The sequence below is a fragment of the Pleurodeles waltl genome, chromosome 6 (assembly GCF_031143425.1).
Source record: "Pleurodeles waltl isolate 20211129_DDA chromosome 6, aPleWal1.hap1.20221129, whole genome shotgun sequence".
NCBI lineage: Eukaryota > Metazoa > Chordata > Amphibia > Caudata > Salamandridae > Pleurodeles > Pleurodeles waltl.
Window position 1 is genome coordinate 1,417,818,778 of NC_090445.1, and position 288,358 is coordinate 1,418,107,135.

Here is a 288,358-nt window from a genome sequence, read left to right on the forward strand (position 1 = left end):
GACCAGCATATCCAACAAACAGTTGCTCATCCAAACGAAAGTCTTTAGTTCTTTTGAGATAAAAACTCAGGGCCCTCCTAGGGTCCAACCTATGGAGTCTCTCTTCTTCTTTAGACGGGTGGGGAGGAGGGTAAAAAGCAGGAAGAGTGATATTCTGCCCCAATTGAAAAGGGGTGACAACTTTCGGCAGAAAAGCAGCCCTGGTTTTTAGAACCACTTTATCAGGGAAAAACATAGTGAAAGGGGGCTTAACAGAGAGTGCCTGAAGCTCTCCAATCCTCCTAGCAGAAGTAATTGCGATCAAGAAAACAGCCTTGAAGGCTAAATATCTTAATGGACATGAATGCATGGGCTCGAAAGGCGAACCCATTAAGAATGTTAAAACAATATTTAAGTCCCACTGAGGCATGTGAAAAGGAGTAGGAGGAAAGCTATTCACCAAACCCTTAAGGAGCCTATGTACAATGGGAGACTTGAATAAAGACGGCTGATCCGGAAGGCAAAGAAACGCCGACAGAGCTGCCAAATAACCCTTAACTGTAGCTATAGCACAGCCTTTCTTCGCCAAACTAAGAGCAAACAAAAGTACATCTGAAAGGAAGGCTTTTAAGGGATCTTTTTGGTTCTCTCCACACCACAACACAAATTGTACCCACCTTCTGGCATAAATAGACTTAGTGGAGTGTCGCCTGGACGATAGAATAACATCCACTACATCCGGTGGGAGAGAAAAAGAACTCAGGTTGCCCCGTTCAATCTCCAGGCATGAAGGTGCAGGCTCTGGAGGTGGGGGTGTAGAACCTGCCCCTGCGATTGAGAGAGGAGATCTGCCCTGAGCGGGAGACGGAGCGGAGGGCACTGAGAGAGTTGAAGTAGGTCTGTATACCATACCCTTCTCGGCCAGTCCGGTGCTACCAATATGACTTGGGCCCGGTCTTGACGAACCTTCCTCAAAACCCGAGGAATCAAAGGTATGGGGGGAAACTCGTAAAGCAACTGGCCGTTCCAGGACATCTGTAACGCGTCCCCCAACGCCCCTTGCATCGGATACTGGAGGCTGCAGAACAACGGGCAATGCGCGTTCTCCCGAGTGGCAAATAAATCCACCTGAGGAGTACCCCACATCTCGAAGATGTGGAGGACTAGATCCGGATGGAGACGCCACTCGTGATCAATGAGAAGTGACGACTGAGAACGTCCGCACGTACATTCAACACTCCGGCCAAATGGTTTGCCATCAAGCAAATCTGATGGTCCTGAGCCCAGGACCAGAGTCGTAGGGCTTCTCGGCAAAGAAGATACGACCCCACTCCTCCCTGCTTGTTTATATACCACATCGCGGTAGTGTTGTCCGTCAGAATCTGAACTGACTGACCGCGAAGGGAAGGGAGGAAGGCCTTGAGCACCAAACGTACAGCCCGCAATTCCAACAGATTGATATGCAACATCTGTTCCGCTGGAGACCAACGACCCTTGATCTCCAGGACCCCCAGATGAGCTCCCCACCCTAGAGTGGAAGCATCCGATATCACTGTGGCCACCAGAGGTGGTAGTGAAAACGGTTTTCCTTGGGAAAGGTTGCCATCCACTGTCCACCAATGAAGATCCTCTACAGCGTCCCTGGAGATCTTTATTGAATCCCTGAGATCCCCCTTGTGCTGGAACCACTGTCTGCGGAGACACCTCTGAAGAGCCCTCATATGCCAGCGAGCATGAGTGACCAACAGAATGCAAGAAGCAAACAGACCTAGCAGGCGTAAGACTTTGAGGACTGGAACTGCCGCTCCTCTTTGAAACAAAGGAATCAGCGCCTGAATGTCCCGTACCCGCTGAGGCGGGGGTAGGCCCGAAACCTTGTCGTGTCCAATACTGCCCCTATGAACAGAAGGCGTGGAGAGGGCTCCAGGTGAGATTTGGGTACGTTCCCCAAAAAACCCAGATCGAACAACAACTGCGTTGTCATTCGCAGATGAGACAACACAATCTCTGGAGACTTGGCTTTGACCAACCAATCGTCCAGGTAGGGAAAAACCGCTACCTCCCTCTTTCTGAGATGTGCTGCAACAACTGCCATCACCTTTGTGAAGACCCGGGGTGCTGAAGTAAGACCAAACGGGAGAACCGCAAACTGGTAATGTTGCGATCCGACCACAAAACGGAGATACTTCCTGTGCGACTTGATTATAGGAACATGAAAGTACGCGTCCTGCAAGTCGACAGACACCATCCAGTCTCCTTCGTTCAACGCCAATAGCACCTGCGCTAAGGTCAGCATTTTGAATTTTTCCTGCTTGAGGAACAAATTCAAAATCCTCAAGTCTAGGATCGGCCTTAGACGACTGTCCACTTTGGGAATCAGGAAATATCTTGAATAACACCCCTGACCCCTTTCCTGCAATGGTACCAACTCTATAGCACCCTTTGCCAACATGACTACAACCTCCTGTTGCAACAACAGAAGATGTTCTTCTGAACAAAAGGAGGGACGGGGAGGGAAGGGAGGAGGAAACTCCTGAAAGGGGAGAGCATAGCCCTTTTCCACAATTCCTAGCATCCACGAGTCTGTTGTAATTGACCTCCATTGCTGCAGGAAAAGACTCAATCTTCCCCCTACAGGAGAAGTGTGACTGATAAAGTGGGGAAAACTAGGGCTGCTTCTGCTGTTGTCCACCAGAGGAGGATGAAGAAGAAGAGAGCTGCTGGGCTGGACCTCTATCCCTACCCCTACCTCGCCCTCTGAAGGCACGATAGGGCGGGTTGGCAGGTTGTTGGGCATAAGATTGAGACCTACGAAAGGCAGAACCTCTAGCAAACCCTTGAAACCTACGAAAAGGCCTGTACAATGTAGCAGAAGGGGTCTGCAAACCCAGGGACTTAGTTGTAGCCCGACAGTCCTTGAACCGTTCAAGGGCAGAGTCTGCCTTGTCCCCAAACAGCTTTTCCCCATCAAATGGAAGGTCCATTAAAGTAGATTGTACATCTGACGAGAAGTCCGAAGACCTTAGCCAGGCATACCTTTTCGTAGCCACCGATGTTCCCATGGCCCTGGCAATAGAATCCGTAGTATCCAAGCCAGATTGAATAATCTGCTGTCCAGCAGCTTGCGCATCCAAGAAAATGGCCCCAAAAGATTTTTGCACTTCCTGTGGCAGATCTTTTGCCATCTCCTTAGCAGAGTCCATTAGGGCATGAATGTATCTGCCTAGCACACAGGTGGAATTGGTAGCTTTCAGGACCATGCTGCAGGAGGAGAACATTTTCTTCGAGGATTGCTCCATCCTCTTGGATTCTCTGTCTGTCGGAACACCAGGGAATGTACAGGGGGCAGACTTTGCAGAACATGATGCCTGAACCACCAAACTCTCCGGAGTCGGGTGACGAGATAGAAAAACTGGATCCTCGGGGGCACTTCTATGCCTTCTCGCCACTGACCTGTTCACCGCAGGAGATGTCACCGGCTTTTTCCATAGGTCCATAATAGGCTCAGTCAAAGCCTCATTAAAAGGCAACAAAGGTTCAGCACTGGAGGAAGAAGGATGAAGAACCTCTGTGAGTAGGTTAGTCTTAACTTCTGCCGTAGACAAAGACAAATCCAGATAATCAGCTGCCTTCCTCACCACAGCATGGAAAGAGGCGGCCTCCTCAGTAAACTCCCCCGGAGAAGCAATGTCCCACTCCGGGGAAGTATCCAAACCACTTGCAGTGGCAAGTCCCTGGAAATCATCAGAAGGCTCTATCTCACCTTCCTCAAGCCTTCTGTATTCCTCTTCCTCCAGAAGCCTCAACGCCTTCCTTCGAGATCTTAAATGTGTCTCCAGAGCCGGCGTCGACAAGGACTCCATCAACGCCGATGATCTCAGGCCTTGAACCGGTTCCAGAAGGCTCCTGGATTCAACCGGCGCCAGAGCCGGCCCGAAGTCGGCAGATGACCTCCTCGACGCCGAATGTACAGAAGGAGATGGAGCCGGTCTGGATGAGGCCACCAATGACGCCGGATGGCGCGGAGTCGGATGAGAAGCCGACGGATCCACGGTCCCAGGCGAAGGACTCCTGCCAGGGGAAACCCCCGGCGCCGGACCACCAGGCTCTGTAGGGCAGAAGGGCATGAATGGAGCAGCCCTGTACGATGCCGGCGAGCCCAAATTGAATGCCAATGGCCCCGTGGGACCCACCGGTGCACCAGCAGGGGCCATGGATTGAAAAACAGCATACATCGCATTCAAGAATGCGGCCGGATCCGTCCCTGGAGTCGGGAAAGCCGGGTACTGCTGTGTAGACGTCTGGGGAACATCAGTATCCCTCGGCGCCAGTGAGAAGCGAGGACTACCTTGAGTGACCTCATAGACTGAAGGTGCCGGTGACAACCCCAGACTCTCCGGCTGAGGCGTGATCGTAGGACTCATCTCCCACGTCTTCTGGCACCGTGACAAACGAGATTTCGACCTCGAACGACTCCTCGATCGGCTCCGCTCCGAACGGCGCCGAGAGTCATGATGACGCCGCTTCTTATGTTTTTGGGAAGAAACCTTCTTGTGTTCCTTCTTCTTTGCCTTGGCCAAGAAGAGCTTCGCTTCGCATTCCTTCAGAGCTTTCGGATTCATGCTCTGGCACGAAGAACAACCTTTCACATCATGCTCGGAGCTTAAACACCAAATACAATCCGAATGGGGTCGGTCACTGACATCCGACCCCCGCATTCCCTAAACGGCTTAAACCCGGACTTCTTCGGAGGTGACATTGTAACTTCAAGAGATCGCTACAGTTACCAACGGGCCAGGAAGAAAAAACCGTTGGAGTCGAATGCACGGAAAAAGGAAAAACTGACGTTAGTACGCCGACGGGGACCTCTTATTGGCACGTTGACGTCAGACGGAGTCACGGTGAGCCGTGCCATTATGACGTCCTCGTCGACGTAGACAGCTAGGAAGAAGACTTTCCGTCGGATGCTGGCGCAAGGATCGAATTCATAAGGTGAGGAATCCACAGGTAGTTGTATCCATCAGAAATGGACATGTGTAGACCTGCACTGGGGAAGAGATCTATGCATACAGACAGCATGCCCAACAGCTTTGCCAGCATTCAGTCAGATTATGAGATCTAGAAAAGTGGAATGGTCTGGTTGACATGAACCTTCAACAAACCGTTAATGAAATAAAAAATAATAGTTTGTGATATAGTTTCCACTAGAACAGGAGCGATTTTAGATGCAAGTGCAGAAATCTTTTAGGGAATTTGTCTTCGAAAAGTCGATGGAGAGTGTCATACTGTAAATTGTGATCTAATTTTCCTATTCATGACTTATTAATGTTTTTGTGGTTCCAGATAACTTATATACTTCCGAAAATGAGGGCACACTTTCAGACTTGAACATCAAAATATTATCAATGTTGGGGTGGGGAAAAACTCTGCCTCGAGTTACCCACTTGGGAATATACAGTCTTTTTGCCGACCACACAATCATAATGCTGAGGTATTGTGTAAAGGTACCAACGGTCAGAGCAGGGTTCTAAAGTAGAGGAGTGTAGCATACATATCTTCCTTTTTATATGGGACCACTGTCCACATATCAGTTCACAGACATTTTAAAAAAAATCTTTTTTATTGAATTCTGACAGAAAAAGATAACAAAACAATCCCCCCAAACATAGCAGGCATGTGAACAAGCATACACTCGCAAAAATTCAATACTATCCATTAGTCTCAGACTGGACCGCATTCTGCTGTAGTGTATTGTTGAACCGCCCGTAGGTCCTTAGGCTCCATCTGGGGTCTGATTCCGTCCCACACCTTATACTCTTCTTTATCCCCTGGAAAACTATTCAGTCACCCCGTGTCTCCACCCATGGACCCCATATTCTTTTAATTTTGCATGGGCACCCCCTTGCACACTACACAATCTTCCTGCCCCCATAAACCACTCCATGCCTTAGTCCCACTCATATAGTATCTTGTATCTGTATAGTTGGCAGTGACCTCACCCTCCTGTATTTAAGAAGATCCCCATGTGCCCCCGTCAAGTCCACGTTGCTAAGGAGCAGGGGCATAATGATACAGGAACTGCCCCCCCCCCCCTTATTGCTAGGGAGACCAGTTGGGGTGTAAGCTGCACCACAGAATCCAAGACACCAGACAACCTCTTGCCTGTCCATTCACAGTAAGTCCCACCTGACGTCTAGAGATTCCCATATTGTGTAGATCAGGGTGTCCCTCATCCAGCATTCCTGCAGGCAGCAACTGTTGGCCGTCCTCCCCATTCTGAACAGCGGGGTTTGTGTGCAGTATGTCCTCTGAAAGAGTTAAGCTGGATCAATTGGAACCCTGCCCTGATTGCCACCTCACCCAGGTATCTGCACGCCTTTCCCCAGTCATCGTCTTCAAGCCTACCCAGGTCTTTTTTTACTTTTCTCCCTTAGTGAATCAATCAGTTCAAGGTTATTATTCAACAGTATGGACAGTCCACAGACATTTGGTGTTAGTAACAGCAGCAGCATACAGTTGTTTTAATCTTGTACCAGACAAGCTGCTTTCTGTCCCAGGTGGCGAGTGAGAAGCCTACCTGGTTCCGTCTTCAAAGATCTAAGAAAGTGCTGTTATTGGTCCTCACATCCCGAGTGTACTACGTATACAAAGAGTATCATTTATCTGGTGTTATGAATTTAAATACCATGCAAGTGTGTGTTTCTGAGGTCAGCAGGATCCATTTTGGATTCCCCCTGGTGGAGCATGGCACAAAAGAGAGTCTGGGTAACCATTTTTCGGACTACCAAAGTGTTTTGCTGGCATTTCTGAAACTTTTGAGAAGCACAAAACATTAAGAAGTAAGACAAAGTAGACATGGTCTGTGGAGCAATAGCTTGCCTGATTCATTGTTTCTTTCTGATAAATCCCATTAGGATAATGATTGGTGCGGGGAGGTAAAGACCATAAGCTCCTCTCTAACTGGAGGATGAACCATTCTATCAGGGCATTTGTATCTCCCTGAGAGGCTAATGGTTGTCAGGTGCAAGTGCTTCAGTCCTGTTTGGTTTCATGCTCAGAGTGCTATCCTTGAAGGCATTCACCATTACTCCTTGTTGTGGAACCATCACCTGAAGACTGGCAATGGTTCTGCTAAAGAGGAGGAACAAACAAACCGAGCACACAAACCAGATCCAAAAGTCAGACTGCAGCTTCAATATTTCCTGTCTGGAAAAAAACTAAAAGGGAGCGCTTAAAACGTTGTCATATTTTTCTCTTATCAAAGAGGTGTCATACTGTATTGAGTCACGGAAATTGAGAATGAGGGCTGGTGTCGCTATCGCGGCCCAGTCCCACAGATTTTAGGGAATATCACCTACACTTCTACAACTACTTGCTGGAGAGCTGTGAATCTGGCCTGGCAAGGAATTTTACAGTGCTGCTGAAGGAGGGGAGTAGAGTGCACCTTGGCAGGAGGAACCCTTCTCAGAGAGGCTCAGCTGATGCGAGTGAAAAGGGTATGGTCAAAAAGTATAGACTGGCGTAAGGGATATTGTAGGAGCCGACTGAAAAGCTGGACATGGTATCCTGAGTGCAGGAATGGCTTGGCAGTTCAGACTGAACTGTTACTCCTAGAGCAGCGACAAGATTGATTTACATAGAATAGGTCTCTAGCTACAGTGGAATAAGGGAAAAGAAAAAAAATAAAACAGTGGTTTGGAATGCAGCCTTAGCGCTCACCAGCGGCTATTAATTCCCTGTATCCTCCCCCCTTGGAGCCTGGGATGCTGCACCAAAGATTTAAAGTGGGACTACTGCACATGGTCACATCAGACAGGGACTTCGCAAAAGCTAACCCAAGTTACAGGTCTTGCTTTTCCGGAATCCCTTCTTTTAAATCTGGCACACTTTGCTGAAAATGCCATGCATGATTGCTGCTTTGGAGACCCCTAACCAGGGAGGGTGTTGCAGGAGCCAACCCAAGCAGTCAACTGAGTCTCTCTGCCAACCCCTTGTGAACTAGGCACACAGCGCAAACTAAAACATGAGTGACCCACCTCTCACGCTCTTTCTTGTGCTGCATCCCAGAGAACTATGACGCACAATGCCACTAAGCATGATCTTTGACTCACCAGTGACCTGTGACTGGGAGATCATCACCATTTGGGTGGAGGTTTGTGATTGAGCCGGTATTGCACCAGCAATGATGGCAACAACCCAGATGAATAAATGTACCATAAGCACCTCCACTGGATGTGCACACACCACATCCAGTGAGGATTTTGCACAGGAGGTTGACACTGCTAAACACTGCCACAGACGCACATGGAGCTTAGAAGTGTGACTATGGACCTAGTTCTTAATCACCAATAAACAAGGTACCATTAAGAGACTGACCAGCTCATAGACACTGTATCCTGCTCACACTTTCCACTGTGAGCCGGGACCTGTCATTTGCCTTTATAGATCGTTATTGCCTTACCTGCAGCACCTTGGTAGAACCATGTTCCCTGGCTCTATACATATGTGTACATTATGCAGGTGATGTAGTAGAGTACTCTTCCTTTCTCATAAAGCTAAAGCACTGGGCTGGACAATCATTATTAAGTTCTATTGTGTGAAAGTTGAATTTTGAATCTCTGCTCTCCCACTACCTCTCTGAAAAGCCTTACTTTGCTAGCCTGAGAGTCAAGTGCTGAGCAGGAGTAATAGGTGCTCAGTTTACAGTAGCCAGAGTAGGCCAGGCCCGAGAAGATCAGTGGTAAACTACCTCAACCACCTTGGCTGTGGCTCAGTGGCACATGCATGCCCTCCCAAAAAATTGCGATACCATATTTTGAGGTCTGGAATTTTGTAGAATATCTACTTGTCCAAGTACCAGGATACTTCAGAAACCTCTCAGTTAAGTTACAGCAGTATTATCATAATATCATATTGGAGTTCTGATAATTGCCTTATGGCATGGATTGTATTATTTCAGGAATTGGATTCAAGAAAGCTGTGATTTTGCCCTCTTTCAGCAACCAAACATGCCGGTGGTGGAAGTTGGCAGGAGGCTGTCGTTTTATGGTGGAAATGCCCTGAAAATGTATGTACACCCACCCGTTTAAGGGTATTCATCAACTTCTGTCCAATCGATACCCACTTTGGAAAAGGTTAGAAATTTACTTCTGAGTTTGGCAGGAGGAAACATTTTCAACAATGGGAAAAAGGGGGTTGCAATGAAAGCGAAATTATAATTACTCCGTTTTTTCATGATCAGATGGAGGTGTTTTTGTTCATATGAAAATGGAAATCATAAACGTTCACTACAAGTTTCCAGGCCTGCTCTGTATACCCTTGTGAAGTACTGAAAAATCGGATATCTACACCAATGCAAAAAACATATACTTGTGGTGCTCTCTTATGACTCGCTTTAAGAGCTGACCCCTTTTGTTTTTAAAACAGTCACCAATCTTCGTTTCATAAATCTAAACATATATAATCGAGATGCACTGAAAGAATCCCCAACTATATAAATGATTTATTTTCCGTCATAGTCGTTCTGGTGGATACTCCATTGAACCACAGATTCCTCTCCTTTTAAAAATTCGCAAACTGCCAGGCTAGATGCAGAGATTTTTTTTTCAGCAATGCTCTCCACACACTAGTAGGTGGTGCTGCATGGCTCCATGGTGATTCCACATCACTCCGTGACGGAGCTAAGCCGTATATATGCACACCCAAAAACGCTGATGTCAGTTTCTTAATCTTTCTCTTCCGCGCCTGCAGCCACGGAGCACGTCCAACAAACTGCAGGTGAGTGTACCGAAATTTCACTTGGAACCTTGTGTTCAGGAATCCACTCCACAAAATGGAGAGGTTGGAGGGCAGTGAGGAACATGAATGTTGGAGTCTTAAAAGACCGAGTCGACAAAACTTCTACCAAGAGCAGACTGTTATGGCCATAATGTTTTGTGAATATGCATGCCAATGCACAACACAGCCTGGCTGAGGGCCAGAACTGGCACACCCTTGCCAGTTACATCCTATCGGCCTTTGTCCTGGTGGAAATACACCGCCCACCACCCCTCAAAAAAACAACAACACAAAATGACTCCTGGGGTTCCTTCTTAGCCAACACATTGAAGATTTTAATGCAGATAACTATCCACCAGGGCAGAATCCACTCTTCTGTACAACCCTGGCTTTCTAGGTCCCAATGAATCCCACACAGAGCTGACCCACACTATAGACTCTTATATTCTTATATGGTAACTGTGGAACCTCAAAGCTCTCTTATGGTCAAGCTGACTGGGCCGCTATTCCTCTTTCAAGGAGTATGGGGGGAAGCAAAAATCAACTGGCCGACATGGAATGTTGTTACGACCTGCTGCAGAAAGGCATCCCAAATCCTTAGCACTCATTTGTCCTAGACGAAAGTGGCGTAGAGAGTTTATACAGAAAATATATCTAGTTCACTTACTAGCCACACATAAGGCCAGATGTACCAAAGGATTTTACCCATTCTGTGTCTATCGGAAAAAGCTTTCGTACATATGGCCCATAATTACAACCAGCTAGACTTGATCCTCGGAAGCCATAGCAAGCTACTGTGCATAGGCTCAAATGGAGCAGATATAAGGAACATCAGGACTAAATCTAGATCCCACTTAAGCATGGCGTATGGTTTTGGAGGAAGCAAAAGTCAAGACCTATAGAAAACCGAATACCACCAATGATTTAAAGAGAGCGAGTAAGGCAAACATAAAAAGGTACAGAGGGGATACAAGTAACTGCTCGGCCTACGAAAAAACAAACAAAACATCAGAAATATTGGCCTGCAGAGGGTCAAGATGACTACCCTACACCAGATAACAAACGTTTCCCAGAGCCCACCATAGATGTCATTCTTACAGTAGGATGCCTGTCCATAAAATGCATCTACCATTTAAAGTGGAAAGTCATACAGAGTCAACTGTCACTGCACAATGTCCCCGCCTGGAGGTGTGGATTGTAGAGACAGGAGATCTTCCTAAAGGTGTAGTCATATCAAAGAGCAAATCCTCTGAGATCCAAGCTCTACTTCCCAGTCACCAGCTAGTAGCATTACTTGAGCACAAATCAGTCCTGACTTTCCTCAGAACTCAAGGAGGCAGAAGTAGTGGCAGGAACAAATAATGGAGAACAGTGTCTCACTGCAGATAGAGTGTATCCTCCACCTACCTTCTTAGGAGAAACTCCAGTGTGTAGAAACGTTTACGCTGCTGTTAGAAATGGGGTCTCTAGTTGGCAGTCGGTTTGCACCCTGTCCAAGTAGGGACCCTCATTCGAGTCAAGATAAGTGAGATACCCGCTCAGATAACCCCTGCACACCCCCTTGGTAGCTTGACACGAGCAGTCAGGCTAATCTCAGAAGCAATGTGTAAAGCATTTGCACATAACATACAGTAATACGTGAAAACACTACAAAAGGACACCACACCAGTTTTAGAACAACAACCAATATTTATCTGTGTAAAACAAGACCAAAACAATACAAAATCCAACATACAGTGTTAAAGATATGAATTTTGCAAGATTTACTCAAAAATATAGTTCCTTGAAGTCGATAGCTCCACCTGGGGCTATCACAACGTTGTGATCAACAAAACTAACAGTTCAGGCCAGTCGCAGCGTTGCGGGCCAACTACGGTGTCCGGAAGACCCACAAAACAGTACCTTTGTAATTGCATGGCGTCGTGATCCTCGCGGTGAGCGGTGTCGCTGATGTCACGTCGGTTCTGGAGTCAGTGCGGGGGTTACCAGGCCCTTGAAGTGACACGCGTTGCAGATCGAACTCCGGGCTAATGAAGTCAGATGCACTGGCGTGGAAGGTGTCGGACTGCAGTGCGAAGCGGGATGGTGCGACGTGCAGTGACCATAGGTCAAGTGCAGCCAGTGGTTCTGTGAGACCAGAGTTGCGGTGTGAAGCGGGGCGGAGCAACGTGTGCTGTCACCAGGTCACGGTGCAGGCAGCAGCGGTGTCGTTGCTGAAGTGCTGTCAGCGAGCCCAAGCCAGCGATGCGGGACGTGGCTTTGTGACCCTCACGAGCGGTGTCCACAGGCCACGGTGCAGGCAGGGGTGCCTGGTGACGACACTGGAGTCAATGATGCTGGCATCAGTAGACCATGGCTGCGGAGCGGGACAGTGCTTTGTGTACCTGACGAGCGGTGTCCACAGGCCACGGTGCAGACAGTGGTGCCGGTGTCAGCAGGAGCAGCGTCGTCGGAGATGCCCAGGCTGTGGTGCGAGCAGGTGATGAGTGCGGGGCCCACAAGTCGTGGGCGAGGAACGGCTCGGTGAAGTCGTCCGATGATGACGTCGGTGAGACCAGGGCGAGGTGCGAAGCGGGGCAGTGCTGCTCCGTGCGGCGTTGGCAGGTCACGTGCAGGTTAGCAGCATCGTTGGAGGCGTCACAGTGGTTTCTCCTCTTGAACAGCACAAAACACACAGTTCCCAGTGCTGCAGGTCGAGAAAACTGAAGTCTTCAGTGTCCCCGAGACTTCCAACAGGAGACCAGCTCTACTCCAAGCCCTTGGAGTACTTTCTCAAGCAAAAACCACAGCAAAGTTCACCCTTTGCACTCTTGTCAGACAGAAGCAGCAACTGCAGGCCAGTCCAGCAAAGCAACACAGCAAAGGGACAGTACTCCTCCTTCAGCTCTTCTCCTAGGCATAGGGTCCTCTTGAATCCAGATTCTAAAAGGCTGGGGTTTTGGGTCTTATTCTTATACCCCTTTCTGCATTTGAAGTTGGCAAAGCAAAGTCTCAGGGGGTTGGAGACTGCATTGTGTGAGGGCAGGCACAGTCCTTTCAGGTGTGCAAGACCACTCCTCCCTCCCTCTAGCTTAGATGGCTCATCTGGATATGCAGGCTACACCCCCGCCCCCTTTGTGTCACTGTCTAGAGAGGTGCAAAACAGCTCAACTGTCAAACTGACCCTGACAGACAATTGACAAAACAGGCAGTCACAGAATGGTTTAAGTAAGAAAATGCCTACTTTCTAAAAGTGCAATTTTCAAATAGACAGATATATTTGTAAATTGTGAGTTCAGAGACCCGAAACTCCACATTTGTATCTGCTCTCAAAGGAAATCTACGCTTTAAGGATATTTAAAGGCAGCCCCCATGTTAACCTATGAGAGGGATTGGCCTTGCACAGTGAAAACCGAATTTGGCAGTATTTCACTGTTAGGACATATAAAACACTATGTTAGGACATTTATCTCCTACCTTATACATACACTGAACCCTGCCCCTGCGGCTACCTAGGGCCTAACTTAGGGGTGCCTGACATGTAGTAAAAGGGAAGGTGTAGGCCTGGCAATTGGGTACACCTGGCAAGTTGAATTGGCAGTTTAAAACGGCTCAGACCAGTGTCTGTGTGTAATGTTTATAGGGCTACTAATGTGGGTGGCACAACCAGAACTGCAGGTCCACTAGTAGCATTTGATTTACAGGCCCTGGGCACCTCTAGTACACTTTACTAGGAACTTACCAGTAAATCAAATATGCCAATCATGGATAAACCAATCAACAGTACAATTTACACAGAGAGCATTTGCACTTTACCACTGTTTTAGCAGTGGTAAAGTGTCCAGAGTCCTAAAGACACCAAAAACTGATCAGAAAAATTAGGAGGAAATAGGCCAAAAGGCTGGGATGACCCTGCAAAAAGGGGCAGGTGAAACAGCTGCTGGTTCTCCATGGTGGAGAAAAAATACAGCCAGGGCATGCCCCACTGATCAAAGATGCCATGTGCCGCCTCACAATAAAGACACCATTTGTGATCCACCTGCTCAGCTCGTCTGCTCTGGCGTTCAGGGACCCACATACATGGCTAACAGTCCAGCCATGTCCATATAGTAGAGACTGAAGACCTCAACCTACCCTGCTTCTTTCAGCACCACCAGGCGGTCGTGTTATTGTCAGTTAGGCCTTCCTCTGATAGTTGGTAGAAAGGCTTTCAGAGCCACACAGATCACCAACAGCTCTATGTGGAGTAGACTTCACTGGAGAAGAGGCCCCTTACCTCAACATCCCCAACTCATGAGAAATCCATTATAACTGTGGCATCCAACTGGGGCAGAATGAGAGGCCTTCCAATTGTCAAGTTGGTGCTTCTATGCACATGAGATCTCTTGCAAGATCTGGACAGTTGAGAGGCCATTGATACCCTAGGTCAATTTGCAGGGTCCACATAAGCTTTGAGGCAAACAGGACAAGGAGGATCCACAAACCCAAGAGTCCACAAGGCCTCATAGCCATCCACACCCAGGACTGAGCCTGAAACATCAGAACCTTATCTTAAATATACCAACACACTTCAACTGTGGAAAGGCCTTGAACCCCACCATATCATGATATCCCATATGTGGGAAATCCTCTGCATAAGGCTCAGGTTAAACTTCAGGGGGTTGAGGGAAAACTGCAAAGGAAGTCAAGAGGGTGACCTTTGTCCAGAGGTAGCCTGCGATCAACTGCTGCAAAATCACCTTGAACCACCAGACAAGGTTTGGGAACGCAACAACCCCTAACCGTCTAAAGATGCGCTGCAACCACCGCCATCACTTATGTGAATAACAAATGTGAAGAGGAAAGGTAGAAGGGCAGCACAGCAAATTGGAAGTGTTCCAAACACAACAAATCTCAGCATCTGTGGGTCTGCAGGATGGGCATATGAAAATGTGTCTTGAAAGCCCAAGGACACCATCCAGTCTTTGGGATGCAGAGAGGATCTGTGCCAGAGTGAGCATTTTGAACCTGTCCTTTCTCAGAAAGGCGTTCAACGGTCAGAGGTCCTGTACAGGCCTGAGGTCTTTGTCCTCATTCAACAGCATCCTTCACTCTTCTTCAAGTTCAGCGTCCACTCCATGGTGCACCTGGCCAACAGGAGGATGATTTTCCCCATTAAGCTTGAGTAGTGGTCTGCCAAAATTTGTCTTGGTGTGGGACAAATAGGTGGGGAAAGCAATAAAAGGTAGGATGTAGTCCCTTTGAGTAATTCCAAAAACCATCAATCATACATGATGGATTTCCAGCTGGGGATGAAATCCCCAATTGCTGGATTGCTGCTCTTGTTTGAGTGAACAGCCACTGGTTGAGAAGGTTGACATTTCCGATATACTAAACCCATGTAATAGCCCATTAATTTCCAATACTGCTGGTTAAAGTGTCTACCTGGGGAGAAACAACCAATAGCACAGCCTATGGAGCTGGTTATATCCAGGCCTGCAACCCCCCACACATTTTGCTGCATTCTGTCCATCCTGGATCTCATGGGCCAGAGTTCCTAAGGTACTCCGAAATAGCTGGCAAGATTGACTGGCCATGTCCCGTAGGGCATAGGTGTACCTGCCCAGATGGTTCACCACTTTCAGAGTGTAAAGCCAGACTCATTGGGGAAACATTCTCTTGCCAAAGGCATAGATAAGTCCTATCCCGGGGGCTTGAAGGAAAAGCATTGGGACGGACTTTAATTCTGGATACCTGCACCAGAAGGCTTTCAGGCTTTTCAACATAAAACTCAGGGTTTCCAGAGGTTAGCCAGTGCTATCAGGCCATGGGTAAGCTGACTGGAGACGCCATGGATAGCTTAGCCCAAGTGGCCATTAGAGTGTCAGTAAGGGCCTCACAATATGGTAGTAGAGTCTCAGATGAAGCCGGACCTGGATGAATAAAATCCATCACTAAGTTGGCTTTAGTTTTCAGATAAAACAACTACTAAGTTCGCACTTCTGTTGCTTTTCAAACCTAAGCAGCAAAAGGGGAACTTTACTCTAATCCACTGGCATTTTGCAAAGTACAGTCCTTTGTTAGTGTAATAAACGGGGAGCAAACTGTCCACCTCATCATTTGTACTGTGATGTACATTAGGAGGGCCATGGAGTGCATAGAAATCAGAACCAAAGAGGATGTCTATCCTTCTGGCACAGAGTAAAAGGCAAAGGCTGAAGTCTGAAGTCTGGCGTACAATCACTGGTAGATATTTGTGTACCAGGACGTTGGTCTGCATGGTCCTACATGTTTGGTGGGGGTCTGAAACTTGCATCGCTTTTGGATTAGGTAAACCAACATTATCAGTATCTACACTAGCATAAAATGAACTGGCATGGACCATGGGATCGGAATGAAAATTTGGCCAGGGATTGATATGGGAGCAGGTGCTCAAGGGGCATGCAGAGTATTGGGGGGGGGGGGGGGGGGGGGCTGCCATCGTAAATTCATCTAGGTGCCTGTGCGGGTCCAAAGGCACACCACAGGAAATGATTAGCATCTGGTCAATTCACAGCAAGGCCTGCTTGAAGACAACTATATCATGCAGAGTCCCCCCCCCCCCCCAGGAAATGTGGGACTTTTTGCCAAACTTTGCGTCTGGTCCCTTGACACTCTTTCCCTCCATTGCCCCTCCACACAATTTATTCTGCTCTCACCTCTAGCAAGAGGCATTTGATTTTAAACAATAGTAGCTAATATTATATTATACTGTATGGGAAGACAAGGAGTTGGATTTCAAGAAAGCACCGTTTTCCAGAACAATCTTTGCAATTTGAGCATACTCTGGATGAAACATGCTATTTTGTTTGTTTTGTATATCATGTAATTTGATAGGACTCTACCCATCTTACTAAACTCACACAGACTATGATTTTTCATAATGAGTAACTGACGCAGGAAGATAGTGGTGGAACCAGTCTTGAGACACCCAGTATTTCCAGTCAAACTATGGCTCCTGGAGCCCTTCTTTCTGCCCCTATTGGTTTAAACTTGCTTATCCTATAATTTACTTGAAGTTACATATGCATAGCATATGACAATGAACATTTAATGGATCTGTTTCCCACACTGTGTTGGGCAACATTTAAATAATAAAAGTGCAATTCCCTTTAAGTTCTACAATAATAATTTATATTAGAAAATTTACTTTTTTTCCAGTGAATTTTAGCTTTCTCACTAAACTTACATTTTTATTTAAGCAGACTTCTTATCCCCATGAAAAATCCCCAAGTGTCAACATGTGACAAATACCAAAGATAGCTTTCTCAAGACTCATAATCTATATCTGCTTTGACACTCTATGTAGCGCTGCAGGGCAGAAATATTCCTGAAGGACAAGTCAAGAAGTTAATCTGTGATTTACAATTTTTGCAGTTGTCTTGTCTGAGACAGCACATATGCTATTGCTTGCGAAAATCTTTTGTTAATAAAAACATTTTTTTTTTTTAAAGGAGAAAAAAAAGCACACTAGAAAGGGGGTTTTAGACGGCCATTATGTAAATTGGTGCTTTTAGCCCATCCATTACTTACCATTGGATAGCTTCATTTTCGCTCATTTCCTTGCCTCTCAGTGTTTGGCTAACGTTTTTCTTCATTCGTTTGTGCCATCAATGAAGAACGGAGAAGGTACTAATTAATTTCTTCATTAGTGTCCTTCAGCTGCTTGAGGTAGGACAGTGGTATTATTTTGTTTTGAATTTCCTTTATTGTTGCTTGTTTTAGCAGAGGGTTTATTCTTGTAGCTTTTTCGGCCATATGTTATACACACACAAGGGAGAATTGCTAATTACAAGGGCAGGCTTCAGAGTTAAAAATCAAGCCATTTGTGCTTGTTTTGTCAGAGGGTTTATTCTTGTAGCTTTTTCGGTCATAAGTTATACACACAAAGGAAAATTGCTAATTACAAGGGCAGGCTTCAGAGTTAAAAATCAAGCCATTTGTAAATTCGTAACAGTGGCAGCAGTAGCCATTGGGTAGGTTTACTGCTCCCAGACACAGTGGTGGTGTTTGAGAAGCAGAGCAGTAGCATATGCACAATGAAAGTGATTGCCATTCTGACAGCATTGACTAAGCCAATATGTCTTGTCTATGCGATCTATGGGCTTTGTCACTTTTTTGTTCTAGCTAGGTTGCACAGCAGCATGGCTGAAAGCTTAAAAATAGGTAAAAACTGTGATGGCGTCAATACTGGCCACTTCATAGGATTTTTTTTTTTCTTTTTTACTTTTAACTACACAGACAGCAGCCACACCGCTTGTTGATCCTATATGGGAATTGCTTCCATGAAAAAACGTGATGATCATTGAGGTGCGGTTACTGTGTGATGCAGGTCGAGAGAAATCTACCCACTGACTCATTTTATTGAGTTAAATTTTATCAGGGCTTGCTAAATTTAGGACGTACTAGCAAGTTCGGGTGAGTTGATAAAGAAGAGGTGTCCTGTTCACTCAAAACGTGAAGGAGCTATAAAGATGCCTTTAAATCTTGTTTTGATCTCGTCACATTGCCTCTGTGTTCAGATAGAGGTCAGAAAATCAGTTTACATCCTCTTACTATTACCTTTCTTTCTCAGGCTGCAAAGTTCCAGGATTTTGTAAAGTTAATCGTCTGACCTTCTGTACAAAGAGTGTAAAATTAAAGGCTGTAGGATGTTTTTCCTAACACACAGCACTTAAATAGTAAGTTAACTGTACAAACATTTCCAAATATATTTCAGTAATTATGAACACCCATTTTTTGTACTTCTATGTGATGAACAGAATATTTTAATACGATGAAAACAAATCAGAACACTTTACTTGGAGATGTGCAAATGATAAATGTTTTATAAAAATAAACTTTCACAGATTATCGTTGATACACTATATCATTTTATCAGTGAAGCTGCATGCTAGTGGGAAAGTCTTTGTCCATTTCAATGGGAAATTTACTGCCTGTAAATGACACCGCACATCATGCTTTAGTAATATAGTTATTAAAACCAAGTTTTTAAACATGAGCTCAGAAATGCTCCTGCCCCAATTGCAATACTATTAGCATACTCTGTGTGTACTCTATATGTGGGCTACATTCTTAATGTACATGAAGCAAACGTTTAATTTAATAAAAAAAAGAAAAAAAAAATTGTTGTGCAGAAATGCTGAACTCACATATTTGAAGGTGCACTTATGAGTGAAGAAAACGGTAGCTCTGTAAAATAAAAATATATATATATATTTGCCTAGGATCAAACAATTCGAGACTAATGTACAGGTGAAGCATGTTAAAGTTAGGTTGAGTTGATTATTTAAGTTACTCAGTCTGCAGGTCTACTTACAATTTTATGATTTTTCGAGGCTTGTTACGGGGTGCAGCAATTAGTAGTGTGTTGGATGGGGAAGAATCAGGGATAGGTGCACAGTTTATGGCTTTCACGACATTGGCAGCTTTTCCAGGTCTCTGCAGGTCCCTTTATGCTATGCCTTAGGACCATAGTCCACCTAGCTAGTTACTGTACTGGGTTGACCATTTTCAGGGTTTTTGTTTAAATATTATGGTAACTGAGCAAGCATGTTTAGGGAGAAGTGATGGGGAGATCTGCTGGGATGGACTTTTATTACTGTAACACCACATCTAAGTGATCATAGAATGTAATCAGTTGGCACCCGCAGTGGTTTTCCAATTTGCTAGCTGCATCTGGCAGATCTCTTCAGTTATTTCATGCCTGTTCAGAAAGCTGTCCTAATTTACGGTCTGGTACAGTAGAGTGATGGGCAAGTCCCATCGCAGTTGTCTCATATGAGTGAAAGAGAATTAAGCTGTACAAGAGTTACTACGCAGATTACTACAATTGGCTGCCAGTTGCTATGGTATTCGTATTAGTGAGGGGGTCATTAGGGTTATATATGAGCAGACATTGTTATTTAATATTCATGATATCCATAAAAAGTAATTTGCTGGTTCACTTCTTCGGACAGTGCCGTTAATGTCTCTGATCTATGCATTATTTGCTGTCTGGCTGCACTAAGCATGCTTTACTAGTAGTGTAGTGTTCACAGAGCACCCATGTGGCTGAACAGCGATCTTCATATTTGTGATCTATGAAGGGTTTACAGTCCCACCCCCCCATAAGTGCCTGCAGAAACATCACAGAAATAGATTTATATACTCTCCGTTTACTCAAGTGTGACATTCTTATAGTTCTGTGTGCACAATCTGTGTTTACATTAAGCACAAGGTGCAGCTGGTGGATGGTTCACCTTCTCTGCTCCGCACTAAACAACTTTGTGGGGCCATTTTCTCCAGTCCATGCAAAGTCAAAGGTAACTGCACTTTATGACAGGTTTTCACAGCCTTCGTACTACTACTACTACTGTGCTTAAAAGTGCAAAAGGCACCTGTTTTAGTCTTCAATTTCTTGGCAGTATTGATAGAGCAGGTTTTAATATTTTACCATCATACACAAAGTGCAGAATACAAATACCGCAGTGCTTATAACATGTCTGGCTGTGGTAATGACATGGTAGCGAAAATGCAGGTTTTGCAGACTGTCTACACTATACACACATTAATATTGCAGTGTTTTATTTTATCTGCCTACACAAAGCATCTCACAAATACTAGGCTTCCCTACTGCATTTCTGTCTGCACGAAGCACGGTCTATCAATAGCCCAGTGTCATACATTGTGTGTCTGCCTACAGCAACCCTGTCACAAATACTGCAGTGCTAAGTGATATACTCCATGTTAAAGTATATGCCAAGCATAGGGCGAGGTTTGCAGACTGCAATTACCTCCAGTATCAAACCTTGCAAAGAGTGCAGTGTTTACAAAGACACTTATAGGAAAGTACCCTCTTTTTGGCATAGTTACCCTCTCCTGTTTGCACGCTGTCAGTATGTTTTTGACCGTGTTCACCGAGATCCTGCTAACCAGGACCCCAGCAATAGGGCTCTCTCCCTCTAAATTTGGTTGCTTAGGACTTTGCACACCCCACAGTTGGCATACCGGTGCCCCCTTACAAGTCCCTAGTATATGGTACTTAGGTACCCAGGGCATTGGGTCACCAGGGGTTCCCCTTGGTCTGCAGCATGTATTATGCCACCCATGGGAGCCCATGCAAAATGAGTTTGAAGGCCTGCCTTTGCAGCCTGCACGAAAAGGTGCATGCACTGTTTCACTATAGGTCACTGCACTAGCCCACTGTAAGTCACCCCTATGGTAGGCCTTCCTAGCCCAGAGGGCAGGGTGCAGTTAACTTTGTGTGAGGGCACCCCTGCATGAGCAGAGGTGCCCCTAAAAAGTCGAGCTCCATTGCACTGTGCTTTGTGAGTGCGAGGAAGGCATTTTTCCAGTGTACTGGACACAGGTCACTACCTATGTCCAGCTACATAATTTTAACTCCGAACCTGGGCACGTTTGGTATCAAACATGTCAGAATCATACCCCAATACTGTTGCCAGTATTGGTTGTATGATTCCATGCACTCTGAAGGAGATCATTAGAGGACCCCCAGCATTGCTCCTACCAGTCTTCTGGGGTTTTCCGGGCAGCTTGCACTGCTGCCACCCCTCAGACAGGTTTCTGCCCTCCCGCTGCTTGACCAGCTCAGGCAGAACAAAGTATTTCCTGTGTGACCGGGAGGTAACACCCTCTCCCTTGGAAATAGGTGTTACGTGGCTTGGGAGGGGTAGCCTCCCCAAGTCACTGGTATGTTTTGAAGGGCACATTTGGTGGCCTTCTTGCATAAACCGGTTTGCACCAGTCCAGGGACTCCTGGTCTCTTCTCTGGCACGAATTTGGAAAAAGGAACGGGGAGTGACCACTCCCCTGTCCAACACCACCCAAAGGGTGGTGCCCAGAGCTCCTCAAGGTGGCCACTCGATTCTGCCACCTTGAATCCAAGGTAGGCAGAGGCCCCTGGTAGCATCTGAGTGGCCAGGTCAGGTAGGTGATGTCACAGCCCCCTCCTGATAGTTGGTCACCCTGCTAGGTGAGCAATCCCCCTTTCTGGGCTATTTAGGGTCTCCCTCTTGGGTGGGTCCTCAGATTCAACGTGCAAGAGTCCAGCAGACCTCCTCTGCATTGTTTACTTCATCTTCTGGCCTCTGGGTCTGCATCTAGACCCTCCAGGAAGCGACAATCTGTAACTACAGCAACAACTCCGCACTGCAACGTTGTTTCACTGGCTTCTTCCAGCAACTGCAACATTTCCCCATCTGTGCATCCTCGGAGGGTGGCGAGCCTTCAGCCTGCACAAGGAGTAAGAAGATATCTGCCTTAGAGTGAAGAAGTCACTTCCCTTCAGCTGCAGGCACCAACTGCAAAAACGCCGGCTGCATGGATCCTGCATCACAGGTGGTGGTCTGGAGTGGTCCCCTTGGTCCACTCTGCCAGGGGTACAACTTGGGAGACGGTAAGCCCTTGTCTCTCCTTGCTACCAAGGCATGTTTGCTCCTCCTCCAGGGGACCTTCAGGGTCTGTGTAGTCCTGGCCTCCAGCACTCCTTCCTGCAAAGCAGTCTCCTGCCTGCTGCTTCAGTGACGTGGGCCCCCTCTTCTGGTGTGATGAGTGGGCCTCACTGTTACCCCTGTGCCTGCTGTCAGGGAGTTGCCTGTAGGGGCTGCCTCTTGTGACTCTCCCAGCTGCTGAGGGTAACCCCAGATTCCCTTCCTTGGGTCGAGTCCCCTGGACCTTGCTGGGCCTCTTAAGCCTTGCAAACCTTCTTCTCCATCTCTTGCATTTGCCAAGGTATGTTGTTGGTTTTCCAGCACCGCTAACCGACTGCATCTGGTACGCTGACGTGGGACATCACTTACATCACTTCTGGGACTTCTCTTCATCTCCTGTGCTATACTGCTGACCACCTTCTCCACCCCTCTACCTGGTCCTGTATCCACAGAAGGGTGTGTAGTGGCTCCTGCCACAACCGAACACTCCATCACGAACTGGACTTGGTCCCCTTACTTTCTACGTCCTCTTCTGTGAGGATCCATCTTTGGGTTCTTCCAGTCTTGGTTGGGTCTTGCATAATGTTTTTCCAAAGTCCTCCTGTTAGTTGTGGGGAAAAAAACACAGATATTATCTCTGCTCTCCTGGTCGCTGGGGGGGGTCACTCTGGTACTCACATATTGGGGTTCCTAGTTCCTTTCTACAGATTCCACTTCCTTGGGTTGAGGACTGCCTTTCACATTCCACTTTTGTAGTATATGGTTTGGCCCTCCCCTCTAGGCCCCTCACTGTTTACCTATACTTTTGCCAATGCCTATTGCTTTTTATGTTTTTTACTGATTGCTAAACTGTGTACAATAATGTGTTTACTTACCTCCAGTTGGGGTACTGTCTATTCAGTATTCTAGTATGTGTGTTACTATAATAAAGTACCTTTCTAACACTGTGTTGTTCTTTCATGTGTGATAGTGCTATTTGATTATAGTGGTATCGCATAACATTTGCATGCCTCCTGGGTAAGCCTTGGCTGCTCATCCACAGATACCTCTAGAGAGCCATGGCTGCCTAAACACTGCCTACACCTCACTAACAGGGGATACCTGAACCTGATATAAGGTGATAACACCATAGGTGCTCACCACACAGCAGGCCAGCTATCTACATTGGTGGAGCAGCGGTGGGGTAAGACACTTGCAATTGCCTTACCACTTTGTCACTAGCCACTTTCCACAGAAAAGACCATTACGTGTTGTTAGGTACACACTGCACTTAGTTATCATGATCTCTAGTCTCCTAGTTTGGGTAAGGTAGGGGGTCTAGCATAGCCCTTGCTCCAAACTATTCTACAAAGCCTAGTTATTAGAGTAGTCAGGTGCACGCACCCCACTCTAGCAAAATGTCTTCAGTGCAGCACACTACTCAATCCCCAAACTCTGACTAAGAAAGTCTTACTTTCCAAGAATTGAGCGAGATGTGTGCCTCCAGAAAACTAAAAACAGGGAGAAATCCCAATAAACCTCAACTTCTGGGGTTACTCCAAGCTGACGAGGACAATGCAGGCAGCCAGTAGGAGGAAGAAGTAGAAACCGACCCTCCCATCCAAAAAAGGGTATATTTAGGCTATACTGAGGGGGTCAAGAAGAATCTGGGGAATATCACACCCTTGTTAGGAGCACTGCAGATAGTGAGATAGGGCTCATTCCACTAGGCCCACCTTTACTCCTCGAGGGTTGGTTCAGAGAGTTCCCATTAGGAGAGTCCTGCTCGGTCACTACCCATTTCTCCCCAATGTCTGAGGGGACCCACTGCTCCAACGCAGGGGAAGATTCCTTAGCTAGGGAGCTTAAGAAACTGAGGTTGGAGGAGGCCAAGCTGAGGCTGTAGCAGTATCTAGCCCTAGATAGGGAGGCCTTGTAGGAGGCTGGACTGGCTTGTAGTGAGTACCAAGGGGTACTTGCACCTTGCACCAGGCCCAGTTATCCCTTATTAGTGTATAGGGTGTCTAGCAGCTTAGGCTGATAGATAATGGTAGCTTAGCAGAGCAGCTTAGGCTGAACTAGGAGACGTGTGAAGCTACTACAGTACCACTTAGTGTCATATGCACAATATCATAAGAAAACACAATACACAGTTATACTAAAAATAAAGGTACTTTATTTTTATGACAATATGCCAAAGTATCTTAGAGTGTACCCTCAGTGAGAGGATAGGAAATATACACAAGATATATATACACAATAGCAAAAATATGCAGTATAGTCTTAGAAAACAGTGCAAACAATGTATAGTTACAATAGGATGCAATGGGGAAACATAGGGATAGGGGCAACACAAACCATATACTCCAAAAGTGGAATGCAAACCACGAATGGACCCCAAACCTATGTGACCTTGTAGAGGGTCGCTGGGACTATTAGAAAATAGTGAGAGTTAGAAAAATAACCCTCCCCAAGACCCTGAAAAGTGAGTGCAAAGTGCACTAAAGTTCCCCTAAGGACAAAATAGTCGTGTTCGAGGGAAAATGCAAGGAAAACACAAATCAGCAATGCAACAACGATGGATTCCTGACTGAGGGTACCTGTGGAACAAGGGGACCAAGTCCAAAAGTCACAAGCAGCTCGGAGATGGGCAGATGCCCAAGAAATGCCAGCGGTTGGTGCAAAGAAGCTCTTACTAGGCTGAAGAACTGTGAATACTGCAGGAACGACAAGGGCTAGAGACTTCCCCTTTGGAGGATGGATCCCCCACGCCTTGGAGAGTCGTGCAGAAGTGTTTTCCCGCCGGATGGACGCCAACAAGCCTTGCTACACGCAAATCGTGCGTTTGGCGTTTTTGGACGCTGCTGGGGCCCAGGAGGGACCAGGAGGTCGCAAATTGGACCTGCAGAGAGAGGGGACGTCGAGCAAGACAAAGAGCCCTCACTGAAGCAGGTAGCACCCGGAGAAGTGCCAGAAACAGGCACTACGAGGATGCGTGAAACGGTGCTCGCCGAAGTTGCACAAAGGAGTCCCACGTCGCCGGAGACCAACTTAGAAAGTCGTGCAATGCAGGTTAGAGTGCCGTGGACCCAGGCTTGGCTGTGCACGAAGGATTTCCGCCGGAAGTGCACAGGGGCCGGAGTAGCTTGCAAAGTCGCGGTTCCCAGCAATGCAGCCCAGCGAGGTGAGGCAAGGACTTACCTCCACCAAACTTGGGCTGAAGAGTCACTGGACTGTGGGGGTCACTTGGACGGTGTCGCTGGATTCGAGGGACCTCGCTCGTCGTGCTGAGAGGAGACCCAAGGGACCGGTAATGCAGCTTTTTGGTGCCTGCGGTTGCAGGGGGAAGATTCCGTCGACCCACGGGAGATTTCTTCGGAGCTTCTGGTGCAGAGGGGAGGCAGACTACCCCCACAGCATGCACAAGCAGGAAAACAGTCGAGAAGGCGGCAGGATCAGCGTTACAGAGTTGCAGTAGTCGTCTTTGCTACTATGTTGCAGGTTTGCAGGCTTCCAGCGCGGTCAGCGGTCGATTCCTTATCAGAAGGTGAAGAGGGAGATGCAGAGGAACTCGGCTGAGCTCATGCATTCGTTATCTAAAGTTTCCCCAGAGACAGAGACCCTAAATAGCCAGAAAAGAGGGTTTGGCTACCTAGGAGAGAGGAAAGGCTACTAACACCTGAAGGAGCCTATCAGCAGGAGTCTCTGACGTCACCTGGTGGCACTGGCCACTCAGAGCAGTCCAGTGTGCCAGCAGCACCTCTGTTTCCAAGATGGCAGAGGTCTGGAGCACACTGGAGGAGCTCTGGACACCTCCCAGGGGAGGTGCAGGTCAGGGGAGTGGTCACTCCCCTTTCCTTTGTCCAGTTTCGCGCCAGAGCAGGGGCTAAGGGGTCCCTGAACCGGTGTAGACTGGCTTATGCAGAATTGGGCACATCTGTGCCCAACAAAGCATTTCCAGAGGCTGGGGGAGGCTACTCCTCCCCTGCCTTCACACCATTTTCCAAAGGGAGAGGGTGTCACACCCTCTCTCAGAGGAAGTTCTTTGTTCTGCCATCCTGGGCCAGGCCTGGCTGGACCCCAGGAGGGCAGCTGCCTGTCTGAGGGGTTGGCAGCAGCAGCAGCTGCAGTGAAACCCCAGGAAGGGCAGTCTGGCAGTACCAGGGTCTGTGCTACAGACCACTGGGATCATGGAATTGTACCAACAATGCCAGGATGGCATAGAGGGGGCAATTCCATGATCATAGACATGTTACATGGCCATATTCGGAGTTACCATGGTGAAGCTACATATAGGTAGTGACCTATATGTAGTGCACGCGTGTAATGGTGTCCCCGCACTCACAAAGTTCAGTGAATTGGCTCTGAACAATGTGGGGGCACCTTGGCTAGTGCCAGGGTGCCCTCACACTAAGTAACTTTGCACCTAACCTTTACCAGGTAAAGGTTAGACATATAGGTGACTTATAAGTTACTTAAGTGCAGTGTAAAATGGCTGTGAAATAACGTGGACGTTATTTCACTCAGGCTGCAGTGGCAGGCCTGTGTAAGAATTGTCAGAGCTCCCTATGGGTGGCAAAAGAAATGCTGCAGCCCATAGGGATCTCCTGGAACCCCAATACCCTGGGTACCTCAGTACCATATACTAGGGAATTATAAGGGTGTTCCAGTAAGCCAATGTAAATTGGTAAAAATGGTCACTAGCCTGTCAGTGACAATTTGGAAAGAAATGAGAGAGCATAACCACTGAGGTTCTGGTTAGCAGAGCCTCAGTGAGACAGTTAGGCACCACACAGGGAACATAGACATGCACACCTATGAGCACTGGGGCCCTGTGTGACAGGGTCCCAGTGACACATACATATAGGCCACAAACCTATGAGCACTGGGGTCCTGACCAGCAGGATCCCAGTGACACATAACAACCATACTAAAAACATGGTGTTTTCACTATGAGCACTGAGGCCTGGCTATCAGGATCCCAGTGAGACAGTGAAAACAGTGACAAACACCCTGACATACACTCACAAACAGGCCAAAAGTGGGGGTAACAAGGCTAGAAAGAGGCTACCTTCTCACAGGCCTTAGCAGTCGAGAGGGAAAGACAGGATTTGGGAGGTAGCTCCCCATGGTGTCAGCAATCTTAGCTTTGGGGACACCTGGGTCAGGCAGGACTCCTGTGATTCTAGGAACCTGAGCAAGATAGTCCCGCCTTATAAGGTGGGAGATGACATTCATAAATGGTTCATTTCTTTGGAGAGGATTTGTAAAGTACATAATTGTAAAGTACAGAAGGTCCCTCAAAGATAGTGGGCAGCAATCCTATGGCTCTACTTCTGACAAAGACAAACTCCTCACTGTCAGAGAGGAAGATGCAGATGATTATACATCACTCAAAAAATGCACTTCTGGATGGTTTTCCATGGCTTATCAACTGAACAATACAGGATTAAGTTCAGGGAAGCCAAAAAGGTGTCCTCCCAAGATTGGATACATTTTGTGAACTGCTGTGTTAAAGCTCTGGAAGGCTGGTTGCATGGAAGCAGAGTGAGTGACTACCAGGGTTTATACAATTTGATTCTAAGAGAGCACATTTTGAATAACTATACATTTGGCCAGCTGCATCAGTACCTGGTGGACTCTGATCTGACCTCTCCCCAGGAATTGAGAAAGAAGGCAGACAAATGGGTCCTCACCAGGGGGAGTAGGAAGACTCACACGGGGGTGACTACAAAAGAAGGAAGCAGGTAAGCATAAGGACAAAGGTGGAGACAAAGATTAAATTTAAGAGTCTTCCTCAGGCCCACAAGACTCTTCTATCGGTGGAACTTAATCCACTTCCTCTTCCATCAAGAAACATTGGTGCTAAATCTGTAGGCAACCACGCCATGGGGCTGGTGACAGCACTTGTCCTAAAAGAAGCCTCAAGCCTGATACTACTACTACCACCAGTAGTACCCCTAGCAGTAGCAACAATAGTGGTAACAGTGGTCAGCCCAAAGGTGTAGTTTGGTTTACCTTTGGGACTATAGTGTGCCCTGGACTACATATATAATCCCCTGAGACAGTTCTTGTCTCTAAGGGTGGCAGTGCCCAAAAGTGTAGTTTGGATTACCTTTGGGACTGTAGTGTGCCCTGGACTACATATATAACCCCCTGAGACAGTTCTGGTCTCTAAGGGTGGCAGTGCCCTTGCCACACTAGCTGCTTGTCCCCTTAATATAGATAAGTGCAAGTTGCAACTTTGATAAATGGCGTTGAGACAGAGGCCTACAGGGACAGAGGTGCCGGTGTCACCATAGTAACTTAAAAACTGGTGTCACCTGAACAACACCTACTTCGTCACAGGTACCAAGTCACTGATGTGAAAAACTCCACTCTGCCTCCCCATAGCTACGGTAGACTTTAGCTGGGTGGGATTACTGGCAATAAGCAGGTTGTAGTGTCATCTAACTACCCTGTAGAGTGCCTCCTGGGTAATGACCTGGAGACCTCAGCTTGGGCTGAAGTAGAGCTTCAAGCCGATGCAGCCACGCTGGACATCACTAAACACCTCCTTGCCTTAACCACAACACAGGTTAGAGAGCAAGAATGTAGACAATCTCACACTGCAAAGCACTCGCAACATCTAGCAAAGACCAGAGTAGAACGCATCTCCTTCTTAGAGAGATTGTGCTGTTTAAATTTCGCTCGCATACATGCTATGGCCGATCGCTCGGGCAAATTGCTGGCCTGGCTTATTCGCCAAGATCGAAGCCGTATTATGGCAATCCGTTCGGCAGCCAGGAACAACCACACATCTTGGGAGATTCACTCAGAATTTACTGAGTAGTATCAGTCGCTTTACCGCTCCGCAGTGACAACGGACCTAGAGGAGGGGGTGACTTTTTTTTGTTTTGTTTTTTAGCACTTACCTTACCCCGATTATCGGATGACCAACGAGCAGAGCTGGAGGTGCCCCTGACATTGGCTGAGGTGTGTGAAAGTATACGAGCCCTATCAGCAGGCAAAACACCTGGCCGAGATGGTCTCGCATCCGAGTTTTACAAGTTTTTCTCTGTAACGCTTGCGCCCGGTCTACTCTCTCTTTATGAGCAGGCGCTGCAGGAGGCGGTCTTACCGGCTTCACAGTGCAAGGCACTGCTGGTGTCGCTCCCTAAGCCTGACCAGGACCCATCTGAGCTGGGCTCCTACAGGCCACTAGCGATGCTCAATACTGACTACAAAATTATGGCCAAGATCCTGGCAGTTCGTTTGGCACTCTTGGTCCCGCAATCCCGTTTGCACTTAGACCAAAATGGCTTTGTGCCAGCACGGGACACCTCGCACAATATCTGGCACCTATTCATAGTCATGCAATATTAAACGTGGGATTGCCCTTACGCAGGATGTCTAGTGCTCGACCTGGAGAAGGGCTTTGATTCCTTGGAATGGTCTTACCTGTTTGAGTCGCTGCGCGGATTTGGGATCGCCCCACATTTCCTACGCATGACCCAGCTGTTGTATACTCTGCCTCGATCTAGGGTTAAGGTTGGCACACTCATATCTGACCCGATTGAGATGGGTAGAGGTACTAGGCAAGGCTACCCCCTCTCTCCACTGCTGTTTTTCTGGCGATGGAGCCTCTGGCTGTGGAGTTCTGTAAGGCCCGGTGAACTTGAGGTATCCCATTGGGTGAGGGCCTAAATATCATCTCTCTATATGCAGATGATCTCCTTTTGTAACTCCGAGATGTTGGCAACGTCCCTCCCGATATTGCAGTCATCCTGCATCGTTTTGCCACACTCTCCAGCCTGCGAGTTAATTGGGCGAAATCTTGCCTTTTCCCTTTTGATCTGGGACTGCCAGACCAGAGGCTGCAAATTTCTGGAACGGATGTCCCCTGGCAACCCAGGACGTTCCGTTATCTGGGCATAAAGATATTTCATATAGAGAGGGACCTCTGCGATGGCAATCTCTGCAGAGCAGTGTCCTCCATCCGGTCACAGATGACCTTCTGGCAAACTTTACCACTCTCAGTAGCCGGTAGGATCGCCCTCTTGAAAATTGTGTCTTTCCTCACATCCTACACTACTTTTCTAATTTGCCCCATTATGTTCCAGCTGGTTTCTTCCTCCATTTGGAGCCTAGAATACGGGAATTCATTTGGAATAAAGGCCGCTATAAAGTGGCGTTGAAAACGCTGTATTTACCCCTGAAATGGAACATTATTACCTGGCTTCCCAACTTCAGTGGGTGGTGCGCTGGCTGGCGGGCCTCCAGCTAACCGATTCTGCAACCAATTCTCCGCCCTGAACACTATCTTGGATATTGCATCTCTTTCACCCACTTACTAGATCGCAGCCCCCTGCTGAGCTACTGCTAAAAGTAGCTCACCACTGTTAGCGTAGGTCCCTGCATCTCACAAGCGACACTGTTCCCTACACTCCAGCACTGGCCTCACTGGGTGTGCAGCGTGGCACACATCTCACAACCGCCGCTGAACTGGGTCCTTGGCATGCAGCTAACCTACACACTCTGGATCGTCTCTATAGCGAGGGTGGTCTGATTCAGTTTGCTGAGCTCTCGCCAGATACTGGGCTGCCATCAGGGCAGTTTCTTTTGTACAATTCGCTGCTGAGGGCACTATCGCGCGGATGGGGAGATTATGACCTCCGAACGCACGCCCGCCCCCATTCACCCACGCACCTATCTGTGCAATACTTACACATTAGGGGTCAAGGTAGACACCTGATTCGATGGTTCACTGATGCACTAAGAGCACTTACAATGAATGCCCACGCTACTTTGCGAACCACTTGGGAGGGTGATCTAACGAGACCTTTCACCGATGCCGCTTGGTCGGAGACACTATCCAGCCATACTAATGTCCCCCGCAATGCCAGATTCTGCCTTATTCAATCTTACCTATTTCACAGAGCTTATCTCACGCCAGCCCGCATTAACAGATATTTTTATCAAATTAATTCAGCTTGCCCTTGCTGCAATTTAATTGGGGCTGACTTCCTTCATATGTTCTGGTCTTGTTCTTCCTTAAAACACTTATTGGCATGGAGTTACATCATCCCTATCTAAATATACGTCACGTCCATTGTTGTTAGATTGCGGCTCCTGTCCCTTCGGTCTTCCACCTCCCCCCCCCCCCCCCCCAGAGCAAAAAAAACAAAGCATCCACAAGATTCCTGGACTTGGGTCTTCCGACAGCCAAGCATCTCATTACTAAAAGGTGGAAAGCCACTGAATCCCCATCGGTACAGGCTTGGAGGTGCTCCTGTATGATATGTGTGGCGGTGGAGGGGGTCGCACGGCAACGCAAGGATGCTATGGGCGTGCGTGGATATCCCCTACCCACTAGCTGGGATGAGATGTTGACTCAGTTGCATGGGGAGGAACAAGACTTAGTTGCTGATGATGCAGTGCCACCCGACACCGAGCTAGTGCCCACTTAGTTAAGTTATATGCCGTGTCTACCACCTGGTTGCTTATTGGTATCCTTTCTCTCATGGGCTCCTAAAGCTTTCGCTTGATTATTCTTAATCTAATGTTTTTGTGATGCCGTAAACACAAGTGACGTTACAGAGGTGTTGCCATACTGTGGGTCCCCTGGACATCAGCGGGGATAGGGGGGGGGGGGGGGGGGGGGTTTGGGTGGCGTGGTGGTGAACGGGCTCCAAGTTTTATCAGTCCCTTTTACATTATGTAATTATTTTTCTCACCGCTGTTGCTCCTACAAATGCATCAATAACTTCCTGAATGAAGGACCTAGTTTATGCCAGAGCTGAGCTGACCCTAGATGTGGTTCATAGGAAGTGGTTCATAGAACTTACGTAGCCTCCTCTTGCATGATGTTTTCTAGTGCATTCTTAGTTCTTTGCCACCTTAATACAGCTGTGTATACTGCTCTCATCACTATCACTTTACAACTGAACGCAATTCACTGTTTCTCCCTCATGGAGTTCAAATGTGTAAATTGTAAGATTGCTACCTATGTCTGAGAAGTATCAGGGCCAACCAAATCTGTACGGTTTAAACTGGAGCTATGTGAAATGGATTAAACCAATAAGAAAAGATTTTTTAAAAAAAATTAAAAAAAACAGAGCAAGGGGCCCCAGAGCCTGGAATAATGGCCCAGGACACTCCTCAAAAGAGAAAGGCAGGATACAGAGTTATCCCCCTGCCCAAACTCCCACTGAGGATCCCAATCCCCTGAGGGAGAAACCCACTCCCTGGGTGGAACCTTCACAACAGGAGCCTAAGGCTATAACAGCTGAGCTCATAGGGTAAAAATACATCTGGAAGGAACCTAAAGTGGAATGGAACAGCAACCCAGTCCTACTGTAGAAGACTTGGATTAGCCATTCTGTCCTTCCATGGGAACTTTGGAGTAGCAACCCTGCTCCACCCCAGAAAACGTAGGAGAGCAATCCTGTCCTCCTCTAGAGCCTTTAGCATAGAAACCATGATCTGCTACACAATCATTAGGACAGCAATCCTGCCCCTAATGTACAGCCTCTAGGACAGCACCCTGTCTTGCTCTAATACACTTAAGTCCACAACCTGCAACTCAAGAACCAGAGGGCCTGCAGTTTAGGCACATTACAGGAAATCCCAAACTGATAGGGTGGTCCACCTTCCTACAGGGAAGGGGGCCATACAGTGGAAAATAGTACTGGGAGTAATCACTCCAATGCAGATTGACTATTCAGGTATTAACACATAGACAATAAGGACTCGTCTGGCCAAGGTTAGTCTTATTGTCCTTTGTTTGGGGGGTTTATGTAGGAAAGTACCCTCTTTTTGCATAGATACCTACAACTTGTTGTCTGTTGTCACTGTTTTGACTGGGATCCTGCTAACCAGGACCCCAGTGATTGTGCTCTCTTGCTCTAAATTTGGTTGCTTAGGACTTTGTACACCCCACAATTGGCATACTGGTGCCATCTTATAAGCCACTAGTATTGGTACTTAGGTACCCAGGGCATTGGGGCACCAGGGTTCCCCATGGAATGCAGCATGTATTGTGCCACCCATGGGAGCCCATGCAAAATGTTTCTGCAGGCCTTCCATTGCAGCCTGTGCAAAAAGGTGCATACACCCTTTCACAACAGGTCACTGCACCAGGCCAATGCAAGTCACCCCTATGGTAGACCCTTCTAGCCCAGAGGGCAGGGTGCGGGTACCTGTGTGTGAGGGTGCCCCTGCATGAGATGTGCCCCTCTGAACTCCAGCTCTATTGCACTGGACTTTGTGAGTGCAGGGAAGCCATTTTACTCGTCTACTGGACACATGGGACACATATCTAGCTACATAATGGTAACTTAAATATGTCTCAGCTGCTCATCCTACACTTCTCTAATAGGGGATACCTGGACCTGGTATAAGGTGATAACAACATAGGTGCACACCACACACCAGGCCAGCTTCCTACAACACTCTGCTTCCAAGCACAGGGCACCTGTTGTGCCCGTAAACAAGCACACACAAAATCGAGTCCTCCTGGCTTTGTCACAGCTTGTTCCACTATTTCACTCATACCCCGACAGACTGCCCTTACTGTAGTTTGCAGTCTCTAAAATTATAAAGGCAATTTTATTAAACAGCAGAAACCGAATAACAGAGATTTAAATCCCAGCTCAGCCCAGGTTTTGGGGTGGACAGATTATAACTGGACCAGTTTTAAGTGAAACTTTGTAACCTTCTATACACAACAGGGATTGGTCTGTTCCCTGAACAATAACAGGCAGGACAGACTCACGGCGAAGAATGTTGGTGTAAGTGTTCTAGTCACTTGTAGGGATGTCTGGGTCTCAGTACTGGAAGAAAAGAGCACTGTACATCAGAAATAAGGTGTATAAAAAAAACCTGCATGTAATGTAGGTCATTAGTGAGGACCAGCAGTGTGTGTGTCAAACATTAGAAATGATATCTGAAGATATCTCAGTGGAGCTTAGTGGTGGATTAGCCTAACGTGATATACATTAAAAATGAGGCGCATCGACAGAGCAGTATGTGACACTTTGTATTTCTAATATCCCACATTCCAACCTGCACCACTCTGCTATTTCAATAGTGCTCACCGGAATGAGGAACATTGGAAGAGCTCTATGCAAGTCATGGGTTTTAATAGCAGAGTGAGATGCATATTATAAATGATGTGCATGCGCAGGGCTAAACGTGAATCTCAGTGACAGATTAGCAGCATGTGAGCCACATTAGGAGCAAGGTCCCGTGGTAGAGGCTTTTGTGGGTTTCAGTGCTAGAATTCCAGTGGATGCTGTACCTTAGAGATAAAGTGCATCAAGGAAGCTGCAGTGGGCTCGGAGTTGGAACAGTAGGGGTGTTGCACATTCGAAATGTGGTGCATCAGGAGAGCTGCAGGAGTGTCTCAACCCTGGATGATTAGCACATCACAGAAGGTGCACCAGCAGATCTGTATGTCTCTGCGCTGGAACAGAAGATGAGCTGCATATCATACGAGGTGCATCGCCACAGCTGTGCAAGAGTCTTAGCACTTGAACAAAAGATGAGCAGCGTATCACACAAGGTGCATCAGTAGATCTGTGTGAAATGTCTCAGTATTGGAACAGAAGATGCACAGCACATCATCCACTGGTAGATGTGCGAGTCTCAGCCCTGGAACAGATGAGGTGCATTTCACACTAGGTGCATCAGTAGAGCTGTGTTAGTTTCAGCACCGAAGGTGCACTGAGAAACCTCTGTGAAAAGTCTCAGTGCTGAAAAATAAACTGGGTGGCATATCATTCATCAGCAGAACTGTGTGAAAGTCTCAGCACTGGAACAGAAGCCGAGCAGCACATCAGATGCATCGGCAGGGGTGTGCGAGTCTCCGGGCTGGAACAGAAAATGAGCTGCACATCACACAGGAGGTCCAACAACTTATCAGCTGGACCTTGAGGAAAGGGGTGAATTGGGGGGGGGAATCTGGGTGTCTGTCAAAAGAGCCGTTAGCCCTTGTATGTTCAAACACACCAGAAATATAATTTGTTTACATATATTTATGTACTTGTGTGTTTTATTTAAGACTGGCTTTTGACCCACTCAGCTGAGGTTAGGGGTGGTGATTACAGACAACCCTGTTCTCCTTCCTCTGCAGTAGATGCATGGTAAAAACAAAATAGCTTTATGTGTTTTTGTGTCAAATCTAAAGTGAAACTAAAAAAGCAGTCTGAAGCGAGCACATAGGCAAAACTAAACCAGCTGCAGATAACACACTGATTTGGCAGCACACGCTCTACCCACTGAGCTGTTTTTCTAGGTATACTTGTTGAGTCCATCTTGTGTCCAGGTCTATCTTCAGATCTTGGATAATCTGTGCCTAGGTCTAGTTCGAGATCCTTGATAAATCAACAGAGCCCCTGCAAGTTTTCTTTTTAAATAACACATGCTTTGGTTCGGGTATAACAACAACAACAAAAACTGCAATGTTGAAAGAGCGTAGCAGCATTGTGACAGATAACTGTATAGATATGCAACGGCACAGAACATATGTAATAAATCTCCTATCTTACTACATGTGATCAGAACTGTTTCCAGCCTGGATTTTTCTGTTGCAAGTAATTATGAGATATTAGTTATGTTGTTAAATGAGTGCATGGAAAGACTAACTACCAAAATGCAATCAAAAGGCAGCGGACAACCCATACATGCAAACGTGGTGTCATGACAATAGGGAAGGGGTGAATCACTGGTGAATATATATATATTTTTTTCTTAATTTCATTTTATACTCAAGGATGTGCATTTCTGGATTTCCTGAAGTAACAAGCAGTACTCAGCTGTCGGGTGCCTGCATGCCATACTTGCAAGGTGTAATTGATTAAGTTAGCAATGGGTAACTGTAAGATTTTGTTTAAAATTGTGCTGGAATAGGGTACCGCAGCTTTTGCCAATGCTTGTTTCAAGTGTAGCTAAACTCCAGCTCTATAACTCAATCAGTTATATTCGTATTTCATATTCTTCAGTCAGCTTAAGAAATATGTTACTTACCTGTTACTGTATTTCGCAGTATTGGAAACTTTCATAGATTCACATGCTTGAATCCTTCCCGGTCGTCGAGATGGGAGTCTCCGGTGTTATACAAAAGCAATGCTCTAATGTACATATACATTACAGGCATTAGGCCTTTAGATTAGTAACATATCACAGTCATTTTGGAAAAAATTGACCAAACTCCAGAATCCACCAATCAGGTTACACCAGCCACTAGAACCCTCCTGTGAGGAGCTGTATTCCTTCAGATTTTGAGCATTAGTGCTAATGGAAAGACCATACTGAGAAAACAAACGTGCCTCCTTGGGGGGAGGTAGGTTGGTCACATGTGAATCTATGAAAGTTTCCAATACTTGAGAACTACAATTACAGGTAACTTATTTCTTATTCCAGAATTGGAACTTTCATAGATTCACCTGCTTAAATCAGAATAGCAAGCAGTAACTAGCTCATTTTCTGTAGACATATAAACATTATTGCATCATAAAGCAGTATGAACACTTTTTACAGTTATGTTTGGCTATAAATATGATATCAGAATTGCAAGATTAAAAAAGTGCATTTGTACAGTAAAAAGTGGATGGTGGGAAATACAAAATCGCTCACCTTCACTGGAACAGACGTCGGAGTACTGCCAGCCCAACTGCTGCATCCGTGAGTGTTTCACTATCTAGACAGTAGTGCCTTTGTCAGGCATGTGCCGTTTTCAACATTGCAGCTCAGCAGATGTCCAGCAAAGACACTCCTGAAAATAGCCCACAGGATGTGCAAACGGCTCTAGTTGATTGTGCATGCACCTTAGAATCCAAAGGTAGACCAGCTTTCGGATGGTAATGTACAATTGCACTTGTAATCCATCGAGAAATAGTCTGTTTAGTCACTGGGAACCCTTTTCTAGGGTTACTGAAAGCTACGAAAAGTTGGTTTGACTTTCTAAAAGCTTTCGTCCTGTCCAAATAAAATGAGACATCTCTTCAGGTCTAGCAAGTGGAGGAATCCTACCGCTGCCGTTTGAGACCTAGGGAAGAATGTTCTCAACACCACAGGGTCGTTAAGATGAAAGTCTGAGGGGACCATGGGTATGAATTTAGGATCGATGCATAAGATAACTGTCCTCTTTGAATTGTAAAGGTTCCTGTATCGTGGATGCTTTTATTTCACTAACCCTACGTGCAGATGGAAGCGCAAGGAGGAGTGTTACCTTCCATGCCATGTAAGATATTTGACATCCGCCTCATAAATGGGCTCAAATGGTTTCTTCATCAGCTGGCCTAGAACCGTATTCAATTGCCATGTGTAAGGAGGGGCTCTGAGTGGTGGATAGGACCTGAAAAGACCCTTCAAGGTCGCTAAATGAGCCTCCGAGACCAAAGAGATGGTTTACCCGACATTCTCCTAAACCGAGAAATGGCTGCCAGATGAACTTTAATGGATGCATGTTGCAAACCTGAGTGTGCCAGATTCAATAGCTAAGGTAAGGTCTTGTCTGGAGAGGAAGACAGGATGTACATTAGCAGACCTGCACCACAAACTGAATCTTTTCCACTTTAGATGATATGTCTTTGTTCGTGCTACCCGCCTGGGCTTTGGCTAGTATTTCTATGCAATCACTAGGGATGTTCAAATGGCCAAATTGAACCCAGGAGCCATGCCAATAAGCTCAAAAATGTGGGATCCGGATGTCTCACTTGGCCCTGGTTCAAGGTCAGCAACAAAGGAATTGGCTTTATCTTTATGTCCACCCATAGAGTCATTTTAGTAGTAGCTCTGTGTACCAATATTGGGGTGGCCACACAGGGGCAATTAGTATTATCTGTCAGGGCTCTGACTTGCTCTTGCTGAGCTCTCTCGGGAGGAGAAGGATCAGAGGAAAGGCGTAAGCATAGATTCCTGACCATGCAATCGAAAAGGCATCCCCCACAACACCTTTTGGTGATGCCAGCTTGCATAAAACCGACATTTGGCGTTCTGGGAGGTCGTAAAGAGATCCAAATTCAGTTTGCCCCACTTAAGGAATATTCAATCCAGTGTTCGTTGGTCTAATTCCCATTCGTGGGTAGATGTTGTCAGACTGCTGAGAGAACTGGCATTTTGATGGCATGGGAGACGTGTTCTGCCTTTATGTGCACCGAATGTTGAATGCACCAATTCCAAATGGTTTGTGCTCCTGAGATAGGAGCTAGTTCCTCCTTGCTTGTTGATGTAGTGCATTGTCGTGGTATCGCCCGTTTTGACAAGCACTGCCGACCCGCTAATTCTTAGAAGAAAGGCTAGTAACAATAGATATACTGCCCTCAGCTCAAGGAGGTTGATATGGAGAGTGCGGTGAGAAGTGGGCCATTTGCCACTTGCGTGAAAATCCTGTAGGTATGCGCCCCCATCCCCCCCATTGACGCATCTGTTGTTATTGCTGATGGGTGAGTTTGAGCTAAGAAGAGTAGACCTCCCGAGATATTTGCACAAACTGTCCACCAGTTGAGAGATGTTGACATGCGTTGAGTTACATGTATTACGTCTTCAAAGGATCCCTTGGGCAGGTTTCCACTGCTTGTGTAGCTCCTCTTGGAGTGAGAGCATATGAAGGAGATAGTAGGGAATCAGATTTACACAAGATGACATCATCCCTATTAACGATTTGTACCGTCAAATTGAAAGACTTTCTTCTCTGTATTCGCTTCGCTAGGGTGGTTGGTTTCTCTGGTCTGACTAGCTTTGGAGGGCTTTGGCTTTATCCGTATCTAGTATAGCTCCAAGGAAAGTAATCTTGAAAAGGCGAAAGGCCACTTTGATGGACCTGTGTGCCGACTGGATACTGGGAGCTCTAACTAACCAGTCGTCCAACCAGGGGAAAATTTGATGTTGGTTGCGTGTTAGGTAAGCTGCGACCGGGGCTAGACATTTGGTAAAAATCCAGGGTGTGGACCTAAGCCCAAAGGGAAGGACTTTGAAATGAAAATGCTTGCCGGCTACCGCGAATCTTAAGAACTTTCTGTGTCTTGTTGTGAAGGGGTATATGATAGTGTCTTTAAGGTCCAGGGAGGCTGTGTAGTCTGCTCTGTTGAGAAGCAGTAAGTTGCCCTGCAATGTATACAAGCGGAATGTTTGCTTCTTCAGGTATTTCTTAAGTCCAAGATCGGTCTCCATAAACAAGACTTTTTTTTTAATCAAGAAGCAGCAGGAGTAAAAAGCCTTTCCTTCTTTCCGAGTATGGTACGATTTCTACTGCTCTTTCGCGCAATGTGATCTCCACTTCTAAGTTGAGCAAACATAAGTGTTTTTGTTGTACCAGAGATGGTGGTGTCACAGGAGGTTCTGTATGAACTCTAGGAGGTGGCCAAACTGTATTATATCTAGCACCCATTTGTTCCTGATTATTTGACGCCAATGATGGTGATGTTTCAGCGTTCCTTCAAGACTTGATGGGGAAGAACAAGAGGTAGCAGGTGCTTGCACCCAGTCATTGCCTACAGGAGGCTTCCTTGCTCTGCCTTCCGGGCTTCGATCGGTAAGGAGGTCTGCTGTATACCACTGAGGGTGGTTGCCTTTGTTGATATTGGGGCATGGTGGCTTGAATACTGGTAGAGTAAGATGAATACCTATATTGATGGTATCCTCCACGAAATTAAGGTTGTCCTATTCTCCTAGCTCCACGAAAAGGCACTTTCCTATACTGTAGAGTGCAGGGCGATCTGGCGGTATCGGTGTTCATTTTTGTAGTTTGAAGCGCATCATCATGAACATACTTCCCCGAATAGTGCTTCTCCATCATAGTGAAGATCCCAAATTTTTGTCTGAACCTCAGGTCAGAAATGAGTGGCTTTAAGCCACCCTTGACACCTCAGAACTGCTGACCCAGCTAGTAGTTGAAAACCCATAGTGGCGATGTCGAGTGCACAGAATTATTTCTGCAGAGGAACGTTGTCCCTCTATTAGTACCTTTCTGCCCTCTCACTTGGTACTCTCTGGGAGGTACTCCAAATACTGAGTAATGTCCGACCATAGTTGTATATCAAATCTTCCAAGGAGTGCAAGGGAAATTGCAGCTCGTACTACAATTGCAGACTTTGAGGAAAAACATTTCCCACGGTTATCAAGACGCCTTCCTTATCTGGTAGGGTGGTTAAAAGGTGTAGAAGGATTGCTAGAGCGCCGTTGCGCCACCTGTGAGATAACAGAGTCCAGCTTTGGATGACCTGTTAGACAGGAAGGAGCATCATCTGTTGCTTTGTACTTTATCAAGCCTAGTTATCACTGCCGGTACTGTTGCAGGGTTACGCATAATCTTTAACCCTTTGTTCCAAACAAGGTCAATTATCGGAATCACTCTTGACGGTTTTCCTGCTTTGAAATCTTACAGGATACAATCCTGCTGCGTTGCCGGCATTGGTAAGTCAAAGCGTGTGGCTGCCTTTTCCAGTGGGTTGTGAAAAAAATCACCTGTATCATCAGGAGATTCCACCAAAAGCGGTACAGAACAGGCGGGCGCTGGAATTATGTATTCATCCCATTCCTCCTGATGGGTATGGATCTCACCCTCTTCATCTGAAGAAGTTTGGATCGGAGTAGGTACAGCAGGGGGAATCTCTTGGTTGAGGAAGAGGTAACATCTGCAGCGGTTGAAACGGCTGAGGGGTTACTGGGATTGCGGAAACTGTTGGTTGTTGTACAGATTAAGGTACTGGCAGGAAGCGGTCCCTGTAATATGCCAGCATAGCTTGCAAATCAGACACTAAAGTGGAAGGTAAACATATTATTTCCTGCTGGTGGTGGTGTTGTGATTGTTCGTAATACTGTTGGTCATAATATGAATCATCCTCAGAGTATTCTTGACATTTGACAAATCTGCGAAGGGCTTCTAACTACCCCATATAGCCCATCTTCCTCGAATCATCCTCATCAAAGAGGTGCAATGGGAACAGCCTGGAAACTTTGCTTGGAGAAGTGACAGATGGGGCTTAATGATGTTTTGCAAGCTTTTTAAGTCCTGTCTGCTCCGTTGACGAGAAAAGAGGTAATGCAGGCAGCCTTTATCTTCTTCTTGGTGTTTCCTTGGTCACCGACGAGAGCTTAAGTCGCTGTGGTCAACGGTGGTGGAATTGACAAGATGTTAGTCAACGGGAGTGTCGCCAGCGTAAACTGTAAACTTTGAACTTGTATAGCGCACAACTCCCCCATTAGGGTCTCAAGGTGCTGTAGGCATACAGCTATGGAACCCCTCCTGGCTTTTCCCTGTGAGGCACCCACTCGTGGACAACCCCAGGGGGAAGCCAGGCATACAAGTGCTGTGAGGGCCGTTGTGGAGATTAAGCAAGCTATTGTCCAGAGTTACAGAGTGGGACCCATTAATTAGATTAGGCACAGAGGCGAGAATTATCTGGTCCAAGGGAATTGAGCCCAAGACCCGCTGAGGTGGAAATTGAACCCTGGTCCCGGGCCAGATCTCTGGATCAGGGTCTGCCGCTCTAACCATTGTGCCACACTTCTCCACATTGCCACACTTCTCCACTGCCAGTGGAGGTATCGTCGACGGCGGTAGCGTCGTCAGTGGAGTCATCAGCGGTGCTCTAATCGACGACCGGATCGTCGACGAGGTGCACAGCATCGACTGAGATTGTATGCGTGGTGATGAAATGGGGAGCACAGGCGCCAAGGTTGAAATGATTGTCGACGAGGACTCAGTTGAAGCTGCAGTCAACAAATAGTGACAACGGCTGTGTCATTGTTGACTCTTGAGCCGTCGACGAGCATATCGTCAATGATGGCATCGTCAACGATGGCGCCATCAACTGGCAGAGGCCTTTCTTTTTTTTTTTAAAGGTGTGCTTAACCTGAAGAGGTGGCGTTGGGGGGCTCCAAGATGGATTCCTTTTCTGATTTTGATAAGTAATGTGGCCTCCTTAATTTCTCCAACTGCGATGACTTTCTTCAAAGGGATACGAGTTTTGAAGGTGTCCCCAGATACATTTTTCTGCATCTTTTTTTGGAGGTTCTTTAGTGGCAGTCGGCTCCTCACTCTGTCTCTTCACTGGTGTCTTGGTGCCTGACAGAAGTCAGAGACAGGGTAGTATCTAGATTTCAACTTCTGGAGCCAGGGGAGAAGATGGCCCTTTCTATCTTTTAATGTCTTAGTAGAACATTTTTGACATACCTTGCAGTCTCTGGTCTAATTCTCTGAGATAGAAACAGCATAGGCAGTCCTCATGTGGTCATCCACATGTAGCCTCTTCTTCATGCAGGTAGCAAAAGATCTGAAAAGCCCCTTTTTATGCGTCTCTGACATGGTTGTCAGTTTGAAGCACCAAATTAAAGAGAATTCAGCTTCTGTGACGAAATGTAAACCAAAATACCTCAGAATAACTTTTATGAGAGAGCTGAGCAGAGCTCAGAGGAGACTCCTTAGCACAACGTGTGGTGGAAAATCTGAGGGAATACAGCTTCTCACATGAGTGTTCTAGAGGATGGTGTAGCCTGATTGGTGGATTCTGGAGTTTGGTCCATTTTTAGAAAATTACTGTGATATGCTACTAATCTAAAGGCCAAATGCCTGCAATGTATGTGTACATTATAGCATTGCTTTTGTATAACACAGGGGACTCCCATCTCGACGACGAGGAAGAATTCAAGCATGCAAATCTAAGAAAGTTCAAATCCTGAAGTAATATCAAACTGTCTTTAGCCTGCAACTAAGCACTTATCTCCAACTACCATTTCTTTTTGGCTACAGCGGTGCATTCATTTTTATGAGCAATGATACTGATTATTACAGCTTTTAATGAGGAGTCCATGAGGATATTCCACATGAACTAAGGGGAGGGTCATGGGTCTATTTATTTTTACAGAAAAGGATGACTGGCGTTCTGATCCTGTGGAGTCTCCCTGAACCTTGTAACATTCAAAAATGAGAAAGATGACAAACATATATGATCAGAAGCTGCCTTTGGTTCTACCCTGGTCTCTCTGCCATGGAAATATACACTCCATCCACCACAATGTAATACATTCAAGAGTAGATTTAAGGTGGGGAAGAATTAACCGTAAATTTGTGATCTATGGGAATGTACTATCGCCACATATCCGTAAGGCCAAAACTAAAATGCTGCTTTCACTCCCAACTATGCCCCCTGAGCAGGGATCAGTGCAGGAGAGGTGTTGCTAGAAAGGAGGCCATGTTGTTCCAGCAGTGTAGCTCGGCTTGAGGATAGTCACAAGAGGGAGATGCCTAAGCAGGGATCCACCCACTAAAAAAAACTAACAAAAACACAAAAAACGAAAAATAAAAATAACTGCATGAGTAAAGCACAACCTGGCATCAAGCCTTGTCCCCTAACACCATGATGATCCCTGAGGTCTTTCTTGAAGACTGGGCCAGAAAAAACACTAGACAGCTGGAAAAATGTTATTATAATTAAAATATAAAGGTGGGATTATCCCATTCAGACATTAGGTTGTGCGCCCACACCATAGTAAACCCAGCAGCCTTTCTGAGACCCTCCTTCCTCCACCTACAGGGGTGAACGGGTTAGCCCCAATCTGCCATCCCAGCTGTGTGACTTTAGGTAATGTTCTAGGCTTGTACGGCATTCCAGGTAAGAAAATGTAGTGGGATCCATACAAGTGACACCACCCTGAACTCTCCCCCCCCACCCCCGCCCCTGGTGTCTTCCTTTCAGAAATGTCTGGGTTTGGTAGGTTTCACTGGGTGGCCACGGAGTCCAGACCTAAATATCACAGCTGCCAACCTTCATCAAAAGATGTCTCCATGTTGCATTTTGGGGCTTTCCTCTAATAGGTGATGGCCTTAACCACACAAGTGTATGTAGTATAAGCGTTGGAATCCCAAATGGTAGAAAATGTGTTATCAATTTAATTTTCTCTCCTTTTTTTGCTTCAACATTCATGCCAGACAGCAATAAAGAACACATTTTGCAAAATGCCGTCTGAATCAAGATTATATGAGTAACCACAAATATATAGTAGTACAAATAATCGCTATTCTTAAACTCAGGGTCTAGAATAAAAATGCATAGGTTTCCTTCATACCATTTTTCAGATTTTACCAAATTAACTGATGGAATGGCACACAATATGCAGCACAGTTGCTGGATCTGGATATTGTGGGTTTCTGGACAACCAACATACACTATATAATCCGACAACCAGAAGGATCTGACGGACTTAACAGTATATTACTTTTGTAAATCAGCCATCATGGCAAAATATTTCAGATAAAAAGTCACCCCTTTCTATTTTTCTGACTTTGTATGTCAAATTACCCCATGCTGAATTCAGAATGCTGTACTTTTCAGATATGTATAGCTTTCTGGGTTCGCCCTTGGGATTCAAACCTGTTTCCACCACTAGTAGCAAGTACGTAGAAAATACAAAAATACAAGAAAACCAGACTACTACTTAGAGAAAAAAAGGAAAAAAGGTTTTTTTTTCTATGCTTGTTCCTGAAAGCTTAGTAGATGCTCAATTTAGCACAGTAAACCTTCTGTTGATGCAAAATTTAGGAACAATATGCTTTCTTGCACAGCACTTAAAAAAAAAAAAAAAAAGTAAAATGCCTAGTCCTCTGTAGTAGTTATCCACAAACGGGTTGTAGCTATATCAGTAAATAAATGCTGTCAGAACTGTGGTGAGTGCGCGCATGTGGCAAGCAACAATACTCCCAGGAAAACAGATAATGTAAGCATGCTGTGCCCACTGGGTCAGTCTTCTTCATTTTATTAACTATGTCCCTTTATTAAGTTCCAGTATATGGTTCAGGAACCTCACCAGCTGTCTGGGGTCATTAAAACAATTCATTTTATAAATGTGCCTCACACTCTTAATCTTGATGGGCCAATGAAGAAATATGGGGTCCTTGCCTCTCAATCTTTTTCGTAGTGCCAAAAGCAAGCCTTTTCCAGCTACACTGTCCTCGAGTGAAATCTGGCAAGAGTCCAATTTTTGCTCTAGCCCTTCAGCCAACCAAGTTATCGGTACCCGAAGGGGGGGGGGGGGGGGGGGGTGTTCTAATATGATTTATTGGTAAGGTGTGGACGCCTTGAGATGGAAAATACGTGATAGCAAGTCATAACTCTTTGCCTTTTGTGAGTTACCACTCCACTCCCAAGATACCTTGTTGTAAATGGAAATTGTTTCATAATTTTATTAAAAACTACAATTACAGTAAATGCGATTATATAAATTGATAATTATAATTATATTAAATACACCAATTAAAATGTATAACTGTTTTAAATAAAATTTATTTTTCCAGAGCTGGTGCTGAATGACTGAATCATCATGAAGAAGACTGAAAGAAGCACATCCTGTCCCTCTGATCCCCAGAGCAGAATTCATTTATGGTCAAATGTCCAACATGGAGTTACCCTGACAGGCCCACAAAACTACCCAGCATGGAAAACTTTGTTAGAGGCAGCACATTCTACTGTTAAGACATTGTGAGAAATGGGGAAAGAAACATGGATCCCCCAAGTATTTTACCACAGAAGTGCAGGAGCAAGTTTACTATGAAGAGAGATTTACAGACTATTAAACAAAAATCTGAAGCTCAGTGATGATGCTGGAATGAGTAAGTGCACAAGTAAACGGTTAAACAGAAGAACATCATTAAAGTCAAACTTGTATTATATTTTGTGGAAAGATAAAATGCCACAAGGAAACAAAGTGTGAGAAATTAATCAAGGCCATGGAGCTTAGAGTTGACAAAAGGCTTAGAGAGTGTGCAGCCACTAATTGTGATTCAAACATCTTAGAAATATGTAGTAGGGACACACTGGCTGCAGAAGCCTATTATCATGCATCTTGTTACAAGAACGACACAAGGGTTAAAGCAAAGGAGGAAGTTCATGCATCTAGCATTCAAACAGATGACCACTACAAAAGTATGAGAGATTAACTATTTCAGTATATTAGAACTGCGATTATTCTTAACAGAGAGGTAACACGTGTGATAACTCACTGAAAGGCTTGAAACCCTCATGACACACAGAGGAACACAGAATAGACTAATCAACCAAGAAGCATATTAGAAGAAAATTGAGCTAAGGTTCAATGACAACATCCACATATTCCCAGATAACCAAGGACAATTATTGGCCCAACCGGATAGTATCATGCTACAGGGCATTGTCGGAGAAAACCAGAGTTTGAAAAGAGAATTATCAGTTATAAAGGCTAAGGCAACAGACACAAGATCATTGATCAAACATCACAGCTCATAAGAACAACGATTAAAACAATCTTGACATGAACACCATGGCCATATAATCCATCAGATGTTGATAAAGATTAATTTACAACACTGGATTACCTTAAGCGGTTCCCATTAGGACGTCTGACTGGAGATCCAAAAAACACAAAGCAGTCTAAAAGGGTTGCCTTACTTATGCAATCATTCAGTCAGGACATTATATATGCACCACAAATGCCCCCCCCCCCCAGCAAATGTTGCTCCCATACGCTGTAAAAATGCTGACAGGCAATGGTATAATCATACGCACTCTAAACTGGCTTGCTCATGGGATTTCATACTCACAACTGGAAGAAAATGATACCACTTTGTGTCTTCAGAAACTTGCTGCCACCTTAAATGAGCAAACTGTTCTTCCAGCAGGCATTCAGCCTAATGTCTTCACTAACTTAGCATGGGATAACACTGCTAGGCTGGAAGAGACCCTTACTGATAAGGGGACAGGTCGAGTCAACAGTATAGCTGTGCAGACCAAGTTATTTGGACCACAACCCAAGTACTGAGAAACAGCAGCAAAGAACACGGACTACCCGAGATACTGAAGAATTGTTCATGCATGTTTCTCGTGAACGAGCTGGACCTCAGCCACTGATGAATACCAAACTCATGCCAGAATAGGTTGTTCAAATGAATCTGGCACAAAATAAGAACACAATCTTGGTTGTTGCAAGACGCAAGCCTCGTACAGATAAAACCAAGTTGGACAGGATTTAACATCAGTACCAGAGGCCTAGATAGTGTATCATTTGCTGCGCATTAAAGTCCTTGCAACTGAGTTGAAAGCCGTTTCCGGAATTTTGAAACAGTAAGAGCCAATAAGGAATCACTGCATTTGGCAAAAATTGTAGTGGTCATGGATCAAGCTCTACGCAAAAGCAAATGAGATAGTGTGGAAGCATAAAACAAAGTATGACAATCATTCTTTGAATGGGCAACTTTCACACCATTTGCAATGTAATGTCCTTTCTTGGAAAACACTTAAGATGCTGGCCTTCGCAACCTTTGCATTGGAGCAGACATGATAGCAAAAGGATCAATATCATCAGAACTAGAAGGTTGTATGTACAATTGTCCAGTTCGAGTACACAAATGTGTGTATGAAGCTATGTTGAGACTGGCTTGGTTTGAATTTATCCCCTGGGTGGAGAAGAATTGCGGAGAGAACACTGAGTTAGTCTACTTCCCTCACTGAGGATGTTAATGGCTTTGCAAAAACCTATGCCATCAGAGTTTAGACAACCTCTTGCAGAATGATGTCTTTGCCAAAGTAAAACAGCTTTGGAATGTATTCGAGGAACATCTAAGTCATGATAATGGAGATCTCTCTGCAATTTGGATCTTGGATGTGAAAATGCCTTGCTGGTTCTGCAGCGTGCTGCTTGATAAAAAAAATTGCCATTTACACCTTACTGCCCTACGCTTTATAAATCCATGGTGTTTCGTGTACAACAGCATGAATTACGCTAGATATCTTCCTGTATACTATGCAAAAATGACATTACTTGCAGTGAAACATCCAGAGATACACCACAAATTCATCAATGGATGTTTTTCAGTTCAAGTGTCACATGTTAATCCGTTTGGAAGAATTCCAGTCCAACAAGCGACTGAGGTAACAGTCAACAAAGACAGACACCGGGTGGTAGGACAGTGTTCAACCTCAAGGTGGGTGCTGTGAAAGAATATTATTTGATGGCTAAACACACAAGCGCATTTTTGGGTCAAATAAGGGAAATGGTTTGTAAAAACTGATCAGATCTTACTCACGTAGACCTACATAAGAAACAAATTGAAGAAGATGCTGTTAAAAGAGCTGTTCATTTGGTTCAAAGCCAGATAAATCCATTTGTGGGGCCACATAATCTCATTAGCCTCTGCATGGCAAAAAAGGCAACTCAAGACATAGTATCTGACGTACTGAAGGCGCGTGAGATAGGTGAACAGTGAAACAGGGAAAATTTTGCATATAATCTATACCAATATATGAGGAATACAATTAAATGCTATTGTTATTTTAAGGACTATGTTGTATTTAATACAATTAATATAATTTATTTTTAAATTAAATTAGAATTCTACCTGGTGGAATTAGAATTATTTTTCCACATGATGAATTTGTAAGCTATTAATCAAAAATATTTTTTTTAAATTGGCTACGGTTGCTAATCCAATAACACCAGACAAAGGCAAAGAGTGAGGGCTTGCTAGAACATATTTCTATCACAGATCGCTATGCATACATAGCTCGCAAAAATCAGGTTAGAATCTATACCCCCCTCAGTGTGACCAATGACCTAAACTTTGGTGAGCTGCTTGTTCTTCTTCATGTACTGTAGCATCAATTCAAAACACTAGAAAGGGAGCAGTGGAAGTATAAGAACTCATGGATAATTAGCAGCACCTCTGTGCGCTAAAACTTTACTTTTTCACTTTTGAAATCTACTTCGAAGGTATTGCCACATTTCTTGGTATACAGACCATTCTGGCAGGCCAAAGAAACTACTGTCATGTTCCAAGGCAGAGGCAGAATGAGGAGGCTGAACTATAAGACAGTAGGCCAAGAATATTGAAATGTGACTTGTCAGATTGAGGAGATTCAGTAATCAAGCTGTGAAAAAAACTGAGGAACAACGCCATAATTCTGCAGTTTCATCAGCTCAGCTAGATTAACAGCAGTAGGATACGTCACACTGCTTTGACTTACATGTAAAGGGAACTATTCCAAGATGGATATAGAGTTGATGCAAAAGGCTGTAGTGTTATGACTACGTTTTCGTACACATTGGACAAGGGTTTAAATTTGTAGAGCAATCAAGTGTAGCAAGTCAATATCAATATTGACAGACAGATCGCCAGAGTCGGTACTGTAGGCATCATTAAATTATATTTTGTGTTTATGCAAAAGGAACTTCTCTTCAGTAACTATTTGTAAAGCAACTCTTACTTCATGTTGCAGTAATGAACACATATCTGTGTTTTTCTGTTTGGGGAAAGGCAGCACATATTAGCCCCTATAGTGGTGTACGCTTTATGCATAATCCTTCGGCAACAGCAAAAAGCAGCTATCAAATATGTGAGGTCCAAGCACTTGAGCGTACAATGAAAAGCTGCAGTTGGAGAAATGGAACGTGTTAAGTTGGCACCATCAATATCTGCAAGACCGATGGGAGGACATGGCAATCCCTTCATCAGCTCTGAACCACTGCAGCAATATTGGATTATGAGGTGTCTCTTCCAGTCCTTAGATTTCCAGTCAAGATTGAGGTGTCCTGGAAATTTGAAACTGAGCAATCCCTAGTAATGATGGATGCTTCATGCTGCTAGGTCTGTGGATTTTGTCAGCTTCTAGTCAGCTTACTCCGGGACCCACTGGTAGTCAAATAAGTCATGCCGCCATTCAAAACAAGGGAACAATGGTAGAGCAATGCTCTTTATACACTGTATTCCCATGCTGAGTGTGGAGAAAACATGAACTATGATGTAGTGGAGTTCAGAGCGTGTTCACCTAATTGGCTTACATATGGGTGCGTTTTACAGACTTAAGGCCTTATTACAAGGCTGGCAGTCTCATGGTGGCGGGTGGACCGCCGCGACTGCCACATTACGAGGGTGGCAGTCTGAACCCCCCCAACCTACCGCCATCCCCGCCAGTTTCAGTGATCCTGATGGGCTGACAGCAGTCCTGGTTGTAATCAGCCAGGGAGGCATTGATTACAACTTTGTTCTCCACTAACCTTTTCATGGCAGTTCCATCACCTTGAAAAGGCTGGCGGAGAACAATTGCAAGGAACCACAGTGGGGCCCTGCACTGCCGATGAACATGGCATGGGCAGTTCCCAGCACCCTTGAAATGTGCACTGTCTGCTGTGCAGACAAAGTGCATTGGAATGGTGCTGGTGCGCCCTGCATGCAGAAGCATTGCGGCCGGCTAAATTATGAGCCAGGAACAATGCTGAAACACCTTTCCCACAGCTAAGCTTACTCTTCCAAATATTGCAATGACTGCTCTTAAAACTGTCTCACTCGCTTTTTTTTTTATATAGGTTTAACTCTACAGTTTGGGTTTTTTGTGCCTTTCATTCAACAAACTGTATTTTCACAAACCAATTAGATCAACAATGCACATTACAACAATCCTCTTTCTTTGCTCCTTAATTCCCAATCTGTCTGCTATCTTTAATATTATGGTTCAGCCTAGTCTTCTATCCCACCTCAAATCACTTTGCCTCACAGAATTCTTCAAAAATGGCTCAACTCCTACCTCTGACTGTTCTCTCGGTAAATATTAATCTCACTAACTGTGGGTGGTCCTCAAAACGTGTTACCACTGCATTCTATTACCACCAAACTGGCTGGATCTCAGCTTAAAAGAGACGTATGTAAAGGAATGAAAATGTCACTTACCCAGTGTACATCTGTTCGTGGCATTGGTCGCTGCAGATTCACATGTTGTGCACAGTCCGCCATCTGGTGTTGGGTCGGAATGTTACAAGTTGTTTTTCTTCGAAGAAGTCTTTCGAGTCACGAGACCGAGGGACTCCTCCTCTTTGCTTCCATTGCGCATGGGCGTCGGCTCCATCTTAGATTGTTTTCCCCGCAGAGGGTGAGGTAGGAGTTGTGTGTGTTAGTAATAGTGCCCATGCAATGGAATGAATAAGTATGTACAAATTAAGGTTAAGTAATATATATATATATATGTATACACAAATGTACAAATGTTGAAGATAACTTCCAACGGCTACAGGCTCCCAGGGAGGCGGGTGGGCACATGTGAATCTGCAGCGACCAATGCCACGAACAGATGTACACTGGGTAAGTGACATTTTCAGTTCGATGGCATCTGTTGCTGCAGATACACATGTTGTGCATAGACTAGTAAGCAGTTATCTCCCCAAAAGCGGTGGCTCAGCCTGTAGGAGTGGAAGTAGTCTGAAACAAAGTTCTCAGTACGGCTTGACCTACTGTGGCTTGTTGTGCGGATAGCACGTCTACACAGTAGTGTTTAGTAAATGTGTGAGGCGTGGACCATGTGGCTGCCTTACATATTTCGTGCATTGGAATATTTCCTAGGAATGCCATGGTAGCACCTTTTTTTCTGGTTGAGTGTGCCCTTGGTGTAATGGGCAGTTGCCTCTTTACTTTAAGATAGCAGGTTTGGATGCACTTAACTATCCATCTGGCTATACCTTGTTTTGATATTGGGTTTCCTGTATGAGGTTTTTGAAATGCAATAAACAGTTGTTTTGTTTTCCTAACCTCCTTTGTTCTGTCGATGTAGTACATTAGTGCTCTTTTGACATCTAATGTATGTAGTGCCCTTTCAGCTACTGAGTCTGGCTGTGGGAAGAACACTGGTAACTCTACCGTTTGATTTAAGTGGAACGGTGAAATAACCTTTGGTAGGAATTTAGGATTGGTTCTTAGTACAACCTTATTTTTGTGTATTTGGATAAAAGGTTCTTGTATTGTAAACGCCTGAATTTCACTTACTCTTCTTAGAGATGTGATGGCAATGAGAAATGCAACTTTCCAGGTTAAGAATTGTATTTCGCAAGAATGCATGGGTTCAAAAGGTGGTCCCATGAGTCTTGTCAAGACGATGTTAAGGTTCCATGAAGGAACAGGTGGTGTTCTTGGTGGTATTATTCTTCTTAGGCCCTCCATAAATGCTTTAATGACGGGTATCCTAAACAGTGAAGTTGAATGGGTAATCTGCAGGTATGCAGATATTGCTGCAAAGTGTATTTTAATGGAAGAGAAGGCTAGATTTGACTTTTGTAAGTGTAGTAAGTATCCCACTACATCTTTTGGGGATGCGTGTAATGGATGAACTTGATTATTATGGCAGTAGCAAACAAACCTTTTCCATTTGCTTGCATAGCAGTGTCTAGTGGATGGTCTTCTAGCTTGTTTTATGACTTCCATACATTCTTGAGTGAGGTTTAAATGTCCGAATTCTAGGATTTCAGGAGCCAGATTGCTAGATTGAGCGATGCTGGGTTTGGATGCCTGATCTGCTGTTTGTGTTGTGTTAACAGATCTGGCCTGTTGGGTAACTTGACGTGTGGTACTACTGACAGGTCTAGTACTGTTGTGTACCAAGGTTGTCTTGCCCATGTTGGTGCTATTAATATGAGTTTGAGTTTGTTTTGACTCAATTTGTTTACTAGATATGGAAGGAGAGGGAGAGGGGGAAAAGCGTATGCAAATTTCCCTGACCAGTTCATCCATAGGGCATTGCCTTGAGACTGTGTGTGGGTACCTGGATGCGAAGTTTTGGCATTTTGCGTTCTCTTTTGTTGCAAATAAGTCTATTTGCGGTGTACCCCAAAGTTTGAAGTAAGTGTTTAGGATTTGGGGGTGAATCTCCCATTCGTGGACCTGTTGGTGATCTCGAGAGAGATTGTCTGCTAGTTGATTTTGGATCCCTGGAATAAACTGTGCTATTAGGCGAATGTGGTAGTGAATTGCCCATTGCCATATCTTTTGTGCTAGGAGACATAGCTGTGTCGAGTGTGTTCCCCCTTGCTTGTTTAGGTAATACATTGTTGTCATGTTGTCTGTTTTGACAAGAACGTATTTGTGGGTTATGATGGGTTGAAATGCTTTTAGCGCCAGGAATACTGCTAGTAATTCGAGGTGATTTATATGCAGTTTTGTTTGATGTACGTCCCATTGTCCTTGGATGCTGTGGTGATCGAGGTGTGCTCCCCACCCTGTCATGGAAGCATCTGTTGTTATTACATATTGTGGCACTGAGTCTTGGAACGGCCGCCCTTTGTTTAAATTTGTACTGTTCCACCATAGAAGCGAGATGTATGTTTGGCGGTCTATCAACACCAGATCTAGAAGGTGACCCTGTGCATGTGACCATTGTTATGCTAGGCACTGTTGTAAGGGCCTCATGTGCAGTCTTGCGTTTGGGACAATGGCTATGCATGAGGACATCATGCCTAGGAGTTTTAAAACCACTTTTGCCTGTATTTTTAGTGTTGGATACATGGCCTGTATGACCTTGTGAAAATTTTGAACCCTTTGTGGACTCGGAGTGGCTAATCCTTTTGTTGTGTTGATTACCGCTCCTAAGTAGTGCTGTATTTTGCACGGCACAATGTGTGATTTTTTGTAGTTGAGGGAGAACCCGAGTTTGTAGAGGGTTTGTACGACATACTCTGTGTGTTGTGAACACTTTGTTAGCGAGTTGGTCTTGATTAGCCAATCGTCTTGATACGGGAATACGTGTATTTGCTGCCTTCTGATGTGTGCAGCTACTACTGCTAGGCATTTGGTAAATACTCTTGGTGCGGTCGTTATACCGAACGGTAAGACTTTGAATTGATAGTGTATTCCATGGAATACAAACCTTAGGTATTTCCTGTGCGAAGGGTGTATCGGTATGTGGAAATACGCGTCTTTGAGATATAAGGTTGTCATGTAATCTTGTTGCTTTAGCAGTGGTAACACCTCCTGTAGCGTGACCATGTGAAAGTGGTCTGATTTGATGTAGGTGTTTAGTATTCTGAGATCTAAGATTGGCCTCCGTGTTTTGTCCTTTTTGGGTATTAGAAAGTACAGTGAATAGACTCCTGTGTTTATTTCTGTACATGGTACCAGTTCTATTGCTTCTTTTTGCAGTAGTGCTTGAACTTCTATTTCTAGGAGGTCTAAATGCTGTTTTGACATTTTTTGTGTTTTTGGTGGGATATTTGGAGGGATCTGTAGAAATTCTATGCAATAACCATGTTGGATAATTGCTAAGACCCAAGTGTCTGTTGTTATATCCACCCACGATTGATAAAACTGACTTAGTCTTCCCCCCACTGGTGTTATGTGGAGGGGTTGAGTGACTTGTAAGTCACTGTTTGGTTGTTGGGGTTTTGGGGCTTTGAAATTTTCCCCGGTTTCTCGGGAATTGTCCCCCTCTGTACTGGCCCTGAAAACCTCCCCTTTGGTACTGTCCCTGGTAGGTAGACGGTGTTGAGTGTGAGGTGCTGGCTTGTGTGGCCTGATCCCGAAACCCCCCTCTGAAGGTTGTTTTACGGAAGGTGCCGAAAGAACAAGTTACTTACCTTCGGTAACGACTTTTCTGGTGGATACATTAGCTACCTGTGGATTCCTCACCTAATGAATACTCCCATGGCGCCAGCATTCGACGGAAATCTTCTTCCTAGTCTCTGCACGTCGACGAGGACGTCACTCTAGCCCACGCGACGCCGTCTGACGTCATACAGGCAATAAGAGGTCCTCGACGACGTGCCGACGTCAGTACCAACATTTTTTACGTGCATGAGAACAACCACCCAATGCAATGAAAGAGCAAGGCAACATCCCATAACCTTGTAAAATACACAATATTGCAATGAATAGCTGTAAATTTAATATAACGAACAAATATATGCAAATCATGTATGTACACAAAGATATATAGATATATATATACACACAGATAATATACACGTATCCATATATACAACGTCTATTGCAACCTTGAAGACCAAGAGGAGCGCACTCAAGGATTACTTGGTAAGACCAGAAAGGCAACGGGGAGGCGGGTGGGACCGTGAGGAATCCACAGGTAGCTAATGTATCCACCAGAAAAGTCGTTACCGAAGGTAAGTAACTCGTTCTTCTGATGGATACAACTACATGTGGATTCCTCACCTAATGAATAGAGTCCAAAAGCAGTACCACGCCCGGTGGCGGGTGCCTAAATGGTCAAACCAAGAAATCCTGCAGCACTGACCGTGCAAAATGGCCGTCCCTTCTGACCTCAGAGTCCAAACAGTAATGTTTCGCAAAAGTGTGAAGGGACGACCAAGTTGCGGCCTTGCAGATGTCAACCACACGAACACCCCTGGCCAAGGCCGAAGTGGCCGACTTAGCTCTGGTGGAATGAGCTCTAATGCCCTCAGGAGGGTCCTTCTTTGCCAAAGAGTAACAGATTTTAATGCAAAGAACCACCCACTTGGAGAGTGTTCTCTTGTGGACTGCCTTTCCTCTCCTCTTGCCCACGTACCCGATGAACAGCTGATCCTCCAGCCTGAAATCCTTTGTTCTATCAATAAAGAAGCTCAACGCCCTCTTTGGGTCCAGACGGTGCAGTCTTTCTTCCTTTTTAGAAGGATGAGGCGGAGGATAGAACGTGGACAAAGTAATTGTCTGAGCCAAATGGAAGGGTGAAACAACCTTCGGGAGGAAAGCAGCCTTGGTCCTCAACACCACCTTATCCCCATAAAAAGTTGTATAAGGGGGCTTTACCGATAAGGCCTGCAACTCACTCACTCTCCTTGCAGATGTTATCGCTACCAGGAAAACTGTTTTTATAACCAAATACCTTAAGGGGCAAGAATGCATAGGCTCAAAAGGGGACCCCATAAGGAAAGTCAGGACCAAGGACAAATCCCATTGCGTCATAACGAATGGTTTTGGAGGATATTTATTTAGAAGACCTTTCAATAATCTGATAACAATAGGGGATTTAAATAACGATGGTTGGTCTGGAAGACAAATGAAGGCTGACAAGGCCAACAAATAACCCTTAATGGTAGCCACTGCACAACCTTTCTGCGCTAGAGAGAGAGCAAAAATACAAAACGTCCGATAGATGAGCATGTAAGGGATCAATCTGCCTCTCTCCACACCACGCAACAAATTTAGACCACCTATTAGCGTAGATAGATTTAGTGGAGTGTCGCCTGGCCGCTAATATAACATCCACTACATCAGGCGGGAGAGAGAAGGAACTCAGGTTGCCCCGTTCAATCTCCAGGCATGTAGGTGCAGACTCTGGAGGTTGGGGTGTAAAACCTGCCCCTGCGACTGCGAGAGGAGGTCTGCCCTGAAAGGGAGACGGAGCGGAGGGCACATTGAGAGTTGGAGAAGGTCGGAGTACCACACCCTCCTTGGCCAATCCGGAGCTATTAAAATGACTAGCGCCCGGTCTTGGCGAATCTTCCTCAATACTCGAGGAATCAAGGGTATGGGAGGAAACGCGTAAAGCAACTGGCCGCACCAGGTTATTTGAAACGCGTCCCCTAACGCTCCCTGCATCGGATACTGGAGGCTGCAGAATAACGGACAATGCGCGTTTTCCCGAGTGGCAAACAGATCTATCCGAGGAAACCCCCACATCTGGAAGATTAAACGGACTTGATCTGGATGGAGACGCCACTCGTGGTCGGCCGAGAATTGGCGACTGAGACTGTCCGCACGTACATTCAAGACCCCGGCCAGATGATTTGCTACCAAGCAAATCTGATGGTCCTTTGCCCAAGACCATAGTTGAAGAGCTTCTCTGCAGAGAAGGTACGACCCTACTCCTCCCTGTTTGTTTATGTACCACATCGTGGTAGTATTGTCCGTCAGGACCTGTACCGACTGACCACGAAGGGAAGGGAGGAAGGCCTTGAGAGCCAGACGTACAGCCCGTAACTCAACAGATTGATATGAAACATCGGCTCCTCTGGAGACCAAAGGCCTTTGATCTCCAGATCCCCCAGATGAGCTCCCCACCCTAGAGTGGAAGCATCCGTTATGACCGTGGCCACTGGTGGCGACTGCGCGAACGGCTTTCCTTGTGAAAGATTGTTGCTCGCAATCCACCACTTCAAGTCCACAGCAGCATCTCTGGAGATCTTGACAGCACCTTCTAGATCTCCTTTGTGTTGAGACCACTGCCTTCGGAGGCACCACTGAAGAGCCCTCATGTGGCAGCGAGCATGCGTGACCAACAGAATGCAGGAGGCAAACAGACCGAGCAGACGAAGGACCTTGAGGACTGGAACTACCGCTCCATTTCGAAACATTGGAACCAATTCCTGAATATCTTGAATCCGCTGAGGCGGAGGAAAGGCTCGACTCAATGTTGTATCCAGTACTGCCCCTATGAACAGGAGGCGCTGAGAGGGCTCCAGGTGAGATTTGGGCTCGTTCACCGAAAAACCCAGGTCGAACAACAACTGAGTCGTTGACTGCAGATGATGCGACACAAGCTCCGGCGACTTGGCTTTGATCAACCAGTCGTCCAAGTAAGGGAATACTGCTATCCCCTTCCTTCTGAGCTATGCCGCAACCACCGACATCACCTTCGTGAAGACTCGAGGTGCTGAAGTAAGACCAAACGGAAGGACCGCAAACTGATAGTGCTGCGATCCCACCATAAACCGGAGATACTTCCTGTGTGACTTGAGTATCGGGATATGAAAGTAAGCATCCTGCAAGTCGACAGACACCATCCAATCTTCCTTGTTCAACGCCCAAAGCACCTGAGCTAGGGTCAGCATCTTGAACTTTTCCTGTTTGAGGAACCAATTCAAGATCCTCAGGTCCAGGATTGTTCTCAACCGACCATCCTTCTTGGGAATCAGGAAATACCTTGAGTAACAACCTCGACCCCTTTCCTGCTCTGGGACCAACTCTACCGCGCCCTTTGAAAGGAGGACTTGTACCTCCTGTTCTAGCAACAGGAGGTGTTCTTCTGAACAATAAGATGGGCGGGGCGGGATGAGGGGCGGGAACTCCCGAAAGGGAAGGGTGTAGCCTTTTCCCACAATACTGAGAACCCAAGTGTCCGTTGTAATAGTCTTCCACTTGCGGAGAAAATGCTGTAATCTTCCCCCTACAGGAGAGGAGTGAGTGGGAAATGGTGGAAGCCTAAGGCTGCTTTCCCTGCTGCACCCCTCCAGAGGACGAGGAAGAGGCAGAGTGCTGCTGAGAGGCTCCTCTGGTACGGGCCCTCCCTCTCCCTCTAAAAGATCTATAGGGATGGGAAGAGGCAGGTTGCTGGAATCTCCCCCGAAAGGAAGAGGAGGAAGAGCCACGCCCAAATCCCCGAAACCTCCTGAAAATCCTGGAAGAGGCAGAGGAAGAAGGAGCTTGGAGTCCTAGCGATTTGGCTGTGGCCCTGCTCTCCTTAAAACGTTCCAAGGCCGAATCTGCCTTGGCGCCAAACAGCTTGTCCCATCAAAAGGGAGATCCAATAGGGTTGACTGCACATCTGCAGAAAACCCCGAATTACGGAGCCAGGCCTGTCTCCTTGCCACCACAGTCGTGCCCATTGCTCTGGCCACCGAGTCGGTCGTATCCAGCCCAGCCTGAATAATCTGGGTCGCAGCAGCCTGGGCATCTGAAACAACATCCAAAAGACCCTGGGGAAGCTCCGTAAAGGATGAGGAAATGTCCTCCATAAGAGCATGAACATATCTCCCCAGGATACAAGTTGCGTTGGTGGCCTTCAACGCCAGACTGCAGGACGAAAAGATTTTCTTGGACTGCGCATCCAGTTTCTTCGAGTCTCTGTCCCCAGGCACCGTCGGGAAAGAACCAGGCGCTGATTTGGATGAACAGGAGGCCTGCACCACCAAGCTCTCCGGTGTAGGGTGCCTAGAAAGAAAGCCAGGGTCAGTTGGTGCAGCTCGATACCTCCTGGCTACGGCTCTATGAACCGCTGGGGAAGATACTGGTCTCTTCCACACCTCTAGCACCGGATCCAGCAAAGCGTCATTAAAGGGCAATAGAGGCTCTGCCGCAGCTGAGGCCGGATGAAGCACCTCTGTCAGAAGGTTCTGTTTTGTCTCTGCCACCGGCAAAGGCAGGTCCAGAAATGAAAATGTCACTTACCCAGTGTACATCTGTTCGTGGCATTAGTCGCTGCAGATTCACATGTTTGGCACAGTCCGCTGCCTGGTGTTGGGCTCGGAGTATTACAAGTTGTTTTTCTTCGAAGAAGTCTTTTTGGTCACGGGACCGAAGGACTCCTCCCTCCTCGGCTCCATTGCGCATGGGCGTCGACTCCATCTTAGATTGTTTTCCCCGCAGAGGGTGAGGATGGAGTTGTTTGGTATAAATAGTGCCCATGCAATGGAGTGAATATGTATGTACGTTAAGAGTTTCTAATAATTATTTACAAATGTTCAGATGTTTAAGATTTATGATCTACTTCTAAACGGCTACAGGCTTCCCGGGGAGGTGGGAGGGTACATGTGAATCTGCAGCGACTAATGCCACGAACAGATGTACACTGGGTAAGTGACATTTTCAGTTCGATGGCATATGTTGCTGCAGATACACATGTTTGGCATAGACTATAAAGCAGTTACCTCCCCTAAAAGCAGTGGTTTAGCCTGTAGGAGTTGAAGTAGTTTGGAATAATGTTCTTAGTACAGCTTGGCCCACTGTAGCTTGTTGTGCATTTAGTACGTCTACACAGTAGTGTTTAGTAAACGTATGAGGCGTAGACCAGGTTGCAGCCTTACATATTTCGCTCATAGGAATGTTTCCTAGAAAGGCCATTGTAGCACCTTTCTTTCTGGTTGAGTGTGCCTTTGGTGTAATAGGCAATTCTCTTTTGGCTGTAAGATAGCATGTTTGAATGCATCTGACTATCCATCTAGCAATGCCTTGTTTAGAGATTGGATTTCCTATGTGTGGTTTTTGAAAAGCTATCAACAGTTGTTTTGTTTTCCTGATTAGCTTTGTTCTGTCAATGTAATACATTAGTGCTCTTTTGATGTCTAATGTATGTAGTGCCCTTTCAGCCACAGAATTTGGTTGTGGGAAGAACACTGGCAATTCTACTGTTTGATTTAAATGGAATGGTGAGATTACTTTTGGCAGAAATTTTGGATTTGTTCTTAGAACTATTTTATTGTTGTGTATTTGAATAAATGGTTCTTGTATGGTAAATGCCTGTATTTCACTTACTCTTCTGAGGGATGTGATTGCAATGAGAAATGCGACCTTCCAGGTTAGATATTGCATTTCACAGGAATGCATGGGTTCGAAAGGTGGACCCATGAGTCTTGTTAAGACGATGTTAAGATTCCATGAAGGAACTGGTGGTGTTCTTGGTGGTATAATTCTTTTTAGCCCTTCCATGAATGCTTTAATAACTGGTATTCTAAATAGAGACGATGAATGAGTAGTTTGTAGGTAAGCAGATATTGCTGCGAGGTGTATTTTTATAGATGAAAAAGCGAGATTTGCTTTTTGCAAATGTAGTAAGTATCCTACTATGTCTTTAGTAGAGGCATGTAATGGTTGTATTTGATTGGCATGGCAGTAGTAAACAAATCTTTTCCACTTAGATGCATAGCAGTGTCTAGTGGAAGGTTTTCTAGCTTGTTTTATGACCTCCATGCATTCTTGTGTGAGGTCTAAGTGTCCGAATTGTAGGATTTCAGGAGCCAAATTGCCAGATTCAATGATGCTGGGTTTGGATGCCTGATCTGTTGTTTGTGTTGTGTTAACAGATCTGGCCTGTTGGGTAGTTTGACATGCGGTACTAGTGAAAGGTCTAGTAGAGTTGTATACCAAGGTTGTCTTGCCCATGTGGGTGCTATCAGTATGAGTTTGAGTTGGTTTTGACTCAACTTGTTTACTAGATATGGAAGGAGAGGGAGAGGGGGAAAAGCGTACGCAAATATCCCTGACCAACTCATCCATAGAGCATTGCCTTGTGATTCGCGGTGTGGGTACCTGGATGCGAAGTTTTGGCATTTTGAGTTTTCTTTTGTTGCGAACAAATCTATCTGGGGTGTTCCCCAAATTTGAAAGTACTTGTTCAGAACTTGGGGGTGAATTTCCCATTCGTGGACCTGTTGGTGGTCTCGCGAAAGGTTGTCTGCTAGTTGGTTTTGTATTCCTGGAATAAATTGTGCTATTAGGCGAATGTTGTTGTGAATCGCCCACTGCCAAATTTTTTGTGTTAGGAGGCACAATTGTGTTGAGTGTGTTCCTCCTTGTTTGTTTAAATAATACATTGTTGTCATGTTGTCTGTTTTGACAAGAATGTATTTGTGTGTTATTATGGGTTGGAAGGCTTTTAACGCTAGAAATACTGCTAACAGTTCTAGGTAATTGATATGAAATTTTGTTTCGTGTATATCCCATTGTCCTTGAATGCTGTGGTGATTGAGGTGTGCTCCCCACCCTGTCATGGAAGCATCTGTTGTTATAACGTATTGAGGCACTGGGTCCTGAAATGTCCGCCCTTTGTTTAAATTTTTGCTGTTCCACCATAGAAGCGAGAGGTATGTTTGGCGGTCTACCAACACCAGATTTTGAAGTTGACCCTGTGCCTGTGACCATTGTGATGCTAGACACTGTTGTAAGGGTCGCACGTGTAGTCTTGCGTTTGGGACAATGGCTATGCATGATGACATCATGCCTAGAAGTTTTAGCACATGTTTTGCTTGTATCTTTTGGTTTGGAAACATAGCACTTATTACCTTGTGGAATGCCTGCACTCTTTGTGGACTTCGAGTGGCAATTCCTTTTGATGTGTTGATGGTTGCTCCTAGATATTGTTGTGTTTGACACGGTTCTAGGTGTGATTTTGTATAGTTGATGGAAAACCCTAGTTTGTGAAGGGTTTGTATGACAAATGTGGTGTCGTTTGCGCATTTTTTTACTGTGTTGGTCTTGATTAGCCAATCGTCTAGGTAAGGGAACACATGTATCTGTTGTCTCCTGATGTGTGCTGCTACTACTGCTAGACATTTTGTGAACTCTCTTGGTGCAGTTGTTATTCCGAATGGCAACACCTTGAATTGGTAATGTATTCCTTTGAATACGAACCGTAGGTACTTTCTGTGAGAAGGGTGTATTGGTATATGAAAGTACGCATCCTTTAGGTCTAATGTGGTCATGTAATCTTGCTGTTTGAGCAGTGGAATGATGTCTTGTAGTGTGACCATGTGAAAATGGTCCGATATGATGTAGGTATTTAGTGTCCTGAGATCTAATATTGGTCTTAATGTTTTGTCTTTTTTTGGAATTAGAAAGTACAGGGAGTAAACTCCTGTGTTTTTTTGTTGTACTGGTACTAACTCTATTGCATCCTTTTGCAGTAGTGCTTGAACTTCTAGTCCTAAAAGTTCTAAATGTTGTGGTGACATTTTGCGTGTTTTGGGGGGGATGTTTGGTGGGAAGTTGTGGAATTCTATGCAATAGCCATGTTGGATTATTGCTAATACCCAATTGTCTGTTGTAATCTGTTGCCAGGATTGGTAGAATTGGCTTAGTCTTCCCCCCACTGGTGTTGAGTGAAGGGGTTGCGTGACTTGAAAGTCACTGTTTAGGTGGAGGTGTTTTTGGAGTCTGGAATCTTCTCCTACTCCTTGGGAATTGACCCCCCCGATATCCCCTGAAACCTCCCCTTTGGAAGGAACCCTGATATGGTGTGGTTCTTGTTTGTTGGCTGGTGGTGTCTGTGGGTTGGCCACGAAACCCCCCTCTAAATGGTGTTTTTCTGAAAGAGCCTCTGCTCTGCGGGGAGTAGAGTGCGCCCATGGCCTTGGCCGTGTCTGTGTCCTTTTTAAGTTTTTCAATGGCTGTATCCACTTCAGAGCCAAAAAGTTGTTTCTCGTTGAAGGGCATATTAAGGACAGCCTGCTGGATTTCAGGTTTGAAGCCTGAAGTGCGTAGCCAAGCGTGTCTCCTTATGGTGACAGCAGTGTTGACTGTTCTTGCTGCAGTATCGGCTGCGTCTAGTGAAGAGCGGATTTGATTGTTTGAGATCGTTTGTCCCTCTTCCACTATTTGCTGCGCCCTTTTTTGGTATTCCTGGGGAAGATGGTCTACGAGAAGTTGCATCTCGTCCCAGTGTGCGCGGTCATATCTGGCCAGCAGCGCTTGTGAATTTGCGATGCGCCACTGGTTGGCTGCCTGTGATGCTACTCTTTTCCCTGCCGCATCAAATTTTCGGCTTTCTTTGTCCGGAGGTGGGGCGTCGCCAGATGTATGTGAATTTGCTCTCTTGCGAGCTGCCCCTACTACCACGGAGTCAGGTGGTAACTGCGAAGTAATAAACACTGGGTCTGTGGGTGGTGGTTTGTATTTCTTATCCACCCTTGGGGTGATGGCTCTTGATTTTACGGGCTCTTCAAAAATTTGTTTTGCGTGCCGTAACATCCCTGGTAGCATTGGGAGACATTGATATTGGCTGTGTGTAGCCGAGAGGGTGTTAAATAAAAAATCATCCTCTATAGGATCGGAATGCAGTTGTACATTGTGGAATTCTGCTGCCCTAGCCACCAGTTGCGAGTATGAGGTACTGTCCTCTGGCGGTGACGGCTTTGTGGGGTATGACTCGGGATCATTGTCCGGCACTGGGGTGTCATACAGGTCCCAAGCGTCTTGATCGTGATCGTCATGACTTATGGTAGTTTGCGCTGGTGAGTGCATTTGTGGCGGTGTTTGTGCCGGCGATGCCTGTGGTGGAGAGGGCGGAGGCGTGACTTTTTTAACCACTTTGGCTTGTGGTTGTGCGTCATCCTTTGGAAGTCCGATCCTTCTTTTCCTCATGATTGGGGGAAGGGTTGATATCTTCCCTGTGTCGTGCTGGATGTACAGTCTCTTTTGTGTGTAGTCCGATTCTACACTTTGGAGCTCTTGTCCAAATCTGTGCATTTGGCCACTTATTCCTTGTTCCTCTGAGTAGGATGAAGGTGTGGTATTTTTCGGCGCCGAGAGAGAATCTTTTTTCGGTTTCGGCACCGACAGAATTTTTGTTCCTTTCGGCATGGATTCTCGGTGCCGATGTTTTTCGGTGCCGGTATCTTGTTTTTGTCTCTCGGAGCCGCTTTCTCGGCTCCGAGGTTGCTCCATGGCGGTCCCTCGACCGGAGTCGGGTGTCTTCGCTATGGGCGTGCCCTTTTTCGGCGCCTTCGACGGGTCGCCTGTTTTATGGGTCGAGCCATGGCCTGTTGGCAGTGGCGTCCCCTGGGCTTTCGGTTTGTCGATGGATTTACTTTTCGACGTCTTACTCACAGTTTGTTGCTGTTGTTCGACGTCGGAGTCTCCGGATTCTGATTCCGGAACCGAGAATGTTTCCTCTTCCTCGTCGAAACGTTGTTTTGTCGACGTGGACGCCATTTGTTGACGCCTGGCTCTTCAGTCCCGGAGTGTTTTTCTGGACCGGAAGGCTCGACAGGCTTCACAGGTATCCTCCTTGTGCTCGGGGGACAAGCACAAGTTACAGACCAAGTGCTGATCTGTATAAGGATACTTTCTGTGACATTTTGGGCAGAAACGAAACGGGGTCCGTTCCATCGGCTTCGATGTCGCACGCGGTCGGGCCGACCAGGCCCCGATGGGGGATCGAAACTACCCCAAAGTCTTCCGATGATCGGTGTCGATGTACCTAACTATCCCGATACCGAACGGAACAATACCGACGCTTTCTTCCGAGATTCTGACTAACTTTCCGAACCGAAACACGGAGCGAAAAGGAATACGTCCGAACCCGACAGCGGAAAAAAACAATCTAAGATGGAGTCGACGCCCATGCGCAATGGAGCCGAGGAGGGAGGAGTCCTTCGGTCCCGTGACCAAAAAGACTTCTTCGAAGAAAAACAACTTGTAATACTCCGAGCCCAACACCAGGCAGCGGACTGTGCCAAACATGTGTATCTGCAGCAACATATGCCATCGAACACTAGCTGCCTTCCGTACCACTGCGTGAAAGGAAGCAGCCTCCTCCGTGTATTCCCCTGGAGACGAAAGATCCCACTCAGGGGAAGTGTCCAGCCCACTGGCTGTATCTAGACCATGCAGTCCATCAACCGAGTCCTCTAGTTCTCCTTCTTCCAGGACTCGTTGGTACTCCTGCTCCTCTAATAAACGGAGAGCACGTCTCCTCGAATGAAGCCTCTGCTCGATACGCGGAGTCGACAATGCCTCCGCCGAAGCCGAAGATCGGCGCCGACCTTCAGAAGCCACCGACGCCGCGTCCGGCGCCACAGGTAACTTCGGCGCCGATGAAAGAGCACTCGGAGCGGATGGATCCACCGGAGTCACAGGACGAAATCCCGACGTCGACGGGATGGAAATCTCCGGGGCCAATCCCTCCGAAGCCACTGGAGCGGCCACCGGCGCCGAGCCCACGTTCCCAAAAGGGAGAAAGGGCATAAAGGGTGCCGGCCGTAGAGGCGCAGGATCACCCAATGAAAAGGCCAAAGGGCCAGCCGGAGCACCCCCTGGAGCCATCTGTTGGAAGATGGTATACATCGCATTTAGGAATGCGGTACTATCAGCTCCAGGGGTGGGAAAAGCCAGATACTGGGGTGCCTGTATCGAAGGCGACCCCGACCTCGACGTCTGCGACGCCGGGGACAACACCAGAGGCTGCACCACTACAATCACCGACGCCTGTCCAGGTGAAGTCAGCGACGCCGGAGAGGGCAACGGCGTCTATGGATGCGGCGTGACCGTGGGACTGACCTCCCAAGTCCTCCGGCGCCGATCCGAAGACCGGGAACGAGTCTCCTTGCTCGAATGGCGCCGTGATTCTCTACGGCGCCGGGAGTCTCGAAGACGCCGATGCCTTGGCGAAGAAGACTTCTTATGATGTTTTTCTTTCTTCGACTTCGCCATAAACAACTTCGCCTCACGTTCCTTGAGGGCCTTTGGATTCATGTGCTGACATGAATCGCAAGTCGAGACGTCATGGTCGGAGCTTAAACACGAAAGACAGTCGGAGTGAGGATCCGTAACTGACATCTTGCCCCCACACTCACGACAAGGCTTAAAACCCGACTTTCTCTGCGACATTATTACTGCAGCGAAGGACTACGCAGCAAAAAATACACTGTAACCACGAAAGTAACAGTTGCTCCCTCGAAGATAACCGTTTCGAATGCACGGAAAAAAGGGAACTGACGTCGGCACGTCGTCGAGGACCTCTTATTGCCTGTATGACGTCAGACGGCGTCGCGTGGGCTAGAGTGACGTCCTCGTCGACGTGCAGAGACTAGGAAGAAGATTTCCGTCGAATGCTGGCGCCATGGGAGTATTCATTAGGTGAGGAATCCACAGGTAGTTGTATCCATCAGAAGTGCCTCTGCTTTGCGGGGAGTAGAGCGCGCCCATGGCCTTGGCTGTGTCAGTGTCCTTTTTCAGCTTCTCAATCGCCGTGTCAACCTCTGCTCCGAACAATTGTTGTTCGTTGAACGGCATATTGAGTACTGCTTGCTGTATTTCTGGTTTAAAGCCAGATGTGCGTAACCATGCGTGCCTTCTGATGGTTACTGCAGTGTTTATTGTCCTTGCAGCTGTGTCCGCTGCATCCATAGAGGAGCGTATTTGGTTTTTGGAGATGTTTTGTCCCTCCTCAACCACCTGTTTTGCCAGCTTTTGAAATTCTTTGGGTAGATGCTCAATGAGATGCTGCATCTCGTCCCAATGGGCTCTGTCATAACGCGCTAGGAGCGCCTGAGAGTTTGCGATGCGCCACTGGCTTGCAGCTTGTACAGCGACTCTTCTCAGCTGCGTCGAATTTTCGGCTTTCCTTATCCGGGGGTGGTGCATCGCCCGATGTGTGTGAATTGGCTCTTTTGCGAGCTGCTCCTACCACGACTGAGTCTGGTGGCAGTTGAGAGGTGATAAAAGCAGGATCTGTAGGAGGTGCTTTATATTTTTTCTCTACCCTCGGAGTGATCGCTCTACTCTTGACAGGGTCTTTGAAGATTTGCTTCGCGTGCCTTAGCATTCCTGGAAGCATAGGCAGGCTTTGGTAGTTGCTATGGGTGGAGGAGAGGGTGTTAAAAAGGAAGTCATCCTCGACAGGTTCTGTGTGTAACGACACGTTGTGGAATTCTGCTGCCCTAGCTACCACCTGCGCATACGCTGTGCTGTCCTCAGGTGGTGAGGGCTTGGTAGGGTATGACTCTGGACTATTGTCTGACACTGGGGCGTCGTATAGGTCCCAAGCATCTGGGTCATCTTGGCTCATGGTGGTGTGAGCCGGTGAATGTGACGGAGTTTGTGCCGGTGATATCTGAGTTACAGGTGGAGGAGAGGGTGGCGGAGTTGCTTTCTTTGCCACCTTTGCTTGTGGTGTTAGTTGTTCAGTTTGGAACTCTAGTCTCCTTTTTCTCCTGATTGGTGGAAGAGTGCTAATCTTCCCTGTTCCACTCTGGATGAAGATCCTCTTTTGTGTATGGTCTACATCAGTAGTCTGTAACTCCTCTTCAGACCTGTGTTTACGCATTTGAGAGGACAATGATTGTTCCTCTGAATATGAGCCGGTAGTGGGTTCGGTTGCTGGTTGTTTTGGCACCGAAACGGTGTCTTTTTTTGTTTTCGGCTCCGAGGCGAATCTCTTCTTTTTCGGAGTCGAGCCTTCTCGGCGTCGATCATCCTCGGTGCCGCTGTCTCTGCGTCGAGCAGCGTCGGCTCCGCTTTCTCGGCGTCGATCTTTTTCGGCAACACTTTCTCGTCCCGAGAATGTTGCGTGCCTGTGTCTCGACCCGAGTCGGACGTTCTGGGCACCAGTTCGGCCTTTTTCGGTGCCGATGGACGGTCACCTTTATGGGTTGAGCCATGGCCAGTTGGCAGTGGCGTCCCCTGGGCCTTGTCTGTTTTCTTGTGCTTTTCGACGTCTTACTCACAGTTTCATCGACGTCGAATTCATCCGAGTCCGATTCATGGATGGAGAAGGCTTCCTCCTCTGCTCCTTGTTCCTCGAACTCTCGGTGCTCTGTCGGCGTGGACGCCATCTGTAATCTTCTGGCTCGACGGTCACGGAGCGTTTTTCGGGACCGGAACGCACGACAGGCCTCACAAGTATCTTCTTTGTGCTCGGGTGACAGGCACAAGTTACAGACCAAATGTTGGTCCGTATATGGATATTTATTGTGGCATTTAGGACAGAATCGGAACGGGGTCCGTTCCATCGGTGTTACACGCGGTCAGGCCGACCAGGCCCCGACGGGGGATCGAAATTACCCCGAAGGGCTACCGGAGCTCTTCACGATTCGGTGTCGATTCTAACGATCCCGATCCCGAGCGAAACAATACCGACGTAGTTTTTCGAAGTTTTGACTATCTTTCCGTCCCGAAACCCGGAGCGAAAAGGAACACGTCCGAACCCGAGGGCGGAAAAAAAACAATCTAAGATGGAGCCGACGCCCATGCGCAATGGAAGCAAAGAGGAGGAGTCCCTCGGTCTCGTGACTCGAAAGACTTCTTCGAAGAAAAACAACTTGTAACACTCCGACCCAACACCAGATGGCGGACTGTGCACAACATGTGTATCTGCAGCAACAGATGCCATTGAACATTATATTTCAAACATAGAATGACAGCTTCCCCAAAATACCGGACATTCTACCCAAATATATTCTAACAAGACACTCGTAATCTCCTAACCATTTCCAAGCCACCTTATTCAGTCTCTAAATTCCAGTTCTTTCACTTTCAAGGCCCTTTTCACTGGAACTCTTTACGCAGTGCACAATACCGAAGATTATGAAAAAAATTAAATGTCATCTCTTGTGACTTTAAATACATGAGTGGCCACTATGCCACTCGATCTACACAACGTAACAATGTACACTTCATGCATATATGTCTTAATAGTTTTAAAATTTTACTTTGATGAGTGTCTGTCTTTGCCCATAATTCATAGAAATGACAAAGCGTGCCCTAGATGTGTATAACTTACTTCTCAAAGTTACATGGTATTTTAGGTTTCTTACATAAACTTGGTTGACACTTCGACTCCTGACACTGAGTTAGCATCCCCCCACGATTTTTTTATTCACGACGTAAATCATGAAGGCAAAACTGGGAGTGGAATTGGCCTGATCGATCAGACAAAATTTACATGCACACCCGAATGAAGTTGGGAATATTGAGGGATTCGCTCTACTATTAAATAGTCTCTCTCCATTAATATACAGACTGCCATACCAATTATCTGAAACAGTTTACAGATGTGGATGCTAATTTATCCCTCTATTATGCTAATTTTACCATTTAACTGATTTTAAATTACATATGGATAGCTGCAATTGTCTACTGCTAATCAATTCAAAGTCGCATTAGATAGTATTAACCTTTAACAACTGGTTGAAGGCTGTACGCACAAGGCCTGTCACATTCGATTTTATCTTTTCCAACTTTCAAAATGTTCAAATTTCTCCCACACTTCCAGTCCCTTGGTCAGATCATTTCCTGGTACCTTTGTCCTTTAATTTTAAGATGAACCAGGAACCAAAAGGCTCAACATGATCCAGAGCTTGGTACACATTTTAGAAACCTCTTCTCTCAGATGGCCTTCAATCTACTCTTCGAACTCTAATGGGCTCCCTTGATATTGACGTGGCTAATTGTAACAACTAGCTAAATGATGCTCTAGATCGCATCACCCCTTACTACGAAATCATATCAAGAAGATCTAAACCAGCAGCTTTGTTTTCAATTTCTTTGAATGAGGAAACAAGTTGTTGTAAATGATACAAAAAAATATATATATATAAATTAGCCTTAAGAGAATTTTGTGAATACATATGCAACAACTTGAGAATACTTTATTTCCCAACACCTCACGTGAACTGTCTAAAATTGTTACCTCTTTCTTACCTCTGAGGCTACATAAAACAAAATAATTCCATCAGCTAATAAAAAATTATTGCATATGTGAAAATTCAAACCATATATTCAAAGTTCTTACTAGAGATTTCTCCCATCAACTATTAATCAGAAGCTGGATACTGGACCTAAATTATTTACCTTCGATCCAATTACATCAGACAACTCACCCAATGAACTTGCCAAATGCAGATCTGGAGCGCCTGGTGATCCATGGTCTCCGCATATTTTTTCATTTAGCTCTCCCCACTGTTAATACACTGCTAAACATGTTGAATAATTCTGTGGAAACTGATTTTCCCTCATGCTAGAAACAAGCTCTCCTACTTCCCTTTCTGAAGAAATCGAAAGCTGATTTTACAATATTAATTAATCTTACACCAATTTCGCGGATACCTGCAGCAGCTAAGATCCTGGAAAAAAGGTTAATAAGCAGATGACTCATTTCATGAAACTAATAATCTGTTACATAATTCTCAATCTGGCTTCCGACCGGGCTTTAACACTGAATCTACTTTGTTGGAAGTAGCAATTAAAGGAAATGACAAGGGTTTCTGGGCTATGGTAGCCTTACTTTATTTTAGCAGAGGCAATTGAGATTGTTTCTCATCCGCTCCTACTGGATAACGTAAGAATAACTGGTATTCAAAGACAGATCAATGCCTGGATGAAATCATTCCATGAGGACAGATCACAGGAGATTTATCTCCTGCCATTTACATCTACTGCCAAACCACTTTGCTACGGGGTTCCGCAGTGCTCAGCTTTGAGCCCTACTTTATTTAACGTACCTTTGGAACCACTGGCCAAATTAATCGAATCTTGGGGCCTACAAGTAATATCCTCTGCTGATGACACAACTTATTTTGTCTTTTCATGAACACAAGGGTGAGGGAGACTATTGTTTACACTATTGTATCATTTAGATTGGATTACAATAGTAATTTGTAACTTGGTCTTCCGGCATGATTCAGCAGGTATAGGTTGTTCAGAACAGGAGCAGCATAATTGATTTAAGAGATTTTATTGTGGTAATCAATCTCTCCCCATCTGAAACGTCTCCACAAGCTGTCATTGGTTAAGCGTGTTCAATTCAAGTCTCTTACTTTTGCCTATACAATTTCAGCCCTGAAAGGTCCTAGCTACATAAGGAAAAGGCTCTAACCTTCTAATGCATTCGGATCTCTTGGATACAACAATCGCTTCTAAGAGTTCCAAAAGTCTGTAAAGCTACAAAAAGGTGGCAGACCTTCTTCTTTCCACACTTCAAAACTTTGGAACGCCTTCGCCACTACCTCACACTTGGCCCACTGGAAGTTTATCTTTAAAAAGAAGCTAAAGACTTTCCCTTTATTTTTTGCATTTGTGTTTGTGGCTAGTTTCTCTTTCATTGGCACCAGGACGCTTCTTTTGAAGCAGCTGTGCACTGAACAAATGACCAGTAGAATCCATATATTTTTTTGTAATTATTATTTAGTTTAACTATAACCACCACACCCTGGTGGTTCCAAGTACCATCAGTGATTTTTTTATGTAAACAATTTCCAGTCACACTATTAGGAATTAACAGGGTGGTGGAACAAGTGAAATTTCCCCCAAGGTGTCACTGTGGCCATATTCTTGTCAGATAGGAAATGTAAATTAGATTTCTCAAGTACAGACTGTGTTCCCATGCACTGCCCCCTAAAGTGGAAATTCCAATGAGTCATTCCATGCACCACATAATCCAAATCAGGCTTTGAAAAAAGTAAAGAGAGCGCTATTCCAGGCATCCCACTAGATAGCCGTAGAATGTACAGCATGCAACCTCCGGCAGACGAGTTGCACATTATTGACTGCACTTGGACAGAAAATATGAGAACACGGTGTGAAATCTAACATCAGCTAAGATAGAGACATTTATTCATACCCCAGTAAAATCTAACATTCAATGTAAAAACACAGGTGCTTTCAGGAAAAACACAAAAAGTGGAAAAAATAGATACCGGTGTTGAGGGAATACTATAAGGGAGAAAAGAAAACTTGCTGAAACACAAATAGCTACAATCCCCCACAGTGGAATTGTGGATGGAAAGGAATTTAACACCAGAGCTGTTTTATATAATTTTAAACCAATTTTATATTTCTAGGGGTCTTTTTCATATATAAAAAATGCATTGTAGTGGCAAATATAAACAGAAAGAAAGTGCTGCCTTTGTATATTTATGTTTAGAGTTTTCCTTTAAAATAACTTTTTCGCACAGGTAGGAATATTCATTGTCTAAGACTAATAATGAAGATCTCACGATGGAGAGGTGCCTAATACGTAGAGGACATAAATATGTTTGTACATTCAGAATTGACTAAGTCTGAAACAGAGAAATACGAAACTGTGTAATGTGGTCCGATTTAGGCTTCCCTTATGCAGGCCAATTTGAGTAGAAATAGGGCACAAAGTACAGAGCCAAAATAATAAACCTTAGGCGGACTTATGATATTTTATGTTTAATACATCTGAAAAGAATGCATATACAAATAATCGAGACATGAAACACAGCGATGGTTCAAAGAATTTAGGAATTTGGAACAAAGAATGTTCCACAAAATATTAAAAACAAAAATTTGGAATAGCAAACCAAAAAGAGTTTAGTAAAATCCATGTTAACACTGGAGTCTAAAGTAAGAGCCTTAATATGCTCTTAAATTATCCTAAATCAGGTACAAAGGTTCTTACACGGCACTGATTACCTTGCCTGCAGTTATGATTCATCCGACTGGTCCCTTCATTGCTAGCCTAAATATCAATCCTTTATTCAAAAGGAAACTTACTACTTATCGTTTATCTTCCCACCTTCACCAAGGTGGACTGGGAAATCATTCTGTGGTAAACGTAGCCATCAGCAAAGGTCACCTGCTGTAATATATTCAGAAGTGCATTTGCTTTATACCTTTGTTGTGTGTAGCGGCAATTGGCAAGTATTAATCTATTTGTACAATAAAACAAGTCTGGTGTACCGAATGCACGAATTTTAAGTTTCCTAATATAGCATATGAATGTTAAAAGGACCCAGAATTAATGTGTAAAGTACAAAAGTCCTAAGACTCCTAATGAATGCATGTTCCAGTTCACTAGTTAATATGGCAATCAAGTAGGAAAGGCGGTATGGGGCATTTTGGAGGGGTGGGGGTGGATGTGTGCTACATCACCTAGTATTCCAGACCTGCACCAATGAGAACTACACAAGACAACAGACCCTGAAGAAATTGATACAAATTACTGTCAAAAGGTTGTGTGTGCATTCCTTCTCAAAGGAGTGATGGACGTTTAGGAAACAATAAGGTTTTGGAACTAATATGCTCCCTGATCTGTGCACTGGATGTGCAAATTTAACAATGACATCCTCGCAGTGTGGCACAAGGGATGCAGTTTATAAAACAGTCTAACACAAGTCTGTTAATTAGGAGGGAATGGGGAGGGTGGTGTTTGAAAATCAAACATGTCTGAAAAAAAACAGTAACCAAAAATAAAACTAGGATTGATCAGTGTTTCCGATACATAATTTTTCTTAAAATTAAGTTCAAACGAGGGGTTCTAAAAGATGAACACTAGCATGTCCTCTTGTCAAACCATTATACTGTGTGGATTTGGGTGCAGGCCAATGTCATTATTGCAAAAACACATGTAATATTCTTTTATAGTTTTAATCCTTAGTTTGCCTTAAACATTGCTTTTAATATGACGCCAACACCAGCTTTGAAGAGGGGGGGGCAGGGACTGTGGAAGAATGTTCATAGCAGCACACACTTGCGCTTCTTCTTCGGCTCCGGGGGCTCCAAGGCAGCCAATATCGCCTCGTCAAATACATTCTTGAGGCCTTTCTGAAAAGGGGCAAAGAAAGAAATGGGATGTTGCATCTAGGTTGGTATCACAAAATAAAAGCATTAAAGGCAGAAAAATCCTAAACAGCTGTGAAGCATCCCTCAGTGAATAACATCCCAAAGCCGCCACGAATAGATCATTGCAACAGTATTAACGTTTTGCTTTAAAAATAAAATCCAAGTTCTGATCCATCCTCAAAAACGCTGCTCAGCTACCTAGCTTAATTGTCTGATTTTAGGGGGGCTAATAGGTCACTATAAAAAAAACAAAGTCACTGAATGTTTAATACTCTTCTTCATTAATATACAAACAATTTAGGGGGGGGGCTGATGGCTACACACAAATCCTTTCAGTCTGACATTTGTTAGCACTGCAAGTTGACACTTGATAGTAGGCTATCCATGCTAAGATTGTTACAGCATAGACCATCAATTTAGGTAGTACATTGTGAGCCTGTTTCTATTGATCGGCAATTCCATATGAAATCAGGATATCCGTTTCCAAATAATTAAAAAAAACAACAACAAAAAACGCCTGAATTGGACGATTTGAAAGTTAATCACACTCAATCTTGACTTAAAATCCACATTGAGAAAGCAACACCGGTTAATCTGAAAATATTTTTTCTTCAAGTATCATAAAAAAGGTCAACAATAAGTCATACATACAATGGCAGCACATCAGTACACAACACTGAAGTTTAATCCAGTAAGTTAGTTCTGCTACACACACTGGCATACCAAAACAATGACAGCCGAATTGGCATCATTCCCAACCTGCTAAAAACACAGACAGGCAAAACAATGTCAACATAGGTTCCAACTGCACTATAACCACCTGGGTGATCAAGAAACTCATTTGCATGCATTACAATATTGGCTAATTAGAAAAGCCGTTTGTTTTGCACATTTAACAAAAACAAATTTACTAGCACGAATCAAGTTTATTCCTCCAAGTTTTCTGTTACGATATTTAGGGAAGTTTCACTGGTGTGCCATGACTGGAAGCATCCAACTTCAACAGGCAACAGTGTCAAAAAATTGTAGAAATAGTTGTTGGTTTAACATCAGGCATTAACAAGATGTACCCTTCTTTTAAGAAGAACGTAATTAAGAAATTAGTCACATTTTAAGGAAAGACGGAGATGTTTTACAATATGAATATTTTATTTGTTGTTTTATCTCTAAACTGACTTTCTACAGCAAGAGGACAGAGGAAGCAGCATGAAGAGGGGAGGGAAAACGTTTTAGAATATACAGCATTTCCGTTTTGGCTGAGTTTCCGGAGGCTCGAGGGCAGCCAGGATAGCCTCATCAAACACATTCTTCAGACCTCTCTACAAGACAGGGGGGAAGGAAAGAAAACAGCAGCCATGTTAGAGGGTTAGAGAGATTAAGCAGATACAAAGAGCAAGCAGGACAAAGTAGACAGAAATCAGACAAACATAACCACAAACAAGGCAGCTTTACTAAAGGGCAAAACCTAATTTAATTATCTGATAACGGATGTCTGAAAATCCATATGAACTTAACTATTGATGATAGAAGGGTGAAGGGTCACATGTTATAGAAAGAGACATGCAAAGAAGCATAATTAGTTAGTGAGCGAAGCTTAGAGGGATAACAAGAGAAAGAAGTCTACTGTTCGGAATAGTAAGTAATATTTCGAACTAAACACTTCGAAATTTCTTAAATGCAAAACAAACACAGGATCCTGTTTCAAAATAGACTGCTGTAATACCAACAGTGGTATCACAGTAATTAGAAGGGCACAACAGCTTAGAAGCATCCATATTAGTTTTTACCCCTTATAGCTACATTTTTGACGATCACAGCCAAAACAGTCAAAAATAATGTAAGTTTAACAAAGATGTATTATGGCAAAGAACATTTAAGTAATCAAGGAGAGCTAAGTTGTTGTGCCACAGATTTGAACCACTGTTGGTAATCATTTACACACTTGGAAGCCCCCTTTTGCCTCGGTTTTCTCCACAGAATCGATGCACATGCACGTGAAAGCAAGTTCGGTTTCACCAGGAAATACTAAATTTTCAGCTGCAATAATGTCCAGTCAAATCTCCATTAAAATGTTCTCAACTCCTTCGTGAAGACAGTTTTTTTAGATTATCTACCATACTAGTACACCACTAAGGACGTTGCATTATTAAAAGAGCTACATTTTGACAAGAAACAGTCCAAACTGCTCTAGCTTTCCCGCGATGTCGGTTTTAACTGCTTTACTGTGCATAGTAAAACTGTTGCAGTGCATGGCTCATCTGACAGTATTATGAGAAAGCTGTTGAAATCTTCAATACATCCCTTTAAAAAAAATGTCAAAACATTCTTACGGTGTCAATATACATCTGAACTCCACTCTCAATTGTGACTAAAGTGCCGTATTAAACCAAATGTTTCCGATACTGTCCAAACAGGTTTTCTTTGATATTTACTGCATACGGCCAGCAGGTAGCTTTGCAGTCCCCATCTGCCCAGTGGTAACCCGGGCACTTACACAAACTAGGATGCTTTGCCACCTCAGCTCAAGCCGTACGGCACCAGATCACACAGCATCGATATTTACATTCTTCCCTCACTGGAAGACAATTTCGTACTCACATGTTCCAGCGTAGGGGCATATCTTTTGCATGATTATGTCGTATACCATGCACAAGCGCTAACATGAGCGCACAGCGCATTCACGCCAACTGTCGATCTCTGTCATACATCGGTATTACGTAATGTGGGTGACAAAGGAGACGTGTGCTCCCTTAAGCATTTGGCTTATGCTATCTGAAACCAATAATGCCCAAGCTCAGGTCCCGTTTTGTAGGAATTCTATGAACCCCTTACACCTTCAGGTTGCTGCCAAACTGGCTGCCTTTCAGTGTGCAAGCAGGATCACTCAGACCACTCCAAAAAGGTCATTCTAACGCTGCTCCCTGCGCTAAACTCAATTTTAACAGCATAAAGTAGGCTACGTAGTTTTTGTATTTGTTTTTTTAGCGAGGCACTATGCTCATCCGTCACAGGTTCAGTATGGCTGAATAGACCACTGACTGATCTGAGAGTTTATTCTGCTGAAAACAACGAGGCCCTTGCCAGTCCTCCTAATGCACTTTTTATGTTCAACCTTTGTGAAGGGCGTCCATAGTCCACGAAGTCCCCTCACCTCACTGCTGCTTGCGTAGTGACCCAAGAAGGTCTCCCGATAAAAGACATACAGAGGTACAATGATTTTCAGCCGAAAACCCAATGTTAAGCATCAAATGAACTTTATTGCAGCCTAACCGAAGGCTATATTGGCAACTCTCATTTTTAAAAGAAAAGTGGAAAAAGAGAAAGGTAAGCAGACAGGCTTCAGAAAATAAAACACAGGAAAACCAAAACTGCCCAATTAGGGTATCTCACTCCTCCATGTCCCGTCAGTGATAATTTGAGGAGTCTGACATAAAACATTCCTTCTCCTCCAATGTATCTTAAGTCACAAACAGTGTCCTATTCCACATAATAAAGCAGAGGAATGAACCAAAAAAAAAAAAAAAACATGCAAACTACCCAAACAGGTACCCTATGACTTACCTGTTCACCAGCCCTCGAGTCGTATTGAAGAACACCGAGGGGCAGTTTAACATATGTCTGCCATAGGGACATGACTCAGACGACCTATAATATATTTTTCCCCATGCTATTTGTTAACAATCAATAGGCTATCTAACTGGGAAGAAACTATAGTGGCTAACTCCGTTTTAGTGGGCCCTTAAACAAGGTGGAAGTTCAGACTATCTGCAATCTCTAGTCTTGACTACGCAGAATTAGAAACACTTTACAACTAAAGTATGAAGGGGTCTCTCTCTTCTGGAAAGGATGAATTTAGGACGAAAGCGGTAATGAAATGGTCAGATTAACTTGGAAAGTCTGACACTACTTTGGGACGGAACCGTTTTCCTCACGACCTTGTTCTTACAGAACACAATTTAAGGTTTATGGCTATACAGGGCCTTAATCTAGGCTTTAAGATACAGCTACTAGGAAAAACAGATTTCAATGTTAGATGCTTCCTGATAAAGGGAATAGTACTGAAAGTCTGTTTGGGTCCTTTCCTTTGAACCAGAAAGCAATGGTAATAAATGCCTATTTCCTTCCGGTGACAAGAGACCGTATTCACTGCAGGACTTTCCCAAAATGTGCTGGCTTCTTGTTGGAGTTATTATAATTTCGGAAGGAAATTCTCAGAGGAACACCTAAGAGACTTGAATCTCAGTGATCATTCATCTTCTACAGTATTCAGAGCCCACCAGTCACGTAATTTTTCATATTCTTGCAGATGGTGCAAGATGCTTCCCTCTACCGAAGTAACTAATTTAGCAGAGGGAATTGGGCTTTTTTTGCTGGGGGCTTCCAGGTAGCTGCTGAAGGTTGATGGCCACTTTATTTCAATACTTCAGCTGATAGTAAAGCTGTCTTTGGGGCGCCACTGAAGAGATTTAACACTGGATAAAAAGGCCTGCGGAAGGATTTGTACCACAGTGTATTTATATTACATTTTTAACGGGACCACTACCGTAAGTATCTCGATCTCAGACTCCATATGGTGGAGCTCACCTTTTGTACGAGAGCCAAACAAAGTATTACCTGAGAAAGAAAGGTTAGGGATATGTTGCTGAGCTTCAGGATTCCAGAACCTTTTGCAGTCAAACCGCGGAAGAATCTATCAGTCACGGCTGGCGACTGGGCAAAGTGGCAGGGCAGGTGGAACAAAACAAAAATAAGCATTTGCAATGCAATAGGTCTTGCACTTGCGAGTGTTAAGAGCTATTGGCATTGTAAATGCCTAATTGGACTTTATGTGCCTGTAGGAAAGTACCATCTTGCCTGGCATGTTACCCCCAATTTCACTGTATGTATCTATCTATGTAAGTATGTATTCATGTATGTTTGTTTGTTTTAGCCCTTGTGTCACTGGGATCCTGCCGGGCAGGACCCCAGTGTTCATAGTATGTGCCCTGTATGTGTTCCCTGTGTGGTGCCTAACTGTATCACTGAGGCTCTACTAACCAGAACCTCAGAGTTTATGCTCTCTCTGCTTTCAAAATTTGTCACTGCAGGCTAGTGACTAAATTTACCAATTCTCATTGGCACACTACACTGGTACACCCATATAATTCCCTTGTATATGGTACTGAGGTACCCAGGGTACTGGGGTTCCAGGAGATCCCTATAGGCTGCAGCATTTCTTTTGCCACCCATAGGGAGCTCAGACAATTCTTACACAGGCCTGCCACTGCAGCCTGAGTGAAATAACGTCCACGTTATTATACAGCCATTTTTCACTGCACATAAGTAACTTATAAGTCACCTATATGTTGGGTGCCAAGTTACTTAGTTTGTGGGCACCCTGGCACTAGCCAAGGTGCCCCCACATCGTTCAGGGCAAATTCCCCGGACTTTGTGAGTGCGGGGACACCATTACACATGTGCACTATACATAGGTCACTACCTATGTATAGCGTCACAATGGTAACTCCAAACATGGCCATGTAACATGTCTAAGATCATGGAATTGTCACTCCAATACCATTCTGTTATTCTGGGGACAATTCCATGATCCCCCGGGTCTCTAGCACAGAACCCGGGTACTGCCAAACTGCCTTTCCCGGATTTCCACTGCAGCTGCTGCTGCCAACCCCTCAGACAGGATTCTGCCCTCCTGGGGTCCAGGCAGCCCTGTCCCAGGAAGGCAGAACAAAAGATTTCCTCCGCGCGAGGGTGTTACACCCTCTCCCTTTGGAAATCGGTGTGAAGGGCTGGGGAGGAGTAGCCTACCCCAGCCTCTGGAAATGCTTCGATGGGCATAGATGGTGACCATCTCTGCATAAGCCAGTCTACACCGGTTCAGGGATCCCCCAGCCTTGCTCTGGCGCGAAACTGGACAAAGGAAAGGGGAGTGACCCTGACCAGTACCTCCCAGGGGAGGTGCCCAGAGCTCCTCCAATGTGTCCCAGACCTCTGCCATCTTGGAAACAGAGGTGTTGGGGGCACACTGGACTGCTTTGAGTGGCCAGTGCCAGCAGGTGACGTCAGAGACCCCCTCCGATAGGCTCTTACCTCTCTTGGTAGCCAAATCCGCCTTTCTTGGTAGCCTAACCTCCTTTTCTGGCTATTTAGGGTCTCTCCTCTGGGGAATTCTTCAGATAACGAATGCAAGAGCGCACCAGAGTTCCTCTGCATTTCCCTCTTTGACTTCTACCAAGGATCGACCACTGACTACTCCAGGACGCCGCAAAACCGCAACAAGGTAGCAAGACGACCACCAGCAACATTGTAGCGCCTCATCATGACTGCTTTCTCGACTGTTTCCTGGTGGTGCATGCCCTGGGGGTCACCTGCCTTCACCCTACACTAGAAGCCCAGAAGAAATCTCCTGTGGGTCGATGGAATTTTCCCCCAGCTAACGCAGGCCCCAAAAGACTGCATCACCGGTCCTCTGGGTCCCATCTCATCCTGACGAGCGTGGGCCCTGGAACACAGGAACTCTATCCAAGTGACTCCCACAGTCCAGTGATCCTTCAGTCCAAGTTTGGTGGCGTTAAGTGCCTCCCCACGCTAGAATGCAAACTTGTGTACTGCGTGATTTGCAGCTGCTCCGGCTCCTGTGCACTCTTCCAAGATTTCCTTTGTGCACAGCCTAGCCTGGGTCCCCAGCACTCAGTCCTGCAGTGGTCAACCCTCTGAGTTGGACTCAAACGTCGTGGGACCCTCCTTTGTAACTCTGCGTGGACTCTGGTTCACAAATCTTCTAAGTGCCCGTTCGGGTGCTTCTGCGGATGCTGCCTGCTTTTGTGGGGGCTCTCTGAGTTGCTGAGCGCCCCCCTGGTCTCCTCCAAGGGGCGACATCCTGGTCCTTCCTGGTCCCCAGCAGCACCCAAAAACCTCTACCGCGACCCTTGCAGCTAGCAAGGCTTGTTTGCAGTATTTCTGCGTGGGAACACTTCTGCAACCTTCATCGCGACGTGGGACATCTTCCATCCAAAGGAGAAGTTCCTAGTCCTCTTCGTTCTTGCAGAATTCCAAGCTTCTTCCATCCGGAGGCAGCTTCCTTGCACCTTCATCCGGGGTTTCCTGGGCTCCTACCCCCCCACCGGACACTGTCGCGACTATTGGACTTGGTCCCCTTGCTTTGCAGGTCCTCAGATCCTGGAATCCGTTTTCAGTGCACTGCTGGTGTTTGTTGTTCTTGCAGAATCCCCCTATCGTGACTATTGTGATCTTTTGGGGTAGTGGGTGTACTTTACAGGGTCTTGGGGTGGGGTATCTTGGACACCCTGACTATTTTCTTACTCACAGCAACCCCCTACAAGCTCCCTTAGATCTGGGGTCCATTGGTGATTCGCATTCCGCTTTTGAAGCATATGGTTTGCGTTGCCCCTAGACCTATGTTCACCTATTGCAACCTATTGTAATTCTACACTGTTTGCATTACTTTTCTGACTCTCACTTACCTGTTTTGGGTTTGTGTACATATAACTTGTGTATATTACTTACCTTTTTACTGAGCGTACTCACTGAGATACTTGTGGCATATTGTCATAAAAATAAAGTACCTTTATTTTTAGTAACTCTGTGTATTGTGTTTTCTTATGATATTGTGCATATGACATAAGTGGTATAGTAGAAGCTTTGCAAGTCTCCTAGTTCAGCCTAAGCTACTTTGCCATAGCTACCTTCTATCAGTCTAAGCTGCTAGAAACACCTCTATTCTACTATTAAGGGATAACTGGACCTGGCACAAGGTGTAAGTACCTTTGGTACCCACCACAAGCCAGGCCAGCCTCCTACAGTGCCAAAACATTGGTCAACCCTGCCTCATAATTTGGTTCTTTCCTGCCACATAATTCCAGTTGCCATGCATATAACTAAAACACTTCCACAGACCTTGTTCCGCTATCTCCAGCAAAAGTAATAAAGCGCTAAAATATAGCAGATCTTTCTTGCAAAGGAAATCACAAAAGAAAGTGCTGCTTCATTATATCGCTTTATTACGGTTGCTACAATATAACATTTTATTTTGTCTGATGTCACATTCTGTGACTGTTATCAGCACATGTTTATTTTGACCTCAAAGATCTAATGAACATTTTAAACTGTGAGAAGTTCCCCAATATAATTCAGCGAGGGCATAAGCCAGCTATCTTCACAGTTATGTCAAGAGTAGTGACGTACTTCTCTTTAAAAAGCCATTTATTTTCAGCTCATAAAGGCACCTTCGCAAGTAGAGGTAAGAAATGGAATACAACCTAGCAATAGCATTGTTTTCCATTATGGTCTCGCCAAGCAGCGGACGTCCCCCCTTAACCTTAGCTACACCACTGGTCCGAACTGCTGGAGGCGTTGTTGTGAGTAGAAGGGGAGAAAGGCAAGAAGGTCGTTAAGATTCCTCCTAGTCACAAAACATCTCTCCTTCCAGTGAATTCTACATTCTTCGGAGCTCCATAATTGAAACCAGCAGGGTGCCATTCAGGATCCTGGAGAGTTTCCAATGAATACCCCATTTGTAAGAAGCATAACATCCCTCAACTTCTGTTTTTAATTCTGCACAGCAAAGATGTTGCACGTAGTTTCGGAAAGACCTTGAATGTGAGTTATAACTAGTGCCTACGTTTCATTTTTGTAGAACTTCATTCCGCAAAAAGAATCAGAAAAGTGGGATAGAGTCATGCCCAACACGCTGAACTAACTGCAAGGGCTGCAGTAAGTCGACTATTTTCATAGACTGGCAGTGGAGCCAGCTCAGTTCAGCTGTGTGCTTATGAAACCGACACCTCAATTCAGCAAGTCTCTTATTTGCACACTGTTGTATGATCAGTAGATCACTTTGCTAGCCAATGGGTGAGCAAGGCTTTGAAAAAGATTGTACACAACTTATAGAGGAAAATACCTTCTATACGCTTCTTTGTACTTTATAGGGAGAAATTTAACATGCCAGGTCTGGTTCAATGTTCATCTGTGGAACCAGACCTTCCCCTTTCACTGATAACTCCACACAAGGACATGTTGAAAAGGAATGCATAGTCCAATTCTTAAGCCAGATATTTTAAAAACAAAAAAACTAAATCAGAAAAACAAAGATGTCTGCAGCATTATTGTTTGCATCTATAATGTAAATGAATCCTGTAAAATACGATCGATAAATAAAAGGCATGCACATCTCGCACGTAAGGAAGTGTGGAGCAAGCCAAAGCTTCAAGCAGAGCTATTTTTCCTCTCAACTCCGAGAGGCTGGTAGGGCTATGAAGTCAGCTACACTGTAGAGTCACCTCCAAGTTTGCCACAAGCCTGGCGATTAAAACGCATGAAGTAAAGCCAGTCACATGACGGTTTCACTTCTGGGAGGCCATCGTGCTCGATTACCTCCTGGCGAGATCGTGCTGTGTAGGAAATAAAAACAAGCATTTTTGCTTCACATTTCAACAAAGCTCTAATGAAGTTAGCAGAGCAGCCTGAAAAGATTTATAGTCTCAATAAAGGAGATAAGCAATGGCATGTGTCCAATGTCAAGAGTGCTGGAGAGAGAGAGGGAGGGAAGGATGAAGGGGGAGGGAGGGAAGGAGAAAGGGAGAGGGAGACTATGCGAGAGCATATGGTGTTTGTTTAGTAAAATTTACTTATTTAGGAGCTGGGAAGAGGTCAGCACTGGAACAAAGGCAAAACAAATGTCAGCGACATGGAAGGAGGTGGGAGGAACAGAGTGCTGCAATACAACGCAGGCAGCTACCAGCCTAAAACAGCACACGGGCACAGTGAAGGGGGACCACCAAAGAAATAAAAAAATAAAAAATAAAGTAGTGCGTCTCAGCAACGGATAAAGAAACCAAAGTGAAACAATACAGTAGTTAGTCACTGCTCTGAGACAGAAAAAGGAGGGAGAAAAATGCAGAACTGGCCACTAGCGAGCAAGAATTTGTTAAGGACACTGCAACCAACAAATGAAATTGCTTCCTTCCACAGTATAAGTACACTTAAGTATACACCAGGTTAAACGCTTACCCTCGATCTAAAAAAAATAAATATATATATATTTAGATATATTTGGAGGGGGGACTTGCCTTCAGCGCATCTCCACCCTCTGCAGGCGCAGGTGCGCCAGCCTGCCCTGCGGCCAACATTGACACTGCTCAGAGCAGCATTACGATTGCCTGGAACTCCCTGGCTGGCTGCTCCAAGGCAGAATTGGAGCCTGGGCCTGCTCTCTCCAACGTAGCAGCACAGTCCTGTGCCACCCAAACATAAATGTGCACTGAGGGGAGTGCTCTGTGCACTCCTCTCCATGGCTGTCATGCCCCCATGGCGCCAGGCCTTTAAAAATAAAACAATGATAATCATATATTACTGCATTTTAGAAGGTTTGCAGCTGCTGCTGCTGCTGGCGGCGGGTGAGGCGCTTCTCCACCGTAGCAGAGAATCCGCCCCTGGTACCTATAAGCATTTAGGTCTGAAGTCATCTACAGCATTAATGACTCAGGACCAGCATAGGCAAATGGTCTAAAAATCATTGGAGACTCAAAGGGTTCTGTCTTCAACAATGAAGAAGCACCAGCAGTCTTTAGTGCACTTAATGAGGCACCACACGCCTTTTCGCATACTGAACTCAATTGTTTAAGCTCCTTATTTGGTGGCACAGTAAGTGGCGTTGTAGCATAATTTTGTTTGGCTGCTGACACAATTAACATATCTAGTGGCGGATCTGGTATTGGTGGGTCTTGTTTAAATCTAGGTCAAATTTAAATGACCACGGTGTAATTCACCACATTTCCACTTTATCGAAATTCTTGAAATCACTTTATTACATCGCTTCACATAATTATGTGCCATCCGCAATAAAAATTTACCATGAAAGCACAGGAACAACAGAATGAGAGTGGCCTTTTGCAGTGCTTTTATGGTTTTACTCTTTAATTGATAAAATATAGTGCAAAATGACTTTTGTATTAAAAAAAGGGGGGGGAGGACTATGCGTGTTGAGGGGAGTAACGGATGAGGTAGGGGAGTAACGGATGAGGTACGGGAGGGTAAAAGTAGCACACACTGCTGCAGGTGATGAAGCACAAAAGGAAGAAAACAGCTCAGAACCACATGGGCAAGACAGCAACACAAGAGTGAAGGTAGGAGGAGAGAGGCACATGAGAGAGAGACAGCAACAGGGCACAGGGGGCAGAAGAGAAGCACACATAGGAGACAGTCTGGAAACACATGAACTTATGGAGTGCTTAATCAAAAAGAAATTAAAGCAGTACAGGAGGAGAAAAGCAGACAGACAAGAGTGCAACACTGAGCAGAACGGGGAGAGAAGTACCCAGGGGAGGCCGAGGTAAACCATGCACTCTCAATAAGCAAAAAAAAGAAAACTATTACTTACCCTGTAAGCATAGGTTTGTAGTGTGTAGTGCTGTAGATTCATGTGCTCTGCACACTCCTGCCATCTACTGTTAGAACAGAATGCTTGCAAGTTGATTTTCTTCTAAGAAAGTCTTTTGTGTCACAGGATTCAGTGCAACTTCACCGTTTGTTGTCAGTGTTCATGGGCACAGACTCCATGTTAGACTGTTTTTCACACAGCAGGTATTATGGAGTGACAAGTAAACAAAATATGGTGCACATGTGCATTGCGAAAAGAGAATTCATTAATAAAGATAAGATATGCAACCTGAGCCACACACTTGTAGGGAGGAGGGTGAGACAGGTTGCACAGAGACTCAGGCAGGATTTATATCCTGTTTCCCAGGTTCACAACACCATTTCAGGTCTTCTCTGCAGGACCTTTTTCATATGTACTTTGAGAGACAGAGAATTCACCTCCGTGGTCAAGTGGGGTGCCAAAGATCAAGATTCTCTGGCTGGAGAGACATGTGAGGGGGAAGGGGACACTGTCCCCTGCACAAGTGCCTATATATCCCCTTCCGAGGACTCCCGCAGGGGGAGATACAAAAGAAGATTCGGTGAGAAACTAGGTCCCCATTTCACGTTAAGGACACAGAAGATGAGAAGACTAACAGACCCTACTTGCTCGCCACCAAGGGCTAGTTTGACATAGCAGAGGAGGTTGTCAACGTCAAGAGGTACTTCAGCCTTTAAAAAAGTCACCAAAATAAGCAAAAGTGACCTTTTAAAAACATCCTTCACAAGCCTTTGAGTTTTTTTTTTTTTCAAGTGAATGTTAATGAAGTATAAGGTAGTGTAACTGTAAAGGTGTAAAGGCTGCAGCACTAAAAACTACGAGAATAGAATACTGTGTCTATAAGGGATCCCTGGCCTTCAGTGTCCCATCATGCCCCTAAGGTGGCAGAGTAGTCCGTTTTTTTTTTTTATGCAGTAAAAGGACAGTTGATCTTAATTGATCTTTTCTCTAGGGTGGAGGGAGGGGTGCTTATAATTTCAATGGAGATTCCTTTCGGAGAGAACTATGATTACAGGTAAGAAACCATTTGTAAGGAAATGCCTCCTTGGCCTGGTTACCCCCTGACTTTTTGCCTTTGCTGATGCTATGTTTTGAATTGAAAGTGTGCTGAGGTCTGCTAACCAGGCCCCAGCACCAGTGTTCTTTCCCTAACCTGTACTTTTGATTCCACAATTGGCACACCCTGGCATCCAGATAAGTCCCTTGTAAGTGGTACCCCTGGTACCAAGGGCCCTGATGCCAAGGAAGGTCTCTAAGGGCTGCAGCATGTCTTATGCCACCTGGAGACCCCTCACTCAGCACAGACACACTGCTTGCCAGCTTGTGTGTGCTGGTGAGAACAAAACGAGTAAGTCGACATGGCACTCCCCTCATTGCCATGCCAGCCTCTCACTGCCTATGCAGGTACAGATAAGTCACCCCTCTAGTAGGCCTTACAGCCCTAAGGCAGGGTGCACTATACCATAGGTGAGGGCACCAGTGCATGAGTACTGTGCCCCTACAGTGCCTAAGCAATACCTTAGACATTGTAAGTGCAGGGTAGCCATAAGAGTATATGGTCTGGGAGTCTGTTTTACACGAACTCCACAGCACCATAATGGCTACACTGAAAACTGGGAATTTTGGTATCAAACTTCTCAGCACAATAAATGCACACTGATGCCAGTGTACATTTTATTGTAAAATACACCCCAGAGGGCACCTTAGAGGTGCCCCCTGAAACCTTAACCGAATATCTGTGTAGGCTGACTGGTTCCAGCAACCTGCCACAACCGAGACATGTTGCTGGCCCCATGGGGAGAGTGCCTTTGTCACTCTGAGGCCAGTAACAAAGCCTGCACTGGGTGGAGATGCTAACACCTCCCCCAGGCAGGAGCTGTCACACCTGGCGGTGAGCCTCAAAGGCTCACCCCTTTGTGCCAGCCCCGCAGGACACTCCAGCTAGTGGAGTTGCCCGCCCCCTCCGGCCACGGCCCCCACTTTTGGCGGCAAGGCCGGAGAAAATAATGAGAATAACAAGGAGTGGTAGTGCCTCAGAGTTTCAGAGAGTTTATTCTGACCTTAGCCCATGATATTCCCCTTGCTGGGCATTTGGGACAAACCAAGACGTGGGAGAGGTTAGTCAACCACTTCTACTGGCCCAATATGTCCCAGAAGGTTAAGGAGTTTTGCCTCTCCTGCCCCCACCTGTCAAGCCAGTGGTAAGACAGGTGGGCATCCAAAGGCCCCCCTCATTCCACTTCCAGTGGTGGGGGTCCCCTTTGAAAAGAGTGGGTGTGGACATAGTGGGTCCACTTGAACCTCCCACAGCCTCAGGAAATATATACATCCTAGTGTATATTGCAGATGGAGGATTCCCCAATAGGATTAGGGATGTGACCCCCTCCCCTTGGGAGGAGGCACACAGAGAGTGTACTCACCCTCAGGGCTAGTAGCCATTGGCTACTAACCCCCCAGACCTAAACACGCCCTTAAATTTAGTATTTAAGGGCTTCCCTGAACCTAAGAATTTAGATTCCTGAAACTACAAGAAGAAGAAGACTGCTGAGCTGAAAAACCCCTGCAGAGGAAGAACAGAAGACACCAACTGCTTTGGCCCCAGACTTACCGGCCTGTCTCCTGCCTTCCAAAGAAACCTGCTCCAGCGACGCTTTCCAAGGGACCAGCGACCTCTGAATCCTCTGAGGACTGCCCGACTTCAAGAAAGACAAGAAACTCCCGAGGACAGCGGCACTGCTCCAAAAGAACTGCAACTTTGTTTCAAGGAGCAGACTTAAAGACCCCTGCAACTCCCCGCAAGAAGCGTGAGACTTGCAACACTGCCCCCGGCGACCCCGACTCGACTGGTGGAGAACCAATACCTCAGGGAGGACCCTCCGGCGACTCAGAGACCGTGAGTAACCAAAGCTGTCCCCCCTGAGCCCCCACAGCGACGCCTGCAGAGGGAATCCCGAGGCTCCCCCTGACCGCGACTGCCTGAACTCCATTTCCCGACGGCTGGAAAAGACACTGCACCCGCAGCCCCCAGCACCTAAAGGAACGGAACTCCGGTGCAGGAGTGACCCCCAGGAGGCCCTCTCCCTTGCCCAGGTGGTGGCTACCCCGAGGAGCCCCCCCTCCCTTGCCTGCCTGCAACGCTGAAGAGATCCCTTGATCTCTCATTGAAAACCATTGTAAACCCGACGCGTGTTTGCACACTGCACCCGGCCGCCCCCGCGCTGCTGAGGGTGTACTTTTTGTGCTGACTTGTGTCCCCCCCGGTGCCCTACAAAACCCCCCTGGTCTGCCCTCCGAAGACGCGGGTACTTACCTGCTGGCAGACTGGAACCGGGGCACCCCCTTCTCTCCATTGAAGCCCATGTGTTTTGGGCACCTCTTTGACCTCTGCACCTGACCGGCCCTGAGCTGCTGGTGTGGTAACTTTGGGGTGGCTCTGAACCCCCAACGGTGGGCTACCTTGGACCCAAACCTGAGACTTGTAAGTGATTTACTTACCTGACAAAACTAACAAAAACTTACCTCCCCCAGGAACTGTGAAAATTGCACTAAGTGTCCACTTTTAAAACAACTTATTGTGTTTTATGTAAAAAGTATACATGCTAATGTAATGATTCAAAGTTCCTAAAGTACTTACCTGCAATACCTTTCAAATGAGATAATACATGTAGAATTTGAACCTGTGGTTCTTAAAATAAACTAAGAAAAGATATTTTTCTATAACAAAAACCTATTGGCCTGGAATTGTTTCTGAGTGTGTGTTCCTCATTTATTGCCTGTGTGTATGTACAACGAATGCTTAACCCTACTCCTTTGATAAGCCTACTGCTCGACCACACTACCACAAAATAGAGCATTAGTATTATCTCTTTTTGCCACTATCTTACCTCTAAGGGGAACCCTTGGACTCTGTGCATACTATTCCTTACTTTGAAATAGTGCATACAGAGCCAACTTCCTACACCATTCCTTCCCTCTCAGGGGATCTTTACTGATAATCATAAGCTCCGAATAGATTAGCTAGCTCATCTCCTAAAAATTCCACAAAGGAAGAGAGAAATGAGGCATTATATTTAAGTGAGTAGATGAGATAGAGAGGCGTGCCCGACTTGAACATTTGCTCTTGCACCTGAATCAAGACAGTATATTGTAAAGGTGTGAACAGATCTCTAAGCTGCAGCTTTGCAGATCTCAAAGATTGGGATGTTTCCAAGTTCCATTCTTCTGGTGGAATGGGCTTTAGGTCTCCCAGTTAAGGCTTTGTTGGCTGTCTGGTAACACAGGATTATGTAGGAGACAATCCAACTAAACAAGGATTGTTTGAAAGTGACAAACTTGGTGCACAAAGGACCATAATTTACAAATAGACGTATTAACTTTCAGAAAGGTTTAGTGCCATCATCAAAACATCAAACATCAAAACATCCTAACACTGAAAGTATTTAGCGCTCTCTCTGCAGGAGATGTGGCGGTTTGAGAAAAAAAAAAAAAGAGTAGGCAATTATTAATCTGCCTGAAAACCAGGCACTACTTTAGAAAGTAACTTAGGATGGATCCTCCTCACTACCATATTACAATGAAATACTGTGTGAGGTTCGTGGGAACAGAGCCTGTATTTCAATAACTCTGTCACGGTTATAGCAAGTAAGATGGAAGCCCTGCTGAATAGGCGTTGAAGGGAGGCTTTATGAATAGGCTCAAACGGAAGACCCCTAAGGCGAGAAGGGACAATATTCAACTGACATGAAAGGGAAGGTCTCGTGATAGGAGGGCACATTTTCTTAATGCCCTGCAGGAAATCCTGGACTACAGCATTTTTAATTTTTGTTTAAAGTTCATTTGTAATGGACATTTTCGATAGGCCATGACTGCAGCAGGATGTACTTTAATAGGGGAAAACTGCAGCTTTTCCTTAGTTAAATGAATGAGTTATCAAAGAATCGCATCTTGCCAGGTGAGAAGATTAAAATTGTTTTTAGTACCCACCATGCAGAATCTTCTCTATTTAAAATAGGAAGGACGTTCTTGTAGATCTTCTGAATTTTCTCAAAACATCTATGCACTTCTGAGGAAGGCTCAAGTGACCATTTTGTAGGAGTTCAAGAGCCAAGATACTAAAGCTCAATGGTTGAAGGTTGGAACTGGCTTCAACTTGTGAAGAAGCCCAGAATGCACAGAAGCCTCTTGTGCGGAAGCTCTGAGAGGTGAAGGAAACGTGTTAACTATCACTGTGATGGCTACTCTGGAGCAATGAGAATTATTCTAGCTTTCAAGTGGACAGCTCAATAATCACTGTTCACAGTAGGGGAAAATGGGAGAAAAGGGCGGAAAGAAATCTGCCTTACCAGGTGACCCATAGGACATTCTCCAGCATGCCTCCTTGGTAAAACCTTGCAACGAAGTTGGAGCATTGCTGGTTTCCTCAGTCTGCAAAGACATCTGTTTGAGGGAAACCCCAATCATAAAAGAGGTCTTAAAGGATGGTGTTGTTTAATACCCATGTGTGATTCTCCAGAATAGTCTGCTTACAGAGTCCGCTCAAACATTCTGGATGCCTTGTAGATGGACAACTATGATCAAATTCCTGGTCATTAACCATTTCCAGACTGTATTTGCCTCCGGGGACAGAGGTCTGGATCGCAGTCCTCCCTGCTTGTTCAGAGGGTGTCTGTTTGAACGAGGAGAGAAGACTTTAGGGTTAGGTGCATTGCTCTCACCTTCAGTAGGTTGATACAGTAAGGCTGCTCCTTCAAAGACCACATGTCATGTATCTGAAGGTGGTTCATGTGAGCACCAGAAAGACTGAGGATTCAGACACTATGGTCCGAGTTCGATTTTTGGCAGAGATGGATTTCTCGTGATTTATATGCAGAATTAGTTCACTGAGAATTATGACCGTAATTTGATAATGTTGCCACACTTGTTAGCAAGAAGACGCCTTGATGAGCCACACCTTGAGGAGACAGTCATCTAGATTTGGGCAGACAAATATTTTACATTTTCGTAAGGTGAGCAGCGCAGCTGCCATGCATTTGGAAAAGGTCTGGGTGCAGATTTGCATGTGAAAGGAAGAACTCTACATAGGTAGTGGTCTCTTCCTACTCTGAATCGTAGGAATTTCCAATGTTTCTTGACTATCAGGATGTGAAAACCAGCAGCTTGCAAATTTATTGAGCATAGTCTGCCCCCCTTGATGGGACATGAGGGCAGATTTCAAGGACAGCTAACATCCAGTCCTGCTCTTTGCAAACCAACGTATTCACTTTTCAGGTATAAGATGGTCTGGACTCTTTCTTTGGCCCCTTCTTCGTCTTCAAAACAAAGTAACAGGAATAAACTCCCATTGCTTTGAGAGGAGAAGGACCTTTTCCATCAAATGGATTTGAAAGAGGATGGACACTTCTTCCCGATAGAACGGCAACGATTGCTTTGGTGGTACTGCTGGACCAGGATACTTGAATGTGTCAATTTATTTTTATTACATTTATCAGGACACATTTAGCACTGGTTATATTCCTCCATTCTTCCAGGTAAGATGTTATTTCCCCTTACCCAAGTGGGTAACAACAGAAGGAGGAGGAGACACTAATTGTTTGCCAACTGTGTTTGGTTTGGTGGCTTGGGCAGATGGTTGTTTACCTCCTCTGCCTCAGGTTTGTGTTGTTGTCTGCTGAGTCAGTTACACCTGAGGCCAATGAAGTTTGAAGCCACTGCTGAAAATATCAGCTGTTGTAGGGCCTATAAGAATGTCTACTATCTTTCTTTTTCTCCAGTATTACAAGCAGCAGAGTGTCGAGTTCTGTCACCATGCAAGACTATCACCAGCTTGAGAATCGAACAGAGTTTTCCATGAAAAACGGAGTTTAAAGATTTTGGTTTCGAGTTTCAGAATTCAGCACTGCGAGTATGGGCCAGTATGAGTTGCATACATTTAAATCGTGACAGTATCCGTGAGCTCCTAGGATGGAGTTATCAGCTGTAGCACTAATGATCTTGTTTGCTACCAACATGCCCTTGTTGACAATCTCTTGGAATTCTTGAAGCCGGTTTCTTGGAAAGGTTTCTATATGTATATTGTTGAATAGAGTCCCAGACTGACTTAAGATTTTCCAAGAAGTGCAGACAAGCTCACAGCCTTCATAGTGACAGCAAAACTGCCACACATTTTTCTCCACACATAATCCAAGTTCTTCCTTTCTTTGTCAGGAGGAACAGTGGAAGACAGGGCTGTGGTATGTAGTTTTGAGGCAGCAGAAACGATGACCGAGTTTTGTCTAGGATCCATATGAAGAAATAATGGATCCTGATCTAGAGTTCTGTACCTTCTCTGTAGACAGGCTGGTGCAGCCATAACAGATGCTAGAGTCAAGAATAAATTCATGACTGATGCAATGAGACGGAGAGCCAGACGTAGCAATCGTCAGGTGATGGACTGTTGATGCAGTGTCTCAAAAATACCCAATGCGGTGGCTGCTGTAGGCAGCAAGTCAATATTAATTTGTTGGTGCCTCTGATAACCTCCTGTAATGTGTTAAAATCATTGACAAGAGAGATCCTTGCTAATGAGGACTCTGACAATGCTGGTGAATATGGACCTGAAACGAGGTCACATGAAGTAGTTGGGAGGACCTCGATCGGTATAGAGAATCGAGTCTTCACATTAGCACTGACATTTGGAAGATCCTGAACAGTAATGACGACAATGGGATACTGCCCTTATTCTTGCTCTCGATCGGACGATGTGAGGGTTGGTACAAGTTGTGTGCCTTGGTGGAGGTGCTAGTGGTGGCAGGGAGAGTGTATGGCTAATTTGGTGGAGAGATTTCCTCTGCAACAAGTCATACCAGTGGTAGGCATGAGTAAAAGGAGAAGGAGACTTCCTGAACTTTGGGGTTAAGGGGGATGGGACTGCAGAAGGCATGAAATATAGAGAATCCGATATGATGAGTGGAGTAGCTGGTCTACACTGAAAGTAGGCTATGGGATACTCCAATTCTGTCGAAGCCTGCAAGATTTCATGAGTAAAAGCCATTCTGTTGTCTTCTCCTGTGAAACGGAAGAATGGTTTGGCATCAAACCATGCCTCAACGTGCAAGCTCGATGTCGGCTGGTGCCTTGTCATTGAAGTACCTCTCTACGCAGACAGCCTCCTTAACGTTGAACCAGCCCTGGATGGCAAGTAAGCAGGTGCTTTACACCTCTTCTTAAAGTTTATGTCCTCTACGTCAAACAGCAACATAGTTTTTCATGGGATCTTCTTCTGTATTTCCCCCTGCAGGAGTCCTCAGTAGGTAAGATTCAGGAAATGAGATAGGGAACAGTCTTCCCTCACCCCTCAGATGTCTCCACAGTCAGAGATTCTTGTGTTATCTTCAGGGCTGCACCATGTAGATGAAGTTTCTCAGGAGAGAGTTTTGGGGGTCATGTGAATCTGGCAAACAGAGGATACAGAGCCTGTGAGTGTGCCATTTGTATGCCACATTCTCTGCATTTTGTAAAAAGGGCAAACATTTTTGCAAAAATACAACTATTTCCTGTGACGGAAAATATGAGAAAATAATCTTTGGCCTATAGGATGTTGAGTTAATAGTTTTTTCTGAAAACATGCAAATGAAAAAGCCTTTAAAAAAAGCAGAGATCTATTCCAGGATTCAGTCAGTAGGAGCCAGCAAAAAGAACTGTCTAAACTCCCACCTACAGGTGCAAAGGAAAGTAAAAAGCTGAATGATTTTACTTCTATTTCCTAAAAATAATAAACGAAACTAGCACCATGGCCTGTCCAAAAGCTGCAATTACCACATGTATCTTCTGGTGTTTCTGAAGAAGGGCAAATATATTTTAAATATGTAACTTTGAGAGAACTGCTCCAGGGTCCCTACACATGGGCAGGCTATTCTGTGCTCATAATTATCAATGCAGATCCCTTCAGAGAGAGATTTTCCGTTTATAGTGTGTGTTGTTGTATATACACATGTTCTGCCTAGACCTCAAAGCAGTGGCTAGCATGTGGATGATGCTGATATCTGAAATAGTTTTGCCAACCATTGCTTGCTGTATAATAGATCCTTGTAATGTGTTGGCTTATGTGGGGTTGACAAAGTCCTGCACTACATATATCAGCTAGTGGTATTTCTTTTCCTAGAAAGCCATGGTTGCTGCCTTTCTGAGTGAAGAGCGAACATGGAGTGCTCTTTTGGCTCCGTGATGGCAGGGAACATTAGAAATAGGTTGGTCCTTCTGTGGTTTAGAATTCAAAGGGATTTTAGCTGGGTATTACATGCTTCTCAAATATCACCCAACTTAGTGCTCTTATATTCTTTTAATCCAGTGCTCCAGAAGGGAGGAGGTGCCATTCACACAAGCCGCAAGACATCCAAAGTCCAGGAGCTGAAGTGCCACCTTCAAGCATTCAATAACATAAGTATTGTATAATAATCCATTATTATGAATCAGTCTTCTTTATTCGGTTTTCAACATAAACTCCAATGTTCTAGCCAACGTGTGTTTCGTTATCTAGTCCTATTGCCATAGACTTCTTCAGGGCTAAATCTATAATGTAGGCTTAGAAATTGAATGTTTCAGCTATAGGTCAATAACAAACCTTGTATGAATATGAAAATGAGTTACTTACTTATAGCTACAGTTCTCCAGGATTTGGTATCTTTCACAGACTCACATGCTTGAATCATCCCCAAAGTGGGAGTCCCACGGTACCTTTAAATAACAGTTTAAAGAAACTTTCCATAGAAAACAATGTTAAATTGCATTTACTTTTATAGCTTAGCAGCATCATTAGAAAAAGCCCACGTCCAGCCAATCAGACAACAGCACCCTCTAGAACCCTCAGCACAGAAGTTCCAGTTTCTCAGATTTTCCAGCACAAGTGAATGAACTGTTAAGGAGATGTAAGAGGAGCCTCTATAGGTAGGAGGGTGGGTCGCATGTGAATCTATGAAAGATATCAATACTGGAGAACTGTAGTTACAGGTAAGTAACTAATTTTCTTCTCCAATATTGGATCTTTCATAGATTCACAAGCCTGAATCAGAATAGCAAGCAGTTAGAAATATTTTGCATTTAGTCTTGTCATACACTGTGGATGGTGGGTAGTAAAATGATAATATAAAATAGGAATAATAACATTGAGAATAATAAGGACAATGTCAATAACAATTATATATATATATTTTTTTTTTTTAATTGTGTGGTGTCAAGTATATAATTAAGAAATAATAGTGAAGAGGCTCAACTTACTGAAATAGATGTTCTAATACAGCCTGCCCAACTGTTGCATCACTGAAGTGTGATAAGTCTAAACAATAGTGCTGAGTGAACATGTGTACACTCTTCAACGTTGCAGCACGACAAATCGTCTCCACTATAACGCCTGCGAACAATGCAGCCGAAGTGGAAACAGCTTTTGTTGAGTGTGCTTTTGCTTTGGAGGAAAGAGGTTTGCCCGCTGTGGAATGGCAAAATTGTATTGTTGCTAAAAACCATCTTGCAATGGGCGCCTTTGTAATAGATGTTCCTTTTCATGACTGCATAAACAATAAACAGCTTGTCTTGATTTTCAAAAGAGTTTGATACGGTGTAAATAAAATTTGAGACATCGTAGGTCTAAAGTATACAGAGATTGTTCTGTTGGGGTGGTTCATTAAGATGAAAATGTGAGGGCATCTTTGAAATAAACTTTGGATTACTTCTTAATATTACTCCTTCACTTGTAAATTTGAAGAAAGGCTCTTGGGCGGTGAATGCCTGAATCTCCCTCACCCTTATAGTGAATGTTAAGGGCAACAGTGTAGCCACTTTCCAGGTGAGGAATTTCAAGTCTGCTTTGTGTACTGGCTCAAATGGTGGTTTAATCAGTTAAGCGAGGACAATGTTTAGATGCCACTCCGGAGTGGTAGATTGATTGGAGGGAAGACACGGAATAAGCCCTTCATGAGTTGTTTGATTATTCCTATAGAGCGAAGCAATGCATTCTGGGAAGAGTGTCCGTGTCTGGATATAGCCTCCTGAAGTATGCATCAAACCTGAGCGAGCGAGGGAGAGGAGAAAAGGTAATATATGTGCTCCAGTGATGTTTTTAGCAAGTGCCAATTTTGTTTTTGACACCATAAAAAAAAATCTCTTCCAATTTAATCTATAAAATTTGTTGGATGAATCTGCTCTTGCAAGGCTATCCTTGCATTCTTGGGGAATTGCTATACTCTAAAATTCATTGAATTCAGGAACGATGCAAATAAAATCTAAGAGCCTGGATCCGCGTTGAGAACGTGGCCCCGGTTCCTCGTCCACAGATCTTGTTTGTTGCAGAGGCGAGTAGGCTCTGTCTCGGACAGGAGAAGAAGCTCTGTGAAGCAGTGTTGTCTGGGTCACCTAGGAGCTATGGAGTATTAAGTAGCACTTCTCTGCTTTTGTCTTCCTGAGCACTCTCTGTATCAAGGGATGTGGGGAAAGCGTATGCAAATATCCTTGGCCATCTTATCGAAAGGTCATTCCCCCATGATCAGGGGAGTGGGTGTTGACTGGCGTAAAAGCAGCAATTGATGTTCTCGTTCATAGCAAAGAGGTTTAATTCTGGTTCACCTCAGCGGTGAAAGATTTTGTTGAGATCTACTTGATCCAACTCCCATTCATGGCAACTCCCCATGGATCTGCTGAGTGTGTCCGCCAGGGTGTTGCTTGCCCCGGACACATGCTTGGCCTTCAGGGATATGTTGTGTGATGTTAGCCAGTGCCATAGGCTTTGCGCTTCTTTGGAGAGTGCTTAAGACCTTGTACCTCCCTGTTTGTATATATAAATGCATGCTGGGTGTAAGGAAATGCCTCCTTGGCATGGTTACCCCCTGACTTTTTGCCTTTGCTGATGCTAGGTTTTGATTTGAAAGTGTGCTGAGGCCTGCTAACCAGGCCCCAGCACCAGTGTTCTTTCCCTAACCTGTACTTTTGTTTACACAATTGGCACACCCTGGCATCCAGGTAAGTCCCTTGTAACTGGTACCCCTGGTACCAAGGGCCCTGATGCCAGGGAAGGTCTCTAAGGGCTGCAGCATATCTTATGCCACCCTGGGGACCCCTCACTCAGCACACACACTGCTTGCCAGCTTGTGTGTGCTGGTGAGGACAAAACGAGTAAGTCGACATGGCACTCCCCTTAGGGTGCCATGCCAACCTCACACTGCCTATGCAGTATAGATAAGTCACCCCTCTAGCAGGCCTTACAGCCCTAAGGCAGGGTGCACTATACCATAGGTGAGGAGCACTGTGCCCCTACAGTGTCTAAGCCAAACCTTACACATTGTAAGTGCAGGGTAGCCATAAGAGTATATGGTCTGGGAGTCTGTCAAACACGAACTCCACAGCACCATAATGGCTACACTGAAAACTGGGAAGTTTGGTATCAAACGTCTCAGCACAATAAATGCACACTGATGCCAGTGTACAATTTATTGTAACATACACCCCAGAGGGCACCTTAGAGGTGCCCCCTGAAACCTTAACCAACTACCCGTGTAGGCCGACTGGTTTTAGCAGCCTGCCACACTCGAGACATGTTGCTGGCCACATGGGGAGAGTGCCTTTGTCACTCTGTGGCTAGTAACAAACCTGTACTGGGTGGAGGTGCTTCACACCTCCCCCTGCAGGAACTGTAACACCTGGCGGTGAGCCTCAAAGGCTCACCCCCTTTGTTACAGCACCACAGGACACTCCAGCTAGTGGAGTTGCCCGCCCCCTCCGGCCACGGCCCCACTTTTGGCGGCAAGGCCGGAGGAAATAATGAGAATAACAAGGAGGAGTCACTGGCCAGTCAGGACAGCCCCTAAGGTGTCCTGAGCTGAGGTGACTAACTTTTAGAAATCCTCCATCTTGCAGATGGAGGATTCCCCCAATAGGGATAGGAATGTGACCCCCCTCCCCTTGGGAGGAGGCACAAAGAGGGTGTACCCACCCTCAGGGCTAGTAGCCATTGGCTACTAACCCTCCAGACCTAAACACGCCCTTACATTTAGTATTTAAGGGCTCCCCTGAACCTAGGAACTCAGATTCCTGCAACCTAAGAAGAAGAGGCCTGCTAAGCTGAAAAACCCTGCAGAGAAGACGGAGACACCAACTGCTTTGGCCCCAGCTCTACCGGCCTGTCTCCCCCCCTTCGGAAGAAAACTGCTCCAGCGACGCTTTCCCCAGGACCAGCGACCTCTGAATCTTCAGAGGACTGCCCTGCTCTAGAAGGACCAAGAAACTCCCGAGAACAGCGGCCCTGTTCACCCAAGACTGCAACTTTGTTTCCAAAGAAGCAACTTAAAGACAACTGCATTTCCCGCCAGAAGCGTGAGACTTGCAACTCTGCACCCGACACCCCCGGCTCGACTTGTGGAGAAACAACACTTCAGGGAGGACTCCCCGGTGACTCCGAGACTGAGTAACCAAAGTTGTCCCCCCTGAGCCCCCACAGCGACGCCTGCAGAGGGAATCCCGAGGCTCCCCCTGACAACGACTGCCTGACTCTTAGATCCAGACGCCTGGAAAAGATCATGCACCCGCAGCCCCCAGGACCTGAAGGATCGGTACTCCAGTGCAGAAGTGACCCCCAGGAGGCCCTCTCCCTTGCCCAGGTGGTGGCTACCCAGAGGAGCCCCCCCCCTTGCCTGCATCGCTGAAGAGACCCCTTGGTCTCCCATTGATTCCAATTGAAAACCGGACGCGTGTTTGCACACTGCACCCGGCCGCCCCCGTGCTGCTGAGGGTGTACTTTCTGTGCTAACTTGTGTCCCCCCCGGTGCCCTACAAAACCCCCCTGGTCTGCCCTCCGAAGACGCGGGTACTTACCTGCTGGCAGACTGGAACCGGGGCACCCCCTTCTCCATTGAAGCCTATGTGTTTTGGGCACCACTTTGAACTCTGCACCTGACCGGCCCTGAGCTGCTGGTGTGGTAACTTTGGGGTTGCTCTGAACCCCCAACGGTGGGCTACCTTGGACCGAAACTTGAACCCCGTAGGTGGTTTTCTTACCTGCAAGAACTAACAATTACTTACCTCCCCTGGGAACTGTGAAAATTGCACTGTCTAGTTTTAAAATAGCTATATGTGTTTTATTTGAAAAGTATATATGCTATTGTGATTATTCAAAGTTCCTAAAGTACTTACCTGCAATACCTTTCGTGCAAAGTATTACATGTAGAATTTGAACCTGTGGTTCTTAAAATAAACTAAGAAATGAAAATGTCACTTACCCAGTGTACATCTGTTCGTGGCATCAGTCGCAGTAGATTCGCATGTTCTGCAATAGCTCGCCATCTGGTGTTGGGCCGGAGTGTTACAAGTTGTTTTTCTTCGAAGAAGTCTTTCGAGTCACGGGACCGAGTGACTCCTCCTTTTGTCTCCATTGCGCATGGGCGTCGACTCCATCTTCGATTGTTTTTCCCCGCAGTGGGTGAGGTAGGAGTTGAATTGTAGTAATAGTGCCCATGCAATGGAGTGACTAAGTATGCACCTATTTAAGGTTGAGATGATACATATATAAATAATTGAAGGTAACTTCCAAACTGCTACAGGCTTCCGGGGAGGCGGGTGGGCACATGCGAATCTACTGCGACTGATGCCACGAACAGATGTACACTGGGTAAGTGACATTTTCAGTTCGATGGCATCTGTCGCTGTAGATACGCATGTTCTGCATAGACTAGTAAGCAGTTATTTCCCCAAAAGCGGTGGATCAGCCTGTAGGAGTGGAAGTAGTCTGAAATAATGTCCTTAATACGGCTTGACCTACTGTGGCTTGTTGTGCGGATAACACGTCTACACAGTAGTGCTTGGTGAATGTGTGAGGCGTAGACCATGTGGCTGCCTTACATATTTCTTGCATTGGGATGTTTCCTAGAAAGGCCATGGTAGCACCTTTCTTTCTGGTTGAGTGTGCCCTTGGTGTAATGGGCAGCTGTCGTTTAGCTTTAAGGTAGCAGATTTGGATGCATTTAACTATCCATCTGGCTATACCTTGTTTTGAAATTGGGTTTCCTGCATGAGGTTTTTGAAATGCAATAAAGAGTTGTTTAGTCTTTCTGATGTTTTTTGTTCTGTCAATGTAATACATCAATGCTCTTTTGACATCTAATGTATGTAGTGCCCTTTCAGCTACGGTATCTGGCTGTGGAAAGAACACTGGAAGTTCCACTGTTTGATTTAGATGGAACGGTGAAATAACCTTTGGCAAAAATTTAGGATTGGTCCTTAGGACGACTTTATTTTTGTGTAGTTGTATAAAAGGTTCCTGTATAGTAAACGCCTGAATCTCGCTTACTCTTCTCAGGGAAGTAATGGCGATGAGAAATGCCACCTTCCAGGTTAGGAACTGTATGTCGCAGGAGTGCATGGGTTCAAAAGGTGGACCCATAAGTCTAGTTAGGACAACATTTAGGTTCCATGAAGGAACAGGTAGTGTTCTTGGTGGTATAATTCTCCTAAGGCCCTCCATGAATGCTTTAATGACTGGTATTTTATATAGGGAAGTTGAATAGGTAGTCTGCAGGTATGCAGATATTGCTGCAAGGTGAATCTTAATGGAAGAGAAAGCTAGGTTAGATTTTTGTAAGTGAAGCAAGTAACCCACTACATGTTCTGGAGTTGTGTGTAATGGTTGTATTTGATTACTATGGCAGTAGCAAACAAACCTCTTCCATTTACTTGCATAGCAGTGCCTGGTGGATGGCCTTCTTGCTTGTTTTATGACTTCCATACATTCTTGGGTAAGTTGTAAGTGCCCGAATTCTAGGATTTCAGGAGCCAGATTGCTAGATTCAGCGATGCTGGATCTGGGTGTCTGATCTTTTGGTTGTGCTGTGTCAACAGATCTGGCCTGTTGGGCAATTTGATGCAGGGTACCACTGATAGGTCTAGTAGCGTTGTGTACCAGGGTTGCCTTGCCCAAGTTGGTGCTATCAATATGAGTTTGAGTTTGCTTTGACTGAGTTTGTTTACCAGGTAAGGAAGGAGAGGGAGAGGAGGAAAAGCGTAAGCAAATATCCCTGACCAGTTCATCCATAGGGCATTGCCTTGGGATTGTTTGTGTGGGTATCTGGATGCGAAGTTTTGGCATTTTGCGTTCTCCCTTGTCGCAAACAAGTCTATCTGAGGTGTTCCCCAGAGTTTGAAATAAGTGTTCAGAATTTGGGGGTGAATTTCCCATTCGTGGACCTGTTGGTGATCTCGAGAGAGATTGTCTGCGAGTTGATTTTGTATCCCTGGTATAAACTGTGCAATTAGGCGAATTTGGTTGTGAATTGCCCAATGCCAAATTTTTTGTGCTAGCAGGCTTAACTGCGTGGAGTGCGTCCCCCCCTGCTTGTTTAGATAATACATTGTTGTCATGTTGTCTGTTTTGACGAGAATGTATTTGTGAACTATTATTGGTTGGAAAGCCTTTAGTGCTTGAAAAACTGCTAGAAGTTCTAGGTGATTGATATGCAGTTTTGTTTGATGTACGTTCCATTGTCCTTGTATGCTGTGTTGATCGAGGTGTGCTCCCCACCCTGTCATGGAAGCATCTGTTGTTATTACGTATTGTGGCACTGGGTCTTGGAACGGCCGCCCCTTGTTTAAATTTATGTTGTTCCACCACAGAAGCGAGAGGTAAGTTTGGCGGTCTATTAACACCAGATCTAAAAGGTGACCCTGTGCTTGAGACCACTGTGATGCTAGGCATTGTTGTAAGGGCCTCATGTGCAGTCTTGCGTTTGGGACAATGGCTATGCATGATGACATCATGCCTAGGAGTTGTAATACCATCTTTGCCTGTATCTTTTGTGTTGGATACATGCGTTGTATGATGGTGTTGAAATTTTGAATTCTTTGTGGACTTGGAGTGGCTACTCCTTTTGATGTGTTTATTATGGCTCCCAGGTATTGTTGTACCTTGCGTGGCAGAATTTTGGATTTTGTGAAATTGACGGTGAACCCTAGTTTGAAGAGGGTTTGTATGATCTGATTTGTGTGATTTGAGCACTGTTTGAACGAATGGGCCTTGATTAGCCAGTCGTCCAAATATGGGAACACATGTATTTGCTGCCTTCTTATGTGTGCAGCGACTACCGCTAGACATTTGGTAAAGACTCTTGGTGCGGTTGTTAATCCGAAAGGCAGTACCTTGAATTGGTAATGTATTCCTTTGAATACAAACCTTAGGTATTTCCTGTGCGATGGGTGTATTGGTATATGAAAATAAGCATCCTTGAGGTCTAAAGTTGCCATGTAGTCGTGTAGTTTTAGCAATGGCAATACTTCTTGTAGTGTGACCATGTGGAAGTGGTCTGATTTGATGAAAGTGTTCACTACTCTGAGGTCTAGGATTGGTCTCAGTGTTTTGTCCTTCTTTGGTATCAGAAAGTACAGTGAGTAAACTCCTGTGTTTATTTGTGTGTTTGGCACTAATTCGATTGCATTCTTTTGCAATAGTGCCTGCACTTCTATCTCCAGGAGATTGGAATGGTGTGTTGTTAAATTTTGTGCTTTTGGTGGTATGTTTGGAGGGAATTGTAGAAATTCTATGCAATAACCATGTTGGATAATTGCTAGAACCCAAGTGTCTGTAGTGATTTCCTCCCATGCTTTGTAATAATGGCCTATTCTTCCCCCCACTGGTGTTGTGTGGAGGGGGTGAGTGACCTGTGAGTCACTGTTTAGTAGTAGGGGCTTTGGGGCTTTGAAATCTTCCTCTATTTCTAGGGAATTGCCCTCCTCTATATTGTCCCCGAAAACCTCCTCTATACTGTCCCTGGTAACTGGACGGTGTGGCTTGTGAGGTGCTGGCTTGTGTGCTTTGACCTCGAAACCCCCCTCGAAAGGGCGTTTTACGGAATGTGCTGTAATTCCCTCTGCTCTGCGGGGAGTAGAGTGCGCCCATGGCTTTGGCAGTGTCCGTATCTTTTTTGAGTTTCTCAATCGCTGTGTCCACTTCTGGACCGAACAGTTCTTTTTCATTAAAAGGCATATTGAGAACTGCTTGTTGAATCTCTGGTTTAAATCCAGACGTTCGGAGCCATGCATGCCTTCTGATAGTTACAGATGTATTAATTGTCCGTGCAGCTGTATCTGCAGCGTCCATGGAGGAGCGGATCTGGTTGTTGGAAATGGTCTGTCCCTCCTCAACCACTTGTTTTGCCCTATTTTGTAAGTCCTTGGGCAGATGGTCAATGAGATGTTGCATCTCGTCCCAGTGGGCTCTGTCATAGCGCGCAAGTAGTGCCTGGGAGTTCGCGATGCGCCACTGGTTTGCAGCTTGTGCTGCGACTCTTTTACCAGCTGCATCGAACTTGCGGCTTTCTTTATCTGGGGGTGGTGCATCTCCAGATGTGTGAGAGTTGGCCCTTTTCCTAGCTGCTCCTACAACGACAGAGTCTGGTGGCAGCTGTGTAGTGATGAAAGCCGGGTCTGTAGGAGGCGCCTTATACTTTTTTTCCACCCTTGGTGTGATTGCCCTACTTTTGACCGGCTCCTTAAAGATGTCTTTTGCGTGCCGGAGCATACCAGGGAGCATAGGCAGGCTTTGGTAGGAGCTGTGGGTGGAGGAGAGGGTGTTGAATAAGAAATCATCCTCGACCTGTTCTGAGTGGAGGCTTACGTTGTGAAATTGTGCTGCTCTAGCCACCACTTGAGAATACGCGGTGCTGTCTTCTGGTGGAGATGGCTTTGTAGGGTATGCCTCCGGACTGTTATCTGACACTGGGGCGTCGTATAGGTCCCATGCGTCCTGATCTTGGTCACCCTGGCTCATGGTGGTGTGAGCTGGGGAGTGTGATGGAGTTTGTGCTGGTGAGACGTTAATCACAGGCGGAGGAGAGGGTGGTGGGGTAACTCTTTTCACCACTTTTGGTTGTGGTGTCTGTTCCGTCTGGAACTCCAACCTTCTCTTTCTCCTAATGGGGGGAAGGGTGCTTATTTTTCCTGTCCCCTGCTGTATGAAGATACGCTTTTGCGTATGGTCCACATCAGTTGCTTGCAGCTCTTCCTCAAACCTATGCTTCTGCATTTGGGAGGTTAGCGAGTGCTCTTCTGTATAAGAGCCTGAAGCTGGGTCGCTTGCAGTTTGTTTCGGCATCGAAACCCTGTCTGCGTGTTTTTTCGGCTCCGAGGTGACTCTTTTCTTTTTCGGGGCCGAAACCTCTCGGCGTCGATCTGTTTCGGTGCCGCTGTCTCGGCGTCGAGCCGTGTCGGCACCGGCATCTCGGTGTCGAGGCTTGTCTCCAGCACTTTCTCGGTCCTGAGAAGGCTGCGTGCCGGTGTCTCGACCGGAGTCGGACGATCTTGGCACTGTTTGGGCCTTTTTCGGTGCCGACGGGCGGTCACCGAATTTATGGGTGGAGCCATGGCCTGGTGGCAGTGGCGTCCCCTGGGCCTTGTAAATGTTCTTCTGAGTGGATTTCGACGTCTTACTCACGGTTTGTGTATCGTCGAATCCTTCGGAGTCTGAGTCTTGGATCGAGAAGGTACCTTCTTCTTCCTGTTCCTCGAACTCCCGTTGGGCTGTCGGTGCGGACGCCATCTGAAGTCTTCTGGCTCGACGGTCTCGGAGTGTTTTTCGGGACCGGAACGCACGACAGGCCTCGCAGGTGTCTTCGCTGTGCTCAGGTGACAGGCACAGGTTGCAGACCAAGTGTTGGTCTGTGTAAGGGTACTTATTGTGGCATTTGGGGCAGAAACGGAACGGGGTCCGTTCCATCGGCGTTCTTCAGCACGCGGTCGGGCCGACCAGGCCCCGACGGAGGATCGAAAAACTACCCCGAAGGGCACCGGAGCTCTTCGATCTTCGATGCGGTGTGGAATCAAAGTACGCCGATCCCGAACGCAACAATACCGACGAAAATCGTCCGAATTTAGCTAATTTTCCGTTCCGAAACTCGGAGCGACAGGAACACGTCCGAACCCGATGGCGGAAAAAAAACAATCGAAGATGGAGTCGACGCCCATGCGCAATGGAGACAAAAGGAGGAGTCACTCGGTCCCGTGACTCGAAAGACTTCTTCGAAGAAAAACAACTTGTAACACTCCGGCCCAACACCAGATGGCGAGCTATTGCAGAACATGCGTATCTACAGCGACAGATGCCATCGAACATATATTTTTCTATACAAAAACCTATTGGCCTGGAATTGACTCAGAGTGTGTGTTCCTCATTTATTGCTTGTGTGTGTACAACAAATGCTTAACACTACTCCTTTGATAAGCCTACTGCTCGACCACACTACCACAAAATAGAGCATTAGTATTATCTCTTTTTGCCACTATCTTACCTCTAAGGTGAACCCTTGGACTCTGTGCATACTATTCCTTACTTTGAAATAGTGCATACAGAGCCAACTTCCTACACTGGGCGTGTTGTCTGTGCATGCCAGCACTGCAGATTCTTATATGCAAGGTAAAAAGGCCTGGGGAGTGAGAAAGATGGCTTTGAGCTCTAAACGGTTTATATGCATGCACCTTTGGCAAAATGGACCCTTTGTCCTGAATTTGTAGGTCTTGAAGATTACCACCCCACCCTTCCAGAGGCACTGTTGTGATGAAGTCTGGTATCAATGGTAGGAAGGAAAGGCCTTTGGAGATATGAGGGATGCGAGTCCACCACTCCAATGCCTGTATCATTCTTGGAGTTATTCTTATGGAGGTCTTCGAAGGAGCCTTCTGTCCGAGTCCACTGCCTTTGAAATTCTTCCTGTAAGGGTCGCATTTTCAGGCATGCTAAGGGAGTGATGTTTATTGCATAAGACATCATTCCTAGAAAGAAAGAAAAAAAAAAAAAAAAAAAAAAAAAAAAAAAGAGGCAAATCAATGCACTGAAACGGACTCTCTTTTGGATATCGTTAGAGCCAGCTGAGCTAATTTTTGTTGCCTTTCCATAGTGAGAAATGCTTAGTCTTGTTTGGTATTCAGGATTGATCCTAGAAAGGTGATTTCCTGTAGAGGGATAGAATTCGATTACTGAAGGTTCAAAATGGATTCCTAATTTGTGGAACAGAGTCATACAATCCCATGTAGCTTTGGCTGCTTGGGCAGGTGTTTGTGCCTTTAGCAACCAGCCGTCTAGGTATGGGAATATTACATGGCCACTTGTTCTGAAAGCCGCTGCTACTGGGGCTAGGCATTTTGTAAACATGCGTGGTGCGGATTTGAGGCCGAATGGGAGGAATTTGAATTGGTAATGGGTGACAGCTATGTTGAAACAGAGATATTTTAGAAGTTTTGGGTGTATGGTAATGTGGAAATATGCATCCTCCAGGACGAGAGTGGTCAAATAATCTCCATCATTTAGGAGATGCAGGATGTCCATTAGAGTGACCATGCAGAAGGATTGCTCCCCGAGGAATTTGTTGAGTTTTCTTAGACCCAAGATGGGTCTCCATTCTCCTGATTTCTTTTATATTAGGAAAAAACAAAAATAGAAAAATATCTGGTTGGGTGGCACTTCCTCGATCGCTCCTTTGGTCATCATGAAGAGAGCTTCTCTTTGCAATAAGTGAAGATGAGGGGCGGGGGCATTTTGGTGGCATTTTTGGAGGCTTGTGAATGAATTCCAATGTATGACCATGGGCTATTTGATCTAGTACCTATTTGCATTGTGAAAGGTGTTTGAAAATGTTTGTGCCCGATGTCTTAGAGTTGGCAGTAGCTGGCCCACCACTGGGACTCATTGCTTGTGGACTGCGTCCCTGGATTGAGAGAGCTGACTTATTTTCCTTGCCTGTTGTAGGCCACTGGTGGTGGTGCATGTATGGAGGTCTAAACTGATTCAAAGGGCGAACAATAGCACCGGTAGCCTCCTCTGCTGGTGGAAAGCCCTCTGCCTTGTGCTCCATGAAAGGGAAACCTGCAAAATTGAAGTGTGCAGAGAGTCTTGGCTGTGTCTGTTTTAATGGCAAGCAAGTCATCATTAATCTGCTTTCCAAAACATGTCTCACCATCGTATAGCAAGTTGAGTATTTTGGATTGCACCTCTGGCCTCAATGATGTAGCTTTCGGCCACCCCTGTCTTCAAAAGACAGCAGCCCCTGCAAGCTGCTGGAATCCAGTGGAGGTGACATCCGTTGCACAATCTATTATTTCAGAGGATGTGCATTCCAATCAGGTCTAGAAGGGCACCTATGTCTTACCTCATTTGCCCATCGTAGCAGCCCAAGATAGCTAATGAATTTGCGCTCAAATTGTTATGGCTGACATAATGAAGAAGCCCTCACTGATATTATCTAAGCACCTGTCCTCTTTGTCAGGTGAAGTGGTGACTGAAGTAGTAGGATTCTTGGAACACCTTTGTGCCACTTGAGAAACAACTGAGTCAGCCTTAGGGTGTCCTGTAAGGCAGGTACGGGATCGTCAGGAGCCTTATATTTTTTATCTATGCATGGTACAACTGCTGCCAAGGTTGCTGGAGTTCTCATAATTTTGAGGTCCTCTTCCCAGATGTGGTCTATCAATGGAAACGCCTGAATAGACTTCCTTGCTTGCTCCTTGAAGTCATAAAAAGCATTCAGAATGCTTTATCGTAATAGGAAAGTAAAATCTTGCTGCTGCTCTCTCCATCAAATTGTGGAAACCCCCAATGTCTTCGGGAAGGGGGGGGGGGGTCCAAAGGATGCAGCACTGGAGGAGAATGTGTGGGGAGGGGATAGTACTCCCATTCATCTTAAGGCAGATGAGTGTCGGGTGTCCTGTAGTTTGACTTCTTTCCTGTCATCGTCCGATGACGAAGATTCATCCCTTGGTGGGGCTGCTATTGATGATGGAGTCATTCTTGGTGTGAATGGCGGAGGAATAGGCCTTGGATTTTCTGGAATTTGCGGAGGAGATGGTGGAGCATATTCGGTTGTTTCAGGAAAATGTCTCCTGTAGTCCTGCAACATAGCCTGTAGTTCCTGAACTAACTGTGGTGGCCTCTGATGTTTGTCTTTTGGGTGTTCTCCATAGGCGTGATAAGGAGGATACCTATGAGTAGGTTGAGGCGTGTAGTATTCCTAATATGAGTCATCATCTTGGTACTTCACTTGTACCTAAGAAGGGCTATGAGCTGGGCCAAACGGGTCTTCGTCGTCACAGTCGACTAAATGCAGTATATTACTTTGTAGATATGGCAACATCTTACTAGGAGGTGTCCTGTGGTTTCAGGAAGGTTTTGGTGACATTAAAATAGACTGATGTTGTCGTTGATGTCGTGACAAGGGGATGAAAAGTTATCATTGACGGAGGTGGCATTGCTATAATATCGGATGTATTAAAGGTGATAATGGTCTCGTCGACAACTGTGCCGTCCATAGTAGAGTTATCGGTCGACGTTGCAGTCTTAGCTGACAAGGAAACCACTGTCGACGGTGTAGGTGTCAACGATGGTTGTCATCGTCCTAGTCATTGTTGAAGGCCTTGACGATGACTCCGTCATTACTGCCTTTGTTGTAGTCGTCGTCAACGATAGTATCGTGATGGGGAAATTATTTTCAATGGTATGGAAGAATGAGCTGAAGGCCTCACAGATGAAGTTGAGGGCTCAGAAGGTGTTTTTTTTTGAGACTTTTACCGATTTCTCCTCCTTGCCACTCCCCGAGAGCCCATGATAGTGAGTTTAAAGGGCTTTTCTAGCTGCCTCAGAGGTCCCCTGCTCATCAGACCGTGTCCTAGTTTTAGAGTGACAAGAGGTGTCACTTTCATTTGTGGAGATGTCTCTATGTGGCTTGGATTTCTGTAACCACAAAAGAAGCCTTGCTTCTCTACCTCAGAGGGTCTCTGCATGCCTTACAGTCCTTAGGTTTGTGGTCTGGATCGAGGAAGTATAGACAGCTTTTATGTGGATCATCCAAGTGTAATCTCTTCTTCCCAAAGGTTTTGCAGGACCTGAAGAGCCCTTTTTTAGGAATATCCAACATTATGATGCTTTGGTAGGCTGAAGCAAGGAAAAACTGAGCAGAGCTCAGTGAGACTCTGTAGGAAGTTGGCTCTGTATGTGCTATTTCAAAGTAAGGAATAGCATGCACAGAGTCCAAGGGTTCCCCTTAGAGGTAAAATAGTGGTAAAAATAGATAATACTAATGCTCTATTTTGTGGTAGTGTGGTCGAGCAGTAGGCTTATCCAAGGAGTAGTGTTAAGCATTTGTTGTACATACACATAGACAATAAATGAGGTACACACACTCAGAGACAAATCCAGCCAATAGGTTTTGTTATAGAAAAATATTTTTTCTTAGTTTATTTTAAGAACCACAGGTTCAAATTTAACATGTAATATCTTGTTTGAAAGGTATTGCAGGTAAGTACATTAGGAACTTTGAATCATTTCAATTGCATGTATACTTTTCAAGTTATTCACAAATAGCTATTTCAAAAGTGGACACTTAGTGCAATTTTCACAGTTCCTGGGGGAGGTAAGTTTTTGTTAGTTTTACCAGGTAAGTAAGACACTTACAGGGCTTAGTTCTTGGTCCAAGGTAGCCCACCGTTGGAGGTTCAGAGCAACCCCAAAGTCACCACACCAGCAGCTCAGGGCCGGTCAGGTGCAGAGTTCAAAGTGGTGCCCAAAACACATAGGCTAGAATGGAGAGAAGGGGGTGCCCCGGTTCCGGTCTGCTTGCAGGTAAGTACCCGCGTCTTCGGAGGGCAGACCAGGGGGGTTTTGTAGGGCACCGGGGGGGGACACAAGCCCACACAGAAATTTCACCCTCAGCAGCGCGGGGGCGGCCGGGTGCAGTGTAGAAACAAGCGTCAGGTTTGTAATGGAAGTCAATGGGAGATCTAGGGATCTCTTCAGCGCTGCAGGCAGGCAAGGGGGGGGTTCCTCGGGGAAACCTCCACTTGGTCAAGGGAGAGGGACTCCTGGGGGTCACTCCTCCAGTGAAAGTCCGGTCCTTCAGGTCCTGGGGGCTGCGGGTGCAGGGTCTCTCCCAGGTGTCGGGACTTCGGATTCAAAGAGTCGCGGTCAGGGGAAGCCTCGGGATTCCCTCTGCAGGCGGCGCTGTGGGGGCTCAGGGGGGACAGGTTTTTGTACTCACAGTCTTAGAGTAGTCCTGGGGTCCCTCCTGAGGTGTTGGATCGCCACCAGCCGAGTCGGGGTCGCCGGGTGCAGTGTTGCAAGTCTCACGCTTCTTGCGGGGAGCTTGCAGGGTTCTTTAAAGCTGCTGGAAACAAAGTTGCAGCTTTTCTTGGACCAGGTCCGCTGTCCTCGGGAGTTTCTTGTCTTTTCGAAGCAGGGGCAGTCCTCAGAGGATGTCGAGGTCGCTGGTCCCTTTGGAAGGCGTCGCTGGAGCAGGATCTTTGGAAGGCAGGAGACAGGCCGGTGAGTTTCTGGAGCCAAGGCAGTTGTCGTCTTCTGGTCTTCCTCTGCAGGGGTTTTTCAGCTAGGCAGTCCTTCTTCTTGTAGTTGCAGGAATCTGATTTTCTAGGGTTCAGGGTAGCCCTTAAATACTAAATTTAAGGGCGGGTTTAGGTCTGGGGGGTTAGTAGCCAATGGCTACTAGCCCTGAGGGTGGGTACACCCTCTTTGTGCCTCCTCCCAAGGGGAGGGGGTCACAATCCTAACCCTATTGGGGGAATCCTCCATCTGCAAGATGGAGGATTTCTAAAAGTTAGAGTCACTTCAGCTCAGGACACCTTAGGGGCTGTCCTGACTGGCCAGTGACTCCTCCTTGTTGCTTTCTTTGTTCCCTCCAGCCTTGCCGCCAAAAGTGGGGGCCGTGGCCGGAGGGGGCGGGCAACTCCACTAAGCTGGAGTGCCCTGCTGGGCTGTGACAAAGGGGTGAGCCTTTGAGGCTCACCGCCAGGTGTTACAGCTCCTGCCTGGGGGAGGTGTTAGCATCTCCACCCAGTGCAGGCTTTGTTACTGGCCTCAGAGTGACAAAGGCACTCTCCCCATGGGGCCAGCAACATGTCTCTGGTGTGGCAGGCTGCTGGAACTAGTCCGCCTACACAGACAGTCGGTTAAGTTTCAGGGGGCACCTCTAAGGTGCCCTCTGTGGTGTATTTTACAATAAAATGTACACTGGCATCAGTGTGCATTTATTGTGCTGAGAAGTTTGATACCAAACTTCCCAGTTTTCAGTGTAGCCATTATGGTGCTGTGGAGTTCGTGTTTGACAGACTCCCAGACCATATACTCTTATGGCTACCCTGCACTTACAATGTCTAAGGTTTTGTTTAGACACTGTAGGGGTACCATGCTCATGCCCTGGTACCCTCACCTATGGTATAGTGCACCCTGCCTTAGGGCTGTAAGGCCTGCTAGAGGGGTGTCTTACCTATACTGCATAGGCAGTGAGAGGCTGGCATGGCACCCTGAGGGGAGTGCCATGTCGACTTACTCGTTTTGTCCTCACCAGCACACACAAGCTGGCAAGCAGTGTGTCTGTGCTGAGTGAGAGGTCTCCAGAGTGGCATAAGACATGCTGCAGCCCTTAGAGACCTTCCTTGGCATCAGGGCCCTTGGTACTAGAAGTACCAGTTACAAGGGACTTATCTGGATGCCAGGGTCTGCCAATTGTGGATACAAATGTACAGGTTAGGGAAAGAACACTGGTGCTGGGGCCTGGTTAGCAGGCCTCAGCACACTTTCAATTGTAAACATAGCATCAGCAAAGGCAAAAAGTCAGGGGGCAACCATGCCAAGGAGGCATTTCCTTACAGACTCCATTCACACGATGTGCGGTAGTAAATCTGAGAGACTGGAGCTTGTGTGCTGAGGGTTCTATAGGGTGCAGTCGTCTGATTGGCTGGACCTGGGCTTTTTCATATGACGCAAATAAGCTATAAAAGTGAATGCACTCAGTCAACCTATGAAAGATCCAATATGAAATATGAAATAGCACTACATCCCAAAGTTTGTAGTATTATTTAAGTTGATAAAGATTTGTGGTTTATGTCATCTAAATTCGGAATGCTGAATGTAAAGCACTATAGGAGGGTTTCAACAACAAAGGTGTTTTGTTATCCAAATTTAAAAGACACAAACCAAAAATCTTTTCCCTGATTTTAATATGTATGCTAAGAGAAAAGCTCATTCCAAGAAAGGAAAAGATGGTAAGGACTTAGTGGGACCATTTGCCTGATAAGGACCACATTCATATTTCACACCTGAGCAAGGCAGAACTTTGGGAGGGATGATTCTTCTAAGGCCCTCCATCAATGCTTTAATTACCAGGGATGCGAAAAAATGAAGAGCGTTCACTGTTTCGCATGTAAGCAGCTATGGATGTGAAATGGCGGCGTAATGAAGTGAACATAATGCCTAATTTCTGTAGATAGAGTAGGTACCAAAAAACATCCTGGACCATAGGCTTAAGAAGGTCAATGTGTATGGGGGAATTCAATAAAATACATCTCTTTTTGATACATAGCTAGCTCATTTAGGAGGCCTGTGGAAGTCACAAGATCGGTCCATGCACTCCCACAGAAGGCACAGATAACTGTATTCTAGGACATCTGGTGCCAGATTGCTAGATTTAGTTGGGCGAGACCTGGGTGCCAGATCTGACCTTGATTTCTGGTGAGAAAGTCCAGTCTGGTGGGGAGCCTCCTGAGGGGGCTAACAGGGTAGGGGTTTGCAATGTATGGCACTTCTTCCACACTAAATGTGCAACGAGCGAGAGAGAGAACAAAAGTAAGAAAAGATCCCTGACCAATTCATCCATAGTACATTGCCTAAGGACTGTGGGTACTGGAGGCGAAATTTGTGCATTTGGTATATTCAGGGGTGCAAAAACGTATATGTGGAGTTCTCCAATAATAGAAGTAGAGGATTTGGACTTGCAGATGAGGTTTCTACTTATGTGCTTGTTGATGTGCCCTTCGGAGCAGGTCTACTAAGTCACTGTTCAACACCAAAAGATACTCTGTCCCCCTTTCCCGAATAGCTGAGCAAACCTGGCATTATTATACAGAGTCAGTGCCTCCCTTTTTTTTTAGAGACAGTCCCATTGTCTGTTTTGACCAGGACTATTCTGCCCTAAATGAATGGAATAGAGGCTTTGAGAGAGATGCACAGCAAGGAGCTTGGGGTAATTTTATGGCATTCATGGTATTGAGGAGCCCACATTTACTATATGATTATGTAGCTGAGATGGTCCAGTCCTGATTGGCCCAAACTGGACGAAACCAGTCTTCGGTTGCCAGTGGTAACATTTTTAATGTTATTTAGTGAAAGCATCTGTAATTGTCATATTCAACTCTTGGAAAGTATTTTAAAGCACTGTGTGATACAAATATTATTCATGGGGAAAAAAAAAAAACTTAATTTGAAGTTACCAAATATTGTTAGTAAACATATTATATTATACGTACACTGTGGTGCCATAAACTAAGCTGCTTCTTTGTTTTAGAAGGTTGTAAGACGGGGTAGTTTGAAGGTGCAGAATATTGCTGTGATTTTTAGCACTAATTTCTTAATTACAGATGACAGACGGAAGGGTTGCTCTCTTGGCACCATCATGTCTGCACCTTCACATAGAGGAAGCAACGCTGCTTTTCTTAATGCAACTGGCTGAGAGAACTGTATCCGTTCTAAAGGTTCTCCTGATTCTACATGTTTAAGAACACAAACTAGTGTGAATGATGGTCTTGCCATTCACTTTGAACTGTACTCATTTAGTCTGTATTGTGATGCCATCCAGAAGAGGAAAAATGGAGGCATTCATCAGGCCCTACCAAGTCCTCAAAGTCAACATGCTCCAAATACTTCAAAGACCAAAAGTAAGGAATTTCATTGCTAAACGATATGACCTATTTATTTAATGAAACAATTACCAACTCTGAATCCTTATTGCACTCGGAAACTACGTCACTGTCAGGCGGAACAGTGCATGTCTGCAAACTTACTGCATATTCAGGAATATACCTTGTTTCCCAAAACTTCCCTGCCAAGAGATGAAACTAATGAAAAAAGGATAAGTTGTAAGAATTTGACAACTATTAAAATGGTAACAAGCTATTCATCAACAGTAATATCATTCCTCCTTGCATAGGAAATGTCTAAGGCTTTAGACTATAGTTGACATCAAATTGCTTTCGCCATCATTAAAAGCATCTACGAAGTAAACACTGAAAGTTGACTCTCCTCATACTTCAACACAGCACCACAAACCACTTACTAAGTTCCCCTAATGTTTAAAGGGATTAAGAGGAAGAAAATTGTTATGGATAGCTAAAGGCACCATCTTTTTGTTGCAGAGGTGCTGCAGTATTTAGGCAAGTTTGCTTGTGTATAGAATTGCCGTAATCTAAGCTGGACTTAATTTATGCATGCATATTATTTTTCTCCGGGGGATTTAAATAAAAGCGAGCTGTGTGACACTGTAGCTAATTTCCATAAAACCATTACAGTTCAAGAGATTGCAGTGTCAGTCTCAAAGAGAAAGATGAATTTCTCAGCATATCTAAGTTTCCGCCTCATTGTTAAGAAAGGATATATGACAGTAAACCTAAAGAAGGATAAAGCTATTTGTAAGCGGAATTAGTCTTTAAATACTGAAAAATAGCCACAAACTCAGAAGACAGTGTTCAAACCTAAAAACAAAAAAAGAATAATAATTTTGTAGAGTGACCGCAGTCACACTGGACAAAGTGAAATGAATGCACCCATACTTGTGGCATCTGCCGCATGACAGAAAAAGGTTGGGTCAGAACATCATATGTACAATTTATTTATTTGTGCCACAAGCCCAGAATGCATTCCCATGTGAATCCTAAAAGCCATCAAAATATCTAATACCTCTTGCCTGGACTCTTTCATATACCTAAAGAGCAGAAAAGGATGAGAATGCAAGGAAATAGACTCCTTTTTCAAAGCCCAGCAACACTGATGCAGAGTAGCTAGTAAATATAAAATGGTTGTACTCCAAAACAATTGGACCTTGATTTTACAATACCAATCAGGTCATATTCTTGATAATTTTTTATGTAGATTTTACAATAACTTTACTCAGAGCTCGAGTTGTTTTCCTGAATCATAGAAAAAGTATTGTCAAGGAAAGCCACAGTACAGTTCAAATAATGCAAGAGGAATTAAATCCTATGAAAAGAGTAAACATTTTAAAATCCATTAACTCTTACAAATGAATTGATGGCCCACGTGCAATTACAAAAATAAAAACAATTTGTGGCAACCTTTATAGATGGACACCAAGGTATCAGAAAGGTGAATGGGTGAAAAGAAGGGTTTGACCTAATCTCAATGCTAGAGGATATGCAGAGCACAGGAACGGTTAGCAGTGACCATTCTTTCACACTCTACTCTTGAATTTATGTTATGTTGAGCCAATACATTTCCATATCTTCTGCTCACAGACAGAAATAATTCGAAGTTAAAGAAATTGTGAATGCAGATGAAAGACTTTCCATCAAAACTATTACCTATCTGTCCAATTATATACTGAGACATGCTCCACAGCTGCTTAAGATAAAAAAGAAACTGAATGCATTAAAAATAAAAATAAAAAATAAAATTAAAAAAAAATAAACCCAAGGGCATACATCCATAGAGAAACACTCACCTGCGTGAGTGCAGAGCATTCAACATATTTCACTGCCTTTAAGTCCCGAGCAAGCTTCTCTGCAGTCTCCGGAGTTATAGGTTTCTGTTTATTTTTGGCAAGTTTCTCACATGTTGAAGGGTCATCTCGTAGATCAATCTGGGTTCCAACAAGCAGGAATGGAGTCTTTGGACAATGATGGGTAATTTCTGGCACCCACTAAAAGTCACACATTGAAACAAACTAGTCAAAACGAGGGCAAATACACGTATTAGCAGTAGTTTAAGAGCACATGAAGCATACTATTTACCTTCTCTTTGACATTTTCAAAAGAAGATGGAGAGACCACTGAGAAACAGACTAAAAACACATCAGTCTGTGGGTAGCTTAAAGGTCTTAATCTGTCATAATCTTCTTGCCCTAAAAAATAATTGCATAACTATATTAGGACAGCGTTACATATAATCTTGACATCATTTCTTAATGTTACCCTAGGATTATGTCTATAGTGAAGGAGCAAGAATGAATACATATGTGTAACAAACTAAGGATAAATAGCTTTGGGTGAAAGTACTTTCACCTTAAGAGTTGATATTAACACTGAAATGTGAAGCTCCAATACCCAAAATCTCCACTTAAAGCACCCCTGCATTATTATCAAAAGTACTCAAGCTTCATCCCTCTTTGGAAGGCATACAATTTCAAAATGTGAAGCTGATGACCACTTGTGTGCTGGTGATTCGGCAGAAGTATTTCACAAACGCGTCAAACAAGGCTTTGACGATCACCATACCAAATTGTCAGTTTCAGTGAGTGACCTCTTTAAACAGTTTTTTCACTGACAAAAAGGTGGTCTTTGAGGACACAGGAAAATAAAAACTAAACACAAAAAAATGAACGTTACAGAAATATAAAAATCCTTGACATGATATTTGAAGCTGGAAGACCCAAATACTTTGCTTAATCTATAGAAATACTACATACTGCTCAGATTGTTGTGTGTACTGCCTAAATGCATCACTTCTCTGTAGTGAAATTAGTTGTATGGACATTTTTTCAGCAAACTTTATTAATTTGACATAATCTCAGTTCCAAAAGAAAAGATTCTTTCCAATGCAAAGAAAGTATGCTTATGTATATTAGTGGTCTCTTAGGGCTAACATCCAAACGAGTTTTTTTGGGCACATTAAGATCATGTAATGGTGCAAACTCCACATCAATAGCTCACTTCAGCCTGAAGACGTAATGAAAAAGTTGCTAAATTCTCAAATGGACAAACGTAAAACCCAGAGCACTAGCCAATGAAATGTTACCCAGAATGTCCAGTGTCTTACAATACCAACTCTGTGTGGGATTTATTAAGCAACGTAGCCTGCACAGACAATTATGTAATATCACCGCAGATCAGTAAATTGTGGATGATGACCGATATCTTACCCAGAACTAAATGCAACATATAGTAACTTAATTGAGTACGATCCTAGGATTATATCCATGCAAGCCCGAGCTCCCTTGCCTCCGGCTCTAGAGGTCGCGGTGACAGGGACTATGTTTTGCAACTCGCATGGCTGTGTCCGTAGGTTTTGGTCAGAGGTTTACAACTGTGTAGGGGAATCTGTGATCTAACTGTCCCAAAAAACACCAATTGTTGCCCTCCTGGGGTTTGAAAGGATGTTCCACTTATTGCCTGCAGGTTGGTGGCGAAGCAGCTTCTGCTGGCAAAGCAAAGAGTGGTAATGAACTGGGGAGTAAGGACGCCTTCCAAAGTACAGAGATGGTTAACAGACACCACCTAATGCAGGAACAACTGGAGACCTAGTGGATACCAATGCCAGCCACCTCGAGTCACAAGGTTATTTAGGCCCCTTTCTGCTTATATATGGCCATGTGCCTGGGACCCGATTGAGCTGAACAGCCTGACTTTGCACCTGCCAATGAGCCAGGTAATGAAAATGTCACTTACCCAGTGTACATCTGTTCGTGGCATCAGTCGCAGTAGATTCGCATGTTCTGCAATAGCTCGCCATCTGGTGTTGGGCCGGAGTGTTACAAGTTGTTTTTCTTCGAAGAAGTCTTTCGAGTCACGGGACCGAGTGACTCCTCCTTTTGTCTCCATTGCGCATGGGCGTCGACTCCATCTTCGATTGTTTTTCCCCGCAGAGGGTGAGGTAGGAGTTGAATTGTAGTAATAGTGCCCATGCAATGGAGTGACTAAGTATGCACGTATTTAAGGTTGAGATGATACATATATAAATAATTGAAAGTAACTTCCAAACTGCTACAGGCTCCCGGGGAGGCGGGTGGGCACATGCGAATCTACTGCGACTGATGCCACGAACAGATGTACACTGGGTAAGTGACATTTTCAGTTCGATGGCATCTGTCGCTGTAGATACGCATGTTCTGCATAGACTAGTAAGCAGTTATTTCCCCAAAAGCGGTGGATCAGCCTGTAGGAGTGGAAGTAGTTTGAAATAATGTCCTTAATACGGCTTGACCTACTGTGGCTTGTTGTGCGGAAAACACGTCTACACAGTAGTGCTTGGTGAATGTGTGAGGCGTAGACCATGTGGCTGCCTTACATATTTCTTGCATTGGGATGTTTCCTAGAAAGGCCATGGTAGCACCTTTCTTTCTGGTTGAGTGTGCCCTTGGTGTAATGGGCAGCTGTCGTTTAGCTTTAAGGTAGCAGATTTGGATGCATTTAACTATCCATCTGGCTATACCTTGTTTTGAAATTGGATTTCCTGCATGAGGTTTTTGAAATGCAATAAAGAGTTGTTTAGTCTTTCTGATGTTCTTTGTTCTGTCAATGTAATACATCAATGCTCTTTTGACATCTAATGTATGTAGTGCCCTTTCAGCTACGGTATCTGGCTGTGGAAAGAACACTGGAAGTTCCACTGTTTGATTTAGATGGAACGGTGAAATAACCTTTGGCAAAAATTTAGGATTGGTCCTTAGGACGACTTTATTTTTGTGTAGTTGTATAAAAGGTTCCTGTATAGTAAACGCCTGAATCTCGCTTACTCTTCTTAGGGAAGTAATGGCGATGAGAAATGCCACCTTCCAGGTTAGGAACTGTATGTCGCAGGAGTGCATGGGTTCAAAAGGTGGACCCATAAGTCTAGTTAGGACAACATTTAGGTTCCATGAAGGAACAGGTAGTGTTCTTGGTGGTATAATTCTTCTAAGGCCCTCCATGAATGCTTTAATGACTGGTATTTTATATAGGGAAGTTGAATAGGTAGTCTGCAGGTATGCAGATATTGCTGCAAGGTGAATCTTAATGGAAGAGAAAGCTAGGTTAGATTTTTGTAAGTGAAGCAAGTAACCCACTACATGTTCTGGAGTTGTGTGTAATGGTTGTATTTGATTAATATGGCAGTAGCAAACAAACCTCTTCCATTTACTTGCATAGCAGTGCCTGGTGGATGGCCTTCTTGCTTGTTTTATGACTTCCATACATTCTTGGGTAAGTTGTAAGTGCCCGAATTCTAGGATTTCAGGAGCCAGATTGCTAGATTCAGCGATGCTGGATCTGGGTGTCTGATCTTTTGGTTGTGCTGTGTCAACAGATCTGGCCTGTTGGGCAATTTGATGCAGGGTACCACTGATAGGTCTAGCAGCGTTGTGTACCAGGGTTGCCTTGCCCAAGTTGGTGCTATCAATATGAGTTTGAGTTTGCTTTGACTGAGTTTGTTTACCAGGTAAGGAAGGAGAGGGAGAGGAGGAAAAGCGTAAGCAAATATCCCTGACCAGTTCATCCATAGGGCATTGCCTTGGGATTGTTTGTGTGGGTACCTGGATGCGAAGTTTTGGCATTTTGCGTTCTCCCTTGTCGCAAACAAGTCTATCTGAGGTGTTCCCCAGAGTTTGAAATAAGTGTTCAGAATTTGGGGGTGAATTTCCCATTCGTGGACCTGTTGGTGATCTCGAGAGAGATTGTCTGCGAGTTGATTTTGTATCCCTGGTATAAACTGTGCAATTAGGCGAATTTGGTTGTGAATTGCCCAATGCCAAATTTTTTGTGCTAGCAGGCTTAACTGCGTGGAGTGCGTCCCTCCCTGCTTGTTTAGATAATACATTTTTGTCATGTTGTCTGTTTTGACGAGAATGTATTTGTGAACTATTATTGGTTGGAAAGCTTTTAGTGCTTGAAAAACTGCTAGAAGTTCTAGGTGATTGATATGCAGTTTTGTTTGATGTACGTTCCATTGTCCTTGTATGCTGTGTTGATCGAGGTGTGCTCCCCACCCGGTCATGGAAGCATCTGTTGTTATTACGTATTGTGGCACTGGGTCTTGGAAAGGCCGCCCCTTGTTTAAATTTATGTTGTTCCACCACAGAAGCGAGAGGTAAGTTTGGCGGTCTATTAACACCAGATCTAGAAGGTGACCCTGTGCTTGAGGCCACTGTGATGCTAGGCATTGTTGTAAGGGCCTCATGTGCAGTCTTGCGTTTGGGACAATGGCTATGCATGATGACATCATGCCTAGGAGTTGTAATACCATCTTTGCCTGTATCTTTTGTGTTGGATACATGCGTTGTATGATGGTGTTGAAATTTTGAATTCTTTGTGGACTTGGAGTGGCTACTCCCTTTGATGTGTCTATTATGGCTCCTAGGTATTGTTGTACCTTGCGTGGCAGAATTTTGGATTTTGTGAAATTGACGGTGAACCCGAGTTTGAAGAGGGTTTGTATGATTTGATTTGTGTGATTTGAGCACTGTATGAACGAATGGGCCTTGATTAGCCAGTCGTCCAAATATGGGAACACATGTATTTGCTGCCTTCTTATGTGTGCAGCGACTACCGCTAGACATTTGGTAAAGACTCTTGGTGCGGTTGTTAATCCGAAAGGCAGTACCTTGAATTGGTAATGTATTCCTTTGAATACAAACCTTAGGTATTTCCTGTGCGATGGGTGTATTGGTATATGGAAATAAGCATCCTTGAGGTCTAAAGTTGCCATGTAGTCGTGTAGTTTTAGCAATGGCAATACTTCTTGTAGTGTGACCATGTGGAAGTGGTCTGATTTGATGAAAGTGTTCACTACTCTGAGGTCTAGGATTGGTCTCAGCGTTTTGTCCTTCTTTGGTATCAGAAAGTACAGTGAGTAAACTCCTGTGTTTATTTGTGTGTTTGGCACTAATTCGATTGCATTCTTTTGCAATAGTGCCTGCACTTCTATCTCCAGGAGATTGGAATGGTGTGTTGTTAAATTTTGTGCTTTTGGTGGTATGTTTGGAGGGAATTGTAGAAATTCTATGCAATAACCATGTCGGATAATTGCTAGAACCCAAGTGTCTGTAGTGATTTCCTCCCATGCTTTGTAATAATGACCTATTCTTCCCCCCACTGGTGTTGTGTGGAGGGGGTGAGTGACATGTGAGTCATTGTTTAGTAGTAGGGGTTTTGGGGCTTTGAAATCTCCCTCTATTTCTAGGGAATTGCCCTCCTCTATATTGTCCCCGAAAACCTCCTCTATACTGTCCTTGGTAAGTGGACGGTGTTGCTTGTGAGGTGCTGGCTTGTGTGCTTTGACCCCGAAACCCCCCTCGAAAGGGCGTTTTACGGAATGTGCTGTAATTCCCTCTGCTCTGCGGGGAGTAGAGTGCGCCCATGGCTTTGGCAGTGTCCGTATCTTTTTTGAGCTTCTCAATCGCTGTGTCCACTTCTGGACCGAACAGTTCTTTTTCATTAAAAGGCATATTGAGAACTGCTTGTTGAATCTCTGGTTTAAATCCAGACGTTCGGAGCCATGCATGCCTTCTGATAGTTACAGATGTATTAATTGTCCGTGCAGCTGTATCTGCAGCGTCCATGGAGGAACGTATCTGGTTGTTGGAGATGGTCTGTCCCTCCTCAACCACTTGTTTTGCCCTATTTTGGAAGTCCTTGGGCAGATGTTCAATGAGATGTTGCATCTCGTCCCAGTGGGCTCTGTCATAGCGCGCAAGTAGTGCCTGGGAGTTCGCGATGCGCCACTGGTTTGCAGCTTGTGCTGCGACTCTCTTACCAGCTGCATCGAACTTGCGGCTTTCTTTATCTGGGGGTGGTGCATCTCCAGATGTGTGAGAGTTGGCCCTTTTCCTAGCTGCTCCTACAACAACAGAGTCTGGTGGCAGCTGTGTAGTGATGAAAACCGGGTCCGTAGGAGGCGGCTTATACTTTTTTTCCACCCTTGGTGTGATTGCCCTACTTTTGACCGGCTCCTTAAATATGTCTTTTGCGTGCCGGAGCATACCAGGGAGCATAGGCAGGCTTTGGTAGGAGCTGTGGGTGGAGGAGAGTGTGTTGAACAAGAAATCATCCTCGACCTGTTCTGAGTGGAGGCTTACGTTATGAAATTGTGCTGCTCTAGCCACCACCTGAGAGTACGCGGTGCTGTCTTCTGGTGGAGATGGCTTTGTAGGGTATGCCTCCGGGCTGTTATCTGACACTGGGGCGTCGTATAGGTCCCATGCGTCCTGATCTTGGTCACCCTGGCTCATGGTGGTGTGAGCTGGGGAGTGAGATGGAGTTTGTGCTGGTGAAACGTTAATCACGGGCGGAGGAGAGGGTGGTGGCGTAACTCTTTTCACCACTTTTGGTTGTGGTGCTTGTTCCGTCTGGAACTCCAACCTTCTCTTTCTCCTAATGGGGGGAAGGGTGCTTATTTTTCCTGTCCCCTGCTGAATGAAGATACGCTTTTGCGTATGGTCCACATCAGTTGCTTGCAGCTCTTCCTCAAACCTATGCTTTTGCATTTGGGAGGTTAGCGAGTGCTCTTCTGTATAAGAGCCTGAAGCTGGGCCGCTTGCAGTTTGTTTCGGCGTCGAAACTTTGTCTGCGTGTTTTTTCGGCTCCGAGCTGACTTTTTTCCTTTTCGGGGCCGAAACCTCTCGGCGTCGATCTGTTTCGGTGCCGCTGTCTCGGCGTCGAGCCGTGTCCACACCGGCATCTCGGTGTCGAGGCTTGTCTCCAGCACTTTCTCGGTCCCGAGAAGGCTGCGTGCCGGTGTCTCGACCGGAGTCGGACGATCTCGGCACTGTTTGGGCCTTTTTCGGTGCCGACGGTCGGTCACCGAATTTATGGGTCGAGCCATGGCCTGGTGGCAGTGGCGTCCCCTGAGCCTTGTAAATGTTTCTTTGTGTGGTTTTCGACGTCTTACTCACGGTTTGTGTGTCGTCGAATCCTTCGGAGTCTGAGTCTTGGATCGAGAAGGTACCTTCTTCTTCCTGTTCCTCGAACTCCCGTTGGGCTGTCGGTGCGGACGCCATTTGAAGTCTTCTGGCTCGACGGTCTCGGAGTGTTTTTCGGGACCGGAACGCACGACAGGCCTCGCAGGTGTCTTCGCTGTGCTCAGGTGACAGGCACAGGTTGCAGACCAAGTGTTGGTCTGTGTAAGGGTACTTATTGTGGCATTTGGGGCAGAAACGGAACGGGGTCCGTTCCATCGGCGTTCTTCAGCACGCGGTCGGGCCGACCAGGCCCCGACGGAGGATCGAAAAACTACCCCGAAGGGCACCGGAGCTCTTCGATCTTCGATGCGGTGTGGAATGTAAGTACGCCGATCCCGAACGCAACAATACCGACGAAAATCTTCCGAAATTAGCTAATTTTCCGTTCCGAAACTCGGAGCGACAGGAACACGTCCGAACCCGATGGCGGAAAAAAAACAATCGAAGATGGAGTCGACGCCCATGCGCAATGGAGACAAAAGGAGGAGTCACTCGGTCCCGTGACTCGAAAGACTTCTTCGAAGAAAAACAACTTGTAACACTCCGGCCCAACACCAGATGGCGAGCTATTGCAGAACATGCGTATCTACAGCGACAGATGCCATCGAACCTACTCTTTCTGCCCAGCTGTCACCACATCCTTGCAATGCATGCCACAGTGTCTCCCTGAGAATTTCTCCTATCCTTATTCTAGTTTTATAATACTTATAATACTTATAATTTCCTTACATCAATGCATTGTTTGTCACATGAATGCCCATGCTGACCCTGTCCACGACAGTCACCGTGCTGAAGGCATCTGTTTTGGCAGAGTGTAATATAGGGGGATGGTGTAACATACTTGTGTTTTGTGTCCGTCTTGTGCTTTCTTTCATTAGAGTAAACTTGACTGATTTAAAAAGTTTTGGCCCCAGGGTCTTTGGGGAAACAAACTTAATTTTTTGTAATAGCTAGACAGCCTAAGATTTCCTTAACTGAATGCCGTAGCTCCCTCTCCTTGAGAGCTAGTGAGAACAACATTCTGAATAGGACGAATGGCACGTTTTCAGTATTTTTTCACAAAACATAATTCCCTTTAGGCTTCTTCACGCAGAAAGGTATTCCTCCCAAGGAATGATCCTCACATCTGTATTGCACTTGGTCTGAGACATTTGCGGGTTTTCCATGGATCAGATCAGCGATCTACAGTCAAGACAGCAGGGATCACACTTGATGGTGAAACTTCCATAGGGATGTCTATAATTTTTGGTATAAGAAATTAAGCAGGACCCAGGGAAACATACCAATACCACACATTTAGAAGGCAACTATTCGGCAGAATCCAGGGCGATACACTTTATATAAGGTCATCAATTATGCCATTTTATATGTTGTGCTGCCATTATGTGAGGTCACAGGCAGTTCATGCAAGTTATAGTTAAGCTCAGTAAATTAGACTTGGTGAAGTTCAATGGTTTTTCTGTTTTTAATCATTAATTTTTATCATATTTTAACATTAACTATATCACTCTCACGTTTGTGAATATTGTTTTTTTTTAAAGTAGGCGCAGAGCTGATCATCATACCTAATTATAACACCACATTATACTTAGATTTTTTCACAGAACCTCAGGGATTATTTAAAAAAAAAAAATTATTTTGCCAACGTACATGCTTGCGAGCAAGGGTGGGTGGTTTGGCGCAAGGCCTAATCATGGTGCTGTGTCCACTAACCTACCATTCGAGCCAGACCCGCACCTCCCCGATGTACACAGCAGAAGGTAAAACCAGGCCCATATAAAAACAAATAATTCACACCAGTATGCAAAAACTAAAATAATCAATAGTCTATATGTAAAAGACAGGGGCAATATAAATAGCACATTTCACAAATTCGTCAGTGGTATTGTTTTTGTGCCACTCAAACAATACTTCACGACTCAATCCCAATGTTTCATCCCTGCTTTTATCTAGGTCAAGTCTCAAGACAATAAACATTAGAGGGATAAAGACAATTCAAAATAATACCAACTGAAACAAAAACTTATGCTGCTCAGCCAGAAAGTTTTTCATCTCCTCTCTTGTCCACTGTTACTTTCCCCGAACACCTGGGTTATTTCTACTTTTAGTGGTCTTTCCATGTTGCTATCTTGCTCCCACACTCCCGCGTGTTGCTTAATTGGCCTGTGTTAGTTATGCTCCACCCCTCCTGGTCACCCACCACAAACATTTTGTGAAAAGCATTTGGAAGACAACAACCCCCCCCACACAACCACCACACGATAAAGCTAATAGTATAAAAAAAAAAAAAAAAGAAAACTGTGAAATCAGCACTTCTATAAAAAATGTCCACAAAGTTTCTATTCTATAAATAAAAAAATAAAAAAAACTTTATAGAAGCTGATCCTCCTTTTATTAGCGCTGTGCTAACGAATGGAAGGTGAGCAACAAGCTAGCTGTTAAGTTTCTCTGTCACATGCCTCGAAAAGGCACAGGGCCCTTCACCTCTGTCAACATGCCACCACCCGTAATTAAGTAATTCACCCAGAATCACAGGATATGCTGAGCTGACTCCAGGACTCTAACCCAGTTACCCAGCTCCATTATCGGCAGCTCTGGCAGGAATGTCACATTCACTCCTCTACACCTTCACCCTCCCATTCCTGTGTCTCCTCTCCAGAGTGGTCGAAGCCCCCATTCCTCAACAACCCCAGCACACTGATCACTTCCGTCTCCTCATCTCCATGGACCACTCCTAAGACTCATGTGTCCCCACCACTCATTTTGACCACTTATGCCCTGTGCACCTTTGGAATGGACAAGGTTGCACCCTCGGCATTAGACACCCTCCTAGTCTAAGGTGTGGTGTTACTGAATTCTCTTCCAGGTCACAGACTGACTTGTCAAGTCCAGTTCCGTCTCTTCCTTGTCTGCAAAATGGGTACTAACAGCGACAATCAAACGGGATTTTTTTTTTTTACGGAATATTTTATGTAGAACACTTTAATACAACATACAACCATGCCTATAGTGCATATCATGATCACATTGCCATTCCACATATATCTCCAATTGGTCCCTGCAGCAGGGTATATCTTAAAATTGTGTTATAGTCGGAATTGCTCCCCCTACATCCCCCCCACTACCCCAACTACTGGCAATTCTCTTTGCTAGCAACAAGGCAATTGCTACTAACTTGCGATTCACCGGCTGCAGGGGTTTGACTTGGCATACAATAGGTTCACACTGAACTCCTTGAGATACAACCTGCGTTAGTGTCTGTGTTTTCGTTCCAAGTATCTCTATAGCTTGCTACACCCCCAACCCAGTTGTAAGAAAGCTGCCCCATCTGTCGCAAGTGTCTGGCGCAAGCCATATTTAAAAAGGTTGTGCAGGTGTATAGTATACCCACTGAAGAAATTTAAAATGTACAATACGTTGATTCCCATTGGCAGTCAGCCTACCTGTGAGTTCATAGCAGAAACGCCATTTCGCTTGTGTTAGTGGGCTTTTTAGTGTCCTATTCTAGCTATCCAGCACTGCTTTATCAAATCTGCACCCCCTCTACTTGTGCCGTTATATACATCCTCGATATTAGCCCGTTGCAAAATTTAGTTGTCAGTACCAACTGTAAGGTTTTGGGGGCTTGGGAAGATTGTGGAAATGATTTGTAGTGTTCTCGTAAAGTATATTGTAGTCACAGGTAGGTAAAATACACGAGTTGGGCGCCATGACTTTGCTGCGGTAACATTGTGAAATTAAAGCAGTTATTCGGCAATAGATCACCCACTGTCCTGAGACCAGCTTCTTTAAGGAGATTCAGGGCACTAGGTTCATGCGTCACTGTCGGCTCCAGATAGCATGCATTTGGCGTATCAGGTCCAAATAGGGGCCCTTTAGTCATCTTAGCTCCTATTTCCTGCCACGCCTTCAGCATGCAATTTCTTGTACCAATGCTGTTGGTTGGTACTTCTATTCACTTGTGCAACAGCAATGAAGTCCGTGATAGGTGTGCTGCGTCGTGTTCCACTGCTGGTTGAGGCATGTATTTTTCAGGGCGCATCCAGAGCTGTGGGTGCTGTGCTTGCGCGCACACGTAATTAAGTTGAAAATTCTGAGCATTAAAGCCGCCCTGTGCAAATGGGGATTGCAGTTGCTGCCAAGCGATCCATGGCTGTTTTCCGGGTCAGGGCAAGTAACAAGTACTGCATATTCCGGAAAAAGGTCGTCGTAAGTGATATCAGTATATTCACAAATAGGTAGAGAAATTGGTGCAGAAGATTCATCTCAATTACCGCTATTCGACCTGCCAGTGATAAAGGTAGATGTGACCACAGCTGTGTACGTCCTTCTAGTTTGGTTAAAGCTCTGCCATACTGCCATCGGATCATCAGTTCAGGGTCTCTATGCAGCCATACTCCCCAATATTTCACCAGTTATTCACAACACTGCAAAGGGTACTCTATTAGAAATCCCTCCGTACTAGTCTTCAAGGTAATATATAGGACTTATCCCAGTTAATACTATGTCCCGACTGCCACTTGAACCGTACAAATTCTCATATGAGAGTAGTCCGGTGGATCTCAGGATCTCGTACATAGAGCACCATATCGTCCACATACAGTGAGTTGGCTATGGGACGTTGTCTAAATCTAAGGGATGCTGCGGAATGCCGTTGCCTAATTGTGCACTATAGCCAAAGCAAATAGTGACAAGAGGCACTTTTGAGAGATACCCCTACACACCTCAAACGGGTCAAAGACCACTCCATTGACGTGTATACTCGCCACCGGTTTAGTGTGTAGTCACCTGATCCAGTTAAGCATTTTCATAGGTATGATTATTTGCTGCAAAATGGTGAACATGTAGGGCCAGGAGACAGAATCAAATGCCTTAGTGGTTTCTAACAGGACTGCAGCAGCCTTCAGAGAGGGATCTCGATGATGTAGTGCAAAGAGCTTGCTTAGGTTGTGTGTCAGTCAAACAGGATTTATACAGCACAACTCATAATCCCAGAGGGTATGCAGGCACCGGGAACATTGTTGCTAAGGGGTTCAGCTGAAAAGCCGAGTTGGGAGTCCTTTTCTGAATTCCAGAAGAGAGGATGAGGTTTGAAAGTTAAGGAGGAAGTCATTCAAGGATTTTGCCAGGAGGAGCGTCCTTTACTTTTACTATGGCAGATATTGGTGTCTGAATGGTTGGTGGAAACGTAGGTGGTAGTTGATGTATGCTCATTCAGTTCAGGGAGGTCGAGGAGGAGCCTGGTTGCTAAATTCTGTATAGTCTCTTCAGGAGGTGCGTGGCAATTCCTATGTAGAGTACGATGCTGTAGGCCAACCAGCTGGTGACTTGAGTGACAGTTTGGCTGGTGTTGGCGGAGACCCAGGAAAATCTTATGAAGCATGTGAAGGGTGAGGAAGCAGACAGGAGACTGTGTTGATCTGGCGTTTCATGGCGAGTTTGCTGTCGAGGAGGATGCCAAGGGTGCAAGAGTGGTCTGTCTGAGTGGCTGCTGATTCTAGTTTGGTATGCCATGGGGAGGTGTACCCCAAAGATCAGCACTTCCCTTTTGGCTATGTTGAATTTTAGGCAGTTGTTATTCTGTCATCGATGTCCGGCGGGGGAAGTGGGACTTCGAGGTGGAGGGGTCTTCCGATACCGAGAGGATGAGCTGCCTGTCGTCTGCATAGACTATAACGTTCATTATGCGGGATCTGCCAATGTTGGCCAAGGGGGTCATGTAGATTGCAAGGGAGTTATGTAGATTGCAGGGGGGTCATCTGTAAATTAAGCAAGGGATTCAACAAACGATGTCCCAGCTTGCTTTCTCTTGGCTGTGATGTTAATGCTTCAGGACACCCGCATAAACGATCGGTATAAACAATATTAGCCAGGTTTTCAAACAAGTTAAATTCAAACTGAAATCTCCAGTTTAACAGAAGAGTTACATTGAGTACTTTAATAGTTATTACCGAATTGCAAATGGTGTTTACCTTGAGAAAATATGAAAGGCTGAGACGATATTTCCAGAATTCAAACCTATAACCAACACATCACCCACAGATATCAGCAGCTACTGCTTAAGTCACAGAAGTACACACGATCTCTTCCATTTCTGCTAGAAACACTCTTGAAATAGAACAGCTGAAAATGCCAGACAAAGGCTGAAGTTTTAAGTAAAAATGTGGACATTAGAAGAATATAAAGGTTACATGACTGTAATCCATTTTCTTTGAATCACAAAGAGAGAGTAGTCCCGGCTCCGTTGTAATCCAGGAGCACATCTAACGAGAGGCTGAGTCACTTAAAATTACTCATTTTAGGCTTCGCTTAGACAGCTTTAGCTTGTTTTCCAAACTATTAATAAAGGAAAATGCATACAGGGAGGAGACTTCAGGCAGCCCTCTTCATCCACTCGTCTTGTTCAAGCATCCTTCACGTTTTGCTTCAACTCTGCCTACCCACCCACCCCCAGGGCAACATTTGAGCACACTTTATCCACTGGCAGTCTCGTACTGTGAACGACCGCGTCTTTGATGATCACATATGCACTGCTCCCTGAAGAGTAAGGCATTCGGGTCTGGTAAACCTGGACGACTCCTTAATTTTTGCCAATGATGGGTTAAGGATACAAAAAAGAATACATTACAAAAATACATTTAAAAAACAAAATGCGCACTTGCCAATGCCAGACCTAGCGACCAAAGCTTTTTTTCCTTATATATTTTGTGGCTCTCTGTAGACCGCATGCAGAGAATTTCATGACATAGTTCAATTAAAAAGGCGGGCCAATTGCATTGATACACAGGCTATAAATAGAACCAAACTGCATATTCAATATAAAAATTAATGCAAATGTGTGGATGGAGCAGGTGAACCTTTTTCGAGAGTTAGGCACATGGAGTAGGTTTAGATAAGACTATGAGGCAGATACCCTGTGGTAATTAGAATTATATCTGCGACACATGTTTTAAATGTGTTCAGCATTGCAGAAATTAAAATGAACTAGCGGAAAAGTAGAGTAAAATTCGGTGACCACTGATCATAGGACACTGCCCATGCCCTCAGTTTTGATTACCAAGGCACAAACGCTGGGTATTTCTGTCTTCTGCAGTATGTGAAAAGGTTAACTTGAGGAAAACGTAAGTAACTGAATATTTTTTGGGAAAACATGCTCATTCAGGCCCATTTGTGGTTTTCCTAGAAAATCCACTGTAAGCATTCAACACTCTTAACACCAAATAGATCCATAGCCATAATGGACATCAGTCTGACAGCCTATCAGTGACATATTGTAGGAAGTTGGCTCTGTATGTGAGGTAAGATAGTGGCAAAAAGAGATAATACTAATGCTCTATTTTGTGGTAGTGTGGTCGAGCAGTAGGCTTATCAAAGGAGTAGTGTTAAGCATTTGTTGTACATACACACAGGCAATAAATGAGGAACACACACTCGGAAACAATTCCAGGCCAATAGGTTTTTGTTATAGAAAATGAAAATGTCACTTACCCAGTGTACATCTGTTCGTGGCATTAGTCGCTGCAGATTCACATGTTTGGCACAGTCCGCTGCCTGGTGTTGGGCTCGGAGTATTACAAGTTGTTTTTCTTCGAAGAAGTCTTTTTGGTCACGGGACCGAAGGACTCCTCCCTCCTCGGCTCCATTGCGCATGGGCGTCGACTCCATCTTAGATTGTTTTCCCCGCAGAGGGTGAGGATGGAGTTGTTTGGTATAAATAGTGCCCATGCAATGGAGTGAATATGTATGTACGTTAAGAGTTTCTAATAATTATTTACAAATGTTCAGATGTTTAAGATTTATGATCTACTTCTAAACGGCTACAGGCTTCCCGGGGAGGTGGGAGGGTACATGTGAATCTGCAGCGACTAATGCCACGAACAGATGTACACTGGGTAAGTGACATTTTCAGTTCGATGGCATATGTTGCTGCAGATACACATGTTTGGCATAGACTATAAAGCAGTTACCTCCCCTAAAAGCGGTGGTTTAGCCTGTAGGAGTTGAAGTAGTTTGGAATAATTTTCTTAGTACAGCTTGGCCCACTGTAGCTTGTTGTGCATTTAGTACGTCTACACAGTAGTGTTTAGTAAACGTATGAGGCGTAGACCAGGTTGCAGCCTTACATATTTCGCTCATAGGAATGTTTCCTAGAAAGGCCATTGTAGCACCTTTCTTTCTGGTTGAGTGTGCCTTTGGTGTAATAGGCAATTCTCTTTTGGCTTTAAGATAGCATGTTTGAATGCATCTGACTATCCATCTAGCAAAGCCTTGTTTAGAGATTGGATTTCCTATGTGTGGTTTTTGAAAAGCTATGAACAGTTGTTTTGTTTTCCTGATTAGCTTTGTTCTGTCAATGTAATACATTAGTGCTCTTTTGATGTCTAATGTATGTAGTGCCCTTTCAGCCACAGAATTTGGTTGTGGGAAGAACACTGGCAATTCTACTGTTTGATTTAAATGGAATGGTGAGATTACTTTTGGCAGAAATTTTGGATTTGTTCTTAGAACTATTTTATTGTTGTGTATTTGAATAAATGGTTCTTGTATGGTAAATGCCTGTATTTCACTTACTCTTCTGAGGGATGTGATTGCAATGAGAAATGCGACCTTCCAGGTTAGATATTGCATTTCACAGGAATGCATGGGTTCGAAAGGTGGACCCATGAGTCTTGTTAAGACGATGTTAAGATTCCATGAAGGAACTGGTGGTGTTCTTGGTGGTATAATTCTTTTTAGCCCTTCCATGAATGCTTTAATAACTGGTATTCTAAATAGAGACGATGAATGAGTAGTTTGTAGGTAAGCAGATATTGCTGCGAGGTGTATTTTTATAGATGAAAAAGCGAGATTTGCTTTTTGCAAATGTAGTAAGTATCCTACTATGTCTTTAGTAGAGGCATGTAATGGTTGTATTTGATTGGCATGGCAGTAGTAAACAAATCTTTTCCACTTAGATGCATAGCAGTGTCTAGTGGAAGGTTTTCTAGCTTGTTTTATGACCTCCATGCATTCTTGTGTGAGGTCTAAGTGTCCGAATTCTAGGATTTCAGGAACCAAATTGCCAGATTCAATGATGCTGGGTTTGGATGCCTGATCTGTTGTTTGTGTTGTGTTAACAGATCTGGCCTGTTGGGTAGTTTGACATGCGGTACTAGTGAAAGGTCTAGTAGAGTTGTATACCAAGGTTGTCTTGCCCATGTGGGTGCTATCAGTATGAGTTTGAGTTGGTTTTGACTCAACTTGTTTACTAGATATGGAAGGAGAGGGAGAGGGGGAAAAGCGTACGCAAATATCCCTGACCAACTCATCCATAGAGCATTGCCTTGTGATTCGCGGTGTGGGTACCTGGATGCGAAGTTTTGGCATTTTGAGTTTTCTTTTGTTGCGAACAAATCTATCTGGGGTGTTCCCCAAATTTGAAAGTACTTGTTCAGAACTTGGGGGTGAATTTCCCATTCGTGGACTTGTTGGTGGTCTCGCGAAAGGTTGTCTGCTAGTTGGTTTTGTATTCCTGGAATAAATTGTGCTATTAGGCGAATGTTGTTGTGAATCGCCCACTGCCAAATTTTTTGTGTTAGGAGGCACAATTGTGTTGTGTTCCTCCTTGTTTGTTTAAATAATACATTGTTGTCATGTTGTCTGTTTTGACAAGAATGTATTTGTGTGTTATTATGGGTTGGAAGGCTTTTAACGCTAGAAATACTGCTAACAGTTCTAGGTAATTGATATGAAATTTTGTTTCGTGTATATCCCATTGTCCTTGAATGCTGTGGTGATTGAGGTGTGCTCCCCACCCTGTCATGGAAGCATCTGTTGTTATAACGTATTGAGGCACTGGGTCCTGAAATGTCCGCCCTTTGTTTAAATTTTTGCTGTTCCACCATAGAAGCGAGAGGTATGTTTGGCGGTCTACCAACACCAGATTTTGAAGTTGACCCTGTGCCTGTGACCATTGTGATGCTAGACACTGTTGTAAGGGTCGCATGTGTAGTCTTGCGTTTGGGACAATGGCTATGCATGATGACATCATGCCTAGAAGTTTTAGCACAAATTTTGCTTGTATCTTTTGGTTTGGAAACATAGCACTTATTACCTTGTGGAATGCCTGCACTCTTTGTGGACTTGGAGTGGCAATTCCTTTTGATGTGTTGATGGTTGCTCCTAGATATTGTTGTGTTTGACACGGTTCTAGGTGTGATTTTGTATAGTTGATGGAAAACCCCAGTTTGTGAAGGGTTTGTATGACAAATGTGGTGTCGTTTGCGCATTTTTTTACTGTGTTGGTCTTGATTAGCCAATCGTCTAGGTAAGGGAACACATGTATCTGTTGTCTCCTGATATGTGCTGCTACTACTGCTAGACATTTTGTGAACACTCTTGGTGCAGTTGTTATTCCGAATGGCAACACCTTGAATTGGTAATGTATTCCTTTGAATACGAACCGTAGGTACTTTCTGTGAGAAGGGTGTATTGGTATATGAAAGTACGCATCCTTTAGGTCTAATGTGGTCATGTAATCTTGCTGTTTGAGCAGTGGAATGATGTCTTGTAGTGTGACCATGTGAAAATGGTCCGATATGATGTAGGTATTTAGTGTCCTGAGATCTAATATTGGTCTTAATGTTTTGTCTTTTTTTGGAATTAGAAAGTACAGGGAGTAAACTCCTGTGTTTTTTTGTTGTACTGGTACTAACTCTATTGCATCCTTTTGCAGTAGTGCTTGAACTTCTAGTCCTAAAAGTTCTAAATGTTGTGGTGACATTTTGCGTGTTTTGGGGGGGATGTTTGGTGGGAAGTTGTGGAATTCTATGCAATAGCCATGTTGGATTATTGCTAATACCCAATTGTCTGTTGTAATCTGTTGCCAAGATTGGTAGAATTGGCTTAGTCTTCCCCCCCACTGGTGTTGAGTGAAGGGGTTGCGTGACTTGAAAGTCACTGTTTAGGTGGAGGTGTTTTTGGAGTCTGGAATCTTCCCCTACTCCTTGGGAATTGACCCCCCCGATATCCCCTGAAACCTCCCCTTTGGAAGGAACCCTGATATGGTGTGGTTCTTGTTTGTTGGCTGGTGGTGTCTGTGGGTTGGCCACGAAACCCCCCTCTAAATGGAGTTTTTCTGAAAGAGCCTCTGCTCTGCGGGGAGTAGAGTGCGCCCATGGCCTTGGCCGTGTCTGTGTCCTTTTTAAGTTTTTCAATGGCTGTATCCACTTCAGAGCCAAAAAGTGGTTTCTCGTTGAAGGGCATATTAAGGACAGCCTGCTGGATTTCAGGTTTGAAGCCTGAAGTGCGTAGCCAAGCGTGTCTCCTTATGGTGACAGCAGTGTTGACTGTTCTTGCTGCAGTATCGGCTGCGTCTAGTGAAGAGCGGATTTGATTGTTTGAGATCGTTTGTCCCTCTTCAACTATTTGCTGCGCCCTTTTTTGGTATTCCTGGGGAAGATGGTCTACGAGAAGTTGCATCTCGTCCCAGTGTGCGCGGTCATATCTGGCCAGCAGCGCTTGTGAATTTGCGATGCGCCACTGGTTGGCTGCCTGTGATGCTACTCTTTTTCCTGCCGCATCAAATTTTCGGCTTTCTTTGTCCGGAGGTGGGGCGTCGCCAGATGTATGTGAATTTGCTCTCTTGCGAGCTGCCCCTACTACCACGGAGTCAGGTGGTAACTGCGAAGTAATAAACACTGGGTCTGTGGGTGGTGGTTTGTATTTTTTATCCACCCTTGGGGTGATGGCTCTTGATTTTACGGGCTCTTCAAAAATTTGTTTTGCGTGTCGTAACATCCCTGGTAGCATTGGGAGACATTGATATTGGCTGTGTGTAGCCGAGAGGGTGTTAAATAAAAAATCATCCTCTATAGGATCGGAATGCAGTTGGACATTGTGGAATTCTGCTGCCCTAGCCACCAGTTGCGAGTATGAGGTACTGTCCTCTGGCGGTGACGGCTTTGTGGGGTATGACTCGGGATCATTGTCCGGCACTGGGGTGTCATACAGGTCCCAAGCGTCTTGATCCTGATCGTCATGACTTATGGTAGTTTGCGCTGGTGAGTGCATTTGTGGCGGTGTTTGTGCCGGCGATGCCTGTGGTGGAGAGGGCGGAGGCGTGACTTTTTTAACCACTTTGGCTTGTGGTTGTGCGTCATCCTTTGGAAGTCCGATCCTTCTTTTCCTCATGATTGGGGGAAGGGTTGATATCTTCCCTGTGTCTTGCTGGATGTACAGTCTCTTTTGTGTGTAGTCAGATTCTACACTTTGGAGCTCTTGTCCAAATCTGTGCATTTGGCCACTTATTCCTTGTTCCTCTGAGTAGGATGAAGGTGTGGTATTTTTCGGCGCCGAGAGAGAATCTTTTTTCGGTTTCGGCACCGACAGAATTTTTGTTCCTTTCGGCATGGATTCTCGGTGCCGGTATCCTGTTTTTGTCTCTCGGAGCCGCTTTCTCGGCTCCGAGGTTGCTCCATGGCGGTCCCTCGACCGGAGTCGGGTGTCTTCGCTATGGGCGTGCCCTTTTTCGGCACCTTCGACGGGTCGCCTGTTTTATGGGTCGAGCCATGGCCTGTTGGCAGTGGCGTCCCCTGGGCTTTCGGTTTGTCGATGGATTTACTTTTCGACGTCTTACTCACAGTTTGTTGCTGTTGTTCGACGTCGGAGTCTCTGGATTCTGATTCCGGAACCGAGAATGTTTCCTCTTCCTCGTCGAAACGTTGTTTTGTCGACGTGGACGCCATTTGTTGACGCCTGGCTCTTCGGTCCCGGAGTGTTTTTCTGGACCGGAAGGCTCGACAGGCTTCACAGGTATCCTCCTTGTGCTCGGGGGACAAGCACAAGTTACAGACCAAGTGCTGATCTGTATAAGGATACTTACTGTGACATTTTGGGCAGAAACGAAACGGGGTCCGTTCCATCGGCTTCGATGTCGCACGCGGTCGGGCCGACCAGGCCCCGATGGAGGATCGAAACTACCCCAAAGTCTTCCGATGATCGGTGTCGATGTACCTAACTATCCCGATACCGAACGGAACAATACCGACGCTTTCTTCCGAGATTCTGACTAACTTTCCGAACCGAAACACGGAGCGAAAAGGAATACGTCCGAACCCGACAGCGGAAAAAAACAATCTAAGATGGAGTCGACGCCCATGCGCAATGGAGCCGAGGAGGGAGGAGTCCTTCGGTCCCGTGACCAAAAAGACTTCTTCGAAGAAAAACAACTTGTAATACTCCGAGCCCAACACCAGGCAGCGGACTGTGCCAAACATGTGTATCTGCAGCAACATATGCCATCGAACATATATTTTCTTAGTTTATTTTAAGAACCACAGGTTCAAATTCTACATGTAATATCTCATTTGAAAGGTATTGCAGGTAAGTACTTTAGGAACTTTGAATAATTACAATAGCATATATACTTTTTACATAAAACACATTTAGCTGTTTTAAAAGTGGACACAGTGCAATTTTCACAGTTCCTGGGGGAGGTAAAGTAATGTTAGTTTTTGCAGGTAAGTAAACCACCTACGGGGTTAAGATTGGGGTCCAAGGTAGCCCACTGTTGGGGGTTCAGAGCAACCCCAAAGTCACCACACCAGCAGCTCAGGGCCGGTCAGGTGCAGAGTTCAAAGTGGTGCCCAAAATGCATAGGCTTCAAAGGAGAGAAGGGGGTGCCCCGGTTCCGGTCTGCCAGCAGGTAAGTACCCGCGTCTTCGGAGGGCAGACCAGGGGGGTTTTAGGGGAAAGGGGGGTGACACAAGTCCACACAAAAAGTAAACCCTCAGCAGCGCGGGGGCGGCCGGGTGCAGTGTGCAAACAAGCGTCGGGTTTCCAATGGGAGTCAATGGGAGACCAAGGGGTCTCTTCAGCGGTGCAGGCAGGCAAGGGAGAGGGCCTCCTGGGGGTCACTCCTGCATGGGAGTTCCGATTCTTCATGTGCTGGGGGCTGCGGGTGCAGGGTCTTTTCCAGCCGTCGGGATTTTAGAGTCAGGCGGTCAGGGGGAGCCTCGGGATTCCCTCTACAGGCGTCGCTGTAGAGGCTCAGGGGGGACAACTTTGGTTACTCACGGTCTTGGAGTCGCCGGAGGGACCTCCCTGAGGTGTTGGTTCTCCACCAGTCGAGTCGGGGTCGCCGGGTGCAGTGTTGCAAGTCTCACGCTTCTTGCGGGGATTGCAGGGGTCTTTAAATCTGCTCCTCTGAAACAAAGTTGCAGTCTTTTTGGAACAGGGCCGCTGTCCTCAGGAGTTTCTTGTTCCTTTTGAAGCAGGGCAGTCCTCTGAGGATTCAGAGGTCACTGGTCCTGGGAAGAGCGTCGCTGGAGCAGGTTTCTTTAGAAGGCAGGAGACAGGCCGGTAGGACTGGGGCCAAAGCAGTTGGTGTCTTCTTTCTTCTTCTGCAGGGGTTTTTCAGCTCAGCAGTCCTCTTCTTCTGTAAGTTGCAGGAATCTAAATCTTTAGGTTCAGGGAAGCCCTTAAATACAAAATTTAAGGGCGTGTTTAGGTCTGGGGGCTTAGTAGCCAATGGCTACTAGCCCTGAGGGTGGGTACACCCTCTTTGTGCCTCCTCCCAAGGGGAGGGGGTCACAATCCTATCCCTATTGGGGGAATCCTCCATCTGCAAGATGTAGGATTTTTAAAAGTTAGAGTCACTTCAGCTCAGGACACCTTAGGGGCTGTCCTGACTGGCCAGTGACTCCTCCTTGTTATTCTCATTATTTCCTCCGGCCTTGCCGCCAAAAGTGGGGCCGTGGCCGGAGGGGGGCGGGCAACTCCACTAGCTGGAGTGCCCTGCGGTGCTGGAACAAAGGGGGTGAGCCTTTGAGGCTCACCGCCAGGTGTTACAGCTCCTGCATGGGGGAGGTGTTAGCATCTCCACCCAGTGCAGGCTTTGTTACTGGCCTCAGAGTGACAAAGGCACTCTCCCATGGGGCCAGCAACATGTCTCGAGTGTGGCAGGCTGCTAGAACCAGTCAGCCTACACAGGTAGTTGGTTAAGGTTTCAGGGGGCACCTCTAAGGTGCCCTCTGGGGTGTATTTTACAATAAAATGTACACTGGCATCAGTGTGCATTTATTGTGCTGAGAAGTTTGATACCAAAATTCCCAGTTTTCAGTGTAGCCATTATGGTGCTGTGGAGTTCGTGTTTGCCAGACTCCCAGACCATATACTCTTATGGCTACCCTGCACTTACAATGTCTAAGGTTTTGCTTAGACACTGTAGGGGCACAGTGCTCATGCACTGGTGCCCTCACCTATGGTATAGTGCACCCTGCCTTAGGGCTGTAAGGCCTGCTAGAGGGGTGACTTATCTATACTGCATAGGCAGTGTGAGGTTGGCATGGCACCCTGAGGGGAGTGCCATGTCGACTTACTCGTTTTGTTCTCACCAGCACACACAAGCTGGCAAGCAGTGTGTCTGTGCTGAGTGAGGGGTCTCCAGGGTGGCATAAGACATGCTGCAGCCCTTAGAGACCTTCCTTGGCATCAGGGCCCTTGGTACCAGGGGTACCAGTTACAAGGGACTTACCTGGATGCCAGGGTGTGCCAATTGTGTAAAACAAAAGTACAGGTTAGGGAAAGAACACTGGTGCTGGGGCCTGGTTAGCAGGCCTCAGCACACTTTCAAATCAAAACATAGCATCAGCAAAGGCAAAAAGTCAGGGGGTAACCATGCCAAGGAGGCATTTCCATACACATATGCTCAAGAGTTTCAAAATAATACCATATTGGCACCCTGCTTCTGTAGCTAGAACATGGCTGCAATGTGGTCCTTCAGAACAGGAATTCTGTTGATTTTAAAGGAGGGATGACATTTTTAAGGCCAGGTGTTCACCCCTCAGTCCCAGTAAGTTTATAAGGTAGTTTTTATTTTCTCCTACTAAGTGCCTTGTATCTTAGAGCCTCATGCCAGTGTCCAGGCTGTCAGAGAAAGCTACCACCACTGTCTGAAAGAGTCTAGTGATGAAACAATTACTGCTTCAGATTTTCAGAATGTAGTGATCGCTCCAGGTGTTCAGTGAATAGATGTTGCATCCTAAGGAATAAAAAGGCCCTTTTGTTATGATAATAAGTCTTCCTTCTGTGAACCTAACTTTTTGTTGGAGAAAGCAGATTTGGGTACAGGGTAAATCCGGAACCAGAACTTTTTGTTGGGTGTCTTGACTTTAAGATACACATATGGAATCAGTACTTTTTAGCTTACTTCTATGTCGATTTCTGCTTGTAAATTTCAAACTGGTCAGGAGACTTCACCACCAGTAATTCATAGTTTTAGTACAAAAGTAAACACTGATTTCTTTAGGTTTGGAGGGCTAGTGGAGAATGACCAGGTCTAGCTTAACAATAAAAACTACAGAAGGCCTTGGACCAATAGAATAAGATGCAGAGGAGACACGAGACAGAAGAGAGTTTTGAAGATGACCAATGGCTGTACATGGAGACCCATAATATGAATACTGTGTTTTGTGGTAGCTTTATTCATGTCATTATTGAATGTCATATGCTATCAGTTAGGGGAACTGTTAATTAGATTAATCGTGGAAATGTGCAAGAGCTTATGTTCCAGAGAGATTAAGAAAATACACAAACGGCTTTTCCTATATGACCAGTTTGGATTCAATACATTGAGAATGTAATGGTTGTACTGGACTATGAAGCCTTTGTTGTGGCCTCCATCTTTATGTGGAACCTCCCTCTACATCTAGGCCATTGATAATGTGATTATGGCTCAAGTGGCTAAGGTGAGACTGGCCGTTGAACAGGTTGCAGAGGGGTTCTAGATGTGTATGTAGTGCCTTTTTATAGGAGCCTCACTCTACAGTATTTTGATATTAGGGTCAGCCTAGAGTTAAACGATGTTGAGGTCCTTAAAATCAAAGCCCTCAATTTCAAAGGACACTTAAGCCTAGCTTGCCAAAGGTGACACTTTTAAAGTTCAACAGTAAGGGCTTTGATGCCATTTTTATCAAGGACCATAGTAGGTGCTTCAGAATGAATGGCAGATACGTACATGGAACAGAGTGTAATACCCCCTCCCCCCCCCCCCATTAAGACCTATTGCTGGTTTGTGGAGTAGATCAAAGGGGCATATACCTTTATTATGATTAGGGCTCCTGTTTTTTTTATTTTTACAATTTCCGCCTGTATTTATTCATATTTATTTTTTGACCATCTTATTCGTATTTATATACATTTATTTTCTGTTTTTCAAATAAGTGGAGTAAAAAATGGTACATTTCCACATTCAACTGATAGACATGCACTCCCACTTTGGTGCCTGTCATGTTTTACAAATTCAGCAGCCACTTATAGCAAAACACTACACCCACAGGTACATATTAGCAATTTACTACAAATATATTTTATCGTATGCCTATATTTAAATATACCTTAACCTGTTTTTTTATCTCCCTATGCTGCCTATCTGCTTATCTGCTTATCTGCGGTCTTGATTTCACAACAGACAGCATGGAAAGTCATTGATCAGAAGCACAATTTTCAGTATTTTTCCACTTTTACAGATAAATAGACAGGAAACACATTGTTTTCTGTCTGTATTTATCTGTAAAATCAATAAAAATGGAAAACCGGAAGCCTTAATTATGATATCTGGAACCCATCCTCATAAATTTCATCTTGGCCTGCAAATTAATTCAATGTCAATGATTTTATTGCGTAAGCAACACCCACTTCTGAGGCAATATGAAAATTGGGCATGCTTATATCACACAGACATAAGGCAGGCTAAGCAAACAATCACTGGAGATTTTGAATTATTAGTGGGAAAATAAATCAAAATAGATAATTTACTCATGAGGAGGCTGGAGGGAGAATCCTGCAAAGTTAAATACAGGGCACACATCAAGAAAAATAAGCAACATTTAATAAATGCATATTTCATGACTGGTACAGACAATACCCCCCACCCCCCACTTATTCCACTATACATGCCGACTAAGTGCAGGAAGGTGATTTCAGGCCACATTGCAAGATACTTTATTGAGTGCTGGTCCTTGATAATAAAGCCTCAATTTTCAGGGCTTCTTAAAAAATAAAAAATAAAAAAATAAAATCCTTGCAGGTCTTTTGAGCACATCCAGAACACTCTTGAAGATCAATTTGTTGCATCAGCGAACTTCTGAACATTTGTCTTCAGGTCTAGAAATGGCCTGAATGCTAATTGGCCATTTTATTTTTTACCAGATATTTACTAGATTAAATCTGACTTTTGTTATGGGCTTGAAATTCTTATGCCACTATTAAGTGTACTGCATTCTCAGCTCCTCCTGAAAGTTAGTCCGAAAGGGCCAATGCTGCAAATCTCAAACATAAGGGAAAATGACCAACAATGAACAAGTCAATGTTACACAATGAGTATACATTCTTGTCAAAATGGTGGCAAGTATAATGTATACATTCCAGTAAGAAAAATGAAACTATTTCAAAACGAGAAGGGTAAATCCACTCAGGCTTCAGTTAGTGCACGTGCAATGGAATAAAGCATGCAAAGCTCCATACTTTTTAAATTATATTACTGACATTAGCCAAAGAATAGCCTCAATTTCTGTTTAACAAAATCACTCATCTATGTTAGGAGAATGTTAGCCTTTGTTCAGCACATTCTATTATTTATATCAAATTGAGGGATGAAGCATACAGACTTCTCCAGGGCCACACACTAGGGTTAAAAGTTTAAATAATTTGTTCCGCGCCATTACGAATAAAGTTAAAAAAATATATATATATTTTCCTCACCTGCAGTATCAAACAAGCCTAAGGTGTATGGTTCACCGCCAATCATAACTGTTACAGCATAGTTGTCAAATACCTGAAATACAGAAACCAGTAAGTGACGGTAATGTTGATTAAGAATACATGGCACTCAAATAAGCCATTCAAGTTTCTGCAGAAAAACTGCAGGCCATTAGCTTAAGCCCTAAAGAATTAAAAAGTCCCTTATCTTCAACAAACATCTGGAAGCATAAGTATCCTGTCATGCCATGGATTGTTCACTCACATTGTGAGCACTAATTCTCTAATCAAAGTCATTAAGTACTATGATGTTCAGTGGACAAAGAAAATATGATTATTAAATTTACATATTTCCTAACAGAGACAGTGGTGTCAAATTCTATAATATATTTCAAAGAAAAAGGCATGGCTGCTCGTTTACTAAAGATGGTGCTGCATATGATGCAGCTACAATGGGTGCTTATAATGGATAAAAAACGTTTAATTCCTCTCCTAAAAACATGAATCTGAATGACTAGATGGATGCATGAGTCAGACATTTTTCTTGTATGCTGCAACGCTGCTATAAGAACCTGTACTGAAAACGGTATGGAATGTTTTGCCAAGTACACTCCAAGTAAGGACAAATGCAGGTGTCTGAAGAGGCTTAGATGCTAGAATACTGTGGTTACATACAAGCAATACCAATGTTGCACGTGAGTTTCAAGTAGTGCATTTATCATGGGACGTGGACTATAGAATAATGTTATTTCATCTTAGTCTGTTTGTAATTTGTCCAAATTCAAGAAAATAGGATTTAATATATTTTAGAACTCCTTTACACCTTAGTGAGTCCTACTAATGACTAATTTACATCCAACTGCATGCTTTGAGTAGGAGGATGGTGCTATTCTGCAAACCAATGTAATTTTAGGCTACTATGCACCAGGTGGTGTCCAATCTTCCAACAGACTGCACAGCCAACACTAAAACCCAAGACTTTTCACCTGGTCAGTTTTTTTTAATTAACCTCAACTGAATGCCTCGGCTGTACTGTATTAAAATATTATTAAATACTAACTATACCATAATATTATAATCCAATCTATAGAGAAGAAAAACCATGACAAATTGGCAGCTAACCTTAATCAAAGAAACTGGATTCTAACACACTGTATGCTTTGAGATGTCTGGGTCCCAAAGAGGCGCAACAGCACAAAGCTAGAGTTCACTTTTTCAGTTTAGTTGAACAAAGGGTCCTTACTGCTTCCAGGATTTTTGTAAGCAGTTTGTTTACTGCAGCATTAAAGAACTAGGTACAAGTTACAAAAATATGCCAAAATGTGATGCAGCTAGCCTGTCCGATTTAAGTGCCTGCTTCAGTGGGTACAGCCTAAACAGAAGGGTTTTTTTTTTTACAAAAGAATGAATTGACACTTAAGGTGCTCTGCAAATCTCACCAATCAGGATATTTGAGATATAAAATCCAATTTCTCTGGCTGGATGGGGTTTGTTTGCCATTTGGTGGTATGAAGTAATGCCAGACACTAGCCAACTATCTATACACTGCCTGGAAGTAGGTAGTACTATGTGAACAACTGGACACCTTACTGAGCTCACATTTCTATTTTTTTGGGGAATGTGAAACTGAGGATGACCCACGCACAACCATCGCAGGAGTCTGAAGGGGTGGGCAGATAATGTGGCCATTTTAGAGTTCAGACAGCTCGCCCACCCCATAAACTAGCATTAACATTTTCCTCCCATTGTATACAGCAGTCCTCGGAAAACTGAACATTTAGTATGCAACACATATTGGCAATGGCAAAATTACTATGTTCCCAGGCCATAACCATACTGCTTTTGACCAACAGAGCCACTTGTTCCATGTTTTCCTACCAACAGAGTTCCATGAACTTACATGCCATAGTTTCTAAACACCCTTTAGGTTATACAACCTACCAAATGTTCCCAATTAGCCAAAAGCGGGTGAATGGCCAACTCAGCATGAACGAAATACAGGAAGATCTCTAAATATTCAGTACTAGAAAGTCAGTATCAGTCTACACTCCATGATGTTGGGAGTGTGGGGGTGGTACATGCTTTGATTTATTTCACCTCATTGGCAACTTGAAGGTGATATTATGGTTTATTAATTTGAAAGAATATTAAACAAATAAACTTTAAAAATCTGAGCTTATTAGGCTGAAAAAAGTGTGTTTGTAATAAGCATGCCTCCACCAAAAAATATATCTATATACACACACACACACACACACCCTACCTACCCACCAAACACGGGATCCTGCTTTTCAGTCGGCAAAATTATGCAAGAGCCCCACACCCCAACCTGCCCCAATACCTTTTGAGCATTTTATGTTTTTCTCTAGAACTAAATGTTTTCCTTGTTGCCATGTAGAACATGCCACGCAGTTCCAGTTTCAAGACAATTTTTTGTCATATTATCTACAATTTGCACTAGTTGGCATGCAAACCTTGGCAACTCCTCTTGTTTGGGACCAGTCAACTGCTGCACAAAAGAGCCATTCATGGTACACAGGTCCTTTGTAACCACAATGATGGATGACAAGGGTGCAACAATTGTAAAGGGGATGTTGGATTTCATTACTAAAAGAAGTGTAAAGGGCATGAGCCACCAGGGAAAGCCACATTCATTTTTGTTAATGAACATATTCGTTATCCTCCAACTGAGCTGACATGAAGCAATTTATGGGTGAAAAGATTGGGTGAAATGCCCAACATTCAACTGCTACCCAAAAGTTGTTTTTTTAAACAAGACAACATCAACTTCTCTGGAAGGGAAGCCACTTCCATGGAAGGAGGAGACTACCCCACATTTTGGTAATTCCACAAAGAATCTGGACATACTGGTGCCTGCTAGAAAGTTTTTACCAGCTGCCCCAACCTTCCCTAGAGGAGGATTGGGGGGGGGGGGGGGTGCACTTAAGGAAGAAAGAAGGAGAGAGGCAGTGAAGAAAAAGAAAGGAAAAAAAAAAAGAAAGAAGAATAAAGAAAAAGAAAGAATCAAGAAGATGTATGTGTAGAATCCAGAACCTGACAGCCATAGGGGCCAAACAGAACCTAACTTAATGGATAGAACCCTAGTCTTCCTGGACTTCAGTCATGAGAGCCAGGCTGCTAAAGGGAACAACGGTGCCCACATCCATAACAAATACCATAGACAACGTTCTTTGGTACAGATATTGTCAGTCAGTGCGTTATGTAAATGACATCCAGTCTGTGCATCTCTAAATATCAGAACTTCAGGACAAGTCATTAATCAGTAGACCCTAGTACTTCTTCAATTAATATTTAGTATATAAAATTCCTACTCAAGTCTCAGTTCACTGGTACAGCATAACCGGTTTGGAGAGCAGATTGTTTTTACATAATTATCATGCTTATCCAGCTCATCTACATAATTATCATGCTCATCTCACGCTTCATTAAGTGTATCTAAGGTGTTTTAAGGTTAGCTTGTGATCTGGTCCTGTTTATCGAGTCTGCAGAAATATCTAACAAATTCTAAGTGGAAAGAGAAAGTAAACATTAAACTCACCGTAGGCACATATTCTGAAGGAAATTTATTTGTTGTGTAAGAAATTAACAAGCATGTTTTACCAACTGCTCCATCCCCGACGACTACACATTTAATAGTCTGCATGGCTTTAATCTGCTAGTATCCACTTTCAGCAATATTTATCAGATGGTAACCTGCAAGAAAAAGTTAAAAAAATAAAATAAGATTTACATAGGAAACCACACAATAAAACCTATGTATTTGCATATGAAAAAGTACATTGGAAAGGGAAAAAAATGACCTATGGCAAGACACTAACAAACCTTCGAAGAACAAGGCCAGAAAACAAACACTCATTAGCAGAATGGTTAAAAGATCTTCCAATTTTACAACGTTGCATTGGGTTATTCTTCGTATACAAGCCTATCTTTGGCAGTTTCGCAATCTTTCCACATCACACCACATTTCATTTTTATTGGTGCCCAAGTGTGATGTCAAAGTCATTTAAATAAGAATTTTTTTATTTAAAATGATTTATATAACAGATCTTACCAAAGGGTAAGATTGCATCAACTCGAAGGGTGTCAAAGTATAAGTGCTCAGCAGAATCATTATTTAGTCAGATGTTTACTTCATCAAATATGTATTTCCAAAAGCAGCATTAGCCGGTTTCTTATCAAACAAGGACCCTCAAAGATTTATTGAGAAGGTAGGATCTTTATTTGAAAACAAGTATTTTTTTGAAATAGGACAAATCCAATTCTTCCCAAAAATTCAAGATTTTAGGCAAACTGGAAGAAGTAAACCAGTGCTGGTGCACTGTGGTCTAGTACCTCACACTCAGACAATCTGTGTTCTTGTACGCAGGACAGATTTAACTGAGCCAGTGAGGAGTGGAGGGATAGCTAGAATAGTAATACCACCATCCGTTAAAGAAACGACTAACAAATGCACTAATCATCCCAAGTTCTTTACATGTTTCACCAATTTGACCTTGAGACGGAAGTGATAGTCAAAAACCAATACTGAATATTTCTACAGGTGGGATACTACATACATTGCCCATTAAGAAGCCTAATCATCTTACAGCAAGAACTGATCTATCAGATATCTTGAGAAAACTGAACCAGTTATGCCTGTGTCTAGGAAGAAGATCTTGTAAGGATGGGGACATAATAAAATTGGGATATTACTAAGTGAATTAGCCACTTCAGGAACTTAAGTAAATTTTCCTGTACTGTTAGAAAGGTTATTAAGTCACCCACCATGTTAAAGACTGCAGACATGCCAAGTAAATATGCATAACCAGCAGTCAAAATACAAATTGCTGCAAGCCTTGTGGATGCCACACTTGGATCTAAGGCTATATGGACTGGAGCCTAAACAACACCATTTAAACCGATTACATGTGAGTTGATGCTATTTTATTCTACCTGTTAGCACAGAAATTAGTTTTGAGACAGGTCTCTAGATCTCATAGGTCGCTACATGAATACGTGGGAAGACAACTATTTTATATATATATATTTAATTTAATATAATATAGAAAAAAAAATTATTAGACAACCAGTAGCGAAGGCCACTTGCTGGCAGCATTAGAATAACAGTTCTAACTTCTTTTAATAATATTTTGTAATAAGGGCTATATTCCAGGAAGTTGGATCTCTTCTGCATTAACAGAATTAAGCCAAAAGACTTCTAGTATAAATCAAAAGAGCATGCCATGTTCTAACATTTCCAACAAAGGTAAGCAGGAAGCAAAGAATAATGATCCAGTAAGTTTCCTACACAAAACGTTATAGGACAATGCTAAAAAGAACACCAGCTTCACCCTAGAAAGTTGTAAAATCATATTCATCCAAAACTTCGCCATGGAAATGGCCCAAGAATTGTAAGTATTTTTTTTGTGTGTGTGTGTGGGGGGGGGGGGTTGAGAGGACTCAAGTCCTTAAAAATAATTTCCAATGTGGTTTTACTGGCTCTTCAAGAGTTCAAACCCATTTCTCCAAGTTAAGGAGACAAAGCAGGACCCTACACTAAAAAAAAAAAATTCTCGCCTACGTTCAGCTGGGCACCATACAAAGACGTAGTATTTTAAGCTTCTTTCAGTTTTGTTTCCTGTCTCCATGGACAGCAACAAGAGATGCTGAGGTCACAGTCTGCCTTTGTCCTTCACCGAAGTTCCAAGCGAAGTTTCATCTTTTTGGGAGACGAGATACTGTGGAGGGAGCTCCAAGACCACTGTGGGAGCAGTGACCCAGGAGCGATGTTGAAAGTGACTCCTAACTTTGTATGGTAAGAGTAGAATAGAACTTGATAGTGGTCTATTCTACTACCAGCGGTTACCAGAATAAACCCACACAACGTTTTATTTCCCGTTTGGGGATTTAGCCAGGGTCAGTCACACTGAACATCTGATTACTTACTTGGTTTGGCAGTAACCTTTTTAAAGAGTTTTTAAAGTCTCCGTTGCATTAAGTGCCAGCGTATGCCAGATGCAGAAGATCTGGCAGGGGTGGTTCCTTCGCACATGCCCAATAAATACAAACTCGGCACGTACACAGTTGGATAAATTGCACACATGTGCATTTGTGGGCACTCAGGCCCTCATCATGAGTTTGGCGGGCGGCGAAGGTCAGCCACCAAACTTGTGCCGCCATGAGGCTGCCTGTGTGGCCAGCACACCGCCCACCCTATTAAGAATTCATGCAGGGCTGGCAGGCAGAAACAGTGTTTCTGCCCTCCGGCCCTGCAGTGAACAGGGCCTTAACATTGGCACTGGCTTGTAATCGAGCCGGCGCCAAGGTGGCAATGCCGCGGATGCAACAGCACCTGTCAAGCTTTCCACTGCTCGTAATCCGGGCAGTGGAAAGCGTGACAGGGCTGTCCATGGGGTCCCCCGGCACCCCCCTTTCCGCCAGCCTTTGCATGGCAGGGCTACCGGCTTGCAAAGGCTGGCGGAAAGGGGACGCGTAATCTGAAGGGCAGAGCTGCAAGTAGCACTGCCCTGGCAGATTACAACCACCGAGTACGTCAGGCTGTAAACTGGAGGCAACCTGACGGTGCCACTCTTGCGGCGGTCCGACCGCAACCATGACCTGAGGCCCTCAGTGTATGCACATTTAAAGATGCAGCACTCTCTCTGGGGATCAATGAGTTGTACATGCTCTTTGAGAACAGCGCTTTGAGATGAAAGTGTCTCTGGTTAAATTATTTTTCAGAGCATTTATGCTTGTACATGGGCACTGCAAGGAATGACATTACGGGAAACAGTAGCCGAAACAGACATCTTTCTACTTCACCTTATACAGCTTCACTGTCTGGTTTCACAAGACAGTGACGAGGAGATATAATTTGAAGGGAAAAAAGAAAAATCAAGAGTATTGTTAAGGTAACTTGCTGGGGGGGGGGGGGGAAGGGGGGTGAAGAGGAACAGCACTGCAAGAAGAGACTGTTCCTCTGGATATTTACTCTGGTGTATCTGGATCTGCTAATAGTGACAAATTTGTTTCTCTAAGTGATGAAAAGAGTACATGAATGTTGTTACTCGGACAATATGGGGTTACCTCCGGTAGATACCCGAAGCACATCAGAGGAAGGATTATAAAACACTTTAAGAAAGTTCCCAATGTGGGGTTGGCAATCCACCAGTTTGCCATGGATATCATTCTGAGAAATTTAAATATGATTAATGTTCCCAGTTCTTTAGTTAGACTGCATCCTTCAGAGGAAATAGAAAACCAATTGACTGATGTGTTTCATGTTGACTGTGTGGTGGCTAGACTCGCTGGCACATCTTCCATGACTAAGGAGTATGTCCATATGGAGCCACAAGAAACGGTGGATATATTGTTAGAGAAATCATTCTGGTTCTCAGTTAGCCCTCTGAGCTGGAATCTATGGGGCTTATGCTGCTCAATGCACAAGTTCTGATTTTAAAATTCCTTTACAAGCAGTTGGAGTAAGGAGAAGAAGGATTTGTTTGGGGGTCGGAGGGGGGCTTGAGGTGTCAAGTAGAATTCCTCTTCAACATTTCATGTGATTAGGTCATAGCCTAAGATTTGTCATAAGCAGCCTCTGTAGTGCCTCAGAGAAACTTACTATAGATCAGACTACATTAGACTATGAATGCAGCACAAAAAACATACATTCAGAATGCCTTTTGATGGAGTCCATCTCTTTGATTCTCAGCTGAAAGAGAAAGTCTATATTATGTTTAAGGAAAATAACCAGAGGTGAGGAATTCCTATAGCCTGACACCCATGACATATTGTTTGGGGTCAAACACAAGTTTCCATGTTTTTGTCCTTGGGACAAGTAGGTTCAACCCCCAGCAGCATAAACCCTTTGGATGCCAGTTTACAGTACCATAGTATGGAGCAGGGAAAGGAATTGTCTGCAGTTGAGGTAATATGTGTGCATGTTAATACTATTTGAACTTGTATTTATGGTTCATTAATGTAAAGCCTTTAATATTAGGGTGCATCCTTTAACTACGTTGTAGGTTTGGACTGCACTACCGACAGTGGTCCCAGTTGAAAAAAAAAGTGTGCCTACGTTTTTAAAGTTTAAAAATAGGAGGCTATAAATAATGGTCCCAGAATGCGGTCTCCTAAAATGTCTGATTAGATGCAAAATTTACAGAAGCGTGGAAGCAAGATTGATGAGTCTTTGCTATCAAAGTATAACATTCACAAAAAAGCAACTAGGAAAAAATATTCTGTTAAACTACTGTGAAACTTTAGGTACCATTTCTTTGAAGCATCTCTTAGTAAAATGTGCCACACAAATAATATTCTTAATAGAAAAAGAAAAAAAAAAAAAGAAATCAGCAAAGCTAGTTTCTACAAGATTATGGTAAAGATGAAAATAAAGAAACATTGCGAAAGCCAAGAGGTCTTGACAATGGTGGTCAGTCTTTTGGTTTCGTCAATGTCTGTCTTGTTTTGACATGGGCTTTTTCAAACGTTATTGTTGTGGGAACTGCTGGGCCCTCATCATTGTAACAAACATAGGCAAAAATATTCTGCGTCTCAAAAAGCACACATTGCTACAGTAATTCCTGACTCTGACAAAACTATTTTGTATGCAGTTATGCTCTTTGTGAAAGAGCAAATTGGTATCACTCATAGCGAAGTCAGCTGGTGGCTGGATAGATAGAATTTTAACAAAAACAAAAAGGTCTTTGTTAACACCAGCACTAATTAGGGACCCAAATTGTTAAAGAAAGTCACAAACATGCATCCATGTGTCATGAATTTACAGAAGTAGACCATGAAATTGCACTCCTAGAAAATATTTGTGAACTGTATTTAAGCATAAGCACATATGCATGTGCAGATTTGCTCATGCAAAAATCTGTTGGGTGTTTATAAGTTCATTTTCCCTCCAACCTCTTATTTATTTAAGTTCATTAGGTCTAGAATTATAGACCATTAAAATTAAAAAAGTAACAGTCTTACATAGTGGGTTATGCCATTGAAATTCAAAATAGCAGTCTTAAATAGTATTAATAGGAGCTGGTGGCCAACAGTCAGGTAAAAATGTTACAATAAAATCTTGAGAGCGGAGGCTGTGATCATGCTTAAAATACAATAAATTAAGCATACGTAAAAAGGACTTTGATAAAAACTAATGTCCATCATGCAAACATATACAGGTGTTGCCTTCCATGTAACTTTTACTCAGTATCTTAGCCATTTTGTAAGCTTATAAAATTCATTGTCGTGTATAAAATGTTTTATCGAGTAGCGTGGCAAAATTCAAGTGGAAGTTCGTCTCCATAGACTTGTGAGGACTCTGCTACTCATAGGAGGTGCCACAAGTTCCTAGTAAGATTCCTAGAAATACCATATAAGAGTTCAGGAAATACACATCAATATCAAAATACAGGCCACATCTAAAAGAAAGGAAGCAGAGAAAAATATGTCTTAGTAAAATCTCCTACTGTGGGCAAGTGCCTAGCCGACTCAAGGACCCTTGGGTGAAATGAACCTACGCCGGATAGACCAAGCCTCAGATAGATATTTGGTGACTGAACCAGCTACCAATGTAGATGTATCATAATTAAATATTCTAGTGGCATTGGCTCTATCCTGCAGTGATACATTTTTGCAGAGAGGAATAATCCACCTCCCTCTAGATCTCCTGTATAGATGGCAGAAAAACAGCATGTGCTCAATTGTTTCCTTACGATAATGGCAAAGTATGCATTTGTCAGTTGAAAAGTTGCTTGATGACCAGCGAGCCGTGTAGCTGTTCATAGGCAGAGTACCGTATCTTAGCTGGAGATATAGGGCACGGGCATATGGAGGGATGGGGAGATTCATAAAGTTCTTGGGCCAGGGTTCATGCTTGAGTAGCAGAAATTCTGTTGTTAGCCTGCCCACCCCATTATGATGCACAGGATCTTCGTTGATTTTCTCTCAGTATCTTTTTTTTTTTAACAAGTTGCCTTGCATTATTGGGGATCAATTCTGGGTGTTTCCAATAATGGGGAAATCCTATTTTGTCCCAGGCTGATTTCATCTCCTTCAGCCAAAGGATTTTTTCTGTGCCCTGGGGAGATGCTATGAGATCTCTTATCACCACCCTGAAAGGTTCAAGTTCAGTTGTTTTCCAAAGACGGATCCAGTAGGAGAGTGGTCTCAGGCCCGCTATAGTTTTGATGCTATTTAGACCTAGGTCGAGTCTGAGAGGGATCATTGGTGTGCCCATCCCTAGCCAAGAAATCTGTCTGAGGAATTGATTTTCTTTGGTTTGTAGAATGTCCAGTTTTCTGTGCAAACCCTAAAGTTCCGCCCCATACAGGACCGCCGCACGGATTTGGACATTGTAAATCTCTGCGATTGTGTTCAGAGGGGGACTCTGGGCCTTTCTAGACCTGCGTACTAGGGCCCCACCTCTTTGACTTCTAAAAAGTGCCCCTTTGTCAATAGCTGCCTCCCAATTGCCTGTGTTCAAGAGTCTAATAGCGAGGTAATCAAATTCATCCACTTTCTCCAGCAGGATTGAGTTCATTACTTTTCTGGCACAGGGACGTTTCCTTGAGGTACTGTATATCAAGAGTTTCATTTTCTTAGCATTGACGTCCAGCCCATAATCTCTACAAAAGGCACAAAATTGGTTGACCAGATTTTGAATTCCCATTGGAGATTTAGCTAACAAGATTGTATTGTCCGCATATTGCAGATACGGGATTTTCTTTCCAGCTGATTTGGGCGAGTCGTTTATGCAGTTCTCTAAATAATGGATGCAGTTATTTATGTAGAGTAAGAAGAGAGTGGGGGCTAGGACACAACCCTGTCGGACTCCTCTTTTGATGGCTACAGGATCTGTCAGCTCATCCTCCTTACCACATCTAATTTGGGCATAGGTATTATCATGCAATCGGGTGATGAGTTTCAGGAGGCCTGATGGAACCCCCATATTGGAGTGTGTTAACCATAACTTATTCCTGGGAATCAAGTCAAATGCAGCTCGGAGGTCTATAAAGACCACAAACAGCATACGTCATGCCTTTTCCGGTGGCTAGCCCTCCTCGAGCGCAGCGACCAAGTACAGAAAACATGCGAGGCTCACTGTTTTCCATCGGGCTCGTGGACTTCTTTTTCTCTAATTTACGAGCGCGATCTCGCTTGGCAGAAGTCGAACGCTTTACATAGTTAATTTCACTTTTTCGGGTTGTGTACACAAATGCACTTTTGCCCGATAGGTGAAAAGTCGGGTTAGGAGTTTACAACGCGATCAGCTCTAACACGAGCAAACGTGAGACCCGTTGCATTGTAAATGCTTGTTTGAAGATGGGGACTATCTCAGCCCCTTTCCAGGAGGATGGGACAGGGGCTCCCGCTGCAATTGCATTGCAGATTAAGTTAAGATAAGGTGCCCATATATCAGGTCTTGACTTGTATAAATCACCCAAATCTTGTCTGGACCAGGGGCCTTTCCCCATTTCAATAAGTCTATTGCGGCTCGTTTCAGCTAGAGTGAATATAATCGGGGTGTCCCCTTGTATTATGGGAACATCGAGGGTCCTGGGAGATGTTTCAGATGGGCCATCGTATAGTAAACTAAAGTGGTAAACCCATGCTGCAGAGAGAATTGAAGAGCCGGGTACAGAGACAGAATCTCTACAGTCATCAGCTATTAGTTTCCAAAACCTGGAAGTATTGTTGGATTTGGCAGTCTCCAGGATAGCAGCCCATCTAGCCCCTTCCCAGCTTCTGTGTGCCTTAGACCATTCCTTCTTATAATCCTTCCTAGCTTTTCTAATGTGCTCCGCACAGCCTTCTTTTAAAGCTTTCAATAAGTTGAGCTGTGCTTCCCTGCATGAGTTGTTGAACCAGCGTGCACAGCACTTTTTCTTGGGGTTGCTAGTAATCTCTTTCGTAAAGAGATATTTTAAAGAATTAAATAATGCAGCATGGGCTGCTAAAAGCCTATCGCCATCACCGGACTCACTGTATCAAAACATACACTCCATTTGGTTAGCTAACAGGTTGTATATTGTTGTAAGATGTTTGGATGATGAAATAACAGACTCTCATTTTATATTGCGTCTGTTGTTTGTTAGAGCAAGCTGTTGAACAGAGGCCTTAGAATGGGGAGCTTCAAGCGAAAGGAAGAGGCCTCTAGTCAATAAAATCAACGGATCGTGATCACTCATCATGCTCTTGCACCCTCATATCAGACACATGGCCCCATAGACGAATGTCGAGGAATATATAATCAATCCGACTCCTGTGCCCTCCACGCCTAAAGGTGGGGTGCAAGTTGATATCTGAGCGGGAGCGACCATTACAAGCTCGGAGACCATGCGATAATGTGATGTCAGTCACTAGGCGCGCTATTTTGTTTAGTCTTGGTCTTTTGTTGGAAGCTAGTTGGGGGATACCCCAATAGGCATCCTCTTCTTTATACATCTCTTGGACCAGGGGATTGGGCTCAAATGTGACATTAAAATCCCCTCCAATCAAGGTGAAGTAAAATGAATTATTTTTAAGGAAGTTGTCCAATATGGACAGGGCATCAGAGTCATAATGGCTGCCCACGCTCCTATTGTAGATGTTAATTATTAATAAAGATCTCTCCTCAGAAATCGTTACTAGTAAGGGCTGTAAATCAGGGCAGCCCATGTCTATTGCTTCAGCTTTGCACCTAAGAGAACTACTTAGCCATATAAGTAGCCCTCCCGAAGATCTCCCAGAGGGCGTCTTGCATGCTGCAACCTAGTAGCTTTTAAAGCCTAACCTGTAATGGGGTCCCAGTGCCCATGTTTCTTGGAAAAGACAAATCTGATGCTCATCAATAAATTGGCCACATCCCGGACTCTGCAGTTTACTTTCCAGCCCTGCTATGTTCCAACTAAGAAGCATATCAGAAACGTTTTTTGTTAGTATGCCCAGCTTCTTTCAGGGAGTATTCCCTGCTGGGAGAGGTACAGCTAGGAACCATGCTATTCCCCACAGGCATACAATAATCTATGTCTTTCTCACCCTGTAGGTTGTTCACCTCATTTGGTGTTACGCCAAACATGTACCTATCTGGTAAGGTAACCCGGCAGATAGGTCTAGGGTTGCAGGAAGGAGTTGTCAAAATCGGTGGGATTACAGAGGTGAGATCACTGAGGGCAGGATGGTTGGTGTGCTCAGTTTCTAGGCTAACAAAAACCGCTTCCCGAGGTCCATCACTTAGTCAATCTATCTCAGAGAGAGACGCCGAAGAGTGTCTAAGACCAAGTCCGGGGATAGACTGAATCTGGATATTGGTGGGAACTCTTTGCAATTGCCTGTTCACAGATGGCAGAGAAGGAGCATAAAACACTTGTAGTCTGCACAGGAAAACTTTGTCTGCTAAGGGATAAGGTCTGTTAGCATTGGAAAAAAACAGCTGTACGAGATCGGGAGAATTGAAGTTAATAACAATACAGTCCCCTGTGCCAGTCTTTTCTAGAGAGCCCACCCACCCCCTACCCTTCTCACCATCACTATCGAGGGTATCATGGAAAATGCAAGCCCCGCATTGACATGCAACCAATGATGACCTTATTTTTAAGTTTAGTGAAAGATTCCGGAGTTTTGGTTTTGAGTGCAGGTACATTAGTAATTACGAGAACGTATGGGCATGACTGCGGTGGAAGGTGCAGTACTCTACGGCATAGGATCCTTCGTTCATACTTACACTTTACCCAAAGAAATCAGTTAAACAGGAAAGCTTTATGATGGAAAACCCTGGGTATCACTGGTGCAATATTTACTTCACAAAAACACTAAAAGTTCAAGGGCTGTAGTTTATTGTATTCCCGTCTGTACGGAGATATTCACAAAGGTGGTATTCCCTCTGGTTCTCAATCTATAGAGTTCAATCTTAGCATACCTCGACAATTGGGTGGGTAATACATCTTCAGTTGCTTGGAATCAAAAGGTCAGCTCTGTGATAACAAGGGTTTCTCCACAATGTTATAAAGCATCAATTAATCCCATCAAAGGACATAACATTTATTGGGGACAAATTCCAGGACAAACCGGACATAATATTTCTTTCAGATGAACAGCAGCTCATCTTTGTATTGATCTGACAAATTTGCTATCTTGCTAAGACACTCCAGCAGAGGTGGTTCCAAGCTCAAGGACTCAAACGGTCTTCATGACTGCATTCCAAGGCTGCATTTTGTTACCCATCTTTGGCATATTCAAAATAATTGGTCCCAGGAATCTCAGTAAATGGAGCCAGTTTACAGAGGAGAGATCAAGACTCAACTTCATCGGTGGAGGGGTCTTCAAAATATCTCCAAAGACTGCATTTGATTCTGGGTGCATTTACAGCAAATGCCCATTCTACAGGATGGACAGCAACATCAGATTCCCTTTCAATCAAGATAAATGAGCTAGGACAGAGTCAAGCCAGTCTTGCGGGGAATCATCCTCAATCCTCAGAGTTGTGTGTCAATTTTAACAGCACCTTGATTAAAGCAATGCGTTGGTGAGAACAGACAACACAGTGACTGGCTGTAGCCTATATAAACCATCAGGGCAGCAGTCACTCAGCATCCCTGATAGAAGTAGTAGAGGCTCTGGGGGAATGGGTGGAGGGTCATCGGTTCTCAATTTCAGATGTTCACACCAAAGGCCTTGACAATGAGAAAGTAGATAGGCTGAGGAGAATGTTATGTAAATTATAAGATATTACATTTTCCAAAATTATCTTCCAGAAAGCATACAAGAGCTTTGGAACACCAATCTGGAGATCTCTGCCTCCAAAAGCAACTCAATGTTTACCCAGATTCCGTTTACACGTTTCAGAGACGAGTGAATGCACTTCTGATCAAATGGCCAGGGGAACATTTTTGCATTCAATCGGTCTCCATTCATTTCAGCAATGTTGCTTAAGGTTCAGAAGGAGGGGGCATGGGTAATTGTAGCGGTTCCTTACGGACACACAATTTCCTTCTGAAGTCTTCCTCTAGTTTTTTCTCCTTTGGAACCATCGAACCTTCATCTCGGGTTGTGTCTGTCAGCTTGGAAGTTGAAAGGTTAACGTTAGAAACAAAATGCCTTTAAATCCAGGTACAGCAATTCCGGGTTCAAGGAGACAGCATGTATGCTAGGAATTCGCAATCCATTATCTAGCTTTCCAGAAACAAATGTATCTTCAGTGTCCATTTGGCAAATCTACCTCACCTTTTCACATATAAAGCGCAAGCAGACTAGACATCTGCAATCAGGATCACTGCACTCATCTGCAATAAACAATCCTTTTTCTAGAGTAATGAAATGTAATCCTGTACACTAGATTCTGTTCAGATACTATTTTTATTACAGGACACTCCACAAACATAAGCAAATACTATTTTATGGTATCGACCAATCTTCTTCATAAAACCATTTAACCCCCCACTATGTAAAAACGGCTCACAGAGCAGCAATAGGCAAAGCGGAGCAACTACAAGCCTTTGTGTATCTCATAACTCATGCAACCTACCACTCCTATTCTACCAAAGCAAAGCAAAAACGATCTGCCCTCTGGGTTAAACAGTAGGTAGACTTTAGACAATGTTAAATATCTTTATAACTTCTTGATAACCCCCTGGATAGGCCTATTGGAACCTATACAAATCTATTTGAATCTACTAAACCCCTCTGAAACTACATATTAGATATCTTATGTGTGATTTTAAAATGTGACTTCAAACTACAGGTATCATACAACAGAGCATACATTTATATTTTGGCACAGTGGACACAGCTCCATTAGTGGGTGGGGAACGGGATAATGGTTATGATGGTTTTGGTTACAGATCTAAAACTAGTTCAAAATTACTATTAATTTGTTTTCCTCATCTCAGGGTACATCGGTTTCCTTTTTTCTCTTCTACCTTCTCATGTTTCTAATCTCTCTGGCTGCGCCTTCTTTTCCTTACACTCTACTTCCAGAGACTACCATCTTCTGTATAATCCAAAAAACTACCTCAGGTTCCAAACTAGTTAAAAAACATAATGAAAACACCAAAAACATGGTCCAATAGGATTCAATTACCCCAATCCAGCATGAGTATCAGCCAGATGCTCTCATGAAACACAGGGTGCAATCACATAGTGAAAAGGAAGAAAATGAGTGACACTTGTGGGGGACTCAATGGAGGTGTAGATATACAGAATGCACAGACAATAGATCGAAAAACACTGGGTTTGGGTCAGCAGTGCCACACCTACTGTATTGTATTTTCAAGAATAAAAAGCAATATTTGTAAGAGTCGAGAAACCAAACCTATTAATTTAAGAAAGGAATTATGAATCCTAAGGGATACCAGCCTACAGGCAAATCTCTGAACATCTTAAATTTGAGAGGATAAATTACCATCAATCCTTCTTAAACAGTAGCCATAGCTGCAAGGCAATTTTGATCGTGTTTACGATGCTATGCTAGATAGTCAAATCACTGAACCAGACCCCTCTTAATAACCTTTAGGTACTTCACATCTTTTTCCCACATGGACTACCACCAATAAAACACACCATAATCTGCTTCTTTGGCCATGCATGCACCAGGCTTACCCTTAAACAGGCAACCCAGCAGTAAATAGCAGCTGCCAGGCACCCAAAAAATCTAAGAGGGAACACAAATGAGAAAAACATTGCAACTGGGGGGGGGGGGATATTTGTGTGGGAGAAAATGAAGCTGGGGTGGGGAACAACAGGGGCTCACTGCGGTTGAGGATGGGATGGGAGGGGTGGGAAAGAAAAAGATACAAATCCTGGATGGGGGAAAATGACATGACCAGGGAAACAGCAGGGGAGGGGGTAAACAGTGCACTGGGGCAAATATTTGAAGGGGCAAAGCAACACCGAAGAGAGCAAGAAACCACATGCGCTCTCAAGAGTGCATAAAGAAAAAGAAAAAAGTAAATCACTTAATGTGTGCTGTGGAAGGATACAAGTCTTCAGAGTTCAAACTCTACATATCTTCTCAAACCAAAAGTAAATACATAACATTCCTGGAAAGGTTAAATACCACCTCCTCCACAAAAAAAAAAAAAAAAAAAAAAACTAAATTACACACCCCTTAATGGAAATAAAATCTTCACGATCAATACCCTTATTCCAGCTAAATATTATGGGAAATTGGACTTTAATTATGGAATTTACTGATGAAACTCCCTCTGCCCCAGATAATGTACCAGTTAACAGATTTTGAGGTATTTTTCCATAAGTTCTGGTCTCTCTACAAGCTTGATATGTTTTAGTATAGAGTGATAGCAAATGCCACTAAAATCATGAGATTATCTGCACCACCAGACACCAAGGTGTTTTTCACTTATAAATAAAGAAAGAAATAACAAATATTTTCTTCACGCTACGTGACTGAAATCACTTCCAAATCTCATTCACTGAGTGCAAAGGCAAAGATATATATTTGTAGAGATTTTGGTGCTTATTTGGATCATGTCTATTGATCCTGGGTCGTTGAATGACAGTGACTGGGAATATGGGCATCAGTTCCACCTAAAGTTAAGCCGACTACAATTCAGTACTATTATTTTGCTGTGGCGTATACAGTTGTCAACTATGACAATTTGCTCTAATGTAACCTAAAAAAGCCTGCACAGTCTCCTTGGACATCTACCTTGTGATATGGTATGACGGCATTCCCTGCAAGCCACTGTTAGGCAAAATACACCATATTTAAAGTGTGAAAGATAAAGCACAGGTTACCCAAGAAGACTGGTGGCTGTGTACTCTCTATTTATTCTACAATGGATCTCCTCTCATGTGAAACAGATATGGTTTTATCCATAGTGTGTTTCATTCAATTACAGTCTGCCATATCTACACTTTTTCTGAGCTAGCCCCATCCAAGTAACTCAAGAAAGATTCTTCTGAACAATAATGCCATCACCCACTTAGTGACATTAGCATATGGGCCAGAAAAAATTCTAAGCACACAGTTAAAAAAAGGAAATAAATCAATATTCACCACACGCAGTTCTACACATACAAAATTGAGAACATCCTCAAGAAGCCACAAAGACAATATAACATTTCCTAGCTTTTGTAACGGAACGTTTCAATTCTATTAAGAGTATGGAGGCAAGGATTATTCTTTTTTTCTTCACCTTTATTCAAAAAGAAGACATGCCACAACAATGCAAACTACAGCTCCAATGAACATCTAGGAAAAAGTTAAATAAACAACCAATCAGTGAGAACCACAGTCCATTATGTGTCACCTTCAATACACTCTCTTCCTTCGAACATCGAGCAGCTAGTAGTCAACCAACATTCCCATTTACCCACGTCATTCCCTATGAAAAGGAAAACTAGCCAACCAAGAAAAAACGAACCTCAAGAACTTTAACAGGCTGAACAGTAAAGGCAAAAGCAAGAGTCAGACTGAGATAACCAGAAAAATTATATTACAACTTCTGCAAATAAGAGGTACGCTCATAAACATGTACTTACTTAAGGTACAAAACATCCCGTCATCGGCGGGGGCTCAGTCGAACCACGACTTTGGGTGGAATAATCCTCACCTCCGTATTCTCAACAGAACTGAAACTTTCTATTACCAGAGCTAGGAAAGGTTATATTCTATGTGAGGAACAGAGGTGAGGAATATGCTAGTTCAAAGCTTATCCACCAAAGATGCCACAGAAAGAAAAGGCTTAAAGTAAAACCTCTTAAAGACAGAGTCTGAAGACCAATCCGCAGCATTCATGAGATCTTCCAATCAAGACTGCAGGAAAAAAGCTTTGGAGCCCATAGCCCCTCTAGTGCAGTGTTTTTCAACCTTTTTTGGGCAAAGGCACACTTGTTTCATGAAAAAAAATCACGAGGCACACCACCATTAGAAAATGTTACAAAATTTAACTCTGTGCTTATATTGACTATATATAAAGTAATTCTCTTGAATAGGAATCAAATAAACGCAAAGAAAGTATTTTATAATTACTTTATTATGAAATAGTAAGTAAACAGAAATATGAAAAATTATAAAATACTTTTTTCAGTGCGCAACCTGGGCCTGTTTGGCTGAACGGGTAATGGTGAGGGGTCTCTAATTTAGTGCATCGTGCTCCCAAGTGGACAGGAAAACAAGACTGTCCTCGGTTGCTGTTATTGTGCCCCTACCCTTTCTCCTCTCCCAGCTCCCCTATTTCCTTCCCCAGTGCCCTTTTCCCTCTAGGTTCCCGCGTCCCCAGGAGGGACCTTACCTTTGCAAGCTCCTCGGCTGTTCTGCTCCGGCTCTTCTCCGTGGTAGACCTTCTCCTTGTCTCTCGTTACTGCCGCTCTCTCGTCCTCCTCGTCCCGCTCCTCGACTCCAGTTCTTCCTGACTTGACCTCCTTCACTCCTTCGTCTCGTCCTGACCTCGTCGCGCTCTCCCTCTCCGCGTCTTTCGGCTCCGGCCCCTTTTCACCGTTGCTGCCCCGGAAGTCCTCAAGCGTTTCCCTGGAAACAGGGAAACACGTCATCGACGCCCGGAGCGTTCCCATGGAGACATGGGAACGCGGAACTGACTCATCGGGCTTTCCTGGCGAGAAGCTGGTTGGCGCTGGCGTGGACGTGGTCGTAACGACCCGTTCACAATGTCCTACTGTGATAGGTCCAGGCTGGAGTCTGGACCAATCACAGCCCGGACATCAGAAAAGTGGAGGGTGTCCCCCTGAGGAGCGCCAATCGGCGCCCCTGCTGGCCGAGGGTGGGGTCAAAAACCCCAGCCCCCCCATACCCAGGACACAGTCCGGCGCCCACCTAGTGGGCGAAAATGTGACATATTTTTTTTTTTTAAATCTTTCGAATTTTTCAATTTTTCCCACGGCACACCAGGCAACATCTCGCGGCACACCAGTGTGCCGCGGAACAGTGGTTGAAAAACACTGCTCTAGTGGAATGAGTCCCTACTGCCCAAGTATCAATGCCAGCTTCCTGCATAGTCCACTTCACCCACCTCGCTATTATAGTGGAAAGACAGATTTATGAGGTTTGGTAAGAGCAATACGGAGGTGATGCTCCCCGGGGGGATGGCACTTCTCCGTCAGACTCATAAGCCTTCAAACACCTGGCCACACATTGCCTTGTAAAGTCTGGGAAGGCTAATTATAAAATCATTTTGTGAAATCTGTTTTTTGATCCTCTTGGAATTATTAAAAGATCACCCCTTCCGAAATTAAGACTCTGCCACCAATGTCGAGCACTTTGATATCAGAGAGACTGCGACAAAAAATTTGATAACTGCTTCCGCGAAAGTTGTCTATTGCTTGGCCAGGAAATGAGAAGGTTAAGCAAAACTTTCAGATCCCAGTGGGTGGAGTACAGGAGAGTCAGAGGTGGAAAGACAAACAACCCTAAGGAGTTTCCGGGTCAATGGATGTTTTACCACTGGGAAAACATCAATCAGGGCATGGCAAGCTGGTAACGCTGAACAAAAAGATGACTGTTCTACAAGTCATACTTTCAGCTGCAAAGGAGGCCAGAAAGTTGGAGGCCCCCAAGGGGGCCAAGTTACTTTGACGACACCAACCCATCCACCTACCCAGGCTGAGCAGTAGCGTTTAACCGTGTTACCTGCCAATACCTTGGAGAGCTATGCAGCTTGCATAGAAAGGACCAGAACATGTCAGCAACCCCAGCAGTTCTCTATGCCATGTGGCTCAAAGAACCCTCCAGGAGTAGGGGACAGGGATTGCCGGACGGATCTCGAAGGAGGTGAGGAAATAGGGGTAGATAGATGGGAGAATCAAGGAAAGTTCCATCAGAACTGGCAACCATACTTGAGAACTCTAAAGAGGTATGACCACCACCACTCCGCCAATGCACCTGCATTGACAGCCTCATTATCATCGCAAGGGGAGGAAAGGGCACAGCTCTATTGGAAAGCATGCATCAGTCACTAAAACCCAGGGGGAAGAATAACTAGTTACTTAACTTTGGTAACGCAGTATCTGTTACAGACACAATCTAGTCACAGATTCCTTACTTTATAATCTTCCCCAGGCACAACCCTCGAGTCAGAAATGTTTTCCATAGAATGTCTGTGCACTGGCAGTGGGTGTCACGGGACTTCAAATCAACGTCTTCTGAATGCGATGGAGTCCATATAAATCCGTCACTGACGCCCCAACCTCGGTTTCTCCCATAACTATTTTCCATGTTCAAAACAAGGAACCACGCATAGAAACTGCCTATTGTAACTGTGTGCTTTGAACACGACACCATTGTGTCAAATAATCACTGAATTCTTAGCGTTGATTTCTATAATGAAATCTTCTAAGACAAAAGAGGAACTCAATTTGTGGAGTGGGGAGGATGGGTGGGTTGTTAAGTAATCTGTGGGTAGATCCCATTTCTACCAGATAATGCGTTACAAAAGGTTACTTGTTCATCAGATAGAGGCATCTAGCTTCAGATTCCTTACTTTAGAAGCAGATACCAAAACAAAACTGAAACCTCTGTAAAATCTAAGTATTACTATAATGGTCTAGAACAAGAGAAAAAAAGACAGGAACCATAATAATGAAGAAGAGTACAAATATACTCTATAACATCATAAAATGTGGAAGTGACCATAGGTAATAAAAATGTAATAAGCGCATGGAAATAAGCACATCCATGTTAGCATGTCAATTGTGTGTCATAAGGGACTTACAACATTGAAAGTCTTTCATCAGAAAAAGAAAAACGGGTCTAGTTCTGGAGGAATAGACTATGCGCTCATGATAATACCTATAAAGAAGAACATCTTCATTAGCAAAAGAACTGTGTAAAAGACCACAGTTATAAAAAATAAAAAAAACATTAAGAACGGGGGTAAAGATCACCCATGATCGATATAATTAAACTTATGTTCTTATAACAAAACCAGTCTAGAGCGATGCAAAAAGACCAGTAATCATAGGAATGTAAGTGAGCCCCAACATATTTCACAACTAAAGACTCCTGGGAGGAACCCCCGACAAGGAGTCAAACAATCAAACCCATTGAATAAAGGGAAATCCATGTTAATATGACCAATTGGTGTTAGAGGCAAATTAACAAAATTGAATATTAAGCAACTTGTTCCCTTAACAGGATGTGAACCCATGCACGAACACCCTGTCAATACTGTGGAAGAACCATAGCAATGTAATCCTAAAGACAAAGAAAACATGAGTAAGAAACACTACCAATGACTGTAGAAAAGTATTACCAAATGAGCTAGCAAAGACAGACCTACTGGATCTTATATGTAGACTGACACAGCATGTTCTACCCTGTTGGAACACAGCTCAGCATGCCATTGAGCAGAACCTCTTAACATGTAAAGGGATATTCAAACTAGTCCTACATTGTAAGAGACACACAAAATGTTTATCTCTTGAAGAGAAAACATACAACTGCTGTCATTAACAAGAAGCTGAAGACAATAATAATCCTTTGGCATATAAATATGCTTTCCCAGTAAAAGATATAATAAAAACATCCTTATGATATTCTCAATATATACTTTCACTGACATAGGAGTGAAACAAACACCTATGCAGTAACCGTGAGATCTACACACACACACACACACAATATTACCTTAATTTACCTTTAAATAAAAATAAAAAAAAATAAAAAAATCTGTAAAATGGGCCTTTTCTAGAGTAAGGGAAACGAAGGCCAATAAGTGAGTCTTATAGTGACTAAGACTCATCTGCAGATGGGCAAGAAGGTTATCAAAGATGAAAAACTAGAACAATTACCAGATATTTTTAAATAAAAAGAATCAGTCCGAGTTTGATGATCCAGTTGAAGACAACACTAATCGAAGCGTGAACTCAACTTATGCCAAGTAGAGGCATGTAAAGATGAAACATTGTACCTATATAAGGTATCAATAATTAACTCCAAACAGAATAATATGACATATCTTCATAGAGAAGTATCATCCCAGAAAAGGGCAAAACCCTTCCAAAAAGAAGGAAGTTCTGAATGCAAGTGCAAGAACGTTATGCTAAAGAGTCCCTATATTAATCAGTCTAACCAAGAGGCTGAACAGAATCTACAAAGAGAACATCTCTATGAAGACCCATTATCAACTGATATAAGTCAGAAAAGAAGAAATAATATTCAGAGAACATACAGACACCATAGAAAAGTCTACACTAAAGTGTAGAAAATATGTAAACTGTGATGAGTAATATGAACCGTTTAACACCAAAACAAGGAAAGTCTTAAAGTCCTCAAGAAGATACTCTCTGGCTTATACAATCTCCAATTTACCCAAATTAGAAGAACTCATAAATATACCTGTCAATTAGTATATATCAACAGTTAAATAATTTGATAGTACAAAAAGCAATGTAGGAAAGACCCTTAGTGTTGTAGAATCTGCATACAAAAATATCTTTGAACAGAAAATAAACAAACTGACATTCCCAGAGGGTTAGTAATATTTGAGGTTCCCTAATAAGTGATGCTAGTAAAATTCCATATCACAAAATAGAAAAAAACAACTCTGCACCGGGAGAAATTCTGTACCATCCACTGAAACTGTAATATCTCAATTTAAGGTTTGTATATAACTGCTCTCTAGCATACTGAGCAATACTCAGATGTTACATACCATAAAGGTAACTACTCTTAAGCACAAGCTCTTCGTCAGCGTGAAGTAAGCAATATCACCTTAATTCAGGTGTAGCAAAGTGTGACACCCTCTAGGCTATATAAACTCCATAGGGTTTCCGAGCACTAGATTACTCAATAACAAGTTATGGAAAAGTAGCATCCCCAAAGCACAACCCACCAAGCACTCCGGTGAGGTTATAGCAAATATATATTAGCAACAGAAAAAGCCTCACGACCATGCCTTACTCAAAACTCTTGAGAATTTTTTTTAAAAACACCATATCAACAGTACAGAAGTTATTAACTAGCCAAAAGATAGAGAGGAACCAAACTAATTCCGGGCTCCAACTCTGCTGTCTTGGAAATGCCTTAAAGCAGACTCAGTCTGAGCACCAAATAAACTGGCACCATCAATGGCATGTCAATCAATGTAAATTGGACCAGCTCTGAAAACCCTTAGGTACGTAACCAGGCACCCAACATAGCGCAATTGAGGAAGCCATAGCATAGCCCAGTGGTTCCCAACCTTTGGACTTCTGTGGACCTCTACTTTATCGTTACTGGAGCCCGGGGACCTCCTCTGAATCTTTATTGGAATCCGGCGACGGCCTACTGAGTCATTACTGAAAGGTGGGGGTCTAACCCGTTAATATTATTTTGTTTTCTAAGCAGTCGCGGACCCCCCTAAGTAGGCTTCGTGGACCCTCCAGGGTCCCCGGACCACAGGTTGGGATCCACTGGCGCAGCCCACAGTGTTAGTGGTGTCCATGCCACAGCGAATTATTAACGTAGCTGTTTGCTGTCCGTCCTGAACCACAGGAGTAATAGTTCTCCGGATGTCTTCCGGATATGAAGGTAAAATGTTCGCTAATGAGTCTCATAAAGAATGAGAGAAAAGTCCAAGAATACAAGATGTGTTCACGGGGAGCAAAGCAAAACTTGTGGAGGAAAAGAAAAAAATATGCCTTCCACAGATGTCTAGACTCCTGGGCTCTCCATCAGGCGGAACAAGTAGGAGAAACCCCATAGAATGTAAAGCTAAAGCAGCCTGTACCACCAAACTTCGATGAGCAGGATGTTTTATTATACAGAGAGGGTCACCAGGGGCAAATCAGTGCCTGTAGGATAAATAGCCTGGTCAACAGGGCCCCTGTATCAGGCTTGACCCAAGCTCTCAATTAGACATCATGTAATGCTTCACTGTAAGGAAGCACTGGTTCTACCCTGTATGACTGACAGAGGACATAAATCGGAGGATATGAAGCCAATTCCAGTGAAGGAAAAGCCAGATTCAACACCTCAGCAACGCTTTTTAGCAGGTCAGCAAAGGATGATCACACCTCAGTAGCAAGTCCAGAGGGTGAAAGTAGGCCGGAGGCTGAAGAAGAATCCAAGCCACTAGCAGTAAATAGGTCAATTTAACCAGCTGTCGTCTCTACAAGGGTCTGACTACTCTATCACCTGTCCATGGTATCCCTCAGTTGGACCAACATGAGGTAATTCTTGGAGAGGAAGGCCAGGGATGACAGGCAGGCTGGTGCAGTCTCTGGCGTCGACAGACATCAAGAAGGTGAAGCATAGACGTGGACTTCAAACAGAGAGAAACTAAAATTCGATCGGCACGGCCAATGGAGTTACAGGATTGAACACTGGCACCTAAGGTGGAAACCCCGAAGAGCTGTGCACCTTCGATGTAACAGCTTTGTTAACTGACACAGGCCTAGCCGAGGGTAAACCCACTGGGGTGGGTACAGTCAAGGCACTTCGTACCTCCTTGGGACCCACAGGCCCTCCAGAGTGAGGCGATTGACCAAAGATAGCGTGAAGGGAAGCATAATATTCAGGCATCTGGTCTAGAGTCACTCCGTCTCCTGGAAAGGGAGAGAGATGCAGAGGAGACTCCAATCGTGTCTTCTCAACCGAGGAATGGCGGGAGGTCGTATGCAGCGAAGTCAGTAACTTTCATGGCTGATGGCTTGCTACACTTACCTCTGCATTTCGATGGAGAATGGTGTCCACAAAAAAGTCTTCTCGAACAGTGCCAGCAGCAGACATCAGCCCAAGAAAGAGGCCTTATTCAATGGGAAGTCTGAGATCATTCCAACATCTGCACCACTAGAAGCTTCAGTTGACGCTCTTAAGAGATTTCGACTGAAGCTGTTAACAGGAACCGCACTCTTCGGTGTCATGGTGCTCGCCCAGGCACCACATGCGGTCTGCAGCCACCATCTGGTGTCCACAGGACCTGCAAGGTTCAAACCTTAAAGACATAGTAAGCACACTGCTTAATACAAAGAAAACATCGAAGTAGGCTGAAAAACTATACTAATGAGCAATACCTGTGTTCCATCACTCTCGTAGACCTCTGAAAAAAATATCAGTCTTCCGAGATCAACGCATCAACATTTTCACCGAAACAGATAAAAGGGATGCTCAGTGTTTATCTTCCCCAAACCTCTTTAGTCATATACACACACGCACTTTCTTGTGAGATAACAGGTTTAGCCCTGAATAGATCCTTGAATACCACAGTTGTAGACACTAACGGGGAGCAGGGTCAATGCTAAAAAAATAGGGCGCGTCTTGATTGGACCTGGGCAATTTTACTGTTGTACCAGGTTTGTGTTCCCACCTGTGCAATACATGTTTACAAGTCTAGCACTGGTGCACGCCAAAACAAACCAAACTGATCCATAATTGACTGAGTCCATGATACATTTTGGTGAAAAGAAGTAGAACCGTAAATTTTAAACAGTGAGGCTGACCCGCACGGGATCTGCATGAGTACGTGTCAATAGGTGTCTATTTTTTGGACAAGAAGGAGAATACTTAATGTCACTTTCAAATGTGTCTTTCGGACTGTTACACAATCAATGGATTTACGCAAAGTAATCACTCTGACAGCAGGTAGCAATGATCTGGAATCCAAGCAGGAATATATAAAACAAGAAATCACTACACCCAGCTGCCATCACCTTCTTTGAAGCAGTAATCGAAGGCAAACAAAACGAAAGGCCGCTCCTAAGAAACTTACTCAAGTTGAACAAGTGTCATGCCACCCCTCACCCCTGTCATCTACCAACGATAGAGCTCTGAAAGAATTAAGCTGCTAACAAGGGCCTCTTACTCCATCTCCAGCCTCCCTCCCTTCAGTGCCCGAGTTTCCAACCAGGAATACAGTCAATATATTCCCACTGCCTGTGAATAACTGTATAAACTCTCCATCTTGCCAAGCTACACCAGGGGCCACCCACAATGCTTTTCACTGGCCTCATGATACACAATGTCTTAATATTACAAACGTAACATACATTCAAAGCACTTTACACAGTAGACAAAGTGTCAGCGCAAGGTTCTGGGGTTTGTATAAAAGCAGAACTTAACACTAGAGGATTAAGCAGACCACTGTTTTGGGCATACTGATGACTCGTGTAAATGGGGTAATGTACCACTACTGTTTTAGCAGACTACCAAAGGCAATAGTGTCATGTTGTTTATGAGGTCACACACTGTGCACCCCTCCTGGTCAGAGAGCAGGTTTTGGAAGTCATGGTGTCATGGACAGACAGAGGCTTCTGCACACACTTTAAATCAGCGTCATTGGAGAACCAAGCAAAAATTAAATTTTACATGAACTCAGGCACTCAAGTCAAGGGTACACGCCTCTTTACAATGTGGGGAACACTGCTGTCCCTATAGATGCCTCAAAAGCTCCCTGGATAACTCTTCCACTCCCCGAGACTAGATGCAGTTCTAAACATCTTAGAACAAATTTATAAATCATAAATGCAGGGAAGGGGTTAATGTTGCCAAGTACGTACTGGGTGAATGGTGTTTGAGGTGTTGGTAACTTAGACTTTGAAAGGTAAAGTAGGGTAGTTTGAAACTGAACATGACCCTGTTCGACTGAGCTGTGCTCATATAAGGGAATTTTTCACTATTTAAAGGTATTTCTCCCCCATGGGGGATAGACAAAGACCTGGCATGGGATACTGTGCATCTCAGGTTCTCCCTGGGTGTCTAAAGTTATAGCCAGAGAACTCCATTACTCACTGATTGATTTGAGGGTGCATGCCAGATACCCTTAAATTACTCTCTGCTTAGCATTTGTGTGCTATCTCTGCAAGAACTTTTCTTGATGGCAGGCACTCCGAAAAACTCATACATTGCCTAAACACAAACAGAAATATACCTCCACAGTGGTAAATGCTTGGACTCTTAGTTATTAGAGGCAGCACCTATCAATGTTTACAGAATTCAAATGCACTTGCATCATAGCCTTTTCAATGGGAAAGCAAATGAGAGAAAAACAAATACTTTTCATGCGAGCTACGCATGCCTCAAACTTCCTCTTCTGATTGATGGAGAAAGGCTTCATTCAAAACTCGATTATCAAAATCAGAAAGACTTCAACTCCCAGGAAATCAGTATTATCGGTAGAAGGCCACCCAATAGCATGGGTTCATGTTCATTCAGGGTAGAGGTTATTTAATCGCACACATCACTATACATTCTATCCAGAAACGAATACTAGATTGTCATCTAGAGGAAAATTCAGTCGGAAAATTATAATGAGATTCAGAGGTCGGTGAGCACTTCTACACCTTGGGCTCAAGACTGAAATGAGCTTTATGACAAAGACATTTCTTCTCTTAATTGTTTTGCTCAGCTTACCATGACAGTACACTAAAGCAGTGGTACTTAACCTGTGGCCCCAGAACCTCTACGGGACCGTGAGGCCTTCTCGGTGAGTTTGCAACACGTTTACAAAATTAATTAATATTGAAATTAATAAATCAAAAGTAAGAGGTATATACAAATAAAGGAGTTAAAAAGAAAATCTGAACTTTTGCGATATTTTTGTGTTGTTTTGAGATAGAAGTCATAGAAATTGCTTAGGTTGGGAGCCCCCGGGCATCCTATAACGGTTCGGGGGGGAGAGAGTTAATATGCTCAGTATCCCATACCAGGTCTTTGTGCTCGGATGTTGAAAATGTACCATCATGCACTTGGTGTCTTCATCAGCACTGTCGCTTAAGAACAGCTTTACTATAGTAGTACCTTTAGTATTATGACAGAGGCTGTAGCAGATGCCCAGACATTTTTGTGTAAACATATCTCCATTTGTAAAAAATGTTAGCAGCCGTTTCCAGCATGAGGAAGCCTATTCGTGACTTATGAAGCAAAGAGTAACAAATTGAGCCTACAGGCTTAAAATAATTAACTTTTTGACAGAGTTCTCTATCAAAAGTTAATCCAGGTCCTCCTATTTATTGAGGAGATGCACTGCTATTAACACAAATTTTATGCTGGAAGGAAAATTCCACAACTACTGGGCTTAGTACTGATGAAGTCTTTTCTAATCCAAATCTTTTTCTACTCGACCACAGACAAAAATGAGTGAAAGGTACATCTGAAAGCCAATGATCAATCAAACTAAAGTTGAGAAAGATCTCTTCTCTGTACCAGGAAAGTCGGGACATAAAACTAGCCCGTGAGCGTATGGCCAGTTTGCTACAAAGCACCCAAACTGATCACCCGTGCTAATGTTTGGTGCAGATTCCCCGGTTTTTCGACCATCAGCAGAGAAACGCTGAAACTAGAGTCCAATACTGTACAAAACTCTCCCATTTACCTTCTTAGATCAACCATGTATTTCTTCATGGGCCACTTTTGAGCTCAGCAAAGTACAACATGGAGGGTAGCAATCCCATATAATTTAATAAAGTACACAAAAACGGGCAAAATAATCATCCCAGCCTTGAAGAAGTACACTTCCCTGGCCTCCCCTTTCCAAAGATGCAGTATCTTAAAATTTAGATTCCTTACATGGAGGGCTACCAGAAACAGCACACATTCCTACCAGCCGAAGAAATGAACTGTAACATTGTGAATCTTGAAAAAAAGATAAAAACATAAGGCTGCCTCAATCTCCACTTCTAGAATCTGGAAATCGCGGTCCACATAACTGCTCCAGCCCTCTGAAGTTTCCCCTAGACAGAAAACATTACATCTACATGAGAAAATGGCAATATCCAAATATGCTGCAGCACATCGTTCCTGTGGGCTTTTATCTAGATTCAGTGTTCCACAACTAGGGTTACACTTTACAAATACCAATGCTCGCATATACTGAATGTTTTCACTAAACGATATGCTGAAGAATGTAACCAAGAACTCATTTTCCTCAGTGTTAGAATCCAGGCTTCTGAAGACATGCTGATTTTCCCTGCAAAATGGTTTCCTACGACAGTGGACTCTATATGAGAGCATGGATGGCGGACACGAGCATGAAAGCGCTGGTACTATCCAAACAGTGTTGCTTAGATGTCATTCAGGCAAACCCACTATGCTTGCTTCCAAAGGGCGCAGCTACGTTTTTATGCATGCTGAAATATGCATATGACGTGTTTACTACATTCAGTAAAAAGTCAACTCGCCCCGCAACTTTTCTACTTACACTGTAACAGAGTCACAAGACAGATGTGGAACGACAGGCAGTATTTGTGATAAGGAGCATACAATGAGGAGGATTTGTGGACATCAGCTTCTCAACCTTAGTTCACACTTCATGTACAGCATTGGAACCATAGCATAAAACTATGTGAGGTCATCTTCTTTTCCAATATCCCATATTACGTACCTCCAAAATTCTTCAGGTCACTGGAGACGGGATTCAGGGAGTTCATCTGGAACGGCGGCCGTTGCAGAGTTGCCCTAAAGAAGCTATACTTGCCGCCTGATAGGGGTGGGCTAGCGGTCCCAAACATGGAACACTATTATCTAGCAGCCCAACTCCAGTGGATATCCAAGTGGTTGGCCAGCATACAGCTTGCAGACACAGCATCAGGGGAGGAACCATGGCCGCTCCAGCCGATACAGCATTTATTCCACCGGCTCACGCACACACAAACCACACGGAAATTGTACCTCAGAATAGCCCATAAATGTTTCTGCAGATTGCTTTGCCTCACAAGATCGGTGATCCCATTTGCACCCGCGCCGGCGTTGTCGGGTACACATAGAGGCCCCCAAGGTCACATCAGATTCCGAGTTACGCACATGCCACAAGATAGAACTACACACACTAGGAAACCTTTACGAAGAAACCCAACTACTACCGTTTGCCAGACTTCAAGAAATGGGACTCCCATCTGGCCAATTCCTTTTACACTGGTCTCTGGTGAAGGCGCTGAGATCAAAATGGGGAGACATCACAACAGCCCCACCTACCCACTTGCTGGTACAGTACTTACAGGTGGTGCGCTGTGGCGAACATCAAATTAGATGGCTGGCAGACACCTTGAGGAATCAGGCCACCCCTGAAAATGAAACATTGCGCGGGGCATGGGAGACAGACACCGGCAACCTGATTGAGATGGCACGATGGAGGGCTGATCTTGCAGGCCACCTTAACATACCACGTAATTCCCGATTCAGACTAATCCAATACTATATAGTAAACAGAGCCTATCTCACAACTGCCCGGGTGAATAGATATTTTAACCGGCAGGATGCGGCCTATCCTCGATGCCGCGACTCTGGGGCGGACCTGTTACACATGGTGTGGTCCTGTCCTAGCCTTGTCGCCTACTGGAGTAGTGATTGACAACTTATCTAACTACACAGTGTAAAGAAATGGCTCCCTGTTGCAGTTACCCCCCCACTTTTTGCCTGATACTGATGCTGACTTGACTGAGAAGTGTGCTGGGACCCTGCTAACCAGGCCCCAGCACCAGTGTTCCTTCACCTAAAATGTACCATTGTATCCACAATTGGCACACCCTGGCATTCAGATAAGTCCCTTGTAACTGGTACTTCTAGTACCAAGGGCCCTGATGCCAAGAAAGGTCTCTAAGGGCTGCAGCATGTCTTATGCCACCCTAGAGACCCCTCACTCAGCACAGACGCACTGCTTACAAGCCTGTGTGTGCTGGTGAGAACAAAATGAGTAAGTCGACATGGCACTCCCCTCAGGGTGCCATGCCAGCCTCTCACTGCCTATGCAGTATAGGTAAGACACCCCTCTAGCAGGCCTTACAGCCCTAAGGCAGGGTGCACTATACCATAGGTGAGGGTACCAGTGCATGAGCACTGTGCCCCTACAGTGTCTAAGCAAAACCTTAGACATTGTAAGTGCAGGGTAGCCATAAGAGTATATGGTCTGGGAGTCTGTTTTACACGAACTCCACAGCACCATAATGGCTACACTGAAAACTGGGAAGTTTGGTATCAAACTTCTCAGCACAATAAATGCACACTGATGCCAGTGTACATTTTAGTGTAAAATACACCACAGAGGGCACCTTAGAGGTGCCCCCTGAAACTTAACCAACTAGCTGTGTAGGCTGACTGGTTCCAGCAGCCTGCCACACTAGAGACATGTTGCTGGCCCCATGGGGAGAGTGCCTTTGTCACTCTGAGGCCAGTAACAAAGCCTGCACTGGGTGGAGATGCTAACACCTCCCCCAGGCAGGAGCTGTGACACCTGGCGGTGAGCCTCAAAGGCTCACCCCTTTGTCACAGCCCAGCAGGGCACTCCAGCTTAGTGGAGTTGCCCGCCCCCTCCGGCCACGGCCCCCACTTTTGGCGGCAAGGCTGGAGGGAACAAAGAAAGCAACAAGGAGGAGTCACTGGCCAGTCAGGACAGCCCCTAAGGTGTCCTGAGCTGAAGTGACTCTAACTTTTAGAAATCCTCCATCTTGCAGATGGAGGATTCCCCCAATAGGGTTAGGATTGTGACCCCCTCCCCTTGGGAGGAGGCACAAAGAGGGTGTACCCACCCTCAGGGCTAGTAGCCATTGGCTACTAACCCCCCAGACCTAAACACGCCCTTAAATTTAGTATTTAAGGGCTACCCTGAACCCTAGAAAATTAGATTCCTGCAACTACAAGAAGAAGGACTGCCTAGCTGAAAAACCCCTGCAGAGGAAGACCAGAAGACGACAACTGCCTTGGCTCCAGAAACTCACCGGCCTGTCTCCTGCCTTCCAAAGATCCTGCTCCAGCGACGCCTTCCGAAGGGACCAGCGACCTCGACATCCTCTGAGGACTGCCCCTGCTTCGAAAAGACAAGAAACTCCCGAGGACAGCGGACCTGCTCCAAGAAAAGCTGCAACTTTGTTTCCAGCAGCTTTAAAGAACCCTGCAAGCTCCCCGCAAGAAGCGTGAGACTTGCAACACTGCACCCGGCGACCCCGACTCGGCTGGTGGAGATCCGACGCCTCAGGAGGGACCCCAGGACTACTCTGATACTGTGAGTACCAAAACCTGTCCCCCCTGAGCCCCCACAGCGCCGCCTGCAGAGGGAATCCCGAGGCTTCCCCTGACCGCGACTCCTTGAATCCAAAGTCCCGACACCTGGGAGAGACCCTGCACCCGCAGCCCCCAGGACCTGAAGGACCGGACTTTCACTGGAGAAGTGACCCCCAGGAGTCCCTCTCCCTTGCCCAAGTGGAGGTTTCCCCGAGGAATCCCCCCCTTGCCTGCCTGCAGCGCTGAAGAGATCCCGAGATCTCTCATAGACTAACATTGCGAACCCGACGCCTGTTCCTACACTGCACCCGGCCGCCCCCGCGCTGCTGAGGGTGAAATTTCTGTGTGGACTTGTGTCCCCCCCGGTGCCCTACAAAACCCCCCTGGTCTGCCCTCCGAAGACGCGGGTACTTACCTGCAAGCAGACCGGAACCGGGGCACCCCCTTCTCTCCATTCTAGCCTATGTGTTTTGGGCACCACTTTGAACTCTGCACCTGACCGGCCCTGAGCTGCTGGTGTGGTGACTTTGGGGTTGCTCTGAACCCCCAACGGTGGGCTACCTTGGACCAAGAACTGAACCCTGTAAGTGTCTTACTTACCTGGAAAAACTAATCAAAACTTACCTCCCCTAGGAACTGTGAAAATTGCACTAAGTGTCCACTTTTAAAACAGCTATTTGTCAATAACTTGAAAAGTATACATGCAATTTTGATGATTTGAAGTTCCTAAAGTACTTACCTGCAATACCTTTCGAATGAGCTATTACATGTAGAATTTGAACCTGTGGTTCTTAAAATAAACTAAGAAAAGATATTTTTCTATATAAAAACCTATTGGCTGGATTTGTCTCTGAGTGTGTGTACCTCATTTATTGTCTATGTGTATGTACAACAAATGCTTAACACTACTCCTTGGATAAGCCTACTGCTCGACCACACTACCACAAAATAGAGCATTAGTATTATCTATTTTTACCACTAATTTACCTCTAAGGGGAACCCTTGGACTCTGTGCATGCTATTCCTTACTTTGAAATAGCACATACAGAGCCAACTTCCTACATTGGTGGATCAGCGGTGGGGTACAAGACTTTGCATTTGCTGGACTACTCAGCCAATACCTGATCACACGACAAATTCCAAAATTGTCATTAGAAATTGATTTTTGCAATTTGAAAAGTTTTCTAAATTCTTAAAAGACCTGCTAGGGCCTTGTGTTAGATCCTGGTTAGCATTTCTTTTAGAGTTTAAAAGTTTGTAAAAGTTTGAATTAGATTCTAGAACCAGTTGTAGATTCTTAAAAAGTATTCCAACTTTTAGAAGCAAAATGTCTAGCACAGATGTGACTGTGGTGGAACTCGACACCACACCTTACCTCCATCTTAAGATGAGGGAGCTAAGGTCACTCTGTAAAATAAAGAAAATAACAATGGGCCCCAAACCTACCAAAATACAGCTCCAGGAGCTTTTGGCAGAGTTTGAAAAGGCCAACCCCTCTGAGGGTGGCAACTCAGAGGAAGAGGATAGTGACCAGGAGGAAAATTCTCCCCTACCAGTCCTATCTAGGGAGAACAGGGTCCCTCAAACCCTGACTCCAAAAATAATAGTCAGAGATGCTGGTTCCCTCACAGGAGAGACCAACACCTCTGAAATCACTGAGGATAACTCCAGTGAAGATGACCCCCTGTTAGCCAGGATGGTCAAAAGATTGGCTTTGGAAAAGCAGCTCCTAGCCATAGAAAGGGAAAGAAAAGAGATGGGCCTAGGTCCCATCAATGGTGGCAGCAACTTAAATAGGGTCAGAGATTCTCCTGACATCCTAAAAATCCCCAAAGGGATTGTAACAAAATATGAAAATGGTGATGACATCACCAAATGGTTCACAGCTTTTGAGAGGGCTTGTGTAACCAGAAAAGTGAACAGATCTCACTGGGGTGCTCTCCTTTGGGAAATGTTCACTGGAAAGTGTAGGGATAGACTCCTCACACTCTCTGGAAAAGATGCAGAATCTTATGACCTCATGAAGGGTACCCTGATTGAGGGCTTTGGATTCTCCACTGAGGAGTATAGAATTAGATTCAGGGGGGCTCAAAAATCCTCGAGCCAGACCTGGGTTGATTTTGTAGACTACTCAGTAAAAACACTAGATGGTTGGTTAACTGGAAATGAAGTGTGTGACTATGTTGGGCTTTATAATTTGTTTATGAAAGAACACATTTTAAGTAACTGCTTCAATGAAAAGTTGCATCAGTATCTGGTAGACCTAGGTCCAATTTCTCCCCAAGAATTGGGAAAGAAGGCAGACCACTGGGTCAAGACTAGAGTAACCAAAACTTCCACTGGGGGTGACCAAAAGAAAGGGGTTACAAAAACTCCCCAGGAGAAAGTGGGTGACACTAGAAACAAAGAAAAAGAGTCCTCTGTAGGCCCCCAAAAACCAGAACAGGTGGGTGGGCCCCAAGACACAACCCAAAACAAAGGTGGGTACCAGGGTAAGAACTGGGATGCCACTAAGGCCTGGTGCCACAACTGTAAACAGTCTGGGCACCACACCAAGGACACTTCTTGTCCCAAAAACAAACCCCAGAACAAAATTCCTGGGGTAACCAGTGTAGCCATGGGAGATGACTCCTCAGATGAGGAGGTCTTCCTAGCCTTCAACTGGAAACAGGGCCCAACAGGTGAGTTGGAGATTCCAGAGGGAAGTAGACACTTCCACCACCTACTGGTGAATGGAATCCCAACCACTGCCCTGAGAGACACTTGTGCCAGTCACACTATTGTGCATGACAGGCTGGTGCTCTCAAACCAGTACATCCCAGGTGAGACTGCCAGGGTAAGAGTTAGCCTAGACAGGGTCACTAAGAGGCCTGTGGCTTTAGTGCCCATAGAAGTGGGTGGCACTCTTAGCTGGAGAAGGGTAGTAGTCAGTACAGACCTCCCCCTTGATTGTCTCCTTGGAAATGACTACCCAGAGGTTAGTCAGAGCTCAAGAGAGGAACGGGTCCAGTGCCAGTCCTCTCCCAAGGATTCTGGAAGTCCTGCCTCTGCAGTAAATGCAAGCAGGCCCCAGAAGAAGAAGAAAAGAAAACAGAGTAGGAAGGGTGGACAACCTTTAGCCAAGGTTACAGCAAGCCAAGGAGATTCTGCTCCAGTAGGGGAGAACTCCAAAAATGGCCCTGATAAAGTCCAACCTGACCCACAAGAAGTCCTGGCTAGTCAGGCAACTGTTAAACCTGAGTGGGTGGCTCCTCAGCTAACAGAAGAAAGAGTGGAAGAAGGGTGTTTACTACAAGATGTGGTAACCCCCCACTCCAATACAGCAGACAGGCAACCTGAACCCAAAGAAGCCTGTAACTTAGCCCCTTCCCTTTTAGGTGAAGAGCTAAAGGTGTGGTTCTGGGCACTGACAGCTGTCAGTGGCCTCTGCTGGGTGTTAGCCTTTGTGGCTGCACTATCCTTGGCATGGTGGTCAGACCCCATGCCAAATAGCAAGTTAGGCCCCCTGACCCTGTTGGTCATGGTGGGGTTACTCCAGCTCTGGGTAACCTCTTTGGGTAAGCTAGGGATGACCCTGGCTAAGATAAGATTAGCAGAGGTGGATACCTCTAAACCCAAAATAAAAAGAATGGGTGGAGACATTGAAGAAGCACAGACAAGAGGCAGTTCAGACTAGGTCCTATCACTGTGGAAGTGGGTCAGTTCCCCAGAGGGAATGACCTGAACAGGAGGATGTAAGGCAGAGTAGGCCCTGCAACAAACCAGCCATTTCCTCTACTCTTCCTCGCCTGACAGACTAGGAAGACTCTTCCAGCGTTGGCTGAGTCTCCTGGCCTGTGGGCTGGGGGGGGCTTGTGTAAAGAAATGGCTCCCTGTTGCAGTTACCCCCCCACTTTTTGCCTGATACTGATGCTGACTTGACTGAGAAGTGTGCTGGGACCCTGCTAACCAGGCCCCAGCACCAGTGTTCCTTCACCTAAAATGTACCATTGTATCCACAATTGGCACACCCTGGCATTCAGATAAGTCCCTTGTAACTGGTACTTCTAGTACCAAGGGCCCTGATGCCAAGAAAGGTCTCTAAGGGCTGCAGCATGTCTTATGCCACCCTAGAGACCCCTCACTCAGCACAGACGCACTGCTTACAAGCCTGTGTGTGCTGGTGAGAACAAAATGAGTAAGTCGACATGGCACTCCCCTCAGGGTGCCATGCCAGCCTCTCACTGCCTATGCAGTATAGGTAAGACACCCCTCTAGCAGGCCTTACAGCCCTAAGGCAGGGTGCACTATACCATAGGTGAGGGTACCAGTGCATGAGCACTGTGCCCCTACAGTGTCTAAGCAAAACCTTAGACATTGTAAGTGCAGGGTAGCCATAAGAGTATATGGTCTGGGAGTCTGTTTTACACGAACTCCACAGCACCATAATGGCTACACTGAAAACTGGGAAGTTTGGTATCAAACTTCTCAGCACAATAAATGCACACTGATGCCAGTGTACATTTTAGTGTAAAATACACCACAGAGGGCACCTTAGAGGTGCCCCCTGAAACTTAACCAACTAGCTGTGTAGGCTGACTGGTTCCAGCAGCCTGCCACACTAGAGACATGTTGCTGGCCCCATGGGGAGAGTGCCTTTGTCACTCTGAGGCCAGTAACAAAGCCTGCACTGGGTGGAGATGCTAACACCTCCCCCAGGCAGGAGCTGTGACACCTGGCGGTGAGCCTCAAAGGCTCACCCCTTTGTCACAGCCCAGCAGGGCACTCCAGCTTAGTGGAGTTGCCCGCCCCCTCCGGCCACGGCCCCCACTTTTGGCGGCAAGGCTGGAGGGAACAAAGAAAGCAACAAGGAGGAGTCACTGGCCAGTCAGGACAGCCCCTAAGGTGTCCTGAGCTGAAGTGACTCTAACTTTTAGAAATCCTCCATCTTGCAGATGGAGGATTCCCCCAATAGGGTTAGGATTGTGACCCCCTCCCCTTGGGAGGAGGCACAAAGAGGGTGTACCCACCCTCAGGGCTAGTAGCCATTGGCTACTAACCCCCCAGACCTAAACACGCCCTTAAATTTAGTATTTAAGGGCTACCCTGAACCCTAGAAAATTAGATTCCTGCAACTACAAGAAGAAGGACTGCCTAGCTGAAAAACCCCTGCAGAGGAAGACCAGAAGACGACAACTGCCTTGGCTCCAGAAACTCACCGGCCTGTCTCCTGCCTTCCAAAGATCCTGCTCCAGCGACGCCTTCCGAAGGGACCAGCGACCTCGACATCCTCTGAGGACTGCCCCTGCTTCGAAAAGACAAGAAACTCCCGAGGACAGCGGACCTGCTCCAAGAAAAGCTGCAACTTTGTTTCCAGCAGCTTTAAAGAACCCTGCAAGCTCCCCGCAAGAAGCGTGAGACTTGCAACACTGCACCCGGCGACCCCGACTCGGCTGGTGGAGATCCGACGCCTCAGGAGGGACCCCAGGACTACTCTGATACTGTGAGTACCAAAACCTGTCCCCCCTGAGCCCCCACAGCGCCGCCTGCAGAGGGAATCCCGAGGCTTCCCCTGACCGCGACTCCTTGAATCCAAAGTCCCGACACCTGGGAGAGACCCTGCACCCGCAGCCCCCAGGACCTGAAGGACCGGACTTTCACTGGAGAAGTGACCCCCAGGAGTCCCTCTCCCTTGCCCAAGTGGAGGTTTCCCCGAGGAATCCCCCCCTTGCCTGCCTGCAGCGCTGAAGAGATCCCGAGATCTCTCATAGACTAACATTGCGAACCCGACGCCTGTTCCTACACTGCACCCGGCCGCCCCCGCGCTGCTGAGGGTGAAATTTCTGTGTGGACTTGTGTCCCCCCCGGTGCCCTACAAAACCCCCCTGGTCTGCCCTCCGAAGACGCGGGTACTTACCTGCAAGCAGACCGGAACCGGGGCACCCCCTTCTCTCCATTCTAGCCTATGTGTTTTGGGCACCACTTTGAACTCTGCACCTGACCGGCCCTGAGCTGCTGGTGTGGTGACTTTGGGGTTGCTCTGAACCCCCAACGGTGGGCTACCTTGGACCAAGAACTGAACCCTGTAAGTGTCTTACTTACCTGGAAAAACTAATCAAAACTTACCTCCCCTAGGAACTGTGAAAATTGCACTAAGTGTCCACTTTTAAAACAGCTATTTGTCAATAACTTGAAAAGTATACATGCAATTTTGATGATTTGAAGTTCCTAAAGTACTTACCTGCAATACCTTTCGAATGAGCTATTACATGTAGAATTTGAACCTGTGGTTCTTAAAATAAACTAAGAAAAGATATTTTTCTATATAAAAACCTATTGGCTGGATTTGTCTCTGAGTGTGTGTACCTCATTTATTGTCTATGTGTATGTACAACAAATGCTTAACACTACTCCTTGGATAAGCCTACTGCTCGACCACACTACCACAAAATAGAGCATTAGTATTATCTATTTTTACCACTAATTTACCTCTAAGGGGAACCCTTGGACTCTGTGCATGCTATTCCTTACTTTGAAATAGCACATACAGAGCCAACTTCCTACACACAGCACAACAGATACCCTTCACATGGGAGACATGCATTCTAGAACTGTTCGCCAGAAGCAAGCAACGTAGAGCAGAGGTGCGATTCAAAGACTTAGGACTTATTGTGGCGCAAAGATTGGTGACCCGCAGGTGGAAATCGCCAGACCCCCCCACCAGTGCAGAACTGGAGGCGCTCGCTCGAGGTGTGGGCGGGAGCGGAGGGCTCAGCACTGCGACGAGAAGAAAGCCTGGGGCTGCGACAGTTCCCGATTTCCGCCTGCTGGGAAGAGCTCTTGCTACAGCTGCGTGACACGGGGGTACACCCATCAGAAGAGGGACAGGACTAACACAGACAAGTATCAGTAACCCTGTAAAGGCAACACACAAGGGTACTGAATGCGGAAATTAACTAGACACACTATGACACCATGGGGAGGGAAAACTACGCACATCAAACCAGATAGCTGACCCAGCCTTTCCATAGATAAACCAACCTGTCGTAACGGGCCCCCACACCGACATCAAAACAGTCACGCCCGAAATGACCGCATAACTGTCCGTACCCGGCAAACATTGTTGTTGTTCTTTTCCTTCGATTTTTTCTTTATTCAAATGTTAACTTACATAAAATTCATAGTGTCTGTTTTAACAAAAATACTATAATCGAACAATTGTGATGAAAAAACGTTATACTAATAAATGCCATCAAGCGCTGTGCCGATCTAAACAGACACTAGGCATACAAACGACCACTTAAGCTACATTCACAGTGCTGAACAACAAAAACGCAGCACACTAGGAATTAAAAGCCATGTGTTGGAAACTATCAACAACACAATGGTTGTAAAGAATACCCGAACAACTGCATAGACAAATTGCAAAATGCACTACATCAATGTGTCGCCAATGTACTAAATAATAATGCTTGATGTAAGTAATACACAACAAGATATGCCAACTTGAAGCAAATGCTAAAACAAGAAACAATGTAAAGTTTAAAAATGTTTATTAACAGATTTATGGAAAAAAAAGGAAAAAAAAAAAAAGAAGCTATGTGAGGTCATACAATAGAGTACCACAAAATAAAATGATGGATGGAGAGGTGAAACGTTTTGAACACTCACCCTCAGTCACATATCTGCTACATAGAATCAAGGTAGCCTAAGTGATGAGGGGTGATACCACAAAACCGATCCCATAATGTTTGTTTCTAGTCCAGGGAGGACCGGGCTTGGCAGTTTGGGCTGGACTGTTCCCATGGGGAGAAGGGTCAAGACTGACTTGCAGATGTCTGGGTCCAAACTGCGGTGGCACGGTAAGCAAAAGAACGCGAGGGAGTGAAAAGTTTCAGTACACTGTCCATCATACATTTGTGTTCATATAAAAGTACTTCAACAGTACATTGTTCTACCAGTCTTTACATATCTTTTGTAGATAATGGCATTGATGCCAAAGTCTTTGGCATCAATATAGGCGTATAATAGGCTACTGCACTATGCAGTGTCCTTTTAAGTATCCAATGTAGCAGGTATGTCTTTATGGGACCCAGATATCTCTGGAGAAGGAGATCGGAGGCAACTGTTCAGCATATAATCCAAGGTGATAATTACAGTAGATGAGGGCCGGCATCCTTGGTTTGTACAAAGGAGCTCTGTCCCTACCCTATTGACCACTTGTAGTTTTGCTAACGGAAGTGCCAGAGCCCTACATTTTCTGACTGAATTAGGAATAACATTCACCTATCCCATCAAAACTATTTCGAGGTCAGATTGCACCACAAGGTCTAGTATCTTGAAAAGAGTGGCTGTAATTTTGCTCCAGTGCGGCTTAAACCCACCCACCACAGATCAGGCTAGATAAAGCTAGCCTCCGGAAAACAACATCTGGCAGTTAAAATCTTCTTAGCCCGCACTTCCACATGCTCCTGGGGGAATATCACACCCAGTGTAGGAACTTAAAAGTGGGTAATACGGAGTCTGCTATTGCATTGAATGCAATTCAGTTTAAGCACAGCAGAAGTTCTACACATCTTCCATTACCTCTTGTCAAGTTCTTCAGTCAATCAGAGCCCGTTTGTGAGGAGGTAACAGGGGCTGCTTCCCACATGGAGCTGAATAAAAGGGAAGACAATTGAATAGGGAACCTAGCATAAATCAGCATATCCAGTGGTTTTAATCAGGGAGGGATTTTAGGGAATGTGGGTTAATCAGATCTGCATGTCCGTCCCTCTGAGGCAGAAAGAAAGATTTCCAACGGTGTACAGTGATTTCTGTCTGTGATGGTCTTCTGTCTAATAAACTGAATTTAAATGGGACAAATGCCATTGTTCTACGTTGGAAAAAAAAAAAGCATCTTAAGTAAATCCCAGAATGGTTTATTTAATAAGTAGCAGGGAGAGCACAGGACGAGTTTAAGAGAAGAAATCCCATCACAGAACGTAAAAAAACTGTTGTCCCAACATAGGACAGATGGGATTCAAAAGTGAGATCCTCAGCACATTAACCCACAGAGCGTTACGTGTCTTTCTCGGGGCAGAGATTAGACAGCTAAGATTCTTCCTCTATTTATTTTTGTTTTATCATGGGCAGAATATTTTTTTACAGTACACTACACTAGCCAATCGGCTCTCCATGCTTGTGTTGTCCTATCTGGCTTCTCCTACGGAATGCTGATACCAGAATCTGTAAGTCAGAATTGAAAAGTCTCTGTGAATTTAACAAACTACCTTACAGACCCACATATCGTGTGTGAAATTTCAATACAAAGATCAAATTCACAAGGTACAATAAAGTACCAGACACGAATGAGGTGCAGGAAAAATATGCCATACATGGTACTAGTATTTTTCAGATGTTCCAAGAGGCACTCTAATGTAAACCCAACAAGAATTGAGTTTTAGGTATTATGTGGAAGGTTGAGTGACCAGGAACAAAGTGCAGTACTTTTTAAGGAAAGAGCGATAAAACAAATACAGACATGTGGAAATGCAGAATTATCCTAAGGCCAGGAATGCAGAATTTTATGGCAAGACCGGAGGCTCCTATTATGCAGTAGTCTTTTCTTTATTTTTAATAGCAGCTCCAGTCAAGAACAACTACAAATCCCACAAGGCAAACGACAAGTAGCCAATGGGAGAACAACAGTAGTTCATAACAATGCACCAATCACCATCGTATCCATGGAATAATACCGATCCCGACTGAAAACAGCCCTCTTTTCTTGCTGCTCTTCAATCAAGATAAGTATTATTCGATTTTATCCTTTCCTTAGTGCGTGGCGGCTTTATCGGTGCGCGTTGGTTTATGGTTGTTCTTTGTTCATAGTGTTTACTAAGTTCGGCTTGTCAGCCGCATGTTATCGGCGTTTTATTGATTTTTTCTCTGTGCGTGGCGTTTAACGGTCTTTGCGACCGTTGAGAGCGCTTCAGCGTGCGCTGGCATTTTTCAGCCTGCGCACGTTGAAGGAGCTTAATCCTTACCTCGGCTGAACAGCTGCGTGTTGCGTCTGCATCGTTTTCCTTGGAGGAAGGCACTTTTCATCTGGCTCACTCGGTCAGCTCCCGGCTCATTTTCCTGCTAACTCCGCCCGTGGGCGGAGCCGGGTATTTCTTTCCCTTCTCTTTGAGTGGGGTTAACCCTTGCCTGACTCCTTGTTAGGAGCTGATTTCTCTGTCTCTATCATGGACAGTGTTCAGAAAAGGATTCCTCAGGAGGAGGAGGAGGAGGAGGTTTTGAAAGAGCATTTGAATGACTTTATTCAATCTTCGGTGGACCAGGCTATGGTTGCCTCTTGGCAAAAGCTTTCAAAAAATTTAGAAAACTCTGTGGTTAATATAGTGTCCAAGACCATGCTGGCCCATTCTGCGGGGGAATGCAGAAAGCGTCAAATTTCTTCTAAAAATGTAAAAGTGACGCAAACTGGAAGTGACAGTGTCTCACACAAGGCGGAGGACGTGGATCCTCATGGGCCTCCTAATAAGGAGGGGTTAATACCTAAATCGGTGAAAAAGTGCATGGCAAAAACAAAACACATATCTGTCCCTATTAAAATAACAAAAATTTTGGACACGGACGACGAAGGGAACAGTCTTGGTTCGGAAGTGGATAGTTCTGAGGAGGACGTTGGGGAGTTGCTCTTTCCTCCTCCACTCAAAAAAGCCAAACTTACTTCAGGGTCCACTGTTGTTTTGGATGCAGAAGGGGTGCCCATGTTTGATCCGGGGGATATTCAACACCCAAATTCCACGGAGTAGCTTCCCGCGGAGCATGTGGCGGACTACGTCACTGCCAGACTTCGCACCCCTCTGGATAAACAGGTCCGGGCGAAGTTAAGATCGGAGTGTCCTCGCCCGGCTCTGTCTTGTAAGATAACAGCGACCCCAATGATTGACTCCTCACTGCTAACGTTCTTCACCAGATACGGGAAAGATCCCCGTAAAGGGGTAGATAAGGCTTGGTCCACGTGCCAAGATAAACTGTTGGACATTGTGGGTCCCTTGACCCGCATATTTGATATGGCGGAATCGCCTGAGCTGGATCAAGTGGCCATTGATGCTGAAGAACTCTCGTTATGGGCTCAACGAGCCGTATGTCTGCTGGGAAATGCTAATTCCTCTATTACTGATGAACGGAGGAAGGGTCTCCTCCTTAAATTGGACCCAAAGTTGGTTAATTTAGCTGGTTCGGATCCGGGGGTAAGAGCAGAAGGCTTGCTATTTGGTGATTTGTTTATCAAAGAATTAAGCAAGTATGTGACCACCTTTTCCTCGATTGACAAGGCACAGCAATCCTTGAAAAAGATGTTTGCCTCTCGGGTTTTCACCAGGGCCGGCAGAGGTAGGACCGCTTTGCCGGCCGAACCTACGCCAACCAAGGTTCCCGCGGCCCATATCAGAGCTCCTATCAAGACTACAGGCCCCAATTCTACCCGCAAAGAAGCAGGGGCTTCAGGGCTAAGGGAGGCCGTAACACCAGAATCGCGGCACAGCTCGGTAAGTCAGAATTCTTTTATTCCTGTAGTGGGGGGGGGGGTCGCATTGCGCTATGTCTCTCAAAATGGGAGGAGCTTACAAAAGATCCTTGGGTTTTAAACACAGTGCGAGGTTATGTTATAGAACTATTTGCAGAACCTTTTCAAGAGGTTTTTCCTCCCCCTCCTCAATTTTCAAGTCAAATGACAGATCTAATCTTGTTAGAAATACAATCTCTATTGCAAAAACAGGCTATTATTCCTTGTTCTCTAGATTCTTCAGGTTTCCTCAGTTCCGTTTTCTTAGTTACGAAAAAGAACAAGAAAATGCGTCCTGTCATCAATCTGAAACAGTTCGTCCTTTATCGACATTTCAAGATGGAGACTATTCTTCATCTCAGAGATACTCTTCTTCAAGGCGACTGGTTGGTAAGATTGGATCTTCAGGATGCTTATCTATCAGTCCCTATTCATCCCGTGTCGAAGAAGTTTCTCCAATTTTACTGGGCAGGTCAGTATTATCGTTTCACTTCTCTTCCCTTTGGCCTTTCCTCCGCCCCTTGGTGCTTTACAAAATTATTGAGGCCAGTGGCGGCTTTTCTCAGGGCCCGAGGTATTCGTCTGGTGATCTACTTGGACGACATTCTAATCATGAGTCAGAGTCAAACCTTGTTACTGTCGCAAGTTCGTCTTGCTTGCGCGTTGTTAGAGGATCTGGGCTTTATCGTAAATTATGAGAAATCTTCTTTAGATCCAGTTCAATGAATAGAGTTTCTAGGCTTTTTGGTAGATTCGCCATCGGCTATTCTCCTTCTTCCGTCATCAAAGATCAAATCCATAAAATCCGAGATTCTCCTGATTCTTCGCAGTTCTTATATATCCCTCAGATCTCTGGCAAGAGTTGTAGGTCGGCTCTCGTCCTCAATTCAAGCGATTTTTCCAGGGCCTCTTCATTATCGGGCTTTGCAAAGACTAAAGATTCGTCGCATTTAAAAAGGTCTAGCTTATTCAGACGTTATAGCTTTAGATCAAGATTCTCGGGCCGAACTCCAGTGGTGGATAGACCATTTAGATGCCTGGAACGGCAGAACTATCTTTGCATCAGCCCCAGATCTTGTATTAGAGTCAGATGCAAGTCTGTCGGGTTGGGGAGCCCGGTGTGGTGCAATCTCGACTGGAGGTTCATGGTCTCTAGAGGAGTCAAAATTGCACATAAACTGTTTAGAGATGCTTGCAGGCTCCTTTGCAATCAGGAGTCTCGCAAGAGACAGGGTTTCTTGTTCAGTTCTGCTCAGAATGGACAACATTTCGGCGGTACGCTACATCAATCGGCTAGGAGGCACAAAATCCAAACCTTTAGCGGAATTAGCTAAAGGGTTTTGGGAGTTCTGTCTTCAAAACAAAATTTCAGTTCAGGCCGAATATCTGCCAAGCAATCTCAATCTGGTGGCGGGCTGGTCCTCCCGTTTCTTTCGGGATTCCAGCGATTGGATGCTCAACTTACAGGTGTTCAACGCACTAGTTCTCAAATGGGGTCCCTTCCACATAGATCTCTTTGCTTCACGGTTAAACGCTCAACTTCCTCGTTTTTTCAGTCATTTGAATGACTTTATTCAATCTTCGGTGGACCAGGCTATGGTTGCCTCTGGGCAAAAGCTTTAAAAATTTTTAGAAAACTCTGTGGTTAATATAGTGTCCAAGACCATGCTGGCCCATTCTGCGGGGGAATGCAGAAAGCGTCAAATTTCTTCTAAAAATTTAAAAGTGACGCAAACTGGAAGGGACAGTGTCTCACACAAGGCGGAGGACGTGGATCCTCATGGGCCTCCTAATAAGGAGGGGTTAATACCTAAATCGGTGAAAAAGTGCATGGCGAAAACAAAACACATATCTGTCCCTATTAAAATAACAATTTTGGACACGGGCGACGAAGGGAACAGTCTTGGTTCGGAAGTGGATAGTTCTGAGGAGGACTTTGGGGAGTTGCTCTTTCCTCTTCCACTCAAAAAAGCCAAACTTACTTACAGACCCACATATCGTGTGTGAAATTTCAATACAAAGATCAAATTCACAAGGTACAATAAAGTACCAGACACGAATGAGGTGCAGGAAAAATATGCCATACATGGTACTAGTATTTTTCAGATGTTCCAAGAGGCACTCTAATGTAAACCCAACAAGAATTGAGTTTTAGGTATTATGTGGAAGGTTGAGTGACCAGGAACAAAGTGCAGTACTTTTTAAGGAAAGAGCGATAAAACAAATACAGACATGTGGAAATGCAGAATTATCCTAAGGCCAGGAATGCAGAATTAAGAATGTGTAAGAAAACAGTAGAAACCTCCTACAAGGATACAGCAGGCCTACCAGAACAACAAAAAGATTCTGTTCTCAATCGTTTACAATGGAGGCAAGAGAGAAGAGGAGATATTGATATAGAGGAGCTAAAGCTGAACAGTGGGCAGCCTGAATATTGTGAACTGTTTGTAATCTGGATAGGAGTTATTAGGAAGAAGTTCCAATTAGAGCACATTTTGATTATCAGACTGTCAAGATTGCTGTCAGAGTTACTTTGTTAAGCGACACCCAGACGTGTATGCATCAGCATTTATTTTTCTACTTTTAAGTGTTTCCGTACACACTTTACTTAAAAATGTTGGCTGCTTTTTCCGGCCCTGAAAGTTTTCTATTACACAGCATATCTATTTTTGTGCACTCCCAAGACACACAAGCGCAGAAACACAGACTAGCCTATTAAGGAGCACGTTGTTTCTGCAAATACTATTCAGCCTCATAGTCCTCTTTACCTTCCTCTTTTTCAACATACATTCTACATATGCTGAAGACTAAACTGATTCAACAAAGTCTTCATGAAGGTTACACTTCAAGCATGTATCTTACTCGCTTCCTCTTTTCCCACTGCCAACATTTCTCACTTTGCTTCTCACTCTCCTCTTACGATCTTATAACTAGCGGGCTGATATGTCATTACTTTAGGCCTGCACCCACTATTCTCCCTGCATGCCTCAGCCCTTTGCAGTCAAAAATACTTTAAGCACCAACGAATCACATTGTGCTGGTCACCTTTAAATGACTCTTCTACATCACATGGTTCATTCTAAAATGGCTGTTAATGCATCAACATTTCATTTACTGGTGGTTATTATGAAGTAACTGTAAGCCAGTGCAAAACAAGCACTGTTGGAAGACTACTCAACATTCATAAAGAAAAACCAAATGGCTTTTTCAACGCCTGGTCAAGAAACAATTTGTTCAAGTAGATAACTACATGCTGAGGCTAAAACTGCAAAATGTGGGCACTTAAATTTTCCTAATCGTTTAGCAGGCCAGACTCCCCTCTACCATCACCAACCAAATGCTGCAAGATCTTGGGTATCCCATTTAATAGTCTCAAACTTGAAGTGGAAAGGGGAAATAAGTACTCTGTGGGAAAGGCTAAGATAATAGAACAGTTTTTGGATGCATTTGCCTCTCCCTTTAGAAATAGGTGTTACAGGCTTGGGAGGGGTATCCTCCCAGAGCCTCTGGAAATGCTTTGAAGGGCACAGATTGTGCCCTCCTTGCATAAGTCAGACTACACCAGTTCAGGGACCACCCTGCCCTGGCATGAAACTGGACAAAGGAAAGGGGAGTGACCATTCCCCTGTCCATCACCACCCAAGGGGTGGTGCTCAGAGCTCCTCCAGTGTGTCCCTGGCATTCACCATCTTGTTTTTCAAGGTGTGGGAACACTGGAGATCTGAGTGGCCAATGCCAGCAGGTGACTTCAGAGACCCCTCCTGATAGGTAGCCAATCACCCTCTCAGGGATATTTAGGGTCTTGTCTGTGGGTTCCTCTTCAGATTCAGCTTGCAATACTACTCCAGGAATCCTCTGCTTCAGCTTCTGACCAGATCAACCGCAGACTGCTCCAGGACGCGCCGTAACTGCAACAAAGTATCCAGGACAACTCCTGTGACCTGCAACTTCAGCTCCAGCCAGCATTTGCAACAGTGTCCACGGTGTGCATGCCCTGAGGACTCCCTGTCTGCACCCTGCACCAAAAGAACCGAAGGAATCTCCAGTGGAGTGACTGAGTCACTTCCCTGCTCCTGCAGGTACCTTCCAAGGCGACGACTGGTTCTCTAGGACTCCTCTCCTGAAGACTAGCGGGCTCCCTGGAACACAGGTGGTGGACCAACATGACCCAGAATGTCCTAAGGTCCAGCTGTCCAACTTTGGTGGAGGTAAGAGCTTGCCTTCCCGGTTTGCGACAGTACCCTTGGCACTGCGTCATCTACAGATACTTGGGGTCCTGTGCACTTCTTCCAAGAATCCTTCGTGCACAGTGTAGCCCAGGTCCCCAGCACTCCATCCTGCGACGCACAACTCGCTGAGTTGTTCTCCGGCGGCGTGGGACTTTCCTTTGTTGTGCTGCACCAACCGCAATTAGCACCTTCTTTGTCCCTGTGTCCTGGGGCTCCCGTGGGTGCTGCCTGGTCATCTGTGGGCTCTCTCCAGTTTTGTGAGCCCCCTCTGCCTCCTCAATCCGAGTTGAGCCCCCCCCCCCCCCCCAATGTCCCTCCTGGATCCAGGCAGCACGATTTTGGCACAAACTGTGACCCTGCTTGAACCAAGGCTTGTTGGATAAATCCAGCAACGCAAACAGCCTACAACCAACATCTTGACGTGGGACATCTCCTGCACCACGCAGGAACCCGCAGCCATCTTCTTTGGTGCTCTTCTGCAGACTTCTAATAGGAGAATCCTCTTTAGCACCATCTTCTAGGTTGGCAGGGGCTCCTGCCCTTCCTGGAATCTTCTGCGACCTCTGGACTTGGTCTCCTCTCTTCACAGGTCTTCAGGTCCAGGAATCCACCATTTGTTGCTTGCAGTCTTGCTTGGTTCTTGCAATAACTCTAATCACGACTTGTAGTGTGTCCTGAGGCAACTTGCAGTAATTTTCTCCTACTTTCCTGGGCTCTGGGGTGGGGTATTTTACTTATCTTTAGTGTTCTCTTATACTCCCAGCACCCCTCTACACACTATACTTGCCTAGGGGGGAATTCGTGAATCGCATTCCACCTTCTTAGTATATGGTTTGTGTTGCCCCTGTGCCTTTTGCATTCTATTGTATCTTCTACTGTTTGCACTGTTCTATGACTATTAGTAAGCTGATTTTGGTCTCTAGTGTATATATTGTGCATAATACTTCCCTCCACAAGGAGTATTGCCTCTAAGATATTTTTGGCCTTGTGTCACTAAAATAAAGTACCTTTATTTTTGTTAACACTGAGTAATGTATTTTATTGTGTATAAGTACTATGTAACTATAGTGGTATTGCAGGAGCTTTGCATGCCTTCTAGTTCAGCCTAAGCTGCTCTGCTACAGCTACCTCTAGACAGCCTAAGCTGCTAGAACACTGCCTACATTTCACTAATAAGGGATAACTGGACCTGATGTAAGTACCTTCGGTACCCACTACAAACCAAGCCAGCCTCTTACACACCCATAGAAGTACTCCCTGAAGTTTCAGGGAGCCTTAGCATCATGCCTGCAACATCATAACCTTTAGCGCACCCGCAATACCATTTCTGTACTTGCTTTGTTGTTTTTCAGTCTCTTTATATGTTTCTTGTATTGTAAACACAGAGCAATACTTGGGTCTTGTTACACTGGGATTGGGTTAGGGTTAACTGCAACATGCACTGCTCAGATCCCAAGAGATTTCCTGTAGAGCCTATGACAATGACATTTCGAGATCATGCAAGATTGTGAGGCCCTTAGAGGAGGGAGGGGGTGTCTATGTAAATGTTGTCCAACATATTTGCTCCTTTGGCTGCTGGCTTCCTTGGAGTAGATCACCAGTAGAACTAAACCTTTGTTTTAGAACTTCTATGGATGAGCTGATCAATTTGGAAAAGCAACGTTCTAGTAAAGCAAACCCATAAAACTTCAGCAGTTATAGTTATACTTATGAAAATAAACCATAACTCAAGGCTAAAAGTTACTTAACGGCACGAGTTACAGTTTATTCAGAAAAGTATAAATATAAATATAAGCATAACTACAGGAATTTCTATGGTTTTGTATTTGTATAAAAGTCAACCTAACCGTAACGTTTCTGTAATCATTGTTTGTTTGGTTTTTATTTTCGGCCCGGGGGGGGGGTTTCAGTGACTTTGTATTGATTTTTTTTTTATGGAGAGGAACAATCACCACCACACTGGATACAGGGATCTGCTACAAAACAGTCATTAATTGCCCATGAAGAGTCGATCAGAGACCCCGCCACCTCTTCTGTGGGGTCAGGATATCTATATCCGGCCCCCTTATGTCAGTTTTTTGTTATTTTGTTCTCCCCAAAGTCTGATGCAAGAAAGAAAACAGAGGATCCAAATTTTCTTCTCAGGTTGCAGCCAGCAAAGTAGGACCTTACTTTCCACCCAGATCCACAGCTTTTTCAAAAGTGAATCCGCTAAGGGTCCACGTCCCTAGGTATCTATATTTCCTTTTCCATCAATAACTCCACAGCTACTGAATGGATTTCTAGCAAACAACAAAAAGGACTTTTTCTGGACCAAGAGCTATCTTTCTGCCAAATTTGGTGTAATTCCTATCAGCAGTTCAGGCCATAGCTTTGTCTAAAATCCATATGGGAAATTGCAGGGGGGAAATACATTTCAAGACGCCCTTTCTCCTCGGCACCCACATTACGAAACACCACAAAATTTTCCACCCGGCATATAAACTGTCTGGCGTACTAGTTTTGAAAGTTTTGTGAAGATTTTTCAAACTGCGCCAAAGTTATAGGCAAAACAATTTATATGGAAACTACGTCCTAACTATAACTAAACACATTTTACTGCCAGTAGGTAATAGTTTTGAAAATCATCCTTTCAAACTGTCCCATCTCTCCTTTCTTAGAATACATTCTAAAGCTTTCTGACTACAATGAACACCCAAACATACTTCCCAAACTTTCCCATCCTTTTTTAGGTCAAGCACGCAATCGCTTTGACCTGTTGTAAGAAGTGTGGGCTTATGACCATGCCCACCTCACGGCCAGCACTTCCACCTTACAGACTGACCCTGTTACATGGATAATTGCGTGCATGCCAATACGTTTGACTGTGGGCAAACTTCTTTATCCTTTTGTGTCTCTCCTTCGCGCTCATGGTGGCATGGGTGTTTTGAATCAGCTTGCTAATGTCAACTAATGTTTTACACTTTATTTTCAATTTATGTGGCAAGAAAAGTCCAGTTAGGAATTTACAACACCAATAGCTCTAACTCGAGCAAATACGAGACCCACTGCATTTCAAATACTTGTTTAGCCATGTCACCTAACAAGCGCACACAACCACTACTTACAATAACAACTTACTACTTCCCCTTTAAAACCCATTCCCATCCTTCTATTTTTACTCTAAAAACTCTACTTAACACACAAGAAATCAAGAAGCACAAATCTAACAACTAATGCACAAACAAAAAAGTGTACAAATCTACAAACTATTAAGTGCTCATCTTAAATTCTGGAGTAGCATGCTACTCGCCACAAAGAGCTTCAACGCCTTATCGGGGGTAATAAGCGCTATATAAATACAATTTACATTCAACATAAAAATCACCATCTGGATTACAGTGCGGAGCAATAGAGGACTATGAAGAGAAAACAAGGAATTTAATACACAGGCTAAGTGTTTGGAACGGGTCCTATAGAATATGTTTAAGATGGAAAACATAAGGGCTAATAGTGCAAAAGGAGAAATATAGGAAACAAGCATTTGCAATGCAACAGGTCTCGCATTTGCTGAAGCTATTAGCGTTATATACTACTAACCGGACTTTTCTTGTCACACAAATAGAAAGAAAAAAACTATTGCGCTATGTAAAACGCAGCACAATCGCGCTGCAATTGAAAACCAAACGAGCGCGATTGCACGATGTAAAACCCAGCGCCAGTGCGCTGCATGGAAAACAAAAAGATAAAAGTAGTGCAGAAACCAGGCTAAAAACATCGAGCCTTGCAAGTTTCCAGCAGTTGGCTGGTGCGCTCGAGGAGGGCTAAACACCAGAAAAAGGCATGCCTTTCACTAATGAAACCAAACAGATTTTAAAAAGGCAAGCCCACAAACCAAGGAAAGTGACGGGCGTGACATGGGCATGGTTACAAGCCCAAAGAGATTGCAACACGGACAAAGCACTTGTGCACTTGACCCTAAAACACAAATTGCTATCACAATATTGATAGATCACCTTACCAAAAGACAGTGTATCATAAAAACAACACAATCACATTATCCAGGACACAACAATGAAGTATCCAGAGCATTGGTGGCCAGGTAAGAATATCACACAAGAATTTAACAAGGACTAGGAGAACATAAAATAATTATTCAGCCTGTTGAAAGAGTCAGACAATGGCAGTTCCACCACAGGCCTAAGAGAGCCAACATCAGAGATATGGCAGTAACGCTCACAGGCCAATCCGCTTCCTACTAGCCGATTCCTCTAATTAGTAAAGAGGCAATGGATCTTGCCAGATTACTGGCTAACATTTATGATGGACCCAGAGAAACGAGTTCACTTCACAAGCTTAAAAGCCTGCCCAACATTTAAGCAATGTCCTATAAAATTAAAGTCCAACTGTTGATTACAATACTGGGCCGGAAAAGGAATAGACACCCTGGAGTGAGGATATGCGTTCTGGATTTTATGGTAAATTATAATCGGATCTAAATCTATGTAGTGAATTGGACATGAGGTAAAGTTAAGGCTAATTATTAAAAGCAGAGTACCAGAATGGACCTTGCTGTCCAAGTTAATGTAACTGATGGCAGAACCACAACTGAGTGGATCAAATATCAAACCCCACTTCCCCCCAGTAACAGGTTTTTTGGCGGCCACCAGGTGAAGAAGATAAATCACCATATAAAAACAAAATACACTTTAAGCCTTTCATGGGTCAATACACATGGCCAACAACATGCTTGACTACAGTCCGATATTCGTACCTAGCAGTAAACTGGTGCAAGTTGCTGAGCTATCAATTCCAGTGAGGAGGAAGCGGTCAGCTAACATACTCTGTTAAATCAGGAATGGTTCAATTTTTAAAAGCATGGGGTGTAAGTGGCAAAGAGTACTGGTGACAATGTTGGAAATTTAGACTGACTCAGACACACTTGTGAAAGATACAAAACAATGGAAAGCCTCCTGATATAATACAATACATGATGACAGACTACATTAGAAAGAGGTTCACCAACATGTTTTTCCATGCCCTCCAGAACTAATCCTACAAAATAACCAAAGGAAACGGCTGCATTGTGGTGCAAAACCACTGAGCATACTTAAGAGTAGAGCAAGCCCAAGATTCGCACAAAGAATATGCATCTGTCAATTTGACAGGGGATTGTGGATGCCAGATGATTGGACTCTTTATAGGGACTCACAAGTGAGGGCAAGAAACGCTTGGTTAAACGAGTCATAGTTGGAAACCTGAACAAGGCTAGAAAGGGGAGGCAACACAGAGCACTGTGGCTGTTACAGGTGTTAACAGGGCTCGAAAAATCTACTTGACCACTCACTATGGCGAGTTTTATTTTATGAGGTTGAGCTATTCTTAGATCCTACTCACCCTTTCTGGCAAGCAAGCAAAGAACAGGTGTTCTGTTCAGTCAGATACTGAATTAGCAATTAAGATGCCTTTACATCTTTTCACATCTCTGCTCTGTGTTCAGAGAACGAGGTCAAAAGTCAGTGTGCCTTCTTGCAATGCAAATATTTTTCTTTGTGACTGCAGAGCAAGGATTTTGGAAGGTGAACTGTCTGACCTATGTGAAATGAAGCTTTTGATATCAGGTTTTTTCTTAACACACAACATTTATAAAACGAAGTAAACTTTACAAACATTTCAAAAATATATTTCAGTAGCTGTGAAAGACAATTTTTGTACTTTTGTGTGATGGAAAAAAATGTTAATAAGATGAAACAAATAGTCGGAAGACTACTTGGTGATGTGCAAATGATAAATGTTGTCTGAAACCCATTTTTCACAGATTATTGTTAAGACACAATAGTTTTACCCTTAAAGCTGTAAATTAGTGGGAAGGTTTTTGGACATATGTTGGAAATTTACTGTCTGTAAATGACAGTGGGCTACCACATCATGCCTAGTAATATATTTATTAAAATTGAGTGTTTAAGCAAACTGAGAATCACTACTGCCCTTGTGGCAAAGCTATTAGTAAATTAAGAGGCAAGTCATGCATGGATCCTGTGTACCCTATATGTGAGCTAGATTTATTATACAAACGTTTTGTGCATTTATTCAAACAAAAAGAGGATTTTGTTTTTTACAGCAGAAATGCTGAACTCATATTTGGAGGTGCACTTGTTCGAATGAAAAAAAAGGTGACTATAAAATACAATATTTGCCTAGGATCACACAATTTAAGACCAATTTTCGGGTCAAATACATTACAGTCGTGATGAGTAGATTATTCATGCTACTCGACCTGCAGCACTATTAACTTTTTTATGATTTTTCAAGGCCTGCGTTATATAGGGGTGTGGACACAAAGGGAATTATCATCTATTGGTGGTGTTCTAGACTTGGAGGGAAAGCATTAGGATTGAATTACAGGCTCACAAGGGTAAACATCTATGAAAGAAGAGGGTGCGGAATGAGGCAACACACTTGCAGTTTTCGTGAGATGAGATATAATCCTAAAATCATGAGACATCACACATCATAGGCATCGTCACCTGCAAAAGTCTACAAGAACTTTACGGTCCACAAAAATCAATTTACCACAACAGCCTGCCTTGAAGCACTACAGGAAGGAAGTTGAGTTTATTCAAGAAAGTAGCACCCGAGCAGCATGACTCATAGCCAACTAACTGTAAAACAAGGCAATGCCCAAGATATATAGGATCCTGACAATGCATGCACTAAAAAGTTCACTCCCAAAATCCGGGAACAGCAGGAAACTGCCATGGGTTCATAAGGTGAAGCCAACTGGCCCAAGTTACTTACAGCACCAAGGAAAGAGCCATTTTCTTCCAAGATACACCTGATCCAGTTTAAACATCTACATTGCATACATTAAAAACAAAGAAAAACACTAGGAAACTAAACGAATCCAGACTCAGCTGGCAGAAGTGTATAACGGAAGTTAGTGTTGGAAACTTTCAGTTAACTGAAATGCGAACTGAAATTGTGGGAAAACTGTTACAGACACTCCCTGGGGTAATGGAGTGGCTTTTGAAGTAAGAACCTAAGCATGACTCCAGGATTAATGAAGGACCTTGTGCACATGCTAGGCAGCAAAGCTTTGGTTACCACTGGGCTAGTGACTGTTGAGGCATTACATGACATTGAAAAGAGAAAACTGTTCCAGGAAAACAGAGGAGTAAAGAGCTGGAAAATTGTAAGCTGATGGGAGACCAACATGTTAACAGAGACTACCTCCCCAAAACAAACCAAAATGTAGGCATTGTCACGGGGACATTTTCACAATCATTGATCAGAATATTTAGCTTCAAAAACAATTGACACGTGAACAATTTCCTGTGCTGGTTCACTGCATGATGCAGGTTGCCAGTAAACGTACAAACTGGTGCACAAGCTGAGTGATAAGCTAGCACTCTGGTGCAGTTTGGTTCCTGGATTAATGTTGTCTCAGTGCTGGTAAATACTAGTGCTGATAATTTTTAGAAAAGATGCCAAAAGTTTCTTTAAAAACAAACTATTCTCATCAACCCTGGATTTAGCACCCAGACTAGTACCAGCTTCTTGGTGGCCAGTCCACATCTCCAGGTAAGCAGTCTTTGGGTAAACACACAATCACACACCTCCAAGAAAACCAAGCATTTGCAATGCAATAGGTCTTGCACAATTCGAACAAGTTAACTGTCATCTTTTGACAACAGCGCCCACGAGCAAAAACAAAAATAAACGAGGGGAAACTGAAAAAAGACTTCTTAACAAAATAAAATAAAGTTAGTTTAAAAAAAAAAATCCTGACAAAATGGGTCCCCAGCAGGACAAACAAAATTGAAGTCATAAGCCTTCCGTTTGCGGGGCACTTGAAGCTAGAACAAAATAGTACCTCAATCACTTCGAGAGCAGCGGATGGCCACTAATTAAGTTAGTGTTTGATCCCTGCTCTACACAGAGGAACGGAAATGATGCTAGGAATGCCTTGACGAATTAGAAGGCTGTGAAGAAGAGTGCCACGCAAACCAACAAATAGTGAGCAGCAGACGGGCTCCAAGCCCTTTACTGAACACAACAGTGTCTCACATGAGAGACGCATGCGCAAGCCCATGCACTCGCGGGGTCAACCTTAATAATAAAAATAAAAAAAATAAAAACGATGACCTAACCAGTGAATGTGAGCTAAAGTAATGATCCAACTTATTTGCACTCACTTTTGATAGTCATCTAGCAGCACTCACGAGCCTTGACCAACCATTTCTCTTATAATACCTTACTGCATTATGCCCCAATGTGTTGCCTTAAGTTTCTTAATAATGCCCCATAAGCCGACGCAATAATCTTGTCTGATCCTGTCACTGACTGTTCTTGCATGTATATATGGGTGCCTGCAAACTAAAGAACAACTGTTCCCTACTGTAGCACATGCTAGCAAAACAAAGCAGGATTTAACACACAAAACCTTTATTCTAGGTGGAGGGGAGGTTATCACTTATATTGGGGCCCTGGATGTTAGAGGGAGCCACAAAGCCACAACTGAGAGAGGGGTGTTCTTTAAATAGCATTTCTTCAGTTATTTTCCAAACTAGAGCAACAATGTGTAAGTGCTACCCTAGCTGGCTCTCCTCCATTTTTTTTTCTTTTTAATTTATTTCCTTCTGGTAACTCTGTGCACCCAATATCCCCAACAAGTTCTGTGCGGGTACCAAATTGGGAGGTCCGCTGTCTGTTCCTGCTTTGTATGTGATGCAGCTTATCTTATGACCATAGCTTCCAGTTTTTACTTTTTAAACATGTTTCTGTATTTATTTTTGCCATTCTGTCAGTATTTATCCACAATTGTTTTTGTGACTAAATTAAGTTGTGACTTGTTTGTTCCATTTTAATTGCATGTGCATTCTTTGATACCTGTAGAGTTTTAGTAAGTTAAGCAGCCAAGAGTAACAAATACACTCGCATGAAAATATTAGCAATATGGTAGACATGTATGTAGAAGGATGGAACTATCTAAGGAAATCTCATTCCGTATTTAACTCTCTCAAGGCTGTCAAGGCTTGGGATCGGTTGGCCTGGAATTCACGAATGACAGCATCGAGAGTCATTCAAAGAAGCTGAAACTTCTGTATTTTTCAGCATTAAAAAAAATACATAGACAAACATGCTGTTTTCTGTCTGTACGGATCTATTTAAAAAAAAGGAAAAATAGAAAACTTAAGCTTTGCTTGTAAGCAAGGTGTATTGGGGCCAAGCACTTCAGCTCAATCAGGGTGGAAGGGACAGCATATGCCCCACAAGGCCAGAATGTTTTCATTGGCTTCCAAGGATGTTGCCCCAAGCTGCATCACTGATGAGCTACACGATCTCAAGTTCATCCACTAACCCCATCGACCATCTGCATGCACTCACATACCTAATTTTCTCATTAACGATGCCATCTAGCTACCATAAAGAAAATTGAGTGAGTTAAAGGAATGGTCTGACTGATTGAGACTAATCCTAGTAACCAACAATACCGAAAAACACTAGACTAACTATGGGATAAAGAACAGCGTTCTGCCCAGCGTAAAGCGCTTCAAAACATATGGGAAAGTAAACACCACATGAACGCCGCCTTAGTTGGTACACGTGGTGATACTGTTGTGGAAATCTAGTAGCCAGAATCATCAAATATCACGTTAGGATTTAAAAACAGTTTTGAATATTTGTGGGCATGCCCAAGCCCATTCTACAATACACTCCACAAAAATACAGCTTGCATTCAAAGGTGCCCTACGTGAGTGTAGCCATGTCACTAAAAGATGACAAGCTACGCGCAAGGCGGCTAATACTACTACATTCACTGTTTGTCGCAGCTAACCGCGAAAATTATATAATGTAGGTGCCTAGTTAATTACTGAAAAATCCTATAGGCTCGCGTATGATGAATGCGGGGCTTTCCATAAAGGCCCCACGCGCCGTTGACGGATCACCATTTGTTAATGGGAGGGCAGCTTTCCCACCTGCTTATTGCGATCAGCGATAAGACTTGATTAAGTTAAATCTAGAGTACCAGGGAACCCATCTTGCACATTCCAAATTAAACGCGGTGATGAGGAGGGGCGTTCAAATTAGTTCTGTGCTTTTTTTGCGATCCTCTCAAGCCCTCCCACCACTTCCGGACAGGATCCACAGCCTGCAATGAAACTATTTCCGGGTATGCCCAATATGATTAAAAAAAAAAAAAAAAAAGCTGCATTAGGATTTCAAACGGGGGTGCACGGTGGTAACGGGGGAGAACGGGAACGAATACCAACTCGTACACACCCTGGTTAGTTATGAGAGAACATCCAGCCCGGAAGTGGCTATGAAGCTTTCCCCAGCGGAGACAGGCCCATCGTTCAATCTCTGGTGTAAACAGACCGGTGTCGCTCTGGGTCACCAAGGGGGCGTCGGAATAGGTGATAAACAGCTGGGGGGGGGGAAATCACACACACCCTCATGTTCTACTGAGGCCAATTTTTTCTTATCAACATGGTGTTTACGTTCACATCTGACCCAAAGGGCGGGGCTTGGGGGAAGGGAAACATGTAAAGAAGAAAATATCCCAAAAAGATGGGTGTCCGAGGGGTTCGCCTGGTACTATCAATGAAATGAAGGGATTAACATCCTTACAGGTTGTTGTGCTGCTCAGTTATAGGCTATAACCTTACGCCGCTGGTTACGCCGGTGCGGAAATCGCTCCGCCGGAGGCGTAAAATAATTACGAGATATTTAACCGACCACCTGGGTAACGCTAAACCCCGTAATCCTCCCATCCCAGCGTACCCCCACCGACCACGCCTACTTTTACATTTCCCCATACTAAAAATTCACACCCCCGCCTAGCCACGGGGAATGAAACAATACAAACCCCCAAAAGGCTCGTTTCAGCTTTGATCCACACGTAGGTCAGTTGAGTCGCTCCAGCTTCACCCACTTATGTTTTCGGTTTCCCCGTGCCTCACAATGGCAGCTCGCCCCGCTCACCTCTCACTCGCACAGCTCGCGTCTTCGCCGGGCGTTGGCAGCTCTATACGGGGTCTCTTCGCCTTTCGGGCAGGGGCGAAGAAGCGCGCATGACCCTCCAATGACGTATGCGTGCAGGAAGTTCCGGAGCTGAAGCTTCTTGTACAGTATTGACTAGGCTCAACAGACAGTCCGTCTAATTGAGCACATACCAGAGTACAATGCTCCCGCCATTTTGAAAGTGGAATCGTTTTTATTCGTCTCATACGAACTTCGTGGTGTTTTGAAGACGTTAGCAGAGTCTTAGTCGTTGTAACTTATTCATATTGTTATACCTAATGGAAGAAGGATAGCATTCTTAAGTACAGTAGAATTAACTAAGCTGTCGCTAAAATACATAATTGGCACCATATATTTTGAAAGGCTTCTTAGCACTTTTTTTTTCTGGGGGGTGTTCTTTTTCTAAATGTAGTGCTGAAGCAGATGTCTTAACTATTATTAATGAGTGTTTACTTATTTTGAATAATGAATTCTGTAGAAAATGAATAACATAGAGAAAAGTAATGTGCACGTCTGAAATTATAACCTAGGAGAATGGCCACCAAAGTTTACGAGATGTACTAATTATTAATATGTATGAATATTGAAAATGTATTATATTAATGTAGGCCTTAACTTAGCGAGTGTCTTTGCCTAGTTTTGCCAGGCCTCATGCAGAAGCGGTATTTCTTAGAGTTTAATAGAAAATGCTGACAGAGTGAAATAACTGTGAAATGCTCATTGTTCTAATAAAATGCTTAACCAAAACTTTCTATGGGAACCGATGGACAGGAGATGAGGTCCCTCATAATGTATCAAAATGTGTGTAATATGTGCAAGAGGTTCTTTCCCAGGACACAAACAATGAAGACACTGACTGGAGACGAAGATGCAACAAATTCAATACATGTCGAGTCGGATGATGAGAACACTGTATGGAAGACCAATCAACGATGTGTGAAGTGTGAAATATTAAAATGTATAGATTTGGTCCATTGACACTATTGGATAGAGTAATAACATAAGATTATTTGACCAATTGGGTATTAGGGGTTAGTTTGGGTGACTTTGATATAACAACGTGACAAGGGGAACTTAGACAGATTGCGAGACTAGAGATTTAGAGTGACTTTGGGAGAAGAAGAGATTTGAGATTCTGTCATTGGGCTCATACTCTCTGATTGAGAGCCTGATCTGTTGCTGATCGATTGATGACCTGAGCACGAAGACTGATTCTGATTGCTGACCCATATCGTGGATAAGTAGATATGACAATATGACTGAAATCTATTTTTATGCCTTTTCTTTCTAGGTAACAACTGCGCTGTCTTAATAATTTTCCTTATGTAGATGTTTTCTAAATTTGTGTTCTAAATTGTTTTGCATGAAGCCCCACATGCTAATGCTAATCTGGACTAGTTGAGGGTTTTCTACATGAATACCGACAAATTACAGAGACAAATGGTTGACGGACTACTTTGTTGAACCTTATGGACTATGTAGCCTATTTAAAGCTAACTTTGCTAATGATTTGCACTGATGCTTTAGAATGTATTGTGATTCAAGCTTTGATTAGGTTGTGTTTCTTGCATCTCTTTGGTTAATAAATTCTATTCTTGTATGCGTACTGACTAGATTATCAGATAAACTACAGGATCTTAGCATTGTTAATATAAGGGCAATCAAATTACAAAACTTTTACTAAAGGTGTGCTTATTCATGGCTGAAAGGTCATGGTCTGTGACAATTACAGACTCCATTGATTATTGATTTGACAAATGATTATTGATTACTGTGTATTCATTATTGAATTCCGTTTTGGAGCCATGGTAAGAACATCTTAAACGAGTCAAAAGGTTCATCAACCTATACGTGTCCCTTGTAAGTTTACTTATTAAGGACTGACGCGCTAACATTAGCTAATTCCGGTACTTCACATTTCTGTAGAGTGCCACCGGGTCTGTACCATACAATGCAACGTGCACGCAAGCAGAGGGCCAGGTGTGGAGAGATCGTTTGTGGTCACTCAGCGATACCAGCATCAAGTGTGTCACCATTTATTATGTTGTCCCAAAGTGCAACAAGGCTGGTGTCCCCCTCTGTGCGAAAATGCTTCCCTCTCTGCGGAGTGTGAGGAGGCCCAAGTAGTGCTGCTCTTCTCAGAGCCATATCCAGGAGGAGCAAGCCCTGAAACGCAGTGAGCCCCATTGATGCCACGCTGCTCCCCTAGCATTTTCTCCCCAATGTCCCCAAAAGTGAAGAAGCGCATTGTCTTGCTCTGCAGCCGGAAGTGACTGCAGGTGTGCCTGTCGCGCCATCACGTGGTGGCCAGTGGTACAACTGCACAAGAACCCAGCTACTGTAAATGTACATGGCCGGAGGGAGGCCCTCAACCTGCAGCATCAGATGCAAGCTCCAGATAGCAGAGCTGCACATGTGTATGTGCCTGGCTCCTCAGCAACTGAAATCCAGCATTTTGATCTGCAGTTGAATCCAGACTATGAACGCTTCAGCTGCAGCATGCCTGACAGACTGAAGGCGAATCAGTGGATGCATTCTGAGCACATTTCCGCAAACTGGCAAGTACCTGCACTAACATTGATCAGCCCTTGAGGGGGGTGATTGAAGTAGTAGTCAAAAACAGAGGCATCAAAACACAAGCCAGACTCCATGTAAGAACTGGAGATACTGGCACCCTGGAAGGTGGCCACTCAGCAGAGAACTTAGGACTGATCTTCTTCGCCCTACAGGTACATCAGTCTCATGCCGACAACATTTTGGCTGACTTCCCAGAATTATTTAAAAGCCGGGGCTGCCTGAAACAAATGACGCTCAAGCTCCACATAGATGAATCAATATGGCCAATAGCCCTGACATAGAAGAATACCATTTCACCTATTCCCTCCAGCTGAAAGAGAACTGGAGTGGCTAGGTGTGATTAAAAAAGTAGCAGGACCAACACTGTGGGTGTCAACATTCGTGATAGCCCCCAAGCCCAAACAATCAGGGGCCATAAGACTATGGCCCTCATTACATCCCTGGCAGTTGGTGACAAAGTGGCGGTAATACCGCCAACAGGCGAATCAGTGGATGCATTCTGAGCACATTTCCGCAAACTGGCAAGTACCTGCACTAACATTGATCAGCCTGATCAAATTAGAGCCCAGCCCATCCAGGGGTTCCAGTCGTTCATCCTACGGAAGCTCATCCTGCAGCAACCAGGCATCATGCTAGAGAATATACTAATCCTGGCTCAGTCCCATGAGTTAGCAGACAGCCGGGATGAAGACATGGAGGCAGCCCTTGCACGTGGCACAAACACACCAGCGGCACCAAAAGCTGTGAAAGTCAAAGAAGAACAAGTATATACTAAAAATCAATGACCTGCATGGCTACGAATGACCACAGCCCCCAAGCAAAGCACGAAAGTCTGTCGAAAATGCGGCATGTTTCACAGCACACCAAATGTGTGCCCACCACAGGGGAAGCCCTGTCTGAAGTGTGGTTGCGCAAATCACTTTGCTAAAGTCTACTGCAATAGTAGTCCAACAACCAGCTCCAACCGCCGTGGATGAGGGTCGACAACCCTCCGCCACCCATCCATCGAAGATAGCGAGGAAAGAAAAACCGACCAATGAAGTGGGAATACGAGTCACCCCGATGTAGCATTCTTGTATCATTCACAGGCAGCGAAAACCATCAAAAGAGGCCTCCACCCATGTGCAAAGTCCCTCATTGACACTGGTGCATCAGTAAAAGTCATAGACACAACTCTTTTCCGCACACTGGTTCCATGGCCCAAAATCACACCTACAAAAGCAAGCACCTCCATACATGGAGGCACGGACCCCATGCCCTTGAGGGGGGTGATTGAAGTAGTAGTCAAAAACAGAGGCATCAAAACACAAGCCAGACTCCATGTAAGAACTGGAGATACTGGCACCCTGGAAGGTGGCCACTCAGCAGAGAACTTAGGACTGATCTTCTTCGCCCTACAGGTACATCAGTCTCATGCCGACAACATTTTGGCTGACTTCCCAGAATTATTTAAAAGCCGGGGCTGCCTGAAACAAATGACGCTCAAGCTCCACATAGATGAATCAATATGGCCAATAGCCCTGACATAGAAGAATACCATTTCACCTATTCCCTCCAGCTGAAAGAGAACTGGAGTGGCTAGGTGTGATTAAAAAAGTAGCAGGACCAACACTGTGGGTGTCAACATTCGTGATAGCCCCCAAGCCCAAACAATCAGGGGCCATAAGACTATGGCCCTCATTACATCCCTGGCAGTTGGTGACAAAGTGGCGGTAATACCGCCAACAGGCCGGTGGTAAATACCACCAAATTATGACAATGGCGGAAACAGCTTAGACAGACAGCTACTTTAACACACCGACCGTCAGTGTGGAAAAAACAGCCACCACAGTGGTAACTGCCTACAGCCAGACGGAAGACAATGTTCCGCCCACTATATTAAGACACACCAATCCGCCACCTTTTCTGGGGTGGTACCAATGACATCAAAAGCCTGGCGGAAACACTGCACAGAAGAGAAACAACTCATCTGTGGAGACTCAGGGAACAACCACGGCACCATGGAGCCCGAGCTGCATGTCTTCCCAATGCTCTTCTACGTGCTGCTCCACTACGAACACCAACAACGGCGGACGACCACAATGAGTACAGCCGCCTAGCACACAGGATAGGGAGGGAGGAAAAAGAGAGTGGCACACACACACAACACCCCCCAACACCATACACACAAGCAGATGCAGCAACGTAACATATTTTCCCTGTACCCCTCAGGAATAATGCAAGGACAAAAGGAGTTGATGAAAGTGAGTGTAATAGGATAAAATAGTAGATTACGTGCATCCAAATAAAAAAGTATATACATATTTACAAATGTAGGGACAATGCCCAGTTCTCAATGTTCGTGGGCCACAGGGCCACATTGCAAAGTCCAAGGCCCCACTTTACTACTGCAACAACACGAAGAGGACACTGCAGGGGCATCAGGTTGAAAATAGGCAGGCACCTCAGCGGGATGGGGAACAGGGGGGACTCCTCAGCCGGCAGAAGGTACAACGCCACTGCTCCTGGAATGGGCAACATGCCCATTACTCTTTCCTGGGGAGTGCAAGGCCACAGTCTTTCAAGTGGGTGACTTGCCCACTTGCTCTGGAGAGGGCAACATGCCTTGTGCTTCATCCCGGGGTGTGCAAGGCCACAGACTGTCAAGTGGGAGACTTGCCCACATGCTCTGGAGGGGGCGACATGCACTGTGCATTATCCTGGGGAGGATGGGGTGAGTGGATGGCATCTCCACCGGTTCTGGAGGGGGAATCGTGCCCTGTGAGCTTCATCCTTGGGAGGATAGGGTGAGTGGATGGCATCTCCACTGGAGGGGGCATTGTGCCCTGTGAGCTTCATCCTGAGGAGGATAGGGTGAGTGTATGGCATCTCCACTGGTTCTGGAGGGGACATTGTGCCCTGTGAGCTTCATCCTGGGGAGGATAGGGTGAGCAGATGGCATCTTCACTTGTTCTGGAGGGGGCTTTGTGCCCTGTGATGCAGATCTTGGGGAGTGCAAGGTCACAGTCTCTCAGGTGGGTGTCATACCCACTGGATTTGCAGGGGGCAGGCTGTATAACAGCCCATGGAGGCAGGTCTACAGAATGTCCGCCGACGGTGAGGCTGTTCAATGGTGGCAGTGGTGCTGCTGCTGCTGCTGGTAGGGGGAGGCTCCAGCCCATCCCCTGCATCCTCGGATGGCTGCTCAATGGTGCTGGTGGTGGTGGTGAGGGGGGGAAGCTCCAGCCCATCCCCTAAAGCCTCTGACGGCTGCCCAATGGTGCTGGTGGTGGTGCTTCTGGCGTAGCTGGTGTTGGGGGTGAGGCTCCAGGTGATCCCCTGCTGCCTCGGATGGCTGCCCACTGGTGCTGCTGCTTCTGGTGGTGGGGGGCTCCAGCCCGTTCCCTGCAGCCTCGGATGGCTGCCCAATGGTGCTGGTGCTGCTGGTGGTGGTGGGGGGGGGAGCTCCAGCCCATCCCCTGCAGCCTCTGACGGCTGCCCAGTGGTGCTGGTGGCTGTACTGCTGGCGGAGCTGGTGGTGGTGGTGGTGGGGGAAAGTTCCAGCCCATTCCCTGCAGCCTCGGCCGGCTGCCCAATGGTGCTGGTTGTGGTGCTGCTGGCGGTGCTGCTGGCGGAGCTGGTGGTGGTGGTGGCGGGGGAGGCTCCAGCCCATCCCCTGTAGCCTCGGATGGCTGCACCATCATGGTTTTTGCTGGGGTCTCCGACAGAGTTCCAGCACTAGGACCCTTGTCCTTACTGCCTGCCGGTGCAGGCCCCTTGCCCTTCCTTCCTGCAGCACTTGGGGATGGCTCCTTGCCCTTTTTTCCTGCAGCACTTGGGGCAGGCTCCTTGCCCTTCCTTCCTGCAGCACTTGGGACAGGCACCCTTTCCGTCTGGCTGGTGGCCAGGATCCTTTCCCACCTGGTGTTGCTGGGGACACTACTGTGCCCGTGGACTGGGTGGCTCAGGTGCTTGCCTGGGTTTCGACCACCCTGGCCTGACGTGAAGGGGTAGGGAGGAGGTCAGTGATTGAGAGAAAAAGCTTCTTAGGGACATTGGGGTGGGAAGAGAGAGAAGGTTTGGGAGTCGAGGAAGAGGGAGTGGTTGTAGGAGGTGTCAGTCTGCTATGTTTGGGTGCAGGTGCATGGGCTGAATGCTGTTGTGAGGTGGATGGCTGTTGAGTGTCTGGGTGCTTGCCTTTGTGTACTTTGGGAGGTGGGGGCACAGACACAGTGGGAGAGGACACAGGGGACGTGTGCATGGATGTGGGGGTGGTGACTGTCAGTGAGGTGTGTGATCTGGTAGGTGTGCTGGTGATGGGGGTAGTGGATGAGGATGTAGTGCATGCAGGTGTGAGTGTAGACGCAACTGGGAGGGAGGTGGACGAGGAGGAGGAGGGGGCCACAGTGGAGGCAGTGGATGTTGGTATGTCTGCATCTGGATGGTGTTTATGTGAGTGCCTGTGGGATGAAGTGTGGTGCTTGTGTTTGCTATGCCCACTCTTGTGTGTTGTCCTGTGTGCATGCTCGTCTGCCTGTGTGCTTGGGATAGGTTGGGGTTGAGGAGAATGGGATTCGGAAGAGGAAGTTGGAGGGGGGAGGGTGGAAACAGGGACAACGGCTGCCATCAGATAGCAGGCCAGAGCCTGGATTGATCTTTGTTGGGCCGCCAAGCCAGTGTGAATGCCCTCCAGAAATGCATTGGACTGTTGCGTTTGGGCTGCCAGCCCCTGGATGGCATTCACAATGGTTGACCGCCTAAAAGAGATGGATCGCAGGAGGTCATTAGCCTCCTCACACATGGCAGCAGGGCTAACTGGGCCTGAGGTGCCTGGGGCGAAGGAGATGCTCACCCTCCTGGGTGAGCGGGCACAGGAAGCTCACTGAGGGGCTGCTGGGAGGGCGGTGCTGGTACAGGGGGTGGTGGCTGTACCTGTACCTGTGGTGGGCTCAGAGGTGTCCGCCACCACCAGGGAGCTTCCATCGGAGGAGGTATCCGTGTCCGAACTGTCCCCTCCAGTCTCTGCTGTGGTGCTCCCCTTGCCCTCCGTCCTACTGGTGCCCTCACCGTCGGTGGACTCGGCCTCCTGGGTCCTGTGGGATGCAGCTCCCTCTGTCGCCGGTGCCTCTGCTCCTCCGCCAGATGATGCTAATGCACATAAGGACAGGATGACAAAACAAAAAGACAAGGATACACTTGGTCAGTGGCGGTACCAACACCACTGTTGGCATACACAACACACTCACAACAGGGGTGTGCCCTACGCACTAGGAAATGCACTACCAGTTACAATGCTAGTCACCAGGCTATGGGTCGGGACACACACCGCCAACTGCAGCATACCTGAGACCCACACACCTCTGCCCAGTAGTGGATGCCTACTAGCTAGGTTGGAGGAATTTCACATCAGAACCCTGCCCAACATGGGACCTACTCTGCAATTTCAGGCCGACCTAGGGGCACCCTCAGGCCCACATCCCCCACCCAGATGCCATCCCATCAGGCATAAGATGTAATGAAGGGCACTGTACTCACCCCCTTGTGATGCCCCCAAGTGCCTATCCAGCTCCAGATAGGCCACCGCCAGTATGCCGGCCATCAGGGGGGTCAGGGTTTGACGGGCACCCCTTCCTCGTTGGGACGCCCTCCGTGGCCAGCTTCTCAGGTCCTCCCACCGTTTCCGACAGTGGGTGCTCCACCTGCTGTAGACCCCCAGGGTCCGCACATCCTTGGTGATGGCACGCCATATACCCTTCTTTTGATGAGCGCTGACCTGCAAAGAAATGCACACAGGGAAAGGTATTAGTCAGACCGTCCTGCCTGTTACACTCATGGCCCACCATGCCACTTCCCTTCCCCTTTAGCACAGACATGGTCCTGCATACATGCTGCATGCTGCCCAGGGGACATCCACCAACTCCCCTCACACGAGGCCCACACTCCATGAATTCATGCCCCATGCATCGAGCTCACAGTGTACTCACCTGTTGGTCTGTAGGCCCATACAAAAGTCGGTACTGGGGTAGGACCTCATCTGCCAGTCGTCCAACTCTGTCGAGGTGAAGGCAGGGGCCCTTTCCCCAGTCACATGAGCCATGGTAGGTTCCAGACACAAGTCACAGCAGCACATGCAGTGTAGGTCCTCTCCTGTTGAAGGTCAGGTAGCAAGTGAGTGAACAGATAGACGATGGCGGTCATGTCCGCGGCGGTGCGTACCGTCACCGCCAGCGTACATCACCATTGGCCACTGTAACCCAAAGGGCCCTATGATAACCAATGAGGAGTTTCTCAGCGGTTCTTGACCGCCTCCCGCAACGGCGCACAACATCTGCAGAATTACCTCACTTCCACCTGTCTCTCCATACTGGACAGGCGGACGCCATTTCAATCAGGGGGGGAGCAGGCCATGGATCCTAACTGCGTCACAGTTTACTATTTCACATTCAGGACATATGCCACCTGTCAACATCAGGACAGTGCGTGCTCTACGGTCGATGTAATGCAAAAGGCCAATCCTTATGTAATGTAATAATTCATGCATTATGTGTTAACGCAGTATGTTAACCTTTTGCATTGCAGAGATTCATTTTGAAACGTCATTAAGGCTGTGTGCAGTCTATTGCTCATTTTCAAGACTTTGCTGCAGGATTACAGAGTGTGGTATGGGTGTGGTCCCTATTCTGAGCCCTTCGAGAATCCTCTCCTGCAGTCTGGCTGGGTGTGGCACGTGGGCAGGGTCTGGGTCTACTTAAGGGACCCAGCCCAGCTCCACATGCTCACTATTCAGTGTTCCCGGTGCAGAGCAGCAGCATTTTCCTGAACTCCTGTTCCGGAGGCCTACCTAGGATTTCCAGGCCCTGTCCTCAATTCCTTGGAGATCCTCAAGCAGGGCGGTAAGGCGGGGGTTGGGTTGGGCCCCCAACTCCATTTTCAGAAGCATTCTAGTTTTGTGCCTTTTTGTTAATCGCATGTACGATTCATTATTGCCATTTAACTCTTGCAGTTCAGATCGGCAGAGTGCGCGATCATTTCATGACATTAGAATCTTGAGGTACGAATCAGCAATGGTGTGTGCAATTCATTCTTGGCTTGTAACTCTTCCATTTCAGATCAGCAGAGTGCGAGATCATTTCATGACATTAGAATCTTGATGTACGAATCGGCAACAGTGTGCGCAATTCATTCTTGGCATTTAACTCTTGCATTTCAGATCGGCAGAGTGCGCAATCATTTCATGGCATTAGAATCTTGGTGCATGAATCGGCAACAGTATGCGCAATTCATTCTTGGCAATTAACCCTTGCAGCTCAGATCGGCAGAATGCGCGATCATACCTTGCATTTAAACCTTGATGGTTGAATCGGCAGCAGTGTGCGCGATTTATTCTTGGCAATTAACCCTTGTAGCTCAGATCGGCAGAGTGCGCAATCATGCCTTGGCACTTAAACCTTGATGGTTGAATCGGCAGCAGCGTGCGCGATTCATTCTTGGCAATTAACCCTTGCAACTCAGATCGGCAGAGTGCGCAATCGTATCTTGGAATTTAAACCTTGATGGTGGAATCGGCAGCAGTGTGCGCGATCCATTCTTGGCAATTAAACCTTGCAGCTCAGATCGGCAGAGTGCGTAGTCGTATTTTGACATTTAAACCTTGTTGGTTGAATCGGCAGCAGTGTGCGCGATTCATTCTTGGCAAGTAACCCTTGCAATTCAGTGTGCGATCGTTTCTAGACATTTAATTTCTGATGGTTGAATCAGCAACAGAGCGCGTGATTCATTCTTGGCATTAAACCCTTGTGTTTCAGATCGGCAGAGTGCGCAATCATTTCTAGGCATTGAAATCTTGATTCACAGTTTGATATTAAAGTGTATAATAATTTCTAAGCAATTGAATCTTGAAAGTCAAGACAAAGTGTGACCTTGCAGTATCATTCATGAGCCTATCGCAGTTTATTCCTGAAAGCAAATGTGTTCATTGATTACTGTTATAATGTAGTTTCTATTCCAAGGAATAACTTGAGACAGTTCAAGGTTCAGAGCATAAGATCTTATGCTAAAAAAAACGTTCATATGAAAGTTTGCATAATCCTTCCTATTTTCTAGGTACCCAGAGCAAATAAGGTCATGGTGCAGGAAAGCTCTTGATCATTCATGTTATCAGTATATAAATATTAGAAACAACGTTTATGGAAGTCAATGTGAATAATCTTGATATTGTGTTCTTAACGTTTGCTTCCACAGGTCTCCTTCCCCGCTGTTCCCAACCTAAAACCCCATACCCCACTTGGCCATTCTTTAACTCTGTGCTATAATAGCTAATGGAGTTTGGAGCTGCCAAGAGGTGGACATATTGGGAACAGGCGCAAACCCAGAGGATCCGGACTCCCTGACACCACCATAATATTGTACAGTTCAATTGTATGCATTGAACTGTAGTGGTTACAATGTACAGATAATGACCAGCTGCTCACTCTTTTACCCCATAGAATTCAACCAATGCGAATGAATAGGAGATGGAGACATCCCCCCGTGTACAGACCCCTGTTGGACTTGGCAACAATGGAGGATAGGCACATTATCCTCACCTATAGACTTGACAGGGCCACAATCACAGAGCTGTGTGCCCAATTGGAGCCTGACCTGATATCTGCTATCCATCACCACACTGGGATCCCCCTCTTGTGCAAGATCTATCTGTGCTCCATTTCCTGGCAACTGGTTCTTTCCAAGTGACAGTGGACTTGGCAGCAGGAATGTCTCAGCCAATGTTCTCAATAGTGCTAACAAGAGTGGTGTCTGCCCTAATGAAACACATGCGCAGCTACACTGTTTTCCCTCAGATGGAGGATTTGGCCACAGTGAAAGCTGACTTCTATGCAATGGGACATATCCCCAACATGAATGGGGCAATTGATTGTACACATATAGCATTTGTTCCCCCCCCAGAGAAATGAACAGGTTTTCAGAAATCGAAAGAGCTTTCACTCGTTGAATGTGCAGATAGTGTGCCTGGCGGACCAGTACATCTCCCATGTCAATGCAAAGTATACTGGCTCTGTGCATGATGCCTTTATCCTGAAGAATAACAGCATCCCATTTGTGATGGCTCAACTCCAGAGGCACCGGGAGTGGCTAATAGGTGAGCCCAGGGTCCCCACCCAGTAGATGTTGGTGTACGTGTATAGGGTTGGCACTAAGGGTTAGTGTCTGGCTAACAGGTATCCCTCGATATTTGCAGATGACTCTAGTTACCCCAACCTCTTATGGCTATTGACCCCAGTGAGGAATCCCAGGACAAGGGCAGAGGAACGTTACAATGAGGCACATGGGCGAACAAGAAGAATTATAGAGCGAACATTCGGCCTCCTGAAGGCCAGGTTTCGGTGCCTCCATCTAACAGGTGGTTCCCTGAGCGACTCACCCTAGAAGGTGTGCAAGATCATCGTGGCTTGTTGCATGTTGCACAACCTTGCCTTACGTCGTCAGGTGCCTTTTTTGCAGGACGATGAGGCTGGAGATGGACGCGTGGCAGCGGTGGAGCCTATGGACAGTGACGAAGAGGAGGCAGAGGATGAGATGTGGACAATAGAACATCAATCATACAACAGTACTTCCAGTGACACACAGGTAAGGCACTGTAACTTCACCTTCCATTGACAGTTTTGTATTGGATATTGTCACTGGCAGGCTGATATTCCCACTGCCACATACTGTACCCTTTGGCATGTCTATTTACAGATCTATGTGCCCCACTCTGGCTCCTGGTGTATTGACTGCAGCAAACTACAGGTCATACCTACGTATACATTACTGTACAGTTAAGTTGCAATGTTTACAGATATGTTAAACAAATACACTGTTCAATCAATTGCCAGAATCAATACTTGTATTTTTTACAAGGGTGTTTATTTATGTGCTAATCAGTGGATGGGGTATTGCTATAGGCTGGGGTGGTGGTGGAGGAGAGTCCAGGTAAAAGTTCCAGTCTATTTGTATCACAGGTGCACTGTCCAAAGGGGCATAGGAAGCGGAGCAATGGCAGTTCAAGGTGGACAGGGTGACATAGTGGGACACAAGGGTGACGATCACAAGAGTCTTATTTCCTGCCGGGGGTCTTGGCAATAGTCTCTGGATTCTGCCTGGATCACAGGGACCGTTTGCGTGGTAGTTCTCCTTCTGCAGGGGAAGGGGTGCTGGTGGCCTGTTGGTCCTGTGGTGGGGCCTCCTGTCCACTAGCGTTAGCGGAGGTGGAGGGCTGTTCATCGGTGTGGCTAGTGTCAGGGGCCCGGTGGTGTGCCACTGCCTCCCTCATGGTGTTGGCCATGTCTGCCAGCAACCCTGGAATGGTGACCAGGGTGGTGTGGATGCCCCTCAGGTCCTCCCTGATCCCAAGGTACTGCCCCCCTGCAGCCGCTGGGTCTCCTGCAACTTGGCCAGTATCTGGCCCATCGTCTCCTGGGAATGGTGGTATGCTCCCAGGATGTTGGTGAGTGTCTCGTGGAGAGTCGGTTCCCTGGGCCTGTCCTCCCCCTGTTACACAGCAGTCCTCCCAGCTTCCCTGTTGTCCTGTGTCTCTGTCCCCTGAACCGTGTGCCCACTGCCACTAACCCCTAGTCCCTGATCGTCCTGTGTTTGTGGGGTTGCCTGGGGTCCCTGTAGTGGTGGACAAACTGCTGATTGACGTTCCCTGGGGACAGAGGTATGGGCCCGCTGGGTGGGTGCTGTGCTGGTGTTTCCTGAGGGGGGAGGCTCTGTGGAGGTATGGGACTGTGGCTGGGTAACTGACTGTCCGGTGGTCCCTGATGGGCCTGGTTGGTCATCCTGATCCAGGCATGCAGAGCTGCTGTCATCACTGTGGGCCTCTTCTGTGGGGGGACTAGATGTTGCTGGCACCTCCTCTCCGGTGACATTGTGTGGGGGACCTGTGGGGATGTAAATACAGTGTTATTGTTTCTGCATGTGGCATCTTGTGCATTGGTGTGTTGCCCTGTATGGTTGTGATTGCCCTGGCAGCTTAGGCTTTTGTGAGTGGTGATTTGGTTGGATAGGTGATTGTCTCAAGTGTGCATGCTTTGGTGATGGGTGTCCATGCAGGTCTGTGAGGAGGGTCCATGCATTGATGTTGCATGCAGGGCTTGGTCGTAGGAGGGGTGAGTTGTGTTGGTGGGGTGTATGTGAGGTGGTGGAGTGATGGGGGTGAGGGTAGGGGTGGGGGTATGTGATGACATGCAGGTAGGCGGGGTGATAGTAATAGAGATTTGACTTACCAGAGTCCAGACCTCCTGCTACTCCGGCGAGGCCCTCAGGATGCAGTATTGCCAAGACTTGCTCCTCCCATGTTGTTAGTTGTGGGGTAGGAGGTGGGAGTCCACCGCCAGTCCTCTGTACTGCTCTCTGGTGTCTTGCTACTACGGAACGCACCTTCCCCCGTAGGTCGTTCCATCTCTTCCTGATGTCATCCCTTGTTCTGGGGTGCTGTCCCACAGCATTGACCCTGTCCATGATTCTCCGCCATTGCTCCATCTTCCTAGCAATGAATGTCTGTTGCACCTGTGATCCAAATAGCCGTGGCTCTACACAGCTGATTTCCTCCACCATGACCCTTAGCTCCTCCTCTGAGAACCTGGGGTGTCTTTGTGGTGCCATGGGTGTAGTGTGAGTGGTGTGTGTGAGGGTGTGTGGGGTGATGTGTTGGGGTGTGTGCTGTGAGGTGCGTGGATGGTGTATGGGTGATGATGTTCTGTGGCTCTAGTTCTGTGGGTGCTCTTGGTGTGTCTCTACCTCAGTTATCAATTTTCTTGAGTTGTAAAGGGTTGTGGGTAATGTGTGTGTGTGTTTTATAGTGGTGTGGGTGTGGTGTGTGTATGTGTGTCAGATGTGTGTACTTTGAATTGTCAAATGTGGTGTTGTTTTGGTATGTTGTGTGTATTCTGAGCGTGATGGTATGTAGCGCCAATGGTTTACTGGCACTGAATGTCCACCCCAGTGATTCGTGGGTCATAATGCTGTGGGCGTAGTTCTGTTGGCGTAACGGTGTGGGTTTTGGTACCGCCTGTTTATCACTGACCTTTTGGCTGGCGGACTTATGTGTGTGTCTGTATAGTGACAGATTGCTATGTGTGTGTCATAATATGGGTAGCGGTAAACCGCGGCGGCGGCGGTATGTTGGCGGCAGTTGGCATGGCAGTAAGCAGGACTTACCGCTAATGTCATAATGAGGGCCAGAGTCTTGCCTACACCATTTTCTGAGAGTGTACCGTCAGACACCCCAAAGCACAAAGGGGTACACTCCAAGCGACTACTAATTTGAGGTGTGCCTGAGACATCATTCCAGCAGGGCCAAGCTGGACAATGACAGTCATCAATGTGCAGTGGAACTTGACTTCTCTGTAGGTGACAGAGTGATTATGAAGGATCGCCATCCCGGATGGAAGTTTTGCACCCCATTTCAGAAGAATGTGTGGGAAGTCACCAGAGTTCAAGGGACAATGATAACAGCTCAAAAGGAAGAGTCTGGAATATGCAGGAATGTGTCGTGGGTCAAAAAAGTCAGATCAGAGGAACTGAAGGAAATGAAAATCACAACCATGTGGGCGATAATGCCATTGCCGAAAACACGGGTCCTAACACAAGCCAAAGCACCTTGTCAGCCGGATCACTAGTCACCCGTAGCGAACCAGCAGCCACTCGATCAATGATAGTGACCGATGCTCAATGAGCCAAGGTCGCAGCCAGAAGTCTGCACTCCAGACCAACCCGGCATCTAGCCAGTGACTCAGAGACTTTGGCCCTCATTACAACCCTGGTGGTCAAAGACCGCCATGGTTGTTTTGGCGATCGCACCGCCAACACGCTGGCGGTACAAATCGCCATATTATGTCTGCGGCGGTAGCGCTGCGGTCACACCGCCAGGACCGCCGGTTTCCCGCCATCGTTGTCCTGGTGGTTATAATCCACCAGGGCAGCGCTGCTTGCTTGCAGCGCTGCCCTGGGGATTATGACTCCCCTTCCCGCCAGCCTGTCCATGGTGGTAGAGACCCATGGGGGCCCCTGCACTGCCCATGTACTTGGCATGGGCAGTGCAGGAGCCCCCAGGCACAGCCCCACCCTGCTTTTCACTGTCTGCACCTGTCACACGGCCGCAACACCGCCAACTCCATCAGGAGCCGGCTGCAATGTTGCGGCCGACATCCCCACTGGGCAGGTGGGTGGAAACTCTGTTTCCGCCCGCCGGCCCAGCTGGTATGTTGTAATGCGGCCGGCGGGTTTGTGGCCACACAGGCGGCCGCTCGGCGGTTCAACCTTGGCAGGCGGCTTCCGCCGCCCGCCTTGTTGTAATGAGGGCCTTTGTCTGTTGCACATCAACATCATGATGCATTTATTATGTTCATTATTTTCACTTTAATAAAAGTTGGAAGGGATGTAGAGTGTCACCCGGCCTCTGCCATACAATGTAACATGCATGCAGCCAGAGGGCCGGGTGCCGCCCAATGGCATAAATAAAGGCTGGGTGACTGCTCATGGTCACTCAGAGATACCAGATTCCAGTGTGTCACTGTTTATTACGTTATCCCAGAGTGCGCAGTCTAAGCACATGTGTTTGCTGTTACATGATGCAAATCCTACAGTTTGATGGCTTTTAGGTTTCAGAAAGGCCACCATGGCGGTCATATTAAATAGTTTAATGGCTTAGTTTCGCGCAGTTAAATTTTTTGTCTATGACGTTAGTCTGTGGACTGAATAGGAGACATGTTGAGTAGTTTGGAGAAGGAAGGTGTGTGTATCAAGTAACAACCTTTCCCCTAGTGATCACAGATCTTAGTACGACTACAGCTGGAATTTAAAGATCTACTTAATTCACTAGCGATATGTAGTGAAAATGCTGGAAATAGTGGCTACTCATACTCTTTATAAACTTTAATATCCTAGGTCTGTGTTGGTCCACAGCAGCCACCAACTTCCTCTCCAGAGCCTCACTAAGGCCCTGATTATGAGTTAGGTATGTGGGCCATCTGTCTTTCTAATATGTAGTGTTTTAAAAGATCACCCTAACATGATCACTGTTGTCGTTGTTTCCCGCTGTAATAAATAATTTTGGGCTTTGTACTGAGAGACTTTGTCAGTCACACTGAATGTGATACACCTAATCAAGAATGGCCTAACTGTCTCAGAGCACATTACATACATAGTAACAACCCATGTCATACAGATAGGATATGAGAATGTCCCAGTTTCATGTAGTAGAACTGCAAGAGAATCCTAAAATGTTTTCTGTAGGAAAATGTTTCTTCTTGCTTGTTTCTCATTGGGCATCCCCTGTGAACCATGTACTTCTGTAATAAATATATCATATCCTTTGCCCAAAGTCCTAAGAAAGGCACAATTTCTCTATGATAGGGCATCACCTTTCCCCTTTCTTAGAAGGAAAATCTATGATAGATTCCATTTGAACTTTTTCTGGGTTCTTCTTGTACTTTATGATTTCTATGCTTATATTTTTAATTGATTAATGGTACAACTTTTGCACTTCTGTACTTCCAATCTCTAAATCAAGTTTCAAACTTCAGTCCTTGTCTGTCATTCTTATAAGGGGTAGTTACAGCTTAATTCTAATGTGTGAGATTTATTCGAGAAGAGATGGGTCCATCGCAGAGTGCCAAAGTCTGTTAGGGACTACACTGATCCTGGTCTAGTAAATGAGACATAGGTTTGCTCATTGACAGGTGCATTGGTAATTACCGCATGCCAGGGTAAATAACACATGACTTTAATGAATCACCTGATCACGGTTCAAAAACTGCATGTGTTATTTAGCACATGTGCTTAGTACCACCCATCTGCATTCCAAGTGTGCTATTTAACAAATGCTATGTACTGCATGTGTAACTACATGCAAACAATAACACACAGTAAATAACAGCCAACTTCAAATATAGGAGGTCATTAAAAACTGGTGGAAAAGTGCCACCTTAAAATACCTCCAGTCAAAAGGAGGTGGTAAAAGTTCCTGAAGGTGTAGGGAATGAAAGAAAAGCTGTAAAAAAATAAAATAAAGACCAACACAACAATGAAATACAACAGTACTGTTTGTGCTGAACAAAATAAAATCCCTCAGACACATCTGAGCACTGGGCCAGACCTACATACACAGCTATGAAGAGGTGAAGCTCCTGCACGTTGGTTGCTGCAGCCCTACCTTCCATTCCGCAGTACACTACCACGACTGCAACACTGCTAGGCCACTATCTCATGCTAGATCCATGGTCTGCTACAACAAACCATGCAGCATGAGGATGGAAACCAGGACACAAATAAATAAACTCAAATGGTGCAGCAATGCAGGATGAAAGCAAGGATTGACAGAGGAAGGTTGGAGCCCATAAACACAAGTCAGTTTAAGATCCAACTGATACAAAGGCTCAATATGGCCACCATACAAAATATATATTCATCATTACCAATACCCAGGAGCCCTAAATATGGATCCACTGCCGCTTCCCCTTCTTGAAAATATTAGCTGCGCTAGAATTCCTTTCAATATGCACCACACAGCAGATTGTATGATTGGTGCAAGTCATTTCTCACCGAACCTTTACCAGACTACTCTGCTAAGTGATGAATACCTTGCAGAGAGTGCATGAACAGCATATGTAGATCCACTGGACATCCACACTGCTAATGCCAGCAAAGCAAATATCTACACAGTCATCGGTGCAGTCAACACCTGGAATGCCATGTTTTCCTGACAGACCAGGTATTGACTGCACTAATAGACACTTGGTGGCTTCACATATACAGGAACAGGTGTGTTGAAACCATAACATAAACCATACTTTGTGCAACTGATGTGTTATGTGGCTCTTGGTATACTGAACTTCTGTTTTAAGTGTTTTGGATGAAACCATAATGTAATAATCCTGATGAGAAGCAACATTAGTCATACTGTAATAACACATTACCCTTCAGGTATTGGGCAGACAAATCAACCTTTCATCAACAAGATTACAATGTATTATGATTGTTGCAGTCCAATATCAATATATGTGAGCAGTACCATTAGACCGATGTTAACCCTTGTAGCAGCACATACATCAATCAATGTGAATATGTGTAACAAATTACATTGGTCACTATTCACAATGACTCTCAGTCAAGTTAACCTTATAACAACCACATGTATTTCCCTCACAACTCTCATGTCTCTTATCTTGGGTTTCTCCAACCCTGGGACCTTCTCTCATGCTTCCACTCAGACATGTTGAAAATTGTCATATTTTTCTTCCAACAGCTTGAGGCAGAGTTGAGGTAGAGAACTGCCATCCATTGTATGCTTTAGTGCTTGTGCTTTACATCTCGTTTAAGTACTTTCATTCAAGGTTCAAGTGTTAGAACCTTTTTTATGTTCTCAACATCATGTGGATATATTTATTCAGTATTGATTTTGTCCATTATCTCCTTCCACAAGAATGTTTTTGTTTGGTTTTTGTAGCATCTTTAGCATGACATTAGACGGCCATGGTGTCATCACCTCCTTTACCCAGAACGTCCAGGTCAGAATCCATAAATTGTACTTTCTTTTCCCACCTAGGTCCATGACGGAAGAGTCTGGCAGTGTACTGTCTGTGATCACTGAGTGATTTCAGAGGATGGCAGGGGATTCTGTTTGTCTTCTTTGAAGGTGGTTTTTCTGTACAAAATGAATGCTTGCACACTTCCACATCGGAACAAGTTGTTGATATTCTTTTGCGGTGTCCTAAGGTCCTATTGTGTGTTGTTATGGATGTTTCAGTTCTCTAGGGATTAATATCCTCACTCCATGGAATTCTAATGCCTGAAAATGGGCACTTTTTGATGGTTTTGTGCATGTGTTATTTATCAGATGCAGTATTTACCACATGCAGTACTTCATTTGTAAAAGATTGAGTGCTGATGCCTGAAGCTCTGGTCAGAAATCCACTGCCTTGCTTTTGAACTTCAGCATGCTGAATACCATGGCTATGCAGTCTGAAATCCACCTCATGGCTCTTCCAACCATTATCAGACACTCTCTGCCCTTTTAACTCACTCTTGCCAGTTCCTGCTTTTATCCTGTCTGACAGTATTACCACCTTCTTTCTGTTCTACCAACTTTGTGTGTTTTTCTCTCTTTTGAGCACAGTCAATGTCTGATGAGGATCATAGGCGTCGGTCCCCACAAAATGAGTGCCTCCCACTGTCATCCTCCAGCTCAAATTAAGCACTGACCACATGCGCTAAACAACATACATTCAGTATTTAACACATGTGAAATAATAATTCCGCCATGCAAGTTAAAAACATATAGGGCTGATTACAAGTGGGTTGGTGCATTCTAACCCATGTGTAAACCCCTGTTTGTGCACAGGTTGGAATTATGAGTTGGAAGCTATTATTCACATCTAATAATTACCGAAAGTGTATAAAACCTCAACCTTCATTACATTTTGTAAAAGCAGATCACATTTAATTAGGGAAATGTGTTAAGTATTTACCATACATGCAGCTTTTGCATTGTACACCATAATTCACCTTATTTCCAGAAAACTCATAATAGATGATATTAATCACACCCGATAAACATCATACCATGGGGTATCGTTATTTATGAGATGCAATAAATAGCGTTTTGTTTCCCAATCCGTTCATAATCAGGCCCTAAATCAGTGTTATTCAACACGTATAATTTACTGGACCCAGTGGCATCAGCCTTTACAAGTGTGCAAGTATGGTGGTCTTTACCACCAAACTCATATTCGTGGCTGTTATATTCTACTTAGAATGTGTAGTTTTGCACATGACTTTAGGACCTCGATTACTAGTATGGTGGTAAAAAGCACCAAACTTGCACATAGGGTAAATACTGATTCCCTGACCCTGGCTAAGTTTGAGATCCTTTCAGACTCCTGAGCCCAAAACAAGCTGAACCTTCTTGAATGGCACCGACTCTGTAACCTCATGGACAAGTAATTGAAGACAATGCATTACGTTTTTTAAATAATATAGGAGAAAGAAAGAGAAACCTGTCTACTGGCTTAATTGCACAGCGTAAGACTACAAAACCTGGGCTCAAGCCCATCTTCTTCAGCTTACCAAATTGTGTGATCAGAGCAAAATACTTTATTTCAAGGAGTCTCCTTTATCTTCATTTTCATATATGCAAGCACATTCAGATGCATGAGTTCAGGACGTTCGCTGTACAACATGATCTTGTTTTTTTATTTAGTAGGATATAATGTTGTTCATGTATATTAAGAATATAGGCTACATGTATGGTATATATGACAAATGAATTGCCTAATAGCTTACTATTGGCATTTTTACCAGGGCAGGGTGGCAGAAATGTATCTAAGTTAATGTATAAAAACTATCACTTTTAATAAATACCTGTAAATGAAGTGCTATAATCTGATGCAAAATACTTCAGTATGTTAGAGGAATACACTTTTTTGCTTCATCATATTTTTATAACGGTGTATGTTGCATGATATAGATTAGAGGTGGGCGACCTAACAAATTAACAGGTACATCTGAGCCAGAACCAAGCTTAGGGAGGGATCTGGATGGAAAAGCCCAAGCACGAGCCGAGCTCTGAAAATATTTGACATGTAAATCATGCAGCAGACATCATGTTAGAGTATGGCAAGGTGTCTTCAAAATTCAGAAAAGCATATCTCTTTACCACACAAAAGCATTTTACCTTAGTTCATCAGCTTGTTTCTCTGCATAGAGAAGTATTTATTAAAAGTGATAGTTTTTAAACAGAAACTGAGAAACATTCCCACCCGTGCTGTGATGACATTGCTATCAGTGAACTAAGAGGCAAGTGAGCTGTCATGCATGCCCTATATTTGGCCGCGATTCTTATCACACACTGTGTAACAACATAGTTTATTAAACCAAACAAAAGAGAGGTTTTTGTACAGCGCTCATCCAGAACTCATGTATTTGAAGGTGCTTTGACAGTAGATAATGAACAAAAAAGAGTATTTGCCTGGGATCACACAATTTAGTCATGCAGGGAAGCCAAGATTGAAAGCAGATTTCCAGCTTCACGCTGTGAGGTTTAGCCATTCTATGGGTTTCTCTTTCTGACATCAAAGGTTAATTCATTGTCATCAATTGCTAGAAGAGGATATCAGGATGTGACAGACAGAATGCACCTTTTATTTTTGTCAGTTTCACATACCCTAATCTTGCCTATGGCCATATCAGCCCTTTACAACAGATACAGGCCACTTTACACTTTTTTCCTGACACAGGCATATTTGCTAGATGTATTGGATGCAGAGGCTATGATGCAAACCTGTGGTCCCTTCTTACATAGTAGGCATTTATATGCAGTTAGCCATGTTGCCTTCCATGAAAACTTGTTTTGTTTTGTGCTCAAGGTTCCAAGAGGACCTCGAGCCGAGAAAGAGGCAAGCATCTGGCTGAGCCTGGCTCAGGCCATTAGTGGCTCATTCAACTCTACTATACATGACAAATATTTTCATGACTCAGCTCGTGCACAGGCTGGACCAAAGCTAACTCCAAAACCTAAGCTTTGCTCTGACTTGGCTTTCACTTGTGCTCTCTCCCTGTAGCATGGTGAACTTGCATATTTAATTTACTTGGAAGTCCCTAGTAAAGTGGTACTACCTCTGCCCAGGGTCTGTAAATTAAATGCTACTAGTGGGCCTGCAGCACTGAATGTGTCACCCACTTAAGTAGACCTTTAAACCTGTCTCTGGTCTGCCATTGCAGATTGCATGTGCAGTTCTTACACTGCCATTTCGACCTGGCAAAACAAACCTTCTGTCTGGCCCACACGTCCTTTTTTAATACATATAAGTCACTTCTGGGGTAGATGTAGTATTTATAAGGGTACGATGACACTGCTTAGTAGAGAACCTTGAATTGAAAAGAACAGAGTGATGTCATCTTGGAATGTGAGAAAGGAGACAAAGCTGACAGTTGGACGTGTGTGGATGGGACCTCTACAACTGGAATAAATCTTCTCTTGGATCTCATTTCAGCATCTTGGTTTTACTTTGAAAAGGTAACTTTACCACAGTAGGCCCATGACAGCCCAGAGGGCAGGGTACAGTGTATTTAAAAAGTTGGCGATGTACTTTTTAGTTTTTTATGCCCTGGTAGTGAAAAACCCTTAATTCATTTTTCATTACTGCAAGGTCTACCTTGTCCATAAAATACACTTGGAGTTATCTTATTACATTTAATAATTGATAATTCCAAATGGGAGAAGGTACTCAAGTTTGGTGTCTGTGGAATTGTAATGAAACATCCCCTCTCAGCGTAAAGTTGGATTTTCAATTAAAATATAGAAAATGCCACTTTTAGAAAGTTGACACTTTCCTGCCTTAGCCGGTTAGTGTCTGCAGTCTGTCTATGGGTCACGTTAATGGGTGTAGCTGACAGTTGGGCTTTGCGAATTCCTCTCAGATAGCCACACACAATAGAGAGCTTAGTTGTGGCTAGATGGATTATCACTGGCAGAATGGCAGGGTGGCCTGGGCACATCCCTACTAACACTTGAATAGGCTGTGCCCTGCCTCTATACAAGGGCTGCATACCCCCGTAATTAGTCTGGAGCTAGGGTGGGGGGAGGGGCAGGATGCCTGTGACCTTCAAAGGGAAACCTCTAGAAGGTTCTCCCACTTCAAAAGATGGCCCAGGTATAAACAGTGGACTCCAGACACAAACTCTTCAATATACTTCTGGACCTGTGGACGTTCTGCCAGGGAAAAGAACTGCTGTGCTGCTGAAAGTACTGCCACTCCACTGGATTACTGCTCTGAAGGACTGCTGCCCTGCTGTGCTCACCTCTTGCTTGGGTGAGAAGGACAGGACCTGCACTTATTGAACCCAGGACCCCAAAGTGACAGCAAGGGCTAGTTGGCTGGTCCTCTGACTAGAACTTCAGGGACAGAAGGCTCCAACAACCTTGAACCCAGCACTTGGACTCTGCTGTCTGTGAGCCATAACCTGCCGAGTGGTGCCACCCCAGTGCTAGACCCTTGAAAGTGGGCCTGAAGGTGCTCTGCCAACCAATCTGCGGATTCAGCAGAACCAACGCATCTTCTTTGCTGCTAGGTGCCATCCTGAACAGTACCAACACATCACCAGTGCTGTGAGGGTTATTGCAGTGCAAGGACTCCGCATCAATCTCGCAGCCCACACCGGAACCAGCACTGTGTGTCGAGATGGGCCACTCACCTGAAAAGCAGGATGTCTGCAGGGGCGATGGTATGCCCCGACCTCCTGGAACACCTCTCGGCACTTCCTAGTGGGCACAGAAACCCCGGCAGGTGTCCCAAAAGGAAAGGGGGAGTGCAAGAGAAAGAGACAAAGCACTGCCGTGTCTTACCGGTCCAGCCAGTTACCCTGTATCTTCAGGGGAACAGGTCGTTGTTGACAGAGTGATTGTAGAGTTAGTGCACTCAACTTCCTTGAAACTGAATCTCTCTCTCTGATATGGGCACAGGAGTGGTAGAAGAACACCGGGATGTTCCAGCACTTTTCTTGGATAATAATAACTGTTGGCACAATTACTAACACTGCATTATCAAAACCCCAAACTGAGTACCATAACAATAAGTACTGCAACACTAGGGCTGGCTTCACAGAGATTCACTGTTGCACACTACAATTAGAACTGTGGTTGCACTTATCATGCACAAGAAAGACAAACAAGGGCATTAATTATATCACGTATAACTTTACTACATGCACAGGGTTAAACTAAAATGAACAAAAACAATCCAAGAAACATCAATGTCCACTCTGGGTTTAAACAGTTAGGGTGGCACAGTTTGGTTTGGTTTCACTGTCTGGGTGAAAAACCCTTCAAAAGCAAATTCCTCAAACCTGAAACTCAGGCATGAATGACACAATTTAAATCCAAGAGTTATGCTATGAGAGAAAGAAAAGTCACGTAAATGATCTTTTAAAATTGCACTGTCACTTTTTGTAGTACTTGAGCTCAAGCAGATTTCCTGATGTACATTTAGGCAAGTAACTGCAATAATAATGTAGAACGTTCAGAAATGCATTTGTCTCTTCATGATAAGCACTCTGCCAAAATACGAGGTCTGAAATACACCAGCTGTTCTAGGAAAGCGCGGCGCTCAAAGAACAAACTCCCTGGAGAATACTAGTCACTTAGCTGCAGTCTTTTCCGGGGTGCTGGAGGAATGCCTGGTGTCAGCTGGTACAGGAACGAAGAAAAGAATTGCCTCAAAAGTCCTGAATATGAGGATGGCAGCAGGGGCTGGACTGCCAAATCAGATGCTGAGATCAGGAAGCAAAACAAAGCCAAGCAGGGAGGCATGCTTCACTTTGCTATTTATAGCCAATCAGGAAGGCAGTTGAGTTTCCACATGTGGATGAGTCACCACACCCCATTAGAAGAACATGCCTACACCACACCCAATTAGAAACACATGTCTACACCTGCTCACATTAGCAAACAAGCATTGGTAAAAACAAGCATTGATAAAACCAATTGTGCAACACAGCACATTATGTTTACTTAGAAACATGAAGGTTTAACCAAGAACAGGGATACGATTTAACTCTAATCCCTGTGTATGCTGACAGATAACACTGGGCTGAACTTGCTAAAAGCCCATCAGGTAATATTTTGATTCATTAACCAGCACCAAAGTGTTTTACAAATTAAAACTTTTTTTACCAACCCATTTAAATCTGACAGATAACACAGGAGGCACCTTGGGGATTCCTGACACTGTGCAAAGCTTTACCAATGCAGGCCCTCACATTGCAAATCTCTCGCCTACTGCAGCTTCAAGGGGTGACTTATCTATGCCATAGGCAGTGTGAGGTTGGCATGGCACCCTGAGGGGACTGCCATGTCGACTTAGTCATTTTCTCCCCACCAGCACACACAAGCTGGCAAGCAGTGTGTCTGTGTTGAGTGAGGGGTCCCTAGGGTGGCATAAGACATGCTGCAGCCCTTAGAGACCTTCCCTGGCACCAGGGCCCTTGGTACCAGTGGTACCAGTTAAAAGGGACTTACCTGGGTGCCAGGGTTGTGCCAATTGTGGAGACAATGGTACATTTTAGGTGAAAGAACACTGGTGCTGGGGCCTGGTTAGCAGGGTCCCAGCACACTTCTCAGTCAAGTCAGCATCAGTATCAGGCAAAAAGTGGGGGGGTAACTGCAACAGGGAGCCATTTCTTTACAGACATCTGTAACCCAGTGAGAAGTATCAGGTTTCAGGCAAATCTGATGAAGTGGAAAACGTTAAATAGGTCCACAAACCTTTGATTTGCTAATATATTTTGTGTTGTATCTTCGACCAGCACAACATTTGGAAGCCCAATAGCATTTTAGCCCACTCTTGGAAAACTGAGTTCCATGCAAATCTATCAGAAGGGGCACAGTTGTATTGAGGTGGGTAAGTGGGAACAATGAATTGTTTGTACATAGCTCTGACGCTGCTTAACGAATCTGCATGGCATCTGAAAGACTGTAAGCAAGTTAAGCCTAATACAGGGATCACAGATTTGAACACAATTGAATAAAGAGGGCAAAGGTAAAAGGATGGGCAAAGGTAGAAGGGGTGTTCATGGCGTGGTTTTGCCAGACCCTGTGGGATGCCTATGGAGCTGAAGGCTGTCTGCACAGGGATTTGGTACGGGCTTTGGCCTGGTCTTGAGCCTAATCTTCCTCAACCTGCCCCTACCAACGCCCTCTGAATTTGGGCTTTAGCAGAGTGTAGCAGGGGTTGGCTACAAGTACTTAAGCAGACTCAGCTGATTGTCTTTCTATAGGCCCGTAGTGTGAAGTAGTGAAGTTCTAGGGAATGCCTGAGGTCCAGAAGACACAGAAGCAACTCTGCTATGACAAAATATGAGCTTTGAACATTAGACTGTATTAATAATCGATTTAAAATATGCATTTATTAGTATAATTGTTCCAAATAACTTGCTTTAAGACCACATTTATTTTTATGGCGTAGCATAAATGTATAAGATATTACTGCTCCTAAGTTCTTCACTGCATTCGTTCAGAAAGCATAAATAGCCGTTTTTAACATAAATGGTGCTGTGAGAGTATTAATGTATATCAAACCACCGTTAGCTAGATTTTTAGTGTATCTGGCACAAGTGTCTACATTGGCCCAGGTGTTGCAGCCTTGTGTAACATCCTGCACTGTTATTAAGAATTAGTTTGTGGGAAAGATATGAGCTGTGAAAGTTTGAGATTAATATTCTTCAGGCAGTCCTGGAGAAACCACATGGACTATTGTAGTATTTCTGCCCATGCCATTCGCTCTTGTTTTATAGATTCTCGTCCAAGGGACAGATTCAAAGGAAGAAAATTATTTAGTATTCGCAACTTATTTCTGACAAAAAACACCGTTTATGCACGACTATGTGACATGATACAGGCTACTGCAAGTCACAACTAACAGTCAAATGGAAAGATGCACCTCCAATATAGAAGCAGAGGTGAAATACTGTTTGTCCCATTGATCGCCTTGAACAAAGAGCAGCAGCAGACTTCAGGCCCGATCGTAACACTCTCAAGTAACTAGGGCATTGACAGAGCCTGTGATTTTCCCAACAAGATGATGCCGAGAGCCAGAACCCTCTCCTCCGCCTCTACCGGATGGCATCCCCTGCGCTTAGGGACCAGGAGGGACCAGGTAGGGTTACTCCCCCTTTGCTACTGCTTGCCACAGCCAGAGTCACTCAGGATACCCCAGTGCCCCCTCACCATCTTATCGCCCCTATCAGCCATTTTGAACCGCAGCAGATAACAGACCATCACACCGACCAATTGGGGCCTACCTAGCAAGGCCCTGGACCTTCCAGGGGGCACACAGGATAACTCGTGGCCATTCTTAACAGCCTGGCTAGCAGAACAGACATCACAGGATATATCCCTGGAGAGGACTATTCCTAAACTTTATCCCTGCCCTCTGACCGAGGAAGAAAGCGCTGACCTCTACAGCTATCTGAGGAAGTCAAAGGTATTGGCCCTCACCCCACGATCGTCCCTCTATATATGGCATAAGGAACAACGGTCTTCTTATCCAGATCCTGAGGCTGCTAGGGACAGTCTTCCCACCATCAAGGGGGGGCCTCCATTGGAGTGGGACATCTTCACTTACTACGTCGGGACACGCACGACAGAGTGGAGCAACAGGATACTGCGGCAGTGGTAATAGAGGATCGCAACATCTGACCCTGGACTCACTCTATCATTGGATCTGAGTCACCTGTGACACTGGACGACTGGTTCTATGCTCTGGTGTTCCTAGTGGTGCTCTTACTTCTCCACCCTCGAGGAGATGTCCCCTGGCAAGGCGGCTGGTAAATCATCAGGCAAATCTTCGCGCCAACTGCCTTTCTTGGAAGCTGTTTCGCAAACGCGGCCATTGTCCTCTGCCACCCCCACTGTCAACCACAGCCCCGTGGTCACCCCAGAGAATCCTCATCCAGATACAGCAATGGAGCACATCCTGCAGGAGATCTCCGCAGTCGGCCGCTGCCTGGAAGCAATGGACTCTAAGATCACAGACCTCTCGGCTAACTCCAAGCCGATTTGAGCAGACATTGCTGGCTTCCAGGATAAAGTCACAGACTTGGATTACCGTCTGCATACCTTTGAGAACAAGGTGGCGGCCATCCTGGATTGTGAACCGGAACTGCAATACCTCTGTAACAAACTCACGGATCTAGAGGACTGGAGCCACAGAGACAATGTTCGCTTTTTTGGTTTGAGGGAAAAAAATAGAAGGGGAGGAAATGAGGGCTGTCCTCCGGGACTTCATTCCTCCCATCCTGGAATACCAACGAGCTCACAGGATAGGCCCCCTCCGTAACCACGACGTGAGAGACCCTGTCCTATAATAGCACGCTTTCTACATCATGAGCAAGTCCATCAACTGCTGGCGTCTGCAAGGGCACATGGACCTTACCAGCACGACGTCCAGGAAATTCATATAGCTGCAGACTTCTCCCGAGAAGCGAATGAGAAAAGAAAGGTCTTTCTCGCACTCAAGCCCCAACTGCACCATATGAATATAAAGTATGGTCTCTTTGAACCGGCAGGAATGTGGGTAGCGATGGACGGCAAAGCCAGGTATTTCTTTGAACTTGTGCAGATCTGCATTCTTTTTTAGATGGCATCCCCGCCCATGGACCAGAACTCTGAGGACGTCTCGACAAGCCCTCTCTTGTCACACGTCTCTCTTATGCACGCAGGTGCTGTGCCTAGCACCTCCCACAATCATTCTGCGACACACAAAAGGGATAGATTCCTGGACCACCCACGAAGATCCCAGGATGGGAGAGATGTGGCTCTTCAAGCAGTGGCGGACATCACCCAGGGGTCGTTCAGGGACAGAGACAAATCACGGTCCCCTTTGAAATCCACCTCACCTGCTGATTGACCGATCGCCTGGCATACTTTCCGGGGATACCAACGGGAACTTCTACTAACCTTTCCCAAGTAACCAGCCTGGTCATCGATAGAGCGCTAAGTACCATGCATGTTTCGTTCTGCTATTGTTGTGAAACTCTGTACCATGCCTACTCTTGTTCTCACTGTTGCTGTTGTTGTTGCTCTAACCGAGTCACATGTTAGGATGCAGACGTCCCCCATTCCCACCCATGGCCCCATCTCTGCAATCCCCGGCGCCTCCTGATCATCCTGGGCCCACCATATCATTTACGCATCCTTGCTGCTAATTATCGCAGAATTGACCTACCACGCTACCATTACTGCACTCTTGGTTCTAATCTGCTCAGTAACAAGGGGGGGGACAAAACCCTCCCACGAAACCCACGCGAAGAACTAAAGCCTAAATACCAATAACGAGCTCATAATCCATTGCAAAAACAAAAACAGAACAGGTTGAACCAAAGGGGAATTGATAGTACCCCCTGCATTGCCCGTACCTGTCGGGATATAACTCCCGTTGTTCCACCCGGATGATGACTCCCCTGAGAACTCCTTCTCCTCTCCCCTGCCCTCCCCCACTAATGTTCCCGGTAGCCTCTTCTCATACCCCTGCTGCTTCCCAGGCTCACAGTCTCCGAGGACTCCTGTGTATACGCCTTCTGCCTAGGGGGCACATTGCAAAGTCTTCTCTTCTCGACCTCATCCAGGTCAGACGTGCCCTACATCCTTATTTTTCAGTCCTACGGGCATGTTTGCGCAACCATCAGGACCCTTCCCACCAGTCCCTCCCCCCCATCCATCATGGGAAAATTGCGTCCTAGTTTCCTTCCTGCCAGCTCTCTACACCCCCTCCCTTCGGGTGTGCCCAACCCATGGTTTACAGAGTTAGGCTCACACAAGATGCCCTCTTAAACCTATCATGATCCTGACATGTCTGCTAATTACTTTCTATGAGCCTCATTCATTTCTCTCCTTTCTTCTTCTCTTATCCTTTCACTGTCCCTCCCCTTCCCTTTCTCCCCCCAACTTTCTTCTTTTCTCTGACCCCTCTTCCTTGCTTGATTTCACGCTACTGGGTGTGACCGCGGTCCCCCCACCCTCCTCACCTCCCATTCTCTCTACTTGTCCACCATTCTGACATAGACAGTGCGAATAACCGCACCACACATCACTGATCTGGCAGCACTGGTCCTACTCTTGCGAACTCCCGTGTCGGCTTCGTTATGGGGCCTGCCCTTCCATTAAAGATAATATCATGGAAAGTACAAGGTCTCACGCATTATTTCAAATGGAAAAAAGCGGCAGCGGTAATACAGGATCGCAACATCTGATCCTGAACGTGTTATCTACACTTTACAAGACAGGACGGAGGTATTTTAGCAAACTTGGACCCCTTTCCTCCAGGCTTGTGGATGGATGACCTCTTATTTATACCCCTAACTTCCACACCACCTCCCCCCCTTTCCCAGCACCCTTCCCCCTACCGTCGCCCTCTCCCTCTCTTTCACCTCCCTTCACTGTCCCCCTCTTCACCCTGCTTCCCCCATTCCCCCTCCCTCTCTAGCACTTCTCCTCTCTCCCCTTTCTCCCCCCTACTGCCTTCTTACTCTCAATCTCCCTCTACCTTGCCCTCTCCCTCCCTCTCCCATTTCCCTTCTCACTTACTTCCGCCTTCAGATCTTTTGGTTTGCCCCGCACCTCTACTCCCTGCTTCCCTAGGCACGTCATCGCCCTTCCCCCACTTTCCAGTATTCTTCTCTTCTCGCCTCATTCTTCCTCCTCCGGCCCTCCCATCTATTACATTTCCTATCTCGCTCCTCTTTTCCTTCTTTTTCTCTTCATACTGATCCACAATCCTCACCTTTTTCTCCCTTTACCCCGGCACATGACATTCTTTTCTCCCACCATCGCAGAATAAGAGGTCTCATTAGTAGCTATTGCCCGCTCACCTCATCCACCCTTTTCTCCATTCTGTTGCACTCAATTGAGATCCCCCGCCTACCAAAGGTTCCAGGCCTACCTGTGGCGCTCCCTCCTACTGGTCTGGCAGAATAATACCCCTGAGGCCGCTACAGATAGGAAACCTTGCGTCAACCACGAATTCTTTTTCCCTGCCACTGGTCGGCATAGACATCCTTATAGAGCTCTACTCTCTCTTTCCCTAGACAGTAAAATCTGGGGCCCGGAAGATCGGACGTAAGACACTCCACACTCATTGCTGACTGTTATACCCGCTTGAAGGAACGCCCCATCAACGGGGTATCTGCTGATGTTGCAACTTTAGATGTACTGTACCGAAGGTGAAAGATCACTATGCTGCTCCATAATGTCAATGTCGTGCATGATGTTATTTTCCTGTTTATAATCTTTAATAACAGACTGAGAAACAAAAAAAACAACTTGTAACCTTAACTCCTTACTTAATGTGAACCAGATTTATGTGTAGCTACATGTCTGTCCAAATTTGTTCCAAAGTAAAATGTTCATAGGTTGGACCATTGCATCTTAACAAATTAAGATTTTGTATTACACTCATTATAAGTCTTATATTAATGTTGCATCTTGTTAATACAGTAAAAAAAATACTGTAGTGATACATTCTGTAGCATACACTAATTGTGTAGCTTCATCACTTATAAGGAGATACACTTAAGTAGAATCATTTAAGCTATTTTTGAACTATTATACCTTTTTGAGTTGCATGTTTTAAATCTAAAGCAAAATGCCACTTGTATTTCTTCTACATTCATAATGATTCCTTTATCAGATACATAATTCACACATTATGTAGGATCTACATAGCACACTGTTTAGTGTGTAATATGACGGTAAATTACCAGAAGTATGTTAATGATCCAAGGGCCAGATGAAGAAACTTTTTGCATGGCGCAAATAGCGAATTTAGCTGTTTTCGACATGCAAAAAGCACATCGTGATGCCCCTTCCCATTTTGCGAGTTTGTAACCTGGTTACCGACTCGCAAAATGGGAATGTGAGTCGCAAATAGGAAGGGGTGTTCCCCTTCCTATTTGCGATTCGCATCACAATGCAGAATTGCTTTGTGACCGCGATCGCAAAGCAATTCGCAGTTACCACCAGTGTCACACTGGTGGTAACCCATTCGCAAAAGGGAAGGGGTCCCCATGGGACCCCATCTCCATTGTGAATGGCCCTGAAAATTTATTTTTTAAAGCAGGCAGTGGTCCTATGGACCAATGACTTCTCTGAAAAAATGAAGCAAAAATGTTTAATTTTTTCGTTTGTAATGCAACTCGATTTCCTTTAAGGAAAACGGGCTGCATTACAAAAAAAAAATGCTTTATTTAATAGCAGCCACAGACATGGTGGTCTGCTGTCTCCAGCAGGCCACCATCCCTGTGAGTGCTGTGACTCGCAAGGGGGTTGCAAATTGCAACCCACCTCATTAATATTAATGAGGTGGGCCATTGTGATCCCCTTGCGACTCGCAGATGGTGTCAGGGACACCATCCTGCATCCGGGTTTGCAACTCGCAAATTGCGAGTCGCAAACCCAGAATTTGCTACATCTGGCCCCAAATCACTTCCTTTAGTAAATACACACATGTACAGCTAAGTACTGTTGACCAGTCTCCCACATTGGCCAATACATTGTAACCTAATACAGATTTATGATAAAAATGTGTTGATAGCGGTAGTCTTATCACCCTTAGGGTATTAAACAAACAATAATGCCACCTTCACTCCTACATTTCGGCAGAATATAATTTTTTGGTTTTTGCCCTTAGGATTATGTGCAGTTTATCTCTGCTAACTAGTATGAGGAGCTTACACTCACTCCCCTAAACATCATATAAGTGGCTAAACAACATTGTTCGGAAAATAAATAAATTTAAGTCCACATCAGAGGGGTACTACATGTAGACGTGAACTGCATACTATATGCTGCTAGAGGACTCGCAGCACTTATTGTGACACACATTACATTTTCCTTTTCAAAGATGTCAGTGGACTGGCATTGCAGCCTCTGGGCATTTTACCACTAACATTTTTATTTGGCAAATTAAAAGTTGAATTGAGATACAAATTCCTTTTTCATGTGTATTATTCACCACAAAGTATGACCACAGTGCCCATATTACAGGGTACTGTATATTTATGCTTTTGAAAATAAATTTGCAAATATAATATTTTCTACTTATGACAAAGTAATAATATTTGATGACTGCAAACTGTGTACATTGTCATATGAGTAGGTGCAGTTCACAATTGGCTTTGATGTATTGCTCTCAGACAGTCACATTAAGGAGAATATGTTTTTGAAGGATGGGCCATCTTGAGTGGATGGGAGGGGGTGTACTGCTTTACACCCCTTTTACACTTCAAAGTAGATGCCTATGCACTCCCAAAAATATTTGAACATCACTCTTTTGTGAACCCACACTTTGTCATGCTCTGCACATTTCTATATGGCTTACTACATTACCATGACATTATGGTATAGAACAGAACATGCCTATGCAGCTTGAATTGACCAAAGTGTATAATACTAAATCAGATTAGTTAAATTTTTTAAGATCATATGTCTGAAAACATCATTGTGAGATGTTGTGAGGACAAAACATGGACCACACCGTATGTGTTTGCCTGAAAACAAGAACTGTTATTGAAAAAGAAATTCACACACAGAAATGTACACTTATCCCCTTGTTGCTGCTCTCTGGCTTTCAGCTCTCCATCAAGCAGGAGATAGGCAACCGACAATATGTGAGCCATGTGAAAGGTCAGGGTGTGCCACACCTGCATGCGCTGCCGAGAGGACTTTCCCAGCTGCACCTGTGCTGTAATCTTGATCCAGCTATGTATGTTCTCCCATCACTTGTCACAATGCAAGCTACAGCGCCTATGGACCCCCAGGGACCACAATTTCTTGGCAAACGCCTCCAAATGCTTTTCTTCTGATGGGGGCTGATCTACACGCAGTATATGAAAAGACACATATTATCGGGGCCACTGGAATTATACGAATGTGTGGTGGCAGCAATTTTTGCCTAAGTATAGATTTGCTGCATTAGTCACATAATCCGTCTTCTGCTGCATAATCTGCAGATTTTAACAACAAAAATTGTTTTGTAGTTCACACAGTTCAAACGTTTCTAACAATGCTATGACTGTGTTGCCACACAGGGCAAGGCCCTTTGCAAAGCCAGATTGGTCACCTTTCTGTTGCTTATTGCCATATTTGGATGTTGAACTGGTACTGATGACGTGCAATCAATGCCCACAGAGTGATACCAAGTTTAAAAAAGATGAAATAATGAAGTAAAACTATTACAAAATGTGCTGTATTATGCTGCATAATTAGATTTTTCTTGCTGCATAATTTACTCAGCCCAACCTCATAATTTGGCCCCCTCCTGTTGAATACTTCCAGTGGCTCTGTATATTATAAATGGCTCAGGTGAGACATTATGGAAATATGATAACATTTCACTTCAGCACTCATTGTTGTGTGGACTTACAGTCAAATATAAATGCAAGTTCCTGGGGCATGCTCTCATCTGAAAAACTTCTCAGGAGTAAAGTTTGAGGTCTTGTCTCTAGTGTTCTCTGCCATTGTAGCTCACTGAGTTAGGGGAGCAGCAATGGTGGAGGAGGTCTGAACTCTGCCAAAGTTAGGAGGCAACTGAAAAACCATTGCAGTATTGTTTAGGTCACAGTGATGTACACCTACATGAATGTATGCCTACATCTGTCACTGGACTGTGTGTTATCTATCAGATCATGCAACCCTATGAGTGTGTACATCATTGACACAGTGGACAAATATCAGGCGTAGAATGTCCTGTTTGCATGATGAGCAAGTCAGGCACACACCATTTTATATAGAACCATGTGTACTGTACAAAAAAGGTATTGGTGTTCAGCTACAATGGAGGTGGATGTGTCAGAAAAATTCATTCAAAATCCAAACTTGTAACATTTGATGTTTATTTCATTATTGCTCCAAATCTGGAAATGTTTTTACTGCCTATATTTTGTTTGCATCCTACACGAACCTCCATTGATGATTTTAAAAAAAAGTAGTAAACTTAAAGACATACACATGTTATGATGATTGTGGGTCCATGTGTGATGCTATTTAAAATATCATCTATCATAATAGCATTCATGGATTTGTGGTGTTGTGATTAAAGTTGCAAATGTCACTACAATTAACAGATTGTAATATATGACACATGGTATAACAAAGGAGATTACACATGGAGTTCTGGAACCTGCCATCTAGGAATGTTATTGATGAGTGTGTGTATTTTTAATATTGTATAAGCAATTGTTTGTATGTATTTTGATTTGATATATGTGAGACATGTACACTGTGTGAGTGCATACAATAAATAAATAAAAGGCTAAAATGTATTCTTTTATTTTAAATATAGAGGCTCAACCACCATAATCGGTCCCCCAAGAGTGAGAAGATGTCAGCCCACAGGGCTCCAGCCAATTCCTGACTCGTCCACCATGCAAGAAAGGGACATAATCCAGAAATACACCTTAAACCCCCAAACCATAATGCTTTTTAATAATCAGCTGGAGCCTCAAATGCATCCTCTAAATCAGAGCCCAACAGCAAAAACACCTCTTGTGAAAACTATGGCTGTCCTCCATTTTACTGCAACTGTCTCATTTCAATATACTTGAGGAAATGGCAATAAGATGTTTCAGCAACTTTCTGTGGTGTGCTGCAGCTATTTCTGTCAGTAATGATGACATGCAGATACACTTTTATACAATTCCCTAGGAATGATGAAGATCTCAACAATAATAAGGCAGAATTCTATGGTTTGGGTGGAACTGATGGAACATACATTGCTTTGGTTCCACCTCACAACCAAGAACAAATGTACCGCAACAAGAAACACTTCCATTCTGTTGTCGCGTAGGCTCTCATTATTCTAATGCGACTACTGGATTTTGAGTGGCAGAATCGCCCGCAGTGTGGGGGACTAAGTCTAACCCACTGCAGGTGACACCCGTAGCTCCAATCCGTGTTTTGCTCCAGCTAACTAGCAGTGCCTCATCCCTGCCCTCAGGCAGCCGAGCGCATGACATAATTGGTTTCTCAGGGAAGCTGTGGTCACTCAGGTCTCATCCGTTTCCCTCAGTTACATTAGTCTCATATATACAATGACAAACATAAGCAGTAAATGTTTCAATAATTATTTTAATGAAGCAACTGCATCTTAGCAAAGTGTGAGCTGCAAAAACCAGGACGATACAGCATGATAATATTAAAATTGTGACAAGGAGGGTGAAGCATAAGAATAACGCTACCATATTGTCACTACAGTCAATAGTCTAATTCCTACCTAGGCTATGATAGAGCACAGCATGTTAAGCTCTAATTCTCCCCTTCAGGTTCCCCTGGGAAGACCTCATCCCCCATACCTTAACAACGGCCAGAGGTCTGCAAAACAGCTGTAGCAAAGCATTTGGCAATCAGCACACAGTCGTGGTTCTCTGTCTGGAATCCCCCTCTAATGTGTAAGGGACAAGAAAGTGTTTTTATGATAAAACAGCTGATGTTTCCAAGAAAATGTTCCTGTGTAAAGATGCGTGTTTTCTATGAATACTGGAGACTAAACTAATACCACGTTCATCAGCAACCTAGCTTGCTGTAGCCTTGAAAGAAGCACAGAGTGAGCAAGAATGTCTTGTTTGAGAACAGAGTGCTGGCCTAGGCAAAAACAGTTAGATAAACAGAAAATAAAACAAGACCGTAAAAGTGGCGATTGCAACAATAATTAAATGAAGCCGAATAAAATATATCTAGGTTAGAGTGCACAGTGGCAGGGCCTAGTGTGTTAAAATAACGTGCATGGATCTATAGCTAAAATGGCTACACAACACTGTCAACATGCAAGTGGTGTGCATTGTAGATCTTTACATCACAATTGTTTGAGCTAGGTTTCCTGGTTACTTCAATGATTCTTTTGTTACAAGAATGGCAGCATACAACAGCAAATGGCACAACTTGGCAACAGGAGGCTCCGGCTTGTTTGAAGTAGTGTGAATAAAGTTGGAAATGTAATAAATATGTTTACATTTTGGCTATTATATTTTTATTGCATGGTGTCGGAAACTTTTTATGTTTTAAAAATACTTTGAAGGTCCCTCAGCCTATTCTAGTCAACCGGTGTTGTTGACACCAATGAGAAATTCAATGATGCCAGGGGAAATCAGCTTCTATGAGAGACATGGTAGAACTAGCAGACAAGTGGAGTGGGCTTTTGGGCTCTTGAAAGCAAGGTTTTGCTGCCAGGACAGATCCGTCGTCGGCTCACTGGATAACGTGTCAAATCACAATGCTATGCTGTATGCTGCACAACACTGTCCTGTGGCAGAACATCCCTTTTTATTCCCATTGATGATTAGAATGAGGAGACCCAGGGTGATTTTGCAAATTTGCTAAATGAAAATAAAAGTGGTGATGAAGAAAGGAATGGTCTAAGACAAGATGTAATAGACAATGTCTGCTCAAAATGATAACGCCTATGATGTAATATTTATTCCTTTATTATTGACACTATTTCTTTACAGGTAAATTAAATATTTTAGGATTACAATAAGTTTACGTGATTAGTCCTCTGTACACTGAAGGTGGTTCTACATGAGGTTCTGTTCCGGTTTTTGTATGTGTTGGTAATTTAAATTTGAACCATGCCATGTATATGCCAGCTTTATTATCTGTAATTAGTATGTGAGAGGTGAAACTTTGTAAATGTAGAAAAATATGTTGTGTGCATCAAAATGTGTATTAATTAATGAGTAGAATCATTTATTATTCTATTTGATTAATATTTTATTTTTACAGGTCAATTCCCACTGTCATCCTCTGTAGGGCAAATGAACCATGGGAAAATCTAGGATAGGGTAAGCTACATGACTTATGATGTACAGTCTTGGAATGTACACAACTTGTGTCCTGTTGAGGTACTTGGTATTGAGGTGGTCTAAGACTTCTCATCATTGTTAAAACCATTGCAATGTGTGTTCTCATTACTGGCTTGTATTGATCTGTCTATATTCAATGCAAATAAAATGTAGCTATAGTGTACAGATGTTTTGTTCATACAGGATTATACAATACAATTGTTTCCAATATAAATATTTCTTAGGTTTCTATGTTTAGTAAAAAAAAAATAAGCCTCAGCACCATGGTTGTATTTTTCTTGTATTTCTTCTAAGGTAAAACCTCATGATATGAGTTTTCAATCATTTGTATGATTAAGCTGTAAGTATGTTTTAGTCAATCTTCCATATGGGATTATATGAAAAAAAGATTTTCTTTGCCTAACACGTTTGCACATATGTACATTACACTGCTTAATACTACAAAGATCATCCTGAAGTGAGTTTTAGGATTTATAACACTAATACAAATTAGGCACAAAACAGGACTGGATGGCAGAAAAAAAACCAATATTTAATTATACATATCTGTTAAGATTCACAGTTTTGCAGATCGTAGGAAAATAATGTAATGTAACGCATGGAAGAACAAAAACATTTTACAGATAAACAATTAACATTTCAGGGAACTTGATATGTAGGGTAAAGTTGCAGTTGTTTTGAGTAATTGTCCAAGCAAATGTTTTAGTGTACATGACAAATGCGAGTTTTAATATTTGTCACAAGAGTGAATGGTAGTGCCTCATAGGAGGATGTTATTTCTTGGCCTCTTGGTGGTGGTCTTGTTGGAATTCTCTTCCACTGGTCTGGCGGTTCGACCCCTTCTGAGGGGGACAGATGTATCAACAGTGGCAGTGTGAAATGAAGACAAGTAATTCATGAGGTTGCAGGACATCCCTTTCTGATTAAGCTCTGATGAGATTGAACTTTTTTTGCAAACTATGAGTATGACTATCCCCTGGGAGCAAAAATTGATAAATCACAATCCTCCTCAGGCTTCTGCATTATGTGGAAACAATAGTCCTATGCTTAAAGGTGCTACCTGTGAATGCAGGATGGCCGCTTAGTCTTCAGGTTGCCAAAGGTGGTGACAAGGGTCTGCTGAGGAGTTACCAACATGAAAGCCTTGCAATACAGAACAAATGGAAATGTTCACGTTTAGTAAGACTTCAGCTGGCTTATGCAAGGATACATTGTGGTGCATGAGGGGCAGGTTCGGTCTGGGTCAATTGGCTCCCTCTAAACTTTGTGTAACATCAGCAATGACCTGAGTAGAGAGTGTAAATATGATATACATTTTGCCTCAACAATGTGGGCCTGATCTCAAAGATGTCCTGGCTTTGCTGACGTTATAAATATACTTACCACTTCTTTGTGAGATCTCTTAAAGGGTACTAATTGAGGCAAAGCTCTAGATGTACCCAGTGCTACAAAAGACCATATGATGGGAAGAGGGAAAAGGGGAAACATTTGTCAGGGCAGGTGATACTATGAGGGCCTCTATCTTTTCTGGAATATGACACAGCCACTCTTTGGTGAAATGTTAACATAGAACTTTAGCAGTGGCTGACAGAAATCACTGTCACTGCACACTATACAGAAGAGGGTTGTCATGCTCTTATTTGGTCTTGCCAAATACCAAAATATCATCACTTTAACGGGACTGCCAAGGACGCCCTGGATACCTTTGTATATCTTCCTGAAAACCTTGAGCAGCAGGCAATACATAAAAAAAAGGTGTTTGTTCCTGAGCAAACTCATGTGAGTGGCAAATCTGGTAATGAAATGAAATTCATCCTCCAGTTTCAACTGATGATAGCCCCTGTTGAAACCCTAGTCTGGAGAAGAATTGAGAACCTTCCAGTTAGTTTACTGTGTTCTGAAAGCATGAGGAAAGACACTTTCATTGGGTGGGGACCTTCAGGTGCTAAATGTCCTAATTTGGCCTTACAATTGACTTTTAAACACAGGGCAAACATGTGCGTGTAAGCCACAAGCATAATTGTCATATTCTAGCCTGTAATTGCTGGCCAACAGGCAACACGGCAAATTTCACATTGGTCATATTAATGGTAGCCCTGGTGTTGATTAGGACAAGGAATTTCAAACCCTTCCACTTGATTTTCCATTACCAACTCAAATATTTCAACATATGCTGTCTGGACATTGCTCCTGATAGAATACACTTTGCCAACTGCAGGTACTGTTTGCTATGATGTACACTGAAAGAGCATTCCTCCACTGTGATCCTCCTCGTCCAGAGTTACCTTTCAGCAGTATATTTCTGTTTGTTTGGATATGTACCAACAGAGTTTGAAGTGGTGTACTGGTCTAACATTTTTGATAGTCCCTTGGAATTCGGATATTTTCCAACAATTAAATTTTTGTTCACAGTGATTTTTCACTGATTGCTGAGCACCCGTTTGAGTGTAGTGCTCAATAGTCATATTTAGACCATACATTGCAAGGAACTTGCACAGCGGAATGACTCTGTTTGATATGACAGACAGCACTATGCACAGTACCGGGATTCTTATAGCAATCCTTTGCCTCATCTTGAACGTCAGCAGTGTGCGCAGAACTAATTCTGTCCAAACTGTTCTCTAATTATCTCTGCTTCTGAAGCCGTTTCAGCCAAGCAGGAGATGGCTCACATCCTTGCAAGTATACTTCTCAAACTTGCAGTCTCTCATGTGTGCTTTCAAGTACAAAACAAATGAGTCAATGATTTCTAGAGGATTTGGACAAGAGAAGTGAAAACTGTGGTGCTCATAAATCATATTTTTCTGAAGAAAGAAGTAATTCATCAAGCTTTCTTTGAGATCTGAAACTGTCTTACTATCCATCTCTGAATCTTCACAAATAGTTTCGTTAACGTTGGGTCCTGAAAGTGCATAGGAAGATTTCCTTAGTGCTCTTCCTTCTTCACACACTAAGGTTTAGTTTGCTATAGAAAATGATAACCTGTGTAATTGATCTGGCCCACGTAAGTTCCAGATTCCTGGATTCACTGACAATGAACAGCAGTGGTACAATTAAAACCAAGGTACCTGTAATACATGCCAAAACACCTGATTTAAGTGGAAGCTCCCATTGTAAGCTTAAATACATTTATTTAGGCTCCCTTCACTTCAAGTTAACCTGGAGAACAAATTCATATTTTTTTTTTATCTCTCCCTCTTAAATGTTCCTGCTTACAACTTCTCCACATCCATACAAGTAAATTGGTAAATTAAATATGCCTGATTTTTCTTTCAAGTCTCTTTCATTGCTCACTGTTTGCTCTAAAATGTTGGCATATATATGGAGCATGCACACACAGTGAGAGGCTACACATCTGGTCTAAATATAACAGGCCTTTTTCCTTCCCAGTCTTGGAATGGAAAAACTCCAATAAAACATTATTTGGGGGTACAGGGTTTATGGTAGAAAGGGGCAGAGTCATGAGGGTTGGAGACAGAAGGAGCTATTCAAAGACAGTCATATTTGTCATCGTACACATTAATTCTTCATTAAATTCGAACCCAAATGACATTTGCAAAATCTAATAGAGTAAAAATAACCCTATTTTATCTTACTTAAATGTTCACAAATAGACCGCCTGTTAAGATAGTTCAGGGGGTAACACATGCTGTAGATATCTATTTTGAAGGGTGTAAAACAAGTAAGATAACCCAAGGAGGTAATGCATCTGCTGGAGAGATCTATGTGTAGGCTCCGATCACAGGGCGGAACCATTAAATACCTCAAAAGCTTGATGTATCTGCTGCAGAGGATTACATGTCATTTGTAGTTTATGATTCTGTGACTTTGTGGAAGAGATTGCACTGGAGGGTTGCAACCTGACCATTATTTTACCAGCCTGCCAGGTAACTGCATGCTAAGAAAGGTCAAAATAAATTATACATCATAAGGTTATTGCAGATCACTACGGAAAAACCATAGAGAGGAACAAGAAAGAAGTCTGTGTGCCTTCATATAGCCATGGAACTCTGAAGTGACCTGCATCATCCTTATAATGTATGACAGGGAGTACATTATTCCTTATAATACATGGCCACACCGCCACCCTTCCCACAAACCGCTTAAATACTTGTTGTATTGCTCTTTCATGTGAAATAGATGTTTGCAAACATTAAGAATTGAATTAAGAATCTCTTGTGCAAAATTAAACATACCAAAAAGTATTTCCCTTTTTTTGAAAAAAGATATTATAATAAGTTCGATAAGTCCGTTTTAAAAACACTGTAGTTGAAATGTGTAGAAATATGCAGAAATATTCTATATTTTCAATAATTACCTATAACATGGAAAAATAAACATGTTGCTATTAATATCTCGTTTCTGCTTACCACTGTTCATCTCGACAGGCCGAGCAGAATAAGGAAAAGCTATGTTTCATTTTCACAACTGCAGCTTTATTTATGCTCTGTCACCTGCCTTTCCTCTTGGCTGCTGGCTCTGGCTGCAGATATTGGAAGTCAGAACCCAACTGAAATATGTTTTTACAGTTGAGCAGCTACGTCATTTATTCATGTTTTGAGGTTACTTAAGTGTGACATTTTCATATTTGCACTCTGCTAATGAGCGATGTTTCATAAGCTATGTGTGAGTCTTTGAGGTGACATTTTATAGCAAACTGAATCAATCACCTCCAACATAAGTATCTAACCCACCTACAACAGAAATTGACACGTGTCTTCAACTCATGAGTTATCTACACCGAGGCAACTTCCAGCACCACGATTCCCATTAGAGCACTGCTCGTGTGTGTTCTACTAGCATTTACTACCTCGAGGCCCTCTGATTGCTGCACTAACGCCCTCAGATCACCCTCAGGTTCCAAACAGCCACAACTTCTTCAAGTTCCCCTCCAAGCACTGGCTTTCTACTGCTTGCCTGCAAGCGTTATCTAACAAGTACAAATCTGCAGCAACCACATCATCTGCAGGTACCAGCAAGCTTTGGTGTCACTGGCAGATTTCTAAATGAGGATGAGTGCTTATGTAGAAACACAGGTCTGACAATGATCTGTTTTGCTTCTTCGGAGGCTACCAATAGACACAATGTTACCGTGTAGATGTCACTCAGGAGTGCAGTGTTCATATGCATCACCGATTTCCTTCGTTAGCCAAATAAACTTCTATCTCAAGTTTCTGTGTTAAAAAAAAGCATATCTATGCTAGTCATCTCATTCAATGTCACTGAACACGGTTGTTAATAAAATACAAGGATTTAAAACCTGTGCCCAAGTGAAATGGAATGAGGAGTCACCCTACACCTTTAAAATTACTCAATGTAGCATGTAAACCTTGCAGACAACCACTGGGTAGTTGGTGCAGAAGGCAGGCACAAGCTTTGAGTGAAAGATTGCTAGTTACAAAGGCGAAAGGTGGCGATCAAGTACAAAGTTAGGTTTTCCCGAGGTTGTGCTTTTTTATTTTTGTTATGCCTCACTCATACATACTCTGAGATGTTATGTTTTTTAATTGAATAATCGTTTTTTTAAAGGTACTTTTTTGTACTTATCTACCTTCATGACAGTGGATCTTTGGGCAGCTGCTAACTTTATGAGACATCTTCCCAGTAGTGATTGGCTTGTGATGTACGGGACAGGACACGGACAATAAATAATCTGTGTGTTTGGCTTGATGGCTTAAAAGTGCACCACACATGTGCAGGACTTCACTGAAGCCTTATACAAGTAAAACAACAGCTTATGCTTGTCTCCATAGCAAACTCTCACCTCTCCTCAACCACTGACACTTCAACCACGATTTCTGTCAACTGGCAAATCTCAGGTTGACAGCTCGCATGGGCTGTGAATTACACAAATGTGCTAGAGCCATAGCTGCGTTGTTTACACTTCACGTAGGTGTGACAATTTCATATGCTCAATGCATATATGTGTGACATTTCAGTGCCTCATGTGTGACATTTGAGCGACACCATCTATATACTGCCTTCAAACAGCTGAAGTGCTTATTGCATCTAGAGTGCCTACATTTCACCCCTCTGTGTAATTCGTGGCCCTCATCAAGAGAAAGATTTTGCATCAGGACAGATATAGCATGCTAGTCACGATCTTCCCAAAATAAACAGGCACAGTAGCAGTCAGCGACTGTCTCCTGCAGAGGATCCTGACATTTGCAGATGTGGGCTAGTGCCGATGGACTTTTAACAGCTTGCTGCCCTCGTGCTGCGAGTGCCTTACACCGGTGGCTGATATAAATTATAAGGGGTATGGGTGGAGGGGGCACGGGGGCGAGGGTGCAGGGGGGACCGCAGGGGAAGTTAATGAAAACAAAACCACTTACCTGGTGCTGCCGGCTGCCTGGTGCTCCTCTGCTTCTTGGTCCCAGCAGTCCCTGGGACAGCATGAAAGCCTCCCTGTGCAATCCCTGCGCTGCTGTCATGCTATTACTTAGCATGAGGGCAGCACGGAGATTGGCCTGAATGGGCTGGTTTGCCACCCGCTCAGGCACAGGAAGTCTGTGCTGTTTCCTGAACCCGGCTGTCTTATACGGCTGGGTTGGAGAAACCTAACTGCACTTCTGTCTGGCTGGCCTAGACCAACTGGCCAAACAGATATGTGCAGTTAAAGGCACACTCCAATCCCCCCTCCCATGACCCAGCCCCACCCCTCCCTGCATTTCGTGGCTCAGCCAGCAGCAGAAAAATAAAACAATGTTTTATATTGTTTTATTTTTCTGTTAGTGGATCTGAGCCAGTGAGGCGATGCTCCTCCGCCATTGCGGAGGAACCGCTGCTGGTGCCTTAAGTTTCACACGCTTCCAAAGATGAGCCAGGGAACTGAAGGGCTCTTGTTTTTCCTCCAAGGGCTGATTTACTACAGGGTGGTAATTAAAAATCCTATTTCTACAGGAAGTACTAAAAAGAGGAGAATCCACCAGTAGTACTTTCTTTTCAATTGTATGGCTATGGTCAAGGAAATTCCACTAGTGGAATTCCTCCAGTGTTAGCACAACTTACGGAATTCCGAATATTATGTATTAAAGCCCTTCCCGATTTCAGGCCCCATAGACTGCTGTCTCACACTGGATCTGAGATAGTGCCCCAGTCACAGTATCCACATTTTTCTTATAGTTATAGACCAGGCAACTCCTGACAAACTTTTCCCTCCCCTCTCCATCCTTCACTTTGTCACTTAAACGTCTTTCACCCTCTCTTACTCTGTCACCTCCCTCCACTACATATTGCTTCCCACCCTTCTTTCTTTTATCTCTTGTTCTTTCTCAATCTTGACATATCCCTCTCTTCTCATTCTACGTTTCCCCTCTTCATGATCTACCTCCCAACTTTATGTCCTCTCTTCCTTCATCTCTCTGCTTCTCTTGGTCATCTGCTATCTTTATTTTTCTTTTCCTCCTCACGTCACCCTCCTTTTCTGTTTTGCCTACCCATCTGCACATCTTCTATTTTTTTGTACAAAACATTTTATTGACTTTTATGTTGGTTCAATGAAAACAAGTGTTAATGCAGAAGTTTTAATGATGTTATTAATGATTATTCATGTATCCTGAATGTTGAATTTACGTAGAAAATGTAATAACTCAGAGAAAAATAATGCACAGATTTGAAAGTGTGCCCACGTGAGTGGCCGTCAGTGTTCACAAAGTGTACTTATTAATGGCTTATTAATATGAAATTTTGAGCTTATGTTTGATTGATGTGCGAAAGTGTTGTATGAAAGGTTATGTATTATATATTAGCTTTATAAGTTGTAGGCCTAAACTTATAGAGGTCGTGGTTTAGTTGCACGGCCTCATGTCAAGATGTATTGCTTAGGCGTTTGATAAAATTTCTGCTTTGAGAATTAAATTGTGAATTTCCACTTTACTGTCCATGTGCTCGTAGCTAAAAGACTTTCTCATGAAGAACTGCTTGCTAGAAGATGCTGTACTTGCTAATGCAACATTGTTAATGTGATGTGTGTAAGACTGACTTTCCCAGGAGAATACAATGGAGACTCTGACTGGAGTACAAGCTGCAACAATATTGTTACCTGATGAACCAAATGACGAGAGTGGGACAAGAGGAGTCAATCATCGACATGTGAACCATGCACTAGTAGAATTATAGATTTTAAGTTTTAGTTTTATTGGACAAAGTGTGAACATGCAATCCCTTGACCAACAGGGACTTGGGAAATAATTTTAGGAAATCTAACTTAGCCGGACTGCACAGAGAGAAGATACCGCCATTAGTTTATTGACCATCTTGAGAAGAGACATGCTTACATTTACTGCTTAAAGACTTTGCCTTTTCTGAACTTGATTCTGAATCCTGATGCCTTGCTGACCAGACTGATGTCCTGAGGACGAAGACTGTCACAGCTTGCTGATCCAAACTGAGGACAGGTATGTTGACTATGAAGTTGTTTGCTATGCCTATTTGCTTTTGTTTCTAGGTACCAACCGCTTAACTTGATAGAGCTATAGAAAGATGTTTTTCCAAATTTGTGTTGACTAAATTATTTAGCATGAAGCCCAAACATGCAAATTCTAATCTGATGTTAGTTAGGGATCTCATTGATGAAGTTCGCTACATGTAATAACATTTGATCTCTTTTCTTTGCTGAATCTAAATGTATGTAATATCATTTGGGCAGTTGTTTCTTGCTATTAATTTGCTCTGCAACTTTGGAATGTGTAGTAGTTCAAGCCTTGATTAGATTGCGTTTCTTTTGCCGCTTCGGACAGCCAGTGTTATTTCATATGTTTATCAATTGATTTTGAGATTAACCTATATTACCTTAACATTGTTAATATAGGGAAATACATATTCTAACTTTTACCTAAAGGTGTGGTTATTGATGACTGCAAGGTCATGGTGTGTGATAATTACTGACCCTTATTGATTGCTAATGTTATTGATTGTTATTGATTATCAATATGCATGTCTGGGATATATGGTGGGAACATCTTGAGCGTAGTCCAAAGGTTCATCGACCTATTCGCGTCCCTTTGTAAGTTTTCCTATTAGGGTCAGACGTGCTAACAGAGATGGTAGCAGCTTGATGGTTTGACTCCTTAAGAGCCCATCATAGAGGCCCGGTACATGGTTTTGTCTTTCAAGAGCTCATCATCACTGAGATTTGGATTTATTTTTTCAATGACACAAAATGGAGAGAAAATGTGCCCCTAAGTACCTAAAATGACTTTCCAAGAATCTTGGAGCTTGCCAATGATTGTTTGAGGATGTTCTCGGCATTGTAGTGATAGTGTGAATGAAGTAGGTTTTGCACTTGCACAGCTTATGCAAATCGCAGGTGAATTGTGATGTTTGTGAGGGTATAGGGAGTTTGCATACTCCAAATGAAGTTGTAGAAGGAATGTGCATACTCCACAGTGTGAGAGTAGGGAAGTCGTCGAACTTCACATGTATGTGGCACATTGTACTCAAAAATTGGCCATGTGGTTATTGATGTACGGACCCTGCACGGTCTCAAACTCCGGAGTATATTGAAAAGTGTATAAGACATTTGGTTTTTGTTGTAATTTGTCTGGTTTAATAGATCGATCGGACGTGGTCGACAAGTCAGAGCGTGAGTCAGAGTGAGTGAAATAATTTTTCGACTGAGATCTGGCGAGTCCTATGTGCACCAGGACAGACCGACTGATCAGTTGAGAGTAAAATTTGCGGGTCGAATTTTGCTTGCGATTTAGGGAAACCGAGAAAGAAGGAGTAGCTGCTAAAGCGAAATGCCGTCAGTGAAAAATCTGTTAGGTTTCTGAAGTGATTGTGTTACCCTACCTGTAGAAACTGGACAAATTGGTTTTTGATTTTGTTTAGTGCTCACAATAATTTTGCATTAGTTTAGTGTGAATATGAGTTTGAGAGGACAAGCCGCAAGACTTTGTCACCTGCAGTACTTGTGAGTGTGACGTCATTGGAGCCGCGCTGGGATAGGTTGGTTAGTGAGGAGGGTTGCGCATGGATTGGCAGCTGTCCGTGAAGAGCAATTGGTTAAGAAGGTGTGTGAAGAGAATTCTGTGATTAAAAGTTACTTCCTGATTTGATTTACAACAAAGTAAAAGTCCCCAAAATGAAATTTTTCAAAGCTTTAAAGAGTGCTTTAAGGGAAGATACGTATATTACAATGAGTATAGGAGATATTGTACCACCAGAAGGTACACCAGCTTACATTGTAATCAAAGAGAAGGGTGTTGCGCCATGTCTTTGGCTAAAGCAAAGGTGTGAAGTGACATAAAAAGATGGGAGTTTAGAGTTTCCTGCCAACGAAACCTAGAGCATTTGAGGAGAGTGCTGTATGACCTGAAACCCCCTCCGAGACCAGCCCAGTTTGAGGCATTGGTGATCTGGGAGTTAGTAGTTAGACAACAACAGCAACAGAAATTTGAGAGCAGAATGAGAAAGGCAGAAAAGACACTAGCAGAGGCTAGGTGGGATCATGCTAAATAAGTATGGAGAACCGAGACTTTGCAGGGGATTAAGTTATTCCTGGCGATCACTCAAGACAATGAGAGAGAGAAGGAAGGAAAGCTACCAGAAAAACAAACAGGAGCCCTTCCGAGAGTAGGGAGGGGAGACCAAAAGAGTCCAGAGGATCAATGACATTTGAGGAAGAGTCAGATGATGATGAGCTTATTTTGCAGCTATTGAGAAACCGTCCACCACCATATGTAGCCCATAAGAGTGTTCCGAGAACCAGTGCTGATCCTTTTGCTCCAACACAGATTAATGGGACAACGAGTCCGGTGCAGGTTAATTCTGTCCCCGACACAGAGCCCGATGCAGGGCAGTCTTAATGCACCTACTACTCCAGTAGTCCAAATTCAGGTGCCACAGCCAAATGTTCAGAGAATTTACCCGATGTGTCCATTGTGGAAACTGCCAAAAGCATAATAGTGCCAATGGGGAGGGATGTTGGTTCAGACAGAACCAACTCTGCTTTTACTGCCTCAAGTGCAGCCACAGATGATGCCGAAATACACTCCGATAACAGGGACACAGACAGATATGTCTGTACTGAAGAATCAGAACTCAGGAGTTACTCTCCCACAGAACCTGAATGTCAGACCAAGCCCAGATGCTGTGTCCCTACTGGTTACTATAGGTCCGATTGTACCTTTGTTCACACAAGAGAAACCCAGTGCAGATGGACAGGGAGCCCTGAATCAGAATTCAATGAGAGGAGGACTTAATGAGAACTTATTGAGTCTCTCCTGTGGGACGGATCAAGATCTTTGCTAGACCTTTGTTCATTTGGAGTTCTTCCGGATACTGACATAGGGTCGAATGTTAGTCAGAGCTTGAAATTACTGACACCGCAGACCCCAAATAGAGTTGTACAACAGGCACCACCGGCACAGGCCAACAACATTTTGTTGCAGGGTTTGACTGCCCAGCAATTGACTGAATAGTTAGACAAAATGGATACCCTGCAGAGGACGCCTAAGGGAGAGGAGTACTTGAACTACACTAGACTAGGAATAGAAGCTGGTGAGCTCATTGAGGGAATGTAGGAGGGCGGCGCCGCAAGAGTCCGGATCATGGCGCTCCTCGGCCAGTCTCCAACCCCGTCGTCATGGAGACGCGTGGGGTAGGAGACGGAAGTCGGCCCCGGAGTTCCGGGTGGCCGACACTGAAGAAGGACTCCGAGCAACAGGACGGGGCGGCTCCGCGGGACGCGATCAGGAGGCAGAGGAAGAGACCGGAGAGAAGAGCGAGGAGGAGAGAGACGCCGAGACAGATCACCAGGACGAAATAGGGAGAAGCGCCGAATCGGAGCGTGAAGGAGAGGCGAGGAGAAGCGCCAAACCGGGACACCAAGGAAACGAGGAGGAAGAGAAGTCTGAAGAGCCCCACCGAGAGGAGACGGAGGACGCAACAGCCTGCCACGGCCCAGGAGGGTCGTGGCTGGACAAGGTACGTGCTCTAGTAAAGGGCCGTAAGAGGGACCAGGGAAGGGAAGGGGTAGGAGGTGAGGGGAGGACTAAAAAGGGGTGGAAAGGGGTGGAAGGGAGACAGGGTGACTATTTTAAAGGGGGAGCGTCTAAGCTGGGATAAGTTCCCTGAGCACCATATAGGTTGGGCTGGCACTAGGGAAAAGAGTCCCACTCACCTCCCCACTAAAGGAATAGAATAACCCCTCCATCACCCCTCCTCACGTATTTCACCTCCTCTCACGTACCCCTATATATAGAAATAATCAAGTACTTATCCTTCCCCACTTACCGGCTGCCACCTTGTTTTCTTTCGAGGAAACCTGCCACCAGGATATCGGAACACGCCACCTGAAAAGGAAAGAGAGGGAAGGAATAAACAAACCCATTTGAGACGGACAAAGACCAGAGCAGGAAGAGAAGAAAAGGAAAAGGATCCTAAGAACCCTGAGATACTAAGAGACTATTTTAGTATTCCCCAGTAATACCGCCAAACATAATAAAAGCACGTAAACCCCTGAAAAGGGTAGTCAACCGTCCGTGTTTGTGTCCTCTATCACCCCTTCACCACACCCACCGCTCACAGTGGTGTCAGAAGTGGGATTTGACGGGTAAGGGATCATGGAGGACAAACCCAGTCTTGAGGAAATGATGAAACAGCTGGCCGAAGGACAGCGCCATCTACAGTTAGTCTGGGAAGCCCAGCAACGAGAGGCCAAGGAGGATAGGGAGGCCCTACAGTCGGCATTGAAAAGCCAAGCAACCATTATGGCCAGTAATCAATTAGTCCATGAGACCGCCATCCAAAAGCTGACCGACACCATTGCCGCAAGTAAGGTGCATCCCAATGTGCCAAGTTCCGTTCTCCAAAAATACCAGGAAGGAGAAGACCCCGACTCGTTCTTTACGAACTTTGAAAGAGTCGCTTCAAGTGCTCAATGGCCGGAAGAGCGGTGGGGTCAGTATATAGCCCCCCTCCTGACAGGAACCCTCCAATCCGCTTATCAGGCCGCAAACCCCGGGGGTGTCACACCTTATGCCGAAATAAAGAAGAGTATTTTGGAACGAGTCGGACACGACGTCGAATATTATAGAACTAGATTCCGGAAGGTAAAGTGGGGCCCCCATGAAGACCCGCGGACATACTATTACAGGGTGAAGGATCTGGGGTTGAAGTGGCTGGGGCCACTAGGAACAGAACGCGAGGACATAATTAAGGCTGTTATCCTGGAGCAATATCTAGATTCCCTACCACACCATACCCGACACTGGATCCGACAACACCCCAATGTAGATACTGAGACAGCGGTTGATCTAGCCTGTGCATATCACCGATCAGGAGAGGGTAAACCACAACCCGTCCGCCCCATGGGGAAACCACCAATACCTCCTACTCACTTTCACACGCGACGTATAACAGAAGAAACCGGCTTATCTCGGAACCCGGAGAGAAGCCCAATGCAGCAACCCCAATGTTTTAACTGTGGGGAGTGGGGCCATATTGCCCGGGGATGTCCCAGAAAGCAAGAGGGTATAGAACCAATGGAAATAGGCGTAACTAGAGGCAGAGTCTTGTGCCTAGGAAAGAGTGACGTGTCTTTTAAATACCCCCTGATGATAAACGGAAAAACTGTTATGGCCTTAATTGACTCCGGGTGTAGTCAGTCAGTAGTCCGACGTAGTCTAATTCACCCTATGCCACCCTCTAAGGACCAATGGGTTACGATATGCTGTGTCCATGGGGATCGAGCCCAGTATCCGCTCCTCAACATAGACATAGGCTGGGAAGGACATATCGACAGTCTTCCTGTGGGACTCATGGACAACCTAATAGAAGAATGTGTAATAGGAACAGACTATAAAAGATTCGATGACCTGTTAGACAGGACCAGACAGAAAAACCCAGTAGACAACTGGTGGGGTGATGCGCCATTCCGAGATGATGTTATACCTAGTCACCCTACCAGACGGAAGTTAACACGGAAAGAGAGGAGAACGGAGAAACAGAAATACGCCTGGCCACAGGACCAACATAACAAAGAAGGAGGCGTGGCCCTCCTAAACGCAGCCCCCACATAATTTAGGACAAGTCAGCACGAAGACCCCACCTTGGAACATGCGTGGAAGAATGCTAAAACCGCCTCAACTGGGGAGGTAGGTCCCTACTTCTTGACCTCAAAAGACTTGTTATATAGGGTCACCACCAAACCAGATGGGGAGAAAAGACAGCTTGTCGTTCCCGAGCCATACCGAACCCAGGTGCTCTTCCTGGCCCATAACCAACCTGGGGGAGGACATTGTGGTAGAGAGAAAACGGAAGAGTACTTACTCAGGCGGTTTTACTGGCCGGGAGTATATGCCCATATCAGAAGGTATTGTGCTCAATGTCCTAAATGTCAACTAGTGGAGCCAGGAACCCTTCGTAAAGCACCATTACGACCCCTACCTCTGATTGATATTCCATTCAAACGGGTCGGTATGGACATAGTTGGACCACTTTTACCCTCTAGTAAAGGGCATACCCACATTCTCGTGCTCGTAGACTACGCCAGTAGGTACCCCGAGGCCATTCCCCTTTCCAGTACCACTACGAAAAACGTAGCACAAGCTATGATATCCTTTTTTTCCCGGGTGGGATTCCCAGAGGAACTCCTTACGGACCAAGGAACTCCGTTCGTCTCAGGGCTAATGAAACAAATCTGTACATCCCTAGGGGTTAAACAAATAAAAACATCTGTTTACCATCCACAAACGGATGGACTAGTGGAGCGGTACAATCGCACCATAAAAACCCTTTTAAGAAAGGTGGTGAATGAGACAGGTAAAGACTGGGATCAGAAGCTTCCCTTAGTATTGTACGCGATAAGGACCCACAAACAATCCTCTACTGGGCATAGCCCATTTGAACTTGTGTTTGGGAGGCAACCAAGAAACCTTCTAGATATGGCAGTGGAACTCTGGGAAGAGGAGAATAACGAAGAACGTCCTATCCTAGACTATGTCCATAAGTTAAAAACCCAACTCCAAACAGTATGGGAGGACGTAAGGCAGCATCTACTAAACGCCCAGACTAACCAAAAAACTTACTATGACCAGGGTACCAAACTCAGAACCTTACAACCCAATGACAAGGTGTTAATCCTCAGGCCCACCTCAGAGCACAAATTAATAGCCAAATGGCAGGGACCATACAAAATCTTAAAAAGAGTTACCCCCGTTACTTATTTATTAGAATTAAGTAATAGTCCAAGACGAACCCAGATATACCACATCAACCTATTGAAAAAGTGGGAAGAACCCGTGAACGAGAACGTAGCATTAGCGAGGGGTTGTATGATCACGCCAACTCAACCTTTAGGGTTGGAATTGTGCCCCACCTCATTGTATAAGCTTCAACCACTCCCAAAAATCAATGAATCCCTTTCCGAGATAGAGACCCGGCAAATGACGGAGTTAGTTCACCGTCATGCCTCTTTTTTTTCTGAACTACCGGGGAAAACGGAACTAGTCCAACATCACATTAGAACCCCGGAAGGGAAAATAGTACGCCAACGACCTTATCGAATTCCCGAGGCAAGGAAAACCCTCATAGAAGAGGAAATAGCCAAAATGTTGCGTTTCGGGGTCATTGAAACATCTACCAGCCCGTGGTGTTCTCCGATTGTCATAGTACCGAAACCGGATGGTTCTATCCGCTTCTGCATTGACTTCCGGAAGCTCAATGAGATATCCCTTTTTGATACATACCCCATTCCTCGGGTGGATGAAGTCTTAGAGAAGATTGGGCAGGCCCGATATATGACTACTATTGATCTGACAAAAGGGTATTGGCAGATCCCCTTAGCACCCACTGACAAAGAAAAAACAGCGTTCGTATCCCCTTCAGGGCTGTACCAATTCACTGTGCTCCCTTTTGGGCTTCATGGTGCCCCCGCAACGTTCCAACGACTAATGGATCAAATACTAAGGCCCTACCATGAGTTTACAGCCGCATATCTTGATGACATTGTCATTTTTAGTTCTACCTGGTCTACCCACCTCCTACACCTGGAAAAGGTATTCTCCGCACTGTCCGCAGCAGGGCTTACTGCTAATCCAAACAAATGTGTACTGGGTCAGACCCAGATAGCCTATCTAGGGTACGTTATCGGGAATGGACTGTTGAGTCCTCAAAAGGATAAAGTAGCCACCATTCGCCAAATTCCCCTTCCTACCACAAAGAAGGAACTTCGCTCTTTCCTGGGGCTAGTGGGATATTACCGACGGTTCATCCCACAATATTGTACTATAACAGCCCCCCTTACGGACCTCCTAAAAAAACAATACCCGACTATCCTACCCCCTTTCTCCCCCTCCCAACTTCGGGGATTCCAGTGGCTCAAGGAAGCCCTTACAACCGAGCCAGTGTTACGTTGTCCCGATTTCACCAAGTCTTTCCATCTCTTTACGGACGCATCCAATGTCGGGTTAGGGGCCGTGTTGGCACAACCTGACCCCCAAGGACATGAACATCCAATAGTCTACATCAGTAGGAAGCTGTTACCTAGGGAAACGAACTACCCCACTATAGAGAAGGAATGTCTGGCCATTAAATGGGCGATCGAATGTCTGCAGTATTATCTCCTGGGACGTCCTTTCATCCTCTACACCGATCATGCACCCTTAACGTGGTTGGCTTCCCATAAGGACTCCAATTCCCGGATACTCCGCTGGTTCCTTGAATTGCAACCCTTTACTTTTCAGGTCCGCCATATCCCTGGAGCTCGCCAATGTCCTGCGGACTTCCTCTCCCGCTGCCCGGACTCCTCGGGCCTCTACCAGTCCCGTTCATGGGAAGGGGTGTGTAGGAGGGCGGCGCCGCAAGAGTCCGGATCATGGCGCTCCTCGGCCAGTCTCCAACCCCGTCGTCATGGAGACGCGTGGGGTAGGAGACGGAAGTCGGCCCCGGAGTTCCGGGTGGCCGACACTGAAGAAGGACTCCGAGCAACAGGACGGGGCGGCTCCGCGGGACGCGATCAGGAGGCAGAGGAAGAGACCGGAGAGAAGAGCGAGGAGGAGAGAGACGCCGAGACAGATCACCAGGACGAAATAGGGAGAAGCGCCGAATCGGAGCGTGAAGGAGAGGCGAGGAGAAGCGCCAACCCGGGACACCAAGGAAACGAGGAGGAAGAGAAGTCTGAAGAGCCCCACCGAGAGGAGACGGAGGATGCAACAGCCTGCCACGGCCCAGGAGGGTCGTGGCTGGACAAGGTACGTGCTCTAGTAAAGGGCCGTAAGAGGGACCAGGGAAGGGAAGGGGTAGGAGGTGAGGGGAGGACTAAAAAGGGGTGGAAAGGGGTGGAAGGGAGACAGGGTGACTATTTTAAAGGGGGAGCGTCTAAGCTGGGATAAGTTCCCTGAGCACCATATAGGTTGGGCTGGCACTAGGGAAAAGAGTCCCACTCACCTCCCCACTAAAGGAATAGAATAACCCCTCCATCACCCCCCCCTCACGTATTTCACCTCCTCTCACGTACCCCTATATATAGAAATAATCAAGTACTTATCCTTCCCCACTTACCGGCTGCCACCTTGTTTTCTTTCGAGGAAACCTGCCACCAGGATATCGGAACACGCCACCTGAAAAGGAAAGAGAGGGAAGGAATAAACAAACCCATTTGAGACGGACAAAGACCAGAGCAGGAAGAGAAGAAAAGGAAAAGGATCCTAAGAACCCTGAGATACTAAGAGACTATTTTAGTATTCCCCAGTAATACCGCCAAACATAATAAAAGCACGTAAACCCCTGAAAAGGGTAGTCAACCGTCCGTGTTTGTGTCCTCTATCACCCCTTCACCACACCCACCGCTCACAGGGAACTATGGGTGTAAACAGATTAGAGTCCTACACAGAATCAGAGTTGCGATATCCATGCCCGAAGGTTAAGAGGGAAGTAAGCAATGTGCACCAGAAGGTAGCAGACCTGGCAGAGAAGTATGGCACAGAAATAGAGAAACAAAACATTTAAAAATGAGTTACAGATTAGATTTTAAGACTAAAGATTTTGAACACATGAGATCTGCAGGGATGACTGCACACCGTAGGGAGTTACTTCAAAGTGCGCAGACCTGGGGAGCATTAGACAAATGGGAAGGCAGATGGGTAAAGAAAAGAGATAAGAGAAAAAGGGATTTTGCAGAACTGACTGCAAATGTGCAGCAGGACAAGGATCCAGTGAAGATTTTACCAATGAGGGAGGTTCCAGGAGGGAATTTTGTTCATGTCCCTTGAAGCAGAAGTGATATTCTGTCCTTTACGAATGATTATCCCAGGTTGAAAGAGAAGCCAGTGGAATGGTATCAGCAGACAGACAGGTTTGTGAAACCTGCAAAGTGCCTGTGGGAAGACTTGAACACCCTATTAGAAATAGTAGTCCCAGCTGATTTATGGAAGTGTAAAAGGATTATAGATTGGCTGACAAAAGAACCAGAGAGAGATCAGGTTACAGGTGCGCCATCTCCTGAGGTAATAAAATATTAATACAAGGTGATTGAATTCCTGAAGATGAGAATTTCGCCCAAAAACATTGATTGGCAGAGAATAGACTGGGCAGCTCAGGAAGCAAAGGAGTCAATACATGCCTATTATGAAAGATTGTTGCAGGCGTTCAAGCATTACAGTGGTAGGGAGACAATTGAGCCGAATGACATGATTCAATTTGTGTTCACATTTGTGTAAGGATTGAGACCTGAAATTAGCCAGATGATTAAGAGTCATTTGATTTGTTGGCGTGCAACGCCGATTGATGAGGTGTTGCAGTATGCAAAGTACAGTAGTGATGAGATTGAATTGAAGCAGAGAAAGTTGAAGGAAAAGGCGATGGTGATGCAGATTAATGCAACAGCAGCAGCAGGGAAACATGGTATTTCAAAATAAGATGAGAGGTAGAGATCGCAGAGATAATGTGAACCGAGTTCCTGATTTGAATACTGTAATGGTTCAGAATGAAGTACAGTGGATGAAGAGAGTCTTGCCTTGTCAGGCTTGCGGAGTTGTCGGACATTGGAAGCAGGAGTGTTCGATGATGGTGCAGGAAGGTGTCATTCAGCAAACTAATGACATCAATTGGTTTCAAAACATGAGAGGACCGAGAACGAGAGGCCATAATCCAAATTTCAGAAAAATGTGAATGAGACGCAGCATTTTCAACCCATGCAGCAGGTGCAAATGCCACGTGTGCAAATGACACAGCTACAGCCGATTCAACAACAGGTTCAAATGGTACCTAGACAGCAAATTCAAATACCTCAAGCCCCAATGGAACAGCAGCAGGGGATGCTTCCTCAAAAGGTCACAGGTCCAGCCAAAATAATAACACTGCACACCAATTCCCGTTACGCATTGAGAATGGAATACACGATGATTGGGTGAGCGAGAGTTCGGATGAAGAGGAATGTGTGCTTGCAGCTTCTTTGTGAGTAGATCAGAAAGGTCCCGATGTGAAGGGAAAAGTCATGGGTCACCGAGTTTCATTCTTGGTTGACACAGGAGCTACACGCTCTACATTGAGAACTGTAGAAGTTCCAGGCTTGCCCCTTTCAGGAAAGACAGTCCAGATTTTAGAAGTAGCAAATCAGTATTTGACCAACCCAATCACCGAACCAGTTCAGGTTAAAATTGGCAACTTTCAGGGATTGCACAAATTTGTAGTCTGTGATTCAAGTCCAGTATACCTACTGGGAAGAGGCTTGCTGTGGAAAACCAGGTGCTCTGTCATTTACTCAAATGATGGAATCGAGATACAGACGAATAGTGATGATGAAGACGACTCGGTACCAGAGACAGAGTGTGAGACAATAAATGAGGAGTATCCAATGATTAATTTATTTCCAGTGTTCACAGTGAAGGAGCTTCCTCCTGATTTACAGGGAACGGTTAAATAGAAAGTGTGGGATCTGACAGAAAAAGAGATAGGTCTGATAAAGGGATTTGAGCCAGTTAAAGTTCTTGTAAAGCTGAATGCAATTTTTCCTCAAATTCCCCAGTACCACATGCCATAGGATGTCATTATAAAGGCTGCCTAAATAATTGCAGCATTTGTGAAACAAGGGGTCTTGAAAGAAGTGTTGAGCAGCCAAGGTAATTCACTGATAATGGGATTGGAAAAGCCCTGTGGGAAAGTTCGAATTGTCCAGGATTTGAGAAAAATAAATGAGATTGTGATTAAATGTTGTCCCGTAACGCCAAATCCAGCTGTCATAATGTTTCAGATTCCATGTGATGCTGAATGGTTCACTGTCATAGACTTGTCACAAGCCTTCTTTTCTGTGCCTCTTCACAAGGATAGTCAATTTCTCTTTTGTTTAAACTTTTTGGACCAAGTTTACTGTTGGTGTCAAATTTCTCAAGGGTTTTCAGAGTCACCTTCCATAGTCAATGATCTTGAAAAAGAATTTGGAGTCGTTGGAATTGCCTTTCCAATCAACGTTAGTACAGTACATTGACGATTTGCAGATTGCATCCAAAACGAGAGATGAGTGCAAGTATGACACGATTGCTTTAGTGAACCATTTGGGAAAGAATGGTCATAATGTGTCTCTGCTTAAACTGCTGAACTGACAAAAAGAAGTGAAATATTTGGGTCACCAGGTTGAGAAGGGATCAAGGAAAATATCCAGAGAAAGGGTCACAGCCATATTGCAGATGAGTCCCTGACCACACAGAGAGATGTCAGAATGTTCTTAGAGATGGTAGGCTATTGTTGCCAATGGATTCCCAATTTTTCAGTCATTCTCAAGCTGTTGCAGAAATTGACCCACAAGGAGTTCAATGATCCCAAAATATTAGACCAGGCTTGCATGAAAGCGTTTTCTGAATTGAGAGAAAGTCTGTGCAAAGCTCCGGCTTTTGGTTTGCCTGATTACACTGTCTTTCACAATGTTTTGTCATGAGTGTGATGCATGTTTATTGTCTGTCTTAAAACAGGTCCATGGAGGTGTACACCGCCCAGTAGCATATTTTTCAGTTACTTTGGACCCAGTTGCAGCAACCTTACCAGGTTGTTTGAGTGCAGTTGCAGCGGTTGGACAGAGCTTCACACAGTGTGAAGGCGTTGTGATGGGACACCCTCTAACAGTAATGATCCCTTGTTTAGTCAAAGTTTTACTTACCCACACCAAGACCCAATACCTTACAGGTGCCAGATTGACCAGATATGAGAAAAGTATTCTAGGGTCACCAAATGTGTCATTGAAAATATGTACAGTGCTGAACCCGGCAACCTTACTTCCGAATGAAAATGTTGAAATTTAAAAGTTGGAAGACATTGCGCATGATTGTTTCGAAGTAACTGATCTGTGCGTAAAACTGAGACCCAACAATAGAGACACCCGATTGGAAGAGAATGACCAAATTATCTTTGTGGTTCTTTTCTGAGAGACAATACAGGAACACTGATAGCAGGATATGCCGTGTGCACCATTACTGGTATCCTGGAAGCGTCTTGTCTTCGAGGGGTGTATTCTGCACAAGTAGTGGAACTGGTAGCCCTTCCTAGAGTGTGCCATATTTCTGCACAGCTTAAAGTTACCATCTATACGGATAGCCAGTATGAATTTGGTATAGTCCATGATTTTGGCCAATTGTGGTCACAGAGAGGTTTCGTGACCTCTTCTGGTTCATCAGTGAAAAATGGTGAGAGAATTAAAGAATTATTGCAATCTATCCAAATGCCTGAAAAGAGTGCCCTGGTGAAATGCAGCTGTGTAGTGCGCTGGAGTTCCGAACTGGATACACGCCAGTCACATGAAGAAAGTGGCATGTCCTATGGACAATGAAGAAGAGTTGTTGAGAGTACCAACAACGACAAGACGAGACTCATAGTCGGAAAGAGAAGAAAGAGGAACTGAAACCGGATATAAGCCCATTGAGGACGGTTCAGTCACTCCTGTGAGAGACAAAGGAGAAGACCTCCAGGAGGGTGACGGTAAGCCAATCTCAATTGAGGCAGCAGGGGAGCCCAGTCAGAGGAGGGCATTCCCAGAAGTAGATGATTTTGAGACACACACAGAGCAAACACCAGACCATGAGGTGGAAGGAGTTGAGGCAGATCAATGCAGAAATGATCTAACTCCTCCTGAACCAGTTGCAGGTCCGTCAAGAGAAAAATCCTGCAGAACAAGAAATTTCAAGTTCAACACTGAAAAGAGCATTGACCAAGGTTCCACTGAAAGGAGATAAGTGGCTGGAGTCACAAGCAAAAAGAAAAGAAGCAGTTGTTGAGACAGAAGAAGCAGATATAACAAGGAGAGAAGATCTGGGTGAAGGAGAATTGAATGGAGATAGAAAATTGAGAAGAAATAGAATAGCAAGTCGAAGGTATGCAGGTCCTGAATGGGCGTATGCGACTACAAGTGAATGGCAGAAAGAGTTTTTGTCTTTTTGTTTTGATCGAGACATTCCAGGTCCATATTTTGGGACTTGAAGAGAAGTAACGAAATTAACTGTTCAGAAATATTTGAGAAAAGTACAAAGAGAAAGAGACTGCTGAAAATAACCGGAAAATACTTTGATAACCTGATTTGACAAGCTGCTAAACCGATTTTGACAAGCTTACCAATTTTGACAAAGGATCCTGGAAGTGAGACTGAAAGCTGTAAATAACCCCTGAAAGAAAAAAAATGTTGTTGATTTTGCTGCATAGTTACAAATTTTTTCTCTTCTACTTTCTAATTCTTTATAGATTATGAGTAATATTAGCCAGCAGGGTAGGAAGAATAGGTGCTGTAAATAAATGAGTATTGGTTAGGCAATTGTGTGTGTGTGATATTGTTTGTGATATTTATTGGGGGTATGACTGTTCTTGACAAGAGGGAAGCCAACCATACTTCAGCTTTAGAGACAACCACTGCATTAACTGCAAAAGAGAAGATTAGGTTAGATGAGAAGTATGTACAGCTAGGTAATGCACAAGAGGAACTTTCTTCTAATGTCTTCTATCGCATATTGAGTGAGTGTCAGAGTCACCAGATCCTCGGGGTCTGTGCACGTTCCCAACACGTCCACCACTGAACAGCTCCAAGACTCTGATAGAAAAATCACAGAGACTGAGAGAGTTCAAGAGGGGAAGAGGGGATTAGGAAGGGAACAGCTGGGAAGGAGACCTGTAGTAAGAAAAAAGGTTAGAACACACAATATGAAAATGATATCTCCTGAAATCAATACTAGACTATGATTCTAAGCCTAGTCACTCTGAAAACATGAACAATCTAAGAGTTAAGTTTAAAATGACTAAGTTTCAAGATGGCCGGATACCTGTAAGGGAATCAAGATGAATTAAATAAAAACTTTCTTATTCAAGTACTTTCCTTTACATGAGAATTAGAAAAAACATTCTGACTAAATTTTAAACCAGTCAAATAAATCCTGTTTTGAGAATGTATACTAGGACCATACAATATTGCATCTAGAAACTCTGGCCTTCTGTGTACTCTTAACATGTTTCAACACAAATTGCGCATATTGCAGATATATATATATACATATATAGTAAACACCATAAAAGGATTGTGCACCATGAATAACACAATATGGATTCAGGAAACAAATCACATAACTTGTCAACTCGAATATTACATAATAAATATCTTAGAATAGTGACATACAATAAACAACATGAAATAAGTTCGAGGAGAGAATCGTGCGTCTTGCCGATTCGAGCGTCACCATGTAAAATACCAAGAAATGGTAGCACGCAATGATATCAAAGTCAAATCAACATTAATCGAATCGTGCGTCTTGCCGATTCGTAAAACACGATGTAAATGTCAAGAAATAACCACTCACAATAAATAACAAGATCAAAGTACAATGAAACGAATTGCGCTTCTTTTGCTGATTCTTAAGCCACCATGTAAATGTCAAGAAATGGTAGCGCGCAATGAACAACAAAGTTAAATCCTGATGAAACGAGTTGCGCGTCTTGCCAATTCGTAAAACATCATGTAAATGTCAAGAAATAGTAGCACGCAATGGACAACAATGTTTAAACACCATAAAACGAACCGCGCGTCTTGCAGATTCTTAAGCCACCATGCAAATGTCAAGAAATGGTAGCACGCAATGAATAACAAAGTCAAACCTTTATGAAACAAATCGCACGTCTTGCCTATTTGTAAACTACCATATAAATGTCAAGAAATGGTAGCGCACAAGTAATCTGTTACTCATTTAAAAATTAAACCAAGAATATGAAAATTCTCAATAACGGTGTCGGAACAGTCCAACCACCGTTTTACCGCCTGGAACAATGATCACCAATGAAGGATGAAGGGCAGAAGACTGGAAGATCCAAATAGGCCGCCGGGACAGGAGCTCAGGAAGAAGCTGCTGCTCTGCACCGGGACCTCTGAATAGTGAGCACTGGGAGTTGGGCTGGTTCTCTTTTATAGAGTCTTGTCCCAGCCCAGAACCACGCCCAGGTATGTTGCAGGGAAAGTCTCTGGAAGGCCCTGGAAAGGGGCCACACCCTAACACACTCTGAAAACCTGCAGCAATACATTGCACTGGAACAGTATTTGTAAGCATATTATTCTGCTCTGGTGTTGACAGTGAGTATGTTAAGACGATCAATTCGAAGAATTGCTATGTGTGTACGCAGATTCCTTCATCAGTTGAAGAAGGGGTTATCAATCATAGTTTGCCTCTTACTAATGGAATAAGCTGTAGTCTGTTACTAACAAGATTCTATAACCAAGAGTACATTCAGTATTTCTATTCCAACCATGACGTGTTTTTTGTCCCCATAATTAGGTACTTGAGTAGAGTAGCTAAGGATAATAACATAGTACTAGTTAGAGGTTTCTTTGAACCTACATTAACTTTTGGCACAACTTATGTGCACAGAAACAATCTGACACACAGATGACAGGAGAAAGGCATTGAAGGAGAAATTAGAAAAGAGTTTAGAGACAAGGACTTACACAAATGATTGTGCTCATAGTGCAACAAAAACACAAGGGAAGTTAGCTTTAAGTGCACAACATGTATGGAAGCTTTGTATATATAGGCCTAAATATTGCACTGACACTTTGTGTGTGGGAACAAGTGAATGTAGACATGTGTTTTTGTTTCCGTGTAAATGGATATTTATGTTGAATGGACAGGTTCCAGTGATTCCTGGGATATATTACATCTGTGGTCCAAACACTTATTACCTTCTCTCAAGAGGATGGTATGGAACATGTTATTTGAGGATAGTTTTCCCAAAGATATTCCAACTAGATGACTCAACGAAATTTCTCAACATTACTGAATTACATCACATTAGAGAAAAGAGAGAGTCTCCTTCTAGTATAGTGGGAGATATATTTGGAGCAATGATTATTTCAGTAGGAGTTGTTCTGAATTCGGTAAAGATTTTAAAGTTGTCTACTATTGTGGATAACATGCTGACACATTTTTCAGGAGCCATACTCCTGATAGATACTGAATTAGCAGCTGAAAGAGCTATGACTCTTCGGAACCGCCTTGCGTTACACATTCTTTTAGCAAAGGATGGCGGAGTTTGCGTGATGCTTAATTCTAGACATTACTGTTCGTTCATTCCTGATAATAGTAAAGAAATTAGAAGCTTACTTACTAATTTGACTAATGAGAATGCTGATTTGGTAGAATAGAAGGAACCAGGTGTTTGGGAGAAAGTTGGCAAAGGATTTGCTTCAGTGGGAAATTGGCTCAACAACATTGGGAAAGGGATATTATTGAAAATAATACAGGGGATATTGATTGTTGTGATTTGCTTAATTAGAATATGGGGAATATGTAAATTGTGTAAAAGGCTGAAATTAAAGAAGACAAAGAGTAATCAGAGGAGAGAAGAAAAGAAAAGGGAAAATTTGTTTAGGAGAAATTTGAAAAAGGGAGAAAGATTTGAAGGATTAGAGATGACAGAATTTTAGCTGATGCAAAAATTCGTGAGTGAAGGTTTAGTGTGATGACACATTTAGTCATCAGAGGAGGGATTATTAATGAAGAAGTTTTAATGATATTATTAATTATTATGCATTTATCTTGAATGTTGAATTTGTGTAGAAAATGAAATAACTTAGAGAAAAATAATGCTCGCATTTGAAAGTGTGCCCACGTGAGTGGCCACCAGTGTTCACGAAGTGTACTTATTAATGGCTTACTAATATGAAATATCGAGCTTACGTTTGATTAATGTAGTAATATGTTGTATTAAGGATTATGTATTAGTTTTATAAATTGTAGGCCTTAACTTAGAGAGGTCTTGGCCTAGTTGCACGGCCTCATGTCAAGCTGTATTGCTTAGGCATTTGATAAAATGTCTGCTTAGAGAATTAAATTGTGATTTTCCACTGTACTGTTCATGTGCTCATAGCTAAAAGACATTCTCACGAAAAACTGCTTGCTAGAAGATGCTGTACTTGCTAATGCAACATTATTAAAGTGATGTGTGTAAGACTGACTTTCTCAGGAGAATACAATGGATACTCTGACTGGAGTATAAGCTGCAACAATATTGTTACCTGACAAGCCAAATGACGAGAGCGGGACAAGAGGAGCCAATCATCGACATGTGAACCATATACTCGTAGAATTAGAGATTTGAAGTTTTAGTTTTATTGGACATAGTGAGAACATGCGATCCCTTGACCAATAGGGACTTGGGAAGTAGTTTTAGGAAATCTAACTTAGCCGGACTGCACAGAAAGGAGATACCGTCATTATTTTCTTAACCGCCTTGAGAAGAGACGTGCTTAACTTTACTTCTTAAAGACTTTGCCTTTTCTGAATCTTGATGCTGAATCATGATGCATTGCTGACCAGACTGATGTCCTGAGGACGAAGACTGTCACTGCTTGCTGATCCAAACTGAGGATAGGTATATTGACAATGATGTTGTTTGCTATGCGTATTTGCTTTTGTTTCTAGGTACCAACGGCTAAATTTGATAGAGTCATAGATAGATGTTTTTCCAAATTTCTGTTGATGTTAGGGTTTGTGCACAGCAAAGAGCATGTCCCCTCTCACTGCACTAGTGGGTTCTGTAATAGCTCCCTTTTAAACTTACTATTCAAACCCTTTCTTGTTATCTCACCTTCCCCCCCCCTTAGGCTTCTGTGTATGTTGTTTAATGTGCTGTTTTGTTTACACATTGGGCCTTGCTTTTACCAAGGATTCTTTAAAACACTCCTCCTTAGGCCATGTGTTAATTCAACTCATTTGCATAATAACTGAAACTCTGCACACCTTTCAAGAACATGTGCAGCATGTGAGGACCACACCCAGCCCTTCAAACCACACCCAGCTCTTCGAACCACACCCAGCCCTGTCTATAAAAGGCAGCCCCCGAGCCTCACCCAGTGCTTGTGCTCGTCTACCTCCCGCTTACCTGAGAACAGATCCCTCGGCGCTGGCACTCCTGCTCTCTACAGACTTTCATTGGCTTCAATGCGCGCAGCTGCTGGCTCTTCCTTCTTCTGGTTTCCGGTTCCTCCTTGCCTCAGCCTCTCTCCTACAAACAACCTGCAAAAGAGAAAGAAGACAAGGTTAGACTGATCAGTATCTCTTGCCAGCAACAAGTAAGTGCAAAACTTTTTATTACCTGAAGGAACTTTGACAACAATTTCTGGATTCGTGTGTGGACGGTTTGAAGCAAGATACCTTCCACGAACATTGTGATTCAGGCTCTTTGTTGCAAGAATACCTTGCGGAGCTTTGTGAAACAAACATTGTTTTTTTTTTATGGAACTTTTAAGAATCGAACAGTGGAAACCATTAACAGCAAGGCAAACAGTAAATCAAGGACTTGCACAAATTACATGCTGTATTTTGATGTAAAAGTACAGTATTTGTTTTCCAAAAGATTCTGGAGATATGGGAAAAGTGAGTCTGCTATTGGGAATTTAGGCTTTAGTTATATTAAGATGAATGTTTGATATTGGTAATTCTGATAACGGTATTTGTTTAATGTTTTAGAAGCTTTACAGTAATAGAAAGCACATCCCAGAGCAGTAACACATTCCAAACCTGGAAACTCGAGACCAGGATCCAAGAGGTACTTTTAGAAGAGAATTTCTAATAAATAAAGGGATAGTCAGGAACCCATTTAGGAATAGGTTGCACTTATCTGTTCTTTGTTTATGTTTCATTAGGCACCAGTTTCTACGGAAGTCAGAAAGGGCCGCAGATTTGTGCAGCACTTCAACAGTGGAAACGCAAGAACGGTGTTGTCTCTCTTTTTTTATTTTATCCACTTCCCCCCTACCCTTGAGCTTCTGTTCTTAGTGCACTGTGTTAAAAACTAGTGTGCTGGAACAAGCAGTTTCAGGGTGGGGTCGGATTGTCTTCAACCTCCATCAGAACTGAACAAGAACTCAGGTGAGCTGGGCTTTGACAGTTGACTAAGGGCCAGATGTAGGTACAAAACAATTAGCGACTCGCAATTTGCGAGCATGTGCGACTCGCAAATTGCGTGTCGCTAATAGGAATGCAGGTACAATGTCTGTGTACAAATTGCGACTCGCACCCGGAGTCGCAACGCAGATAGCGAGTCCGCTGTCTGCGAGGTTGCTGTTTGCGGTGCGACCGCGCAAAAAACGGACTCGCAATTTGCGAGTGGGTGTCGCAAATTGCGAGTTCCATGTAAATTGATTGCAGGTGCTGCAGAACACTCCAGAAATCACTCCAGAACACTCTGGAAACACTTCCTGGCACATGATGATGACATCACAGCCAAGAAGTTTACTAATACACCTGGGAGGAGGGAGGACCACACCCATTTTAAACTGCTGAACAGCCAACAGGAGGAACAGCAGCTACAATGGCAGAAACACCAAGAAAGAGAAAACTTAAATTTTCTGAGAAGGAGCTGGAGGTGCTGACAGAAGAATGCTGTCAGCACTATGATGATCTCTTTGGAAAGGCAGCCCTCAATGTGCCAGACTCAACCAAAAAACAACTCTGGCTGGAAATTCAAGAAAAAGTGAACTCCCTGGGGGTCAGCCACAGGAGTGTGGATGAGATCAAAAAGATGACCTCCGCTCCCAGACCAAGGAGAGGGTGGCAGAAAGGCTCCGGGGGATGAGAGGCACAGGAGGGGGACCATCATCCGTACCACCACCCACACCCCTGGAGGAAAGGGTGGAGGAGACCCTGGAGCAGGAGGCAGTGACAGGATTTGGAGATCTGGACACCTCTGAGCCCACTACATCAACCGGTGAGTACCATGTGATATGCCTGTACCCCCATCAATGCCATACCCCCACCCACCATGTACACTGGGGCATGCACAACCAAGATAGGTCCATTTCAGGGTAGCAAACACCAGAATGATGCATTATGGGCAATGTAGTCAAGTAGGCAGTAAATAGGCAAATGTTTATTAGGAAGTGTGCAACAGATAGTAGACACTGACAGTCTGTAACCCATGTCCCACAGATCTCCCACAAGACACCACCACAAGCCACAGCAGCCAGCCCCATGAGGAAAGCACAGGAGCTGCCACCACTCCCATCTGCACCACCAACACCATCCCCTTGATGTCAACACCTGCTGCAACAGTGGTTCACAGGGCATCCACCGCTGCGCAGGCGAAGCAGGTTCAGGAGAGCAGGGCTGCAGGCTGAGTCCGGGCGTCCATCGACCACCATCACCGAGGCACAGCTGCTCCGTGGTCAGCGCCTGCAGAACAATATGTTAGGGAGAATTAGTGGGGTTCTGCACCGCTTTGTGAGGAGCAATGAGGCCAGCATGCAGCAGCTCCATTCACAATTGGACGTCATTGGCACAAACACTGGGGACCTAGCCCTGTCAATGCGGGAACTGGTGGCAGGACTACTGTCACAGAGCGAGGGTGGGTGGCGCAGGGACCGTCAGCTGCTCCAGAGGCTGGACAGGATGGCCACATCAATTGGCAGACTGGCAGTCAACACCACTGGCCTGTTGAGAAGGACAGTTGGCCTCCAAGTTGAAATGGGCCACTTTGCAGGGGATGTGGCTAGAGGCCTGGGCCGGATCACACATGTGATCGATTTAATGGAGGCACGGCATGTGTCCAGGGGCACAGGGGACACCCCCAGGACAGCGAAGAGGGCTCCACTGTGAGCAGTGTCTCTGCCAGTGACACTAGGGTGCTCCGGAGTGGGAGTACCAGGCAGAGCACTGCAGAACAACCTGGGACCAGCCAGGCTGGCAGAGGCCGCCGTAGGACATAGACTGAACCATGTCCCTGATGTTGGGGCACATGACAGCAATGTGCCCCATGCATGGTTTGCTTTTTGATGTACATGAACAGTTAGTCATTGTAAATAGTTCAATTTCTGCACATATTAAACAGTTTTTTGTTCCACTTAACAAATGGAGTTTTTGGTCAATAGGTGAGTATGGTTGAAGTTGACACGTACCTTCCAAAGTATTGGGTTGCGATGTGTTGCCGTCTCAGTCTGCCTTGATTTGCAATAGTCTGATCCCCATGATGGTGATGTGGTTGCTCCTGCTCTTCATCCTCTGAACCTGGGTCTGCAGGGGTGAGAGGTAGCCCACGTCAGGTGGCAATATTGTGCAGGATGGCGCATGCGACAAATATTTTGAATGCTGTAATGGGGGTATACTGGAGGGCACCTCCACTGCGGTGGAGGCATCTGAACCTTGCTTTCAGCAATCTGAAGGTGCGTTCAATCATGTTCCTGGTCCTCTTATGTGCACTGTTGTATCGCCTCTCGGAATCATTGCTGGGTGTTAAGAACGGAGTCATTATCCATGGCCGTAGTGCATATGCACTGTCACCTATTGGGCACAACATTACACTGTTAGAAAGTCCTGGTTGGTGTGCACAGTGACCTGTGTGTATGTCTACGAGGTGTATGCAGCTCTACCTAGGAGGTATCTGTCTCCAAACTCCCCACGTTCCAGCCGTTGGTGTATCCCACTGTGCCTAAAAATGTAGGAGTCATGGGTACTGCCTGGAAATTTTGCGACAATGTCAGTGATGACATAATGGGCATCAGAAACAACCTGAATATTCAGTGAGTGGGTACACTTTCTGTTGCGGAACAGATATTCCAGGTTTGCAGGGGGGCATATTTGAATATGTGTCCCATCTACACACCCTATGACATGGGGAAAGTTGGCAATCCGGTGAAAGTCCAGCTTGGTGCTGTTAATTTCTGCCTCATTCCTGGGTAGGTATATGAAGTGAGACATGTGTGTGAGTATGGCATCTAGGAATGCCCTGAGGAACCTTGACAGTGCACTTTGAGATACCCCACCTGCCACAGCAATGACCCCCTGATAGCTCCCTGAAGCCAAGAGGTGCAGTGAGCATAGCACTTGCACATGCGTAGGGATGGCGCAGCCGCGCAGAGTCTAGCGTTCTAGCTGTGGTTTTAGTAATTCAATTAATTCTAGTATGGCTGCGCTGCTAAGGCGGTATTTGTCATAGATCTCTTCCTCAGTTTGCTGAAAAAGAGTCTGCCTTGTTCTGTAAATCTTCTCCTGTCTCTGGCTCCTCCTCCTCCTCTGCTGGCCTGCGTGGACTCTCCTCCTCACTGCTATCAGGTATATCTCCGCCATCTTGGGTAACCCAGATGCCTTCTGGGTCTCTTTTTATACTTTGGTAATGGTTACCACCTGCTCTGAGTTAGTGGTAAATGGGACATGCAAACTGGGCTTTTTGCGACTAGTCGCAATTTGCGAGTTGCAATTGCATATGGTTTGCGACTCGCAAATTGCGACTTCCTATTTGCGGGTCGCTAAATGGGGTTGCAATTTTTGCGAGTCGCTAACGGCTCGCATCGCTTTTTGCGAGTCAGAAATGGGATTTTTGCATCCCATTTCCGATTTTGCACAGTCGCAATTAGCGATTCGGGCCATTTGCGACTTGCAAAACTTTGCTACATCTGGCCCTAAATTGTTTTGCATGAAGCCCAATCATGCTAAATCTAATCTGGTGTTAGTTATGGATCTCATTGATAAAGTTCGCTACATGTAATAACATATGATCTCTTCTCTTTGCTGAATCTTTAATATCATTTGGGCAGTTGTTCTTGCTACTAATTTGCACTGTAGCTTTGGAAGGTGTAGTAGCTCAAGCCTTCAGTAGATTGCATTTCTTTCACCGCTTCGGACAGCCAGTTTTGTTTCTGTATGTTTATCAATTGATTTTGAGATTAATCTCCATTACCTTAGTATTGTTAGTATAGTTAAATAAATATTCTAACTTTTACCTAAAAGTGTGGTTTTTCATGACTGCAAGGTCATGGTGTTTCATAATTACTGACTCTTATTGATTGCTAGTGTTATTGATTGTTATTGATTATTGATCTGCATGCACGGGATATATGGTGGGAACATCTTGAGCGTAGTCAAAAGATTAATCTACCTATTTGTGTCCCCTTGTAAGTTTACTTATTAAGGTCAGATGCGCTAACACAAGCTATTGTGATACAGGGCAACTTGGTAACCATACAACAAGCCGCCATTCCTCCCACACATCCCCCATGCCCATCTTCTTTTCTCCTTCTCACTGATCATTTTGTCTCTCTTTACTCCAGCCTCTTCTCTTTGTACACAACTCACACTCAATAAAGGATAATCACTAACTCTTCATATACCAGAGGTGGTAATTATATACTATTTAAACCTGATTTTATAATGATAAACATGCCGCCAACCTGACAGCGTCCCACAAAAATGCTGATATATTATTCACTATTAGTGTACTGACAATGGAGTATATTTAGCTGACATATGCCCTTACATGCCAGCTGAGGTAAGTAAAAAAATGCTTTTAAATGTATTTTATGTGCCTGCTTGCGGGTGAAAGTGTGTTTATGTGAGAGTGTCTGTAAGTGTGAATTTATTTTTATGTGTAAGTATGTGTGTATGAGTGAAAGTTGAGGTCAAAGGGCTTGCGATGTTACTTCTGCTACCCCTGCATTTTGGGGAATTGATGTCAATGTGCAAAGGGTTTACTTCTGCCATTTATGTGGTAAGCTCAGCTTCTTCCCAGGAACAGTCTGAGTCTCAGACTCCATCTTTGCACCTGAAACAAGTTGGCATGTGGTTGTGGACAGACCATGAGGGAAGAGGGAATAAACTGAAATAATAACCCCTTAACCTATGCATGGCACTAAGATAATGATCAGAACAGTGTGGCACAGTGGCAATTAGATAGAATGAGGAATGATGCACACTGCCTGCTCGACCACAAACAGGTGACTGATAGAACAGGAAAAAAGAATCAGAGAGTTGCCACTGATAGAGCTTAGATATTTGTGCTAGCCCTCGTGCACAAAGGTCAACATGATATGACAAAGAAAAACTAATCTATAAAGCTGCACTAACACATATTTTAAATGTGCAATAGTTTGTATTTCAGAGTTCGACGTAGGTGCCGTTTGAATAAAATCACATATTAGAAGGATAAAATGTACTTTAAAATGTACTTTAGACTCTAGACTAACAGTGCATATAGAAACGATATTGATTTTCTTTTGATTAATGAAAGATTAACGAGTTTGAAAATATGTGCAAAATGAGAAAAATGCACTTCTCTGTTAGTTACACTTAATGAAATGCAATAACAGACCATTTTCATTTGAAATGAAATGTATTAATCATATTAATGAAACATTACTAATGTTGAATTTATAAGTTTGCATAATATAGGTGTATTACTAAAACATATTAAATGCATTTAATTTTTTTTTGTGTTAGCATACGTTAGGCCTGCAGGGCTTGCATTTTGCAATCACGTAAATGTGTTGAATTATTGTTTTTTTTATCACGTAAAGTCTTCTTTCAAATTTTGTTTTTAATGAAAAACAAGTCATTTTGTTATAGGCCCCTTGATTAACATTGAAAGATTCACTCCTTTGCCCTTGAGAAAAGAAGATTGACTGTGATCTTTTACATTTATTTCAAACCACGCTTGGAATCATACGGAAAAGAGATGTTCCCACAACAGACCTGGGAAGAAATGTGACTGTTTCAATTTGGAGTTGTATGACTACCCCGCATCGGCTGATGCCTGTCCAACAAGACATGAGCTGATACCTTTGGTGAATCAAATAGATTTGTGACAAGCAGTCTGAGATTATCTTTTTCCAAATTATTTTTGCCCTTTTTGTACTTTTTGTATTTTGCCCACATGTGTTTCTCCCCACACATGTATTTCCCTAATTTGGTTAATTGGAGTTGACCTGTGCCCTGCCAAAGACCATTGACTCTGCTAAATTTGAATTGACTAATGATTGCAAATCCTGAGCAGTGAGTTATATTTGTGTCTCAGATATTCTTATTGGTGTTATGTCTTACTCTTTTTGAATGTTTAGTTTTATTAATGTTAGTTTGCCTTAATCTATTTTTACGGACTGGGCAACCCTTGGTGATTATGTATCTTTATAACTTGGATTTGTGCATTGTCTTCAAGACTTAGAGTTTGTGTTTGTAATAAATCTTTTAACTTTATTCCTTATTGGAGATTTCCTTCCATGGCCACATTGGTCATGGTGTCCAAATGGTTTGAGGTGTTGATTAAATGTTGTTGATGGTTCACCACACTAAGTACTAGGTCCAAAGTCCATTGACCTCTGTGAGTATTTGATTTCTGCGAAAGATGAAAAATGCATCCACAGATCTGGTAACAGAGGATGATTTAGTCCCATAAGAGGGGGAACTATCTTTTTGTTTTGTATTAGGGAGATAGGATTGATCCCATGTTATTGCCTAGTCCAAAAATTGTCCACGCCATGATTCATCCCATGGTCCATTCCAGTAATTGATGAAGTACCAGCGTTGTGCCTGCAAGTGATGTGTTGCATGAGTATTAATAGGGTTTTGCGCTTGCAATGCTTTTGGCTTGAAAATTGCAGTGAAGTGTGATGTTGTGAAGTCTTTTGTGGAGTCATCGTACTCAAAGTAATAGTGGAACTTTGTGCTAAAAAATGTCTGCAATTGTTGTTGTTGATGGGCCCGTCGTAGTCTAAGATCCCAGGATAATGCACAAGAGTAGAAGACACTTGGTTAACTTATTGTCTGCAGTGTGGTATATGTTATGAGACGTTGTTAAAGGTGCCAATAGTTTTTTCTTGAATGAGTGTGAGTTGTTGGTTGGTATTTAGTGAATCCTAAATGCCTACAGAGGATTATGTCAACTGGAGTGAGAATTTCTAGTCATGTTTCACTTGTTGTGTAATTATGAGAGCAACAGTCGGAAGTGTAGCTTGTACAGCTTTCGAAGTGTTTGAACTCCTACCTGTAATGTGCAGACAGGCTGTTGGTTTTTGCGCCCAATATTTTGCAGTTAGGTATGAGTGAGAGATTGTGTGAAAGACAATTGCGAAATGATTGCAGCTTCCGAGAGAAGTGAGTGTGATGTCCTTTTGTGCTGCACTAGTATAGGTCAGTTACTCTGAAGCTGCGTTGATATTGGGGGATGGTATTGTGTTGCTATTGGTTAAGAACAGCTTGCAAAAAGGATTGTGGAATTGAAATTACTTTTTGATTCAATTGAAAATCATTGTTGGTTAACTTAGTTTGTGCAAAAATGAAATTTTTCAAGGCAATAACAAGTGCGCTGAGAGGAAATGTGTTTATTCCAGTTAGAGAGGGTGCAGAAGCCCCACCGAAGGTACTCCAGCATATCATGTGGTATCATTAAAATGAGTTTCCACATGCATATGGCTAGAACAGTGGTGTAAAATGATTGAGAAAGAGGATACATTAGCTTTTCACTGTTATGAAACATTTAATTTGAGACTATTTCAGAAGTTGAGGAGAATAATGTATGAGTCAAAGACACCCTCAAGACCCGCACAATTTGAAACCCTTACTATTTGGGAACTTACTGCAAGACAGAGAAAAATGCCAACATTTGAGAATAGAATGTAGAAAGTAATTAAGAAATTAGTAGAAGGTAGATAGGCTGCAGATCAAAAAATGATAGGAGAGCAGACATATTATATGGAGTAAGAATGTTTTAAGCTATTTTAGAGGAAGGTGATGGATGTACAAAACCTAACACTCGAAAGAAACAGACAGCACAGGCAGAGCAGAGAGCAGAAGATGAGGGTAAAAAGACAATTACATATGAGTGATTTGGAAGATGAGTTCATAAATCAGCTTTTGATGAATCGTCCCTCACCGTATCATTCAGTTGAGGCAGAAACGAGTAGTGAAGCAGCGCAGAATGTAGTCCCGAATGTGCCAACTGCACCAGTTGCACAGATCCTGAATCAGACAGTTCTAGGTACACCTGCTAATTCAGTGACACACATGCCTGTAATTTACCCACCAATCCTGACTGTTAATACAGCACAGCCATTCTAAGTCCAGTTGTAAATCAATTAATACCAAGCACAGTTATGAATCAGGTAATGCCAAGTCCTAATGTGAATCAAACAGTGCAGATACCTAATATGACTATACCTGTGTAGAATTTTATTCAGACTCAGCCTATGACTATGTGTACACCAGTGCAGACAATGTCAAATATTACCCTGAATCAAACAGGGCAGACTTTCAGTACTGTTTTAACAGGTCAAAGTGTTGGAATGTCACCTCCATAGAATCAGTCAAAATTGATGGGTTCTGATGCATTAACAGTTCCTGTGACTAAAGGTCAAGTTGTTCCCTTGTATGTTTCAGGTAATTCTCGAAGTAATACCCATTCAATTAATGTTTCAGCAGTTCCTGAAATGTCAGCTGCATCTGCTGGGATATCACCAATTGGTATCCAGAAATCAGTTCATTCCAACATTCAGAGATGAAGAGATCAGACTCTTTTGGTCCACCTTTGATCTCTGCATGAATTGCAGAACCTAACCAGATGTTAAATCAGGCAGGACCAGTTCTTGATGCAAGGTTTCCACATGCCCACACTCGATCAGATTACAAATGTGCATTGCAGGACCCACAAATAGATGTGACCCAGAGAAATAATGTCAGTTTGTGAGGTGTTTCAGCACAACAGTTGACAGATTCGTTAAACAATCTGAGCCGACATGGTGCAACAGGTGCAACAAATGGCAACATTAGATCAGAAGAGACACCGGAGAGAAACAGGAGGGTGAATGTGCACAGATTAAACTAGAATTAAACAAAATATTTTGGGAACGTTAGGGAAGGAACAATTGGAAGCGTACACAGAAGATGAATTACGATCCATGTTTAAGGATGTCACTCAACAAGCAGGAGAGGCTTATGTAAAGTTAGCAGAATTGACTGAGAAAAATGAAGGGGACATACAAAAATCTAAACCCCTAAAGAGAAGTTACAGATTAGATTTTAGCACTAAAGACATTATTATCATGAGATCACCCAGAATGAGAATGCACATTAAGAATATGGGGCCAGATGTAGCAACTTACAAATTTGCGAGGTGCAAAGTGCGAGTCCATGCGACTCGCAATTTGCACCTTGCAAATTGGTATGCAGTACGGTGTCTCAGACACCGACTGCAACTCGCTATGGGGTCGCAATGACCCACCTCATGAATATTCATGAGGTGGGTCGCAAATTGCGGCCCCATAGCGAGTATAGGCACTCGCAAACATGGAGGCCTGCTGTCGTCAGCAGACCTCCATGTTCGTGACTGCTTTCAATAAAGCAGTTTTTTTTTTTTTAAGTGTAGCCCGTTTTCCTTAAAGGAAAACGAGCTGCACTTAAAAGAAAAACCGAAACCTTTAGTTTCGGTATTTTTTCAGGGCAGGGAGTGGTCCCTGGGACCACTCCCTCCCCTGAAAAAATATTTTTGGGTCCATTCACAAAGTGGAAGGGGTCCCATAGGGACCCCTTCCAATTTGCGAGTGGGTTACCATCCACTTGAAGTGGATGGTAACTGCGATACCATTTGCGACCGCGTACGCGGTCGCAAATGGTATTGCATACCACTCAGACTCGCAAATAGGAAGGGAACACCCCTTCCTATTTGCGATTCTGAAATGCATATTGCGAGTCGGTACCGACTCACAATATGCATTTCTGCATTGGGAAACGCGTTTAGCGAGTCGCAAATGGCAATTTTTGCCGTTTGCAACTCGCTAAACGTTTCCTACATCTGGCCCTTAATTCTCTACATTCAACGATGGGGAGCATTAGATAAATGGGAAGTCAGATGGGCAAAGAAAAGAGATTAGAAGAAAGCAACTCAGACTTTATCCCCAGAAGGAGTAAATCAAGTTGAGGACAATGTAACAATTGTGCCTAATAGAAAAATGCCAGGTGGAAGTTATATGCATGTGCCCTGGAGTAGGAATGATATACTCTTATTCACTAATGATTACCTGAGGTTGAGAGAGAAGCAAGTGGAGTGGTACAGGAAGACAGGAAGGTTTGTTAAACTATCAAAATGCCTGTGGGAAGATTTGAATATGTTGTTTGACATTGTGGTTACAGCTGGCTAGTCGTCTGAGTGCAAGAGAAGGGTTTATTGGGCTAATTGTGAATCTCCAAGAGATCCAATATCAGGTACGCCATCTGAAGAGATGATGAAAAGGTATTATAAGGTCATTGAATTCCTGAAGAACAATATGTCCCCGAAAGATATTGATTGGCGAAAAATTGACAGGACATCACAGGAAAACAAAGAGTATATTCATGCCTATCATGGCTATTGTGAGAGATTGATGCACGCTTTCAAACAGCATAGAGGTACAGAGAATATGGAGCCAATGAATATAGATCATTTTGTGTTTAGGTTTGTGCAGGGATTGAAGCCAGACATTAGTGAAATGATTCAGCAGCACCTGATTTGTTGGCAGGATGAACCCATTGATGAGATCCAGTGGTATGAAAGGTACTACAGCGATCATATTAAATTGAAGAATAAAAGGTTGAACAAACACTTGATGGTGATGCAATATGAAGGCTGCAGAGCCCACAGATTATAGTGATTACAAGTGGAATGCAGGGTGTGCAACAGCAGGTTAGCAATGTGGTTCAGTCTAGAGGTAGAGGATGTGGTGTTCAGGTAGATCAGATTAAAAATGTGGTTGTCATCCAATCACTAAAGAAAACAAATCCCTGTCATGCTTGGGTACATTTTGGTAACTGTCAGAGGGAATGTCCCTATAATAATGTGAATAAGTTGGTACAGAATGCTGGTTTTGCTCAAATTCAAGATAATAATCAGGTTCAAATTCAGAGACTTCGTAGACTCCCAATACCAAATGTACAAGTGTCTTAAGGATAAGAGATGCAGGTACCACAAGCCCCGATGACACAGCAGCAGGTGATTGTTCCTCTGCAAAACATGAATCAAATGGTGAATGCAAACATGAAATGGATGGCAAATGCGAACGTAAATCAGATAGCATCACAATTTCCCTTAATTGATTTGAGTGATGAGGAATTCCTGGAGGCATTTCTCAGTGATAGTTGCGATGATGAGGATTGCATGTTATCTGCATTCTTAGAGGTAGATCAATGTGGTCCCCATGCAAATGCAAACATTATGGGACACGACGTGTAATTCCTGGTTGAAACTAGAGCTACACGTTCCACTGTCAGAAAAGCAGAAGTGCCAAACTTGCCCCGTTTCAGGAAGGAGAATTCAGGTGGTAGGAGTAACAAATAAGCATGCCCCAGTAAAAATAGGTTAATTTGAAGAGAGGCATCAATTTGTGGTTTGTGATTCAAGTCCAGTAAACCTGTTAGGATGTGACCTGTTGTGTAAGCTAAATTGTTCCATTTGCTGCACACCTAAAGGAATAAAAATACAAACAAATGAGGAAGAAGTTGCCCCCTGTAAAATTGTAGAACAGTACTCACTTTTTTCACTATATCCAATGATGACATATAATGATTTCCCCGAAGAATTGCAGGAGACAGTTTTTCCTGAAATTTGGGATTTTTCAGGAAAGGATATAGGACTCAGAAAAGGAGTTGATTCTTTCAAAATAACAGTGAAGACAAATGCAGTGTATCTGAGGATACTACCTTACAATCTGACACCCAAGATTGAGAGTCTGATCGAGCAAAGTGTTCTGAAGGAAATTTTGGGAAGCCCTTGTAATTCCCCTATTTTAGGATTGCGGAAGCACAATGGAAAATACTGCATAGTTCAGGATCTGATAAAAGTGAACAAGATTGTTGTTCCATGTTGTCTACTGGTGCCGAAGCCAGCAGTGGTTATGTTTCAGATCTCATGTGAAGCAGAGTGGTTTACGGTCATTGACTTGTGTCAAGCATTCTCTTCTATTCCCTTCCATGAAGACAGACAGTTTCTTGTTGCAGTCGTATTTTAAAATGGTGTGGTACTCCAAAGGGGTATACAGAATCGCCATTCATTTTTAATCAGATTTTGAAGAAGAATTTGGAAGCCCTCAAAATGCCTTATCATTCAGTTTTGGTGCAGTACATTGACACCCTTTTGTTTGTGTCAAATACTCATGAAGCATGTAGAAGAGATACCATAGTTCTCTTGAATCATTTAGGAGAAAGAGGACATAACGTTTCCCCAGCAAAATTGTAGTATTGTAATAAAGAAGTCTGATATTTAGGTCATCACATATAGAAGGGTGCAAGGAAGGTGTCCCAAGGGAGAATTTCAGCAATCATGCAGATGAATCCCTTCGCTACTCAGAGAGAAGTCAGAATGATTCTAAGCTACTGCTGCCAAAGGATTCCAAATGGATTTCAAATGTTTTGCTTTTGTCCAAGCCTTTACAGAAGCTTACACACAAGGATGTGTCTGATGCGGTACCAGCTCTGGGAATGCCAGATTACAACAAATGTTTTTCTTTGTTTTGCTGTGAGAGGGATGGATATGCTCTCTCTCCGGTTTCACACAGTTACAAGGAAATGCAAACAAGCCTGTGACATATTTTTCATCCACACTTGATCCTGTAGCTGCAGCGTTGCACAGTTGTCTAAAAGCCGTGGCAGCCTTGAGCAGCAGCATTGAACGATATGAAGGAATTGTAATGGGTCATGGAGTGTTTTTATCCCCCATGCATTGGAGATTTTGTTAATCCACACCAAGCCTCAGTACCTGACAACTGCACATTTGACCTATTATGAGCAAGCTATATTGGGTTCTTCAAATGTCAATATAAATAAATGCAATGTACTAAGTGTAGCTACTTTTTTGCCTAATCCAGTTGAAGATGCAAGTGAATAAGATGCACTGAGCATGACAGCTCAAGTTGACCATTTCACTGATAGCCAGAATGGGTTTGGTGTCGTTCACAACTTTGGACAGTTGTGGTATCAGAGGGATTTCATGACCTCTTTGCCTATCCGAAACAGTGGCAAAGTTTATCAATTGCCGAAATCATTGCAGTTGCCTGTGAAAAATGCAGTTGTAAAATGTGCTGCTCACCAAAAGTAAAATGATTACATATCCTTGGGCAATTCCTATGCAGACAAAATGGTGAGGTATTGTGCCCTGCATTGCACTCCCTTTAATAAGCTATGGGAATGACAATGAGACAAGTCAGAATTTCTTTACGATAGTCACTGATACTTGGGAAGACATTTATAGAGTGCAGGAAGAGGTGACAGAGGAAGAAAAGTGGGATTGGTTAGAGCAGGATGTGTTCAGAGGAATGAGGACGATGTGTAGGTTTAGGGTGATGGTAAAGCAGTGTTGCCAAATAGCTTATTGTCCTCAGTGGCAAGGCATTACCCTGGACATGCACACATAGGTAGAGATGCGATGATCAGAACATTCAGGAAAACATAGCACAACCCCAGATTTAGATTGGTTGCGGAATCAGTGTGTCACAGATGTGTAATGTGTCAGCAGATGAATGCAGGGAAACAGTTGGTACTCTGAGTCATATAGGCAGATCAGGAAGACCATTCAACAGAATGCAGCCTGATTTAATTGAATTGCTAGTGTGCAATGGGCTGAGGTGTATTTTGGTTGTGGTGTGCGCAGTGTCCCATTGGCTAGAAGTTTACTCAACAAGTAATGGTAGCATCTCACCTGCAAAGCTGTTAATGAGAGAGTTAATACTTCGATTCGGTTTCTCGACTTCTGTGGAATCAGACTGGTGAACTCATTTCAACAGTGAGATCCTTAATTATTGTGTGCGGCATTAAAAGTTGAGCAAAGATTGCATTGCAGTTACAGACCAGAAGTTTCATGTCTGGTAGAGCATATAATTGGAACACTCAAGACTCGCTTGGCGAAAGTATGTGTATCTTCAAGTCTGAAATGGCCAGATGCATTGCCATTTGTCCTGATTAGTATGAGCAGCACACCGACAGAAACAGAGGCTTGTACCCACATGAAGTAGGGACTCTCACTCTAACCAGGGCAAGGGGGATGCCCAGCTCAGATAACCTCTGCTCACCCCCTTGGCATGAGCAGTCAGGCTTATCTCAGAAGCAATGTGTAAAGCATTTGCACATACACAGTAATTTAGTGAAAACACAACAAAGGAACACCACACCAGTTTCGAAAAATAACCAATATTTATCTGTCTAAAACAAGACCAAAACGAGAAAAATCCAACATATAATAATAAAGATATGATTTTTTCAAGAGTTAGCTCAAACATACAGTTCCTTGAATTCGTTATCTCCATCTGGGGCTATCACGGCGATGTAAACAATAAATCCAATAGTTCCAGCTGGGTGCAGAATCGCGGGCCAGCTACGATTTTGGGAAGACCCGTAACCAGTACCTTGGAAATGCAAGGCGTCATGATCCTTGCGATGAGATCCGAGTGCGTAGTCGCAGGCATCGATTCCGGATTTCAGTGCGGGGGTGGTCAGGCCCCTTAAAGTCACACAAGTTGCAGATCAAACTGCGGGCTGATCATGAATTCAGGAGCGCTGCCATTGACGGTGTGTCGCGGCTGCGGTGTGAAGCGGGACGTTGTGACGTATTGTGCCCACAAGTCATGGTGCAGGTAACAGCTTGGTGACGGCGTCCTGTGGCGTCGTTGAGACTAGGGCTGTGGTGTAAATCAGGGCGGTGTGACGTGCAGTGTCTCCAGGTCGCGGTGCAGGCAGCAGCATTTTCGTTGCTGAAGCGCTGTTGTTGGTAGGCCCAAGGCAGCGGTGCAGAGCGGGCTCCATGAGGCACCCATGGGTCGTGGTGCAGACAGGGGCGTCGGCTGACGATGCTGGACTCGATGGAACTGGTGTCGGTGGATCAGGCTGCAAGCCGGGATGGGACAGTGTGTCGTGTACCTCACGAGTGGTGTCCTCGGGCCACGGTGCAGGCAGCGACACCGGTTTCAGCGTGGAGAGGCACTGTCAGGGATACTAAGACTGCGGTGCGAGCAAGGCGATGTGGAGTGCGGGCCTACAGGTCACGGTACAAGCAGCAGCTCAGTGACATCATCAAGTGGTGGCATCGGTGAGACCAGGGGTGTGGTGAATGTAGGGCACGGCTCTGTGTTGCGTCAGGTCACAGTGCAAGCAGCGGCAGCGTTAAAGGCATCATGGTGGTTTTTCCTCTGTTGCAGCACAAAACACATAGTTCCCAGTGCTGTAGGCAGATGAATCTGAAGTCTTTGATATCCTTTAGACTTCCAACATGAGGCACGCTCTTCTTCAAGCCCTTGGAGAAACTTCACAAGTAGGATACACTGCAAAGTCCAGTCTCTGTCCTAGTTAAGGCAGAAGCAGCAACTGCAGGCCATCCCAGAAAACACACACAGCAAGGAGACAGTACTGCTCCTCTTGTCCTTGGCAGAGGTTCCTCTTCATCCAGAAGGATTTCTGGAAGTCTGGGTTTTTTCCATCTCTACTTATACTCATTTCTGCCTTTGAAATAGGCAAACTTCAAAGGAAAGTCTCTGTTGTTCACAAGATCCTGCCTTGCCCAGGCCTGGCCCCAGACACACTCCAGGGGGTCGGAGTCTGCACTGTGTGAGGACAGACCCAGCCCTTTCAGGTGCAGGTGTCAGCTCCTCCCTCCCCACTCTAGCCCAGGACACTCATCAGGATAAGCAGGACACACCTCAGCTCCCTTTGTGGCACTGTCTAGAAGGAATTCACAAACAGCCCAACTGTCAGTCTGACCCTGACCCATGGTCCCCCCAGTGGTCCTGCACCAACTCCAAGGACTTTTCAGCAGGTCTTCCCTCCAAAACCAGGAACTCCTCCGGCTGGCCCACAGGACGTTTTGGTGACCAAAAAAACAAAAGGACACACTGGTAAACACATTGCCTGATTTTACATGCATTTTTAAAGTTTTCTCCCATTGATTCCTATGGTGCGGAATTACGCACAAAAGACTATTTTTGCTAAACTTTGAAAAATCATATCTGAAAAAGTACTTACCCGATTTTGATGATCTGAAGTATTTTTGTAAATTGGTTTCAAGTTATTCTTTCAAGTGTGTGCCCATATTTATTGATACTGTGAGTACAACAAATGCTTTGCACTTCTTCAAGATTTACCTAACTGCTGGACCAAGCTAGAGCATTAGGTGGTCTAGTTTTTACCTCTATAAACCAATGTGTGGTTGCCCGGACTCTCTGCAGAGTGTGCCTTGTTTTGCACACTACACAGAGAGCCGGCCTTATACAGTTTAATTGTAGGGTTGACCTGTGCCTAGCCAAAAATTATTGACTGCTAAATTTGAATTGTCTAAAGATTGTAAATCCTGAGCAGCGAGTTCTATCTGTGTCTCAGATATTCATATTGATGTTATGTCTTATTCTTCTTGAAAGCTCAGTCTTATTAATGTTAGTTTGCCTTAATCCTTTGTGATTGTGTATCTTTATTACTTGGTTTTGTGCATTGTCTTCATGACTTCGAGCTTCTGTTTGTAATAAATCTTTTAACTTTATTCCTGAGTGGAGTTTTCCTTCCTTGGTCATGGTGTCCAAATTGGTTGGGGTTTTGATAAAATGTTGTTGATGGTTCACTACACTCCCTACTGGGTCCAAAGATCCACTGACGTCAGTGAGCATCTGTAGGAGGCTGGCCTGGCTTGTAGTGGGTACCAGAGGTACTTACACCTTGTGCCAGGTCCAGTTGTCCCTTATTAGTGTAGAAGAGGTGTTTCTAGCAGCTTAGGCTGATAGAAGGTAGCTATGGCAAAGCAGCTTAGGTTGAACTAGGAGACATGTAAAGCTCCTACTATACCACTGGTGTCATATGCACAATATCATAGGAAAACACAATACACAGATATACTAAAAATAAAGGTACTTTCTTTTTATGACAATATGCCAAAAGTATCTCAATGAGTACCCTCAGTATGAGAATAAGAAATATACACAAGATATATGTACACAAACCAAAATTATGCAGGTTATAGCAAGAAAAGTAATGCAAGCAGTGTAAAGTTACAATAGATTGCAATAGGAGAACATAGGTATAGGGGCAACACAAACCATATATTCCAAAAGTGGAATGCGAACCACAAATGGACCCTAAACCTATGTGAGCTTGTAGAGGGTCACTGGGACTGTAAGAAAACAGTGAGGGTTAGAAAAATAGCCCACACCGAGACCCTGAAAGGTAGGTGTAAAGTGCACCTACTACCCCCAGAGAGCACAGAAGTCGTGATAGGGGGATTCTGCAAGGAAAACAAACACCAGCAATGCAACAACAGTGGATTTCCGGACTTCAGTACCTGTAAGACAAGGGGACAAGTCCAAGAGTCGCGACAGTGTCGAGAGTGGGCAGGAGCCCAGGAAATGCCAGCTGCGGGTGCAAGGAAGCTGCCACCGGATGGAAGAAGTGTTTTGCCAAGTGTTTTGCAAGAACGAAGAGGACTAGGAACTTCCCCTTTGGAGGATTGATGTCCCACGTCGTGAAGAAGCTTGCAGAGGTGTTCCCAGGCAGAAAGACCGCAAACAAGCCTTGCTAGTTGCAAGGGTCGCGGTTAGGGTTTTTGGATGCTGCTGTGGCCCAGGAGGGACCAGGATGTCGCCACTTGGATGAGGAGACAGAGGGGACGCCCAGCAACGTAGGGAGCCCTCACAGAAGCAGGCAGCACCCGCAGAAGTACCTGAACAGGCACTTAGAAGAAAAGTGAACCAGAGTCCACCCAAAGTCACAAAAGGGAGTCCCACGACGCCGGAGGACAACTCAGAAGGTTGTGCACTGCAGGTTAGAGTGTCGGGACCCAGGCTTGGCTGTGCACAAAGGAAATCCTGGAAGAGTGCACAGGAGCCGCAGCAGCTGCAAATCACGCAGTACTCAGCAATGCAGTCTAGCGTGGGGAGGCAAGGACTTACTTCCACCAAACTTGGACTGAAGAGTCACTGGACTGTGAGTCACTTGGAGAGAGTTGCTGAGTTCCAGGGACCACGCTCGTCTTGCTGAGAGGGGACCCAGAGGACCGGCGATGCAGTCTTTTGTTGCCTGCGGTTGCAGGGGGAAGATTCCGTCGACCCACGGGAGATTTCTTCAGAGCTCCTGATGCAGAGAGGAGGTAGGCTACCCCCAGAGCATGCACCACCTGGAAACAGTCGAGAAAGCCGGCAGGTTGAAGCGATACAAGGTTGCTAGTAGTCGTCTTGCTACTTTGTTGCGGTTTTGCAGGCATCCTGAGCAGTCAGAGGTCGATCCTTTGGCAGAAGGTGAAGAGGGAGATGCAGAGGAACTCTGGTGAGCTCTTGCATTCGTTATCTGGTGAGATCCCCAAAGCAGAGACCCTAAATAGCCAGAAAAGGAGGTTTGGCTACATAGGAAGGAGGATTGGCTACCAACAGAGGTAAAAGCCTATCAGAAGGAGCCTCTGACGTCACCTGCTGGCACTGGCCACTCAGAGCAGTCCAGTGTGCCACAGACACCTCTGTTTCCAAGATGGCAGAGGTCTGGGACAAACTGGAGAAGCTCTGGGCACCTCCCCTGGGAGGTGCAGGTCAGGGGAGTGGTTACTTCCCTTTCCTTTGTCCAGTTTCGCGCCAGAGCAGGGCTGGGGGATCCCTGAACCGGTGTAGACTGGCTTATGCAGAGATGGGCACCGTCTGTGCCCATCAAAGCATTTCCAGAGGCTGGGGGAGGCTACTCCTCCCCAGCCTTCACACCTATTTCCAAAGGGAGAGGGTGTTACACCCTTTCTCAGAGGAAGTCCTTTGTTCTGTTTCCTGGGCCAGGGCTGCCTGGACCCCAGGAGGGCAGAAACCTGTCTGAGGGGTTGGCAGCAGCAGCAGCTGCAGTGGAGACCCCGGAAAGGCAGTTTGGTAGTACCCGGGTTCTGTGCTAGAGACCCAGGGGATCATGGAATTGTCACCCCAATGCCAGAATGGCATTGGGGTGACAATTCCATGATCTTAGGCATGTTACATGGCCATGTTTGGAGTTACCATTGTGACGCTGTACATAGGTAGTGACCTATGTACAGTGCACGCGTGTAATGGTGTCCCCGCACTCACAAAGTCAGGGGAATTTGCCCTGAACGATGTGGGGGCACCTTGGCTAGTGCCAGGGTGCCCACACACTAAGTAACTTTGCACCCAACCTTCACCAGGTAAAGGTTAGACATATAGGTGACTTATAAGTTACTTAAGTGCAGTGGTAAATGGTTGTGAAATAATGTGGACGTTATTTCACTCAGGCTGCACTGGCAGGCCTGTGTAAGAATTGTCAGAGCTCCCTATGGGTGGCAAAAGAAATGCTGCAGCCCATAGGGATCTCCTGGAACCCCAATACCCTGGGTACCTCAGTACCATATACTAGGGAATTATATTGGTGTACCAGTATGCCAATGTGAATTGGTGAAATTGGTCACTAGCCTCTTAGTGACAAATTTGGAAAGCAGAGAGAGCATAACCACTGAGATTCTGGTTAGCAGAGCCTCAGTGAGACAGTTAGTCATCACACAGGGAACACATACAGGGCACACACTTATGAGCACTGGGGTCCTGCCTGGAAGGGTCCCAGTGACACATAGACTAAAACAACATATATACAGTGAAATATGGGGGTAACATGCCAGGCAAGATGGTACTTTCCTACAGCATCTGATTCCTGCAAAGGATGACAAATGCACTGTTCTGTCTTCAAAATATGACACAAATGAAGATTGAGATAGTTTATTGTACTGTAAAGGAAAAACTGCACATGACCTTCGTGTCAGCTCGCCTCGGAGTCACTGCATAACTGCTGTGCCCCGAAGGAGCCGTCGGAATGCCATGCGTGTTCCATAGTAATGTTCCATCTCAAAACATAACATGCGCCCACACCACCACCTGGAACCAATCAGCTGCAGTGTCAACCAGAAAGCAAATAAAGGCGCCTGATTCACAAGCTGGACCTGCTGCTTGCTATTGCTTATGGATTAAGTGACACTCTCCTCCTGGTTCCGTGACCACATCATTTAGTCCAGGACGAGCCAGCAGTAATTTGTGTAGGGGTGCCAGCAATACAGAGCACAGGGCTGTATAAGAGCACCTCAAGCAATGTGAAAGGCTAAAGGAGCTCCATTTTGTGTGACTAATGCATTCCAGAGCGATGATGTGGGGGCAGGTACTGAAGTCTATTAGTCTAGCAAGCAGGGTTGCTGCCTTGAGCTGTTTTCACTGACCTGTCCATTGGTTTTCTATGGAGGCCAGCAAAAAAAGGTGTCAGTGTCGGGAAAAATATATATTCACATGTATGTACCTATAGATATGATACTTTACTTCCAATTCTCTCCTCCATTATCCGAATCCCAGTAAGACTTCCCTACTGACCTCTCTGACACCTATGCTAGTTGTACAAACAAACCTCTCCAAGCCACGTTGTTAAGTTTAACTCGGTCTCACACTTTAAGTTCAGCCAGCAACCCAGCCCCCATTTCTTTAGGGACCACCTGTTGTCTGTTCACGTGCTCATGCTCACACTGCATTCTGTATATTTTTACACTATGGACTTCTAGTTTTGTATGTGCAGCATTTCTTTTGTATGTGCGTGCCCATGTTTGGACTGTGTCCCCTTTTGGGGTTGTGCAGTGACAGCCCTTATTAACATATATAAATGCCCGACTTACATGCTTCAGGGCAGAAGATGCCATCTTGTAAGACGTAACACTGGGATGTGCGTCTGCCTTCTGCCTTGGCATGCCAATAAACCTTGGTACCTCAAGACACATTTCATCTGTTCCGGAGCCTTACCTGGTGTTTGTGTTTTCTTTGCGCCACTCTGGGGAGGGTTGAAAAATAGTTTCCTAACAAATGGCGTCAGAAGTGGGATGCGTGAAATTCCACCACGGGTAAGTTAATTAAATGCCTGTTGTTGTGGCCTTTCAATGCTTAGCTAAGAGTTAAACTGGGGATTGATATAAATAAAAATATAGCTGGCTATTTAATAGGTGACTGAGGAGTAACTAAGTTACCCGTATCATTACGTTAAATGATAGTGG

The 288,358-nt window shown here is 44.7% G+C and overlaps 1 protein-coding gene across 3 annotated transcripts; it reads right to left on the reverse strand.

The window, feature by feature from the left end:
* Positions 1–72,275: 72,275 nt before the first annotated feature.
* CDC42 (cell division cycle 42) lies at positions 72,276–201,272 on the reverse strand. Of its 3 annotated transcripts, none has more exons than XM_069240770.1 (6): positions 201,161–201,272; positions 145,130–145,284; positions 141,574–141,646; positions 115,916–116,025; positions 115,627–115,824; positions 72,276–73,665 (listed from the first exon to the last, which is right to left on the reverse strand). In XM_069240770.1, exons 2-6 carry the CDS (start codon positions 145,232–145,234, stop codon positions 73,576–73,578), a joined length of 576 nt encoding a protein of 191 aa, XP_069096871.1. In that variant the 5' UTR covers positions 145,235–145,284; positions 201,161–201,272; the 3' UTR covers positions 72,276–73,575. The 3 variants fall into 3 exon arrangements, with proteins under 3 accessions (XP_069096871.1, XP_069096869.1, XP_069096870.1); XM_069240768.1 differs by having other exon boundaries at positions 201,045–201,209; XM_069240769.1 differs by having other exon boundaries at positions 72,276–75,002; positions 201,045–201,183.
* Between the last annotated feature and the right edge of the window lie 87,086 nt (positions 201,273–288,358).

Bases quoted from the DNA above. Each gene is read 5' to 3' on its own strand.
- CDC42 (XM_069240770.1), bottom strand. From the start codon at position 145,234: ATGCAGACTATTAAATGTGTAGTCGTCGGGGATGGAGCAGTTGGTAAA. The intron at 141,647-145,129 runs GTGAGTTTAATG...TCTGTATTTCAG, and splicing joins CTTCAGAATATGTGCCTACG to GTATTTGACAACTATGCTGT. The intron at 116,026-141,573 runs GTGAGGAAAATA...ATTATTTTTTAG, and splicing joins AGGCTTGTTTGATACTGCAG to GGCAAGAAGATTATGACAGA.